Source organism: Electrona antarctica, assembly GCF_951216825.1.
Source record: "Electrona antarctica genome assembly, chromosome: 23".
In the NCBI taxonomy this organism is placed as follows: Eukaryota; Metazoa; Chordata; class Actinopteri; order Myctophiformes; family Myctophidae; genus Electrona; species Electrona antarctica.
In genome coordinates this window covers 13,221,921-13,510,278 of record NC_136804.1, presented here as the reverse complement: position 1 = coordinate 13,510,278, position 288,358 = coordinate 13,221,921, and the positions used below count along the sequence as shown (strand labels likewise).

Genomic DNA, 288,358 nt, shown 5'->3' with positions numbered 1-288,358 from the left:
GCCTCTTGATAGTGACGAGTTTCCCGAAATCAACAGCCTTGACGTGGAACGCCCCCAACACTCCTCGGCCCCGGCAACTCTTGTCGGAGGTCGTGGAGACTTCCACCAACAACGACAGAACTTCCTGTGTATCTTGGGCCCTTCGCTACGCGATGACCAGTACTGCCCGCAGATTCCGGCTGGAGTCACACTCAACGGCATACACATACACCAGGTGGGTTTGGCTTTGTGGTCGGAGTGGTCCGCCATTAGCGCAGACACTTTCTCCCAACTTCAGAGTGTCACTCCGACACTCACGCTGTTGCACAAGAGTTTCCGATTCCCACTTGGCACCCCTAAACCCACGACCTTAGTGGCCACGGGGGTGTGCGCTGCAACGCTAACTGTGGGAAACCGTACACTTCACCAGGCTTTCTTGGTGGTCCCTGACCTCAAACAGGGAGCCCTCCTGGGGGCCGATTTGGCAATCAGACTGGCAGTAACGGTCGATACTCTTAACAACCTGCTTTGGGCATTAACACCCCTCCTCAGGGATGACACCACGCTCTCCCACGCACAAATCCTGGCGGGCCAAACGATGCCGCAAGTGTGTGGAGTCATCGTTGAACATGACGTTGTCGTCCCGGCACGCATGGCAGAAGTGGCCGTTAGGTTAAATATCAAACCAGGCCACGAACTGCACCAACCCTTGGTGTTCTTCCAACCCTCCTCGGGGTTCACCAGCAGAGGTCTGGCCTTCCAAGGCACGCCCATGCTGGACGTGGAGGGGAGGTCTACGTACCTGTTAGTAACCAATCGATTGGAGTCAGACGTCACTTTGCCTAAGGGCACAGACTTGGGATTGCTGATCAGCACCGAGTTCTATGATTTCAGCTTGACCATCCCGGTCATCGGCAAGATTCCGTTGCTACTACAGCGAGACCCACGCTCCCCTGACGTAACTACGTCCCTGCCCTCAGGTGCAATCTCCATAGTCTCTCAACTTCCCATTGACAGCGACTCAGTGGGCAGGGTGGAGCTGGACCACAGAGATCACATGCTGGTCTACAACATCTCTCGAGGGGACACCACCACAGAGGCCAATTGGCGCACGGCGGCCCCCACCAACCCTAAGGATTGTGGGGCCCCGACGTTACCGGAACCCTATGATGGTTTCGACGCCGAGTTAACTCAAGCTTTGGCACTAGGTGACGCAACCGCGGATTCAACGTTCCGCGCAGACTTTCGGCAAGTATTGTACAAGCACGGCTCGGTCTTTGCCAAGGATTCACTTGATTGCGGTCTCACCGACATTCACACTGTGCGGATCCCGACAAAGCCAGGGGCCCCGCCCTCATACGTGCGACAGTATAAAATTCCTTTAGCTTCATACGACGAAGTCCAGCAGACGGTCACGGCCATGCTGGACAAGGGCATCATACGTTTGTGCAACAGCGTCTACAATTCACCTCTTTGGCCCGTGCTGAAAAAGAATGGCGCTTGGAGGCCTACGATTGATTACAGGCAGCTGAATAAACTGACTCCCTTGTCCCGGTGGCCCATGACGCAATTAGAACAAGAGCTGCCAAGAGTCAGGGATGCTACGGTGTTCAGCACCATTGACATCGCCTCTGGGTTTTGGACAATACCGGTAGACCACCGTGACCAGCATAAGTTAGCGTTTACGTTCGCCAATCGCCAGTACACATTCAATCGTCTTCCTTTTGGTTTTTCCAATTCTCCCGCTGAATTCAACATCTTCCTGAACAAGGCCTGCCCAGACGCGACGGCCAGAGGTTCGGTAATTTTTGTTGACGACATTCTGATCCGAAGCAAAACTCTACCGGCCCACTTACAGGAAGTGGACCACGTCTTGGGACAGCTCGTCGCTGCAGGCGCAAAGATTGTGCTCTCAAAAGCCCAATGGTTGCGAAAGAAAGTGAATTATGTCGGACTGTTGGTGGGACCTCATGGAGTCGAACCACAGGCTAGCCGAATCCAAGGTATGCAGAATCTGAAAACGCCAACAGACGTGTCGGAACTGCGCAGCTTCTTGGGTGTCTGCAACTACAGTCGACAATTCATCGAAGGCTATGCGGAAATCGCCCGCCCTCTTAACGAGCTCCTCAAGAAGGATGTCCCGTTCACTTGGAGCAAGGTGCAGGATGATGCAATGACCACTCTGAAAAGAGCACTCTGCTCTGCCCCGTGCCTGGCTTACCCTGATTCTTCCAGGAAATTCTATCTGGAAGCGGGTTTCTCCCCGCTGAGTATTTCGGCGGGCTTATACCAGATCCACGACGCAGACAAGAGAGTGGTGGCTTACGCCAGCAAAGGCCTTAGCGACGTTGAGCAGAAGTTCACTGACTGCGAAAAGGCGTTGCTGGCCACGGTCTGGGCAGTCAGCCATTTCGCCAACTATGTTGGGGGTCAAAAAGTCATCGTAGAGACATGCCATCAGCCTGTCACTTTTCTTAACAGTCAACAGTTACGTGAAGGGGCGGTGACGAACTCTCGCATCGCCAAATGGCTCATGACTTTCCAGAGCCACAATGTCGAAGTCAAGTACGCACAGAATCATAAAATGCCTCTTGGTTCAGGGCTAGCCATGTGTCAGAAGTGCACGCAGGATCCCCTGGACCCAGATGTTATCCGCCATGACGTGTCACCCCCTCTACCCACTCGTCATCATTATTTCGACGAGAACGTTTGCAAAACCATGCCAACTGTATACGTGGATGGGTGCTCTTACACCAAACCCACTAGACAGGCTGGCGTGGGCATTGTATGGCTGAACGACACGCCCAGCGAACCCCAGAGTCTCAAGCTGGGGCCACAAACGTCTCAGTACGCTGAGATCGCGGCCACACTTGTCGCCTTACGCGACGCCGCCGATAACGGGATCAAAGAACTGGTTATCTGTACTGACTCCAACTACGCTAGGCTTAGTTTCACATGCCATCTTCCAAACTGGCGCAAGAATAACTTTCTAACCGCTGGCCGAAAACCAGTAAAACACAAAGACTTGATCGTGGCGTGCGACCACGTGGTTAACACCCACGACATGCAGGTTTACTGGAAAAAGGTCAGGGGGCATTCCACCCTACCTGGCGCCGACAAGGAGTTCAACGACCAGACTGACGCTCTGGCCAAAGCGGGAGCCGTGGATGGCATTCCGTGGGAACTTCTCCCCGAATGGCTACCCACGGAACCCGTGGCAGTGGTTTGTGTGATCACTCGTGCGTCAAAACGCGCTCAACAAGACGGGCAACAAGGTTGCGCCGTCTCCTTGACGCCTGCACAAAGAGACACAGATCTAGTGTCGCTACAGGCAACCGATCCGGCCCTGATGCATATGGTGGCGCTACTTGCCGGTGACACACCACCGCCTATTTCCCCCACAGACGTGGACTCGGTCGAATACTTGGCGCAACTGCTGTTGTCAAAAGAGCACATGTCGCTGACCGATGGTTTATTGGTATATGCTGCTGACCTATACACTTCACCACGTTTAGTTATACCTCAGCACCACAGGGGGGTATTACTGGGCTACGCTCACGACTCACCAACGGCTGGACATCGAGGTGTCCAAGCAACATGTGATGAGTTGTGTCAAGTGGCATACTGGCCCAAGATGCAGCGGGATGTGGCCGACTACGTGAAAGGTTGCCTGACTTGCTGTCAGTTCCAACCTTCCAACCCAACTCACAGAGCGCCTTTACAAAAGAGGGGAATCACGTTCCCATGGGCGGATCTGCAGATAGACTGGGCAGGACCATTCCCGAAATCCTCCAGGGGTAACAAATATTTCTTAGCCATCACATGCGCTTTCACCAAATGGCTTGAATGTCTACCGGCAGCAAACAACAACGCAGAAACAACTGCACTCTTGCTTTTGAATCATGTTTTCTCACGCTTTGGGCTACCCACGCGGCTGATTAATTCAGATCGTGGGACACATTTCACTGCCGAAGTGATGCAAGAACTGTGGCGCCTATTAGGCGTTAAAAACCAACTGCATATCAGCTACCATCCAGAGTCGTCAGGACAGGTGGAACGGGGAAACCGAACGGTGATCGGCATACTGAAAAAGTTTGTTGCGGCCAATCAAAAAGATTGGGACATCAAATTACCACTCGTATTGATGGCAATTCGAGCAACGCCACACACCACCACGAAGGTGTCCCCGTTCGAAATGATGACAGGGCGGCAGATGACTTTGCCACTGCACCTGTTATACCAGCCAGGGGGAGCTAACCTAGCCACCGCTTACACCACACACCAATACCTGACGGACCTCCACGAACACCTGCGTACCACGTTCGCTTTCGCTCAGGAAAACTTAACGAAAAGCGTAGAGGCCAGGAAAACGTACTACGACAGAAAGGCCTCGCAGGACCAATTCCAAGTAGGGGATTTGGTTTGGTATTTCATTTTTGCTCACCCAGACGGGAAGACCAAGCAGTCCAAAGGGAAACTCAACAAGAAATTCCTTCCCAGGTGGAAGGGCCCCTACCCCATAGTGGACAAACTCTCACCCGTAGCCTATAAAATACAAATCAAAAAAAGCAAGGGCGAGCCAGAGACCAGATGGGTACATCGAAACCAGATCAAATTGCACACGCCCCAGAAAATAACTAAACCCTAAGACTCGGGGAACAAAACAAAAAGGCTGATAACTTAAACCATGATGCAAAACAATATTCAATCACCTAACCAGGAAATCTAGAACCGTGTCAAATAATCAAAATAGGAACTTTGCAATTTAAACTCCGCTAACAAAGTATAAAACTGATATGTGTATAAATGCGTTCTTTGTGCCCTGAACATCATCACTGCATGTACACCCTAACCAACGCATGCCGTGTCTGTTTGTGCTTATTTCTCTTTCTCTATAGCATGGATATCCTAAAACTACTCACGTTCCTGACAATAGGGATGGGAGTCGCGAGCCCACCTGAGATAATTACAGTCGCACCATCCACCGGAGTGGTTCTGAGGGACCAACCAGGCCTGTTGATCACAGACTGTAGAACATACACTAAATTGGTGGTGGTACACCTCAGCCCACTTAGTTACTATAACAAATACCTGAAGTCATTACCAGAGATCTTTGACCGGCCTTTGACCGACCACGGCCAGTATTGGGCCGAAGACACAATCGAACATACCAACTTCGAACTCACGCACCAGCTAAAACAACTAGAGAAACTCACTCAAGGGCAAGAGGAGATAACTCCCCGCAATAGGAGAGGGGTTCCAACAGGAGCCCCCCTCGAGTCCGAATCTGAGCATGAGTTTTCCGATTTGGGGGACTACGAATTAGAACAGGATTTCATAGGCCCAAAAAGACGACCAAAACGTTGGCTGGGAGTCGCCGCGACGTTAGCCACGGCAGCCCTGTCCCTTTTTAGTTTAGGATCGGCCGGGATTAACACTGTGGCTGTCCACACCTTGAACAAAGCAGTTAGCGAGCTCCAGGCGGACCGACCCCAAATCCAAGCCGCCATCAACGAACAGGCCCGACTCTTACAGTCAGTGGGCACAACCCTCCGTGACACTATAATAATAGTCAATGCTCAGAGCACCCTCCTCAACAAAACACGAGTCACCATGAAGAACCTTCTGAGAGTAGTAGGGATAGACATTGCACATACCCAAGTAGTGACTATGATGTTTAATGACATGTTGCGAGAGACCAGCTCCTCAGTGGACGCTCTCTCTATAGGAAGAATCCCCACTTACTTAGTTCCTGTTGCTCTAGTACAAGAAATACTATCCGCCGCTACTGGGGAAGCCATCAGCACCACCCAGGCTGACCTCGCCTATGCACTAGGTGCAGCACTCCCCATCTCAGTAAACCCGGAGCGGAGAGAATTTGCTTTCCTGCTCACCCTACCAGTAATAGACAATCACAACATCTATAGACTGAAAGATGTGGTGAACTTGGGAGGCTGGCATGGCGACACTTATGTCCGCATCACCACACCTGTAGTTGTGGCTTACCATGACAGCACACCCAATCTGTACCTCGCCCCAAATCTTAACATGTGCACTAAGGTGAAAAACATTCATTGGTTATGTTCATCTAAGCCTTTTGTAAGAGATAATACCAACGGTATCTGCGGCCTTAAGCCCATGACGGACGGGTCCCAATGTTTTGCACAATCGACCCTCAGAGCACAGGTCACTCTAACCCGGGCGGAAATTATAGGAAATAGATGGCTTGTGAACACTCCAGTCAGGTTTGGCACCATCCGTTATGATGTACACGACACCTCCACCCGAGTGGCGTTGCCAGACCAGACTTTCTGGGTCAGCGTGCCAAAAGGGTCAATCTTCCATGTAGATGAAATGGCTCTGTACTATTTGTCTGATGAGCCATACCACGCCGAACTCGAAGTCTCTGAGTTTTTCAAGAATTACAAACTCCACTTTGACCCTGCCACTCTTAGACAGATGGAGGAAGGCACCCAGTCCATTGAATTAACAGCCCTGGACGCTGCCCTCCTAATTAAACCTACCCTCCTCAGTGACGATAATAACACCCTGATAGGTTCCTGGTCAGCCTCCGACACGCTATTAGTGACGCTCGTCGCCCTGGGGTATGCTCTCATGGGAGGTATGGCGTTCTGGTACGGTAGACGCTATATGACCGTGGACAACCACTGCCGCAATGTAAAATTGTGTGGACAGGACGACGCGGAACCAGGAACTGAGCTACGTCTCGAAATAGTCCCCTTACAGGCCCCCTTCCAGGGAGACCGGGGCACCCTGCCAGATCTAGAAGAGTAATTGAGTAATCTAGGACCCTGTTTCTCGTGAAACAGCAAGAAATCTCCTCCCCTACCGAAACGGGAAGACCACTGAGTATGCGTATCACACACAGTATTAATTCTTGTTTACATCTTCTTATCCTAAGTATTAAAACCAAAACTACCTCAAAAATGCCTATGCAGAATAATGCCTCCTAGGATAGAGTTTGGTTTTCTGTTCCGTTCCCTGCCTTGATGTGAGACATGATCAACCTGCAACCTCACTAGAGGAAGGAATTCAAACCTGTAGGTGCACTAGCCTGTTAAATCGCCTAGAGGCACAAAATGGAGTTACTGTTCGCTTGGTTTCTCCCCAATAGGCATTGAGCCATTTGCTCCTTATATTTTGTTATCATTTGTTTTTGTTTACCAGACAAAATGATTGTTGTCACTAGACATTGAGCCATTTGCTCCTTATATTTTGTTATCATTTGTTTTTTTTTTGATGGTTTACCAGACAAATGATTGTTGTCACTAGACATTGAGCCATTTGCTCCTTATATTTTGTTATCGTTTGAATTATATTTCAACAGACGAAAGTGTTATTTCCTCTTCTTTTACTCTGGCCCTTGTTCCACTTTCCTCTCCCCTACTACACTGGTTGCCAGTCTTTAGACCAGTACAACTTTATCAATAGGAGAAAAGAGCTCAGTGTAAAAATGACTTAAGAGAAGCTGTGTCGTTTTGGGTGCATGATGTGGTCAATAAAACCTTGACCCGCCGGCAATGACATGTTTTGACATTGTTGTGTTCCCCTGAGAGCGTAAGCTCCATGCTCGGGGAAGCCTTACACCCACCTGAACGACATCCAAGACACTATCTCCTGTCTCTCTCCCTCATGGATGCCGCTCCGCGACTAGCGGAATCGGGCACCCACCTGAATGCCAGTGTTGTGAACAAAACTGACATTGGGTTGTTTCCCCTGGGAGCATATACGGGCTCGGGGAAACCTGAATGACATTACAGACACTGCCTCCGCTCCTTCTCTCTCCCTCTCTCTCTCCCTCATGGATGCCGCCCCGCAACTAGCGGAACCGGGCACCCACCTGAATGCCAGTGTTGTGAACAAAACTGACATTGGGTTGTTTCCCCTGGGAGCATATACGGGCTCGGGGAAATCTGAATGACATTACAGACACTGCCTCCGCTTCTCTCTCTCTCTCTTCCCCTCTCCCTCAGTGGACTCTACTCTGCACCCAGCATAACTCTACACCTGGCCGAAAAGACCGTACAGACACTGCCTTTCCTCTTTTCCTCCAGTGCCACGAACATTGACACCACTGCGGGAAGTCCGACCCCGCTGTCAGAAAGGGGCCCTACCTGCAAGGCAGGCATCCCAGTGGCCTAAAATTGACAGCTAGTTAAAGGAGGAAGGGTAAGAAATGGAAATAGGCCAAAGAACGGCCAACAAACCTTGTCGGCCTTTTATTTAGCCTAAGGGGGGATCTGTAGTCTGAGAGAGAGCTGATGGGTGAAATTAACTTGGCCAATTTAAGTAAAAGGACACCACCTTATTTCCCCATTTCTCTTGAGTGAGTAAAATCAGAGAATGTGGGCCGAACGGTGGTGCCTGACACGTGGTCGAGTTATTGCCTACACTGAATAAACAAACCGGACCTGAAGACTCCCCTAACCCCGCCAGGATGCGCGTGGGGCACGCAGAATCTGCTGAACGTTTCACCCTAACAGATGACAGACACTGGACAGCGCCATGCAGCCACTGGCACAAGAAATGCACTTCCTAACCCTTGATTGTGAGACCAGAATGACATGCACTACTGTAACACACATTGTTTAATAAGAACGCACATACCAAACACCACTACCTTTTGTTCAATATTGGGGGGGGATGCGCTGCCATCCCCAGACGTGTGAAAAATAACCTCACGGTTGAACGCTTACCCAAGGGTGGGCGTGTGTGTGTGTGTGTGTGAGTATGTGCGTTGGTGCGTGTGTGCCTGTGTGTGCCGGTGTGTGGATGTGTGTGTGTGCGCTCTTAACTTCAAAGATCTAAACAAATGGTTGCTGGCGATAAGTTATAGGTGCGACATTCCTTAGCCCCTCCAAACGGACTTTGGGGTAAAATAAGCAAATTTACTAACCAGTTTGAGCTGGTTCCCAAGACAAAGAGAATGCCTTTTTGGCGCTTTTCTTAACTTCCATATATACCAGAGAGAACCGATTTTGGTGGCTCTTTCCAATTTGCAACGACCACGCAAGACAAGTCAAGCGTGGAGCTTGCTTTTAAAACACAGACCCAGGGAACTAGAGCAGTTCCGTATCACCTCAACTGGGTGTGTTCATATGAGAACCAGATCGACTACGTTATATTTTTGAACTTAAAGAAGTAAAGACAACTTTATAGTGTCGCGCAACACCTTTGGATTTTAACTACGTTCATTACTCCTGGTTCCAGATTCTGAGGATCTCGCCCAGACGGAATTTCAACCACAGGTGGGTCCAGGAATTGAACATGTTAATGCCCCAAACCGACGCTAGATTCCTTATTTTATAACCTGATTTAGAGAACCAGCTACTCTTTTCCTCGGGAAATGATTTAAGGTAAACTTGAAGTTAGCAACCATTTAAATCTCCTAGTTGCTAGGAGAACCTCTTTCCTCTTTCCTCTTTCTTCTTCCTGAAACTATCTTTGCATTGTGTTTTAAACAGAACGAAGCTATAATTGTAATATCATTTTGACCAGATCGAATTTAATTGTGTACTACCATTGACTAACTCCGTTTCACCGCGCGAGTTATCAAAGGTAGGACTCCACACCGGCCTGGCAAAATATATATTTTCAATGCACAACAGTTTATTTAGCTGAAGCTCATGTCTCCACTAAATACCTGTTGATGCGCTCGTTCATTTGCTATGTGGTATTATTTTTGAATGAATGATTGCACACAACCAGATGCAAGCATTTTGTAACAGTATTTCGATATAATAAATATACCATTTGCTAGTACAATCTAAACAAATCTACGGAGTGTTTCTTTGTTTCTGTCTGTGTTCATTGATCTGTGTGCATCGAGGAGAACCGTAATTTTAACATTAATACAACCATATTCGAAACTCACGCCCTCATCGGACGTTAATGATATGCAAGGGGATAGAGTGTAATGTGCCTTTAATTCGCTGGCGAGTTAAGGTTACATTTACTCTCTGGCTAATTGACATCATAATCTTGCCTAATTATCTCACTACATTATCATCTTAAATATGGGGTCAGAGCCCCCTATGTGTTGTCCGTGAAATTGCAGATGGACAGAGAGAGGCTTCCGGACTCATCTCAAATCTCGCGAGAGTTTGTTGCTGGGATAAAGAAATGTCATTAACAAAGTCGATTTTCTCCTGATTTGTCTCGCTAAAAGAAGCCATTTTACTATGAATATCTTGTAAATATTGTGTGCCTTGTGATGATTTGGTCCAGTATTTAGTTCAGTGACCATGGAGTTAAGGAATGGTTCAGAAGCTGTGTTCACGTTCACTCTCCCATTGGAAATGAATAGACTCCAACATTCTTCCTGTCTCCTAATAATGTTACCGCCCACCTCACGCAGATACAGGAAGTAAAGCAAAGTGGTCTCTCTTGCTAATTCTCCTCTTGGGCCCTACCCAGGAAAGTGTTCATTTATTGACAAAATGGCGGGGCCAAGGGGTGTGTGTGAAAGAGCAGTGGTGGAAAGTAACTAAGTGCATTTACCGGTACTTAAGTACAATGTTGAGGTATTTGTACATGAGTATTGCCAGTAGGGGAGACGGGGGTAATGTGAGACACTTTTTACATTTGCTCCCCTGTAGGCGAGCTAAAATGATATATCAGTCAAATTTACACATTTCCCATTCATTTGGGATGTTTCCTAACAATGGAAACTATCAGAATGAATTCAAGACAAAGGGCAGTGACAATATGGTTGTTTTAAAAAAAGTGGTCAGGACAAAGGGCAGTGACAATATGGTTGTTTTAAAAAAAGTGGTCAGGTGTCTCACTTTACCCCAGGGCAGGGGTAAACTGAGACAGACCAGAAAAATCAATGGGGTAAAGTGAACCAGGCAGGGGTAAACTGATCCACTTACCTTTTTCACTTTAAAACTACCATAAAAACACATGTTGTAACAGTTAGAATACTGACAGCTAGCTTGACAACCACACATTCCAGAACTAATGTCAGACTAGTAACAGAATCATGGGAATTGGTCATTAAGCACATTTTTTCTAAACACTTGAAAGTAACTCTGAACAAGACAACATTCTGTAATTCAAAATATTTTAATTAATTTAGCCTGCCGCCATTAATTAATCCCTCGATTGCGTATTGCCATGGTTTAATCACGCGTGACACTTACTTTGAAGAGCCAAATATCCGTATCGCATTTTACTATGAAACCATTCCGTGTGTGTTGACGAAGCTGTGTGCTCGTTCTCTCGGTCGGTGGTGGAAAAAGTGGACCGCGAGTATCACAGCGCCTGCTACAGGCCGTTGAAAACGCTTGTCTGGGACAAAGCGTCCTCTGCAATGTCGCTTCTGTGAGATAAAGCCGTCTGAAACCAGAGCCGGCAATGTAAGTGGATGCGCGCGCATTTTCAAAATGGCCGCGCCCATTGTGTCAGAAGCATAACAAAGCTAACTGACGGTAGATTTCGATACGATCGTATTAAAACATGCATTAATGAATACATCGCTGTTAAAACGGCTTTTCCGTTTGTGGCAGGCTACAAGATTCTACGTTTTAAAATTCCTATGTTCCTGGCGGGTAAACGATTAACATTCAAACGATTAGAAAACTACACACACGCTCACACCTCACGTCTCTACAAAAAGCAACACTTGCAAAAAGAGATAAACGTCTCTCTCGGTCGAAGTTCCCCCCTCATTTAACCCATTAAGACCGGGAACGTATCTGTGTCACTTTAGCATAGTAGACAGCAATTGGGTTCGGAAAACACATGACCCTTAGAGCCAGCTAGTAGGGGCTCAGAACACAGCACCATCAGAACCAGCTAGAACAGCTATAGCTACAACTAGGCCTACTAAAAACTTTTTAGAGTTTTTATCATCTTTTTAACCTAAATTTAACAAAATCAATGACCAATGGAGGGCCCCAGGAGCCCTTTTCAAGGCGTCAACCATAGTACCTCACGGTCCAATTTCCCCGAAGGAAGGAATGGCTAATTTGTCCCTGGTGGGGTAATGTGAGACAGTGTCTCGCTTTACCCCGAAGCATTTGTCTCACTTTACCCCACACCCACATTTTGGTAAACAGGACCTCTTTTAGCAATTCAGGCTAATCTTCAGATAGCAGCAATCTCATGGATGTTATGTTGGTAGTTCATCAACGTGTATGATTTAAGTTTTTCTACCTGAATTAATTTGCTTTGACACAACAGCTGATTATGTTGACGACAAGAACATTTACTTTTACAAGCAAAAAACATTTTTTTGTGAAAAAACATGCTTACCACAGCACAATAAGGTCCTCTCCTCCATGGCAGGTAGGAAATGGGAGGGGCTTCAACATATAATGGTCACATGGCACAAATGTGTTGTGGTCATGTGATACAGGGGGTGTCTCAGTTTACCCAGTGTCTCACATTACCCCCGTCTCCCCTACTTCTACGCACCACTACATCTCAGAGGCAAACATTGTACCTTTACTCCACTACATTTAGTTGAAACTTAACTTACTTACTTTGTAGATTTTGATTATTATTACAAATCAATCAAAACAGCCTGGTGGGTGGTGATGAGTGGTGATCCACCTGAACTGAAGCCGCACCCACAGCTGTAGTTGTGTGATAAAGGGGGAGTTTGCATGCATTTTTTATTTTGCGCACATTTTCAGCAATGCATTGATAGAAAATGTACCTTGAAATGTTACTTGCTGAGTACTTTGTACACCACTGGTACATGTTAATAGATGACCCAGAAGAGGCCTACCAGACCCTGAGGAAGGTGATGATGGAATATTTGGGTCTGGAAGAAGAGCAGGCAGGAAGTGACACTGTAAGCAACCACAGAGAGACCTCAGACCAAACTCCTCAGGGTGAGTCTGTCTGTGAGGACTGTGCTTTATTTACTTTTATTTAGACGGGACAATGCACCCTGAACCGCAAGGCCGAAGTTCTCCGCCCTATCAATTAGTAACGCCCAGCGCTCAGGACGGAGATTGATCAAAAGGACGGAGATTATTGGGAGCGTCTGTTGTGCAACATTCAATGTTTTTTTTCCCGGTGGGATGTCATCGAAAATGTTCCCCCCCATTTTAGCTGACGAGATCGAAAATCTTAAAACGTGAATAACTCTTGATCTAAATCATTGCGTCCAATTCCAAGAAAAGATTATGTGTTAGACTGCCCATCGCGGTCCCATCGCTAGTCGTGTTTGAATTAATCATACCTCCCGTTGTTGTCCATCGCATCGAGAGTGTTTTGGCTACATCAAGCTACTTCAGCCCGGGATAGCATCCGGTCCGCCACTAAATGTGCTCCGCTGCTATAAATCACTGGGCGCTATGATTTAATGGATTAAATAACCCCGGGCGTTCGGGGTGTATATAGATGCAATGTAAATACACCGGATTTAGCTAAAATGTTAATTCTCATTCTCATTCTCAGTCCCCACATAAAAACATACAACAGAACAAGCAAACAGTACCTTACATTAGGAAACAAAGCATTAGAAACATACATACAGAAGGAATGTACAAAGGTGTAAAGTGCATCTATATAATTTAGCAGTTTTTTTTTAGGGTGATATGGATTTTTTGAAGTAACCTGTGCATAAGGTACATTATTACTTTCAAATAATACAGGATTCAAGTAATGTAGGATACGCTGTCAGAGTGCACTAGACTACATGGTCACAGGCTTGGTTGTCGAGTAACTTGATGCTGCCTTCGAGCTTTGCACAATTCCCCTCCGCTCCGCTGGTCCTTTGAAAGGGCTCGTTCGTTCTGGCTGTGTTACTGTAAGTAACTGAGGGTTTTGGATTAGAGTTAAAAGTGTGTGTGTGTGTGTGTGTGTGTGTGTGTGTGTGTGTGTGTGTGTGTGTGTGTGTGTGTGTGTGTGTGTGTGTGTGTGTGTGTGTGTGTGTGTGTGTGTGTGTGTGTGTGTGTGTGTGTGTGTGTGTGTGTGTGTGTGTGTGTGTGTGTGTGTGTGTGTGTGTGTGTGTGTGTGTGTGTGTGTGTGTGTGTGTGTGTGTGTGTGTGTGTGTGTGTGTGTGTGTGTGTGTGTGTGTGTGTGTGTGTGTGTGTGTGTGTGTGTGTGTGTGTGTGTGCGTGCGTGCGTGCGTGCGTGCGTGCGTGCGTGCGTGCGTGCGTGCGTGCGTGCGTGCGTGCGTGCGTGCGTGCGTGCGTGCGTGCGTGCGTGCGTGCGTGCGTGCGTGCGTGCGTGCGTGCGTGCGTGCGTGCGTGCGTGCGTGCGTGCGTGCGTGCGTGCGTGCGTGCGTGCGTGCGTGCGTGCGTGCGTGCGTGCGTGCGTGCGTGCGTGCGTGCGTGCGTGCGTGCGTGCGTGCGTGCGTGCGTGCGTGCGTGCGTGCGTGCGTGGTCTCTCTCTCAGCAGCAGAGCCAGTGCCAGAGGAGAAGACCACTCGGTCCGGATCAGGCCAGGGAGGTCTGGACTCGGTGGAGGACCCCTCCTCACACCTGTCCTGTAGAACGTACCTGAACAAGGTCCAGGCACAGCTCTGCACCCCCAAGACCTCCACTGTGAGTGGTCTTGCTGAAGCAGTAACTTCTCAAAACGTTTTAATTTCAAGGACCCCCCCCAAATAAGGCACTATGGCGGTGCAGTGGTAGTACCTATACCCACCACATCTTGATCAGTGGTTTTGTGCCAGGGAAGAGAAGATTTGTCACGTCAAAAAAAAGCTCTGCAAGCTTGTATATTCCCCCCATCATTCCCTAGGTTAATTGTTAAAAATTCACCTATAACAACATGCTGGTTGAAAGTGCTCAAACACAGGTTGCAACACTAAACAGTATACAGTATCTCTGTCTCGCCTTTGCATATTCCTTGATTCCCTTTCGCACCCATCTCTCTTCTTGTCCTCCCTTCCTCTCCCTGCTCCTCTCATCCTCCTCCTCCATGTCTCGGACTCCTCGTTGCTCCTGCAGGAGTTGGCGTCCATCCGGAGGAGAGAGAAGCTGCTGAGAGAAGCTCTGGTGCAGCAGCAGCAGCAGCACTGCAGGCCAGAAGGATACAGTCACATGTTCAACAGGTTAGAGAAGCTCTGGTGCAGCAGCAGCAGCACTGCAGGCCAGAAGGATACAGTCACATGTTCAACAGGTTAGAGAAGCTCTGGTGCAGCAGCAGCAGCACTGCAGGCCAGAAGGATACAGTCACATGTTCAACAGGTTAGAGAAGCTCTGGTGCAGCAGCAGCAGCAGCACTGCAGGCCAGAAGGATACAGTCACATGTTCAACAGGTCAGCAGCAGCAGCACTGCAGGCCAGAAGGATACAGTCACATGTTCAACAGGTCAGCAGCAGCACTGCAGGCCAGAAGGATACAGTCACATGTTCAACAGGTCAGCAGCAGCACTGCAGGCCAGAAGGATACAGTCACATGTTCAACAGGTCAGCAGCAGCACTGCAGGCCAGAAGGATACAGTCACATGTTCAACAGGTTGTCACTGCAGGCCAGAAGGATACAGTCACATGTTCAACAGGTTGTCACTGCAGGCCAGAAGGATACAGTCACATGTTCAACAGGTTGGTGTCAGTCTAGTCTAGCTCTTCATACAGACAACGTTCATAACGAAGCATATTAGCTCCTAATTGGCGGAGCACTCTTCTCGTTAAAAGCATTCGAGTGGCCTCTTGTGGCTGACTGTTGTTGGACTGTGAGCTTTTTAAGGGTCCTGATCAAAACCGTGGACTTTGAACGAGACGTGTGCTGAATACAATGTTGCCTATAGACCATGGGTTTTCAACTGGTGGTCTGTGGACCACTGGTGGTCCGTGAAGGTATTGCCTCATGTGGTCCCTGCCCATGCATTTAGTATTATTATAGGAAAGTATTATGTAGGCGTATGATGACGCATCAATGTTGTCATTTACTGGGAAGTCGGACGCCAAAATGACCGGATTTCCTGGCATTGTGTGTTTATCATTGTAATTCTTTATTTTATTTCCTTGTTAGTTTTATATTGTTAACTGTTTGACCTAAAGTATGTTAGTTAAAACTTTAAATCCTTTAAAGGACAGAATTAAATGAACAAGAGATGATGAAAGGCAGACTTTACCCTAGGTAGAAATTACTCTCCCTTGGATTTACTTTTATGTTCCGGGGTGTGTGTGTGTGGGGGGGAGGTGGGTGGGTGTGCACGCGCGCATTTGCTTTGCCATGTGTGTTTAAAGGGGTGGAAAAAATGACCTGGATTTGTTTCCCGTTTGCTGTTCCCAGATCAGCCCAAACAGCGCCTGCATCTATGACCTCACAGGGTCACGACCCTGACCTTCCCACGGCCAATGTCTCTGAGGACAGCAGGTACATACACACACACATGCATGCATGTAGACACACGCACATGTGTGCATGCATGCACACGCACATGTGTACATGCATGCACACGCGGCGCAAAGTGGTGCGTTTTGAGCTTGTAGATCTGCTACTTTTGCATGTTTTTTAATTTAATTTCTGAATACTAACAGTTTTGGACATTATGAGGTTTCCACCCCACAGAGACCACTGTGAGTACATTTGCAAGTGGGACCCCTAATAAGTGGCAAAACACAATACGTTTTTATTGAGAATACAATATTAATGTTAAAACGAACGACTCCCTCGAGTCACTGCCGATGTGTGTGCTGAGTTAGAAGTCCGTCGTTCCTATATGTACCATAATATTATGTGCACATGGTGCCCCCCCGCTGACTATGAACACTAGGGTTCATGTGGTTAATGTCTCAAATCCCCTCCTAGTGTCAGCAAACTATTCTGCTAAATGTGTTCATTGAGATGCATTAGAATGGAATCTGTCAGACGCACGCACGCACGCACGCACGCACGCACGCACGCACGCACGCACGCACGCACGCACGCACGCACACATACACACGAGCCAAAACTCTGTCATAGCAATTAGCCTCCTTCCATTACATTACACAGTGTCTCATAGACACACACAAGTACAGACATATTCCCGGGGAGAGAGTGGAATCCTCCACAAATAGCAAGGTGTTGAGTACTGCTGTCACATGTCATATTGTTGTTGTCAGGCAGAAACCTCTTATCTCCATAGTCTAACTTTTTGTGTTTTCGTAAATGAAGGCCCTACTTGATCATACAAAATAATCAAAATCTACAAGCTCGTAAAGCGACACGTTTTGAGGTTGTAGATCTGCTACTTTTGATGCTTTTGAATTTGAATCCTGAATTATAACAGTTTTTGGACATAATATGAGCTTTCCTAACTATATGAAATTTACTACAGTATATGCACTGACACTTAACACATTTTGTGCCCAAAACGTCTGTGGACGTCCTGGGTATTACCGCACGTGCATAGCCCAAGACGTCTGTGGACGTCTTCCAAAAAAAAACAGAAAAATCAAAACACTTTTTTTTTTTTTTTTAACACGTGGTGCCAAAGTTTGTGTTTTCGCCATTGAGAATGCATTTGGCGTTTAAATTAAATAACTCAGAAACTATAAAACATTTCAAAGTAAAAAGTTCCAGCATGTGTCTCCACAGTCAGCTGAATTATAAAAAATGTGAATGGATTTTCTAGGTGAAAGTGATTTTGGGCAGTTTTGCGTGGGCTCTCAATGTGTTAAGATGACCGGGGTCTCTCGGGGCTCTGTTCCTGGTCAGCTAAATGTCTTCCCTCAACACCAAATCTCCAACGAAGAACAGTCAAACTACAGAGCTCACAACAGCACTTTGCTACATTGTTTCATTGTGAGCTTGTAGATAACTGCAATTTCAGCTGAATGTTCATCCCAGAATGTTCAAGTGCAATGTTAAAGTGTATCCCCCCCAAAAAAATATCTGTTTTTGAACAGTATATCATTTATATAACCGAATGGGAAATCGTAATAAGATCTAATTATGTTCTGGTGATGGAATTCTCCAGGAATGCACACACATGCATGCAGTCGTGTAAAGTAACTGGGTACATATCCTCAAGTAATTGTAGGCTACTTAATGCAAATTGATATTTCCTGTATGCAATATTTTGACTACTATACATATCAGAAGGAAATGTTGTACTTTTACTCAACTACTAAGTATCGGAAAACATTAGGTACCAGTTACTTTGTAGATTTAGATTATTACAGAACATTAAAGCTCACAATGCACCGTGATGAGATGCGTACTTGTACTCGATTCAATTTTAAATACACCAGACTTTTACTTGTAACTGACTATTTCTATAGATTGTGGTAATTTAATACTTTTACGTAGTAAAAATGAGACAAGACTGTGTAAATGTATGACTGATGAAATACAGTCTGTGCAGTAAAGCCTGTTTATGGAGCTGAAATGTACACAGTGGGGAGTGCATGGGGAGAAAGAAGGATGGATTTACGAGTCAGATTTAGTGAAAGTGTGCATGTGCATAATATACATTACATAAGCTACAGCATCAGGCCTCCACTACACATACAGTATAATATGGCAATGTCTATGGCAAAGTTTAAGCTCTGGACTAGCTTTACATATTTAACATTCAGAAAGATGTTTCGCTCAGTCCCCAATCTCCTCACGTTCTGGATAGCAATGCTACAGTTGGGTGCCACCGATATTGTCCCTTATCATTTGACCCATTTAGGCCTGACCTCAAAATTTAAAAAAATCCTTCTAAATCCTCCAGTTTTCTGAAATAAATATTTTCACGATTTTTCAAAAATAGCAGATCTGCTATTTTTCAATAGCTAAATTATAACAATGTTTAAAACACCAAAAGGGGTTCCCGCCCAAAATGGGTTAACTGTCCTTTTGCGCAGATCACGCAAACCTCAGCAAAAAGAAAAGGACAATATCGATGGCCTCCAACTGTACTGTGTGTGAGCGAGTCCTATAGACTCACTTGCTACAGCCAAGGGGGAGGTCACTGATAAGGCTAATCCAAAACTGGCGTAGGCCATTCCAGTTGAATTTCATTTTTTTAAAAAGCACTTTTTGAGATTGAGTCATGAAGAAAGAGCCAATACAAAAACAAGTGAAATGTCATGTTGACATTTAAAGTGTGATTCACGGAAGCGAGTAACACACAAGAAAAACATTACACCTTAAATGTTGCTACAGCGCGGCCTCCGGTAATATCTGCACAGTGAATTAAATAAAAAGGTGTAGAATTAACGAGGATGTGTTTAACCCATTCAGGCCTGACGTCGAAATAAAATAAAAAAGTTTTCTAAATCATGACAATTTTCTGAAAGATTTGAGGCACATTTTAACGATTTTTCAAAAATGTCGAAAAAACGTCGAAATTAAAAAGAAAGTTTTCTAAATCATGACAATTTTCTGAAAGATTTGAGGCACATTTTAACGATTTTTCAAAAATAGCAGACCTACAAGTTCATAGTGTGTAGATCTGCTATTTTTCAATAGCTAAATTATAACATAATGTATGTAACCACCAAAAGGGGTTCCCGCTCAAAATGGGTTAAACCTACGTGGCACCATGCCAACGTCCTCCTGGGGCTATAGGCTGAAAGATGAGACTGGACATGATAAGTCCATTCATCAAGTCAGTCTGTATACAGTAACAGCACACTTATTGACTCATGTACTGTATGTCAAGTTGCCACCGAAACCAGCCTGAACGTAACCGTATGCAAACGTTGCATGCGTGCATTCATTCAGGGTATTTTGCATTTGTTTTCATTCTTGCTTTTTTTGGGGGGGTTTTGACTTATTGAGCAGTTATTTGGCCTTTCTGGGGCTATTCTATGTAATTTATGAAAATGTAGGGGAAAGCAGTCAGCCAATTCTTGGTTTCACCGATCCAAAGTCCATTGACTTTATATAATTATATAATTATATAATTATTAGAAGCCTAGAAGCAAGACATCCAGGCTCCTCGTGACCATTAAACATTTGATTCTGTGAAAATAAAATTGAATATTTAATTATATGATTATATTTAACTGGAAAGATGCAATCCTGCGGAATTAGCAGTGTGACAGTGGTTGCCTATCTCTATAGGAATATTGTTCGATTAGAAGAGTTGAGTTGGGTATGTCCCAGTATACTGTCCAATCAGTACTGTTTGCCCCTGTTAGCCCCACCGACTTCATATTTGACACACGCTTTCCACACCACCACAGGCACCGCAGTGCCCGGTGTTGAGTCCGTCGGATACACCGTTGTCCAGAACCAGCACAAAAGCCTCTGCCCGGGCTCTGGATAGGGTCCAAATGATATCTCCATATATGGAGCTGGCCTGTTCTGACATCACACGGACACAAAAGCCTCTGCCCGGGCTCTGGACAGGGCCCAAATTAGCCGATTGATAGCCAACCTGGTCACCCCTAGATCTCCATATATGGAGCTGGCCTGTTCTGACATCACAATGATATTCTGACATCTGCATAGAGTCTCCATATTATTTGGGCATGCCTGACAAAGAACTCCATATATGGGCATAGAAGGGACAGACATAATAACTGGGTGTCGCATCCATTTCCAACTTGCATCGTTCCAAGTAGGCCAGTGCCCAACAGGCAACGCTCTAGTTTTTTGAGTGGTGTAAACCACTCCTACAACTGGCTTTGTTAGTGCAGAAAAAATGAGCATGGTTGCTATGTTCACCCTGTTCACCCGGGTGTGATTTCATTACGTCAGACATGATTTCATTACGTCAGACAGGCCTTACACCACTCAGTTCACACGGGTGTGATTTTTTAAATACCCTTTGTTTTGATTTTTTCATTTATTTTATTATTTTCACAGAATGAAATGTAATGTAAATGTTTTTGGAACTCTCTATGGGAAAAATGGATGGGCTTTGGATCGGTGGAACCACAAAATGGCCTCCACTGCTATGCCCTATGCATCTAAGCACTGGTCGTTACAGTAAAAAACAGTGATATGTAACAGCAGTGTCAGAATTGAGCTACACTGTACTAGTATCCTGGAAACACCAAAGGGTTCTCTTCTGCTCCCTGCAGTTCAGACGACTCTCTGGGCAGTTCATCCGTATCTGTGCCCAGCTCGGCGGGAGCCTGTTCCCAGGCCGTGCCCTCAGGAGTGGGTATGGACCCTGACCAGGGCTCAGTAGCGAGCGCGGACCCCCCGCAGGGCTCAGTAGTGAGCGCGGACCCCCCACAGGGCTCAGTAGTGAGCGTGGACCCCCCACAGGGCTCAGTAGTGAGCGCGGACCCCCCACAGGGCTCAGTAGTGAGCGTGGACCCCCCGCAGGGCTCAGTAGTGAGCGCGGACCCCCCACAGGGCTCAGTAGTGAGCACGGACCCCCCACAGGGCTCAGTAGCGAGCACGGACCCCCCACAGGGCTCTGTAGCGAGCGTGGACCCCCCACAGGGCTCAGTAGTGAGCACGGACCCCCCACAGGGCTCAGTAGCGAGCGCGGACCCCCCACAGGGCTCTGTAGCGAGCGCGGACCCTGACCCGGGCTCAGAACCTTGCGCGGAGCCTCTGGACGCCACGACCCCGGGACCCACGCTGGAAACACTCGGAGGTCAGAGAGAGTTTATTTTCTGCATTTATTATTATTTATTGTATTTAAGAATCTCATTTATTCATAACACATTAAAACCCTTGAAAGCATCTGTGTCATTTTAGATTTTAGCATTGTGGCTATGTTCTAATTTTCTTTTCTTTTTTTACATTTTTAACACACATCTTCTGTTCAAATCCAACACGTACATTCTGCTATTGTCGAATGTTAATACAGCATCACAATCATTTTAACCGCTTTATTCATTATGTTGGCTATTCAAAAATAGATCATCTACAAGCGTGCTTGTACATCTGTTATTTTTCAGAGTCTTCAAATATTGAAAATGTTTGGAACATTTTGAATGACTTTGATTTAATTTTGACATAAATCTTCTCTTGGGGGTCCTTGACATGAAAAGCTTTGAGAACCAGTGCCGTAGAGTAGATGGACAATGTTTGAGTTTACACACTGAAAATGGACACCTCGTTCTCGTATCTGTAGCCATTTGCTTTAAGTTCATTGTTTTCATATGCCTGCTTATGTTTTCAATCCTTCCAGAGCGAGTGGTGGCATCTGACCAGAGTCCCGAATCCCCTCCTCGGCAGAAGAGCGCAGACCACCACCCCTCTCCGGTTGCGTCCCCTTCATCATCTGTGCGGCCCGGATCCGACTCCAAGCCTGTCCTGCCCCCGATACCCTGTGGTCGTAAGACCCCGGTCCCCGCCAGCCCCACTGGGTCTGTAGTCCACCCACCCTCGATCCAACGGAGGGAAGATACCGGCGAGAATGGTCCGTGAGGTTTGGCGACTTATATCATGTAGGGAGATGAAAAACATTGTTAGTAGAGCTGTCCGAAAAAATAACTTTGGGTGTGTTGTTATAGGCAAAAATATATTGAAGTAAATACATTAAATATACCAGTATACAGTATCATGCCACTATAGAGCGTCGTAGTCCCGCCCTCTACCCTGGACCAGGAAATGATTCTCCGTAGACATTTCAGAAAGTATTTATTTAAAGACGTTTACGCCGCGGACAAAGCCAACTCGAGTCGTGACAAATCATGACAACAAACACATTTTTTTGGGCCGAACAAATAATTAGAAGAAAAAAACGGCAGTTTACAACACTTTTTTTGTTGTTTTTCTTCTTTGTAATTATTTGTTTGGTCCAAAATATTGTTTGTGTTGTCATGAGTTGTCACGACTCGAGTTGGCTTTGTCCGCGGCGTAACCGTCTTTAAATAAATACTTTTAAGAAATGTCTATGGGAAAAATGCATTGGGATTCATTTCCTGGTCCAGGGTAGGAGGCGGGACTGCGACGCTCTATACCAGAACCGTATAGCAGTAGTTCTGTAGTTATATATTTTTCAGAGTCTTAAAAGATTGAAAATGTATGTACTCGCCTTTTGATCACAAGGTCAGAGGTTCGATCCCGGGCACCACCAACTCAGCGTGAGCTTAGCACGGCTTGGGTGCGGCAAGTCGTGCGGTAAGTACTGGGAGCTGATGGTACTGTAGGTGTGGCACCCCACTTCAGCAATCCATCTCCCAGGGGTCTCGTGCATTGGGAAACTTGGATAGAATACCTCACTCTGACTGATACCGACAATTAGCCAACCTATACTTACTTACTTAAATCGTCGCTTTAGAAATGTACATATTAGTAATAGTATATGCAGTATAATCGTACTGTACGTGCCAGTCATCTGGAGATTGACAGTTTAATCTGTGGTTCATGCTACAACATGCGCTCGCTGTATGCTCTCCACATGATAGCTGATGACATCACTGGCCATATAAAAGATGATTACTGTATCAGCTGTATTATCTATAGCTGTTACTGTAGTAACAGCTATAGGTGCACCAGTTCAGACATAAAACAGTGTGATGAATGTCCGTGCTACTGTGTGTAAATGTATGTACTGTATGACAAACGTCTAGCATCTTAACTGTTGGTGCAGGAAGCTTCACACGTACACTTGAATTACTATACTTGTGAGGACATCACAATGCTATTCGATAGACTCAATGTTAGGCCTATTTGATCAACTCAATGTTATTTGTCTGATACACTAAAGAAGGGGTAGGACTAGATACTGTAAGTCTTCCTATGACCTTTTTGGTGCACTATGGATTTATTTGTATTTTCTTTTTCACATTATTTTTGCAAATTTGTATTTATGTTATGTTTATTTTAAGTCTTTTTAAAGTGACAAAAAAACCCTGTCTATTTTCAGTGCATGACATGGTATAAATCGGCTAACTCCCAACCATAACCCCTGAACCTAATCTCTATAATCGTAACCCCAACTGAAATCTTTGTCTATTTCTATAGAATTATACTTGCGGGGACATTTGACAGTCAACGAGGATAGTAATTCAAGTGTACACTTACGCTTGCACACACGCACGCTAGTATGGCAGGCCTTGTATTTATTTATTCTCACACACAATGAACAATGTAATAAATGTGGTTGATTAAGTGAACCTTCAGTCGATGTCTTGTTCTACTGGTTGTGTGTGCGCGCACGTGCCGTGCGTGCGCAGCGTTTGTCTTTTGGGTGATAGTAGGTACACCATTAATCTCTATCTCTAATGGCATTATTTGTTCAACTGGAAATGCATTCATATGGCAGCTGGTGACAGCTATTTAAGAGCTAGCCAATTATGCGTGTGAGAGTGTGCATATGTTCACATTGTTTGCTGTAGGTACATAGGAAATTGAAATTGTCACCTGTTGACTATCTGAATGCATCTACATCACAGTATGTGCATGTGTGTGTGTGTTCACCCATGTATTCACACACACACACACACACACACACACACACACACACACACACACACACACACACACACACACACACACACACACACACACACACACACACACACACACACACACACACACACACACACACCTGGCTATCCATCATTGTCTGCCTGCCTTTCATGCAGCAGATGTTACAACCCTGTCATAACTCTTTGGCAGTTTGAGACGTGAAGGTTGCTCTGCAGGCCTGGGGGCTCCAGCCTTCTTTCCTTCACCCATACGCTCCTCTCCCAGCCTCCCAGTCCCAGGGTCACGTCACCTTCCTGGAACCCACCGGTACACTGCGTGGATGGATGGATGGATGGATGAATGTGGTGGGTGGGTATGCCTTATTCAACCACTTAAACACTACACTGTATACTTAGTTGACAGTAGTAGCCCCCAGGGCTTTATACCACTGCCACACCCCCTCCTGTTTACACTCTACTCTAAATATATTCTACTATGTAGATGATTCTGGCCTTCTTTATACTTCTCCATCAGCTCATATATCAGGTAACATGTATCAGTGGGTCTGTGGTGCTCTTCCTTTGGCATAAACCCATACTTTCACTGCCCTTTCCCATAGCTTAAGAAAAGAGGGAAAAAGTACCCAAAAAAAGTACTTAAAATGCAAGACCACTTTGGTAGAGTTTGGGGTTGTGCTTGCCATGATGTAAGTACTAAAGTGGAGTGCAACAGCTAGCTCTCGAAGTCACTATAGAACATCACAAAACCCAGTTTTGTGACATGGTGTCGGGAGGTTGGAGTTCCATACACTGGTCATGCTGTTCAGGGCCCTCCATCCATGCAAGTGCCTTCCTCACTTTCAGAACTTGCTCGGTTGAGTTGACAACATGAGCCCAGGTACTTGAAGTCCTTGACTTCCTTCAGCACAGTGCATCCTGTTGTTGTCCGAGGTGGATGCTCCCACCCTCCGGTAAGATGTTATAGGTGATAGCCTAAGGCCAACCTTGGCACACTATAGAACTCCACTCTGTTCAGGATTCCTGTGCTTGTTCCACATTGTCGGAGAGCAGGCTGCAGCAGATGTCTTCAGCATAGTCCAGGTCTGTCAGGAGTAGTTCTGTCAGTAGTCCTGACAGACCTGGACTCTGCGGACGACATCTGCAGCCTGCTGCAGACATCCTTGGTGTTAGTGAAGCCAAGATCTTGCTCTCGTGATGTCCACTGATTGCTTTCCTGAGTGCATACTCCAGGACTATGATGAAGAGGAAGGGGGCTAGGGTGTCAAACTCCTCGCTCTTGCCATCAGAATCAGCTTTGATTGTGTTCGTCTATGGGCTGAAAGACTTTAAGAGTGGTTTGCCATACAATGTAATTGTGCGTTCAGAAATTCGCACTGAGCACACTGGTGTTCCTTCTTGTTGTTTGTTTACTCAGTGCACAGTTGTCACAGTTGATCAATTTCTAATCGATGGAGCAACCGTTTTTGATTAATTGGAGTTACATCATGGCAATGTTACTATACACAACACAAACCTCTACCAAAGTGTTCTTGCCCTTTAAGGACGATACTCAGGTAAATGTACTGTCCACCATGGGGCACACATCACCGTTATGAGCTGTCAGGCAAACAGAGCAAAAGGTTTCAATTCTATCCCTTTTTCATTTTTCACAGCGGCAAACATTGTTGCCAGTTTATGGGTCAGTGTCTCCTAATGCGTGTTGTCCATTTAAAATGTCTTGTGAAAAGGTGGAGGAGGCGACGGCCTCGTAAAGGAAGGAGGCGTTGGAGGATGGACTGGAGAACGAAGTCTGTGAAAAGTGAAATGATGTTTTTACAGAGACTGCTGTAAACTGCTGTGAGAACACACTTACACCTTTCATGCTTACACTTGCACGCACGCACGCACGCGCACACACACACACACACACACACACACACACACACACACACACACACACATTAAGAATGTATTCATGTCCACACAAAGGGAAATGCACAAGGACACAAGATCCTTCTTACACAGATTAGAGGACAAATCACATTTCCGAAGGTCTTGAGGGCATACTATACAGACTACACTGTACTATATTAAAGACAACGCTGCAAACATCAAATCGGTGAACTCAAAGTTTGACCTTCAGCAGATCTATGAGAGTACCGTGCATACTGAAAAAGAAAACTGAACCGCTCGGCACGCTTGCGTACAGTTTTATAGGTAGGCCCTGTCTTGTTAAACTTTAAAAGCCCATTGGAACTCGCAAGACTAATAGGCACTCCAAGCACATGGGCTGCACCTGTTTGACCAATGTACGTCCAGCACTGATTGGTGGTTAGTCTGAGTTGTTACTATTTGTATTTAAGTACTGTTGTGTTGTGTCCTACTGTCTTTCAGACTGTCCAGACTTTTTTATTTGAAACATTAATAATAGAGCAATGATGGGAGTAAATCTATAGTGTATGACTTCTTATTCTATTCTGTGATTTCCTCTTGTACATACTACATAGAAGCAGAGCACAACACTGAATCACTTGTCAGCTTGGCGTACGGGAACAGTGTGAGTATATGCATAATGCTGTCAGTGTTTTTATATTGTACAGGCATTGGTATTTATGCCGTACAGAACCCGACACTGCATGTGAGCTACATGTGTCTCTGTACTGGCGAGCTTTTGAAGATCCTGAATTGAAACCTGATGGTCTGCATGTGAGAGAACAGACCTTTGCTCATGGGGTTTGGATTTGTCCTCCTGTACCTGGATACAAAGCGCTTTGTTAGGTGCATCTCAGTCACTACACAATACCCATGGACCCTTTATGATTATGCTAATGACCCTTTATGATTATTATTAGCTAAGCCTTATTTATGTGCTTAATTTATGCATCACTGCATAATGCGTCACAAATGCATTGTGAGCTTGTAGGTCTTGTTTTGTGCTTTTTCTCCTCAGTTTAGTCGTTATGCCAATTGATTCCTCCCCACACACATTTCTGTGTTGTCACTGCTTTTGTAAGCTACTGACTCACCTGTGAGGAGCCCCCATGGGGAGGATGTAGGGCTTTCCTCCTACTCCTCCCGCCCAACACGCAGTGACAAATGTCACCCTCCCTGCCCGGCTTCCCCCTCCCAGACACTTTACCACTGTGCCACCCGAGTGCCTTATAATAATAATAATAATAATAATAATAATACATACGATTTATATAGCACTTAGTCGCTTTACAGACATTTTAGTACAGACATTTTTATTAGAAAAACTAGTTTAAAAGGTGAATCTGGCTTATCAATCTCTTTGTCCTCTTTTGTCATGCATGTGTCTTTGGCTTCTTAGAAAAGTGCTATAAATTTGAGATAGTGTTATTAGTATGTAGTTAATGGTCAAAGACCATTGGCTCTTAGCTTGGATGTAGTACAATTTTGTCACTGTAGGGCAGAAACTCTCCATCTCCATATTTTAACTTTTTGTGTCCAATGACAACTTGACTACTTGATCATACTACAGCGTCACACAAATGCATCAGAAGTAGCAGATCCACGTACAAGCTCGAAGCGTGGCGCGGAGCGACACATTTTGAGCTTGAACATCTGCTACTTTTGATGTCTGTCTGGTTTTCCACCCGACAGACGATTTGCAAACGCTCTTTATCCTTGTTGTTGCTGCGAGAGTGAGGTCTAGCCAACACCAACTCAGGATTCCTGGATCGCTGCCCTCCACAAATTCCTATCCAACATCAGGTTCTTGAGCACTGCAGTGTTGTCAGCCAAGCTGTCGCACCGCAGCACGTCTACTGACTCAGTGCCCTGCCAGCCTCATCCTTCTCTCTCTGACTTTGTCTGTGACGCATGGTAGGTCCCCATAGAGGTCCACATTTCTGATGCGGTCCGTCCATGTGACACCTAGTGCCATTCGTAGCATTCTTGTGTAGACTCCATCTAGGGCTTTTTCCTGTTTTACTGTGAGGGTCCATGTCTCGGCCCCATACAGCAGTACTGACTCCACAGTAGCTATGAACAGCCGCCTCTTAAGGTATTCTCCCATGTCTGATTTCCACACTCTCCTCATCCCGTGCAAGGCTTTCCAGGCACTATTTATGAACTATTTCCAGGCTCTTTATCCAGAGTCTGCTTACAATGTGGAAGGTCTTTATCTGCTAAATATGTGATGAACTTGCATAACGTTTATTTTTTATTTTGTATTAACTACCACAAAGGTAGTTAATACAAAATAGTCAGAACTGCAGCCTCACTCCCAATCTTCCGCCGTAGTCTGAAAACCCACCTCTTCAGACTCCACCATGGCCCGTAGCACTTGCCCTAGCCTAGCCCCTTAGATAGCACATTATGTAGACTTAGATAGTATTTTAAACAGACTTATAGCTTGTTACGTAGACAGCTCTAGAATTGCACTTCATGTAGTCATAGCACTTTATAGTACACATGTATAATATAGTATATAGTATAGTATAGTATGTATAGTTTACATAGATACTCCACTGTTACGTTCTTAGTCTACGCATGATTCATGATAACTACGTTTTATATATGTGATGTATGCCATGCTTTTGTTATTGCTTAATGTAAGTCGCTCTGGATTAAGAGCGTCTGCTAAATGCCTAAATTGTAAATTGTAAATTGTGTGTGTGTGTGTGATCGATCATTATTGGAGGTGGTCAGGAATGTACAGTATCGCACTACACACGCACATTTGCACAACCTCTGCATCAACTCTGCTGCATGATGTGGCACCGCCAGTAACCATAGCAACGGCATTCCGCACTGCACCTACGTGTGTGTGTGTGTGTGTGTGTGTGTGTGAGTGAGTGTGTGTGTCCTATGATTCATTACCCATCGGCCATCTAGAAACAAAAACTTTCTCTTTTAATTAATTCACTGCAGTCTCTCTCTCTCTCTGGTGTAATTAAAGACAGTAATTGTATGTCATTTGCACTAATCAATGCACAACATATTGAAAACGATCCTCCATAATTATACATACAGTACATGGTTTATTATTAAGCATACGTATATAGCCTGTAGCACTTGCCCTAGCCTTGATGACCATGCAAAGGTTAAACTGTAATTTAGATAGCATGTTATGTAGACAGATGCCAGGTTCATTTGTTTACCTGGCATCCATTGTTTCATTTCAATGTACATATTTTTTCTGATATTATAATGTTTAGAGACTGATGACCGCATCAGAAATGTGGACCTCTATGGGGACCTACCACGCGTCACGGACAAAGTCAGAGAGAAGAAGGATGAGGCTGGCAGGGCACTGCGTCAGGCACCCAGAACTTGAGGCAAGTAAATTTACCCTATGGGAGCCAACCCAGGGCAAAGCAAGGAGGGGAAAGAAGCGTACCACCTATGTAGACGTGCTGCGGCGCGACAGCTTGGCTGACAACACTGCAGAGCTCAAGAACCTGATGTTGGATAGGAATTTGTGGAGGGCAGTGATCCATGCAGGAATCCCGAGTTGGTGTTGGCTAGACCTCACTCTCGCAGCAACTAAGAGACTGATGGTTCTTGGCTTACCTATCATCCTAGTTTACTGAGGCACTGACTACACTGTCTCTCTGCGCTTGATGTATGTGTTTACCATGCTTATTGTAAGTCGCTCTGCATAAAGAGTGTCTGCTAAATGCCTACATTGTAATTGAGGTCCCCAGCTAAATAATACAGCATCGCAGTCATTTAAACCACTGTATCCATATTTTATACGTTGGCTATTAAAAAATACTGTATTGTACCTAATATAAGACGACTCTGATTATAAGATGACCCCCATTTTTCAAGACTCATTTATGGAAAAGACAGTGAAGATAAAATCTGGTTCTTTATAAAGAAAATGGTTCTTTTATAATGTTTCTATAATCATTTTTTTAATAAAATTATTTTCATATACTAAATATCACAATAGGGTACCATGGTACAGTAACAAAACTTAAAATAAACTGTAGTCTATTATTGGTATTTATTATACCAGTAACAATCAGGCTATAGTATATCTCAGGTCCCCTTGCGTGCCGCTCTGCAAACTTGTATATCTGCATTTTTTTTTTTAAATTTTACGACAAATATTGAATGCTTGGAAAATGTATTGGATAATTGTATTTATTTATTTACTCATACATTTCTCTTCTGGGGGTCCCTGGCACAAATCCTTTTTAGATGGGGTGTCCGTGTCCAAATCAATATCAATTTGGGGCTCCTTGGCAGGAAAAGGATGGAGAACCACAGCTCTATAGGGTTTGAGAGCAGAGTTTGCCATCTTGTCGTAACGTTCTGCCACAAGTGCGTTTGTTTCATTAGCGGCCTATATTTAGGTGTCAGAACACTGGGCACCCTGGGTACCCCACGACAGATACCCAATAACTGTTACAGGGCCTTTGTCACGCTGTCAGAGTTAAATGAGTGCTCCAGGTTTTACTGTGCAGACCATATGCTCACACATGGAGAATGAATTGGCACTCGTATAAGTCAGGGTGGGATTTAGCTCTGTGTCCATAAGGACAGTAAACCTTTTACTGTCCTCCTTTCTCTCCTCTCATCGCCTCTCTTTTCTTCTTTTCTCTTTCCGCTCTCCTTTGATTTGATTTTGATATATTTTAGCCCATCACCATCAGCTAGTCTTCAAAGAGTTCAGTCCACATAAAAACATAGCATTACAGCATACAAAAGTGCAGCACAGGTCTTCCCCAGGTCAGGTAGGTTATTGTGGCCTCTTACGTTAAGTCATAAGACCTGGTACTTAAGTGACCTTAGTGTCTGGAGAATTAGGGGCAGATGTTTGGAATTGGTGTGCACAGTTTTGTAGCGACCGGGCCAACGGTGCCTACCGACGGAAAGACGGATGGACGGGGGCGAAAACATATTCTCCGACATGCTATCGCCAGCTGGCTGAGACAATAATGATAAACATTACAGCAAAATACACAGCACAGCACGTGCCAGCCCATATGTATACAAGTAACAATCTACATGGCTATAGACGAATCCATGGAGCAGTGCCCTGTAGGCCAGGTGTAGCTAATCAGTGCTGAGGTGTAAAGCCCATGCTCCTACTGGTACACCACAGCTATGGCCACGCTCAGGGCACCCCTCCGTGGATTTGTCTATAGTACCAGCATCCTCTCCCCTCCTCATCTCCTCTCTTCTCATCTCCTCTCCTTTACTTTCCTCTCCTCCCGTATCTCCTCTTCCCTGTGTAAATGTTTTTAAATACAGCTGTTAAATAAAGTGTGCGTGTGTGCGTGCGTGTGTGCAGTGTTCTAACTTCTAACTGGCACTCAGCAACAGCTGTCGTTGGGTTTTAAAGACTCCCAAGTTCTTGTCTGTTTACGACACTGTTAACGATGTGACACTGACTCCCCCCCTTCCTGTCACTCTGATCCCCCTGTACTCTGTGTGTGTGTGTGTGCGTGCGTGCGTGTGTTGTGAGTTCACGTCTCAACAGGCCCCACACTGCCCCCTCTAGGGTGGGCTGACCTCAGCTGGGGAATGATGACCGCCTCAGGAGGCAAGCGGTTATGTGTCGGTGTTCATATGTAACCGCTCCTCTATTTGTAATCTTTTTATAACCATTTGAACCCTATACTTAACCGGAGTCCCTCAGGGCTCTATACTAACCGCCCCTCCTGTTTTCATTCTGCACCGTCTTTGTCGGGAACAATAGCAGATCTACTGTACAAGCTCGCAACACTGTGAGCTTATAGATCTGCTACGTTTTTCACTGAAACTATTTATGGGGTTCATGTGGTTAAATGTGGTTCCTTTCGCCGTTGACCCTATTTTGACCCTCATTGACCTCCGACCTCCTGAGTAGCTGACCGCTGGGCGACACCAGGTCATCTCTCGTCCTGGTTTTCTACCCCTCATCATGCGTTCCCCTCTTCTTCTCACATGACTCCTGACACTATGGCCAACCAAATGGTACAGTATATGCCAGTGGCAGTGTTGAGGGTAATATACAACGTTATAAATAGCAGCGTTATATAACAGGAATACTTTTTTGGGTAACGGAGTAACCTAATGAGTTTGTTTGCAATTAGAGTAATCCGTTACCTTTTCCAAAAAACAATGGCGTTACTAGTTACATTTAAGACCTAGTTCCCTGTTTTTATTTCTGTTGCCACAAAGGAAAAATAATCATTAAGAAACATTTTGCGCCATTTCCTGAATGAATGAGCTCTCTGTCTACGGAGAAGTGAAAAGCTGCAAGCAACACTGTCGTGTCGCAGTGTTACACGAAAGTCAGTGACCCATTATGCTTTACAGTCTGTGGTGATTGAGTAATGTAAGGATTCAATAGGTCACCACTTTTGGTGTGATGCACACGGCTCTTGTTTACAATCTGTTGTCAACACGTGTGCAAAATGACAGATTGAGAGAAGAAGACGTTTATCCTTTTTATCAGTTTTTAGGATTGTTTTTTACAATTATTTTACTTACTATTTTACTTTGGAGCGGGCCCGTCTAGAGTTTGAATGGAACGGTATCAGTCAAAAGGGAGACATCGAAGAGGAAGGATGGATGGGGAAGGATCAACATATGGATTGTCAGAACAGGTCAGAGATCTATGCCAATATTGGTAACATCAGGGATCTCCATATATGGGCATTCCCATATATGGGCTTAATATTGATGACATCAGGGATCTTTATTTTTCAAAGATGTTAAAAAAATAGCAGATGTACAAGCCAGTGCGGCACAAAATGATGCGATGTGAGCTATAGGCCTGTGCTATCAAAAATAGCAGATATCACATTATCCAACATATACATTGAAAAGTGGTTAACTACTTTTGCTGCATGGGGACCCTCTGAAACAACTATTTATGCTTTTCTACACAATCACATCCATATGTTTTGCCATCCTATCTGTAGAAAGATACTTGAATATGAATGTGTACATATGCAACACTGAGTTTCATTCATTCAACTATTTACTGTTGCACTTAAAACATTTTCCATTCCACTGGCTTGTGCTGAAGAGGCTTACTGCAGACAGTAGACTAGTCTCTGCCTGTGTGCGTGCGTGCACATGCATACCCGTTGGCCAGTGTGTGATAATGCATATGCAAGCAGACACACATCTGCTCAGCAGTTTGACTCAGACTCGGGCTGAATGAAGAAAAGAAAGAAACCCATAGTAGCCTAAATCCTGTTGCAAATCAATTCAATGTGATAACATTTTATCTCTCAGCCCCTCCCTCTCCCCACTCCCCCCCACCTCCCCTCTTCCTTTCGCTGGCAGACACAGTATGAGTCTTTAGTCAGGATAACAATGAATTTCAATGTTAAATATTCATGAAAAATAACTCGTGAAGTCTACTCTTCATCTGTACTCGCACACACACACGCACGCACGCACGCACGCACACACCTGTTTGCTGTGATGTTTGCTCAGGGCGTAGTACACACAATGGAGTATAGTTGTCATGTACGCTGTTGTACTTTGAAACGAGGGAAGCTGGATGAGGATGATGGCAGCGGATGTCGTTCTGTTTCTATACCGAGCCTTGTGTTCTGTCTTATTGCTACACCTGGATTTACAAATGAGGCGTTTAGCCTCTAAGCTGTTCCTGTTGAACCAGCCAAAATAATGATAGGCTGCCATGATAATACTGTGATGTGATCAGCCCTGCTGACAAATAAACAAAGATTTAGCTATTCGTGCACATGCAAACGCACACACGCGCACTCAGTATGGCTGTAACGATACGTCTCAACAATGATACATGGGGCGGGCGATACATATTTCATTCAGTTATGGTTATATAGATATTCCACTGTTACGCCCTTATACGCATGTTTCATGATAACTACTTTTTATGTATGTGATGTATTGCCATGCTTTTTGTTTTTTTGCTTATTGTAAGTCGCTCTGGATTGAGAGCGTCTGCTAAATGCCTAAATTGTAAATTGTGATACGATACAATGATTTAAAATCGATTCAGGACAGAAAAGGTCAGTTATGTCCTCATAAGTATAGTGAGCCTGTGTGTGCGCCCGAGCGTGCTCGCATTTGTGCGTGTTGTTGGTTGGATAGCATTTCTTCTGGTTAGCAAAAAAGCTGTGCCTGAATATGTGTTTACTTGCATGTTCTCAAAGTCTTCTCAAAGCAGGTGTTTTGTGTGTGTGTGTGTGTGTGTGTGTGTGTGTGTGTGTGTGTGTGTGTGTGTGTGTGTGTGTGTGTGTGTGTGTGTGTGTGTGTGTGTGTGTGTGTGTGTGTGTGTGTGTGTGTGTGTGTGTGTGTGTGTGTGTGTGTGTGTGTGTGTGTGTGTGTGCGTGCGTGCGTGTGCACGTGCGCGTCCGTCCGTCCGTCCATGATGTAGTCCAGTAAGACTGATTCATACTCGTAGCTTGTAGATCTGTTATTTCCGGCTAATGTTCCCGACCAGAATAGGGATGCGAGGATTCAAGTAGTTAATAATATGTACTACAAATATAAAAAACAAAGTCCCTATCACAGCACATTTGCCTCTCTCCCCCCCGCAGTATGTCTGAGGATGTGAGGGTTCCACCCGACAGGGCTGGCATGGAATCATAATTGCATGCATTTTGATTTGCTGTGATCTTGAGGGCTTCATTAAGCTTCATCGAGGGGGGGCCTCAATGAAGCCCTCAAGATCACAGCAAACGCATGCAATTATGATACGATATCAGGGTTCAGAGTTCAAGTTGGAGAGTTTCCTGCCGACGCACGTTGTTCTCGCATCAACACTAATGATCTGGCTCATCTCGCTGCAGTCATCCACCAGTTAACCGGAGCACGAAGCGGCAGGAAATTATGCAGCCCCGAGTTTCTTTTTTCTTAAAAAAACCCCCTATAACTTTACATAATTAAAGTGCTGTTGTGAGGGATCGCACAATTAACGGAGTGTGCCCTGTAACCGTCAGGCTAGCAGTAATGTGTGACTCATAACTAATATGCGATAGTAGAGTACAAAATGAAAGGGGGGGGGCGGGGGGGGGAGGAGAGAAATTAAGATTTCACAATCACATTAAAATATATATTTCATCAAATTAGAAGTGGTAAGAGTCCTTCAAAAGGGTGCCATTGGCCATGAATGCTGAAGAACTGCTAAACTGAATAGATAATTATTATATTTGAGGTTTAAATGCCAACAGTGAGGATAGAAAACTGGGTTCACTAACTGTAGCTTTTATATTATATAAAAACAGCCTGCATTTTGTAACGGTGGTGTTGTCAATGAAGGAAAATAACGAAGTTACTTAGGCTACTGTAACTAATTGTGAGTATTTATTTATTTTGCTGGAGTATTTCCTATTTCCAATAGGCCTACTGCAAATATTGTACTTTTTACTCCACTACAACACTGACAAGTACAGCACACACATCTTGTATGCACAACATATTTTCAGAATGTGTGCGTGCGTGCGTGCACATCTTGCAACAACATGCTATTGTAGCTGAAAATTTAAAGTATTACCCATCATATCACCTATGTTTTTACTGCACTGTCAGAATGCATTCCTGGTGAATTACACAACCCCCCCCACCCCAACACACACACACACACACACACACACACATACACTTGAATATCATCGCTGTCAGGCAAAAAGCTCTTATCTCCAAAAAAGTAATTCCCCCTATAAATTAACGCCCTACTTGATCACACTACAGCGTCACACAAAGCCTCAGTACAGCACATATAAAGTGCTTGTCGATCTGCTATTCTTGCAATGTTTTTTATTTGAAGCCTAAAAAGTATTGTACAGTATTGTATGAGGCTTTCACCTGACACCTGACTATATTCAGACATGCAAAAGTATAAAAAGTTAAATCACTGTTTTTATTCCAAATATGGCAAATCCGTTAAAAATATTTTTGGGGGGGATGAGGGGGTCGGTGGTGTCGATGTCTGGGGGTGGAGCCCGCTGCCCAGAGCATTTTCTCTGATGGACTCACAGACAGTCATGGACCGCAATGATATTATATTAGGACTTGGCCTAACAAACATTTTTAGTTTGTTTTCTAATCATTTGCCCTTTCGATGTGCACAATGTGCACAGTACATGCCAGACAGTTCTGAAACGTACTTTTTGCTCTTTAGATACCTCTATAAAATTATAGTGTACACATCGAAAAGCAACACAGCAGACAATAATGTGTTACATGTCTTCCAGAAGCGATCACTTTACAAAAGACCTCAGTCATTCAGAAATAGTGTTTGTTCATGAGCTGGTCACTGGGCTCTCACTAGCTGACTCCAATGCATTCCACTGAACTTCCGGGTGTAGTTTGGCTTATGGTGCGACAAATCTGCCGTCTGGAATTGCATGATAGCGAAAATGACGTTGGTGACCTTACCTCCATTCCATCTACCTTGGTTCAAGTCAGGAAACTGTGACAGCCAATCCAGAATGATTCCTGGAAGTCCTAAAAAGACGTGTCAGGGCCAGGGGTAAACCACATGCACGCATGCGCGAGCGCACGCACACTCACGCAGACCCACACACCCCGCGGCTGGCTGACTATAGGGAGACGGGTCCAGATTTATGACCCCTCATGTTCCTTGGTAACTCTTGACCTTTCTTCCTCGTTAATGTCTAGAGGTCAGGAGGTCAGCGGCAGGTCAAGGGTCATTGGCAGGGTGCTACTTTGTCCATCTGTATGGCTGCCAAAACTCAGGGTTACATATTAGTACCACATTAGACCAGGGGTTCTCAACGTTTCTTTTTTGGGGGACTCCCGGAAATGCTTTGGCCATGTCTCGCGATCCCCGCCCCGCCCCCCTCCCCACCACCAATACAAACTGACTAGCTACAATAACCTTAATAATAGAGAAAATATATCATAAATGAATACTGAAACCAGATATAATCATTAAGGAAAGTGTATGCATGCACCACATACTATGTAAACTCTTAATTTCCATTTTCCAGCCATTCAGTTGCAAAAACCCAGCTGAGGGGTCGCGACCCACTGGTCTAATGATTAGACCAGGGGTCTTCAGCGTTCTTCAGTCCAAGGACTCCTTAGCTGAGAGAGATCTGAAGCAGGGACCCCCACTACATATTGTATATTTTAATATTTGTATAACATTGTGCTGCATTTTAAACTTTTTGTTAGATTTCAAAGACGTTCCAGTGTATGTTGCATTCATGTGTGGAATGAACTGGAAGTGAAAACTCCGTCTCCATCCGCCTCCATGTTAATCCCATTTGGGGAAATACATTTATCTCGGATTCTTTTCTCAGATTGCGTTTTCGGCCAAAACAAGCTACCGGTATATTTTTTATATAAGTGTATACCGGTATACGTCTCTAAATGTTCTGATGAATTGAAAATGGTGGACCCTGTTGAAAATAAGTTTAATGCTTTATCATGGATCATGGATCATGCACAAAGTAACAGTTTTTGTATTGACTTGTGCTTTCGTTTGAAATGTACCCATTATACTGTGAAATAAAAACTTCAATCAAACAATCAATTAAACGGTCCATAATAACTATAATTAACCGATGATCACGTTTACAAAATGTATAACACTGGCAGTTTTGGAAGAATTAATTAATACTTGGCAATCAATGTGTTTTAAAATGATCCTGCTACACCCCACCCGACGGCCAGGGCAACACTTTAACTACGGTAAGCAAGGAAATGCAAAATAAGCAGGATAATTGACGAGTCGGCAATATCAAGAAAATAAATCCCTTCAGGATGATTAGGCACCTCCGCCCTGCGTCAGTGCCTAATCATCCTGTCGGGATTTATTTCTCAATAATGAGCTCCGACCCGTCAATAACCCTTACCGAATGTGTACTGTGCGCGACTGCGCGTGTGTGCGCGTGCGTGCGTGTGTGTGTGTGTGCATATGTGCGTGTGCGTGCGTGCGTGTCAGACATGCAACTGGTGTCAGTATGTATTGCTTATAAGGGTCATTTAAGGCCTTCCGATTCAGGAATAATAGATGGCATGTTTTTGTGCAATTACTGCTTCCTGGTTTGGCAGAGGTCCAGCTTGCTGTGTGTGTGTGCGCTTGTTTTGTGTGCATGTTCATCCGTGTGTGCTCTTTTCTTTTCATTGTCTAAAGTGTTGAGTTGTAACCTGAGCTGATTACTTGTGCATGCTGAACAGTGAACACACACGCACACACCACACAGTACAGTAGTAATGCATTCCTGTCAGTGTCAAACTCATACATAGCCCCACCTCTCTCTCTCTCACACATTCACTCTTACTGTGTCTGTCTATCTGTTTGACTCTCCCCAATTTTAATTTCATTGCCAAAAGCAAGAGTATGGATGTATTACAGATTCTTTATTTCATCAATAGGATTATTGATGAATTCATAATAAAATTATGTTATAATGATGCAATTTGTTCTGTGTTAGGTATACAGTAGGTGGATACATTTTCAACACCCTTTTAGAAAGGAGGCAAAATAATCTATTGGGTTCATTGTAAACAATGTTTGATTGTTTAATAGTTTTAATAAAGATTAAATATCTCTCTCTCTCTCTCTCTCTCTCTCTGTCAGCAGATAGCAGCAGGTTCATGCCCCCCTTCCTTCATCTAACTGTCTTGTTTCCAGTATAACACAGCCCATTCTGCTTGTCATTCACCTTTTCTCAATCCCATCTGCACACATCTCCTGTCTCTTCCTCACTCTCACTCTCTTTCTGTCTGTCTGTCTGTCTGTCTGTGTCTCTCTCTCCCCCCCATATGCAGCCTTGCACACACACATGCGCTCACAGTCCGCAAACGCACTGAATATATTCACTTTAACCACCTCTGGAGGAATACAACATACATTTTGGACTATTACAGTTTCTTCTTTTTTTCTCTCTTTTTTTTCTTGGCAAACTTAGATTGGAACTTTTTGTTTGCTTTTGTGGTGGATACTACCTGGCTGGATCTCAACTTGGCAACCGTGACGAACATCTGACTCACTGGGAAGATATAACGGAGTTTGAGTTCATCAGAGAGAGGTAAGAGAGAAAGTTATCATTCCATTACTTTTGACTTCATTCATTCATTCATTCATTAATTCATTACGTCCCACGTGTGTAATACGTTCTGGTTGTTGTAATGTTCAGTTCACTTTATTTATTTCCAGCTGTTTTGGACAACACAATGCATGTATACAATGTGCATTATTAATGCATGGCACAAGTTGTCAAGTCCATTTATATAGTAAAGTCCAAGATGCTGGAAAAGGGGACTGCAGGGAGAAGCATGCTTATGCGAGACCTACAGTGAGTGGACCCACCATTGAAGCATGCTTTATGTGAGACCTACAGTGAGTGGACCCACCATTGAACAATGTTAAGAATTTGTGTGATCCATAGATTTTTAACCACTTGAACATCATTATTGGGGGGAATACATTAGCCAAAAAATAGCAGAATAGCAGATTATTTAGCAATAGAGGGTATGCGCATGCATAAAGTGAATGGCAGATCGAGTGGCAAATCGAGTGGCAAAGTGAGTGACAAAGTGAATTTAATGTTGTTTAAAGTCATTTAATGCAATTAAATAGGACTTTTCTGTGTGGATGTATGGGCTATGAAGGCCAGAAAGTAGTTTTTTGTCACTTAGTAGGCGTTCCCGCATAACTTCCGGGTATGATGATGATGTCACGCGCATACCCTCTATAGATCTGCTATTTTGCCAAATATATCTAGATTTGGTGTAGACAAAAACAAAATCCAGGTCCAAGTATATAACCAACTTGGATCTCAAGGTTTCTGAAACTGGTTTGATTGGTCTCCATAGAGACATTTAGGGTGCTTCTTAGTGACTGCACCTGTTTCATGTAACCCTATATTTATTTGGATCAGACTGTGATTTGTTTTTATGTGGTTCAACTGTGTGTTACTGTTTTCCATTGAAGAGGAGCGCTTGGGACTTTGCGCCACATGGCGCATGGTCTTAACTCTTAACTTACGTCTTGGGGGAGGTGTGTCTGAGGGTTTCTCAAAGTGGGTAGGCTGCTGTGACCCTCTATCTGAGGGTCCCTCTATCTGAGGGTTTCTCAAAGTGGGTAGGCTGCTGTGACACAAGTCCAGGAGTGCAGAAGCCATATGACGTCATATGCCATGACGTCAAGCCATATGACGTCATTTTAACCACTTAAACACTATACTTAAGTTGGTAAGAGGGTCCACCAAACCTCCTTACCAAAAAATGATGATCTTATAGCCAGGATGCTGGCAAGTTATTTTCAATCTGTCATAATGGAAATTAATATAATTATTTTCAAGTTTTCACAGATTTACTTTATTATTCATTCAGGGCATGACCAAGTTATTTACAGGGGTGACCTGACCTGAGCCAAACATGTTTGAGAACCTCTGATCTACAGGATGGTGCGTTATGTGAAGAGTCTGTGAACATTGAATGAGACAGTCTGTGAGATCTGTTCAACAACTCAATCTAGTTCTCAAAAGGCACACACTGTGTTCACACATTGTTGAATTTCTCCCAGTAGGTATGGGAGTTTTTATTTTTTGTTTTTGTTTTCAAACTCACTTTGGTTGTATGTAATCTTTCCTCTGCCAACCTGGGGGGGCAGCGGACTGACCTCATGCTTTATGCATGAGGAGTCCAAGCTGCTTCTTCTCACCTGAGGGGGGACTTTCCCCGGCCCGGCCGGACGTAGCACGTGGAAGGAACACGTTATTCTGACCAGTTCCTTTCTCCTCCAACAGGCTGGCCAGGGGGAGATAGTTTAGAGACCAGGATATTGTTTTTTTGTGTGGGTATCTCCCTAGGGGACACGGGGAGAGTGTATGCAAACTCCACACAGAAAGGCCCTTTCGCCAACCCTGCCTCGGGTATGGGCACTGATGACGCGGAGGAGAGAACACGCCCCCAGCCCCCAGGGGGAATCGAACCCAGGACCTTCTAGCTGTGGGGCAACAGCACTACTGTCACCGTGCCCCCGAAATAAAAAGGAAATATATGTCTCTAATGTATTGGTATAGTGGACAGATGCTTAGATAGTGTATAGCTCTGTTCCCACCACATTTTGTGTGGTCTGTCTGTGGCAGCCTTAGATTTGGGTCATTTGGGTGTTCTACAATTCTCTTCTCTCTGCTGTCCAAAGCTGCACCGAACGTTAATTCATGGCATTGATCATGTTTTTTACAGAAATCCCATGCTTTTTACATGAATTTACATGAATGCATGCTTTTCCACAACTATATGACATTATTATCACTAGGGGACAGTGCCCATGGGCCCGTGTCGAATGTGGAACGCGTGTGTCGAATTTATTTTTGAGTGGTGTAAACCACTCCTACAACTGGCTTTTGTGTGCAGAAAAAAATGAGCATGGTTGCTATGTTCAAAATAATTTCTGACGTAATTAAATCACACCCGGGTGAACTGGATGACCGTAGCAACCGTGGTCATTTTCTCTGCACAAAAAAAGCCAGTTGTGAAATCACATCCGGGTGTGATTTCATTACGTCAGATCAGAGCTGATCAGGCTATATAATACCTTATTACGTCAGACCACAGCTGATCATGCTATATAAAACCTTACACCACTCAGTTCACACGGGTGTGATTTTTATGCCCATGAATGGAGTTCTGGACCTTCTAGCTGGAGTGTTGTGAGGTCAGAACAGGCAAGCTCCATATATGGACCATGGGCAGGGGCCCTGTCCAGAGCCCGGGCAGAGGCCTTTTTGAGGCGGTTCTGGACAACCATGGGTCCGACCGACTCGACACCGGGCACTGCACCCCCTTGGGTGGTGTGGCGTGTATCAAATTTGCAGTCGGTGGAGCGAATGATCCTCGAGTTACATGGATTACACACAGACAGACAGACAGACAGACAGACAGAGACATGGTGCATTTATAGATATGACACATACACTGTATTGATGAATGTTAAAGAATGTTTGGTTTGTGGCCAGATGGGATGAAGTTATGCACAGTGGATGTTTCTAGCTCCGTGCGTGGACATGTCCTTGCCGCTTGGCTGGTTATCGAGAATTGATACAAAAGACAGCGAACTCTATGCTCTGTGTGTGTGTGTGTGTGTGTGTGTGTGTGTGTGTGTGTGTGTGTGTGTGTGTGTGTGTGTGTGTGTGTGTGTGTGTGTGTGTGTGTGTGTGTGTGTGTGTGTGCGCGTGCGCGTGTGCGTGCGCGTGCGCGTGTGCGTGTGCGTGTGCGTGTGCATGTGCGCGCTCGCGTGCACAAACTGTACGTGCATATCAGATGTGTAATATACTGGGAGTTACATCTCAACTCTGCATAATCGTCTCTGTCGGATGGAAATCTCATATGTCCAAAACTGTTACTTTTTTCAGAATTCAAATTCAAAGAGCTCAAAACACGTCACTTTGTGCCGTGTTTTGAGCTTGCAGATCAGCTATTCTTGATGTACAGTAGGGCATTAATAAAAAATAAAAATAATTATAACTGTAAAAGTTTGAATATGTACAGTAGATAAGAGGTTTCTGCCCGACAATGATGATGAGGTACAGTATGTGAGGTGTCATAGTGCTGTGTGTGTAGTGCTGTGTGTGTAGTGCTGTGTGTGTAGTGCTGTGTGTGTAGTGCTGTGTGTGTAGTGCTGTGTGTGTAGTGCTGTGTGTGTAGTGCTGTGTGTGTAGTGCTGTCTGTGTAGTGCTGTGTGTGTAGTGCTGTGCCTTTTTCGCTGCTACCAATTTCCCACCTACGGGGATTATCCCCTGATGTGGTGAGGTGGAAAATGCCATTATGCAGAAATAGCTGACATGCAGTTGGACTTGTAGGGCATGCGGTGTGCGTGTGCGTGCGTGCGTGCGTGCGTGCGTGCGTGTGTGCGTGTGTGTGTGCGTTTGAGGGAGAGAGAGAGACGGAGATTATTTGAATTGAAGTAGTTGGGAGAGGATGACTCTTGTGTTTGCATTCTCTCTGCTTTAATCCTCTCTCAGTCAGGACGGTAATGAACTCATGTATGAATCCTCTCTCAGTCAGGACGGTAATGAACTCATGTATGAATCCTCTCTCAGTCAGGACGGTAATGAACTCATGTATGAATCCTCTCTCAGTCAGGACGGTAATGAACTCATGTATGAATCCTCTCTCAGTCAGGACGGTAATGAACTCATGTATGAATCCTCTCTCAGTCAGGACGGTAATGAACTCATGTATGAATCCTCTCTCAGTCAGGACGGTAATGAACTCATGTATGAATCCTCGCTCAGTCAGGACGGTAATGAACTCATGCAGACCTCCATCTTCCTCACAGAATGAGGTTCAATGAATGTCCTCCTCATCCAGGACTCGACTCCCGGCGCATGTTTTGTTTTGTTTCATCATTGATGTGGATATTGACATGACAATGACATTGTACTGTGATCTGATGTATCTCGACGACACTGCAAATGAGGGCAACCTCAATGTCTTTTTGAGAATAAAGGTTTGAATGAATGAATGAATGAATGAATGAATGAATGAATGAATGTGGCATGCTATTGGACAATGAGGACTTCCTTGATGATCTCGATGATCTTTGAATCACTGAATAACATCTCTGTAAGGAAAACTATTCCTCTTCCAGATGAGCGGGTACTCAGTCTGGCCCTATAGCTGCTGATGTCTGGATGACCCTGAGAGGTGCACTATTGAATAAGGCATTCCTGTTCCTCACAGAGGTGAACATGTACCATAGAGCAGTACCAGCCTGGGTTCCAGCCTGATTCGCAGCGGTTCAAGCTGGAACCCAGGCTAATATGCAGTGATGGTCTATTTATTTTCTTTTTTTTAGGTATTAAAAAGGTCTTAAAGTCCTTAAATTGTCACTTCATTCCCAAAATCATGCGGGGTCCCGCTCCCCAGTTTGGGAACCTCTACGATAGAGAACTATTGACTCCAGGACGATAGTACAGGTTGCAGCCATGTCTGACTGAGGGAAATTTGGAATAAAGTTGTCTGCAGATCTGACAGACGTGTTTATGTTGTTCAGAATGATGTTGTAGCAGAGAAACCTCCCCTTTCTGTTGGGATGATACTGACTGTGGTCTTGGTCAAAGTGCAGGACTCAGGTGGACACTTACTTGACAAATGGATATAGCCTCACCTCATGGCTTATTAAATACCCTTTTCCCACGGTAAGTTGGCTGAGCACAAATTCCCCTTTTTTCCAACGACCCTGCTTCTCACATGAGCGCACGCTCACTCCCACAATTTGACACCTGGGAGCTGCCCAGTGTAGTTACAACGAGACATGTATCCTACAAGCAGAAAAGCCCGAACACATCATGTTATCAGCTTTAATGTACTGACATCACCAGGGTGCGTCAATCAGCGTGTTCAGCTTTCGGGAACCCAGCATTGGCCGAGTTATTGTGTAGGTGAACTATAGTCTCACACTCCCTCTCCCCCCTCTCTCTTTCCCTTCCCTGCCTCTCATTTCAATTCAATTTAAATTCAAAGGAGCTTTATTGCCACGAGAATATATTGCCAGTTGCCACAGCAAAAGTGGAACAAAACAGTAAAAACAAAACTATGTATCGTCTCTCTCTCTCTCTCTATCTCTCTCTCTCTCTCTCTCTCTCTCTCTCTCTCTCTCTCTCTCTCTCTTCTCTCTCTCTCTCTCTCTCTTTCTCTCTCTCTCTCTCTCTCTCTCTCTCTCAGTACACACTGCAGGTAGTCAGGGCTTGAACGCGGGCCAGTGTGTCTAACAGTTGGCTCTCGTTTGAAGTGTGTCCTGTGCACGCTGCCTGTGCTGTGCCCAGTAACGAGCGGCATGCGTATACTGTGCAGTACAGTGTTGTGCATGCACAGACATATCTCAGGTGCCACTGGTATGTGAATGGGAGAGAGAGAGAGTGAGTGGAGTGTGGTTTTGTTTTGGCTGCTCTGTTCTGCATCGTAAAATCCTGGCCAGCGCCCATCACTTCCATGTGTGGGGAGTTACGGGATGGGATGGGGGCCTTAAGCCAGTCCAGTCGAGTGTTGCCATGCCTGCTAATTTTAAGCAACGTTGGGCTTGTTTTTCTGTAAAGTCACTTGTAAATATTGGTAGTTGCGCATAGCGTTTTTTGGGGGCTTGTTTCTAAAGTGTAGTTGCTTATGTGGGCTAGTTTCTGAAGTGTACTGTAGTTGCTTATTTTGGCTTGTTTTTGTAGTTGCTTATTTGGGCTTGCTGGTGGTTCTCAAACTGTTTCATGTCAAGGACCCCCAAATTGATGTGTGTTTGTCCTATCTGAAATTATAATTTGTGCCATGGGACCCCCTGTACAGATTTTTGCTGTAAAAAATGTTCCAAAAATATCTCACATTTTGCACTACAAGCTTATAGCTGGTCAATCGGCTATTATCAAATATCCAACGGTATAGGTTTAAAGTGTTCATGTGGCCTATAATAGTCTCTTCTTTTGGGCTTGTTTTCATAGACCTGGTTGCTTTTTTATCTCGCAAAATATGACAACACTGGTCCAGCCCGGTCCGGTTCCTAGCTTCCACACAACCAGCTGGTGGTGATCAGAACCACCTGCAGACGTTTCTGGTCATCCATCTGTTTGATTTGATGCCATTGGGATGTTTTTAATAGCCTATCTATGGTGGAAATCGTTGCTGAGCAGTGGAAACTTTACAGGATTCAAATAATGCAGGTCTACAAGCTCCAAACTTGTCGCAATGCGTAGAGGGTTTCTGCACGACAGCAACAAATGAATAATTGCTATTGGACAATGCTAGAATCTTTTTATGGCAGGCACAGGTAACACACGCATGCGCGCGCACACGCACACGCACACTGTAAGATGGCCTTCTATTCATGCAGGTTGCATCTATACATTACTTACATGTCCTTAGGTATGGTACTCTCACCCCATACAATGAGTACATTACACAGTCAAAAGACCTGTAGCCTTGAGGCTTATATCTTTGGAATTCTCTCTCTCTCTCTCTCTCTCTCTCTCTCTCTCTCTCTCTCTCCCTCTCTCTCTCTCTCTCCCTCTCCCTCTCCCTCTCCCTCTGCCTCTCCCTCTCTCTCTCCCTCTCCCTCTCCCTCTCTCTCTCTCTCTCTCTCTCTCTCTCTCTCTCTCTCTCTCTCTCTCTCTCTCTCTCTCTCTCTCTCTCTCTCTCTCTCTCTCTCTCTCCTCTCTCTCTCTTTCTCTCTCGGTTTCGAATGTTGTGAAGGATGGCTGAACTAGTCTCCCTCTCTTTAACTTATATCTCTCCCACTCCCTCCTTGAATTGCTAAGGAACCCCAGGGCTACGGTGCAGGAATTTTTATGGGCTTCCATTCCTTGCACCTGAACTTTGATAATAACGCTGCCTCTTCCCACGGTCATTTCAAGTATAAAGGATAGAGTCACGGCTTAATCCAAAGCCCTGGGAATTTATGTCACTATGCATCATGAATCAGCACTTGTTGTCCAGGCTTCCGGACAGTTTAACTGGCCGTGCATATTGTTTAGGACTCGTCCGGCTGTCACGGACGAGGTAGCAAAATGTGGTCCTATACCTTTTACAGCAGACTCATCATAGTCAGCATTTATTTTGTACACTGTAAGTAGGCCACATACTGTATGTTTAAATGGAGGGCAAGTCATATTTTTTGGTTAAAGCTTTTTTATTATTATGCATTTAATGTAATTATGTCCAATCTGTTTGGTAGAGTATGTAAATACAATGTAACTTATATAATTGGGTTGTTGTATTGTATTTCCATGCTCTTCTGTTGAGACATTTAGATGGTGTCATGGGCCTTGCTTTTAAAGTATTTTATTGAAATTCCACAAATTACAAGGCATCACAGTACATATCAAGGCTTGGAATTACATACAAAAACAGGCTGCTTGTCATCATATAAATACATCAAAGTTACATACATGTCATCAAAACAAACCATTCAGAACAAACACAAACACAGAGCAAATAGCACCATGCTTTGGTGCCATGTGTGTCTATCCGCACGCACATTCTAACGCTCGAATGCCTGCACCGAATGTGTTGTTCTGAAGGTGCCGCCATGCGCCAACAAACAGCACCATGCTTTGGTGCCATGTGATTGTGTGTCTGTCCGCAAGCACATAACACCCCCAAAACCACACACTCAGTATAAACATTTAAAAGTATAAACATGTCCATTCAGAACAAACATCTAGGCGCCAGAACGCGCATTGTCTCACCTATAGACACAGGATCTGACTCGAGTTTTGACCTGATTATGATGGTCAAGATTCAAATTATCCCCTGAGCAAGCAGGCAGGCCCTATTTAGCTCAATGGTAAACATGTCAGCACTTATGTGCAACTCATTGACTGCCATTATCGCATGTATTCGTGATTTCAATCCAACGCACAGACCGTGTGTACGTCATCTGGTTTTCAGTGTTTACGATAGAGGGTGCTCTTCTGCAACCTGTGAGTGATCCTAGACCTTACGAAGAAGAGTACACCCGGAAATAACGTGATTTTAAAAAAATCTTTCCGGATATTATAGCATTTATAATAATGAAAATGTATTTGTTTTCTGTTTCCAGACAGCGTTTTAGGTGGAAACAAGCTATTATTCAACTGCCAGTAACTAAAGAATGGGACATCAGGCTGACAGTACATTGTAGAATGTAGATCATAAGCTACAGTATTTTCATTTTTTGGACAGTATATATACATGACAAACTTGCGAAATGGGACGTTCTGCATAATGAGTACTTTTGGTACTTTAACTATATTTTGATGCCAATTTCTTTTGTACGTTTAAGTGAATTTTGAACCGAACTTGTACTTGTAACAGAGTATTTCTACAATAGAGTATTGGTATTGAAATGTGAGTACTTCATCCATCACTGTTGCTTTCTGATCGCTGCTTGATATCAGAATGTCTGAGCATCACTGATCTGAGAACTGTCACAATCTCACATCACAACCGTCTGCATATAGACATGCAAGGAACGTAATCCACATAAGGGTTGCCCCTCATGTTCTGCCATCACTGTACAAAAGCATTGTTCAGTATTACCCGTATTGCGGTCCAAGATTGTCAGAATTCCCACACCAACACTCTGATATGAACAATAAGGCCATCTGGACAAGGATACAGAACCTTGAAGTGGTTCTTGTCCCCTCAGCCCTTGTGGCATTAAACACATGATGGGGTGTATTTTGTGTATAGTGGGGACCTCATGTGTTGTTGTGTTCTGTTCTCTATGGTTGGGTTTTTATGCTGGAACAAACTGTGAAGATGAATATCCCTGTGGGGACAATAAAGAGTACTATATTAGGAAAGGTTTCCAACATGAGGAAAAACATTCCGACAAAGGGAAGTAGTTCAGTCACCCTTCAGCATCATCACTGATCTAAGATCAGTCGCCCTGCTGTGCAATGTTTTCTTTCAGGAAAATTACAAACCGTGTGTGTGTGTGTGTGTGTGTGTGAGACTGTGTGTGACTACTAGCAGCAGGGGAAGGAGGAACGCACGCACACACACACACACGTATGTGTACCTGAAAAACACTTCCACATAAGAAATGGACACACATGGACGGTGCCTGCTGCTGGTGATGCAAATTTGCTATGGTGCCAAGTGTCTTAGGCACGCGTGTGCACACACACACACACACGCACGCACGCACGCACGCACGCGCGCACACACACGACACACACACACACACACACACACACACACACACACACACACACACACACACACACACACACACACACACACACACACACACACACACACACACACACCCACTGGAGCAGGTGGAAGCTAAGCTGGAACACACATGGTGTGTTATTGCAGATTCGACATGGTGCTATGCTTTTTGAACACTTGTCAAGATCACATGCACACTCACGTACGTGTGTGTGTGTGTGTGTGCGTGTGTACATCAGGGACGTGTTTGAGAGAATGTTTGTGGCTGAAATTTCTAAGAAATAGCCGACCTACGAGCTCACGACGTGTTGCTCACACAGAGGGCAATTCTTTAAACATAAAGCGCTGCATTTAAAGTTCACGAGAGTTTAGAGGAGGCGGTTCTCACGAATGCTGCCCTCGGGTACGGCATGGAGAGGGTGCATTTGTGCTTCTTTCACCATGGTGAATGCTGCATCCATGGTCAGGACTGGAGAGAGGACACAGGCTTGTTGTAATGTAAGAGGACGGCCAAATACAGTACATCAATTCGAGGGTCCTTGACATGATAAAGTTCCATCTACAGCAGAACCACACTAGCCGTAGATAATCACCTTCTTCCCCCATGCAGTGAGTGTTCTCAGGCTGTGAGGGGCTCTCCGGGGGGGAAGAGCCAGGGTGTGCCTCTGAGGATTTAGCCCATAGCATTCATCCTGATGCCTGGCCCTGCAGGGTACAAGGCTGAATCTGGAGGACAAACCGTCATTGCTTTTGTAAAGGGGGACATTTGACTGAATGTGTGGGTTTTTTTTCAGCAGGGTTCTTCAGTGTTTCAAGCAGGGAACCCCACCACTATTGAATACATGTCATAGATAGCTTCATAGACTTATTTGATCAGTTGTCGTGTAAATTAATGTTGTTGTTTTTTGGTTTGTTTATACATACATGACCTTTTTTATTACCTGATTTATTCTTGGACTTCTAAGATATACAAGAAGACTGGGCACTATAAGGAAGAGAGGGTCCCTCAAATGTAAAATTGTCTATTTTCTCAAAATGTTAAAAAATAAAATGTGACTAAATGTGACCAAGTCATTGGATTTTTACATGTGTATGTAAGCAGGGAATCATAGCTTCAAATTGACATATTGGTTGTTCAGGTTGACCCACCAGTTTACAGAAAAGTTGAGAAAACCGGCTTGAAAGGTTCACTTCTGTGGTCGCTAACATATAAGAGCTTGTGATTAAATAACTGGATCCATTGGGAACACGGGTTGTATTTTTCTCCAACTGACCCCGACGGTGCCTTCTCTTGTGCTTTCTTCTAGATACAGAAAATGAAGACTTGGAATTGATGACGGTGAAGTGGAACTAAGGAAGGAGATTGGAGCAGGTTGGAGAGGAGAGGAGAAAAAGGGGATGAGGAGTATGGATCATTCTTGCGTTTGGATTTTTTTGCTTTCTTTTTCTCTCTCCCATGGCAGCGTAACTGCACAGGCTGAAGGTATTGATGACACCAACATGTCACTCACTCACTCACTCACTGGCTCACTTACTCACTGACTGGCTGGCTGGCTGGCTGGCTGGCTGGCTAGCTCATCCGCCCACCCACCCACTCACTCACTCACTCACTGGCTGACTGGCTGGCTGGCTGTCTGGCTGGCTGGCTGGCTGGCTCATCCGCCCACCCACTCACTCACTCACTCACTCACTCACTGGCTCACTTACTCACTGGCTGGCTGGCTGGCTGGCTGGCTGGCTGGCTGGCTGGCTGGCCCGCTCACTCACTCACTCACTCACTCACTCACTCACTCACTCACTCACTCACTCACTCACTCACTCACTCACTCACTCACTGATGCAGCTAAACCCCACCCCAAAAGTGATTCTCCAATGCCCATCCAAATACAGGATGGGCAAGCTTTAGTCACCTCCTAGCTGTCAATGTTATTTTGCATGGCTGTGTTGTTGAACACATACACAGCTTGTCAGGAAAGTTACACGGCTGACCCACTCAGGTGATTGCAATAATACTAACCACTGCAGTCTTACCGTGCATTGCATGAAAACTCCTGTCGGATGGTCGTTAAAGTTGATTGAGTTGGATACTGTTTCTCCCTCATTTCCTCGTATTTCTAGTGTATTGAAATAAAGTCATGTACATTTTCCCAGTGCATAGCCTACTGCAGGCCTCGTTGACTAGATTTAGAAGAAATGTTGAAGTTCTTGCTACTGAAATGATCGATTATTTATATGGAGAAATCCCTGTCATTTAACAATAACATGCATCTCAATGGGTGAGAAGGACAGCTTGCCACGTCTCCTCTCTTAGAAACCGTTGCTACGTGCCTATTGGACAAGAACGGGTTGGGGAGGTACTTAGCGAAGGTCTAATTTTGGATTTCACCAAAGTTCTAGGAAGTCCCACCAATAGACCTGTCCTTCCTGTGTCTGACTATAGCTTCCTATGGTTAATCTCTCAAGACAGATTCAGAGCTCCGTAGCTGAATCTGTCGGCAACTGCTGTTACAACGTGTAGAGTTTGTTGCTAGTAGGAATGAAAACAAAGATGCACCACCGGAAGAGGTGGGCAGAAGGAGAGTGAACGGGCCGACATCGGGTCTCTACACGTGGATGCGGGCAGTGCAGTGCACCCAGAGGCAAATGCTTTGTTTTGCTGATGGGGCCGAGTTCAGGCAGATAGTTCATGCATAGTTTTACTGAGGTTAGGGTTAGGCATAGTTTTACTAAGGTTAAAGTTAGAATTAACTCAACAAATTCGCCTTTTGACGCCTTTTATAATATAACTTTCTTCTGTACGTGCTCAACACTCCGGTTGCGGTGCGATGAAAAAATAATTCAGAAATGAAAATTCCGCTGGCTTATGCTGTCTATGGGGACGCAGTTTTTAGAATCGTAATATCTCGGATTCTTCTTTTTGGCTCAAAACAAGCTTGATTTGCACCTCATTTCTCTAATCGATATGATTCCCAGTTACAAAATGTATGTTTTGGGTGAATTATCAATCACAGCACCGTTACATAGCAATTATTCACCTCATGTGTCTCGGTTTCATGGCTTTCAAACCAAGAGTCTCGCCGTATTAAATGGCTGAAGATGGGGGTGTCTGCGGTAAATGAGTTAAGGTTAGCGTTAGGCATAGTTTTACTACGGTTAAGGTTAGAATTAAGGTTAGCATTAGGCATAGTTTTATAGTAAGGTTAAGGTTAGAATTAACGTTAGCGTTAGGCATAGTTGTAAAAACTCTTGGACGGAAGAACTGTCAATCACAGAGCATCTACCTAGAATTGTGGTGGGATCCATAACCATGACTGACTTTCTCTGTCTTACAAGTTGTTGCATGGATTGTTTTGTTTTTTCTCAGATCTCAGACATCGATACCATTATTCTGAATGAAACCCACATGTCAAACATGTATCTGGCACGTCTGTCCACGTGCTAAATAGCCACACCTGGGCCTTCTCAGGGCAGACAGCCTGGGTCTAGGGATTTGAACCATCTGCTGCCCTCTTGTACACTGTCTGTCTGTCTGTCTGTCTGTCTGTCTGTCTGTCTGTCTGTCTGTCTGTCTGTCTGTCTGTCTGTCTGTCTGTCTGTCTGTCTGCCTGCCTGCCTGCCTGCCTGCCTGCCTGCCTGCCTGTCTGTCTGTCTGCCACAATGTAAAGTTCGGTATTCAAAATGCACTTTATTTTACGTTTTTGTGTGTTTATTTTTTAGTAAATGAACGTCATACTTGATCATAGTACAGCATTAGCACTTAGTTACTTTCCACCACAGTCTGTTAGTCAGACAGACAGACAGACAGACAGACAGACAGACAGACAGACGTGACCTCTAAGGTACTGAGCCTCAGGATGTTACTGGTTGTTACCAGGAGGCCAATCACCCAATCACACATGAGTTGCGTCGTGATTGGCAGAGAGAGTGTTGGATGAGGTTATCGGTGCAGAGTTATGAAAGGACAGCGGTAGCCGGAGGCATTGTAGCCGCTCGCCACCACCACAGCAGTGGTGGGGAAGATCGTTTTGGGGAAAAAATTAAAAAAACACTGTCGTTGATATTCATATCATATTTCCATGGCTCTCCTGCTCGGGGCCATGATAATTTCAAACTACAGTGTACGTGTGTGAGTTGGCGAAACTTGATTCAGCTTTGTGCTAAATTTGCAAATGCTTGCAAAAAAGTTGGTCTTCTTTCTGAGCTTTGAAGACTAATAGGGCTTTTATAATAATGTAATTTGTAATGTCCTCTCTCACTTTAGAAAATAAGTCAGTTTTTTTCATCTGACTTTCAAATGCTTGCAGTACACTGATGTTCATATTTTACTATTTACCAGTAAGACGCCCTGAGTGCGAGAAGCCACCTCGCCCTAAAGGGCGAAGTTGTGCTGAAACAACAGAGCTTCTTAATATGGCACAATTAAGAAGCAGGAGTTAAACTATTAATCCTGAAAAGGTACGCGCCCTGCTGTCCAGTGTCCTCTGATGTGAAGAGTGGAGATCTAAGGGTTTGATGAGGTCAGATCAACATATGGAAGGAATTCTGTACTGGCCATATATGGAGCGTGTCTTGAGTGTACAGGATTTGATGCGGTCAGATCAACATATGGAATTAATTCTGTATTGCCCATATATGGAGCGTGTCACGAGGCGTGACCAACGGTCACAAGGCGTGACGCACGCAGGTTTTCATAGTAATTGCTGTCATATAGGCTTTATGTTATCAAAGAGCTGGGAGAGATGGGGAGACTGCCGTTATTGAACAAACACTATTCTAGCAATGATTAAGGAAATATAGAGCTTTACTGTGTGGCAAGACAAGACTGCATGTGGATAACCTTGGAGGAGACCTTCTCTAATCCCTCAGCATGCATTCTGTCTCCATATCCTCCTCTCCAGCATGTGGTGCTCACAATCACATAGCAGCCTAGATAAACTCTAGCCTGGCTCAGCCAGACTTCACCCGCCCAACTGATCATATTGTATCTGTCGGGCAGAAACCGTCTCATCTCCATATTTTAACTTTTCGTGTTTTTTTGTGTGTAAATGAACGCCTTACTTGATCATACTACAGCGTCACACAAAAGCATCAAAAGTAGATCAGCAAGCTCAAAGTGCCATTTCGAGATGGCTGATCACTGATCAGCTACTTTTACTATATGTTTAAATTTGAATCATGTTTTGGACATATGAAGTTTCCACCCGACAGAGATGCTGTTTTCACTGCTGTCTCTGTGTGTGTCTTCCCTGCTCGTGTCTCTCTTATGCTGCATTCACTCTACAGCGACCAAAGCTACCAAAAGACCCAAGCGTGGTCAGCTGTACATTGTCAGTTTGTCACAGAGTCACTGTCGTTGACCGAGTTAAGGGCTTAGAGAGGAACATTTGTCTACTCACTCTCAGAGGAGGGCTGTGGACAGTTCAGGAACCTGCGTAACAACTAAGAGAGGCATCATAATCGGTAGACATGCTTGATCATTCTCTTTTCACCAATAACATACACATGGGGCACTACAGCCTTCATACTCTCACCCATGAAGTGTGGGTCATGGCCGAAAGAATAAGGTTGCGAAGACAAGCGGTCAAAATAACATTTCTTAGATGGGTGGCTGGCATCTCCCTTAGAGATAGGGTGAAAAGTTCAGGACTTCACATGAGAGAGACTCGGAGTAGAGTCGCTGCTTCTTCGCCTGGAAAGGAGCCAGCTTAGGTGGTTCGGGCATCTGGTTAGGATGCCTCTCGGGCGTCTCCCTAGGGAGGTCCTCGATGCACGTCCCACTGGGACCCCGGGGCAGATCCCGAGGCCTTGGAACGCCTCGGGATCCCCCAGGAGGAAGTTACTAATGTTGCTCCGATTTGCTGCAGTGTTGGGTCAGACTTGCTCCCGTTGCGTTCGTTCAGCCTATAGTGTCAATTGGATGTTTTGGTACTCGGGTCAGAGTATCAGGCCCGGTTCCGATACCGAGTCGGAGTACTTGAGGGTGGTATCGGCCCGAGTGGAACAACTCGATAACACTTCAAATGGCCATAACTCAGTGACCGTTGCTCTGACCAGCGCAATATTGGGCTGGATTTGAAGTCATTCTAGTAAAAGTGATCATGTGGCCTGTATAGTCTGCGTGGCTTCATTTGGGTCTTGTTTACCTGCCGGTTGCTTATTTCTCTCAAAGACTCGGGCAACACTGGCCACAGGACGCCAGGGTCGCTATGACACCATGGGGAACCGCGGTGGACATATGTCACCCCCTGCTGCATTCTGGGAACGCGGCCAATAAGACGAGGAGGGGGGAGGTGGGGGGGGATAATGGAGGAGAGAAAGTATAAAGGAATGCGATAGGAGGAGAGACGGGAGATAGGAGCTGAGTTATCGTCTTAACGGAACAATCAGCGCTGCCTGTCCTATCTTTTATTCACTGATCTAATCAATGGCGGCGTCACCGCGGCGAGGTTATTGATTACGGAGAGACACCTCACCTCGGCGCGGGGTGTTGATGATGTGGACGGGTTTGTGCAGACCTTGCAGTTTGCGTGTGTGTGTGTGTGTGTGTGTGTGTGTGTGTGTGTGTGCGCGTGTGCGCGTGTGTGCGCGTGTGAGAGAGAGTGCATGTGCGTGTGCGCGTATCCACAACCACAAGATTGTCTGTAGTATGTGAATTATGAATTATTAGGAATGTGTTGGACAGAGAGACAGACACAGACAAACAGAGGGACTGACACACACACACACACACACACACACACACACACACACACACACACACACACACACACACACATGTATACACACACACAGCGAAAGTGTGTTGCTGCTTGCCTGAGCCAGTCTGAGTGCTTATAATTGTGTGTGTACGTGCATGTGCGTGTGTGCTTGCGCGCGTGCCAGTGTGTTTCCGACTCCACATTTAATAATATGTAATATTCATGAGCGAGCATCAGATTGCATCCTTCCTGTGGTTTTTGAGAGAGATAGAGAGAGGTGGAGAGAGAGACAGTGAGCGAGCAGTGCTTTTGGGTGTGTTTATCTTATTATTCTAAGCATTCCTCATTGCTGTAGTAAAGTTTTATTGCCGGAGTGCCCAGAATGTTGATCTGTCTCCTCGCCTCACTTGTGTCTCATTAAACATTCATAGAAGGGAGCCCGATGCTGCAGTGGAACAATACTGCCATCTCGTGGCCAGTGCAGGAAACAGGGCTTTTTTTCTCCCTTTGGTGCATTTATGCACCTTTATCCAAGGCGCATTAAGTCACCCATTCACACACATGAACCAACCTTATATATATATATTTAAAAAAATAATTAGTTTAGTTTAGTTTAATAAATGGGACCATGTATTAATGCATGTCATCAACAATAAAAAAACATGCAGCGGTGTATGACCCCTCATTTAAAGGCGATGTAATAATATCTATCATGATGAGCGTCAGTGTGTTGTAATTATCTGGGTCATGGGCAGTAGCCTATAACATCACGGAAGACTCACTTACCATCTTCTATGTTGCTTAATATGCCCCTCCCTGGGCGATTTGGAAAATAGCCCATTCCGTATTGCTCAGCCCATAATCCATGTTCCCGAATGGAAGCAACAGAACAGATATAAACATTGATGGACCTCCCACAGTCAACAGCCAAGTAGTCTGTTTGTTTTGGGAGGTCTGAAGCTTAGTTTTTAGAGACATTGAGGTGTTGGAGAACAAAGATAGCATTGAATGAGAACTCCAGCTAGAGTATTTTGTGCACTATATGGACCAAGGGTCCATTTAGTTCCATTTGTACACTCAAATAACAAGATTTTTAGGCAGGATTGACTCTACTCTTAGAGTTACAGACCTGTAAGGTTCCATTTACCCCATCCCTGGACACCACCATAAGAAACAATGACTTGGGGCCTAAACCAGTGGTTCCAAACTGTGCGTCCCTTTTTCACACTAAATTAGCCAAATTGTTAAATATCACCGGCACAAGAGGCAAACATTGTGAAATTAGGCGTTGTGAGCTTGTGATTTGGCTATCTGTGGAACTGAGTCAAACTAAATGTATGCCTGCTGTTTGTCAGAGTGGGGGGTCTCCCAGTTCAAATATGAAGGTGTCTATCTGTGTATATATGTTGTGTTTGCAGCATGCAGGACGGTGGTGCAGGCTGACGTGGTGTTCCTGGTGGACGAGTCATGGAGCGTGGAGCAGAGCGGCTTCTCCAGCATCAAGGACTTTGTCTCGGCCGTGGTCTCGTCCTTCCGGGACAACGTGGTGGGAGAGGACGGCGTCCGCTTCGGCGTCACCGTCTACGGAGACATCCCCAGGTGAGGTGACCCCCCTTCCCCGATGATGGCTGCAGGCCGCATGTCTACTCGTCTGTCGCGATCATTACGTAATTGCCTGATCTTTAACCCATTAAAACTGGGAAAGCATGTGTGTGATTTTTTTATGTTAGCGTTGGCTATTCAAACATTTGCCGATACAAGACATCATTTGTTTTTGAATCTTGAAAGCACGAGAGCTACTGATTTAGAAGGCATTCCCAGTCTTAATGAGCAAATTACTTGAGATAATCACAATAATTGTTTGCATTATCGTCATAATTATTTCCATGTTGAAACATTTTCATACATTTTAAAAAAGTTATTTAAAAATCAGACCCGTCTGAAGTGAGTGGTACTGTACTGTACTGTACTGTACTGTACTGTACTGTACTGTACTGTACTGTACTGTACTGTACTGTACTGTACTGTACTGTACAAGCCCTCCTCCCTGGCCTGTGTGTGTCTGTTAGGCTGTGCAAAATTGACACTTGGTGGTGAACAAAGGCTATAACGCTATTTTCGTGCTCGGACACATTTTCGTGCTTGGACACTAGCCTGGCTAATAAACCAGACTAATATCACACAACACTGTCGCGGTATATTAGTCTGGGCTGGCTCCACTTGGATTTCATTTCCCGGGGGGCGGGTTCAAACATTTTCTCTTTGACGCAATTGGTCAGAGCTACTGTCAGTCAAAAGTCTCAAGCATTGAACGTCACTGTACCAAAGCCCGCCCATATTGCATACCGTGTCCCGATTGGTCCGGCCTGTTCTCGGTTGTAGGAAAGAGGCGTGCTACTGAGCCTCGCCAGACCGTAATCCGCTGGTAGGCAATTTTTTTTTGCCAACGGCTGATTCGGTCTGGTTTATTAACCAGGCTACTTGGACACAGGGTAGCATGCGAACGGTTGAAACCCGACTTTTCCATGTTGCTCGTTTAACTCCTTTTAACGTTCAACTCAGTCTTCAAACCACACTAATCCTCGTCGCCAAGGTTGTGTGCCAAATGTATTAGTTAGTGCAACCTGCATTGAGTCATACACAAAGCTTGTCTTTTCATTCATTTATTAAGTAAGCCACGCTCCTCTCGACCAGCCGGTCTCATAACATAACATTACGTTACATAACATTGTGTGTCTCTACACAATTCTGTTACAGCATATTTTTCAAAAATATATATTTTTGGAGTGCTTCAGCGCCACCCCTAAGGACCTGGCGCCCCAGGCGGCTGCGTGCCCCGCCTCTACCTTTAACCGGGCCTGTATGCATGTCTGCACACGCACACACCTTTTCAGTTGATTCATTGTCATAAATAATTGATGTAACGTAAACACTTGAACAACTCTTGAACAAAAACATTGCAGATCTACAGTTGGTTAGAAAACGTGACTCGTGACCTTGTACGTCCGTGTCACGTGTTGTGTTTACAGGATGCGGATCGCTCTGACAGACTACAGCTCATTGGACGAGGTGCTCGCCGCCATCAGGGACCTCCCCTATGAGGGCGGAGCCAGCAGGATAGGCGACGCCCTGCAGTTCCTGGTTGATTACGTCTTCAGTCCTGCCATCAGCAGAGACCACACACCTAAGGTGCGCACGCACACACACACATTTAACATCTCAACTCAACGAGTATTTCAGGATACAGGAAGCATACTGTACGTCTACTCCAAATTAGAGCGCCAATGATCACAGCCACTGAACAGAATTTAGCCAATGCCTTACCAGCTGTTGGCTTATTGGGCAGTCCTGCAATCTGCAGAGCTAATTTATGGACATTCCTGAGGCTTCCAAATATAAACACAAGCTGTTTACATTTGTAACCATGCTGTATAATAGCGTCCTTAAGACGTTGGCCCTTAAGCACCGTGGTAAGGAATGCCTCTTCCAGACTGTGGTCAAGTACATGCCACTTTCAAAATGGTCACTTCTCTATACTGTCCTCATCAACATCATTATTGCTCATGAACATGGCAGTTGAAACAGAAGAGTGCTTATACATTTTGGTAGATGATGAAACCAATATACCAATATATGAACTCATATCCTTGACTAATAGATTGTGCCTAGCACACACACGCACACACAAACACACACACACACACACACACACACACACACACACACACACACACACACACACACTGACACACACACAAACTGCAAGGTCTGCACAAACCCGTCCACATCATCAACACCCCACGCCGAGGTGAGGTGTCTCTCTGTAATCAATAACCTCGCCACGGTGACGCCGCCATTGATTAGATCGCAGACGTGACGCACGCTTGTAGCTAACCTCTTTTCGGAGAGTGACGCATGCTTCCATAGAAGACATGCTGGCTTCTATGAAATCCAAAGGACTGAAATTGGTGACTGGAAACCTCCATGTCTGCATGATAATGCCAGTGCAAGGTTTCTGCCCGACAGCGATAATATATTATTTAAGGTTGTATACTCCCAGGTGTGAATGTAGTGTGTGCGTGCGTGCGTGCGTGTGTGCGTGCGTGCGTGCGTCCGTGCGTGTGTGCGTGCGTGCGTGCGTGCGTGACGGCGTGCGTGCGTGACGGCGTGACGGCGTGACCTGTGTAGGCAGTGGAACGAAGATTATCAAGGATACATATTGAATTGCGAATCCATTAAGAGGCCCAACGACAGCGCTGTGAATGTTGAGTGAATATTGATGCTTCCTGCGTTCCACTCCATTGATCGCAGGGTGAACTCCCATCGAACCGATAACGTCTCATAATGTGCATAATCTTCATTCCCCGCATTAACTATGTGTGAAACGATCGATGAGATAAAACATGTCAAAAGCCCACTGGGTTGGTTTTTGATGTATTCACCGCAAAATATTTAGAAATCCTAGTGTTAATATTTCTCTGCTCTACATGACATAATTATGTATATCGTTGCTTCGCATAATCGCATTTCAAGCTTGTAGATCTGCTACTTTTGATGCTTTTGTGTGATGCTGTAGTAGCAAGTAGGGCGTTCATTTACCAAATAAATACAAACAGTTAGAATGGTAAGATGTTGCTGGGGGGCCCCACTTTTGAGAACCACTGATTTGGGGCATTTTCTAAGAGAAGAAGAGAAAGACGCCTTTTCAGGAGACCAGAAGCAGGATGGAGTCTATTCATTCCAATGGAAGAGTGAACGTGAACACAGTTTCTGAACCATTCTTTTACCCCATGGTCACCAAACTAAATATTGGACCCGATCAAGCCACACAATATTCCAATTAGGACTTTCATCCTAAAATGGCTATAAGCCTAAGTGGGCGCCACCCTCTGAAGGCAGATCTCACAAATGTCCAATGTTTACTGAGGCTTACTGGGTCCAAATTTGGTCACCAACTCTGACATGATATGATAATGATATAGTACTTTATTGTCAGTTCACACTGAAATGTGTCTTGTGACCCAGCAGCCAAGTATGCAGAGCACGTATATACACACATTTGCCATGGCACAAAGAACAAGACAATATTACACACATAAAGACATGAAGACAAGAGCAATGTCCACCGCCTAGATTACCCCATGGCTACTACAACTCCTGATTAAGCCTCAAAGTCGACTGGTGGACAAAGGACCTCTTTAGTCTGACCTTTATTGTATGCTGGTATACACCACATCTCCTTCCTGAGATATGGTGTACCACCAGCATACACCATATGTTCCAGCAGGACCACCTGGAATCCCTTCAAGGACCACTGATGGTCCTCGGACCACTGGTTGAAAACCTCTGTTCCAAAACGAACCATCTTTTTATTAACACTCGTCCTTCCCTCCGGCAGATCGCTGTATTGATCACCCCGGGACGCTCAGACGATCAGGTGGACCCCAGGGCTGTGGCAGACGCCGGCATCACTCTGTTCGCCGTGGGTGAGTCTGAACAAACGGCATCACTCTGTTCGCCGTGGGTGAGTCTGAACAAACGGCATCACTCTGTTCGCCGTGGGTGAGTCTGAACAAACGGCATCACTCTGTTCGCCGTGGGTGAGTCTGAACAAACGGCATCACTCTGTTCGCCGTGGGTGAGTCTGAACAAACGGAATCACTCTGTTCGCCGTGGGTGAGTCTGAACAAACGGCGGTGAGTCTGAACAAACAGCATCACTCTGTTCGCCGTGGGTGAGTCTGAACAAACAGCATCACTCTGTTCGCCGTGGGTGAGTCTGAACAAACGGCATCACTCTGTTCACCGTGGGTGAGTCTGAACAAACGGCATCACTCTGTTCGCCGTGGGTGAGTCTGAACAAACGGAATCACTCTGTTCACCGTGGGTGAGTCTGAACAAACGGCATCACTCTGTTCTCCGTGGGTGAGTCTGAACAAACGGCATCACTCTGTTCGCCGTGGGTGAGTTCATGGTGTCATCGCCATGTTTGCTCGCGGCGGACATTTTGATCCAAATTCTATTTTTGCCACTGATATAACTGTAGGAGAAAACTATCGCACACCTAGCAATCGGGCGTATGCACAGGTGCGTAGGCCAGTGGATATCAATGAAAGCAATAAGGTACACCCGCACACTGTGTATCTGCTCGGCACAAGAGTATTGTCTTATTTAATGAAGCAACGTTTCCGTCACTAGGGACCTTCCTCAGGCACTGATATAACAACATGAGTGGACAATAATATTAACAGGCAGAAACACATAAAGAGATGACCATAACGGGTCTGTTACTCTGAGAGTCCATTTGGGTCCATTTGGTTTTATTTGTGCACTCATGGGGGTCCTTGCGCCTTATATGTCGTAGTAAAACAAGAATGACTCACGTCATAACTGCCAGGTGCAGCAAGCTCACTATGGGTTTTATCTCCCATTGGCTTAGAGGTTACGGCTTCGCGTTGCAGCGTTCAGACTATGGGTTTTATCTCCCATTGGCTTAGAGGCGCTAGAGGCAGCCAATCATGAAAAAGTGTCGACTAGGTCCTCACTAGTCTCAACATCGATTTTTATTAGCCAGGTTGCACCTGGCTAATAAAAATCAGTGTCATACATATTCTGAAGAACACCTGGAGACTTGACATTCAGTAATTGGGTATTATGATAAACATTGTAATTGTGTATAAAACAAAGTCTAAAATTTGCCACGACGGACATATTGATGACCCCTGGGGTCAGTCTGAATGAACGGCAGTGTTACTGGAAAAACTTTTCACTTCAGTAAAAGTGTAAATGCTGAAATGTAGAAACACTCAACATTTACTTGAGTAAAAGGGTATTGGTATTGGCATCAAAATATACTTACAGTACTGTAAGTACTGTAACTAGTAACTAAATCTTTCAAATAAATAATCATATTGGAACAATATTTGTCTTTGAGATGTAGTGGAGTAGAAGTAAAAGTACTAGAAATTGGATACAGTCCAGTAAAGTAAAGTCCCTCAAAATTGTACTTAAGTACAGTATAGCGTAATTGAGTAAATGTACTTTGTTACTTTCCTCCACCGGTCTGAATGGGTGGAACTCAACTCATTTAACATTCGTTCCAACAAGCTTTTTTTGCTTGCAATTTTTTTTATATCCAAGCTGCTGAATGTCTTATCTGCAAGTTTTGGCAACGTCTGGAAATTCATGAGATATTCATTGGATTTATGCATATGAGAGAGAGACACTGTGTGTGTGTGTGTGTGTGTGTGTGTGTGTGTGTGTGTGTGTGTGTGTGTGTGTGTGTGTGTGTGTGTGTGTGTGTGTGTGTGTGTGTGTGTGTGTGTGTGTGTGTGTGTGTGTGTGTGTGTGTGTGTGTGTGTGTGTGTGTGCGCTCGCGCGTGTGCGTGGAGAACGAGTGCGTTTGTGTGCTATATATCAACATGAACTTCCAGATTGCGTTCACGTTTTTTGTATATTTCTGTTATAGAGTGTACACTCTGTACTGTATATCTTACTAGCTGCTCAGGAATGTAGCTACAGTATTTAATGAGTTTGCACACACGCACATCGGATGCTCACACAGGCTTGATTTACTATCCTTGTGAGGACATCACCATTTTGGATGGCAATTTTATGAATGACTTTTGGCATTTTCACCATAAGCTTCAAGCCCAGAAATAGCACACACTGTGAGCTTGTAGATCGGCCTATTTTTCGGTGTGTGACATCGCCACACAACTAAGTATAAAATAGGGAAAGTCTGACCCCAACCCTTGAACCTTATAATGTATAATTCTAATCCTAACTCCAACCTGAATATTTTCATTGTGAGCTTGTAGACTGTAGGTCGCATTTACTATGAAAACCTGCATCTCCCGTCCGTCCCTTAGTTAGTCACCCATGTCTCCATATATGGTCACGCCTCGTGACATCACGCCTCCATATATGGTCATGCCTTGTGACATCTCGTGACATCAAGGAGACCCTTAGATCTCCATATCTGCATATATGGAGCTGGCCAGCAACTCTACATCTGACCTCAAACCTCAAACCCTTAGATCTCCATATATGGAGCTGACCTGTTCTGACATTCCATACAGGTATGTTGATCCCCCCCACCCGTCCTTCCTGTTCCGACATTCCATATGTTGATCTGACCTCATCAAACCCTGTACACTCAAGACACGCTCCATATATGGCCATTAACAATTCATTCCATAATGTTGATCTGACCCCCCATGCCAAAGCGCCAGCACTCGCCCAGCAGTCTGCCGTCTGCCGTTACCCAGGCGGATGCGTGAGAGGTCGCTTCTCGCCCTCATGATGGCGTCTTACTGGTTATATTGAAATGGGACATTCTGCATAATAATGAGTACTTTTGAAAAACTCATTTTTTTATATTACTCCTCCAGATTCTGTCCAAAAATCCCGCAAATCGTTACACACTATCTCTATAGTCATGTGTTCAAGACGGATCTGTCCGATATTTCATATTCCATCCTAATTGGCTAACATTGGCTTTCAAAGTTTGCAGGATTGGCCCGTTTTGAACAAAAAGCCTCAAATCATGAACGCATCGTGCAATTTACATGAAATCTTTCACGCACTTTCCTACTAGGCTGAGGAATATATCCAACCCTTTTCACATTGGCCTGTTATAGCGCCACCAACAGGTGGATTTTTGCTATTTTTGCTAACACATTTTTGGAACAAAATGCCTCAAATCATCCAATTGCCATCAAAGGCACAAGAACACCCTTTTCACATTGGCCTATTATAGCGCCACCAGGAGGCCACAACCTGACCTGCCCTGGTGGAGACCTGTGTCCCCCGAGGGGCACTTTTTCTAGTTAAATATAAAATGAGCAATATATTTATTATGGTTTGGCGACGAATTGCTTTGTATGTACTGTACTCTGATAAAGCGCACTGAGTTTCCTGACAGAACTTGCTCTGCGCCATGTCTGTCTCATGAGTGCTTTTCCCCCACCACTGCATGCATGTTACGTTGTGCTCAGGTGTCCGGGGGGCTGATGAGTCTGAGCTGAGGACCATGGTGACGGAGCCCTACGAGGAGCACCTGATGCTGGGCGCAGACTTCTCCCTGCTGGGGTCTCTGGTGCCCAAGCTGTCCAGGAGGCTGTGTGTGACCGCCTCAGAGCCCCCGCGGCCCGTCAGGACTGCGGAGCCAGGTCAGTGTCGATTCTGTCCACTAAGAACGATGGCGGGAAAATGTACGTCGGCTACTTTTTTTTCCACTGACAAAACCGAAAGCTAAATTAAAACTAAGCTACGATGACTAAGACTAAAGACTCCAGCATAACACATTAGAACTAAGAGACAAGTTATTTACGCTCGGGTGTTGCGCTCTGAAAATAGCAGATCTACAAGCTTGTGGGCTTGCTGTTACGCGTTGTGGGCTTGTAGATCGGCTATTATCAGGAACGAAACTAGTCTAGTAAAAATCATATATTTAGTCGACTGAAAACAGACTATAAACTAACCAAGATTTGCTGTCAAAATCAACACTTACGAGATTTGGCAACACTGAGGACCATGTCTGTCTGTCTGTCTGTCTCTCTCTCTCTCTCTCTCTCTCTCTCTCTCTCTCTCTCTCTCTCTCTCTCCCTCTCTCTCTCTCTCTCCTCTCTCTCTCTCTCTCTCTCTCTCTCTCTCTCTCTCTCTCTCTCTCTCTCTCCTCCCCCCCCCCCAGTAGAGGAGCGTGTGGTAGGACCCAGAGACCTACAGGTCAGTGAGTTGGGACACAGCTCCCTCAGACTGACCTGGAGTCCGGCCACCGGTGACATCACCGGATACCGCCTGCTGGTCACCCCTCTCAGCCCCAAGGGACTGCCGCTGCCCTCACAGCAGAGACAGGTGAGGGGCCGCGCGCGTGTGCGTGCGCGTGCGCGTGTGTGTGTGTGTGTGTGTGTGTGTGTGTGTGTGTGTGTGTGTGTGTGTGTGTGTGTGTGTGTGTGTGTGTGTGATGATGGTCTTGATCTCTACTCTGTCCCCCTAAGGCTAATTATAATAGTCATTGGACATCTGTGCGCAAAGCCTGCATGTACATGTACATTTTGTCTTTGTATGTACAAAAAAAACCATATTAAAATAAGTATTCATTGCTATAGTGTGTTCAGTGTTTGTTCAGTAACAGGAGTCTGCATGTCTCTGCAGCTTTTTATTAAACAGAATTTTCAGGTCGGGATACCAATTTTATCCAATCAGGATAGAGAACACAGTCAGGATACAGATTAACTACTCCATAGCCGTCCGGCTCCCAAAGTATCAGCACCCAAAGTTTGGTGTGTGTGGACACGGGCCATAAATGAAATCCTTTATATATTTGCAGCGTTCTCTCTGTCTAACAGTAGCCATGCGCACTGTATTTGTCTGGCAGTGGCCTAGGCTGTGCGCAATTTGATTAATTCATTCCAAAGCTTGGGGGGCTGTAACCAAGGCGACGGCTGTAACCATGTCACCGATGGAATCTCCGGTGTTTGCATGAAGACGCTAATAAGCAGCGTGCAATTTGGAAAAGTGAAGAACGGGCTGCAGTTGCAGTTGGGTGCATATGCTAGGCCACTGAGGAGACAGACAGATTTGGTGGTTTGTAGAATTATTGTGTGTGTGTGTGTGTGTGTGTGTGTGTGTGTGTGTGTGTGTGTGTGTGTGTGTGTGTGTGTGTGCGTGTGTGTGTGCGTGTGCGTGTGTGTGCGTCACGTGCGTGCCAGATTGACCTGAAGGGGGACGTCTCCACTACCATGGTCACAGACCTGGATCCTAAAACCCACTATACTCTCACGCTCTACGCCATCTACCCTGATCTGGTAGGAGACTCTGCTGCTGTCAGCGTCCACACGCGTGAGTCACACACACACACACACACACACACACACACACACACACACACACACACACACACACACACACACACACACACACACACACACACACACACACACACACACACAGTCACACAGACACACAGACACACACACACACACACACACACACACACACCCCTTTGTACTTTTTGCAAACTGTTAATAAACTATTCAATCACATAATTCATTCTATTTATATGCCCATTACCATTACCAGTCATTTGTGGACCAAATGGACCTGATTTTGGTGACAAAGTATGACTCAGGCTTATTAGAGTCAGCCATTGTGTCGAGCCCGCTGGACATTTCTCCTGGAATGTCTCCTGCCACCTCGGGTATATTTGATTTCCACTGATGTCGAACGTCTCTGCGTCCTTTAGTTCCTGTTCCTGTGGTCTCCAACTTCCGGGTCATCGATGAGGGTCTGTACTCTCTGCGGATGGGCTGGACCGCTCCTCTGGGAAAGATCAACGCTTTCAACATCTTCATTCCTAGATGTATGTTTGTACCCCTTTAAACCTAGGGCTCTTCAACGTTTTTCAGACCAAGGACTGTGTACCTCTTAGCTGAGAGAGAGAGAGAGGAGAGAGAGAGAGAGGAGAGAGAGAGGAGAGAGAGAGGAGAGAGAGAGAGAGAGAGAGAGAGAGAGAGAGAGAGAGAGAGAGAGAGAGAGAGAGAGAGAGAGAGAGAGAGAGAGAGAGAGAGAGAGAGAGAGAGAGAGAGAGAGAGAGAGAGAGAGAGAGAGAGAGAGAGAGAGAGAGAGAGAGATGAAACAGGGACACCCCTGCCCCACTACATACTGTACATACAGTTATGTTGCAGATTAAACTTTTTCATATATTTCATAGCTTCGTAGATCTGTTTGGCAGCTCTGTCATCAGTTTTGTGTAAATTTACGTTTGTTTTGTCGACTTACTTTTTATATGTTGGATTCACATTATTGTATATTTTCAGACATATAACAAACTTAACCCTCAATACTTAAACTTGACCTTTCACTCTGTACTTGGTCTGCTCTTTTTCCTCTTCTACACCATACCTCTTTGACAGATATAGCTGATCTGTTCTTGTAGATCTGCTATTTTTGGCTAATGTCCCCCTCAGAATAAGTACGCTAGGGTTCAAGTAGTTAATGCAAAAACACAAATAAAAAACAGACGTGATGTGGTCTCTAGAGCGGGCTGTGTCACACACAGTGTGATCCGAATGCGAACGGAAATAAAAGCCAGAGTCCCGAGGCCACACACAGTGTGATCCGAATGCGAACGGATATAAAAGCCAGAGTCCTGAGGCCACACACAGTAATAAAAGCCAGAGTCCCGAGGCCACACACAGTGTGTTGTTGAAATGTTACAGTAGCGTTTATTCATGACTCCTGATGAGTCATGTTTGCGTGCATTTCTCAGCCAACAGGCCTGGATTCGCGTACGAACAGCTGCTTCCCGGCGACGTCTCCTCCCACGTGATCGACAGTCTGGAAGAAGACAGAAAATACACGGTCACCATCTACGCCGTCTACCCCCAGGGGCCGAGCGATCCCGTTTCTGTCGTGGGCAAAACATGTGAGTTCTGTTGTCAAGGCAGGGTTCGCAAACCTTTCAGGACGCGACCCACCTTCGTCTTCAATGTTTGTGTTACGCAACTCAAAATTGTCCATGGCATTTAATGGTAAATGGTAAATGGTGCATTTATATAGCGCCTTTATCCAAGGCGCTTTACATAGATTGTGCATTACATTCACCCATTCACACACACATTCATACACCGATTGCGGCACATCGCACAGCACATCGGGAGCAATTTGGGGTTCAGTGTCTTGCCCAAGGACACTTCGACATGTAGACAGGAGGAGCTGGGATTCGAACCACCGACCCATGGATCGTTGGACGACCTGCTCTACCTCCTGAGCCACAGCCGATTTGTGTTAGGACAATGTTTGTGTTTGTACACACTCTAAAAGCTGGACATAGGAAGGGCTATCGCTCTCAATAAAAATAGTCTACTACTTAAGGGGCTAATGATATATTTTGGTTAAAACAATACATTATAGAGTGTTTGTTCATTAACAGGGCTCTGTCTCACAACAGAAAATATATGTTCAGGTAGGCAACATTCAGGAGAGAGTACCCATTTATCAACTTCATTGTTCCAGTTCCAATTTTGTCTGCTCATTTGTGATAACTTGCTCTAACATAGCCTACTCAAACATCTATATTTAGATATTGAGGCTGCAGTATTATGCCACACGTTGTCCACAAGGTGTCAGTGTAGTCTCTGTAAATGGACTGACTGTGGTCCTCTTTCAGAGATGCATCATTGTCTCCACCAGGCCAAAGGCCTTCCAAAACTTGCAGGATTGGTCGGTTTCGAACAAAATGCCACAAATCATGAACACAGCGTGACATTTCCGTGAAATTATGCATGCACATTCCTAATAGGTCGAGGACAAAATTCCATTTAAAAAAAAAAAATCAGCCTCATAACAGGCCAATTCCTGTTTTTACCTATAGCTACACCGATCTGTGTACAACTTTGTATGCGCACTCCCTAGAGGCCAAGGAAAAACCTTTGCCCTGCATTTTTCGCATCTGCCTGAGCCACCATGAGGCCGATTTTTGCAAAACACATTTCTTTACATCACTCGTACACGTACACATTTGATCCATCCATCACACAAATCGGTATAGCCTGCCCTACACTATCACAAACACTCAATGTTTCTCTTTATTATTATCGTAAAGTAATTGATCAGACACGCGGTCAGTGTTACTGTAGCTAACTAAGAGTACATTTACTCGTACTTTAGTATCTGTACTTTATTTCTGAGATTTGTTTCAGATCGAGTATCACTCACAGTATATTTCAAAGACAATTGCAGGCCCACAAAACACCCCAAAGAGTGGAGAGACAAACTTACAGAACCACATTATGAACGACCACTCAAAGCCCTACTGCATTTCAACAACAACCACAGCCAGTGTCCTCAAACTGCATCCACAGCCACTGTTCAAAGACCTGATGAATGCTGTGTGTTATGTCGTGCGTGTGTGTGTGTGTGCGTGCGTGCCTATGCGTGCTCCACAGTGAAGCTGATACCTGTGCAGCAGCTCCTGGTCCAGAATGCCACCACAGACACCCTCCAGGCCCGCTGGGCACCGGTGAAAGGTGCCACGGGGTACCGGCTCACCTGGGCCGCCCCAGGTAACACTCTACTGGGGTTCTAACCACGTAAACACAGTCCTTAGTACCAGTGGGGGAAAAAGTACTCACATGTTAGAAATACTTTGTAAAAGTACATAATTCACTTGAGTAAAAGTACTTGAGTAAAAGTACAAAAGTGTTTGCATCAAAATGTACTTAAAGTACCATAAAGTAGAAAGTACTCATTGTGCAGAATGGCCAAGCCAGGCTGGCGATAAGGGGTATTAAGTACTGGGTTTACGTGGTTAAAGACTGGCTTTTTGGGACATTCTATTTTGAAGTTTTACTCTGAAAGGCTGTGTTGTTTCTGATATTGATAAATTCTTCCAAATGTTATGTTAAGTATTCGGAGGCACCCCTGGACTTGTGGCACCCACTTTGAGAGCCACCGCTTCTCAAACAACTTGTTCTCGTCAACGACCCCAAAATGTATATATTTGGCCGCGGACCCCCATCCCAACAAATAATTGTGCCAGGGACCGTAGCACAATAAACGTGCCCTGTCTTGCATCCAATCCACAGATGGCCACATAGAGAACATCAACCTGGGGAACAACTACAACTTCTACATGGTCCAGGGTCTCCGACAAGCGTCTCAATACACCGTCACCATCAACCCCATCTTCGTGGACGTGGAGGGGCCGGTCACCACCGTCATCGCCAGCACATGTGAGTGAGTGAGTGAGTGAGTGAGTGAGTAAGTGAGTGAGTGAGTGAGTGAGTGAGTGAGTGAGTGAGTGAGTGAATGCTGAAGGTGTCTCACCTTTTTCAATCATTCCACTTTATTTCTCTTGTTATTCTCTCTTCTCTCTCTCTCTCTCTCTCTCTCTCTCTCTCTCTACCTCCCCCCTCTCCCTCCCCCCACTGCCCCACCCTCTCTCTCTCTCTGTCTCTCTCTCTCCCCCCCCCCCCCCCCCCCCCCCCCCTCAGTGGAGAGCAGTTCGGTCCAGATCCTCAAGGCGTCCTCGGTGAGCACCAACAGTGCGGTCATCTCGTGGAACAGTGTGCCAGGAGCCACTGGGTACAGACTGGCATGGGGACCCACTCCAGGTGACGCCACCGCGTCCGTCATGCCATCTGTCTCTGTCTCCCTCTCTCTCACCTAGGATCACTCAATCTCTCTCTGTCTCTCTCTCTCTCTCTCTCCCACACACGCACACACACAGTATTATAATGGGAAGCAGTGTTAATTTCGTCCACTAAAAAACTATGATGAACATTTTTTCCTTAGACTACCTTTTTTCATTAACAAAAACTAAGCTATGGTGATTAAAACGACGACTACATATACTTATACTGACAATGACGCAGTGTGCACATCGAAAACAGCAGAAAACAATGTGTGATATGTCGTCTTTAATTTTCCTGAGCCGAGTATTTTATAGGTCTCAATCGTTGAGAAATAGTGTTTGTTCATAAGATGAGCAGCAGGCTCTCATAGATTCACCGAACTTCCGGTGTGAGTCTGCCACAAGTGCAACGAATCTTCCGGCTGGAATTGCTGGATAAAGAAAATGACGTCTGTGTCTTTTCCTTATAAATAAGGTTCCTTGTACACTACCAGGAAGTTAATTGTGTTCTTCTGGTGTCCATAGATCAGAAAAGGTAGACGCCTCCTTCGGCTCTGGGTCGTGCGTTTCTCGAGAGGACGCAAGCTTTTCCAAGATTCCCTTGCAAAGCATAGTGGAAGCCTTTGGGGAAGCTTACCAAGCTTCCATGTGCATCACAGAAGGGGACATTCTTTAGGCCAATTTCAATAAAGCTCCTGGATTGAATTGATTGAGGTGCCGGAAAAGACGGGCTGTGATTGGCCAGTAGTCACTTGAGTGGCAGCGACACTGCATGCTTTCCACACTTCTGCTTGACGTCCTCCTTACGCTGGACACACATGGCTCTAATGAACTGCAGCGGCCAATGAGGCATCTATTTTTTTTAAATATCTATGCTGGTGTCTCTCTCGCCTAGTAATTGGCTCTATTCACAGCAGCCATATTGGGCAATAATTGGGCCTCTTCCTTACGTCCTTCACCTTTAGGTGTTACCAATACTAATTAAGACAATGTTCAATTTAGTGTAGCACAGTGGTTCTCAAACGTTTTCATTTCAAGGACCCCCCTAACTCTGAGAGTTCCATTTGGAACCCCCTCAAGGAACCATGAGGCCCACTGGTGGTGTAGCAGAGTGTTTCCACTGAGCTTTTGACCAGAGCCTTCATTAGTATCACTGGTAACATGTGAAGGAAGCAAGGAAGAGGATTTCTTTCCAGTGTGTCTGCTGTCTGTGCATAGAGCCTATTTATTCTAGCTTTGTCCTCAGGGAACACCGCTCTCAGTTGCGTTTCTTTGAGAACCATGGCGTTTATACAACGATAACGTTTCCCTGCGTCATTCCCAGAGTTTGTTGGTCGAGACCGTCCCAGACAGCTGGCTCTGAACGGCAGCACCACGTCGTACCAGATGAAGAGCCTGGCCCACGACACCGAGTACGTTCTGTCTCTCTACGTTCTGTTTGGACCGGCGGTCGGACCTGGGATCCCAGCTACCTTCCGCACATGTGAGTATAGACCCCTTATCAGACAACGTCACCATGAGAACCAGTATGTGCACACAGGCCGCTCAATGGAAAATGTGGTAAAGTTCGTGCCCATCTGCACAGAGGTTGTGGGTTTGAACATCCCACTTTGCCTATAGGGCCCATTCGGATCTTAACACGGCTCTTGTTGTGTGGGGGGAGTAGGACGAAGGCTCTCCTGGTGGGGGCTCCTCACTAGCAGGTGATTCAGTAGCTAGGATACGACAGCAGTGACTACACAGCAATATGTGTTGGGAGGAATCAATTTGAATAATGACTAAAGTGGGCAGAAATAGGGGTAAAAAAAATGATTGGCTACTAAAAAAAGTAATAAAAGAAAGGAAAGGTGATCATTCCATCAAACTTTCAGATGCTGTTTTCCTCCCAGTGTGGAGGAAGAATGCTCTCTGTCATTAGACCGGAGGGAGTACTCTATGATCACACCACCAGAGCCTGCTCTTGCTCTCGCAGCTGCAGACAAAAAGCAACCCTAGAATCCTTATTCTGAGGAGAACTTTATCCAAAAGTAGCAGATCTACAAGCTCACAACGACTCACACTGCGAGGCGTTGTGATCGTGTACATTGGCTAATCTTTCTCCAAGGTTTGGTGTAGAGGGGGAAAAAAGAGCAGACCAAGTAGGTCAGGTTTACTAAATATTGAGGGATAAGTGGTTAAATGTAGAAATGTCTCCCTCCCTCTCCCTGTCTCCCTCTCCCTGTCTCCCTCTCCCTGTCTCCCTCCCCCTGTTTCTCTCTCCCTGTCTCCCTCTCCCTGTCTCCCTCCCCCTGTTTCTCTCTCCCTGTCTCCCTCTCCCTGTCTCCCTCTCCCTGTCTCCCTCTCCCTGTCTCCCTCTCCCTGTCTCCCTCCCCCTGTCTCTCTCTCCCTGTCTCCCTCTCCCTGTCTCCCTCTCCCTGTTTCCCTCTCCCTGTCTCCCTCTCTCCCTGTCTCTCTCTCCCTGTCTCCCTCTCCCTGTCTCTCTCTCCCTGTCTCCCTCTCCCTGTCTCCCTCCCCTGTCTCTCTCTCCCTGTCTCCCTCTCCCTGTCTCCCTCTCCCTGTCTCCCTCTCCCTGTCTCCCTCTCCCTGTCTCTCTCTCCCTGTCTCTCTCTTCCTGTCTCCCTCTCCCTGTCTCTCTCTCCCTGTCTCTCTCTCCCTGTCTCCCTCTCCCTGTCTCTCTCTCCCTGTCTCCCTCTCTCCCTCTCCCTGTCTCCCTCTCTCCCTGTCTCCTTCACCCTGTCTCTCTCTCCCTGTCTCCCTGTCTCATGCATGTGTGGACAGCTCCTCTGGGCTACGTGTCCAACTTCAAGGTGTCCTCCTACACCAGCAGTTCCATCCATGTGGACTGGAGTCCCGTCGTTGGAGCCACCGAGTACAAACTGTCTTGGAGCCTGAAGGGTAAACTATTTAACCCTGTATTATGTGAGCGTTGCTTCTCCCATGGCTCACCTACATGCAGATTTGGTCAAAAGTTTGTATTAATTTTGTGTCCAATAAACACATTTATGAGACCTCAGCTTAACTTGCTTTAATGATGCGTTCACACTGGTATAGGTACTGTAGCTACAAAGTACTGTACTGTACTGTACTGTACTGTACTGTACTGTACTGTACTGTACTGTACTGTACTGTACTGTACAAGCCCTTCTCCCTGGCCTGTGTGTGTCTGTGCAATAGTGACACTTGGTGGTGAACAAACGCTATTTTCGTGCTCGGACAGACCCAGGGACAGACCCAGGGACACACATAGCTGTCTATAGGAGTGGTTGCACCACTCAAAAATGGCTATTCTTGGCTAATGGCTAATATGCCATTCGTACAATTGTTGACCTAATGTTGATGTCCTGTGTGTGTGTGTGTGTCTGTGTGTGTGTGTGTGTGTGTGTGGGTGTGTGGGTGTGTGTGTGTGTGTGTGTGTGCGTGCGTGCGTGCGTGCTGATAGATGGCCGCAGCCCCCAGACCCTCTACCTGGACCGTAGCACTTTGTTCCATCGCATCGAGGGTCTGAGCCCAGAGTCCAGCTACACGGTCAGCATCCACGCCGTGTATGGCAACACGGAGGGGCCAGAGATCTCCCTGTCTCAGCTCACAGGTATAGACGCCTTAACAGACGATGTCACACTGATAAGAAACAGCATACGCGTGCATAAAGGCAGCAGAAGAACACCACCTCTCATAAGATGCAATGGAAAAGTTCTAACTGCACTCACGTGTAAAAAATGCCCCATCAAACTTTCAGATGCTGTTTTTATCCCAGTGTGGAGGAAGAATGATTAGGATTTTTATTGTGATCTCTCGCCCTTGAAATATATAATCCTTGGTTTCTGTTGTGTTTGAACAATAATAGCAATTCAAAACAGTTGTCCTCAAAACCACACCTCCAGTCGCTGTCATAAGAACGGGAGGTGCGCTCATGAACACGGCAGCAGAGCCTATTTGTGCACGGCTGCACGCGCACCTGCAGTCCATAAAGTATAATTTATGCTTCGTCCCGCGATGGTGTCGCGCACGCAGACCTCTACGCTCACAACAGTCGCATCTGCGATGCGATGTGAGCTTGTATATCAGCTGTTCTCTGTGCGCAATACTGTTGGGCTTTGAAGTATAAATGTCTCCTAGGGTGCACCTCACTAGCCAACTCACAAGAGGAGGTTGAATGAACTGAAACCAGTGCTCCCCAAAACAACAGGTTTGGAGATCTGTTGGGAATTGACTACATCAAACAGTCACCCGTAAGCCCAGTCCCAATGTTTGTAAACAATTCATTTGACTATACTACTGAGTGTAGGGCATAGACTACAGTACCCATGATGCATTGGCTGTATGTCACTTCCTGGTTACTACAGTAGTAAACTAGAGGCGCGTTCGGAAAAACCACACCCAAGCGCACTTGCCTATTAGTTTGCATTGCACAGTGCGCTCAGTGTGCTATTTCCGATTGTGCCCTTGTCGACATGACATTCTGCACAATGAGTACTTAAACTTTTGCTACTTTAAGTACAGTTTGAAGCCAATTCTTTTGTACTTTTACTCAAGTAAATATTGAATTATTGACTTTCTTGAGTTTCTATATTGCAGTATTGCTACTTTACATCGTCATACATCATCACATTCCGGCCAATCACTTTTGGCATCCTCAGTTTTCTCTCCTCACTTTTTATCCTCACATTCCGTGCTCAGCCAATCAAATCATCGCTATGGGGTACACACAAACACACAAAGCTGGGCATCGCCCCTCAAAAATGTGAGTACTTTTCCCACCACTGGGTGTGTCTGTGTTTTGGCTCTAGCCGCGGTGTTGGACTCGGAGCTGATCCCGACGGTGAGGGAGGTCAAGGTGGTGGACATAGGGGTCAACTTCTTCACCCTGGCCTGGAAGCAGACCGCCAGGGTGTCTGCCTACAAGCTGTCCTGGAGCCACTTTCTCGGCAAGCGCACGCACACATGCATGCACATACACACGTATGCACACACGTTTGGATGACTATATTGGGAGGATATAGAACATTAATTTTTAGGGCGTTGGTTTTATGAATTTGTCTCTTCTTTGGGGGCATTTTGAACATATTTTTAGCCCAAAACCTTAAACCGTAACCTCTAAACGGAACTCTCCTGTGTATGATGAAAAATATTCGTCGACTACCTTTTTTCACTGACAAAAACTACATAAAAACTAAATAAAAACAGATGAAGACTAGACTAAAATGGACTAGTGGAGAAGAGATCCAGTAGAACAAGTCAAGTAATGGTTGTGTGCAGGATGGTGTCATGCTCCAAAAATAGCAGATCTGCAAGCTCACAACGCGTTGCAGAGCGACACGTTGGGAGCTTTAGATCGTCTATTTTTGTATAAATCAGTATAGGTCAGTATAAATCAGGCATTATGACAGCCCGCCAAGATTTAATTAAAGACTATCACAATGTGCTGTCAAAATCAACACAAGTATAGTAAATACATATACGCACACCTCAATTTCCATGCATGCAGCCACCTTATTTTGTGTCCTCCTTTGCTCTAGGGGGAGAGGAGAAGTCTGAGCTGTTGCCTGCCACCACCACCACCTTCACCATCCGCGGCCTGCAGGAGAGCTCCGCCTATAAGATCCAGGTGTCGACCATGGTGGGCAGCAGGGAGGGGAGTCCGGCCCTGGTCACCGCACGAACATGTGAGCTGGTCAACGCACGCACGCACGCACGCACGCACGCACGCACGCACACACACACACACACACACACACACACACACACACACACACACACACACACACACACACACACACACACACACACACACACACAAAATAAATGATGGATGGTCTGGTCGTTTCAGTGGATCTTCCTAAGGTGAACGGCTTCACGGCCCTCAACTTGACGGACAGCAGCGCCATTCTGAACTGGACCAGGGTGGGCGGAGCTTCTGGCTACATCCTGTCATGGAGACACATCTCAGGTGACCCTCCACCCACCCACCTACCTATCTACCTGTCTGCCTGTCTGCATGTCTGCATGTCTGTCTGTCTGCCTGCCTGCCTGCCTGCCTAGTGAGTGGTGTCGTCTATTTTCCTGTTCTTTACATAATACAGTATTTGACAATTTGGCCAATTTGTTATTGGTATCTCTACCCCCCCCCCCCTCTCTCTCTCTCTGTCTCTCTCCACCTCTCAATGTGAAGTCAATGTGAAGGTTTATCGACCAAACATAAAACCAAATTGTAATTACGAGTGGGTAATTTATCGTCATTCTTTAATTTCTATCTTCTTCAATTAAAAACCCATTTAGGCCTATGGCCGATTCTAAAAACGCCTTCTATATCCTGATCCAAGTTTTCTGAAAACCTTCAAATATTTATTCAAAAATTACAAAATGATGTTGCTATATACTGTACATGATTACGCTTCACAACTCTGTTCTGCACGCGTTGAAGTGAGGGGCGCTCTTATCATCACACATCATCAGCTGTCCATGGTGTTGCACCCTTAGCTTATATAGGAGCAGCAGTCGTACTGTACCCAGACAGCAGAGTGCTACTAAGTAATGTCTAATACAACTGCTGTTCTAAATCCTTTAAACCAGTGGTTCCCAAACTTTTTCATTAAGGACCCCCAAATTGACACTAATTAGCCCGTGGACCCACATTTGAAGAGATATGCCAGGGACCCTCATAAGAGAAGATTTTTACTGCTCTAGCAGTTATTCTCAACCCGTTTAATTTCAAGGACCCCTGGTTTTGACATGCATTAGTCTACGGACCCCCATTTAATGGCATTTCTATCTCTGAGACCACAATTTATATTGTAAAATCAATGTTAATTCAGAGTTACAGACCCATCAGCTCCTATGGACCAGAAGACCCATAAGGGTCCATTTGGTTCCAAACTATCATTTAGCTGGGCACCCCCTGGAACTCCATCAAGGACCCCTGGGGGTCCCCGGACCCCACTTTGGGAACCACGGCTTTAAACCCATTATTTACCTTATACCGACCTTGAAACATACCTTAGTTACGTCAACAATAATAGTGGTCCCTTATTGGCCAAGGGTCTCCACTGACATACCGACAGACAAACCGACAGACATACCGACAGCCGATTTGCTCAGGCACATCTAACTATAAATGCACCAAGTCCCTGTACGTCTGTAATCCACATAACTCGAGAACCTTTCGCCCCACCTACTTCAAATTCGACACACACGTTCCACACCCCCACAGGGAGTGCAGTACCCGGTGTCACGTCGGTCGGACCGGTGGTTGTCCAGAACCGCCACAAAAGGCCTCTGCCCGTGCTCTGGACAGTGTCCATATATGGAGCTGGCCTGTTCTGACTGATCATTCTGACATCTGCATATTTGGGCATGCCTGACAAAGAACTCCATATATGGGCATAAAAGGGACACATGATATTTCCAACTTGCATCGTTACAAGTAGGCCAGTGCCCAACGGTCACCGCTGTAGAGGCTCCAACGCATAATATCTGGGTGGGACATCCATTTCCAACTTGCATCGTTCCAAGTAGGCCATGCAGTGCCCAACATGCACCGCTGTAGAGGCTCCAACGCATAATATCTGGGTGGGGCATCCATTTCCAACTTGCATCGTTCCAAGTAGGCCAGTGCCCAATGGGCACCGCTGTAGAGGCTCCAATGCATAATATCTGGGTGGGACATCCATTTCCAACTTGCATCGTTCCAAGTAGTCCATGCAGTGCCCAACATGCACCGCTGTCGAGGCCCCACGGGCACCGCTCTAGTGACCTAAATTCTCCATTGAGTCCCTCTATCACACTGTCCAGTCTGACTGTATGATAAAACATGATTGACGTTGACATTTTTTTGAATGAATGCACACAACGTGACAGTCCTCCCCTACTGCTGGCCTGGTCTGAATGACCTTTTTCTTTTACAATCCTGCTGTCTATCTCAGCAGGGGAGATTAGATCAAATCTTTTTCTACCTCTTACAAAAGCCCTGGGCCTTTTGTAAAAGCCCCGTGCATGCATGCCACATACGTCAGGGAGACATGAGACGTCAGACGACGGCAGAGCCGCGGAGGTACAGTTTTGGGGGTGACTGGACAAAATGCCGCGTCCTGTGAGCAATCGACATGGACAGGCCACATGACAGCTTAACACCAGTCCACACATACTGTAAGACCTTATTAAATTTGGCACCAATGGAACCCTGTGTTCTTTTTTTTGAATGGAGGAAACTGATGGATGAAATGAACTCAAGTTTATTTAAACATGTTTCTGAACAAAGGCAGGGAAACAAACTGGTGAGTGCAAAATCAAAATACCATAAAACCAAAACTCTACTGTCAGCTGAAAAATGTAAATAACTTCTCTATAGACTAAAACAAAACCTGCTGCTACACTAACAAACAACCAAAAATACAGAGGGTGGCACTCACACCTAACCTAATGTGTTTAACAGAAATGTACTACATATGTACGTGATGAAAATGTACAGGGTACCCCAGCTCTTACCTAGTTTCTCTGATAGAAATAATACTTAACAGAAAGCTGAGACACTTATTGAATCAGGCCTGAATTTTACACAAAATGTGTGTGAATATAGGTGAATGTAATCTCTCAAGACATCATACAGTATGTTACCATGAGGTCTTAGTAAAAATAATAATAAGCAAGAGGCTGCCAACGAGCTGCAAATGCAACAATCAGTACCTCAACACAAAATACTTACTCCCTGTTTTACATCATTATTTTGTTTTTCAGAGTTGGAAACTAAAACGGAGACTCTGGGGCCCGGGTTCAGCTCCTTTAAGATGGTTGACCTTCTGTACGGCAGAACCTACATCTTCACCATCAGACCATTGTACGGAGAGGTGGAGGGACCCATCACCACCCTCTATCAGCGGATACGTAAGACAACTGTCAAACACTGGCTCGGGACCCATTTGTGAGTCACGGACCAATGTTTACGGGTCAAGACGCGAGCAAAAAGAAGAAACAAAACATTTCTTTAGGACAGTGGTCCGGGGACCAAATGGACCCTTATAGATCTTTAACTCGTGAGAGCATAAAATGAAACCAAATGGACCCGTACAGGTCCATTTGGTTTCATTTTACGCTCTCACGAGTGAAATTATTGTTAAACATCTGCATGACTTCATTTACAAGAAGTCTACACCTTTAATCAAAATAAAAAAAGAAGTCTACACAATTAGAGAATGTAGAAGAATTGTTATTTTGATCGTTTGCCAAAAGCATGGAATTGTAGACAAAATCTTATCCAATGACAACAAAATATTCTTTAGTTTTTGGTCTGAGAGGCTAAATCTCATCAGATGGTGGTCCGTGGCTCAAATGCCAAATTAATAATGGGCCTTGAAATGAACAGGGTTGAAAACCACTGCTTCAGGATATCCCTTCGGGGACGATATATATTAGCATTATTATATTTAAAACCGAGTTTCTAAATAGCTGTATGGTGGGGTTTTTGTATGTCTCTTTAAGTGTCAAAGAACCGTCCACTGGTATCGGTCCCGGTCACCCCGGTCACAGCAGCGCCCGACCCGTCTCCCATCGCCCCCACACCACAGACCACCACCAAGACCACCAAGAGGCCACCCAGCAAACCCAAAGTCACTGTCAGCAAAACGCCTGTGGTCACCACCACTGTGAACACAGCCACCTCGTCACCTCCAGGCCCAGGTCAGTGTTGCCAGATTTTTATTTTATTTTTATTTTTTTCGAGAGAGAACAAGCAGTCGCGTATTTGAAAACAAGCCCAAAAGAAACGACCAGTCTTTACCACTTGAGCCCCTATTAATAGCTGACAACGTACGCACACAAGCTTTTAGATCGGCTATTTTCAAAAAGTATCATGAACAAAATTGTTAACGTTCTGAATGTTTTTTCCCCTCTAGTCTACACCTTAATGTCTTTGTTTAAAATAGATGATCTACAAGTTTGTAGATGGGCTATTTCCAGGGGTCCATGCTGGCTTATGGTGGACATTTTTGTCACAATTTCATTTTTGCCACGGACATACAAAATGACAATAATATTACCAGAAACACACACAGAGATTGCCCTATACCAGATCTGTAACTCTAAGAGTTACAGATACAGTAGAAATGCAGTAGAGATACAGTACACATGGAACCAAATGGACCATAGTTATGGGTCATTGCCCAAATGGTCAACGGTTTTATGATCAAAAGAACAACATTATAATGGTGTGAAAAAAAGTAAAATCTAAAATGTATTATTATTTCTGTTGACTGATCACCCCAGAATAGCGATGCTAGGTTTCAAGTGGTTATAGTCCCAAGTTCAACAGTACTTCATGGCAGTGGTGCTCAACGTTTTTAGCTTGGGACCCCTGGAAATGCTTTGACCATGTCTCTCGTTACCTAAACGTAACCTCAGTAAAACTATGCCTAAACCTAACCTTATTCCAAAACATAACCTCAGTAAAACTATATGCCTAAACTTAACCTTATAACTAAACGTAACCTCAGTAAGACTATGCCTAAACCTAACCTTATTCCTAACCTTAACCTCAGTTAAACGAGTACAAGAATTACAAGAGGCGCTGTGGGCAAGTGGTGCGTGAAGAAAATGCGGGCGATTGTGTATTGGGGCAAGCACGTTACTAGTTTATGGGTGTTTATTCACGTTGTACTCTGTGTGTGTGTGTGTGTGTGTGTGTGTGTGTGTGTGTGTGTGTGTGTGTGTGTGTGTGTGTGTGCGCGTGTGCGCGTGTGTGTGTGTGTGTGTGGACAGTGTGCGGTAAAGCCAAGGCAGACGTTGTCTTCCTGGTGGATGAGTCTTCCAGCATCGGTGTCAATAACTTTGATAAGATAAAAGACTTCATCTTCCGGGTTTCCACTTATTTCCCATTCATCGGTCCTCATGGTACACAGGTACAGTATACCACTGTCCTCATGGTACACAGGTACAGTATACCACTGCATTTAACTCAGGGCTTGACATTAACTTTTTGAGGCACTTGTCCTTTGGACAAGTACATTTCCCATTCACTTGTCCTTCGGACAAGTACATTTCCCATTCACTTGTCCGGGCACAAAAGTAACTTGTCCGGAGCACGAGCACACAAATAGGCCTACATTTTAAATCAACTGTAAGTTGGTCTTACTTGGTGAATACATGTTTGAATATATACATCGGTCCTAGCCACGCATGCCCGCATGGTTAGCAGACTGACCTCGTCGGCATTAAAACTTGTAGCACTGCCTTTGTGCTTCCCAAATATCGACTGTTCACAAAGGACGTTTTTATATAGCTTTTCCTGTAAAAGTGGCGATATTTTATATACAGTAACATATGTTTTCTGCCAGAACTTTCAAATGGATATGAAACTAGAGGATAATATCTGACTCAAAGTCTTAAATAATTACTGGGTGAGTACACACGCAGTGCTGCAAGTTTACATGCCGACGTGGTCAGTCTGCTAACTGCTCTGATAGGACTTATATATGGATGTGTATTTGGAATACATGAAATGTATGTAAGATTACAGACATTCTAGGGCTATTAACAATATTGGATATATTATACACTACAGCATCACACGAAAGCAGCAGATCCACAAACATGGCACGAAATGCCTCGTTTTGAGCTTGTAGATCTGCTACTTTTGAATAGTTTCGGACATGGGTTTCCACGCAACAGAGACAATATATTGCTAAAACCTAAAATGACACAGATGTTTGACCGCTTTTAATGGGATTCTATTGTCATTGTTATCTCTGTCAGGCCAAAGGAAAAAAGGATTTTTTTTGTAATTTGTGAATGTTAGTGTGTGTAGTGAAATAATGGACTGAATGTGTTTGGTGTTACGATGACGTCTACTTCCATGTCCTCTGCTCTCAGATAGCCGTGGTTCACTACAGCGATGACCCTCGGATAGAGTTCAACCTGGGGGACAACAAGGACAGGAACTCTGTCCTCAGGGCCCTCAGGGGCCTGCGCTACGGAGGAGGCAACACCAGGACAGGTAACTGACAAGCAGTGGTGGAACAAATACTATTTTTTAAGTATCAAAATACACTTTGATTGCTACAGAATCTCCCCAGGCCTATTTTGATGTTGCTACCGTTTAACATTGCACGAAGGCCTTGTTCGGGGGCCCACAGCAAAATGTTCTCTTATAGCGAGAATCAGACGCATACATCAAAAGAAAGCTGAACTTGTCCACTTCAATTTAAAAAATACATTTTGATTTTACCATGTTCCATTCTGGAGATATTGACCTTTTTGCAACACCTGCTTTTGCCTGGAAGTGGTTATCTTGAACAGCGAGCAGAGTTATGGATGGTTTAAAGTCATTGAAAGGCAGATATAAAAATGAACACAATAAATATCCTATACATCCTATACACCGAATGAAAGCCCTGAATGTGTACTTTTACGAGGAAAACAGTACATGTTGATCCCATCTACAGTTTGACAGTAATTGGTTATTGAATGCAGCTTGTGCCCACCAGATAACTTCAGAGAAGACATGGACGTGAACTCCTCAATATTCACAAAATAAGGCCTATAGCGACATATAAATACTATATACCGTATGAAACAGAAGACTCTCTGCTTTCATAAGGAAAAAAATTCTACTGTAATAATACAAAAAATCACACCCCTGTGAAGTGAGCGGTGCAACTCTACTTCTCTACTTATTCACTACAGCTCGCTATATACGGACTGAGACAGAAAGTCATGTAAACCTTTTATTTACAGTTTGGTCTGTAAACTTCTACTTTAATAATAAAAATCACACCACTGTGAAGTGAGCGGTGCAACTCTGTTCTCTACTTATTCACTACAGCTCGCTATATACGGACTGAGGCAGAAAGTCATGTAAAGCTTTTATTTACAGTTTGGTCTGTAAACTTCTACTGTAATAATAAAAATCACACCCCTGTGAAGTGAGTGGTGCAACTCTGTCCCACAGAGTTGCACCACTCACTTCACAGGGGTGTGATTTTTATTATTACAGTAGAAGTTTACAGACCAAAAGTAAACGTTTTCAAGTAATTGTAATGGAATGTAAAGTACAAGATTTGCTTCTGAGATACAGTAGATATAGATAGAGGTACATCCCTACTTAAACATAATAGAAACCTATGGTAAAGTCAGCTGGTTTAATGATGATACTGTTCCTCCATGCAGGGAAGGGCATCAGTTATGTGCTGAAGGAGCTGTTCCAGGAGTCCCTGGGGATGCGCCAGGACGTTGCCCACGTTCTGGTTCTGATCACAGATGGTAGAGCCATCGACGACGTGGTACCGCCCTCCAGGATCGCACATGCTCTGGGTCAGTTTCCCCTTAAACCCATTTTGACCTGAGATCAGATTCTAAAAATGTCTTCTACATCCTGACAGTTTTCTGAAAAAGCTATGTTTCTATGTCAGTCGTTCTTCGATTTTTCAAAAATAGCAGACCTACAAGCTCGTAGCGTGCCACTTGGTGGCGCGCTATGAGCTTGTAGATCTGCTATTTTTCAATAGCTAAAGCATAACATAATGCTAACACCAAAGGGGTTCCCGCCCAAAATGGGTTAAGTTGAACAAGAAGCTGCAAAAAACGTTTTGTCTGCTTCGCACAGGGTGAAAGCTCACTCCCACTCACACAGATCAGCTAACACAGGGAATCTGTCTGAACCTTCCCTAAAACACCCTGGACAGCTGCGCGCCACACGTCCCAGACTATTCTCCCTTCTGACTCCCAAACTGCGGAACAAACTCCCCCATTGCAGTTAGAACTGCAATGGGGGAGCAACTTTGAGAACCAGAAACCCAAAGTGTGTGTGTGTGTGTGTGTGTGTGTGTGTGTGTGTGTGTGTGTGTGTGTGTGTGTGTGTGTGTGTGTGTGTGTGTGTGTGTGTGTGTGTGTGTGTGTGTGTGTGTGTGTGTGTGTGTGTGTGTGTGTGTGCGCGCGCATGTGCGTGTGCGTGCGCGTGCACCTTGCTGCCTATAGAAGTCACCGTGCAGTCAGTGACTCAAGGCATATTGGGCCGTATAGACACTCTAATAATAGATATTTGGTGTCTTATAGCTTTGTTGGCTGCATGCCATTAGTATCAGTCTCCTGTAGATGTGTGAACCCTGTCAGTGTGAAGTTTGCAATTCCAGCTTCAGCCTATAATGTGCGTCTTCAGGCAAAAAATACTGCACTTGCCATCAAGATTGATGTTTTTCATGCCTTCGTGCACTCGGCACTACCATTTATCTGGGCATTTATGCATTGTGTTCCTTAAATAGAAATGAGGATACATTTCCAGATAAGGACTGCTTAACACTCCCATCGCCCAGGACGAAGTACTTTGTCCTTTCTATTAGTAACGCCCGACGCCCAGGACGAAGTATTGTCCAAAAGACGAGGATTATTGATACGAGAACGGATCGCATGGCTCTATAGCCCAGGCGCGCCTCCTGGGCAATCCTCGGTGACGCGCAAGAGTGAGACGTCATCAAAAAACTCCCTCCTCTGTTTAGCTGATGAAAACGAAAAACTTAAAACGTTCATAACTCGCGATCTAAATCATCCCGTCTTTTTCTGAAAAAAGATCCTGTGTTAGACGGCGCTCCGCGGTCCAGTCGCTAGTCTCGATAGATTTATTCTTGTCTCCCGTTGTCGTCGATCGACTCTAGAGTGGTGTGGCTATTGTTAGCTGCTACACACACAGCAACAACTTCCGCCGGTCCGTCCGGAAAAGGGGTCCGGGTTTATAAATCGAATGGGCGCATTCTGTCACGGTGCGTGTCAGGTGAGGACCCAAAAGCAGAACAAGCAGGCCAGCAGGTCAAGTCCAGTATTTATTAGCAACGAACAGGACATATACACAGGCAGGAACACAACGTAACAATAACTTATAATCTAGCAAGGAAACACTGAACACAGGGAGACTTAAATAGACACATACTAACTACACACAGGTGAAACATAACTACACACACATGATTGGCTGACAACTAAACATGACACAGGTGGACTCAAGTTAGCAATCAGGGTAGAGACAAGACAGGTAGTAACAAATAGAGTAGACAGGAAACACTAGGAACAACACTACACAGTAAAAGTGTGCAACAGACTGATATCGTGACAGTACCTCCCCCCCAAGGAATGGATCCTAGACATTCCAACAACAACAACAAAATCACAGAATACTTAGTAGGGTGGGTGGAGGGGAGTCGGAAGGAGGGTTCAGGGGCTACAGAAAATACTTGGGCACAGAACAGCACTGGTAGGACAAAAGCAAAAATAACAGATCTACACGCTCAAAACAAATAGGAACAGAACAATGGACTGGCTCTAGGCAGGGCTAAACAAGGAGTCACACAGACAGGCAGGTGGGGAGACACGCAGACAAGCACACAGACAAACAGACAGGCACAAACTGAGACAAACCAAGAGACAAACAAACTAACTGACAGACAGTAAAACAGGCAGACAAACATGCAGTCTGACACAACAGGTGGGTAAACAGATTAGGGGGACAAAATGACTGGGGAGCAGACAAACGCACAAGCATACTGGCAGACAGACACGCAGACATACAAACCGGGAGACAGGCCGACAGACAAACAGGGAGAATTGTCAATGGGCTGGTTGGTGGACCAACCAAACCTCTAGCAGAGGGGCATGGAACTCCAGAGCTGAACAGAGGGGGCTGTGGAGGGGCAACAGTCTGAGGAAGCCGAGGGCCAGAGATCCGGGGAACAAAAGGCCTGGCAGTCGGGAAAACAGCAGGCTGGGAAACAGGAGTAGGGGGGCTAGGTACAGACGGAGGGTCAGGTAGCAACAGAGGTAGCCTGGTTAATAAACCAGACCGAATCAGCCGTTGGCAAAAAAAAGTTGCCTACCAGCGGATTTCGGTCTGGCGAGGCTCAGTAGCACGCCTCTTTCCTACAATCGAGAACAGGTCGGACCAATCGGGACACGGTATGCAATATGGGCGGGCTTTGGTACAGTGACGTTCAATGCTTGAGACTTTTGACTGACAGTAGCTCTGACCAATTGCGTCAAAGAGAAAATGTTTGAACCCGCCCCCCGGGAAATGAAATCCAAGTGGAGCCAGCCCAGACTGATATACCGCGACAGTGTTGTGTGATATTAGTCTGGCTTATTAGCCAGGCTACAACAGAGGAGCATCTGTACTAGCACTAGACGGCAGCCTAGCCTCAGTAGTGCTGAGCTGTGGCGGCGACAGGGCATCGTGTGCCAGGGGCGGAACTTTGGCGTCGCAGTGTGCATCTGCATCGCTGGGCGGCGGTGGCCGCGTCTCGGCGTCGCTGGGCGGCGGTGGCCGCGTCTCGGCGTCGCTGGGCGGCGGTGGCCGCGTCTCGGCGTCGCTGGGCGGCGGTGGCCGCGTCTCTGCATCCCTGGGAATAGGAGTGCGCCGGTGACGACGAGAGCGGCGGCGACCAGACCTCTTACGAGGCTTCGGAGGGACACTGGGAGAAGTTGCAACACGACCCAAAGCAATGTTGTGAGCACCAGCCCCACGAGGACCCCCAAGAGCCAAGCTGGTGCCTAGATATGGGTCGTCTTCAGAATCTGAGTCAGAATAGACAGGGATCTTCACCCTACTCTGGAAATAGCTGAGCAGGTCCATCATGGGCTGGGTATTCTCAGGAGCAGGATGGGAGCATGCTGGTTGCAAGCTCATGATACCAAGCCTGACAGAGTGAGGAGCAGGTGTAACTGAGGTGGAGTGACAAAAGTCCTTTAGCCTCTCACGGACGATGTTAATGTGAGGTACAAAGTGGCTCACCCATGGCCGCTCCTGGAACCATTGCTGCTGGGTCGAAATCCTTTTTTCAAATTCAGCACACTGATCGGGAGCTGAGGTGATGAGGCACGTCACAACAGTGTCAAATTCATCCACCTTTTGCTGGAAAAGTCTCTGTTCTGCTGGGTCCATTCTTTGGCTAGATTATACTGTCACGGTGCGTGTCAGGTGAGGACCCAAAAGCAGAACAAGCAGGCCAGCAGGTCAAGTCCAGTATTTATTAGCAACGAACAGGACATATACACAGGCAGGAACACAACGTAACAATAACTTATAATCTAGCAAGGAAACACTGAACACAGGGAGACTTAAATAGACACATACTAACTACACACAGGTGAAACATAACTACACACACATGATTGGCTGACAACTAAACATGACACAGGTGGACTCAAGTTAGCAATCAGGGTAGAGACAAGACAGGTAGTAACAAATAGAGTAGACAGGAAACACTAGGAACAACACTACACAGTAAAAGTGTGCAACAGACTGATATCGTGACACATTCATGTAATGGATTAAATAACCCCGGGCAATTAACTAATGCTAAATAGTTGTTGAATTTGTTTTAACTGTTTACTAATGCTTAGTAATGTATGAATAATGCAATTATTACAAATGATGAATTCATGATGAATTAAATATTTGCTCATGCTTCAGCTTAACTAATGCTTAACTAATGCTAAATGGTGTGTAGTTATAATAAAGTGCTTCTGAACATTGGAATAATAATGTTTGACATAACATTCTTTTTACTTGCTGAACAAGAGCTAAGTCTGATGCACAGACTGAACTGATTCATGTTTTAATAGGGACTCATTTTATGTATACACGTACATGAATTCATTCATTACCTATTTATTTATTATGCCACCCACAATTGTCATATTATGCAGTTTATGCTCTTCTCTTCTCTCTATCCTTTTTAACTGCAATGATGAGCCTGCACAACGTTTTCCACCCACCTTATAATGTGATGTGACAATAAAGATTGATTCTGATTCTGTTTGTTTAGGTGTCAGTGTCCTGGCAGTTGGAGTTGCTTACGCTGACCTTGAGGAGCTGACAAAGATAGCATCGCCAACCGCCAGCTACAAGAACATCTTCTACGCCCAGACATTTGAAGACTTCCCTGCTGTGGAGAGAGAATTCATCAGTATCATCTGCAGTGAGACGCTTCTCTCCGAGTTCAAACTAGAGGCAGAGGTACTGTAGCAAAAAAACCAAAAAAACCATAACACAAACAAACAATGCTAGCATATTGAGTAAAGTATAGGGTCATATTCAAATATTGAATATGATATTTCAACCTTTGTATAATCTGACAATCATGTGTTTTTGAGCATAAAGACATTGTATTTTCTTAGTCGGCTCAGCTGTACACTCCTACTGGTGACCCAGAAGAGCCCCAGGGACCCTGCCTGTCCAACTGTGCTAAGGTTGGTGCACCCTTCTACCTTATGCCTGGTCCTCTGTGTAAAGATATAACATACTGTTAAGTATGTTTTTGGGTGAACTACACACTACACACACAGTAACTCCGAGGACCCCTGTAGGGTCCCGGTCCCCATATTGAAGACCCCTGGCCTACATAATTGCACGCACGCACGCACGCACGCACGCACGCACGCACGCACGCACGCACGCACAATATAGCTTACCGTAATTCCTATTACAGCATCACTCATTTAGTTGACATTATCTGAACTTTTCAAACCCAGATTAATGTTTAATTGAATTAACAGGCTCTCCTCTTTAATGAATGTGCTGTCCTTTTGTTTTTGTCACCTCCAGGGACAGAAAGGAGAACAGGTGAGTCATATTTAACCTTGCTAAAAATTAAATCAATTTACCACGACAAGTATTTTGCTATTTTACAAACTCTCTCTCTCTCTCTCTCTCTCTCTCTCTCTCTCTCTCTCTCTCTCTCTCTCTAGGGGGATGGCTTTGGTGTCGGAGGGCTGGTATGGTCAATATTGTCTCTGTCGTGTATCAAAAGTAGCAGAACTACAAACTCAAAGATTGATTGATTGATTGATTGAATAGTCCTTTATTATCCACAAGGGAGTAACTCTGAGGACCTCCTAGGGGTCCCCTAATGAAGACACCTGGTCTACACTGTAGGAGGGAAAACTATGATCTGGATAGCATTATCTCATTGGATTAATTTCTAGCTGGTGAAATTATAGTGAAATTAATTAACAACTTTCAACCTGGTATGCTTATTCTGTGCATGTCATAGCCAAACATGTAAAAAGAAATGCTTGGCTATGTTCTCTGTTTTTGAAATCATTTTTTAGTGGTTAAACTGTTCCTCATTTTTCCTGGGGACCCCTTGGATCCTCTCCAAGGACCCCTGCGGGTCCCCAGATCGCACTTTTGAGAACCACTGCCCTTACTGGGCTATGATGTAACTCAGATGATCTATCACAGACAAATATTACCTATTTTAGTATAATTGGTCTTCAAAAATGTTCATTAAGATTCAGTGTTTTTATTAATGCTAAATTTACCAGGTTAAGAGAAAGGCTGTAGTTTCTATTAACTCCAAGTTTCATATACAGCACAGAATGTAAACTTTGTACATTTTTTAATTCTGAGTAGTTCCCTCCGAAACAAAAGAGTCAAGCATTGTTTTTTTCTCTTCTCTCTTTCTCTCTTGTCTGTGCAGAAATTTAGGCAAAGTCCTGGACAGTTTAATCCCTTCAGCTCCTCAAAAGGCGAGACGGGAGAGAGGGTAAGGAGCCATGCACATCAACATACAGTATACAGTACACAGATTAGACAAAATGTAACTTTATTCATAAAAAAGTTACATAGTGCTGCTTAACCCATTCTAGGCGGGAACCCCCTTTGGTGTTAGCATTATGTTATGCTTTAGCCATTGAAAATAGCAGATCTACAAGCTCATAGCGCGCCACCGAGTGGCGCGCTATGAACTTGTAGGTCTGCTATTTTTGAAAAATCGATTTTGATAGATGCATCTCTTGTTGTCTTAATTGCTTCTTCGGGCATCTGTAGAGATGCCTGAGGAAGGACTCCTCATACAGTCGCGGCCCACCCATCTGACCGCTAAACGGGGCAGCCGTTCCACTGCCGCGTTTAGTGGTCCGATTTCTAAGTGAGCCGCTGGTCCAGAAAAAGGTTGGTTAAAAACCACTGCCCTATAAGTTCTATTATCTTCCATCACAGATCATTGCTTGTATGTTTTGACAGGGACTATCTGGAATAGACGGCATTCCTGGGTTACCAGGGCGACCAGGGCGCGCAGGGCCTCCCGGGTCTGCAGGCTTACGGGTAATCTAAATGCAATGTTTCCCAAACGGTGGGTCTCGACCCATTTGTGGGTCGCAGACCCATTGTTATGGGTCCTCATAGTTTGTGTTTCCTACTTTTGGTTTTTGATTATTATTATTTCGAAACATTCGCAAAAGACATTCCCAGAAAAGCTAAACTTTTCATGAATTAATAACAAACTCCAATGATATTTCTTTACCAGCTTCTTTACTTACGAAGCAGGCTGGTCTACTTTCTATCAGGTTGGTAGCATAGATATTTAAAAAAATAGGTGCCTCATTGGCCGCTGAAGTTCGTTGGAGCGATGTGTGTCGACGGGAGGGTGGAAGACTTTACACTGGGGGAGGAAGTACGCCGGAAGTGTGGAAGGCACGCTAAGTCACGCTGCCACTCAAGTTGACTACTGGCCAATCACAGCGCATCTTTTCCCGGACTTACAGAAGACCCGTACTCTGCGCTCTGTGACGCACGCTCATGCTTCCGCGGGGCTTCGCAAGGAATCCCGGGAATTCTTTGGCCTCCCTTGAGCACATACTGTACGCTCCAGAGCCGAAAGGGGCGTCTACTAGTGATGCGCGGGCCGGCTTCTTTTCATAACCCGCCCGTCCTACTCCGCCACGGGAGCCAACACCGCGCCAACCTGCCCCGCAAAAAAACAATATAATCAACGGCCCGCCCGCCCCGCGGCCCGCGAAAACAAAAAGTAGCCTAACTACCGGCTTTTCAACACCCAGCAAGTTCAGGCCATTTCAATTGCTTTGGAGAGAGAGAGGGGAGGGGGCAGGGACGTGCAAAGGTCGCTCGTTATGAGAGAGAGAGAGAAAGAGGTGACGTCTTTCCTGTGTGAGTTGTAACAAATTATTTGAATTAACAGTATAACACTTAGGCTACACATATGTGACATGACATACATGTCACATATGTGTAAGTGTTAATTCAATCTCCCAAACTTTGGGTTGTGCATATGTGCGCATGCAGCAGTGTAGCTCTCCGCTCGAAATGAAATGTCATGAGCTAATTTTAAGTTTTGATTGTGTATAGCCTACTTCAACTTCGTTGCGCGGCGGCGGTACCGCACACCTATAATAGCCGCTCTACAAGCTCACAACGCATCGCCTGCGACGCGTTGTGAGCTTGTAGATCTGCTATAATTCTGTGCGTGCGCACTGTGTATGCAGAGCTACACATCACCACGCTCAATTAAGAAAGAGTTGGTGCAGATGTGCTCATTGCGCTGATGACGGTCAGGTTCAGAGCCTCAGAACGGAGAGGACACTTTTCTCCAATGGTCAACAATAAGGCAGGGGCTAAAGCGCCCTTTCATAAGCAACACATTGATGAACAACAGAACAACAAGCTGATGGTTTCAGCAGGAGGAGTAGACAGTATAGACACAGGAGAGGAGTTACGGGAATGCTTTTTCTTCCTACTTTTTTGCGGGACAACCCGCGGGACCTGCGGGCAACGGGTTGGCCCGCGCATCACTAGCGTCTACATATATGGAGGCTAATCTTTCCGGTGATAAAATGGCCACCAATGTAATCAAAAAGGTCAACCATAGAACAAGATTCCTTTACAGGATCTCCTCACTGGTCAACAAAAACACCTTGAAGACCCTAACAGGAGCCCTTGTACAGGGTTACTTTGACTATGCATGCACCTCCTGGTACCACAGCACCTCAAAGGCCCTTAAAACCAGGCTCCAGACTTCCCAAAACAAACTGGTCAGGCTCCTACTTGACCTAGCCCCCCGAACCCACCTCACCCCTGCCCACTTCGACAGGCTGGAATGGCTTAGGGTCGACGACAGAGTACAGCATCTTGCAATGGGTCTGGTCCACAAGATTCGATACACCACCAAGATACCCATGTACCTGTCTAGATACTTCCTAAATGTTAACGAAGTCCACACCCACAACACCAGAGGGAGTGCAACGAACCATGTACAACCCAGATTCGGCACAAACAAGGGACTAAATTCTTTTCGCTCCTATGCCACCAAAATGTGGAACGCCCTACCAACTGTCATTAAGACATGCGAATCCCTTGACTCTTTCAAAACCGCTCTCAAAGGGCACCTACGGACGGCTGCAATTCGAAACTGGCCCCTGTAAAATCGGACAACACAAGAGACGGTCGCGGCCACACAGCCAACTCAAGGTATGGCCACTGAGCCGACTTGGGGACCCATCGCAAGGACAACACAAGAGACGGTCACGGCCACACAGCCAACTCAAGGTACGGCCACGGAGTCGACTTGGGGACCCAACGCAGCTCCTCCAAGAAAACAAACAAATTAGCGGAGCTGAACGTGAATCCCCCCCACCGCCCACCCCTTTTTTTTCCTCACTGTATATGTTTCTTTTCCCTTTTTACCTCCTTTATGATGAATTCCTGTTCTGTCTATAGAAGTGTCTATTTGTACGTCTCTAAATGTTTTGATGATTTGAACATGGTGGACCCTATTGGAAACAAGTGTAATGCTTAATTGGGTCGTCCACTCACAGTTAACAGCCTTTGTATTGAGTTTGTGCTTGAAATGTACTGTAATTCTGCAAACTGTTAATAAATTCTTCAATCAATCAATCAATCAATCAATATGTCTATGGTTGGTAGTGGCAACTTATCATTTCATTGGCTGCCGTAGTCACCTAGTGGCAACTTATCATTTCATTGGCTGCCGTAGTCGCCTATCTTTCTGATTGGCTGTCTCGTCTCTAGGCAACCAGACACTTTTTGCCTCTAGCCGACCTCTCAGCCAATGGGATAGCATTGCATTGCAGCCAGCAAGTTGCAACATTTCCACACACACCCAAATACAGATAGACACAGATTTCATAGCACAATTCTGCAGATATAATAACGCAGCAACTATGTCATCAATTCTTTTTTTCAATAATGCCATGAAGAAATGAAAGACAAATCTGCTAAATTACATGAATTAGAACAAATATTTAAGAAGTAGTGAAAATAGCTGATCTAGTGAAAATAGCAGATCTACAAGCTCACAACGTGTCGCTTCGCGCCACGTCGTGAGCTTGTAGATCAGCTATTTTCACTAGTTTTGTTCCTGGGCAAATATCTTGTTTGTATTGCTGCTTTCAACGTTTAGATCTCAGTCGATTTAATCAGGAATTTGAATTCATTACTTTCATCTTAATTTGAATGAATTAGATTTACAGTATTGTTCTTTTCCCCCCCTCCTCAGGGCCCGCAGGGTATTTCAGGGGACTTGGTGAGTTCAAAGCAAACATTAACACATTATTCCTGTAACAATTTCATCAGTTGATTCCAGCTTGGTGAATTTAATATGTCATCTATAATAAGGCGGAACTTAGCTTGAGAGGAACCACAGGATTCGAGTTATTCAATATCAGCAATTTGCGAGAATGAGGTGAAAACTTCCAGTGTTTAGTTTTAGACATATCTTTTGAATAAACTTCCATTCAGTTTGAGTCATATGTAATGTTTAATTTTAGTCTAGTTTGAGTTGTCAAAATAACATGAGATTTTAGTCGACTACAGTTGATTTTGTCAACAAATAAATATTTTAGCATGCCTTGATGCCATCGTAATGGTTGATTTTACACTTGGTTGCATGCTGAAAATACAATCATGTAGATCTGCTATTTTGAGAGTGCCACACCAAGCACAACAAAGCATAATAATGTTTTAGTTCTACTAGATCTCTTCTCTACTAGTACCTCAATAACATTTGAGTCTAATTTTTTATTTGTTGACAACATTGGCAATATATTTAATCTTAGCTTTAGTCGTCATAGCATCGTTTTTATTGAGTTTTCATCTGTGGATTTTCGGTCATAGTTTTAGTTGGCGAAATTAACACTGGATACTTCCAGTTTCCACTTGAAGACACTTGAACATGTTTTGTGTTGACAGGGCCGCCCTGGAAGCCCTGGTCCAAAGGGCCAGAGAGGAGAGAGGGTATGTTTCATTACATTTACAACTTGGGGTTGGGGAAGTGGGGAGTGGGGGTCTGAAGAGATGAGTCTCTGAGATGTACAGTAACAGAAGCGTAGCCATGCGCTGGGCAACACAGGCAGCTGCCCACCCAGTTGAGCTTACAGTACCTTGCCCCGCTGTTGAAAGACAGACAGAATATTTTTAATAATGACCCCGAGATCTCTGCTTCACGATAGATGGATGCCGGGCACTCGGGCAGCAAGTCACCTCCCCCCGACGAGTCGACGACACATCCAAATAAAACATGTCCACTGTTGGAGCACCATATACTGCATTCAAATGTATTTTTAAAGCCACAGTCATTGCTTAACAAAAGCTGACAATGGGTAATTCACATGCACCCTCAACAACTCCTTTTATGACTCATTTTGTCTGTGTAGCCGCTATGTAATCGACGGAGGAGGACGTGGACTTTTGGCTGCATGTGTTTTGTTTTTTTTACTTTGTTTGCTGACTCAATCCCTTGCAGGACGTCATGTTCTGCCTGTAATGCTGTCTAACCTACTGTGCGTCTTTGTATATGCAATAGCTAGGTCTGCCTGTTGTGATCATCTTTGTAATGGATTTATTTCCCACCACTGGTGACCACCATCTGTGTGTCCTCCTCACCACTAGGGGGAACCTGGTTATGTCATAGCAGGAGCAGACGCTGGCTACATCCCAGGACGAAAAGGAGAACCAGGATCTTCAGTGAGTCACCAAATGTATTATTATAACAGAGATGCTTTTATAGCAATAAACGTATTTGTGTTGAACCTCTCCTACATAGAATGTAGCTCCAAGCGCTGTAAAACATATTGTACAATATGTTTTAAACATTTAATATTTACGACATAGACATTTCACTCTTACCCAGAGCGACTTACAATAAAACAGGCAATTAGTCTCGTACATAGAATGCAGAGAGACAATGTAGTGCCTCAATAAACTACGATACCAGGTAAACAATGAATCAGTAGCAGCAGCATCTGTCTCAAAATGACCTGCTACTGCATAAATGACATTCAGAAGATGCTATAAATCACATTCTGGTCTTTATTAAGCAATACATTGAAATTAAGTTGATGCATTTTTTTTCACTTAGAGTTGTGAAATTAACTATGAATGTAGTTTAATGTAGTTTAAACACAAATGTTGTACTCCTGTTACAGGGTCCCCATGGACCTCCAGGTATGCCAGGGGGCGCGGGACCTCCAGGCCTGTCCGGTCAGCCAGGCCCTCTAGGATCTCCAGGGGCTTCTGTTAAGGTACAGTGTGAACAAAGGGTGCAAACCTGTCCTCGGTCTTCTCTTAACAATTTGAATGCTGGCCATTTTGAGCAGAGCTATTCCGCCTGTGCTAAAGGTGATGCATTGAACGAAGGACCTTGTCTGAGGCCCACAGTAAATGTTCTCTTATAGCGAGAATCACACAGCATACCTCAGCATGTCCTCGGTCTTCTCTTAACAATTTGAATGCTGGCCATTTTGAGCAGAGCTATTCCGCCTGTGCTAAAGGTGATGCATTGAACGAAGGACCTTGTCTGAGGCCCACAGTAAATGTTCTCTTATAGCGAGAATCACACAGCATACCTCAAAAGAAAGCGTAACTTGTCCACTCTAATTTTTTTTTTTAAATGTGATTTTACCATCTTCCATTCTGGAGATATGCACCTTTATGTAACACCTGCTTTTGTAGTAGCGTACTCTTCTCGAACAGAAAGCCTAATTAGAAGCGGTTTTATGTCAGACGCTGTGTGTCGTTCCAACTCGGAAAGCCGTGCTCGCGCTGTGAGTTCCCTCCGAGGTGGAACGACTGTTTTGAGTCGGTTAGTATTACTGCCAAACAACACAACACATTTGCCATGTTCTATCTGACCGGCGTTGATCATCATGATAAAGAAATAACCGCTCGCACAGGCGATACAATACAAACGTTTTTTGTTTGAATATGAAGAAAAAAGGAGAGAAATCTGACGGAGAGACACTGAAGTCACACTCGGATCAGATTACACACACAACCCCTCCGTTGAAAGTCACATGAGAGGAAAGAGCCCTCCCCTCCCTGAAACAAAGAGAACCAAGAAGACTGCAGCGACACGATTGGCTTGGTTATGAAGCAATTTTTTTGCCCCGAGTTGCATAGGAGTCTCCGAGCAGCCTTTACGTGACAATACCATACAATACGGGGGCTGCCTCTCGTGCTGTTTTCAGGAAGGGAGGGGTGTCAGGCATTTTTTTCTTTTTTTTTGGGATCACGTGATCGGAGTGTTGTGCTATCATCCAATGCTAGTTGATAAAGTGCCCGGGTGTGTAGAAAGACGATTGAAAGTAATCAATAAAAACATGCTGTAAACGTAGAAATCCCTTTCCCGCACGTGACGTTTGAGATCTGAACCACGTAGAAATCCTTCTCCCGCACGCAACTTGTTAATACGCTCATAACGTTGCTGTTGGGCAGCAACCGTGTATCTCCTTATAATCTTTTTGGGTTTTTTTCAGTTATTATTGTTTTTTAATGAATGGCCTTACTATAATTTAAGTGGTTAAGTATTCTGCATACTGTATGTGATGCCCCTTTTTTACCCATCTCTGACATTTGGATTCTGTTCTGAAAAGTCTGAGCTCTAGTTGCTATTCTGTGACTTTTAACTTTCTCAAAACACAGACATGCCTGGTCAAATCAAGGTTAAAGCAGCACTATGGGGTATCAGGGGCCACTTTCAATGCAAATAACATGGCAGCAAACGTCTTGGACTTCATTACCCAAGTGTCACTGCAAGCTTGTCCGACGAGGACGTGCTGTGATTGGCCAGTCTTCGCTTTGACTGATAACTGACAGTTCTGCCTTGGTGCCGTGGCAAATGCCAGGATTAAATCATCCCCCTGAGTCTATACATTTATGGAAGGATGATTGGTATTGCTTACAGATGTAACTTTATCATTTTGTGGGACATATGCTATATAGTTGTTAAAAAGTTACATTGTGCTGCTTTAAATGAAACACAGAATAATTTAAAGCATGACATAATTTGCCAGCATTTTATACATTGTGTTACACATTCTGTTTTGTCATTGTTTTCTAGGGGGAAGCTGGTGAGGTGGGGCTTAAAGTAAGTATCAGGTTGCTTTACATCTGAGATAGTCTCGCGTAGCTTAACGATCAGAGATGTCCCCCTACTGATATGCCTGTGGAAATGTATAATTCAAACGAATTGGCTTGGACAGTGTGGGAAACCAGTGCTCACAGAACCTATTGCATTTCAAACTGATGAAAGGACCACCCTGTCACCTGTGTTAATTTTTACATAGTCTTTTGAATAAATATTCCTTTTAGTTTTAGTCATATATTATCGTCATCTGAAATTTTGATTTAGTGACAGTCTACTATTTCTTTGTCATAATGCCTGATTTATACTTACTTATACATCTGTATGCCGGAAATAGAAGATCTACAAGCTCACCATGTGCTTGTAGATCGGCTATATACAGAGCGTGACACCCTCACACAACCAAGCATAAAATGACTTGTCTTAGTTCTACTAGATCTCTTTATAGTCCCTCCTTAACATTTTCGTAAAGTTTTTACGTGTTGACGAAATTGTCAGTATATAATTAGTCATAGTTTTAGTCATCATAGGCTAGCGTAGTTTTTAATTAGTTAATATTTCGTTTTCGTCACTGAACATTTCTCTCTCGTCATAGTTTTAGTCAACAAAATTAGTAATACAAGATCTCAGATCGTCTGGCTATACACGAGACTACTCTCTGGTCTCGGACAAATATAACGTCTATAATGTGCTGCAGAGAGATTTGGAGCGCGAAAGAGAGGAAAACAACATTTTAAAGTATGAATTAAACATGTTTAATGGCAACACCCATCAGCGCCGATCAACACATGTTTCTGCGGGACCCTAATGCAGTTCAGAGTATCTTTGAAATTTCTCTGCAGAACTTTAGGTATGCAGGGTTCTGAAAGGAACTGACTGCTTGCTACTGTAGTTCAACCAAATGGGAGTAAAAAAACTTGGAAGCTGGAGGACGCATGTTCACAAAAGAATACGAACTAGCCAATGAAAACATGCATGTTATTATCCGCATTTGTTGTTTCTTTCTTACTTGTGACCGTTCAAATTCACATTTTGCTCTTACATCATGGGTGTAAGAGCAAAATGGCTGCCTTTCAATTTAGTCACCCTGATGTCAGTGATGTGTATGCTATTTTTTTGTTTCTCAAAGGGTTTGCGTGGAAAACAGGGCTCAAAAGGTGACAAGGGTGAACAAGGAAAAGATGTAAGTGTCTCAATCCAGTTTCAGTTAATTCTCAAAGTGTCACTTTTTTTAAATAGCAGATCTATACGCTCACAACGACTCGCGATGTGAGGTGTTGTGAGCTTGTAGAATAGATCGACTTTTTTAATGTGGCTGATGCATACAGGTTTAAAGTGTCTTAAACTGATTTTGATGCAATATTACTATTGCCACCTCCAGGATCCCTGGGGGTTGCACTAATTTAAACCTTTTAACCTTTTAACCGTCTCTGTCTCTGTCTCTCTCTCTCTCTCTCTCTCACTCTCACTCTCACTCTCACTCTCACTCTCACACACACACACACACACACACACACACACACACACACACACACACACACACACACACACACACACACACACACACACACACACACACACACACACACCATAGGGCATTGCAGGGTTACCGGGTCCCATCGGCATAGATGGAGTACCAGGATTGCCAGGTCAAAGGGGAGGAAAGGTAAGACAGAGTTGTAGTAACCAGAGTCTGCCTCTACGTACTGTACGTACAAGTAGGCTACAATTATATAATTATTGGGAATAATGAATGAATGAATGAATGAATGAATTTTATTTGTATAGCACCTTTCCAAACATATAGTTACAAAGTGCTTTACAGACAGGTTATAAAACAGGAATCATAAAAACATCAAAACAACAAAACATCAAAACATCAGAAACAATAAAATATGAAGAAAATAACAGGTCAATAAAACAATTAAAAACAATATTAGGAAAAACATATAGATGTGTTTTTAAAAGCGTTTTAAAAGAAGACACTGATTCTGCTAACCTAAGAGCCAGTGGCAGGGAGTTCCAAAGCAAAGGTGCCCGAGCCGCAAAGGCCCGGTCACCCCGAGTGACCAGACGTGTTGCAAGAGGAACTAGGAGGGCCCTATCCGCAGATCTGAGGCAGCGCACAGGGTTATGGGGTTTCAGCAAGTCTGTTATATAAATGGGAGCTAGACCATGTAGAGCTTTAAAAGTAATCAATAAAATCTTAAAATCAATTCTGTAGCTCACAGGGAGCCAGTGAAGAGTAGCTAAAATAGGTGTGATATGCTCACGTTTTCTTGTGTTGGTGAGAAGGCGAGCCGCAGAGTTCTGCACCATCTGGAGGCGAGATATATTTTTCTTGCTCATACCAGAGTATATTGAATTGCAGTAATCCAGTCGTGAAGATATGAACGCGTGTATGACGGTTTCCAGGTCTGCATATGACAATTTTTTTAAAATTTTAGCGATGTTTCGGATCTGATGGTAACATGACTGGACTACTTTGGTGACTTGGGTGTTGAAGGAAATATCTGGATTGAAGAAAACACCTAGGTTGCGGGCTGAGTGTGTGATGTTTGTGGATAGGGTGCCAAGTTCAGAGTGAAATGAGTGGGTTGAGTTTGGGGGGCCAAATAAGATTATTTCTGATTTGGATTCATTTAATTGCAGAAAATTCTGAGACATCCAACTCTTTATGTCAGAGAGACATGTAAGAAGGCGTGGTATGTTTCCTGTAACACCAGGTTTAAGGGGGATATACAGCTGAGTATCGTCCGCGTAACTATGAAATTGGATTCCATGGTTCCTAATAATGTTGCCAATTGAAATGAAATGAAATGAAATGAAATCTATATTTACCCAGGGTATCTGGGCTAAGCTCAAGAACTTGTTTCCAGCCAGGCCCTGCTCATAGAACACATTTCATCGTAGTGGTTGATGCCTTGTTCAAGGGCATTTCAGCGGTGGTAATTTTAACGTGTCGGACGGCTGGTTCGAACTGGGAACCTTCCGGTATCTAGACCGCGCCGCTATCCGTTCGGCCACCGCTGCCACGACAACATATAAATTGTAAAAAGTAGTGGACCAAGGATAGAACCTTGTGGAACGCCACATTTAAAAGGAGCTCGTGATGAGGAGGCTTCCCCAATCACAATTGAGAAGCTTCTGTCTGTTAGGTAGGATCGGAACCACTCTAATGCAACGTCGTTTATGCCGACCAGGTTCTTCAGGCGTTCAATTAAAATGGCATGATCGACAGTGTCAAAAGCAGAGCTCAGGTCTAAAAGGAATAAAATTGAACAGTCACCGGAGTCTGCATTTAAAAGAAGGTCGTTCGTAACTTTTAAAAGTGCTGTTTCCGTGCTGTGCAAGGCCCTAAAACCAGACTGAAACGTTTCAAAAGCAGAATTAAGATTCATAAAATTAATCAATTGAGTGGATACAGTTTTTTCTAAGATCTTTGATAAAAACGGTAGTTTAGAGATTGGTCTAAAATTGTTTAAAACTAAGGGGTCCAATGAGGTTTTTTTTAGAAGAGGTTGGACCAACGCATTTTTAAATGCGTTGGTATAATAGGTTATGGAAATGAGTTGATTGAATTCAGGATGGAAAAAGCTAAATCTGACTCATTCGTCTTGATCACATGACTGTAGAGATAATGTGTAGCGATTTGTGTGATGTTTGAACAAAATCGGCCTCCTGGTGGCGCTATAAAAGTCTGATATTGCCTGGGATAACATTGTAAACTGTAATCTTTTCAATTAAGCAAAGGGTATTTTTGATATCATCTTTCACACTGGTATATTTTTCACAATAGCCATTCCACTTAACTGTGTTTTTTTGGGTGCAACTGCTCTAAACACTAGTCGTGAGTAGTGACACCGGCATCGGACATTCAGACATGTACCGGAAATGGAAACCGGAAACCCCAAAAGTCTCCTGAAAAGAATATTACTCTTTATGACCTTAATATACATGTTAATGCATAATAATTAATCCTTAACTGATCTCTATGATGTTCAGGGGGAGGAAGGAATCGGTATTCAGGGTGTCCAAGGACTTCGTGGAGAGAGAGGAGAACAGGTACTGCACATCTGTGATGAACAATGTGAATAATTACATATTGTCTCTGCCGGGTGGAAACGTCATTATGTCCAAATTCAAAAACATCAAAAGTAGCAGATCTACAAGCTCGAAAGCCAGAGCTTGATGTTTTTGTGTTGACGCTGTGTTATGATCAAGTATAGGGCGTTAATCTCTGACAATGTATAGGCCTCAATGTGTACGAAATAACCAGCAATGTGTTAACCTTCAATGCTTGAACTTTTGTTTTGCAGGGAAATATCGGCTTTACTGGACCAGTGGGACCAAAGGTGGCATTTTATTCAGATCCCTTGATGTCCCAATTATGTTATATCTTTCTAAACATATAATCTTCAACTTAATTTACATCATTATTGCTGTTCTTTTTTTAAATTAAACATTATTCATCCTTTTTCTTTTCTGAGGGGGAGGCTGGAGATCAGGGAGTCCAAGGAGTCGTCGGACCTCGGGTATGAATTTGATTCATAGTCTTTTGAATAAAGTTCTATTTCGTTTTAGTATTATTTTAGTCATCTGAAATGCTATAGTTTTAGTATAGTTTTAGTCGACTAAATATCATAAGATTTGAGTTGACTAAATCCACAGTTTATTTTGTCGACAAAACAATATTTTGGCGGGCCTTAGTTTACTCATCATAGCTTATCGGTAGTTTATATTTAGTTTGTATTTCGTTTTTGTCAGTGACAACAGGTAGTCAACAAACAATTTTCCATCATAGTTTAGCATAGTGGACGAAATGAACACTGTTAAACACAAGCAAGTAGGTAGAGGGTAACTAAAGTACCTTTACTCAAGTACTGTATCCTACAATATATTAATATTGGCTAATGGACGGCTGGGCGGGTGTCACTATGACTCAGCCATAACCATAAACAAAGCCAATACGCCCATAGGCAGTACCACAGCCACGTCACCATGACTCTAACAGTGACTCATAGGCAGTACCACAGCCACGTCACCATGACCCTAGCCTGAAAGAGCCCTGTGCTTTTCTGGGCATAGAGGGGTGGGTCTAACTAGCGCTGAAAACCGACGGCAACTTCCCATTGGTTCACCAACCTCTGTGCCCGCCTCCCGCCCCCCTCGTCCTCCCGGTAGAACCATAGAGTTATAAAGGATACCCACCCTCTGCTATTCATTTCAATGGAAGTAGCTCAGTGTCGTTTTTGAAGCACCTGGAAGAACGCTCTACTACCGCATTTTTTTTTATTTGGGCAAAATGTATTTGGGAATGTTAAACCCCAGCTGCACAGGGTTTCCTCATGCTAAATGCACAGGCCCGTCTGCAGTCCCAGCTCTGACCAGTAGGGCCAACGTTGGCCAGCCATTCTGGGGGCATGGGTAGAACACAACGGAGCACATTTGGAGCAAAGCCCATCTGCACTCTTATTGGGTTAGAGAAATAAAAGGTTCACTTCCACTCCCAGGCTTTTTTCCCCCTTTGAAAACAAAACGCCTGCGGTCCCCGAGCCAACTATGACTCAGACATAACACCTGGGAAACAGGTAAATTATTCTATTGTCTGTGTCGGATGGAAACCTCATTATGTCCAAAACTGTTACTTTGGGAGTACTTCTCACGCCAGTGAACACACGTCAACATCAACACATCCTCAGGCAACATGCAAATGAGCTGAACTCAACTCGGCTTTAGACTTACAGCCCACCATCAGCTGCATATTAATTTTTATCAGATGATGGATTCATATTCAGTGCTTGTTTCTTTTCACTTGCAGGGGAAGAAGGGATTGAAAGGCGATCAGGGCGACACGGTGAGTTCAGTCCTTTATTACTCCCTCTTGCTTTCATTAAGCTGAAAAGATTCACTCTATAATTAATAGGACTGGTTAATTGGTAGATGAGGAAGTAGGGCAATCGCGCCATTTGAGCTGTTTCATGAAACATGAGTTGACCTGTGTTTTGATTTAATCTTTCATGCATTTAGGACTTGTTTCTAATATGTAATAAAACCTCTATTTATTTATTTTAGGGTGATCTAGGAGAAGCTGGACCAACTGGACCACAAGGCCCTATAGTGAGTTTTCCACACGTACCAAAAATATTCACAATATATGTATATATTGTGAAGTAATAAATGCAAAGAGGTCGGTCTTTTGACAAAACAACAAATCACTGAACAATGAAAACACCAGTAAACAGAAAACAAATGTTGCATGTTTTTAAACTTTAAACAGTACAACTCTCCTGACCACAGTGATGAGTAAGCCCCCCCCCCCCACCCCTCGTCACGTCACGTCCACCCACGCCAGGGTTTGTGTCCTTGAGTTTCCACTGACTCATCTCATCATATTAAATATGTAGCCGTCTGTTTTTGATCCAAACAAAAAGTCCGGTGCAGGTGTGACAGTGGTGGAAAAAGTACTCACATTTGTTACTTAAGTAAAAGTATCAATTCTGCAATGCAATGTAGAACTACTCTGTTACAAGTAAAAGTCCAATAATCTAAATTTACTTGAGTAAAAGTACTAAAGTATTGGTACCAAAATGTACTTAAAGTACCAAACGTAAAAGTACTCGTTGTGCAGAATGTCCTGTTTTTTTAAGGTATGAAAATATTTGGAAAATAGCAGATCTACAAGCTTTTGTGACCTTGTAGATCGCTATTTTCAAATAGCCAAAATATATATAGGGCTGAAGTATGTTTTATAGCCTAATAATAATCAAAATCTACAAAGTAACGCGTAACTAAAGTTACAATATTTGGATCTGAAATGTCGTGGAGTAGAAGACATAAAAGTACTGGAATACTGGAAGTAAAGTACCTAAAAAAAAAACCTGAAGTACAGTACTTAAAGGACCACTTCACCACTTTTCAACATCTCTTCATATAATTGGTCCTCACTAATGTTCATGATAAAACACCACCATTTTTTCCTACTCAGTCTGTGTCTCATAGGAGGGCTTTGGGCAGTTCGGACACCCGTCCACCAGTGACATCATCATTAGGCAGATTTTTTTTAAACAAGATTTGTTTTAAAATATATTTAGATTTTTATTATCGTGAGAACGATGGCTTCAACTTTTGCATTGCAACTTTTCAGGAAAAGAAAGCCTGCCGTTTCTATTAGCTTGGATTCACCATCGATGATGTCACTGGTGGACGGGTGTCCGAACTGCCCAAAGCCCTCCTATGAGACACAGACTGAGTAGGAAAAAATGGTGGTATTTCATCATGAACATTAGTGAGGACCAATTATAGGAAGAGAAGTTGAAAAGTGGTGAAGTGGTCCTTTAAGTAAATGTACTTAGTTCCTTTCCACCACTGAGATGTGACCTGTTTATCTGAAGCGTTCACACAGTAGTAGAGTAGACCTCCTCCAAGAAACATACTGATACAACTTTATTTTGATTCATTCAGCCCTTAAGATTCCCATTGTTACTGCAGGGCATACAGAGGGCTGTTATAATTGGATCCATTGGTGAGCCATGGCGGTGTCAGACCTCAGTGGGTGGACAGACTGGCTGTTAATGTCTTGCATCGTTGCTTTTTAATTTTAAGGCAGCATAATGAAACACGAGCAGATTATCAGAGTGATTATTGTCCACCGTTGAGCACCACCAGCCTTGAGATTCTTTCAGTACAAGAACCTCGCCCCTCCTGTTTGTTTGGTTCTTTCCATTAGTGATGATCAAAGTTGAACCCTATTCTGGGGGCGAACGTTTGGCGAACATAGACTGATTAAGCAATATTACACGAGAGGGTGTGGGTTAACGTGATTATTGCCACTTCAGTGATGCGGTAAGGAAGGAACGAGACTTCGTCTCGTTCCTTCCTTACCGCATCCCTGTCGTGGCAATAATCACGTTAACCCACACCCTCGAGTGTAATATTGCAATTATACCACAGTTACCCTTAAAACTAAGAAAATCGCTGAAAAAAAAAAAAATTTTTAATGACAGATGTAGTCACTACGACCACAAATGTCCCAAGAAACTAGCTAGCCTAGCCACCGAGTTTGCTAGCGCTCTGGGAGAACAGAGCAGCTGAATTCTTTGTTTTGATTAGGTGGTGAATGGTGCTGGTTTAACCCACGGCTAGAAGGCTGTTTCAACCAATCAGATTGCTTCCTCGAAACGACCTGTGGTATAATCTAGAATATCACATGGCGATATGTGAGCGTTGTGTGCTTGTAGATCAGCTGTTTTTGGCAGAGACTTTCAGTGTAGGTTTAAGTGGTTAAGTTGAATATATATTTGACCATAATCGCATGCAAATTATATTTTAATTTGATACAGGATTCAATGCTTAATTATTTCAGGGACTGACGGGAGACAACGGACAGAAAGGCGACGAGGGACAGAGAGGCGTTCCTGGAGACCCCGCCAAGGGGGTAGGACAAATCACCATGCATTCTTACATCCTGTAAAGGTTGATCACCACTTTGTCTGCGACGGGTGGTGATGTTTGACCTAGTGGTCAAACAGGTTATTTATAAAGAGTTCTATGATATTGGAGGATACATTTTATAGGACAAGCCGTCACATGCTTTTCAAGAATGGTCACTGGTTTCTTTCAGCATGATGACACTTCTTTACACAAGGCTGTTGCTGTTCAACAATCACATTCCTTCCAACCATCTATCTAGATGAATGTGACGGCAGAACATAGCAAAACTGTTTATTTATTTATTTAGCACAGGGGTTCTCAACCCGTGGGTCGCGACCCCTCGGGGGATCGCCAAATTATTTTGGGGGGTCCCCAAATTATTTTCATTTTCTTTTTTTGCAACTGAATGGCTGGAAAATGGAAATGAAGAGTTGACATAGTACACATCTATTATACAATTGAAAAGGTGTGCCCAAAACGCTGTTCCCAACCCAGGAACAAAAGCCACCAGCTACTACGTCACTCCAAGAGTGTCTGACACACTGCAACACACACTGCAATAACCCACTAAACACACTAACACGTCACAGACTTACCCTCCGCGTCGATCCACGGCTATCTCCTCATGTAAACAGGCCCAGAAACAAGCAAACAGACCCAGAAACAAAGCCTTTCACCACGCTACTTACACACACTACAACTCGCTTACAATTCACGACCCTGGCAACATTGTTCCCCGTCTTCCACAACACACACAGTCCCACACAGACACACACACACACTGATTCGGACTTGGATGGACAGCGGCGCGATTACATAAATACACCGTTTAATTCATGCAAACACGACAATTGCACCACCAGTTTCATTAATGTAAACACGACAATTGCGCGACCCGTTTAATTCATGGAAACATGACAACTGCGACGCACCGAGGCGCATGGATTCTGTGTGTGTGTGCGTGCGGGTTGACTCTGAATTGGAGTGTTTATGTCAGTCAGCGATGCGATCCGTTGTTATTCAGCCAGGAAAACAATCTAAACATTATATACTAACGTCAGCATCGGGCAGATTAACACACACAAGCGTTATTAGTTGAGTTTTCTTATTGAAGTGCCTCTGAATTGTAACGGTGTGTTTATGTCAGTCAGCGATGCGATCCGTACCAGCACCATATGCACGGACTGGAGAGAGGCGAAGTGTTTCTCTCCCTTCGGCTCATGTAGCCCTCATTGTAACTACAAATATTGTTCCCGAACAAACAATGTGGGGTCACTGCAATCCGCAATCCAAAATAATGTAGCCCTACTATAATGCAGTCAAGGTCCCCCAAAAAATATACTACAGTATGTTCTGCTCCATTCTCTACAGCTTTTGGTTTCCAAAAACAGTAATTTATTGTAAGCAAACAAAAACAGTAAACAGCAGTTTCATGTCTGCTTATTTTCATTTACATTAATTTCCTTTCATGTGAAAATACAACAAATAATAATAATACCCATCCGTTACTACATGTCAAGGGCACAATACTGGAGTGGAGTCTGTCAAATCCCGCTATTTCCTTCTTCCCATTGCGCTGCCCACGGAACTAGGATTCGCCGCCCGAAGGGCGGCGAAATTCTAGTATAGTACATGCATAAACGTTCCTTAATGATTATATCTGGTTTCAGTATTCATATCTGGTTTCAGTATTCATTTATGATATATTTTCTCTATTATTAAGGTTATTTTTGCAGTCAGTTTGTATTGGGGGTGGGGAGCGGGGCAGGGCGGGGGTCGCAAGACATGGCCAAAGCATTTCCGGGGGTCCCCAGCCAAAAACATTGAGAACCCCTGATTTAGCACATCGTAAAAACGATACAAAAGAAAAACAGTACACAAAAAATAGAAAGGAAAAGTGAGCGCTTGTGCGTGCGTTTGAAAGAGAAGGCTGCCTTCCAGTATTGCCTACAGGCATGTTGTAATTAATTCATTTTTACTTGAATAATATTGACGTACATTAGTCTTAGGATTGTTTTGATCAGCATTACTTCAATACAGTATCAAACATTCTTCTTTTTCATCACAACAGATAATTGGTCCGACTGGAAAGAAGGGGGCCAGGGTAAGTCAACCGTATACTGCAGGTGTGTGTGGAGGTCTGAGAACCAATACCCTCCTCCAACCTACATAAACACTCATAATGTTTCAGTAGTTTGTGTTTATCTGTCTTAGCTCTTATAGTCTCTATAGCTTCATGTCAAACAAGTAAGGGTCGGTTCATATACTCCACTAATATAAGGCCCAATTAAGTCGGTTCGGGGTGGGTCCAACAAATTGAACTCGAAGCTGGGCTGAATGAATGAGGGAAAAGCGCTGGAACGCTGACATTGGTTTAGGGTGTCACAACATCCCCCCCCAAACCTCTGAATGATGTCACTTTGTAGTCTGGAGGGAGCCGAACCCACTTAAACTGGGCTTTAAAAGTGGAGTATGAATCGACCCCAATTTTCAAGCCAGAGACATGTATATCATTATTTTTTATTATTTTTGCAACATTTCAAAATAGTGAACTAGCATATCTACAAGCAAGCTTGTAGATATGCTATCTTCACAACTTTTGTGCAACACTTTTTTTTTTTTGTGGCTTTCGCCTTTATTTTATATTTTTTATGGAGGAAATGACAGGAAATGGGGAGAGAGATGGGGGGGGAGACATGCAGTAAAGGCCGTCGGGATCGGGAGTCGAACCCGCGGCACACTGCCAGACTGAATTACCAGCCAAGGTGCCTGGACCACTGAGCCATGGCCCAGGCCTTGTGCAACACTCTTGTACGGATGAAATACACAAAACAATAAACAAACTGAGCGCCTAACACTTTATCACTGCGTTACGAGCGACAAAAGCTACCCTATGTTGAGCTGCCTTAAACAATCTTCAGCGCTCCAATGAAACGTCACTCCCGTCATACCGCGTTGTTGTTTCTCCATGTCCAGTTCTCTTCTCTCTCTCTCCACACAACTCCTGCTGGTATACAGTTGGGTGCCACCGATATTGTCCTTTTCTTTTTGCTGAGGTTTGCGTGATCTGCGCAAAAGGACAGTTAACCCATTTTGGGCGGGAACCCCTTTTGGTGTTTTAAACATTATGTTATAATTTAGCTATTGAAAAATAGCAGATCTACAAGCTCATAGCGCGCCACCGAGTGGCGCGCTATGAGCTTGTAGGTCTGCTATTTTTGAAAAATCGGCCTAAATGGGTCAAATGATAAGGCCTAAATGGGTCAGGCCTAAATGGGTCAAATGATAAGGGACAATATCGGTGGCACCCAACTGTATAATGCTGCGAGGGGGAACTAATCCTTACCCTCAGCCGGTTCAATGTCGTTGCTTTTTTTAAATATTCTTTCTCACTCGTCACCTCCCACACACGGACACACACTCGATCGGCACTATTAGAAATGTAATCCTAATGGAGGGACTATTCTATCTGCCTGATGAAGCGTGATGCTTAATTAACTGTTTGGTGGTCAAAACACAATTAAGATCTGATCTCGTGGGATCGGATACACCCGAGTCGATTTAGCGTAGGCTTTATATTTAACCCACAGGGTATCATTAATAGCGGACATGAAAAGATTACAATTTAAGTCATTTTGACTTTGTGGGGAGAATTTCCCCGCTCTTCACAAGAGAAATGTGTATTGTGTGATACATTTTATTTTGTGCAATTAATTAGCATCAGGATTTAACTGCTGTCATGAGTATATCCACATGGATGAAGCGACAAATACATTTTTCTAAAATGTTTTAGGCATCACCAAATTCATGGATTGATTTGTAATATTATTCGCCAATGCATATTTTTGTATGGCTTATTCGCGCCGCCACATGGCATGTATAAAGACCCTTTTAATTAGAAACAGTTTTTCTGGTTGGTATTAGCAGTTAGACGTTAATTTGTGTGTGTGTGTGTGTGTGTGTGTGTGTGTGTGTGTGTGTGTGTGTGTGTGCGTGTGCGTGTGCGTGTGCGCGTGCGCGTGCATGTGTGTTTCTCAGGGTGACATTGGTCCAGTTGGACCTGCTGGGCCCCAAGGAACAAAGGGACAACAAGGAATCAAAGGCGACAAGGTTTAGTTGATACAAACAATAACTCATCCTATTGTTGTTTATTCTATTAATACATAACTCTATATAGAGGCTATGCACGTGACTTCACCATACCCAGAAGTTATCCGGGAACGCCTACTGCAGGGTTCCCCATTAGGCGGCCCGCGGGCCATTTGCGGCCCGCGGAGAGCCCCCTTGTGGCCCCTGGATTTCAACAAAACAAAAAGAAAGAAAAAAATAAGTTTTTTGTTTTGTTTTGGGGGGGTGTCCCAGATATAAATGGCATTAAATGGGGGTCAGTAGCCTATGCATGTCAAACTGGGCACCCCCTCAAGGACCACTGGTGGTCCCCGGACCACTGGTTGAGAACAATTTTTAATTAATTAATGAAAAAAAAAATCAAAATATGGCCCTTGAGGAAAATTAATTGGGGAACCCTGGTCTACTGAGTGGCAAAAAACTACTTTCGGGCCTTGGCAGTCCATACATCCAAACAGAAAAGTCCTCTCTGATTGTATTAAACGACATTAAACTCAACAACATTGCAGTCGTACAGAAAGATTGAATTAGGCTATCCTCTTTCTATCTGCAAAGTTTCTGTTTCATAAAAACCCAACATAGACATGTTATGAGCTACTTTCTGTCAAGAGATGCATGTGCATGTGCATACTCTCTGTAGTCCTCTCAGATAAAGGTCATACTCTCTGTAGTCCTCTCAGATAAAGGTCAGTCTTAGAGGTCTTGTGTTTCTTACCATTCGTTCATCCAGGGCAGTCCTGGCTTCGGCATTCCTGGGCAACAAGGACCGAAAGGAGAGAACGGTGAGAGGGTGAGTCGTAATATCATTATTAATCAAGATGACAGTGAAATGACAATTTAAGGACTTTAAGGGTCTAAAAAAAAAGGAAGAAAGAATAGAAAAGTACGGAGCCCTGAAGTGGCCATGGTGAGAAAAATGATTTATCTCGACCGGTCAAGACAATAATATCTCGACCGGTCAAGACAATAATATCTCGACCGTTCAAGACAATAATATCTCGACCGGTCAAGATAATAATATCTCGACTGGTCAAGATAATAATATCTCGACTGGTCAAGATAATAATATCTCGACAATTACAATTTACAATTTAGGCATTTAGCAGACGCTCTTAATCCAGAGCGACTTACATTTAGCAAGAACAAAGCATGGGAATACATCACATATATAAAAAGCATTTATCAAGAATTTATCGACCAGTCAAGATAATAATATCTCGACTGGTCAAGATAATAATATCTCGACCAGTCAACATAATAATATCTCGACTGGTCAAGATAATAATATCTCGACCAGTCAACATAATAATATCTCGACTGGTCAAGATAATAATATCTCGACCGGTCAAGATAAATATTTTTTCTCACGATGGCCACTCGAAGGCTCCGTAGAAAAGGGCTATTACTGCATCAAAAGTAATCAACACACTATACTATAAAAATCACACCTGTGTGAAGTGAGGGGCGCTCTTATCATCGTACATCATACATAATCTCATTACGGCCAATCAGAATTTGCATCCTCACCTTCGTATTCAATGCTTGTGTTATGCAATGTTTGTGTTTACACAAACACTCAAAATGTGTGGTATTTTATCATGACCATTAGTGAGGACCAATTATATGAAAATAGGTTGATAAGTGGTGAAGTGGTCCTTGAACAGTTGGCAAAGAAGTTTACACAAACACTCAAAATGTGTGGTATTTTATCATGACCATTAGTGAGGACCAATTATATGAAAATAGGTTGATAAGTGGTGAAGTGGTCCTTGAACAGTTGGCAAAGAAGTACAGTTATACAATAATTCTAAAAGGATAACACAACAAGCCCTTGGGCTTGTTTCCATTGTGGTCCTGTGTATTGAATTGGCCACAATAGGCCAATCATGTCCAAATATGAAATCCAACAGGTCACGTCAGCCTCACCTCTAGTGTTGTGATTTAGTGTTGTGAAATCCTCTCTGGCAATGTATATACGTAACGTGGAAACATCTTATGGAAAGCCAACATCTTAACCACTAGCCTAATTAAAGGGGAATTCCGAGGGAGATATTAGGCTTTTGGTCATCATGCAGAGATCAAAGGGAACTGGAATTGATGTTGTCCCTTTCCTTTGCAGGGAAATGTTGGTTTATCCGGCAAACCTGGACCAAAGGTAAGCACACACCCATTGACATCATTGTGAATACAGATCTGAATTCATCTGACGAAGGACTTTGGCATTTTGTCACTGCCTGGTGGAAACCTTATATCCAAGATGGTTACTTTTAAAGACAATTGGACAAAATAACCTGTGTTTCAATGGATCCATTGTAGTTATTTAGTCACAAGCTCTCATTCATACTTTGTTTTTGTTTCAATATTTATTTAAAACCCACAGACACACCTGCCCTCCCTATTTTGAACATGTAATTAGGCATGTCATAGGCGACACTAATATATGAAACAATGCGTTTCAGTGTGACATGTGAGCTTATAGATCTATTGATTAAAAATATATATATATTGTGTGTGTGTGTGTGTGTGTGTGTGTGTGTGTGTGTGTGTGTGTGTGTGTGTGTGTGTGTGTGCGTGTGCGTGTGCGTGTGCGTGTGCGCGTGCGTTTTGCTTAACATTCTTGTATGATGACGTATAGGGAATTAATTGATGGAAAAAACTTGAAATACTGAAATTCAAGGTTTCTGCCCGACAGCGACAATTTGCCGATACGTGGGTGATCTTGATTCTTGATGACTGAATCAGAACTGATGTCTTTGGTTTATAGGGACAAGATTGCTTTAAGGGGGCCAAGGGGAGCGTCGGGTTCCCTGGGAATGCTGGAGCAGGACTAAGAGGTAAAGATGTAAGTAAATCCTGCAATGAATGACGCAAGGCGTTTGTGGTGATGTCATTGATACATTTGTTACCAATATTTACTGTGCTAATGGCAGTCATATTATTCTTTGAGACACACTAAATATCAATTTGCAAACTCCTCCCCCTCCCCCCCGTTAATAGAGTTAACCTTAACTCATCATTATCACAACCCACAACATTTCCACTCAATGTACAAAGAAAACATCAATAATGTACAGTGATAATTGAGGGGTGCATTCATGATTTGAGGCATTTTGTTCAAAGCGAACCATCAGTTTATAGTACATGTCTTGGATGGAATATGAAAAATCACACCCGTGTGAAGTGAGGGGCGCTAATATATTAAAGTATAACTCATGTTGATTAAGTGATGTAAAGGTGATGTAAAACAAACGGTGCCAACACAAACATTAAATGCCATTAACAATAAAGAGACAATATGACGTAATGAGTTACAAAATGACGAAAGTTTTCCCTTCATTGTCAATGGCGTTTATTAAACAAACATTGAACTAAAGACAAACATTAAACCTGTATATAGGAGGGGCTAGCGCCCAAGAATCTGCATCCTGGTGGCGCTATAACAGTCCGCTCTGACAAATTTGGGTCAGAGGTTCTGCACGTCGATCAGGCCAATGGTGCCGGAGATGGTATGTTCAGAGACGGATGGACACACGGACGGACAGGGTGTATGGACGCTCTAGAAAGCCGGTTACACCGTGTTGGATTCGAACCCTCAGCCTCCGCAGTTGTGGTCAGCTACTCCACCCGAGGGCCCGTCATCAGTCTTTGACATATCTGACTCCAAATTTGGTAAACTATTACTAAAACTTGTATTTAAAAATAATCACACCCGTGTGAACTGAGTGGTGTAAGGTATTATATAGCCTGATCAGCTGTGGTCTGACGTAATGTCTGACGTAATGAAATCAGCATCAACCAATCAGCATCAACCATGCTCATTTTTTGAGCACAGACAAACAGACTAACAAAGCCAGTTGTTGGAGTGGTTTACACCACTCAATAATGTGACAAAAATGGACATACATCTATGGTGCTAGAGGACTTAGTGCATAGGCCAGTATATATGATGTCATATATGACATAAATAATTTCCATATATGGGCATAAAATGGACACATTTTCTGATTTGATTTATACATAATAATATTTCTGGAGGACTGATGCAAGGGTCCTTGGCGATACACACGCCAAGCAGTTTGAGTCGTCCGGTCAGACGCTTCTCGAGATACGGCGGAACCACAGTCAGGCACGCTGTCACGGATTCACACGTGAGATGAAGCTCTGACATCACAGTGATGTCAGAGCGTCATCAGTGACATCAGCTAATGGTAAAGCAATATTTCTCAGACTTTTAGAGTGAAATTGTGCAGCTTTGCTCCTTCGGCTTCATGTTTTGTACGCTATAGTCGGGGCATATCGATGCAGAGGATGCTGTCCCTGTCTCGGGCAGTCGTGAGCGCGGCAGTCCGTGTCCCAGCCGCTGTCAGTCATGGTGGAGTGACTTCAATCCTGAGATTCAACGGCACAGCAACTCAGGAGGCACCCAGGAAGGCGACATACGGCCCGCTGGCGGACCAGGACAGGATCTTCACAAACCTCTACGGCCGTCACGACTGGAGGCTGAAGGGAGCGCTGAAACGAGGCGACTGGTACAAGACCAAGGAGATCCTGCTGAAGGGGACGGACTGGATCATCAACGAGATCAAGGTGTCCGGCCTCCGCGGCAGAGGCGGAGCCGGCTTCCCCACCGGCATGAAGTGGAGCTTCATGAACAAGCCCGGAGACGGCAGGCCCAAGTACCTGGTGGTGAACGCCGACGAGGGAGAGCCCGGGACCTGCAAGGACAGAGAGATCATGCGCCACGACCCTCACAAGCTGCTGGAGGGCTGCCTGGTCGCCGGCAGGGCCATGGGGGCCCGTGCCGCCTACATCTACATCAGAGGAGAGTTCTACAACGAGTCGGCCAACCTGCAGGTCGCTATCAACGAGGCCTACGGCGCCGGTCTAATCGGCAGGAATGCGTGCGACTCCGGCTACGACTTTGACATATTTGTGGTGCGTGGCGCCGGAGCCTACATCTGCGGCGAGGAGACGGCTCTCATCGAGAGCATCGAGGGCAAGCAGGGGAAGCCCCGCCTGAAGCCGCCGTTTCCCGCCGACGTGGGCCTCTTCGGCTGTCCAACGACCGTCAACAACGTGGAGACGGTGGCCGTGGCGCCGGCCATTTGTCGCCGTGGAGGCTCGTGGTTCCTGAGCTTCGGCAGAGAGAGGAACTCGGGCACGAAGCTCTTCAACATATCGGGCCACGTGAACCACCCCTGCACCGTGGAGGAGTCCATGTCCATCCCCATGAGAGAGCTCATCGAGAGGCACTGCGGCGGAGTGCGCGGCGGCTGGGACAACCTCCTCGCCGTGATCCCCGGGGGATCCTCCGTGCCGCTCATTCCCAAGCGCGTGTGCCAAGACGTGCTGATGGACTTCGATGACCTGGTGCGGGCCAACACCGCCCTGGGCACGGCCGCCCTCATTGTCATGGACAAGTCCACGGACGTCATCAGAGCCGTGGCGCGCCTGATCAGCTTCTACAAGCACGAGAGCTGCGGACAGTGCACGCCCTGCAGGGAGGGCGTGGACTGGATGGACAAGATGATGTGGCGCTTTGTGCGCGGGGACGCGCGGCCGTCGGAGATCGACATGATCTGGGAGATCAGTAAGCAGATCGAGGGCCACTCGATCTGCGCGCTGGGCGACGGCGCCGCGTGGCCCGTGCAGGGACTGATCAGGCACTTCAGACCTGAGATGGAGAGTCGAATCGCTGACTTCCAGCAGCAGAAACAGGCTCGGGCTTAAGGGTATATTCAGTGATTTCACTTAATTCAAATATCATTTAATTTTTTGTTTTGTTGTGATAATCCTCCCTACTATAGGAGTTCCTCCCTGTCCCCAGTTAACCCCTGGGTGTCAAATAAACGTAGGTTTCGTTTTTGGCTATAGGTGGCCCAGCCTTCATCCAATCAGGATAGAGAGGGGCCTATGCCAATCATGATCGAGCGAAGGCGGGCCTTGGTGTGTGTGCTGTTGGCCTGTCGTGTGTCCCCCCACTGTAGTGCGTGCATGTGCACATCTTGTTACCGGGGCGGACCAGGGGTTTTTCCAAATCACCCAAATCACTGAATGCTCCTAAGCTTGTTCTTGCTCTAAGTTTGTTCTTTTGCTTGCTTTATTTTACATCCGCTTTTTGGTGGGGACATCATACTGTCTCAAATTCATAGGTCACACTATGATAATTTTAAACAGCTCACCAGAAGGTCAGTGTGTCTGACATTTGGCATAAGAAACGGCCATATCCATTTTCCACTTGCTTTGCATTTGCTTAAAATACTGTATATTCATTCACATAAGCTCAAATCCTTTGAGAATTTTCAACTGTAGGGGTTCTTGTTTAAGCATCCATGTGTCTTATGTTATATAATAATTATACAAAATCACACCCGTGTGAAGTGAGGGGCGCTCTTGTTGTCGTAGATCATCCAATAAAAAATTAATATACTTCTTCATGAATTAATTTGTCAACTTATGATGTTATATTATCTTTTAACCATGATGATTTTTTAAAAACCTCATCTTTTCACCATGATGACATGTAAGATGACAACTGAATTTATGTGATTGGTTAGCCGATTTGCTCGTCTACATATGACATAAATGTTCCTTTCATTGTCAATGGCATTTAATGTTTGTGTTGCCACAAATTGACATCATATTTCAGGCACATATGACGTAAATCCTCCTTTCATTGTCAATGGCAAATTGACAATGAACAGAAAGCTGGATATAGGAGGGGCTAACGGCCCTCGAAAACACACCCGTGTGAAGTGAGGGGCATTCTTATCATCATACATCATCATAATCATCTCATTCTGGCCAATCCTCCTCACTTTTCCGTCTTCACTTTTGTCTTCAATGTTTGTGTTTACACAAACCCGGAAAGCTGGGCATAGGAGGGGCTAGCGCCCCCCAACAATAATAATAATAAATATAGCTGCAAGCAGATATAAGACGGGGTCAAGGCTAAGCCCAAAAGGAAAACATGACTGACATGGCGTAGGTAGACTGGAGATGACGTCAGTTTGTTTAGTTTTGCTGATTGGCTGAAGGTTTCTTTGGTCAACGCTGTAGTCCCGTAACCAGAGTCAGACTCCATTCGCATGAATGGAAATGCAATTTCTGTGATGTGGCCAAAACAAGGCCGAAAAGTGGATCGAGCAAATCGTAACGATTTACTCATCGAGAGATTTAGAGCTTCAGTTCCTGAGGGATCCTCACAGCCCTCTACCATATCGCCGAATTTTGTGAAAACGATAACGATAAAAGCACATAACTGCCAAAACTGCTAAAATGGCCGAATTGTCATGGATACAAAGGGGGCCTACGCCCTTTGGGCTTGACCCCTAATAATAATAATTATAATAATAGTTCAGATTTATATAGCACTTTTCTTGTACCCAAACCAACTTTATTAAGAAAAAAATAAAATCAATAAATATTGCTCAATTAAAAATGATTAATTATTAAATTATTAATAAGGTTCAGCATGGGTTGAGACATCTAGACCTCTGCTGGGAAAAGCTATCCTGAAGAGGTGGGTTTTTGTTATATAATTACTTAGTTAAAATTATAGCACTACAGTGTTGTGTACCACTGACAGCCCCGACTATTGACCAATATATCTTATTATCAATAGCTAAGTTATAATGAATGGCTTGTCCGTTCTGTTCATGAACTTCATGTAGATGGTGTTAAAGTGGTTCAACTTATTTAGATCATCTAGACCTGAGGCAGATAAGGCATGATATCTAAAATGACACACATACGTTCCTGGATTGAAGGGTATAGCAACGTATAGGCTTTCCAGATCTAAATGGGTTAACACATTCTGCCACACCGGGGACCCCTGGAACCCCCTCAAGGACCCCTGTGGGTCCCTGGACCCCACTTTGAGAAGCACTGGTATATGGATGATTGTCTTTCTCATGCATGCAGGGTGAACCAGGCCCCAAAGGAGAACCAGGAACAAGGGTGAGTTTGTGTACTTTACTGAGACTGGAATGTTTACAGCTGTTACAGCTTTATTCCTATAGTAACTAGAAACGCACTCTGTCGAGCAGCCAACTTGCAAGCAGAGCGTGCAAGTACTGCTACAAACTAATGTATAATGCAACTGCTGTTCTAAATCATTTAGACCCGTTATTGACCTCATACCAACCTTGAAACGTACCTTAGTTCCCTTATTGGCCGGTGGACAACACCGACATACATACATACCCATTGGCCGGTGGACAACACCGACATACATATATACCCATTGGCCGGTGGACAACACCGACATACATAAATACCCATTGGCCGGTGGACAACACCGACATACATATATACCCATTGGCCGGTGGACAACACCGACATACATAAATACCCATTGGCCATTTTTTATCCCAGTGTTTTTTCTGCAAAACTAATGCTTGGAATGGATTCAGAATCATGTAAACCCCCTAGTTTGACATGTCACATGCTGTCTTAAAGCATAAGGAAAGTTTGACATATTTGCCTTATATTGGATGTTAATGGTAGGGTCACAAGAAACCCCTATAAAAACCATTGCTCAATACTGACAGCCGGTCATGTGAATGTATGTATATAGACAATATTTTAGGCCACCCCACATAGGCTACTGTATATAGTCGATATGGTATTTTCAATAGAAGAACAATAACTCCGTGACCCAGGGTAATAGCAGCCAGTGTCAGTGATGTCAGACTTCGGTTCTTTATTGTAAACATCCTTATTCTTGAACAACCATTATATCGTTTTCTCAAGTCAATTAAATAACATTATAATGTAATGAATAATGAATAATGAATGTATTCGTCGTCTTTGTTACAGGGTGAACTAGGACCACCCGGGGAGCCTGGTGAACGAGGAATTAAGGTAGGGAATTAGTTTTTCTTGATTGTATTTGTTCACATGCCCACCAGTATTGTCCCAGACTCTTCTCCCTCCTGGTGCGCAAACTGTGGAACCTTCTCCCCATTGCAGTTAGAACTGCAGACTCATTCCCAATCTTCCGCCGTAATCTGAAGACTCAACTCTTAAAACTATACCTCAGCCCTGCCTTGACGTCCTTGCAATCGGTTAAAATGTAATTTAGGTAGCATGTTATGTAGACAGATGCTGTTTGTTTATATATTATACTGTTTAGACTGATGATAGGCTGTTGGTTTATGATCCTATATTACTATTTATATGCATTTGATGTATTACCTCGTGTTTACCATGCTTACAGTAAGTCACTCTGCATTAAGAGCGTCTGCTAAATGCCTAAATTGTAAATTGTAAAATGTTGAACCGGGAAAAAAACCCACATTCTCTTGGTTTTGTCCCTTAATGTTGACCAGGGTCCGCTAGGGTTGCCCGGGCGACATGGAGACCCAGGAGAGAAGGGTCACTCCGGAACCAGCCTGCCTGTAAGTTGCTTGTTATCATCAATCATACTGAAGGCATTTAGGCCCAATTCCACCCCTAAAGCATTAACCCTCACAGACATCATTGATTGGCATCACCTGTTTGCGACCGAAGGTCCCAGTTAACTATGGAATCGTGCCCTACCGGCCCTGCCTGGGCCCTCATCAAACCCTGTACACTCAAGATAATGTCCCCACTACCACCTGCTGACCTGTTCTGACATTCCATATGTTGATCTGACCTCATCAAACCCTGTACACTGAAGACATGCTCCATACAGTATATGGCCAGTACATAATTAATTCCATGTTGATCTGACCCCCCATGCCAAAATGCTAGTGTTTCACTGTACTATGTTCTTTTTCAATGTACACTAAATCTCTTCAACAAAATTAGCGACGTGTTGTAAGCTTGTAGAAGCAAGTAATTATGTCACAATCACAGCAGGCAGGACATACGTTTCGACAAATGTCTTTTAACCCAGAAAAATGGATGTTGCTATATTATATCAGTGGTTATCCAAACGGTTTCATGTCCAGTCCCTATAAAAATATATGTATTCAAATAAATGTTTTGAATAGCCAAAGAATAAAATAATGGTTAAAGTGGTTAAAATGAGTTGAGTTGCATTAAAAGCTTGTGTTTAAATAATGTAGAAAGTCGTGATTCACAGCATGTCCGGTCTTTTTCGTTACAGGGCACGGATGGCAAGAAGGGAGACAAAGGCGAGGCTGTATGTTTTACGTTCATGATTTATTATTGTTATATTATATTATTATATTATAATTATATAATTATATTTTTATTTATGGTTATTTGTTGGTTTCTTTTTGTATTTCATATGTTATCTTAAGTTAATATACATCTTATTGTGCATGTGATCCCTCAATGCAATCTGGTTCAGAGGTCGTCAACATTCTTCAGTCCAAGGACCTCCTTAGCTGAGAGCGATGCAGCAGACTGACTGCACATTGTGCTGATGATACATTTTTCCTGAGATTTCATTTCATCGATGGCTTCATCATGTGTAAATGTAAAGGCTTTACACATCTTTTCTATTAAGACACATGGATGGCAAGTCAGCCGCTGCCCGGAAATTACGAGTATAGGAGCTTGCTCTGTCCCTTAATGGTATTTTGGTCCAGCGTCACCTGCTATGCCGACACCGGTATTTGGGGGGGGGGGGGGGGGGGGTTGTATGGGGTGCAGCACAAGTGCAGCACAAGTGAGACTTCAAGGCAACACATCACTCTTCCTTCAATGGGCATCTATAGACCGTAAGACTATGAAGCAATATAGCACTGGACATAACGGGCAATGGATAAGGGATCTCTTATAGGCAATGGCATGTGGCATTTAATTGATTTAATTATTAAAAACGCCCAAACCACACCTATGCATAATGTAACGGGTAACAGAGGTGTTTTAGGGATTTAGACAGGTAACCAAAATACCGACTTTAGTGGGGGAACGGGGAACACCCCTTCCCCACTGCTAAATCCCCAAATAGTGTATTTAGAATGCTCGATGAAAATTGAGCCCGCATGAACTACAGTAGGTGTCTTATACCACTTGAACCCTAGCATTCCTATTCTGAGGAGAACTATAGCCTAACATACAAGCTCTCAATGCCTCACGATGCGAGGCACTGTGAGCTTGTAGATGTGCTGTTTTCTGCAAAGAGGTTTGGTGTAGATGGAAAAAAGAGCAGACCAACTACAGAGCCAAGTATCGAGGGTTTAAGTGACATGTCGAAAAATACACATTAACATGAATGCAAGATACCAAGATATATATTTTGATCTGCAAGACAATACAATTTGTACAGTATATGTAGTGAGGGTCCCTAGCTGCTTCATCTCTCTCAGCGAAGGGGTCCTTGGCCTGAAAAATATTGAAGACCGCTTTTTTTTTATTTACACATCACACTTTCAGTGTTGTTTAGAACCTGTGTTTTTTTTTCCAAAGGGGAAACCGGGCCCTCCTGGTGGAGCTCAGGTAAGAACAGCTTTGATCTTCAGCTTTATGCCACTTCTCCAGCTTCTCCGATAAACACCAGTATCGGAAAAGCTGACGATACTGCCTGAAATGCGAGTATGTCAGTCTATGCCCTTCTGATACCATGTCATTTATCACATGTACTGTATGATGACGTGTCATTTACATTTTCTATTTTGAATGCTTCAGTTGATTTTGCACTACTGTTTCATACTCTTAACTGTACTATTTGCATTATTATTTTACTAACTTGTAGCTGCACTTTGACAATATTATGAATGGAATTTGTATTCTTAGATCAGTGGTTCTCAAACTTGTTAATTTCAAATACCCCATAAATCTGAGAGTTACAAACCTGTAAGGGTCCATTTGGAACCCCCTCAAGGAACCCAGAGGGTCCCTGAACCCCGCTTTGAGAGCCACTTTTTAAATTACACACTGGTGACGGATTGGTACTCTGTATCAAAATATGCAAGTTATGGGTATCGGAATTGGTATATCGGCAAGGTAAAAATGCTATCTGTACATCTCTAGTATTTACTTAAAAATACAATATCGGTATCACACAGATATCGATAATAATCCTGATAATGGCTCATATTTTATCTTAAAATATTAGTTTGAATGTGATGATTGAACATTCAAATCGGTGTATTCTGGGGAAACTGTCAAAAGGATCCACCGAAATAAAATGAGTTTGAAAAATGTTAAGTAAAATACATACCGTATTACAACATTTACACGCTGTTTGAACTAATCAATAGGCCTATACATCAGGTGATACAAATCCACAGTCGCCGTGTATTGCAATATCGCATTCGGTATCGATTTGAATCAGTTATTGGATATCGGACAAAATGTCTATCATGCATCCCTAGTTTTGTTTTCTTGAGTCTCTGCAACTTGATTGCATGTGAATTTATGTCCTTTTGTGTTCAGGTCATCTCCACAGACAACAACGTACTGACCAGGGGGATTAAGGTAACGGCACCGAAAAACACATCTCTAAATCTCATTATACTGTATCGTCTCTGTCGAGTGGAAACCTCATATGTCCAAAACTGTTTACTTAATGAAATTAAGTTTAATTAATGAAGTTTCTGCCTGACAACAATGATATGCAATATACAGCATGTATTTGGAAACCTATTCTGTTCTCTTCTATTGGGTATCAGGGTGAAATAGGAGAGCCTGGGGAGCCCGGACTGAGAGGAGAGACAGGTCTGCATGGTCCTACGGTGAGTTCACAATTGCAATGTACAATATAGGCATTTAGCCGACACTCCTTATCCAGAGTGATTAACAGTAATCAAGGTAAAGTGATTGATTGATTAATTGATTGGTTGAAGTATTTTTTTTTTTTTATCCCACGATTTTGCAACCCATTTGTTTCACCCAGTGTCAATTATCTAATGTAATCCTGGGCACTACACTTCCTCTGCCAACCTGGGGGGGCAGCGGACTGACCTCATGCTTCCTTCTATGCATGAGGAGACCAAGCTGATTATTTTCACCTGACAGGGGGGAGTTTCCTCAGTTGGACGTAGTGTGTGAAAGGAACACGTTATTCCGACCAGTTCCTTTCCCCTCCATCAGGCCAGGGGGAGGTAGTTTAGAGACCAGGATTATTGCATGTTTTTGTGAGGGTACCTACCCTAGGGGACACGGGGAGAACATGCAAACTCCACACAGAAAGGCCCTTAAAGCATAAAGCATTACACTTGTTTACAATAGGGTTGACCATTTTCAATTTAGAGACGTACAAATATACACTAACAAAAAACATCAATCATCATAGAAGGAGGTAAAAAGGGAAAAAATATACAGTGAGGGGAAAAGGGGGTGGGACTTTTACAGGGGCCAGTTTCGAATTGCAGGCATTCGTATAGGTGCCCTTTTGAGAGCGGTTTTGAAGGAGTCCAGGGGTTCACAATCACATGTCTTAATGACTGTTGGTAGGGTGTTCCACATTTTGGTGGCATAGGCGCGAAATGAATTTAGTCCTTTGTTTGTGCCGAATCTGGTATGTTTAACTCACTCTGGTGTTGTGGGTGTGGAATTCATTGACATTAAGGAAGGAAGTATTTAGACAGGTACATGGGTATCTTGGTGGTGTAGCGAATTTTGTGGACCAGACCCATTGCAAGATGCTGTACTCTGTCGTCAACTCTAAGCCATTCCAGCCTGTCAAAATGGGCAGGGGTGAGGTGGGTTTGGGGAGTGAGGCCAAGTAGTGGCCTGATCAGTTTGTTTTGGGAAGTCTGGAGCCTTGTTTTAAGGGCCATTGAGGTGCTGTGGTACCAAGAGGTGCATGCAAAGTCGAAGAAACCTTGGAGAAGGGCTCCAGTTAGGGTCTTCAAGGTGTTTTTGTTGACCAGTGAGGAGATCCTGTATAGGAAATTAGGAATCTTGTTCTTTGGTTGACCTTTTTGATTAAGTTGGTGGCCATTTTATCACCAGAAAGATTTGCCTCCAGGATGGAACCTATAGGTAATTTCATCTTTTCGTGTGATTATTGTCACCCACTCTAACCAAGAAGCCATCTGCCTTGCTGAGATTACTGATCCAAAGAGAATGGATGCAGTTTTTCCATTTATGTATTCATATACAAATGGATGGATATGATACTGAAAGGTGAATTAAACTCTCTCTCTCCACAGGGACCCGAAGGTAAACCTGGCCCTCCAGGACCAGCCCTGGTATGATTATTAATCATTTTAATAACATCCCAGTTACTGTCAGAATCATACTGGTTCCTTCTGCAAAACCAATATGATTTCTGAAGACATTTCTCATTAGATGTAGACATTGTAGGAAAACTCTTACCGGTATCTGCATATTCTAACTTTTTGTGTTTTTTGTTTAAAAATAATTAATGCCCAACTTCATCATACTATCAGCATCACACAAAAGCATCAAAAGTAGTAGATCGACAATCTTGAAGTGCGTGTCAGTGTGGTGTGAAGTTGCACGTTTTGAGCTTGTAGTTCTGCTACTTTTGCAGTTTTTGAATTTGAATCTTGAAAAGTATAACAGTTTGCATCAGCCTTCCACCCGACAGAGACTATACTACATACAGTACGATATATACATACACATTATGAATGAGTTGTGAATGTGCTCCATTTATTAAATGCTTTGCTTAGCCAGTCTAATTTATCGAACTGATTGATTGTAAAAGATAATAGACTTAAATAAAATGCTTGATTCAAACAATAAATTATGCAAGCTCAATTTTTGAAGAAGAAAAAATATTTAAAATGTTGATTTGTTCATATAGAAATACATTAATAAATGTAATAATAATAATAATAAAAAGCACGCTCTTCTCGATAATTACAGTCCTAGTCAAATAATTGAACCTGCGTTCTGTTGGTCATGTCTGTTCATTTTGATAATTATCTAAATGATGAGTGGTTTTCAAACACTTCTTCTGCTTTGCAGGGAGTGTCTGGATCTGGAACAGGTGGAGGGGAGATACCAGGGAAACCAGGATCCAAGGTGAGAGGGGAGAGGGGAGATACCAGGGAAACCAGGATCCAAGGTGTGACTATAACTATAACAGGTGGAGGGGAGATACCAGGGAAACCAGGATCCAAGGTGTGACTATAACTATAACAGGTGGAGGGGAGATACCAGGGAAACCAGGATCCAAGGTGTGACTATAACTATAACAGGTGGAGGGGAGATACCAGGGAAACCAGGATCCAAGGTGTGACTATAACTATAACAGGTGGAGGGGAGATACCAGGGAAACCAGGATCCAAGGTGTGACTATAACTATAACAGGTGGAGGGGAGATACCAGGGAAACCAGGATCCAAGGTGTGACTATAACTATAACAGGTGGAGGGGAGATACCAGGGAAACCAGGATCCAAGGTGTGACTATAACGGTTACACACGCCACTTAAACCCTCTGGGTGACGAACAGATGCCATCTTCGGGTGTAGGTGTAGTTCCAGACTCTAGCGTTCGGAGATTGTGGAATAGTTGTCTGGCTACCCAATAGTATTCAAAGTGGGATCCGGGACCCCCAGGGGTCCTTACGGGAGGGTTCCAGGGGGTCCCCAGTACAGAAAAATGTGTTAATTTCGCATCACAATCATTTTAGCCAATGTAAAAAATAAAAATAAAACACCAAAATGTCAATGTATGAATTTCACATGAATATACTGGCAGGCCACTGACTGATATTAACATTTTAGGAAGGAAGCCACGGGCCAAATAAAATCTGCCCGCAGAACACAATTATTACCAGTGTATTACATAAACAATTACGATTGACTGCTTTGAAAGTTTAAAGATGTTTTTCTAACTGCAGGGTGAGCAGGGCCTGAGGGGAGAACCTGGTCTGGTGAGTACACAGTCTCTCTGCAGCAGCTGACCCATGAGCCAAATGGTGCCATTTACAATTACAATTTAGGCATTTAGCAGAGACTCTTATCGGTTATCGCAGCATGACTATTCAAAATGCAAGATCACAGTAAATGTCATCAACCCTATTCAGTCAACAAATGACAGGGTAAAATGGCCACATAAATAGAGTGAAAAGAACAATTTAAGTAATCGTCAAACCTAGCATCCTACAAAATGGCATAATGTAATGAACAAGTAACCAAAACACATAGCTAGCATCTGTAAAATAAATCGTAATAAGAACTAGTGGGTGAGCAAGTTCAGCTACAACGCTTGTAAAGCTGCTATTTTTCGGCTTCAGGCTTACGGTTAAAAATGCCCCAAAATTGTAAAAATGGCATTCATAAAATTGTTAAAGTGTGTGTGTGTGTGTGTGTGTGTGTGTGTGTGTGTGTGTGTGTGTGTGTGTGTGTGTGTGTGTGTGTGTGCGCGAGACAGAAGGCAGAAAAAGGAGACCACGGTCGAGGTGGGATTGCAGGAATGCCTGGTTTACCAGGAACACCAGTGAGTATTGTTCTGTTATCATACGTAGCCTGCGAGCTAGTTGGTGATGTTGTATGCATAATGCGTGTCAATCAGCTGACCAAATTGGCAGTCTTCTTATTGTACTTACTTTAAACTTTTATTATATTATTATTTTAAATATATTCATAAAAAAATACAAATAATGGAGCTGGGAACTTCTCCTTTCTCACCCATTCCTGGGACTGAGAATGGTCCAGTGAGAAAAACCCATTGTGGGTATATGGGATTTTTCTCTATCACTATACGTGAGTGAAATTCACCCGAACACCTGCCTGTAGAAAAAACCAGGGATGTGTCCGGGTTAAAATCACCCAGGTTTAGTGTTCTAGGGTTAAATGGTTGTAAATGTGCTGAGCAGTGAGTAATGAATAAGTGAAGTCTGAACGCTATGATCAAATAAATATTATTTACCTATTATAAATAAAATGTGCTCAAGCTGTTAATGGTCTATTCGTGATATTGAAATTTTACCACAAATTGTATAATTCTATCATTAAAATCTGATATAACACATTCTCTCAATAATGCCGGTAAATCTTCCACAAGGTGAAATGCTGATATTCTCGAAACTAAGGCATAGTTTTAATCTAATATGAAGCCTATAGCAATAAGTGAAATGCGAATTAATGCAATCGTTTTGCTATTGAAACAACATAAAACATTTGATTTGTTTTGTTTTCCAGGGGAGACCTGGCATTGATGGGAAGAGAGGTGTGACAGGGAAAGACGTGAGTTTTCAAATGTTTCCCCTATTGTAGAAATAATATGATATAAGTACAAGTTTAGTATAAAAAATGTACTTGAGTAAAATACAAAAGTATATTGGCTTCAACATATACTTAAAAGTAAAATTATTCATTATGCAGAAGGTCCTATTTCTGAAGGTTAATAGCAGAATTACAAGCTTGCAACGTATCGCTTAGCAGCACATTGTGAGCTTATAGATCTGCTATTTTCAAAATTGCTTGTTTGATTTGTAATAATAATCAAAATCTACAAAATAACTAGTAACTGAAGTTTTCAAATAATTATAGTGGAGTAAAAAGTACAATATTTGTCTTTGAGGTGTAATGGAATAGAATTAAGGTTATTGAAAAGTAATTCAGTAAAGTAAAAACAATAACTCAAAATATTTCTTAAATACAGTGCTTGATTACATTTATTTTCCACCACTGCGCGTACGTCTCATGAAATCTATCTTTAATTGTTTTATTTCACAGGGAGAACGAGGGATGAGAGGAGACGATGCCAAAAAGGTACTTTTCATTTATTCTCATATATATTTTTCCATAAATGTATCCATTTTGTTCTTTGTTTCCCTGAGTCATGTCTAACTCTGAGATAGTGTTAATTTTGTCATAGGCTTTCGAACAAACTCTTATTTACTTTTAGTCATATTTCAGTAATCTGAAATGTTTTTTGTTTTAATCTAGTTTTATCTCTGGAAATATCATATGATTTTAGTCGACAGTTGATTGAGTAGTCTAATAGAAAATATTTTGGCGGGCCATGATGGCGTCGTAATGCCTGCTTTATTAGCTGCGTGCCGAAAATTGCAGATCTACAATCTCACAACGGAGTGCGACACCCACATGCAACCCTCCCTAACATTTTAGTCTAGTTTTTTGAATGGTGCAACCACTCCAAGGAACAGCAATGTCCGTGTTAACCTATGTGACTATGTTTGTGTGTGACTCATGTGTGACTATGAGTACCAGTAGGGGTGCTGTTGTGCCAGAAACAGAGAGAGAGAGATAGTGCTGCACTGTTGCCTGCTAATGAGAGAGAGAGAGAGAGAGAGAGAGTGAGAGGGGGGAGGAGTTGCACCACTCAGTTCACACGGGTGTGATTTTTATTTATTGACAAGAATGTCAGTATATTTCGATATAGTTTTAGTCTGGTGTGTACTGCTCTCCACTACCAGAACCATTGCTCTGATCGCTGTACTCGTCCGCCCTGGAGGAATTGAGCTGTAGCACGCGCGCACATACACACACACACACACACACACACACACACACACACACACACACACACACACAAACACAAAGTTTCTTTATTTGAATCTGCAAATTAAAATTACTCTTACAGGGAAGCAAATATAACGGGGTTGACACTACATGAACACCTAAGGATACACATGACACCTTCTCCTCCACATAGCCTAAACATAGTTTGGCTTTGAGTCACCTCCTGTGACTCAATTCAATTCAAAGGAGTTTATTGGCATGAGAAAACAGATGTTTACATTGCCAAAGCAAGTGTCACAATACAATAAAAACAGTTGAAAATGGGGAAAGTATAGTCGGAGGGGTTACAGCTCAACTCGTCACCAATAACATCATGTTACATCGCATGCACAACTAACCCCCCCCCCCCCCCCCCCCCGTGCGTATCACTAGTGATAGGCACGCACGCCTATCACTAACATATAGGGCATTAACATAAAAATCGATTAGTCGACTAGTCGAATAGCAAAACGGTAGTCGACACTGTAAATCAAAAATCGGGTAATCGTTAATATTATTTTTAATATATTTTTTTACAGCAGACATGCAGCTGTGAGCTCTGTGGTTGTGTTGGTAGTTCTCCAACTTAAGTACTAATCCATTCCTGGCTGATTGTTTTCATATCATATACAAGCCGACTGTACGTGGGTTTTGCCGTCACCGTCACTCGTGTAGGTGCGGTGTGCGGCGGTGGCACTGGCAGCATTTAAGACAGATTTTCAAACAGCATATGCCTCATAGGCTCATACGCTCAATGGGGACAACTACAGTGTGTAAATACTTTTACTATTGGTGAGTTTATTACTGTAGTTTGTTCAACAAGTTAGATTGGAGACGTGTCGTCGTTTCGTCCGGTAGAGTAGTATAGCAGGAGTCCCTCGACTCCCTCCTCACTCTGCCCAATAATATCCAGTTTGGTGACAGTCAAACTACAGTAGCTCTTCCCGTGATTTCATGATTATTTTTCTTATTAATCTTTCTTCATGCTTATCCAACAAAATTGCAGGCGTGCGGCATTATTAAAAACAAACAGCTATGCCGCGCGATCATAGTTATAATAGTCGCGGTGGAGTGAAGGAGTTGATCATCTGATTCATAGCCTGGCAAGCCTGCTAGCTAGCAAGCCTGTAATCATAACCCCCTCCTAGCTTGTAGCTCCTTCTAAAAAACAAAGGAACTGTGGTTGTAACTTGTTGTTGAACATTTAGGGTTGTATGAAAATGATCGCATCGTTCATTCCTCCTCCTCCGTCTACTCTCCACTCTCCAACTGAACAAACATTTTCAACAACGTAACATGCTGTGCTGCGCCGTAGAAAGGTCTTGCGCATCAAAAATAGCAGATCTACAAGCTCACAGCGCGTCCATCCGTGAGTCATTGTGGACTTGCAACTTTGACTTGACTTTTAACAGCTGATGTGAATTTCGGCCAATCAGAGCGGCATTCAGCGTAATCTAGTAAGAGAGTGGCGGCACTAGCGTTGACTCCCATTGTAACAATGGAATGCGGAAGTGCTCATTATATCTCAATGGGATAGTTCCTATGTTTGGAACTATAGCCCATAGGCACCCGCTTTGTGGCGAGATCAAAGCGTGTCGCCACTCTCTTACTATTCCACTCGGCCTGCATTCAACGGCTCTGTTCTGCAGTTAATCCTTCACTCGCGCTGGCCGTTTCAGAACACGATGTTTTAATGCTTGATTGGATGGAAAAAAATATCATATTTTACCGCCGACTAATCGACTATAAATCGATTTTGATGGTATTCGTGTCGACTATCAAAAATCACGTTTGGTTAATGCCCTACTAACATACTTACGTTAATTTCCCCAAAGATTACTATAGCTACTAGCTAATCTTAGCCATTGAACAAACTCTTCCAATATGACAAATAGTTTAAAATACTATCTATGATAGTTTGGGGTAGGACTATGAAGTTTAAAGACCCACTGTGGCCCCTAAGGGTTGTCGTAGAGACTAGATATTTTCAGAAAGTCATCTAATAATGGTAGGGTCTATGAAAAAAAAAGAAGAAAAAAGGTCATTACATTTTTGAGAATTTTTGAGAAATATTGCTTATAGCAACTTTAACTCATCATAGCTTCGTTTTTAATTAAGTGTTTGTTTACTGATAAAAAGGTAGTTGGCGAACCAAATGTATAAGCAGATGAACCTGCAAGGGTCCATTTGGTTTCATTTGTGCACTCTCTGAGTGATAATTGGATAAATCAGTGCATTTGTCATTTCCCCGAGTGTATGAGTTTCTGTTCCCTCGATGTCTTTTTACACTATTATCTAAAGTTATATGTTTGCGTCTTTTAGATTCCAAACAACACAAAAAAATGCGAGATAATATACAAAACGTGCTCGAAATCATCATTCAAGTATTTTTTTTGTTTTCTTCTTCTAGGGTGACAAGGGTGAATCTGGTACTAATGTAAGTCATATTAAAGATGAAATTACTTAGATTGAATGTCATTTCATATTAAAAGTAATATGATTTTAAGGTCAATTACATCCATGTAAAGTCATATAACTAACTAATATGAAATAATATTAATACCAACTCATTAAAACCGGGAAAACATGACAACTGTGTATTTTTATATTTTGACCACTTTAACCATTATTTTATACTTTGGCTATTGCAGATGTACAAGCTCATAGAAGCTAACATTTTGAATATATGTTTTTAAAGCAAACATTTTTAACTAATATCCCATCTAACCCTATCTCTGGTGGCCAAAATCATATAATTCTGGGGATCCTTTGATGAATAATTAAGTGGTATTCAAATTAATGTTTGAGCCCCACTGATATACTGTAGCAACATACATTTTCCAGAAAACTTTTAGGATTTAGAAGACTACTGGAATCGACCTCAGGCCTTAGTGGGTTAAAGTCATGTGTTTTTTAACTCAATATGAATAACATTAATAACATTTAGTTTTCACTGAAACTAAACTAATATGAAATAACAGCATCTGGTGAATTGAATATGTTTATACTTTGTTTTAAACCAGGGTAAAGACGGCACTAAAGGAGAAACAGGAGCTCCAGGCTTACCTGGTACACAGGTTCTGGTCACTCCAGAGGTAAGAAGGATCATTGCTACATATCTTGTGTTATTTTATGATTTATATAGTAGTAGTAGTGGTAGTATACAGTGTCGTTTTTTGTGTCCACACTCCACAGCCCTCCTATGAGACCCAGACTGAGTAGAACAAATAGAAAGTTTACAGCGCTGTGACATTCACAAAACATGTAGGAAAAAAATAAAACATCGGATCTCTTCTACGGAGCCCGTTAGCTCCCTATAGCAGCTGTGTGACCTGCGACCTGAACTCCACCTGCATGCTGGTCTTTTAACAAAACAGACGATGCTAAGCAAATAAAGCAATATAATAATATATTTTTGCTCCATCATCTTTTGGCAGGGAGCAACCGTGGATGAGCTCAGACAAGCCTTTACGATGCCAATGGGTCCTCCGGGAGCTCCGGTTAGTTTTATCTTTAATTACTTTTTTTTGCCACCCTAAAACATGATCATCTGGTATTATTGTTATATAAGGAGGAATATATATATAGTTTGTTTTTCTTAAAAAAAAGTGTAGGCCTATTTGTTAAAATGTTGTTTTTATGTGGACACGCCCACCAGTTCATTAAGTATGCCTGGTTTGCCTAAACTGAAGCCGCACCCACAGCTGTTCACTGTTTTCTTTTCATTGGCATGTTTGACTGTCAAGGTTTCAGCCACCAGGAAGAAACCTTAAATACAAAGGGAAGACATTGCACATAACAACCACACCAAGGGGTCTAATGAAGTATTGTCACCTCATAAACACATGAAAAACAAACAAAAATCAGAGCACATCTTTAACTGCCCCACAGCTGCTATAATTAATGGGTACATGTCGTTCAACAACGGCTCTGTGGTGTTATCATCGCTTGACAAGTTGATATGTTGGTGTCACCGTGTGCTGCTCTTGTGCTTATTAATGAATAGGCTTGTGGTATAAGCTGGGCGTCATACCATACTATAGATACCTGCGATATCAAATGCATATATCTGCATGCATTAATAAAGTCACGTATCTACAGTACATGTGTCTTCCGTGCATTCTAAATGCATAATGTCTCGCATGCATTCAGAATGCATGCGTCTTTCCTTTCAGGATCTTAGAATGGTGGTGCTTTCTAGTGAAGTGGCCTGCGTCACTGTGTGTCCTCATAGTTTGAAGGGGAACCAGTGTGCCTATATAGCCTACATGAGCAGAATATCTAAAGTGACTATTAAGTTGATTTGTGGGGGTTTTTGACACACGCACGCGTCGTTTGGATGATGTGAAGAAGACAGATTACGCCCGTTAGAAATGTATACATTGCCTATATACTCGCGGCAGAGAGATTTTCTGCATGTCTCTACGAGACATATAGGCCTACGTACTGTACATCCATGCATGATTTATGCTTGACAGGTTGTAACTTATAAAATGATTTAGCCAAAAAAGTGCCAATCTATAGCCGATCAACATGCTCCGAGGCGTTGTGAGCTTGTAGATCTGCTATTTCCAGCAAAGAGGTGTACACTGTAGAGGGGAGAAAGAGCAGACCAAGTACAAAGTGAAAGGTCAGGTTTAAGTTTGGACGGTTTAAGTGGTTAACATTAATCCAACGAATATGAAATCTAGTGGGGGTCCCTGTTTCATCTCTCTCTCATAAGGGGGTCCTTGGGCTGAAAAACATTGAAGGCCCCTGAATTAGACCACATCACTTTAATGGCAAGCACATTTTTTGGGTTGCTTTTGCCATTATTTTCATCGCATCTGCATCTTTCAACCTGTGGAATTTTGGCCTGCCCAGAACATGTAGTTTTCCAGTTCAGGGCATGAAAAACTTGCCCCGAACTGGTATGTACTGGGATTACAGGTTCAAAACAACTTTTAGTGTTCGGAAGCAATTCATTTTCGGTGTATAACCGGTTCTAAATTTGGTGGGAAAACAAGAACAGAACTGGTGCACATGCATTCTAAATGCATGTTTCTATACCAGTGGTGGAAAGTAACTAAGTACATTTACTCAAGTACTGTGCTTACATTATGTACAATTTTGTTTTTCCAAATTTCACTAGTTTTACTTCTACTCCACTACATCTCAGAGCAAATACTATACCGTTACGCCACTGCAATTATTTGAAAACTTGGTATATTTTGATTATTATTACAAAACATAAATGACCCACTTCAGCCCTACTGTATATACATTTCGGCCATGTGAAAATAGCCGATCTAAAAGCTCACAATGCGTCGCGATGTGACACATTGTGAGCTTGTAGATCTGCTATTCTCAAAAAAAAGTATGTAGTGTATACATTTGAAAAATAGTGAAATGGGAGTATGGGGCACCTTTGTGCTTTTACTCAAGTCAATTTTGATTTGCCGGACTTTTACTTGTAACAGTCTTGCTACATTGCAGTGCAGTATTGCTACTTTTACTTAAGTAAAGACATTTAGTACTTTTTCCACCACTGACTGTTTCTATACATGCATTCTAAATGCATGGTTCAACATGCATTTAGAATGCATGGTTCTTCTACTGTATCTACATGCATTTTAAATGCATGTCTCTCCTGTCTCTGCACTACAGGGTCCAGGGGGTATAAAGGTAAGCTGACAATGGATATCTGATGAATAGATAATTTATAGCATACTGTAATGGCTCAGCAACAGTTGTCTAAGTTGTCTTGTATATGTTTTATTTATGTCCTTGCAGGGAGATAAAGGAGGAACAGGTTTCAAAGGAGACAAGGTAATCGCTGTTAATTTCTTTTTTGTATGTCTTTCTATCAGAAAAAAATAACATGTATGGTGGATCATTGCAAATTGTAGCATTTCATCTTGTTGCTTCCATGTTGTTACAGGGAGATGTCGGTCCCCCTGGCAGGACTATTGAAATGAAGGTAAATGCCATACAGCAGGGGTCTTCAACAGGGGGTCCTCAGAGTTACTAGTCATTGAATAAAATGGAGAATTGTGTTTTTCTTTATATATAATTAAAAGTGATATACACATTACACAGTATTTAACTAATCAACGTGAAGAAGTTGATTGATTCTGATTAACTGGCCTGGGCCGTGGCTCAGCGGTCCAGTCACCTTGGCTGGAAATCCAGTCTGGCAGTGTGCCGAAATGAAAATAACCGATCTACAAGCTAATAGTGAGCTTGTAGACCCGCCATTTTTGAACGTTTTATAAAAAATCAATTACTTTTTATAATGATTTTTATAAAGTTCAATGAACTGTTGCACCCCCAGATTGACATGCATTTGTTGATTATTAATTACATAATTGATCATTGTGTTTCCATCTCTTCTAGGACATTGAGGTGATGTTTGAAGGCTATGGAATTCGGGTGAGTTCAGTTCACAGCAGAAAATTCAAACAGTTGTCGTCGTGTCCCCCCAAAAAAATCCCTGACTGTAGTTCAGTAATCACTGTATGACCGTCTAAATCAGTGGTTTTCAACCCTTTTCATATCAAGGACCATTATTTATTCAGCATTTGAGCCACGGACCACTATTTGAGATTTAGCCTCTCAGACCCAAAACTAAAGAATATTTTGTTATCATTGGATAAGATTTTGTCCACAATTCCATGCTGTATTGTTGTTGGTACCATTAGGAGAGATAATTAACAGGCAAACGTTGATCAAAATAACAATTGTTTTACATTATCTTATTGTGTAGACTTCTTGTAAATTAAGTAATGCAGATGTTTAACAATAATTTAACTCTTGAGAGCGTAAAATGAAAACAAATGGACCCAGAAGGGTCCATTTGGTTTAATTTTATAAAGATTAAAGATCTAGAAGGGTCCATTTGGTTACCAAGTTTCCATCATTTAGCTGGGTACCACCTGGAATCCCATCAAGGACCACTGGTGGTCCCCGGACCACTGGTTGAAAATCACTGGTCGAAATAAAGGACAACTAAAAACTCCATTTCCCAGCTGTCCCTGCTGAAGGCGTTGATTGACAGGCTGCTGCAGGATGGAATGGAGGAGTTGCTTCAGGTGCTGGATGACTCCAGGAGAACCAATAAGGAGGAAGATGTTCACCGATCCAACGTCATCACGGAGCTCAAGGTATCACACTGTACTCTATTATGGCCAAATTCCAATACCTCAACTTCCACACATCAGTCCCGTCTCCAAGCGAGGAGGAGAGGATTACATGCGAGTTGTCGTTGTTCCCCTTCCGTCCATGGAGTAGGGATGCTGCAGTTAAAGTAGATAATTGTCACGTATAAAGTTAATTTCAACCTGATCTAATGGAAACGGATATTCTCTCACCTTTTCCTTGTGACACACTGCATCTTATTAGTCAGGGGTGCAGCCTGTGGATGAAAAGGTTATTGAATGTCAGTGTTGCATATGGTTCCACATGAATTCTCTAGTGTGATAATATTTATAAATATCACTTCAGTTTAGCTACAGTAGATTGACTAAAACAGAGTGTCACTGTACTGGGTGTATAATCGTCACGTATAAAGTTCTGACCTAATGGAAACGGGTATTTTTCTCACCATTTCCTCGTGTCATACTGTATCTTATAATTGAGTCAGGGGTGCTGTGGATGAACTGTGTGAACTGTGTGTGCAGCTGTAGACCAAGGCACCCACCCGACTATAATGGGTTTATATTGTTTTTGCACGTGCTCGGCTGCTCGTAAGTTTTGGTATTTTCTTTAACAGGTTGGTGGTGTCCTTTAAGCAGACAGTGGTGGAAAATAATTACTTAATGATTTACTTAATGTAAAAGTACTGCAAAGTAGAAATACTGTGTAACAAGTACAATTCTTGCATTAAATACTTAACTCTCTCTCATCCAATATCTATTTTTGACAATAACACAGTGTACAATACATGCATAAGTATAATATGCACAATACATTGTGCTTAAGGCAATGGTACATTTTCACCATTACAACTGTTGATGTATGAACATCTGCATCTCAGATTTAAAAGTCAAATCATGAAATGTTGTGTTGAGATGTTGACCCAGTGAAGCTCACGTGTGAATGTGATCCCGTTTGGTGACAGAGTTCGGTGACGTTCGATCTGCCTAAACAGTCCGAGGTGGAAACCGAGTTGGACAGAACACTTCAAGAGCCTCTCACAGTAAGTAGAACTGATCTATTTACAAGTGTCTGTTTTGTTTGCATAATATGTGTCTGTCACAGCATCCCTCACACCTACGTCGTGCTGCCAATCTAACCGATATGTCTGAGTCATAGTGGGCCATTGGGTTTTTTGTCAGAGTACCAACCAGTCAATCAGTTTGTCATATGATTGCTTGAACCCAGATACAGACAGGAGACAGACAAGTTGGAGTCTTTAGAATATAGATTTATTATACTTCTGACATGAGGAGCAGAGCTGAGTGAGCAGAGGCAGGTGAGGTAGGCAAGCGTCCAGTTCCAGGGTGGTTCAAGGTCACTGTGAAGACAGGAGAATAGATGTAAGTATAACAGAATAGCACACTGAGATAGAATGATGCTGCTAGCCCGGGTGGAACATGACACTGACTAGGTCCAACAGAGACGGTTGAACCTGGCTTTATAGTTGTGCTGATTGGTTGCCTCCGCCTCCTCTCCTGCACCTCTGTCTGCACTCCTATAATTAGAGGATAGGTTAGAAAGAAGGGGAGGAAGACCGGGTAGGTGTGGCAGACGTGACACAGTTGCACCTGTCTGTCTGTGTCCCTTTTGTGCCCATATATGGAGAATGGAGATCCTTACTGTCATCAGTATATGCCCAGACATGTTTGATTGATGCTCTTCCTCTCCAAGGACTCGTTGAACGAGGACGGAAAAGATCCGACCATGTGGGGCGTCAATGGACAGCAGGAGCTGGGCAGGATGGAGCTCGGTTCCAAGGGAACGGTGATGATGATGATGGCAGAGGAAGACGGGAGAGAAATACCCTCCCGCAGGATGAATCTCACCGCCACCAACTCTACCTTCAACCATACCACAGCACGAGAGGTAAGGAAACCACGGTGTGTGCTATGGGCGGCCATAGCTGAATGGGTCGAGAGGCCGCCTGGGAAGCAGAAGAAGGTTTGATCACCCGGCCCCGGCTATGTGTCAAGGCATCCATGAGCAAGACAGTTAACACCTCACTCAGTGTTCCAGTGCCAATTTGGTCTGCTCATTTCTTTGTGTCATCACTTCCAAAACTGGTATCCCGACCTGAAAATGCATTTCTGTTCTTTAAAGAGTTGGAGAGACATACAGACCCCTGTTACTGAACAAACACTACTCTGTAGCAATGATTACTATCATACAATAATATAGAGCTATTTAACACGGTTACCAGCTCAGTGGCCTTGTGGTTAGAGTGTCCGCCCTGAGACTGGGAGGTCGGGGTTCGATCCCCGGCCGGGTCATACCAAAGACTCTAAAAATGGGACCCAGTGCCTCCCTGCTTGACACTCGGCATCAAGGGTTGGATTGGGCGTAAGTCCCTGCGACATACTAGCGTCATGTCCAGGGGGTGTACTTGTACATCAAGCTTTTTAAACAGAAGAAAACCAGCACTCACGGTTTTCTTCTGTTTAAAATGTCGTTTCTGACCGTGCACCTGGTAAAATGATTAAAGTGAGTGAGACAAGATGGAGTCGTGCATGCTGCCTTCTATTCGACTTGTACATCAAGCTGCCTCACACTACAGAAACAGGAGATAGGCTCCTGCCCTATGGGCCTCATGGCTCGGCAAGGCTACTTACTTACTAATTATTTAACACGGTTACTGAACAAACACTATATAGCATTCTATCTGCAGAGGTTTCCAACCACTGGTACATGGACCGGTGCCTGTCCATGGGACATGTACAGTACTTAACTGTACCACCGGTACGCGAGAAGGCCGTCCGGAAATGCACATTTTCCCGGCTGTGAATCTATAACTTTGCGTCACCAGGATTTTCAAGACCGCATTGGGGTACCACCCGGCCCGTAAAATACGGAATCGTCCCGTATTTGCAAACGAAAAGACGTGTCCTGTAATGAAATGATACGAGACGCACTTTGTTCTGTATTGTCCCACATGATCGGTGAACCAATAGGTTCCACCGGAACCTATCCACTCCTCTAGACCAGACATCACTGACCGGGTCAGGCTAATGGGGCGGTGACTGTGCTGAAAACATACCCCATATATGAAGTTATATGTCATAGATACATCAGACACAACTGACGTTAAATGAGGAGTCAGACATCCACATTGGAGCCATGGTGTTCGTTTCTATCGGGATCCGTAGACTCACATGATTTCCTAGTTACTTGAGTTATACATATACAGTACAATGAGTACATGGATCAGGATTTACAAGATAAAGATAAGTACCAACCGTTACTTCATAAACTATGGGCAGAGATTAGACTCTGCATACTCATATTTGGAAGCCTGGGTCATGTGTATAAACTGACCAGACCACGAGTGGCCTAAAAAACACCGCCACGACAAAGAGCAAAGACAATCAACTTGCTAAATATTGCTCCGTTTCAGCTGTTCAATTTTGTTTCCCTGTGAATTAACTTTAATGTGGTTTCAAATGAAGAATTAAAGTGTGTGTGTGTGTGTGTGTGTGTGTGTGTGTGTGTGTGTGTGTGTGTGTGTGGTGTGTGGTGTGTGTGTGTGTGTGTGTGCGCGCGTGCGTGTGCGCACTTGCGTCAGCTCCTGTCACAGGGAGGAGACTCGGTGAAGAAGAGCTCGGCAAATAAGAGGAAGCACAAGGATCGTGGAGTGAAGGTACAAAGAGCTTCATGGGACGCGACAGTAGTTGTGATCTATGTTCCAAAACCATCATTAGTCCTGCCTTATTTGATCGCCAAAGAAATACCATGGAATATACATGAAATAGTATATACAGTAGTATACACTCATCATACACTCATAATGATTTCATAGCCTTCATGTGTACCGTAATATCATATCGTCTCTGTCGGGTGGAAACCTCACTATGTCCAAAAACTGTTTTCAGAAGTCAGATTGAAAAGTAGCAGATCCACAAGCTCGAAACACGTCGCTTCACGCCGCGTTTCGATTATACTGATCTGCTACTTTAGATGTTTTTGTGTGAAGCTGTATGATCCAGTAGGGTGTTAAATAGCCCCCCCAAGAAGAACATCTTGTACTGTATGTACAAAGCAAAGCAACGTTCTTTGTTTACCCAGGGTGAATGGACTAAGCTCGACGAACTTGTTTACAGCCAGACCCTGCTCATAGAACATTTCATGGTAGGGGTTCAATGCCTTGCTCAAGGGCACTTCAGCGGTGGTAATTTTAACGTGCCGGTCCGGGGATACGAACTGGCGACCTTCCGATAACAAGACCGCTCCGCAAACCGTTCAGCCACCGCTGCCCTAAAGTGATTGCTTCTCAGGAAATAAGTAAATACATAAGTCTGTTTACAAAGGATTCTGAAATTACGAGGTTTCTGCCTGACAGTGACCTTGTGTTGTGAGTGTATATAAAATAATACTCGAAATATAGGCCTAGTTATTCAGAGCAATATCTTGTGGCACCCCTTCCTAAACGTATTTGCCATTTTTTACTACTTCAAAACATTTTTAAAATACTTCAAATAGCTGATTTACAAGCTCTCAACGTTTCGATGTAGATTGGCTAGTTGAACTATATTAAAATGTTTTAAAATAGCAAAACATGGCAAATAGGTTTAGGGATAACGGGGGTAAGGGGTGGCGCAAGAGAGGGACCTCAGTCTGATAAACCTTAACATTACTGACTTATTTTATATTCAATTACTGCTATTTTACCCCCTCTCATACAGTATCTTCCTTAACCACTTAAATCCCAGCATCCGTATTCCGGGGAATACCTTTGCAGAAAATTGCAGATCAACAACACATTGTGATCGGCTAAGTTCAGTGAAGTTAACTGATACCAAAAACAGAGTCACTTGTATAGACCCCTGAGGCACTCCGCTCAACAAATGATATGATTTAAGTGCTTAACACCTTGAGGGCCCGGACCTACAGTAGTTAATCCATTAATAAAATGTGCCCATCATTTATAGAGCCCGGACCACTTTTACCGGGGGACTGGAAGTTGTTGTGAATGTCTGTGTAGCAGCTAACTATAGCCACACCACTCTAGAGTCGATCGACAACAACGGGTGGTAAGAATAAATCTATCGCGACTGGCGACGACCGCGGAGCGCCGTCTAACACAGGATCTTTTTTCATAATTAGACGGGATGATTTAGATCGCGAGTTATGAACGTTTTAAGATTTTCGTTGTCGTCCGCTAAACAGGCAGGGAACATTTTCGATGACGTGTCACTGTTGTGCAACACCGAGGATTGGGCAACAAGTGCTCCTAGGCTGTGGAGCGATGCGACCGGTTTCGATATCATTAATCTCCGTCCTATTTATCAATCTCCGTCTCGGGCAACTTGACCGTGAACTTGAACTTGACGGTGATCTCCGTCTGGGGCCCTTAAACTGTTAACTACTGGATAGTTCACCCCCAAATTACCTTTTTACTCACCCCATCTGATGACCAGTAATGGTTCCCTAAATGGAGACACAAAGGAAACTCTTTGTGTCTCCATAGGCTTAGGAATGCGACAACAAAAGAATGGCGTGAGTAATTGACAGAAAAAAGTAATTTTTCGGGTGAACTATCCGTTTAAACTCTTTCTTTCTTTATCAACCCACTTGTGAGTGATGCATGTTGACCTTTTCCTTCATTCTGATTAACTGTGAACTTCTTAACCAGGGGAGAGGAAACAAAGGAAGACATAAGAGGCAGAGACAACGCCTGGTAAATGTCCACCAAACGCAAATAAACGGACTGGAGACTCCAGCTAAAACCGGGAACTATAACTAACAAAACACATTGGTCTGCATTAGTGTTGCCAAATGGGAACTATCGTACAAAGCCAAAAAATATATATACATCACAGGTGTAAATAATACGTAATTTCACACAAACAATCAAGTATTTTTCTTTTAAGAAACAACCTTGTATGAGACTCAGACTACACATCACACATCACTTATGCATTGAATCAGACAACTTCCTGGAGCTTGCACAATTAAAAGCCTGGAACTGGACTGGAATACTGGTGTTTTAAATGCCTCTAAGTGCAGCTCTAGGGTCAGATTTACTGACTTACTGACTTGAATTTTTTGTGATATGGTGAATTATCAATTAATATTTGAGCATTTTTGGAATGATTGATGGTAAAGAGCATGGTACAAATACGACAGTTATCGTACATCTGGCAACACTGGTCTGCTGCGCACTAACACTGACATGTGCTGCTCTGTGTGGCAATAACAGCTCCACTGCAAAATACAACTAAAACTGAAATATGAATCAGAATTTGCAATGTTGGAAAAAATACTGAAATACAAACATTAAAGTAATATTTTTTTGTTTGAAACAAAAAATGTATTGTTAAAAGCTACTTTATTCCTCTATATTCTCTATTGTTCAGTAACAGCTCCCTGTCTCTTCAGCTCTATAAACAGAAAATACATTTTCAGGTGGGACGTGTGTGTGTGTGTGTGTGTGTGTGTGTGTGTGTGTGTGTGTGTGTGTGTGTGTGTGTGTGTGTGTGTGTGTGTGTGTGTGTGTGTGTGTGTGTGTGTGTGTGTGTGTGTGTGTGTGTGTGTGTGTGTGTGTGTGTGTGTGTGTGTGTGTGTGCGTTGCGCGCTCGCTCGCGCACAAAACATGTTTGAACAAAACATTGAAACAACATATAACTTAAAGCACTTTTAAATGCTTTACAATGTAGTGATGCTGGCAGAAAAAATACTCAAATACAGGCTTTCAGGGCCTTGTGTTTGTCCTAAAATCAATATGCTTGTCTCAACAGCTGTGGAGGCTGTCGTTTGTTTGCTTTGCTTGCTTTTGCATCTTCAGTGTGCTGCTAGTACTGACTGTGATCCATTGCAAATGTGACTCATTCCTTGGTTTTCCTCTTTTGTCTGAAAGGCAACGGAGCTGCTAGACGAGGACGACGAGGAGCCGATTCATAACGACGAAGGGTACAGTCATGAATACGAGGTGGGTGGCTGTAGCTGCAAAAAATGTAAAGTGCTCGAGTCAAAGAATACAGATATAAAACACTCCTGGTCAAATGTTATAGTCCACTAGACTGTGGTGTAGTTGCAGTGGTTCTCAAACTTCTCAGATTACGAATAATCATAATTTGAACTGGAGACATGAAAGAGCTTGAGCACCACTGATATAGCAACATAACATACATTTTTCAGAAAACTCAAGAAATTCACACATGTAAAGAAATCCATGAATAATTGTATGTGGAATAAAGTGGGACGACACATCTACAGTATGCTATGAAGAGCTGTTGTTTGTTACCAAGCTGTCAAACAAGATACATCTCCTGATGGGTAAAAGAAAAGAGCCCTCTCAAGACATTCGCAACCTGATAGGCAATACACTCCACCTTGGCTGCATTCAATACATACTGTACAGTATACCCCAATCAGTGCCACACAGGAAGGCATTGTTTATGGTCTATTTTTATATATTAATAGCAATGTCTGGTAAGAATTGCATGTAGCATTATAATTGGGGGAAAATATGGTGCCCACTGCAAGTCCCTGCCTGCATACTATAGTGTCATGTTCAACAACAGCTGCCTCACGCACACACTACAGAAAATAGAATAACATTTTTTTGTTATACTTTGCTTTATTTTTATTTATGTCATGTTCAACAACAGCTGCCTCACGCACACACTACAGAAAATAGAATAACATTTTTTTGTTATACTTTGCTTTATTTTTAACAGGAAAAACTTTCCACAGAAGACACTTTGGCCTCTTGGGATGGGAGAGGGGAGGAACTGGTACGATGATGTTCTGAACATCTCAATGTTGAAAGTGAACCTGGCTGGAGTGAAGTTAATTTCGTTGACTGAAACTATGGCGAAAAATGACCACCTGACCTGAATCCTATCATTCTTGTTGTGAACAGGACTTCCATGTCTCAAGAGGTCACTGTTCTAGACCAGTGGTTCCCAAACCCCAAAATTATTTTGGGGGGTCCTCAGATGATTAGATTAATGTGTAACATGTGTAACACAACAAAACAGTAAAGCACAACCTTGAGTGTAATATTGCGATTAACATACAGTAATACCAAGCTATTGTAAAATGACTGTTAACTTTGATTGTTCTTACCCCACTAGCATGGATCGACGCATGATGCTAACCACTTTAAAACATTGGACGACCATTCCTCTAACAGTAGCTCACACTCACACACAGTGACAGAGACACAGGTGAGTTCACTGTTGTCAATTGATAACTTATAAAAAGTGTAGACAACCATTTTTAAATACACTTCAATACGCCCCCTGATTGGCCTCTTTGACCTCTTTGTATTAAAGTAATTAGGGGGGGGGGGATTAATACGCTCTGTATATAAAGGACACACATACTGTAAGCTGTGACAATGACATGGGAAATTTATTTTTGTTGTTTAGCTTGCTTTGCTTCCATCTGCATTGTTTTATTGGTGGGGGGTCCCTGGGAGGTCCCCGGAACATCCAGACCCCCAGGAACGCGCCCAGGAGGCCGGGCCGGTTCCAGCGAGCCACCCCGTGTCCGAAACAGTTGAGAAATGACAGTTACTGTACTGTACTGTACTGTACTGTACTGTACTGTACTGTACTGTACTGTACTGATACACCTGAAATCATCATATCTACAGTTAATATGTACTGTATGTGTGTGTTAGGCTGCACAACAGTGACACTTGGTTTTGAAAACCAACCAAATGCTATTTTCGTGCTCAGACCCAGCCAGGCAGGCAGCCACACACAAAGCTACTTAATGAAGTGGTTGCACCACCGTATGCTGAAAATTGCAAACCAATTGCGGCCAACGACTGGATTTTGTCCACACCATCACTAACGATATCAGTCAGTAGGTCCATTGTCTAATTGAGAGGCAAATGAATTCAAATCTGACATGAAAATGTCAGATGAGTAATAGCTTTAAGTACAGAGTTACTGTGTAGGATGATGCTCTTGCACTGATGACTGCTATGATCCTATTGTGTTAGTGTCAGTACATTTGTAGTGCTTGACATAATAATTTTATGTCAAAGCACTACAAATGTACTAGAGAACAGTATCTGTTAATTAGTTATTTGATCTTTGCACCAAAGCACACGTACGTTCCAGACTCTAAACAGATACAACTGCATGCCACACACTGTAGACATTTGAGTCATGTTCAAATCAAGCCCATTCAAGTGTCTGTGTGTGTGTGTGTGTGTGTGTGTGTGTGTGTGTGTGTGGGGGGGGGGGGGGTTCATTGGGAAGACATTTTGTAGTATCTAGTCTCAAGGCTTAATGTCTTTTCTGAATGCCCCTGGTATTTGGCCTTTGTGCCATTAAAGAAACCCACCAAAGGCCAAGTGGCTTTGCACCTAAAATGTACAGAAGTCTGGTATTAACCGCAGATAAGGTAAACATTCTTGTAGTAAGGCTATGCCTTGAATTAAAAAAATGCATTTTGCATATTTCATTTTTAATTTCGTTGCAACTCTATTACACAAGTCTTATCCGCTGTTTTGTCCTGGTTTAGGAGGAAGATTCAACACCGATGCCTCCCTTCTCGACACAAGACAAAGACAAGGTACAGATCTGATTTTCTGGTTGACTAATAAAGGGCCATATAGTTCACTGCGCGACAACGGCACATGCCGGAAATAGCCAAGCTATTTAAAATAGGCTGAATCCTATCCTATGAGCTTAATTTATATTCCATCGCACGACAGTGTCACTTGCCAACAACTGATCTTTAACCACTTAAACCACTGTTTCCCAAACAGTGGGTCGGGAGTCGGGACCCATTTGTATGCGTTGTGATTAAATATCCCTTAAAACGAAGTTCAAACAAGAAAACTTTTTATCAATTAAGTGAATTCCAACATATTTAAATAAATAAAAACAAACCGTTTAAGTAGTGAAAATCTGCTATTTTCACTTTCACTACTTTGGGTCGCGGCAAAAGTCTAATTTCTCTTTTGGGTCTTGAGCTAAAATGTTTGGGAACCACTGACCCGAGTCCCTCACTAGTGCATTTTCGGTTGTCTTTTATTGGGGCGGAAAGTATTCGCTGTTTCGACGCGTGCGTGAGCTTGTCCATCTGCCATTTTCTGCGAAAGCTTTCCCCACAATATGTATGCTGGGGTTTAAGAAGAACAAAACCATCAATGCATCGCAATGCAAATCATTGCTAGCTTCAGATGTTGTTGTCGGCAAGCGCCACCATCGTGTGGGGGTTTTAAAGGAGGCTTTACAGGTCCTTGCATGCGTGGGAATGCAAAACTCTTTCCGCTGTACTAATCAATGAATGTGATTGACACGTGCTCAAGGTCAAGGGGGTGGCTGGGGTTGTGCGGACAATAGTGGTGCTTTTGCTTTCCAAAATACGAGATCTATAAGCACAACGTGTCACATGGAATTTCAACACCTTTTTGAGCCTACCCTGTAGATCTGATCAGCCGTTTTCGTTAATTTTTAAAATGTTATTTTATGAAATCAATTAGTCTGAAAGTCTCTCTTCCAAACCAAGTATTATACCGGAGTGCGGATTTCATGTATTCTTCTGTTGGTTTTTGATCCAGCAGCCCAGCCCTGTGAGTGACCTCTGTCTTTTTCTCATTATTATATTATTATATCATTAAGATAAATGGTAAATGGTGCATTTATATAGCGCCTTTATCCAAGGCGCTTTACATAGATTTTTGCATCAATTCACCCATTCACACACCAATGGCGGCCGAAACCATGCAAGGCACCAACCAGCACATCAGGAGCAATTTGGGGTTCAGTGTCTTGCTCAAGGACACTTCGACACTAACTCTGGGGGAGCCCGGGTTCGAACAGGCAACCTTGCGGTTACTATCCAGCCACTCTACCCCTGAGCCACCGCCACCCCATTAACCATGAGCACTTGTCATTTCAAGCTTTTCTTCTCTTACTAACAAAAATAAAAATTCACCAGTGCTAAAAAGGTGTGTCTTTAATACGAATGCAATGTGAATAACACAATTATATAGCCTACTAAGCATTAAAATGCACACCTACATCCACCGAACATACAGTAGCTACAACATAAAATCAAAGCATGAGATACAGTAGGACACCAGAAACACTGCCATGTCCCAGCATGCTTTGCAGCATGACTATGCCTGAGTAGCAATGATGCGATAATATGCCACACTCTTCATGGAGTAATTCATTAAACAGAAAGCTTTTAGGGCATAGCCGTGGCGGCCATTTTGTGGTGCCACAGATAGTTTTTTGTTTGTAGTTGTTTTTTTCGAACAAAAATGAGAAATTATTCTAAATCTGGAATCAGACCATCCAGGCTCCTGGTGAAACATGACCATAAAACATTTTGATTCTGTGTCCAGAAATATTTGAAAACCACAAAAAAGGGTAGTTATTAAATAGTATATTAAATATTCAAATATTCTGTGACTCAGAATCAAATGTTTTATGGTCATGATTCACCAGGAGCCTGGATGGCTTGGCTCCAGACTTAAAATAATATATAAATATTTCCGGAAATGAATGGGATTTCTATTTAATTTTTTTTAATACTTTCTCTCTTTTTTCACCTTTTTGTTTTTTGTTACACAGGACATCCCTTAAACCCTGAGAGAATGTGACTCTAGAGTCCGTAAGCGTTCGTTATCGACTGAACGCCGAGTGTATACGTTTTACTGTGATGTTTATCGCTGGTGAAGATCGCCACTCGATCGCCCATGAACCTCATCACCGTTTTCACAACGGGGGGAAACAACCTTTTCACGCAACGCTGTGATGTCACTCGTCCAAAGCCACGCCCCCGAGACAAGACTTGTGTTTTGTTCTACATCTATTCCTAATTTATTTATGTTCAAAAAATTAAATAAACAACAATATTTGTGTGTTGCAAAGACTAGATTAGATGGGCTGATTTAGAACCACTTTGCTATAACAGATTTGTTTGTGTATCCATTTTGTATCAAGTTGTCATGAAAAGCTTTATTTATTGAAACACGGAGACAAAAGATTGTATTTTTGTTTACTTTTGAATAACACTTTGAATAACTAACATTCAGAAATAAATATGTTGCTCTGATCAGCTACATAATATCTATTTTACAAAACCTTTTTCCACTGGTGACATTTTTGTTTTTGTTTTTTTGTAATGTCCTTCTCCCGTGTTTAACCTTTCTATGCATGTAGCCCAAGTAAAGTATGTTCAAATAACTTTATAAACATGGCTGTGTCCTTTATTCTTATATTTATCTATTATGCAACACCATAGAGCACCAAAGTCTGACGGAATTTACACATTTTTCACATTTTTACTCCATTCTGAATTGATATATAAATGTGTTACGTTATTTATTTATATATATTTTAAGTTGATTCATTGATATACTGTAAACAATCAATCAAATCAACAGAATAATCCTTAAAGGGCCACTGCACCCCTTGTGCAACCAGATCTTATTTTAATGATGTTTAGGACACAATAAACACTTTCCAGGAGTTTTTATGAGTGTAATGTGTGTTTTTAGATATTTTAGGTGTTTCATAGTGCCAGTGATCTCAGTGGTCTCACTTCCTTCCTGGACTACATGTTGTCTCAGTAAGACGGCCCTCTCCACAAGGAGGAGCAGTGCACCAAAGCATTATGGTCATTGTAGGAATTCAGTAATCACCCTAGTCAAACAAACAGAATACCGTACATTATTTTTCTGGCCATAGGGTGCACATTTCAAATTATGCTACTGTTATCTACTACAAATACTATTAGCATTGAGTGACTCCAGTTTCTTCCAGCGGTGAAATGTCCCTTTAAGAAGATAATCAATGTTCATTGTCCTATTTATACAGTAGACACAAGACATCTCTGGTAAACCTGAAAACATTTTAATATTGCTTTGTTGACAAGAGTAAAACAATAATGACAAATCACATCACATCACCACACCACAAGTTTTTGTTGAGAGAAACGGTCATACCACAAATATAGGCCTATAGTCTTTCGTTGCTGCCGGGCAGAAACATCTCATCTCCATATTCCAGACAAGGTAGTCAAGCATGGAGCTTGACTGTTTTCACTCTTTCTAAATGGCGCTTAAAGCAAAACTTCACCCATTTTCAACCTATCTTCATATAATTGATACTCAGTAAATGCTCATGATTCAGTTCTGACCTCAGTTACTGAAGATGGGGAACCTAACATGGGGCGAGGCACAACATGCTGCACAGGACAGCACCACATATAGCCACAGCCTTATGTTCCACAAGGAACAAAGAGGATTTAGTATGTACTGTTAGTAATGCTCATGCAAATATGGCAGCATTTCTGTCTATACTCACTCTGTCTCTCAGAAATCCACCTACAAGTGACATCATCGATGGGGAATCCAAGCTCATCGAAACGGAAAGTTAGCAATTCCTGGAAAGTTAGAATGCTATAACGGAAGCCATTGTGTTCACATGTTAAAAATTGAATAAAATTAAATAAATCTTCTCTGAGATACAGATACAGTATCCAAAATAGACATAAATTGAACCATATTATCATCAGCATTTGTGAGGAGTGGACCAGTTATATGATGTCCCTTCCTAGAAATGTAGTGGAATGAAAAGTATAATGTAGTAGAGTGAATTAAAGTCACAAGCTACTACTCAGATACTCTACGTGTACTTAGTTACCCGAAACCACTGGTAATAACCATGTCTGTGTTACTGTGTAGGTTGTAGATCATGCATGACGTTGTATTGAATATCATGTTTAAAAACATTGACCCAGGTGGATGGATTTCATCTCAGGAGGATCAAGAAGAGCGCCCCCTGGCCTGATCACATGGTAGGCACACGATTAGTAGCAAATACACATTTTCAACAAGCATTGAGCTCTAAGTGCCAAGGGGAAAAAGAAGAGGAGAGACTTATACTTGTACAGTTGGAGGCCATCGATATTGTTCCTTATCATTTGACCCATTTAGGCCTGACCTCAACATTTAAAAAAAATCCTTCTAAATCCTCCAGTTTTCTGAAATAAATATTTTCACGATTTTTCAAAAATAGCAGACCTACAAGCTCGTAGCGCGCCACTCGGTGGCGCGCTATGAGCTTGTAGATCTGCTATTTTTCAATAGCTAAATTATAACATAATGTCTAAAACACCAAAAGGGGTTCCCGCCCAAAATGGGTTAACTGTCCTTTTGCGCAGATCACGCAAACCTCAGCAAAAAGAAAAGGACAATATCGATGGCCTCCAACTGTATAGGCCTATACTGTGCTAGGAGGTAATATATTTCCTATAGGGCGGCAGTGGCTCAGGGATAGAGTGACCGGATGGGAACCGCAAGGTTCCCAGTTCAAACCCGGGTTCCCCCAGAGTTAGTGTCGAAGTGTCCTTGAGCAAGACTCTGAACCCCTAAATTGCTCCCAGGGCACCAACCATGCAGGTTGGTGCCCTGGATGGTTTCCTCCGGCATCGGTGTGTGAATGTGTGTGTGAGTGTGTGTGAATGTGTGTGTGAGTGTGTGTGTGTGAATGTGTGTGAATGGGTGAATGTAATGCACAATCTCTGTGAAGCGCCTATATAAATGCACCATTATATCACTGCTGATATCCCATTTTCTATCATATTTGCTACATATCAGATATTACTGCTGATAAATCATAGGCCTATTTGATACATATCCGATGTCACTGCCCGTTGTAGGCTCACATGCCAGGAGTACCGGGAGGCAGACGTCAATACAAAGACTCTCAAAAGGTGAGTTGTTGGTTTTTGAGCATCTCTTTATTTGTCATGCGTGCGTAAGAGCATGTAAAAAAAAAAAAAGAAAGAAGAAAAAACACATTCTCAAGCCCTGTTCAAAAACACTTTGGCCTGTGATGACGAGCCCTGCAGCGCAGGGTGAAAGTGGTTGAAAGTGATCAGTAGGTTCCCAGATTGAGCAGTTCTTTTGATAACGCCATCACCCCGGTTGATGTCACTCGGCGAATGAGTCATATTTGACGTCCATGACGTTTGTGAATACATATTCAAGCTGCCTCTCAGGCACAGACATAAATGGAACAATCGTTTACAGAGCCTTCATTGGGACAAGATTGGAAAAACAACTCGAGTGTTCCTTTGAGCAACTGAACATTTTTACAATTTCTGTCTTTTTCTTTTTAAAGTTGGTTCCTCAAACTTCCTTCCTTTTCTTCATGTTAAAGTGACTTTGGGTATAGGAAAGGGCTATATAATTCTGTCCTCAAATTTTGAGGACACAATTACAAAAAATATTTTTTGTACCCATTTTTTGTACCCACCCCACCTCAACCGGGGTGATGGTGCCATTGATTTATTTTATTTCATTTTTTTTCCTTCATATTATTTAAGTCAGAGATGGAATGAGATGGGTTTATTTATCACTCACTCATACAGTTAAAGCAGTGTAATGTTGGTGTGACATTGTCCACAAGACTGTACTGTAAATATAGTATACACTATACACCAGAATATTAGGAATATTACAGTACTGTACTACTTTTTACTCACTTAAATGAGAACATTTGCGCCTTCTGTCTTTTCTTCAAAGTCATTGCCTCCTGGTGCCAGTGGCTTCAACAGCTGGAATGTAAGTCTGTGATGGACAAAAGAAGCATTGATTATAAGCATTGATCCATAATAAAACAATGAGAAGTTAAAGTGACGATAGAGTGCTTTTCATATGGCATGATAAATTGATGAGACCAATAGAGCGCTTCTCACTCTAAAGAACCTGTCCACCTGTTCCCAGAAGCGAGCGAACCCCGACCCTCACACCTTCCTCAGGAGTGACGACGTACAGGAACAGAGTGAGGCGGAAGAGGAGGGAGGACGGACGACGAAGGTGGAGGAAGAGGAGGAGGAGGGGAGAGGAAGGGACGGAGGCGATGACCCTCACCCGGAGTACGGAGACAAAGAGGAGGAGAGGAGCGGAGACGGGTGGAGGACGGAGGGAGAGGAGGATGTGGACGCAGAGAGAGGGTGGGAGGAAGAGGAGGAGGATGGACTGGGAGCGGAGAGAGAGAGGGAGAGGATGGAGATGGAGAGGGAACGTATGGTGCTGGACAGGGAGAGGCAGGCGGAGAGGGAGAGGGAGAGTGAGGGAGAGCCAGAGAGAGAGGCCACCGTGGAGGAGGAAGAGGAGGAGGAGAAGGGAACAGGAGGCAGGGACCTGGAGAGAGAGAGACAAGAGTGGGAGAGAGAGAGACACCGTGCAGAGATGGAGAGAGCTCGGGCGGGGGAGGGGGGTGGGCAGGGATATGAAGATGAAGGGCCTGTGCCATACCCACCCGAATACTACTATCTGAAGGTATGAGACCCCCCCCCCCCCCCCCCCCCACACACACACACACACACACAGCCACACACACACACACACACACACACACACACACACATTTGTTGCGACTGTAGGTCGCAGGTTATACTATGAAAACCTGCAAAACTTGTTCGTCACTCCGTTACTCACGCCTCCATATATGGTTGTCAGTCCATCACACATCGTGACATCACGCCTCGTGACACGTTCCATATTGTCTCCAAATATGAAGATCACGACGCCTCGTGACATGCTCCTGAAGGTAGTCGGTCCGTCACGCCTCATGACACGCTCCATATATGGCCATGAAGATCACGACTATGTCGATCTGACATCATCAAACCCTCTAAAATTGTCCATTCACTGTAAATAGGAATTTAATGTTTGTGTGGGACAAAACTAGACACTAAGCCGATTTGCCGATTCAAACATGACGTAAATTCTCCATTCATTGTCAATGGGAATTTAATCTCTGTGTCGGACGAAAATAGCCGATTTGCTCAAACACATGACGTCAATTCTCCATTCATTGTCAATGGGAATTTAATTTTTGTGTAAGACGAAAATCTACACTATTAGCTGAATATAGGAGCACCCCTAAACAAAATACATACATACATGGATGCACCTGGGACATATCCTCAGTGATGTATCCTAAGGTCATCGGGGTTTCGTGTCTCCCAACATCATACCCCTCACTCAGGTGACCCAGCCGGGGTGATCAAGTCCCGACTTACGTCCCAGTAGCTACCCTCGATCAGTCCCATTAGGGAAAAACCAGGGCCACACAATCCGTTCTTCCTGAACTACTCTGCCGGGACTGGGAGGTACCATTCTGGCGCGTGGAAGGACTAGGCTCTGTGGGTTGACTCCTGTCCGGGCCCCTCCTACGTCTCACCAGGTCCACTCCTGCTCTCACCAGGTCAGGCCCTGTGCGTTGCACCAGACTCCCAGCACCAGGCACTTTCAGGAATGGTGGATTCTCGAGCCGCAACAGTTCCGCAGGCTCCACCTTGCCCTTGGTTTGTTGGGCTTCTTCCTCACGGAAGACACAGGCTGGGGCGCCAACCCATACTGCTCCCGGGTGCCGTCTAATTTCCGGCTGCCACCCGTCTCTCCGGTGGTCACCAGACTATTCCTGGTTGTCACGTAGTCTATTCCTATGAGTCACTATAAATAGAATAACTAAACAAAATACATACATACATGGATGCACCTGGGACGTATCCTCAGTGATGGTGCAGTGGTAAAGTGCCTGCCCACCATCACAGAGGTTGTGGGTTTGAAATTCAAATCCACCGTGGTGCATCCGGCGTTGTCAGGCATCCATGCGAACACAACTGGCCTGTTTTCGGATGACACGACAAAGGTCCTGCATCGGGACTCAATTCATCAACAGAGCATAGAATATTAACACAGATGTATGTAGTTGCTGTGTTGTATATGCACCAAATCACAGATCTACAAGCTCACATCGTCTCACATCGTCACGATGTGAGACGATGTGAGCTTGTAGAACAGATCTCTTCATGAACCTAACCTCTAAATGCCTAATTCTAAACCCTAAACATAACCTCACTCCCTCTCGCACGCACGCACGCACGCACTCCCGCACGCACGCACTCCCTCTCGCACGCACGCACGCACGCACGCACGCACGCACGCACGCACGCACGCACGCACGCACGCACGCACGCACGCACGCACTCCCTCTCGCACGCACGCACGCACTCCCTCTCGCACGCACGCACGCACTCCCTCTCGCACACACGCACGCACTCCCTCTCACACGCACGCACGCACTCCCTCTCACACGCACGCACGCACTCCTTCTCGAACGTACGCACGCACTCCCTCTCGCACGCACGCACGCACGCACGCACGCACGCACGCACGCGTATTATATTTAATATTTCAAGTCATATTCCTTCCTATCATCATCAGTATACTAAAGGATCAGCATATGGCAGTACTGCATGTTTTCTTGGTTTTTAGTTCTCTGTGATAATCATGTGATGACTGACATACAGTACATGTTTGTCTTTAGGGAGGCCCGGGTGAGAACGGACTGCTTGGACCAAAGGTGACTGCACGTCAACAGCCTGTATTATTATGAATTAATAACTATATCCATTTAGAAGGCAAAAACATTATACAGCATCATAAAGTCAAAGTTCCAATGTTGGATTGATTTCAACATATGGTTATTTTTACATGCATTATGTGAAATTAGTTAAGTACGTAATCCGTTTCAAAGAATAGCGAAAATACTACAAGCTTCAATTCTAACTGTTTTGCGTATGACAGGCACAAAATGGGGCCACCAGGTTAAAAGTGGTGAATTTCACTATTTCACCAGCTAGAAGGTCATCCAATTTCTCCCCACTTAGCCTACAGTACAGTACTTGTGGAATAATTCTAAATATCTTATGGGGGTCCCTGCCACCAAATACTTTTCAAAAGGTGACTCCACCTACATATTAATTGATGGGGTCATTCCTTGACATGAACATGTTTTGAGAACCACTGGCCCTTTTAAAAGCATAAAAACTCCTGCTCACATTTTGCATCACCGTCATCCACTGATGTCACACCTCAGGAAGAGCTTCAAGCGTTTCCACTTAGACGTCAGATCGACGCTTTGATGTCCTCAGAGTGCTGCTTCCATCGATCATTAAGATCAATGTGGAAATACTGTAAATTATTCTTATTCATCATTCCCCCACCGTGTAGCTATACACACCCAAATCTGGACAGGAAGATTTCTGAAAAAAGTGAGCACTGCATCATCTCTGTCAGGTGACAGACAGACAGACAGACAGACAGACAGACAGACAGACAGACAGACAGACAAATTATGGTTTGGTGTAAGTCTAATTTGTTTACATTCCTTTTTCATTCTTTTCAGGGGGGAATTGGTGAAAAAGGACACAAGGTAAGCAAACGTGAATATTCTCATTCACAATGCATCACCCTCTCTTACACTTTTCACTTTAATTTGTGGCTGCATGTCTTTGAGACTATACGTATATTACGTTAAAAATGCATCATTAAAATGTGCGTGCGTGCGTGTGCGTGTGCGTGTGTGTTTAGGGTGAGCCAGGCATCGGTCACAGAGGTCCAGTAGGACAGGCTGGTCCTCCAGGACATAAGGTGAAATTGCTCTGTCTGTCTGTCTGTCTGTCTGTCTGTCTGTCTGTCTGTCTGTCTGTCTGTCTGTCTGTCTTAAATGATTAATGATTTACTCATTTGGTTAGCCCTGTTTAACGAGGTGTTACGCAAAAATAGCAAACATACTCAAGGACATAAATTAACTCTTGCACCCCGAGAACACTTCAGTGTATTTGAAATTACTGGTAGATGTTTTTGAAAGCCCATTAGAACTTTCTGTTTCCCTTTGTGTCTCACTTTTAATCCCCCCCCCCCTCCCCCCTCCTCAGGGGGAGCCAGGGGAGCAGGGGCCTTCGGGTGCTCAAGGTATCCAGGGTATTCGTGGCAACCCAGGAAGTTCAGGTACCCCGGGATCCCAGGGTCATGCTGGTGACCCCGGATTACCCGGGAGAGAGGTAATAAATATGTCAAATACTGTCTATACCACTGTTTCCCAAGCACTGGGTCGGGACCCATTGGTGGGTCGTGGACACATGGGTCACGAGTACATAAACATCCCATTATCTTTATTAGTTTCCTAAATTTTTTCAAAACATTTAAAAAACGTACAAAAAATACATGAATTTCAAACAAAGAAGAATTTCATGAATATAAAAAAAGGATTTTGGGTCTCAAACTAAAAGGTTTGGGAACCAGTGGTTACATACACTCAATTATCTATTCCAAAAAATAGCTCACAATGTGTGACTCAAAATGGACCATGTTTTTTTTTAGATTAGATTAAATGTATTGTCGCTGCACATACACGTATATGTATACGTAGTATACGTAGTATACAAATACTTTGACAATGAAATGAATATATCAGAGTTCAAGTAACACGGGAGTGTGTTGTGTAGGGGGACAGAGGAAAACGAGGGAAGAACGGAACACCTGGGACCCCCGGAGGGCGAGGACCGCCTGGCGTACAGGTAACAGAAGTTAGAGTTGCCAACCGTACAGTAGAGGGTCTGCTAAAGGCCTACATTGTAATCGTGATTAACAGGTTTAACAGGAGGGGTGTTGTTTGCTTCACAGGGTGTTGACGGTACGCCTGGAGTGAAAGGTGATAAGGTATTTATGATATACTTTTTCATCTGTTTTTATTCATAAAAACGAAACTGATCAGCATTATCGGCATTAATACACCAGGACTGATGTACCAATGTCTGCCATGGGTTAGTTTTAACCTGCCACGCATGTTGGTAGCCATGGGTTAGTTTTAACCTTCCACGCATGTCGGTAGCCACGGGTTAGTTTTAACCTGCCACACATGTCGGTAGCCACGGGTTAGTTTTAACCTGCCGCGCATGTCGGGAGCCACGGGTTAGTTTTAACCTGCCACGCATGTCGGTAGCCACGGGTTAGTTTTAACCTGCCACACATGTCGGTAGCCACGGGTTAGTTTTAACCTGCCACGCATGTCGGTAGCCACGGGTTAGTTTTAACCTGCCGCGCATGTCGGGAGCCATGGGTTAATTTTAACCTGCCACGCATGTCGGTAGCCACGGGTTAGTTTTAACCTGCCACGCATGTTGGTAGCCATGGGTTAGTTTTAACCTTCCACGCATGTCGGTAGCCATGGGTTAGTTTTAACCTGCCACGCATGTCGGTAGCCACGGGTTAGTTTTAACCTGCCACGCATGTTGGTAGCCATGGGTTAGTTTTAACCTTCCACGCATGTCGGTAGCCATGGGTTAGTTTTAACCTGCCGCGCATGTCGGGAGCCATGGGTTAATTTTAACCTGCCACGCATGTCGGTAGCCACGGGTTAGTTTTAACCTGCCACGCATGTCGGTAGCCACGGGTTAGTTTTAACCGGCCACACATGTCGGGAGCCACAGGTTAGTTTTAACCTGCCACGCATGTTGGTAGCCACGGGCTAGTTTTAACCGGCCACACATGTCAGGAGCCACAGGTTAGTTTTAACCTGCCACGCATGTCGGTAGCCACGGGTTAGTTTTAACCGGCCACACATGTCGGTAGCCATGGGTTAGTTTTAACCTGCCACGCATGTCGGTATCCACAGGTTAGTTTTAACCTGCCACGCATGTCGGTAGCCATGGGTTAGTTTTAACCTGCTGCGCATGTCGGGAGCCACAGGTTAGTTTTAACCTGCCACGCATGTCGGTAGCCATGGGTTAGTTTTAACCTGGCACGCATGTCGGTAGCCACGGGTTAGTTTTAACCTGCCACACATGTCAGGAGCCACGGGTTAATTTTAACCTGCCGCGCATGTCAGGAGCTACGGGTTAGTTTTAACCGGCCACGCATGTCGGGAGCCACAGGTTAGTTTTAACCTGCCACGCATGTTGGGAACGACGGTGTTGTCGAACTTAATGCCTGTTGGACTGTTTGCTTTGCTTTTTAACCTATTGAAATCCACCCAAAAGTTGATTTGATTTAATTTCACATTATCCCTGCTAGGGGGAGAGTGTTCGAGGAGTGCCAGGCTCCAGGGGTATACCCGGCAACCCTGGTAGAAGGGTGAGTTTTATACTTAGAAATGTTAATGTATACGTACGTAGAATATGTTCTTGCTTAATGTATATAATCTAAGTTTTATTATGCAATTCTTTGTGTGATTGTGTTTCATATTCAGGGTGAAAACGGCACTCCTGGAGTTAAAGCCCCCACCGGCCCTCTAGTGAGTAACTTCGACGGCCTCCCAGTAACTGGGATACAAATATATTTAAAGAACGTTTTCTGAGACCAAGATAAGATAAAGACAAAGATAAGACGAGGCGACAAGACAAAATGTCTCATGCAATCTGAAGACTCACCTCAGCAGACTCCACTTTAGCCCGTACTTGCCGTAGCACCTAGGCTTGATTACCTTGCAGTCTTATGCAAAGGTTAAAATGTGTTTAGGTGGCATGATATTTAAACAGATGACAGGTTCATTTGTTGACCTGGCATCCTAAAGTGTGTATAATTTCATTGTACAGATTATTATTTTCTTTCGATATTCTGTTTAGACTAGACTGATGATAGGTTCTTTGTTTGCCTATATGATCCCATATTGCTGTTTCTATATGTATTTCCTTGTTTTTACCTTGATTACTGTTAATCGCTCTGGATTAACAGTGTCTGCTAAATGCCTACATTGTAAATTGTATTTACACTGAGATGAAAAGGTCTTCTTGTGTTTGACCTATTTTTGCAGGGTTCAAAAGGCTTACTAGGGGGCAAAGGAGAAAAGGTGGGCAGATTTATCATAATAGGAATTCTTCATAATATCTCTCAATATCTGTGCGCAGTATACTTTCATACCTGGCAGGGCTGGACTGGGACAAAAATTCGGCCCGGTCATTTTCGTGCGAATTTGGCCCAGACCGGCCCACCACAACCAGCGCGCAGATAGCATAAACTCTACCGCCCGCTCCGTCGAAGCACACACAAACACACAAACAAGCCCTAATACCACCACTTTTACAGAACAACATGAATGATTACAAACCAACAGACAACTACACAACCCTTTGTTGCTCTCACAAGAATGCTGGCAAAAGGATTCAAGATAGAAGAGGTTTATTTGTCACTCACTTTGCCTGCCTGTTAATTTTTTTGTATTATTATTATTTTTTAATCATCATCATTGAGCGGCCCACCGGTAATATGACCGGTACGTCCTGTGGCCAGTCCACCCCTGCTACCTGGGCTATCAGTCAGCAATTGTAAATTATTTACAACCCACGGGTTGAGAACCCCTGGGCTACAGTACGTCAACACATAATAGATGAAAAGGAAAAAATAAAATAAATAACAATGGAACGGTAGGCATCACAAACCTTGTACAGATGGTTACAATGTATTTTTAGCAGCGGTGTGTCAATTGTGCGAATGAAACAGAATGCAGACTCTAAATCATCGCAACATTGCTTTGGATGTGAGCAATTGCTGTCCACAGAATCGGTCAATTTGTGGTGTGCAAACACTTTGTGTTTCTCTGTGACTGCATGCTCGCCACTAGCCAGAGAGAGAAAGATTCCTCTCTTGACGTAATTTGGCTGATTTTGGCTGAAATGCAATCATTTGGCCCGGCCGTTTTAGCTGCTCGTCTGATTGCTGTTGCTCTTTGAGGCGTAGCGGCATCATTATCATCATCATCTTCTTCCATTTCAGATTTTAGCTATTTTTGCCAGGGCATGGGGCTAAATATGTCTATTTATTTATTTATTTTTACAAAATTTCACAGCAATTTGTTTATTGTTATTTACTATAGTCCTACTAGACTCCAGGAAATTACATCTGGCCACAAAAGATCACGGGATCTACTGAATGTGACGGGGGATACTAGGGCGATGCCATACTGTGTGTCATAGGTTCAACTCCCCCCAGAAAATGAAAAATCTTTTCATCTTTTACTTTGGTTGAAAAAAAGAAAAACAAAGTTGTCCTTTAACTACTTAAACCCTCAATACTTTGTAAACTCGCAGACCTTTGCTCTTTGTCGAAATGTAATAGCCGAACTACAAGCTCTCAACTCCTCGCAGACTCCATTCCCAATGGAGTCACATATGCCTCCACTGGGAATGGGAATATAAATGTACAGTATATCGTGTTTGGAGGACAAGATAAATGTTTGTTTATTCATCTAATTTCAAATCAGAAATGTATAACCTTGTCTCTCTTTCTTTCCAGGGTGACCACGGATTACCTGGGTTCAGAGGAGAGCGGGTACGATATGGTTTTTGTGAAGTGGTGAAAGTTGAATGATAATTATTATATTTTTGACTGCTCAATTGTGAACATATTTACTGGCATCCGGGTCTTCCATTATATTGTCTCTGCCGGGTGTAAACCTCATATGTCCAAATCTGTTACCTTTCACGATTCCAAATTCAGTAGCAGATCGACAAGCTCAAAACGTGGTGCGAACCTTTCGAGCATGCAGATCTGCTACTTTTGCTGCTTTTGTGTGACGCTGCAGTATGAGTATATATAAGTGCTAATTTACAAATGTAAATGTACTGAAACATGTGGTCTTTCTTTCATGTTGAGGACTAATGGTTTGATTCCACAGGGGAGTGTTCTCCAGATCCAAGGACCTCGCGGGTACAAAGGGACCAAGGGAGAAGCGGTAGGTCTCCTTAAAGTCTTGTCAAGTTTGTTTACACCAGTGGTTCTGGTGTAAACACACACACACACACGCACACGCACACGCACACGCGCACACGCACACGCACACGCACACGCACACGCACACACACACACACACACACACACACACACACACACACATAATATAGAGTATTGAAAAAAATAGATGCCTCATTGGCCGCTGCAGTTCGTTGGAGCAATGTGTGTTGAAGAATTTACACTGGGGAGGACGTACGCCGGAAGTGTGGAAGGCACGTTACGTCACGCTGTCACTCAAGTGATTCCTGACCAATCACAGCGCATCTTTTCCGGGACTTATCAGACCCGAACATGCGCTCTGTGACGCACACTAATGCTTCCGCGGTGCTTCGCAAGGAATCTCGGGAATGTTTTGCCCTCCCTTGAGCACATACGCTCCAGAGCCGGAAAGGGCGTCTATGTTTATATGTCTATGGTCGGAACCCATGGGGTCGCGGGACCATGGGTCATCAAAAATATTTTACACACCTCAATAGAATTCAACAGAATGAGTGAAATGTAAAAATGATAACAAATACATTTTAATCATAATTGTTACAAAACCCCTACATAGCCCTAGGCTTGCATTACATGTGCGGACAAATGTGCACCATATACGTGCACGTTTATGTGCATAAAATGATACCTCCGGGGTTAGGTTGGGGCCGCGAGTCAATGGCAGCATTATTTTGGGGTCGCGGGGTGAAAAGTTTGGGAACCCCAATACAACATGTTTTTTGTTAGATTAGTTTTAGTACAGAATTCTATATAAAAGCTTGAATGTGTGCAGGTGTGAACTCCACACCTAAAAGAACTTGTTAAATAGTGATGTTTTCTGATGGTCATCTTTGCTATAGAGTGTTTGTTCAGTACTCAGCTCTTTAATAAACAGAAAATATTTCTTCAGAATACCAATTTTATCCAATCAGGACAGAGAACTCAGGATAAACAAGTGGTATTGGAAGGGATGACTCAAAGAAATGAACAAACACAATTGGAACCGGAACACTTTAAAATTGAAGCTGATGAATGGGTACTCTCTCCTGATTGGCTGAAATTAGCAACCCACCTGAAAATGTATTGTATACAAAATGTATTAGTATTATATGAATGCTCTCAGGACTTTCAAGTGGGCCTCCCCTGGAACCACTGATTTAGCTTTTTTTTAATGGTCTGTGACGTTGGGCTGGTTTCAGGGTCTGCTCGGTCCCCCAGGGTTCGATGGTGACAAGGGAGAGAAGGGAGAGGACGGCCCTCCTGGAGTCAAGGTAGAAACAAACCACCTCAAAACATTTATTTTTTACTTCCTCGTCCTGACTCTCACACACAGACACATAAACGCACGCACGCACACACGCACGCACGCACGCACGCACGCACGCACGCACGCACGCACGCACGCACGCGCTGGTTTCATTATTTTGTTTCCAATTTTAACCCTAACCATAAAGCTGTGAGCTTTACTTTCTTGTGTGCAGGTATTGCTCAGTGAAAAGCTCACAACGCATCGTGCTGCGGCCGGGTTGGGTCCAAAACGTTTACTTTTCAGGATAAAAATTCAAAAATAGCAAAAGTAGCAGATCTACAAGCTCACAATGTGCTACGCTTTGAGCGTGTGGATCTGATATAAACTTTTTTGTGACACTGTCGTACGGAAAAACACAAAAAGTTATTTTGGATTAATATGAAGATAAGAGGTTTCTGCCCGACAGCCACGGAATGAAGGTCTTGTTGTGCCTTGCTCAGGAGCACTTAAGCAGTGCCTGAGCGTATGTCACGTACCAGTCGCCATCAACAGACAGATTTAAAGCACATGCCCTCCACTGCAGAATTGGTCCCCACTTGATTAGTCTAATGTACATTTTCTCACTCAACAGTAAATAAACCAACATGCAGTAGCCTAAAAGTGTACACAGGGTATCTGCCTAAAAGTGTATACAGGGTATCTGCACATTTCTAAAGTTACAATGTAAGGCCTTTTAAGACCTTTTAAATGCCTAAAGTGGCCACAATTGTCAAATATTACGTAAGAAAGAGGCAAACATTGTGAAAATAGTTGATCTACAAGCTCACAATGGCTCGTAGCCATGCAGCTGTGGTGACAACACAGAAATGTGTGGGGATTGGCAGGGGACATTAATTGGCATAATGACCTTAATGACCTACCTTGGGAGAACAAAGGGGTAAAAGAAAATAATAGGCTGGCTAACAAAGAAAACAAAACAAAAAACAAAACGAAAACAAGCAGTATCAGATTTCTGTAATTATTAGGGTTTACGTGATGAATGATGATGCTTACTGTTTCATCTTCAGGGTCTGAAAGGCGATGCAGGCGCTAAGGGTTCAGTGGGACCTTTTGGAAAGAGAGGACCTGTAGGACAGAAGGTCTGGATGCATTCATCTCTATTTATATTTAACATGGCTAATAACAATCAATCTTCTTGAACTTGAAACCAGTGAGAAGAAACAATAATTTCTCTCCGTTAAATGGCGGTGGCGCTGTATGAAATTGTCATAATTTCTTAACAGGGAGATAACGGGGTACCTGGCATCAATGGTATACAGGTAGGATTCAATGAATCACACACACACACGCACACACACACACACACACACACACACACACACACACACACACACACACACACACACACACACACACACACACACACACACACACACACACACACACACACAGTGTACAAATACTAGAAGCTCAACCCGGGTCCTCGCGTCTAGAAGTGCCACGAATCTGTCGCAGTGTGATCCGAGTTAGACACACATTGGCAATTAATAAAGCAAAGACAGGAAAAGCCACAGGCATAGAAAACCTGCGAAATGAAATCTTTTGAAACGGGCAAAATTCCCTCTATGTGGTTCAGATCCATTATAACACCTATCTCTAAAAGTGACGACCCAAGGGTGCCCCTTAATTATAGAGGGATCAGTCTGTTGAGTACAGTGTACAAATTATAATCCTCTATACTTAACGAAAGGCTTATGTGCCATCTAGAGATCTACTTGATGAACAAAATGGATTCTGCAAAGATAGAGCTTGTATTGACCATCTTTATTCACTATGTACAATAATAAGGACTAGGTTAGATAAAAGGAAACCCACATTTGCTTGTTTCATATAGATTTCAAAAAAGCTTTCGATCTTATCAACAGGGACCTATACTCTTTTGTAGATTGTCTGAATATGGAGTGAATGGAAAGTTCTACAAATCATTACAATCATTATACAGTGCACCAGTAGCCTGTGTTCAAATAAATGAACTTTGTACAGATTGGTTTCCAACACCACTGGGAGTAAAACAAGGAGATAATCTTTCGCCTACTTTATTTGCAATTTATATTAATGATCTAGCTAGCATGTACAATTAAGTCACTAAACTGTAGTGTGCAATGTGGAGATTTTGCAGTGAGCATCCTTTTGTACGCGGACGACATTGCTTTACTGGCCGAAAGTGAATCTGATATGCAAAAAATTCTATCTCATACAAATGAGTGGTGTAAAAAATGGAGGATGTCTATTAATGAAAAGAAAACAAATACAAATACAAATACATTTCAGAAGCTCTCTAACTCCCATTAGTAAAGTCAGTTTTATTTTGGTGTTTATTTACCGGGTCTACCTCATCGAGGTCATGGTTTCATTTTTGGTTCCAGGGTCGCAACGGGGACCACGGATTGGACGGTGCCAAGGGTGACAAAGGAGACATTGGACTGCAAGGCCAGAAGGGGGATCAGGTATTGTATATTGATTCGGGACCCATTTCTGGGTCGCGGACCAATCTTTTGTGTTCTCAATTTGAAGCCTCAGTAATAAATTAAGTCGTGAGAGGCCTGCACATTGCAGGATTGCCCAATAAGCCAAGAGCTGATAATCGGCCAAATTCTCTTCATTCTGTGATCATTGGCAGTGACCGGTGACCGGTCCTTTGCAGCGGTTGCGCCTACATTATCCCATTTAGGCCTGACGTCGAAATTAATCCTGTTTAAATCCTGTTTTATGAAAAACCTTATGTTTCTGTCAGTGGTGCTCAATATTTCATGTCAAGGACCCCAAAAATGATATGTAATTGGCCGCCGACCCCCATCTGAAAATATATTGTTCCAGGGACCTCCCCCAGAAGCAAAGCATTTTAGTTAAAAACGCTCTGAAAGAAGATTTGCACCACATTTTCGCGATTTTTCAAAAATAGCAGATCTACAAGCTTGTAGCGCGGCACTCAGTTATAGCTAAAGTATAACCACAAAAGGCGTTAAAAATGCTGAGTCGGTCGACGGCTTTAAGAGAATGTTAAAGTGTAGTTCTTGCTGTATTGTATTTTTTACATTATTGTGCTGTTTCCTTTTTTGTTTTGTTTTTTACTTGATTGCTTATACTGTCTGTGTTCAGCACCATTGTAACTTTGTTTCGAAAGGTGCTTTATAAATAAAAATGTACATATATACTTACATACAGTTTGGTCCATACTGTATGTAAGTAAGTATACGTACATTTTTGAATGTAGCATCGTCTCCTCCATACTGTATGGACTGTACGATGCTGCCTTCCTGTATCCTGAAACACTTGTTGTTGAGTTTCCCAAGTTTGTGCATCTTCTATTGTTTGTGTTCAAGAATTTCTTGTGAAATGCGAACTCAAATGAAGATGTTAGGATGTGTTTACAGGGAGATGCGGGTGAGCCAGGCTTAGCAGGAGACAATGGAGACAAAGGAGAAAAGGTGAAGACTGTTCAGAGTCAAAAACGACAACCTTCTTTGTATTGACAAACTTTACTGAGTTGAACGTACTGCAAAAACAACAAACCGGCCACTGCCATTGATTCACATAATAGACTGTCTGCAAAAGCCCGCGTATAGTGCAAAGCCCGCTGGGTAGTGGGAAGTACCAAAGAACACACCAATAGAGTGGCAGAACCGTAAGTACCATAATAGTGCAATGCAAAACAGAACATTTTACAATCTCCCACTTTTCTTTTCTTTTTCTTTTTTTAAAACAAAAAAAACAAAATCTATTATTAATGTCCATAGGCATGTGAGAACATAGTGACCAAAAACAAAATTACAGTTCAATGTTCAAAAAAATAATACAGTAGTCTCTATTCCACTTTCCATACTCCAACACTGAGTGCCTTTAGGAGCTGAAGTGCGGATGCACCTCGTTTTGTCAAGCAATCAGCTAGCTGCTCTCCTGTAGGTGCCCACAGTATCCGTTGGATTCTTTTGCTCTGAAGAAGTTCCTTGATACCACTTATTTCAATGCGGAGCCTTTTCTCTGTCACTGACTTAGTAGACTTGATAGCATCAGCAAGGGAGTGGTTATCAGTGACACACACTATTGGTAATACATGCTGGGTAAGATGTCCTGTGGTAAGTTCTGCATGGAGGTCAGAAAGAGAAATAGCACTGTCAACAGCATCTGCAAGAGCGAGTGTTTCTCCAGCAAGTGTGCTTCGGACGACTCTCCTGATCTTCTTTGACTGCCAATAAACAGGTGAGAATCTTCCTTCCTCACCCATCAGCACAATGAGATGTCCCCCTTGAGTGCCACCATCTGGAAGGTTTCCCAGTGAGGCATCACAGAACACTACTAGCTTTAGAGAGCTGTCTTTTCCCAGGTTCTGAAATTTCAGTGTCACTTTTTCTGATTTTAGCTTTCTCACCACCTTGTTTGTGTCATGTAAACTCTGTACAGTAGCATGTTTTATGTTAGCTGCAAGGACACAAGTATCAAACATAATATCAGGTCGACTTTGTCTGGCAACCCACAGAAGTTGACCTATCTTTGATCTAAGGTCATCAATTTCACTCTCAGTCAGGGGAGCATCCCGGCTCATCGCTCTGGAGGTGTCCATGTGAATTGGCTGAAGATTCTGTATGTAATTGTCTTGATGCATACAAGTTACTCCACTTTCAGTGACATACTCCATGCCTACATAGCGAAAACTGTCATGTTCTTCTCTGCCCACTTGAAAGGCAGATTGCAGGTGAGGGATCACTGTTGTTGCGAAACTGTGTGAACCACCCCAGATGAAATCATCAACATGACAAGCAAGCACTCCAGACACATTACAATCATTATCCAACCAATAAAAAATGGCAGGGTCAACTTGTGACATCTTTCCTCCAGTTTGCAACATTGTCTCTTTAACTCTATTGTACCAGTACAGTGATGCATCATTTAGTCCATATACACATTTATTCAGCTTCCACAGAGCTCCTTCACTCTTTGCTTCAGGTGGTGGACGGAGATAAATGTCTCGGGATAGCTCATTTCCCTGAAGGAATGCTGACTTAATGTCCATAGAGTGGGGTTTCCATTGGTTTTGACATATCACTGACATGAGTAGTCTAAGAGACTCTGAGGCACATGTTGGAGAGTCTTTTGGGAGATCTTTTGTGTTTAGCTCTTCAAAACCTCTCGCCACTAGTCTTGCTTTTGGAACTATGCCGTCTGCTGTGTCTTTGAGTGTGCACACCCATCTTGTGGAAATACACTTTTGTCCCATATTCTGTACTTCATTGAACACTCCATGTTTTTTCCAGTTACTGATTTCAGTAAGTTTAGCTGATTCAAATGACACATCCTTTGTAACCAGTACATCATCGTGATGTCTGTCAGGTGGCTGTTCCACCCTGTCCAATGGTTCAATCCGCAGTGTGTCAACCTGTGAAAGGTCAGCTGACCTGGTTGTGCCAGTGAGGCTAACTGGCTCAGTGTACTCCAGATTGTACCAGTTCTTGTTTTTTCCTGTTGTCTTTCCTGCTCGGCCGAGCACTTTTGCTGTGTGTGAAATTCCAGTGTCTCTTTCCACATACTTAATAAATTGACCTGCCTTTAGATTCATACTGCAGTCTGCTCTTATGATAGGAGGTTGTCGGTTGGATGGATCATCAGCCTGCTCAATGTTGTCTGTGTCATTATTAGAGTCCCCTGCAGCATTCTCTGTGTCAGGTACATCACTAGATTCAGTATCGGGTACATTTACAACATTGTTCATGTCACATTCTGCTGCATTATATTCTGTCTGACTTTCTTGGCTGTCACCTGACTTGTCAGTGTAGTGATCTTTGGCCTTGCGTAGTCTACAGTGATGCACCCGGACATAGGTGCCTCCATGTCTAACAAATATGACCACGCCGTCCCGTCCAATTACCACTCCAGGGCCTTTCCATTCATTGCAGTCCATTCTTTTGTAGTACACTTTGTCTCCAGTTTCGTAGTGTTCATCTGTGGGGCGAAGCTGTGTGCGTAGAGCTCTCCTGATTCTCTCAGAGCACTCTGCCTCAGTAAACGCTGTCCTTGCTTCATGCAATGCTGAAATGTGCTGTCCTACCCATTTACTTATTGTAGTGCCCTCCAGGGCAGGCGGTTTATCAACTAGCACAGAAGGTAGGTTTGGATTTTGCCCAAATACCAGCTGGTATGGACTAAATCCATGTACATTGTGCATTGTATTCTTTGCCATCAGAGCCCAATCTAGGGCTGTTTTCCAATCACATCCACTGCTTTTCTTCACCTTTAACATTATCTCTGTAAGGGTCTGGTTATGTCTTTCACACAATCCATTACTCCATGGACTGTAGGCAGCAGTGGTTTTGGTCTCAATGTTAAAGTTCTCTGCCATGTCTCTCATTTCCTCATTGTTGAATTCTCCGCCATTATCAAAATAAAGTTTCGCCGGGGCTCCATGAACACTCACCCAGGAATGAATAAAGTGCCTCACAATTTCACTGGATTTTTTTTGTGGTCACAATACTACCAGCACTGAACCTGGTGAAGTGATCAATCATGTGAAGGTACCACACATTAGGTTCTAGCTCATGCAGATCTAATGCCACAGTTTCATTGTAGGTTGAAGCCATTGGTAGACCAACTGATGGCTTTGGCTTGGCTCTGTTGTATCTCAGACATGTTTCACAGCTGCTTACAATGTCATTCAAAATAGTAATGCTCTCATCATCATTAGTTCCAGCACTAGTCAGTAATTTTTTAAGTTTATCAACCGAAGCATGTCCAAACTGCTTGTGGAGTTTCACCAAGGCTTTGCGTTTTTCATCTTTACTCATGCCATCTGTTATGGCCAAAACCTCATTAGCTTGGGGCTCATTCATGGCTGTGCAATCTTTGTCCACTATGCTGACACAGTAGTGTCCAGAGGATGTGATTTCAAGGGGCACAGGTTTCTGAAACATTGTGGCTTTATCATTCTCAATGTCAAGCACAGCTTTTGCCCTCTTAAGTGATGCTTTGCTTAGTAGTAAAGGAATGTCCACTGGGACCACCTCAGTCTCTATATGGCACTTGGTTTGGCCTATCTTAGCTGGGATTTTCACCTTTTTTGTAGAATGAACAACTTGACCATCACCAAACTTGAAAGCTCTTCTACTCTGTGTATTTTCCATTTTATTCCTGTCACTCTCTTTCAGTGTATGAATGTAACTGTCCAACCATTTTTCACCACAGACTGTTCTGGTGCATGCAGTGTCAATTACAGCTGAACCTAAGGCCTCCACCATGAATATTTCAGCATCAGATATTGACTCTTTAGAAAACAAAGTAATGTGGCATTCTTCAATTTTTTCTGCCTCTGCATTTTCTTCCGTCATTTTCACATGCTCAGCTTTGTGTGGGCAGTCCTTGGCCCAGTGGAACGTACTCTGACAAATAGCACATTTTGTTCTCCTTCCATACCTGTCCAGTGGGTTTGAGCCAGTCAATGGCGCCCTCGTGTGGTTGGTTTGGGAACGGAATTTGCTCCCGTAATTACCGTCTTTCCTCTGATCAACATAAAAAGCAGTATCTTGTCGCACTTGAATTCCTCCGCTGCTGCTCGTGGGTAACACAGTCTTGTCTCCAAAAATCCTTTTTAGAGCTGACTTCATGCTTGCAAATGTAAGTGTTGAACACGCTGTAAGAGCAAGCTGTTTATCTTTAACATCCAGATCGGCTGTATCCAACAACTTGAATGCTAAAACAGTGTCAGGAAGAGACATGTCAAATCTGCGCATTTTGTTGTACCTCTGCTCGAAATGGACGATGTAATCCGCCATGGAAACGTCATGTTCTCTCCGAGTCTTGTCAAAGTCCGTGTATGCGTCGTAAGCCCGGTCTTTTTCTTCTTTTTGGAATACATTATCCAATGCCTCTACAAGTGTCTTCATCCCATCGTCTTTGTTCAAATCGTCCGCAGGTATTTCCAACGCTGTATCTCTAGCTCTCCCCGTCAGTGATAGAGCAACAGCTAAAGCCTGTTTCTTCGTATCCAGTTCAGTGACACGTTTCCACATTTCAACTTCATTTTTCCAGCTCTCATAAGACTTCTTTTCTTCAAACGCCGGAGGGACTCTGTAGTTAACGTTGTGAACCATCCTCTGCTACCATTGATAAGTCAAAAACGACAACCTTCTTTGTATTGACAAACTTTACTGAGTTGAACGTACTGCAAAAACAACAAACCGGCCACTGCCATTGATTCACATAATAGACTGTCTGCAAAAGCCCGCGTATAGTGCAAAGCCCGCTGGGTAGTGGGAAGTACCAAAGAACACACCAATAGAGTGGCAGAACCGTAAGTACCATAATAGTGCAATGCAAAACAGAACATTTTACAGTTCAGACGGTGATATTCTGTGTGTGTGTGTGTGTGTGTGTGTGTGTGTGTGTGTGTGTGTGTGTGTGTGTGTGTGTGTGTGTGTGTGTGTGTGTGTGTGTGTGTGTGTGTGTGCGTGCTAATTTTGCAGACTGCAGGACTGATGAAGCACCAAATGTCCATATGATGCGTAGCAGCGTCATTGATTGATTGATTCAATACTTTATTAGTCATAAATGTAAACAGCAAGTGGTACAGTAAGACATTTAGGCTAAAAGTATAACATCGTATCTTGTTATCTCCTGAGCACTGTGTAATTTTTGCGTTGACAAGTGCAGAACATAATTGTGGAAATGTAATTGTATTGGGTTTTACAATAGTTTACTGAGTTTTTACAATAGTTTACTGGGATGGTGCTACATCTTACTGGTTTGTACTTGAATGGACAGGGATTCAGAGGGTTTCCAGGACGCATGGGGACTCCAGGACTGAACGGAGAACAGGTTAGACACTGGTTTGTTCAAATGAAACCTCTTTAAGTGTGTGTGTAAATAATATCCAGTGGTGGAAATAGTACACATGTTTTACTTAAGTAAAAGTATCAATACTGCAATGCAGACATACTCGGTTACAAGTAAAAGTCCAGAAATAACATTTTAGTCAAAGTATTGGCATCAAAATTAAAGTACCAAAAGAAAACACTCATTATGCAGAAATGTCCCATTTCAAGTTTTCAAATTTTTTAACTTTTGAAACTTTTGAAAATAGCCGATCTACAAGCTCACAATGTGTCGCGATGCGACACATTGTGAGCTTGTAGATCTGCTATTTTCAAATGGTCTAAATGTATAGGGCTGAAGTGGGTAATGTGTGTTTTGTCATAATAATCCAAATCTATAAAGTAATTAGTAACTAAAGTTTTCAAACAATTGTAGTGGAGTAAAAGTACAATATTTGCCTCTAGTATGTATATACTGTAGTGGAGTAGAAGTAAAGGTATTGGAAATACTCAAGAAAAGTACACAAATATCTCAAAATTGTACTTCAGTACAGTTACTGATAATATCTGTGTGACATGGAAGTGACATATGACGTATCATCTCTGTGTGACAGGGTGACACGGGATCACCTGGCACTGCTGGTGTACCAGGCCTCCATGGACTCACTGGACCCAAGGTACAGTATAGCCGGCGGGGTAAAACGAGCATGCCATAGGATATGGTCTCCTATGAATACAATATTAGCGTACGGTGTACACAAACACATCATTATTTGACAGTATTAGGATGTTGATATTCATTTTGCATTCATCTGATAGGGCCCCAAATCATTAGCCTGGCTAATAAGCCAGACCGAATCAGCCATTGGCAAAAAGAAATTGCCTGCCGGCGGATTACGGTCTGGAGAGGCTCAATTGTACGCCCATTTCCTACACCAGAGAACTGGTGTGGCCAATCGGGACACGGTATGCAATATGGGCGGGCTTTGGTACAGTGACGTTCAATGCTTGAGACCTTTAACTGACAGTAGCTCTGACCAATTGCGTCAAAGAGAAAATGTTTGAACCCGCCCCCCGGGAAACAAGATCCATACACAGCATCTCCAGACTCAAATACCACACGACAGTGTGATTTGAGTCTGGCTTATTAGCCAGGCTACCAAATCATACCCTAGAAAGCACTAGTGTCTATTTCAAACACAAAGTGTCATATTTTAACAGCTATATGATGATTTCCTTTTTTTCATAGAAGTGTATATTTGTTTGTACGTCTCTAAATGTTCTGATGAATTGAAAATGGAGGACCCTTATGTAAACAAGTCTTAGTGCTTTTTCTGGTTTTATCCCCATTGCAGTCTTTGTATTGACCTGCACTTTCGTTTGAACTGTACCCATTCTACAATCAATCAATATTGTGTCACTGTACGTTCAGGGTGATAAGGGGGACGGAGGAATCAACGGTGTGGATGGAGTCCCAGGACACAAGGGAGAAAAGGTGTGTGTGTGTGTGTGTGTGTGTGTGTGTGTGTGTGTGTGTGTGTGTGTGTGTGTGTGTGTGTGTGTGTGTGTGTGTGTGTGTGTGTGTGTGTGTGTGTGTGTGTGTGTGTGTGTGTGTGTGTGTGTGTGTGTGTGTGTGTGTGTGTGTGTGTGTGTGTGTGTGTGAAGTTAAATTATTACCTATACCGTCTGTAACGTTGAAATCGTCAATAGAATATTCAATCAATCAAACCTCCAATCAAATTCCATTCTTCAAGCATAGCGATAAAACTATTTAGTAGTAGTTCACCCAATCAATTACACGTACTTACACACCCCATATATTTTTACGACAGGCTCATCAGTAGTCTGAAAGAGTCTCAAAGACTCCGTCGGTCATCAAATTATTGCATAGGAATGTGACAAAAACAAATAATCTCCATGAATGAAGATTTTTAGGGCCTTTTAGGGCCCGATTCACTAAGCTGTTTACACGCATATTTTGGGTATAAAGGACCCATAATAATTTTACACTCTCAAGAGTTAAAGATCTACAGTATATTAGGGTCCATTTGGTTACCAACTCTCCGTCATTTAAAGCTGGGGACCACCTGGAACCCCCTCCAGGACCACTGGTTGAGAATCACTGTTCTGGACTACTAACGTGGGAAGTTTGGAAGATTCCTTTCCACCCAAAATATGTGTGTAAACACAGTCAGTGAGTGTATATGTCTTCTCACATAGAAATAAAACCCTGGTATACGATGAACGAGCCGGTTCCTTCATTCTCCTCCACGCAGGGGGTGTCGGGGTTCGCCGGGTTCCCAGGGTTCAAGGGCTCGGCAGGGAGTGCCGGGAGCAACGGAGGCGAGGGACAGGCGGGACCGCCGGGGCTGCGGGGGGACACGGGACCAAAGGTAAGGCCACATCAGGAGGACCACAGGCGTGCATGCGTGCTTGCGTGCGTGCGTGCGTGCGTGCGTGCAATTTTTCAACAGGTAGTTTCAAATAACGGTTAAAGTGGTTACAAGCTAAGGTGCCACAGATGCGTTCCAGGTCTTAATGGGGTCATCAGAATGGAGCGGTGAGAGGTTGTGAGTGGAGTGGTGGCAGTGGAGTGGAGCATGGAGAGGTGCTTCTCTCCACTCAGCTCCACTTCACATGTCTTGAGGAGAGGAGGGTTGGCACGGAGCATCTAACTATACCTCGAAAGAGTTGGAAACGGCCACGACACAAGAGGCGGCTTCACTGATCTCATTCCTCTGCAGATATGGCACAAACATGGGGATGAATTAATTCTACTACTGTGCCACCGAAGTGTGGAATGCCCTACCGCACGCAGACATCAAAACAATTGTGACTGCCTCCCTACCCTCCTTCAAAACCGCCAGCCGTAAAACAGCACCTGGACCTAGACCAGTGTTGAAAAATGTCTGTCGACTACCTTTTTTCACTGATGAAGACAATCAAATAACAAGAACTAAAAACAAAAATGTTAGGGAGGGACTAGATCGAGCAGAGCTAAAAGGCATGTCATTTTATGTTTGGTTGCGCTTGGGTAGCAGATGCAAGATGCAACACATTGCAGCGCAACGCGTTGTGAGCTTGTAGATCGGCTATTTTCAGCATTCAACCAAGCATGAAATCGGACATTACGACGTCATCATTGATACTTTTAAAGCATTTGAGTACTTGTTACGACCCTTAGTGTCTAGGGGCAAAGACCCGCAACATGTTGAAAATGAGAAGCAGCAGCTTGTGCAAAAATATAATTTATTAACAAAAATGGGGATAAATTAATGAATATTTAGTATTTACATAAAATGAATCAATGAATTGAATTGGCAGAAGAGCAATTGAAATCAGACTAACAACAACAAATGGCAAACTACAACTAAGCAAACCTAATCCTTTCCCTTCAAATCATAATCAAAGTCACTGGTTGGGGGAAGGAGGCAATCCTCCTTCCCCAGCGACGGTCAGGCTCAGACTGGCTTTTATAGTGGTGGGCTGGGCCTTCCAGCTCAGCGTTGCCATGGAGACGAGAGCAGCCACAAATCCTGTCAGGGTGATCAGGTCCTCACAGGTGAGAAGGAACCTGAGCATCAATTACTAACTGATTGGCAATGAAGCCAACACCCAAGCCTCTTCTCCCATTCACAGAATCCTCCAGCTCTCCACCTGGACTGAAGACAGAACACACAGACCAACACAATACCCCCCTACTAATATACTATCATTACTTACTATCTTACTATCATTAACCAAAAGTATAACTAAACTAAATAATAAATATGGCCAGGGGCCATCACACCCCCCATCCTAAAGAAAACTTCTTCTCCCAGAAGTTTTCTCTAAATCCAACATGCTCAGGTACACATAAAAAAACTGCAACACATGTAAACACCTAGCCATTTTCCACCCTACAGAGGTGCAACATGGCCGGTGTGCTAGACAACCCGAGTGGCAATAAAAAACATATCTGAACTCTCCTTAGTACGTGGGGGTAAAAGGACTGGCCAAGTACCCTTTCTCATTTACGAATTCACGACAAATTTCAAAGCCATCGGAACTACAAAAACAGAATTCGAATGTATATTTCAAAAACACCTCGTGCTGCAAATATATTTTAAAAAGACGCCTCACCGGTTCTTTGCAGCTTTACAGAAAAATAATACTAAATGACCAATAAGATTATATCACTATGGAAAAACAGCACAGAAAAACACATTAGAAGGCACCTGAGCACATGTGTGGACATGCTTGACCAATCACAGGATAAAACGAATAAAACTAACTCACTTTGGTACGTCAGGTTAACACATAACCCTTCTCATTTTAATATGCCAAATGGACCAAAATCAAACTTGTTCAGGTCGGTACGTCATGTGAGGTTATGTCACATAACCCGTCTCTCGTTAGAACTAGTTTAACACTATACAAAGCAATATGGTTCAAGGGTTATGTGTCACAGTACTTTTTCCACCACTGTCAATTTTGTCTACAAATAGAAATAACTAGTTAGTGCCCACAGTGGGAGGTGAGAATGATTGATTGAATAATCAACACATCCTGTACGTCAGCCAGATGGACAAACAGCTATTGTTAGCAGTGATATTAAAAATCACACCCGTGTGAACTGAGTGGCCCCCCTTACACCCCCCCCCCCCCCTCCCCCCTCTCTCTCTCTCATCAGCAGGCAACAGTGCAACACTATCTCTCTCTCTCTGTTTCTGGCACGACAGCGCCCCTACTGGTACTCATGAGTCACACATGAGTCACACACATTAACACGAGTCACATAGGTGAACACGAGTCACATAGGTAGGTGAACACGGACATTGCTGTTCCTTGGAGTGGTTGCACCACTCAAAAAGCCATCTGCGCAACTTATTGGGATTGTGGCTTTATAGGTCTTGTATAGCAGCTACAAACGTCGGGTGTCGCTTTGTATCTTCACGTTGCGCAGCTTCCGTCGAAAACTCCACTGTAGCTTTGCATCTGCCAGCAGAAAACCTTTACAGTTTGTATTCCATGAAGGAAGAGTAAGATAAAAGCTGAGCGCCGTGGTGACTCATTTATAAAGTCATCAACTGACTGCCATCATTACAAACTTCATGACACGTTTCCACCCACCTTCTCTCTTCATACAATTTGAAATGGTCATATAAGCACCGTGACAGCTATGCGTGCTTTTAATTCACAAGAAGTCATACCTACATACGCCTTGCCACACAGGCATGTCAGAAGGTAAATGACAGCCCTAGTTGTGCAGGTAATAATGCCTCTGATGGGGATATTTTTACCAGAATGAGGATGCTTACATTTATGACATTTGCGAGTGCTGTTGCATTGAGCGCAGGAGCCACATTTATAGTTGCCGTTAGGGATAGGCGCCAATACACGTTGAGTGGGGGTTGGGACAGGGGGTAAATCGGACTTGACCAAGTGATTTCTAAGATTCTGACCACGAGAGATAATATGACACTTTAGAATAGGTAGTGGAGAAGATGGTTGACTGAGTCTTGTTTTCTGACCGTCTGTGAAATAAATCAGACCTAGGTTTATGATTGATCTTATCCAGGGCGTTGTCAATCTGGGTATTGGAATAGCCCCGTTCTTTAAATTTAGCCTGCATTTTTATCAAATGCCGGTTCAAATCCGTAGGTTTATTGCAAATACGTTTGACTCTGCAAAATTGGCTATATGGTAGGCTGTTTTTTAGATGTAGCGGGTGACAACTGTCAGCTCTCAGTAGGCTGTTTCGGTCAGTAGGCTTAGTGTAGAGGTCAGTATATAAAACACCATCTTCTCCCCTGCAGATCAGTAGATCCATAAAGTTCAAAGAATGAAAATCAAAAGACATGGTAAATTTCAGATGATCTGAACATGATTTAACAAACAAAAAAAAGTTATTAAGTTGTTCTCTTGTACCATTAAACAAAAGGAAGATGTCATCTATATATCTTTTCCAAAGAGTAATATTAGCTAAAAATGGGTTTTGAGCAGGATTGAGAATCTTTGATTTCTCTAGGTACCCAACATACAGGCCTGCGTAATTAGGGGCCATAGGTGACCCCATCACTACACCCCTCTTTTGTAGAAAATAGTCATCCTGAAACATGAAGTAATTGTGTGTAAGTACTAGCTCAGCCAGATTGACAATGCACGAGTTAGAGGGTATGGCTGAGGTAGGGCGCTCTAATAGGAAATGTTCCAGGGCCTGGATGCCGCCTTCGTGAGGTACATTTGTGTACAGCGACTCTACATCCAGCGTGACAAGAAAGGTATCTGCTCTTAAGGGTTCAAGGTTTTCAACAATGGATATCATGTGACCTGTGTCTTTCACATAGGACGGGAGGAGTTCATTAAAAGGTTTAATAAAGAAGTCTACAAAAGAAGAGAGAGGTGCTGTTACTGAGTCGATGCCCGATATAATGGGGCGACCTGGGGGTTTCTCAAAGTTTTTATGAAGTTTAGGTAAAATATAGAACACTGGTGTCTTAGGATGCTGTTTATTAAGAAATTCAAATTCCTTTTTTGTAATCTCACCAGAACGTAAAAAACCTTGTAGAGTGTCATTATGTACTGAACAGAAACTGCTTGGCTTCGTTCAGTGCCCCACGTCTCACCACAGTATAGATCACGCTCAAAGTTGACAAAGTGCCGCTACAACCCCCGGATGTCTGGACCGCAGGGTTCTAGCTCTGTCCAGCATTGGAACACACAGCCTAGTCAAATCTCCTGTATTTGCTGCTGGGCTCCGCTCCCTTGTCCAGCTGCCCAAAGCGCCTCATCCTAACCGCCTCCGTATACCTGGCCTGCAAGCCAGGGTCGGTTGCGAGTGCCTTCCAGTCGTGTCGGATCTTGGGGCTTGGCTTGGGGACCTTGAGGCTTAGTCGCACCCTCGTGGAGACGTGCTGTACGGTTCAGCATTCAGGATGGAGCTCCTCCACTTTCCCTTCACAAGTATATGTAGTTAATAATTTCACCCAAAAAGGTTTAGAACAATATATGACTATTGGTGTACAAAGTGCGTGTCAATATACTGTGTGTCAATTATGTAACATAAGAGGATTCCCTTAAATGAATTTGTGTTTTGACTGAGGGTATGCGCGTGACATCATCATCATACCCAGAAGTTATGCAGGAACGCCTACTGAGTTGCAAAAAACTGCTTTCTGACCTTAACAGCCATACAGCCAATGTGATCTGATCTAAACGACGTTAAATAATGTTAAACTTTGGCCACTCACTTTGTCCCTCGATTTGCCACTCACTTTATGCATACGCTCTATTGTAAACCTGAATTAGGCCAAAGTATTTCCAGCACAACTTAGTTGTGTTGGTCGTGGAGTGGATGGCAGAATAGTCAGATACTGGACACAAAACAACGCTCTGTATCTAAAATAAATGTATTCCAAGGCAGCTTGCTCTTCCATAAGGCAAGATCCAGGGCATAATGGATTATGGATAATAGATCTCTTAAAGGGAATGGTACCTGGCACACTGATTGGTTCAAGTTGCGTAACGCCAAAACCACACCTATGCATAATGTAAGGGGTAATGGAGGTGTTTAAGGGACTGATAGCAATTTTTTTACGGGGCCACACCTCTCACACAATACTAAATCCCCAAATTAAGGAAAAAGGGCCGCTGCCGCAAGATGGAGCCCACAGTCTTTTGTTTGTCAGCTGCCTCGTGCTTCAATAAATACGTTTGTTTTGAACTTTCCTGTTTGAGACTCTGCATATTGGGTTCAGTCATCCTGGTATCCTGACAATAGCCTAGGTAACACTCTTGACATGGGGGTGGGAACAGCATTATCTTTTCAATAAGGATAAAAGGAGATTTTACCAGAGGTGGTCAGTGTCAAGGAGAGATGATTTAGGAGAAAAAAAATTACTTTCTTTATATTTTGGTGACTTTTTTTCTTCTTCTGTTTCCCAGGGAGTACGGGGCAGAAGGGGCAAAGCCAAGCCATGCCAGAGAGGACCCCCTGGCACGTCTGGCGGGACAGGAGACACTGTAAGTGCAGTGGTGGTCCGGGGACCGCCAGGGGTCCTTGAGGAGGGGGTTATGGGGTCCGGGGAACCCCAGGGGTCCTTGAGGAGGGGGTTATGGGGTCCGGGGATGCCAGGGGTCCTTGAGGAGGGGGTTATGGGGTCCGGGGATGCCAGGGGTCCTTGAGGAGGGGGTTATGGGGTCCGGGGAACTCCAGGGGTCCTTGATGAGGGGGTTATGGGGTCCGGGGAACACCAGGGGTCCTTGAGGAGGGGGTTATGGGGTCCGGGGAACTCCAGGGGTCCTTGAGGAGGGGGTTATGGGGTCCGGGGATGCCAGGGGTCCTTGAGGAGGGGGTTATGGGGTCCGGGGAACTCCAGGGGTCCTTGAGGAGGGGGTTATGGGGTCCGGGGAACCCCAGGGTTCCTTGAGGAGGGGGTTATGGGCGGGTCTGTTGTGGCCTTAATGTTGGGGGTCCTAAAACTGGGGTCCTTGAAATGGAAACAAGTTACAATCACTGCTGTATAAGGCACACTCCTCGAACCCTAAACACGCACGCATGTGCGAGCGCCGAGCGTGCACACACGCGCACACACACACACACACACACACACACACACACACACACACACACACACACACACACACACACACACACACAGATAAACTTGTTGGACAGCGCCATCATCATTGTTGGATTCCTTGTATTGTCAAGACATTTAACCACTTAAACCCTAGGCTCAATACTTAGTAAACGTGACCTTTGGCTCTGTACTTGGTCGGCTTTTTCCCACCTCTACACCAAAGTTCTTGTCAGAATAGGGATTGCTATAGGGTTCAAATGGTTCATGAAAAAATAAAGTAGAAGAATCCAATCAACCAACTCTGAGGAGCCCTCAGGGGTCCCGGACCCCCTGTTGAAGACTGGTATAAAGGGAAGTGTTTATGTATAAGTGGATGTGTGCTTATCTTACAGGGCAACGCAGGGAATGAAGGAGGGAGAGGCGAGAAAGGAGAGCCTGGACTCTCTGTGAGTTTTTCCGACGCTCAGACCGCACGCACGCACGCACGCACGCACGCACGCACGCACGCACACACACACACACACACACAGCCTTATTTGGAATACCCATTGGCAAATCTTAGATTGCGTCATGTAAGAGCTGTGTTCCAAAAATAAACAAACCACCTCGGCGATTCTGTGCATCATGCATCAGGTGCATACGTGTGTATGCAGTACATACTGCAGGCAATTATTATTATTGAACACCATAGTCTAGACTTTGAATCTTGACTTTCTCTCTGTCTCAAGGTTGAAGAGGTGAAGGATCTAGTCAGTCAAGAGGTGGTCGAAAAGTGCGGTGAGTGCGTGTGCACGAGTATATGTGTGTTTTTTACTTTACTTGTGAAGGCCAAATGTCCCCACAATTATAGTAGATTTTGAGACAGACGTTGGGAGGACCATTTTCCTGGTCCTCACAAGATAAAGGGTTGCTTTTTGGTTTAAAATAGTTTTAGAGTTGTAGGCTTATACAACTAGGTTTCTTGAATAATTGAATACACAGGACCAATGGAAAAAGTCCTCGCAGGGCTTTTTGTATTATCCTTTTAGCACCATTATCATAACCTGACTCCGCCAGGTGGCGGCAGCAGTGAGTTCCTCCTCCTGCTCCCATCTGGTCTCTCTCGGGCAGAGACGATGCACTCCGATCAAATGCTGATCGGAGCGATATGTGACCGTATGCGGCCGCTAGAGGCGGGATCGTCACCGAGACTGGTTACGTATTGTAGCTGTGCCACAGCGCAAATGTAAACACAGGACCACAACTCGAAATTATTATGGAGATATCAGATTTTTGTTAGAGACCAGATGCAGACAGGAGGAGGGAACTTGTGAATTCAATACTGCCGCAATCTGGCAGAGTCAGGTTACCATTATCGTACCACTCTGCAATTTGCAATCTGTTAATAAAGTAATCAATCGATCAATCATTCAATCGTTGGGGTTAGGGTTTTAGGATTAGACATTTAGGGCTCCATTTTTGTCTCATCTTTCTAAAGCCACTATTTGGGGTTTTAGGAGTGGGGAAAGGGTGTTCCCCCACTAAAGTTGGTATTTTGGTTACCTGTCTAAATCCCTTAAACACCTCCGTTACCCGTTATATTATGCATGTGGTTTGGGCGTTGCAATAATTAAACCATATTTAACCAATCACCAGTCTTGGCTTTAAGAGATCCCTTTAATAGATCCCTTACCCGTCGCCCGTTAGTGCTATATTGCTTCATAGCCGCAGCCGCTGCCGCGATGCAATATGAATATTGGAGAGATGAGGCAGCCTGACTATAGTCTGTGCCTGGACATCTCCATTGAAGCGCGCGGTGGCCGCTCTTTACCAAACTAATTTGGCATGGCTTACGGGTGCTTTTAAATGCCACTATCGCTTTCCCAAATGTGTGTGACCAAAATAGCAATTTAGGGGAAAGCGTGCCAACACGCCCATGACCACACCTCTAGGCGCAAATACCGGTGTCGGCAAAGAAGATAGCGGGTGATGCTGGACGAAAATACCATGAAGGGACAGAGAAAGCTCCTATATTCGTAATGTTCGGGCAGCGGCTGAATTGCGGGCCGCGCTGCGGGTAAAGGCTGCGACAAAATTGGAGCCCTTAGAGTTGCACGAAAATGCCGAAAATAGCTGATCTACAAGCTCACATCACGACGCAGTACAACACTGTGTGTGTGTGTGTGTGTGTGTGTGTGTGTGTGTGTGTGTGTGCGTGTGCGTGTGCGCGTGTGCGGCGTGTGCATGTGTGTGTGTGTGTGTGTGTGGCGTGTGCTACCAGAGCTCCCGTGGTAGTGGCATGATGGCACCTGTGCAGTGCCATCTGTCGTGTACCCTCAGAGGAACACGCGCTGCGGTGCCAACCACGTGGGAGCCATTCACAAACGCCACGCCGCTGTTACACCAGCAGAACCAACGGCACTTTGTCAGCACAGTGTCTGATGGGTTTTTCCACATTGGCTCATAGGTCTGGCTGTGTGAGTCACGATGCAACCCCACGGCTGGACCACTCTGGTAGAGGTCTGGGTTTGTGTAGTTACCTCCAAAGGTGGGCGGGGAGATCAAACATAATTGCTCCATTGATCATTTCAAATATATATGCTCCTCATTGACGGTGCGGTGAAATGGCTCTCAAAGTCACTCTTTTAGCCTGTAAATGAACGCAAACGAAGCGCATTCTGACAAGAACATGCAGTAGGCCTACTGTTTAATTTTATTTTTAATTTTTTTATGTAAAAATGGCAACTTTCTGTTGATTTAGCTTTTTTTTATTAGGAAGAAAACCCGAACTGGACGTGCAGATCCGGATCTGGATCTTCAAATAGCACACACACACACACACACACACACACACACACACACTCCATTCTTTACTAATTATTTTCCTTTTTGCTCCTTGAGCTGCAAACGTGGAAGCCTGAATGAACAAGAGTTTCACCTCACTGTCACCTGTATGTGACAACTTGATTGATTGATTGAGTGATTTGTGCGTGCAGGGGTGGATTATCAGTTCATAGTGAAGTCGGTAGATCCGGACAGTGAGAGCTTCGGGGGCGTGGCTGACAATGACCCCAGTCTCCTCAACGAGGAGCGGAGTGGTGGAGGAGGAGGAGTAAAGGAACATGATGGAGACGAGAGAGACTACCCCAGCCGCCCTCCTCCTGCTGTCATCCTTGCAGAAGAGGGGACCGCCAGCCCCGTCACTGGTGGTGAGACTTACGCACGCGCGCGTCCACGCACCTTGGACCGGAAAAAGTACTCATCCACTTCGGAAACAAGCCCCCCAAAAAACGCAACCTGCAACCACAGTACCAATATGTATACTACAAGTGACTTTACAGATGAAAACGAGCCCAAAGTCACTAATAATATGCGGACATGGCATCACAGTTCGTAGCTCTCAGGTTAAGCTAGCTCCATGGTCTGCGTAGACCTCAGGCCATAGTTCCTCCATGCATCCCAATTCGCTGTAATCCCTACACCTACAAGGTCTGTGATGGAATCTGTGAGTCATTCACTCACAGCTAAATGAATGAAGCATTTCCATGACATTGCCACTAGTCAAATGTCCCCATGTTTATTTTACAACCCCAGATCATTAGAATGGAGATCACTCTTTGCTTAGCTGTTGCAGGACATAAAAATGCATTTGAATTCAATATTATGCATGTATTATACCATGGAAGGTATGGATTGCAGATTGTCAGGTCTCGAGGAAAGAAGGAGGGAAGAAGCATTTACTATGCCATAAGATTAAACTTTTTGCATTTGAAGCACCCTCCTAAATCAGTGGTTCCCAAACTTTTCAGGCTACGACCCCCCCAAAATAATCATATTTATTTGAACCCCACCCCACCCTGACAAGCTCTTGGAATTGTAGGCATTACATTTAGTTTGACTTGGTTCCACAGATAAATATTGTGAAGGGAAGCTGGAAGTACTACATTCACTAAAAAAAAAACGCTCCACACGTCCCAAACCTTCTCCCTTCTGGCTCCAAAACTATGGAATGCACTTCCCATTGCAGATGGGAAGTGCATCAGAACTGCAGACTCACTCCCAGTCCCAATCTTCCGCCGTATAGTCTGAAAACGCACCCTCTTAAGACTCCATCTTAGCCCGTACGTAGCACTTACCGTAGCACTTGCCCTAGCCTCGATGACCTTACAGGGATGGGGTGCGTCGGAATGCCGGTGTGTAACCATTTAGCAGACGCGCATAATCCAGGGCGATTTATAGTAAACAAGAACAAAAACATGGTAATCCATCGAATACATAAAAAATCACACCCGTGTGAACTGAGTGGTGTAAGGTCTTATATAGCCTGATCAGCTGTGGTCTGACGTAATGAAATCACACCCGTGTGAACTGGGTGACCATAGCAACCGTGCTCATTTTATACGAACAGACAGACAGACAGACAGACAGACAGACAGACAGACAGACAGACAGACAGACAGACAGACAGACAGACACGTAAACTAACAAAGCCAGTTGTAGCCAGTTGAAACTATACGTATACACTATAGAGTGCTATGTGCTAATGCTATCATTTACGTAAATTGGTTATAAATCGCCCTGGATTATGAGTGTCTGCTAAATGCCTAAATTGAAAATTGTGAAAATAGCCAGACTACAAGCTGAAAACGCTTGTTTTTAATGGCTGTTCATTCAGTGCAGGGAATGTGATCCCTCCCAGTAACATCAGTGCTCTTCTGTCTGACCAGTAGGTTCTGCTGGGGAGGTGCTTGTGGAGCTGACCCAGCGTCAGAGGAGAGGGACAGTTGGAGTAATACAGTCTCTTATTGGTGAGACAACCATCATCCTATAGTTTGTCTGTTTCTGTCTGATGTGTGAGGGGAGGAGGGCGCAACAATGCGGGAGAGAAGGAGTGATAAGAGATCATAAGACCACACTTGGGCCTCATTTATCAACGTGATTGACACCAAAAAATGACTTTGACGTGCCAAAAGCTGTCGTAGGCTTTGTCTGCACCCGTTTTTATTTCGTAGACAAGCGGAGCAGCATTGTCTGACCAGCTGACAGGCATCAAAACATATGTATTCACTCCAAAACTTAACTATAAAAACTATAAAACTAATAAATAATAGACCTAAATTTGTGGAAAGGCATGTCATGAAATTGGTAGGATATTTCCAAGTGTACAAGCAATTAAAATCGCAAGTTAGATGCTTAAGCCATTTAACAACAGTGCTTTGCATGAGCGCACATGCAAGCAGTGAGATGATTTTGGTATAGCGACACGCTGCCTGTGCTGGAATATCCTCATGACATGGAGAGACATTGGAGACTGCTGGAGAGTGAAGTCTCCCAACTTGGGTACTGTGTCTGTAGCCTTATACAGTAGACCCAACATACTGGTTTATCCTCCTCGTTTAAGGATAAACCCGACGCGACGCCCGAATCGAAAGTCAACTGTGCGAAGCCAGCGCAAGTGGGGACCGCATCAGGAGATTGGAGATAGATAACCCAACCAGCCCACCACACCAGCCTCCATTAATGTAGCATCGTCAAAATAAGTAGCATGTGGCATGTCAAATTAGGGGGTTTTCATGATTCTGAATCCATTCCAAGCATTCGTTTTGCATGAAAAACACTCCTTGGGCTAAAAACGACCATAGACGTCATCATAAATGTGATGAGGTGGCTATGGCCGAATTTAGCCTAAGGAGTGTTTTTCATGCAAAACTAATGCTTGGAATGGATTCAGAATCATGAAAACCCCCTAGTTTGACATGTCACATGCTACTTAAAGCATAATGAAATTTCTCCTCTCCTCTCCTCTCCTCTCCTCTCCTCTCCTCTCCTCTCCTCTCCTCTCCTCTCCTCTCCTCTCCTCTCCTCTCCTCTCCTCTCCTCTCCCCTCCCCTCCCCTCCCCTCTCCTCTCCTCTCCTCTCCTCTCCTCTCTTCAGACTCCTCTGTTGACCGGTGTTTGGAGCCCATGTCAGAGGGCAGCTGTTCAGAGTACGTGCTGCTGTGGTACTTCCATCCTCGCTCGGAGGACTGCAGGCCTTTTGTGTTCGGAGGCTGTGGAGGGAACGGAAACCGCTTCCCTACCAGACAGCAGTGCCAGAAGGAGTGCCAGAAGAAGAGCAGTGGAACGCACATGAGAGGTACAGTGACCATATTATGCCTCATGTTTTTTGGTCTCTGGGCGCGTTCCTGGGGGTCTGGATGTTCCGGGGACCCCCGGGGACCCCCACACGGAGTTGCACCACTTACTTCACACTGGTGTGATTTTTCGTCATTGTTTTAGTTGACGAAATCAACTTTGTAGTGTATGAATGTTATTGAAACACTTGACATGCTTGTTTTTTCTACAGGTCCAGCACCCTGGAGGTGAAACCAGCTGACCAACAAGAAACATATTTGTACATGAGGGTGTAAAATGTTTGTTTTTGATTTGTGTACAGATTTGAAAGAGTAGCACTCCTGTTTTGTATGTAGAATAAAGAATTCCATGTAAATGTCACAGATATATTCAACTTTGTTATATATACTGTATACGTAAATTAGCCTTACATTTGTTTGGTTACACATTGAACATTGAATGTACTGATGTAATTATATATTATCTTGTATTAAACAGGTCTTTATACTTTTGTAATGTACTTGCTTTGGTTTTACTTTATCCCTCCACATTGTTTTCCTTGTATGCACGTGTATGTTTTTGTGCATCACACACGCACACACACGGTCCCCGGTTCAACTCCTGGCTGCGTGTCGAAGTGTCCTTGAGCAATTCACTGAACCCCTATATAGCCAGGGAGCCACAGGCCCAAAATTGGACAGGACCTGTGATGTCCTGCCATACTTTTTATTTGTGTTTTTTCTATTAATTTGGTCATTAAAACTCTTTGAGTGCCAGGGGGTGGACACCAGTTTTGGTCCTGGGTGCCACTTTTCCCATTATAAAGAAAATAAAGAAAATGTAATTCTATTGTGCATGTCATGTGCATGTCATCACCTGCACACCAGATTAGAGGAATTTTCAAAAACATGGATAAAAAAAAATAATAATAATATAAAAAAAAGAGTACAAACATACACAGTTAGATTCAGCTCGTCTTAACGTCCCTGGCACTTAAACAGTTTTAACGTCCACAGAATGAGAGGCCTGCACTTGCCAAAATGTGCCCAAATGTGCTGACCTCATCACATTTGTGATGACGGCTATGGCCGTTTTTAGGCCAAGGAGTGTCTTTCGTGCAAAACAAATGCTTGGAATGGATTCAGAATCATGAAAACCCCTAGTTTGACATGTCACAATTGTCACAGCATGATGAAATTTGGGAAATTTTGCCTTATATTGGTTGTCTATGGTGTGGTATACAAAAATGCCCATAACTTTTTTTTTGCGATGTTTTCGGCAGATCAGACCTCTCATTCTGTGGACCTTAATGACCAAGTTGTAGCCCCTAGAGGGAGGCAGAGGTTAAGTGGCAAGGGTATTTAAAGCCTTTCTGAGCAGGCTGCAGGTCTGAAAGCTGTCGGGCCTCACAACACTGCCGGGAGCGTGTTGTTGAGAAGGGGGATGTTTGACTGCTGGCCTATCTCTCGGTAAGCCTATCTATGTTCGTTTTGTATGTATCCTCGTTTTTATGGGCTTTGTATGATTCTAAAGTGAGAGTATGTTTTTTATATTGTCAGGTCTACTTGGTAAGTATATTCAAGGTTTCCTGCCCAAGAGTTGTTTGGGGTGTTGCCACCAATTGTACTGTGTAGTTAACTTGGAGAAATGTGAGTACTACCCTCTTTTTGAAACTAGCTCCTCGCCACTCGCCCTACACACTTCCACTCGGTTTGAGCATAGATATATAAATAATAGAGACGGCACCGGAATCCCCCTCCCATCCACTTGCATTGCATTGCGTCTCGGTTATTTATATATCTATGCTCAAACCGAGTGGAAGTGTGTAGGGCGAGTGGCGAGGAGCTAGTTTCAAAAAGGGCCGAAAGGCTATATAATGATCAGGTAAAGCTGAACCCAGAAAGAAGTTGTTTGATATTTTCTGTCATGTAAGATGTTGTGTCACTTTGTCTCTAACCATGGTTTATAACAGCTACAGGTGGAGACAGGGGGCTTGTTATTTCCCTGTGTGACCATTGAGAGTTTGATTGATTGAAATATTTATTAACAGTTTGCAGAATTACAGTACATTTCAAGCACAACTCAATACAAAGACTGTTAACTGTGAGTGGACGACCCAATAAAGCATTACACTTGTTTACAAGAGGGTCCACCATGTTCAAATCATCAAAACATTTAGAGACGTACAAATAGACACTTCTATTCCATCTCTGCTAACCCCCACAATCAGTCATTGGGAGGGTGAAGAAAGGTGTTTATGTATTAATTGGTGACATTTGTGCATGACCTATGTGTGTATGGATCTATTGGGCCTAGATGATATGGTGGACTGCATGTAGTATTCAATTGTTTTGCTATTGCTTAAAGGTCCATGCCATTGTGCTCTGTGCATATCACTGAACTTTGTTTGTCATTGCCTTTAGGTCCATTGAACAAATGGCCCCTATAAAGGACTGCTGTTCCTTTCCCTTCCATTTTAGATTTGATTTGTTTTTTTTGTTAAATAACCATTCTCCCCATTTTCAGTGATACTTCAAACACTGTTTTCACTATTTTGATATGCAAATAAATGTCTTTTGTAATTTGTAATTTGTAATTTGTAATTAGTAGCGGGGTCACACAGTGAATAGAGAAAACACAAATAAAAAGTACGGCATGACATCACAGGTTAATCCTTGACCGTTGAGTCGTGTCTGTCAAAACATTCACTTGAATGGAGTGTACCACTTCTGCAGCTCGCAGGAGGGGAAATGGCGACGTCTGCTGGGCCACTAATGGGAACTGCAGGTAATTTCGTAAGCTTCAATATCATGCGCTGTCCCTTGGCGTCTCCCTGCATATCTCCCACACAACAGTGACACCGTGAATGTACATATGTCCAGCCTGCGGGGGGCGGTGTTGTCCAGGCAGGGAGCCAGGTGGCTGTGTCAGAGGACTCACCGGCAGACAGACGTCGGGGTAGCAGGGGATTCCAATAACGTGGGCGCGTGGTGGTGTGTGGGTGGGAATTGGGATGCATGGAGGGAGTTTTCTGAAAGTAAAGCTATGCTATGGCAAAGCACGATGATGTTTATCATCAAGTCTTTGGCAATATTGTCAACAGTAAAATCATTAGCTTTGTTCCATGCAGTATGTGATATGATGAGTCAGATGAGATACAAGAGTGCATGTGGTCTAGGGCCTAGACCGCATGCACTCCTAGGCTAGCCAGTAGCCAACACCTATAGGGAATCCTGCCCTCCACATTCTTCTATGTGGCGGGCAGCGTTGCGTCATCGTCAAAGCAGGGATTGTTTAAATATATAATGTACCTAGGGGGGCTTTGGAATAGGGAGGGGGGAGAAATTATGACAGGCAGTTTCTGCTGTCAAAATATGTCCCCCGTATTTAACTTAAACGCCCAATGCATTCTCAATGGCAATTGCCATGCTACTAGTCCTACATACTTACACCTAGAAACCCCATTCAAACGGTTCATGGACAGTTTGCCTGAAAATAAATCTTTGAAATGTTTCATAGTTTTAGAAATATATAGTGCAAGGACACTTCAAAACCAACTCTGGGGGAGCCCGGGTTCGACCTGGCAACCTTGCAGTTACCATCCAGCCACTCTACCCCCTGAGCCACCGCCGCCCTGTTTTGGTTTGGTTTTACTATAGTTTGACAGAATGGAGAGAGAAAGCTAAATTCATTGACAAAGTACATTTGGAATTTGTCACCCATCCTACACACCCTCAGTAGACTGTCTATGCATGGCAAGACTGACAAACATGTTTGGTTTCTTGATTCAGTATTTAGATATTTGATATTCAGGGGGGCATGGTGCGGCACAGTCGGTAGTGCTGTCACCTCACAGCTAGAAGGTGCCGGGTTCGATTCCCGCTGGGGGGCGTGTTCTCTCCTCCACCGCTCCGTGTCATCAGTGCCCATACCTGTGGCGGGGTTGGCGAAAGGGCCCTTCTGTGTCGAGTTTGCATGTGCTCAGCGTGACCCTATAGGGTAGGTACCCTCACAACAAACATGCAGTAATCCTGGTCTCTAAACTACCTCCCCCTGGCCAGCCAGGGTGCCTGATGGAGGGGAAAGGAAATGCCCCGGGGTCTCCTCCCAGTTGGACGTGCGTCGAGGACCTCCTTAGGGAGACGCCCGAGAGGCATCCTAACCAGATGCCCGAACCACCTAAGCTGGCTCCTTTCCAGGTGAAGGAGCAGCGGTTCTACTCCGAGTCTCTCTCGTGTGACTGAACTTCTCACCCTATCTCTAAGGGAGATGACAGACACCCGTCGAAGAACTCATTTCAGCTGCTTGTATTCGCGACCTTATATAATTTCCTAATAATAATGACTCAACCAGACAATCCGGTGCACTTTCCCCTCTTGAGATTCTATCTCCCTTTTTCTGTTGAATTTCTTGACCTCCAGCTTGTCAGTAAAATGACTACATGGACGGTCATCATAGGTCACCAGGTCATTCACTTCACGGTTTCTCAACTAGTGGAAAGAATTTACAAAAATCAACAAATCCTACATTACTAAATGCATGGTCTGGGACCAAATTAAATACCTTCACGCGGACCACCAGTGGTCCACAGACCACCTGTTGACAACCCCAGCATAAAAACTAGCAGAAGCTCGAAACGTGGCACAGTCCAACGCTTTCCTTCAAGGTACCGGTAATTGCGACTGTAGGTAGCATACTATATGAAAACCTGCATATCCGTGTGTTAGTCATGCCTCCATATATGGTCACGCCTCATGACATCACACCTCCATATATGTGGTCACGCCTCATGACATCATGCCTCCATATATGGTCACGCCTCGTGACATCACGCCTCCATATATGACCATCTCCATATATGAAGATCATGACACTGACTTCATCTAACCCTGGATAACCATACTGTACATGGAGAAGACCATCTGGATCATCACCTAGATCTGCATATATGGAGCCGGCCAGCAACTTTACATCTGACCTCAAACCCTTAGATCTCCATATATGGAGCTGAGCTGTTCTGACATTCCATTTGTTGATCCTCCCCACCCGTCCTTCCTGTTCTGACATTCCATATGTTGATCTGACCTCATCAAACCCTGTACACTCAAGACACGCTCCATATAAGCCAGTACGGAATTCATTCCATATGTTGATCTGACCCCCCCCCCCCCCCCATGCCAAAGCACCAGCGCACGCCCAGCAGTCTGCCGTCACCCAGGGGGATGCGTGCACGCAACCTCGCCCTTCTGGGCGAGGTTGCTTCTCGCCCTCAGGAAGTCTTACTGGTATTAATATTTGTTTTGGCAAGAAGGCAATACACCACTCACAATCTATTTCAATCTAATAGATGTTTTTAAATCCAATAACTTCCTTTGAGCTAATAATAACAGAATGCTGCTTGCTTCTGCTTTCAAACTTGATTTTCTTTACTCGCATCTCAATTCTTCCTACACCATGACGCATGCCTGATTTCTTCACCCCCTAATTATTCTCCACAACCCACTACTATTCAGATCAGAAAGGACATCTCAGTTCTATAACAGATCCTATGACACATTAAACAAGTGACGCATTAAGTCATAAAGCTTCAGGATACACATGGGTTTCAAGAAGTCGGCTCAAATTAAAATGGGGACAGGAAGCAGTTCAGAGACACTAAACATCTCGTCACTATATCTGGTGAAAACCTTGTATGTCCAAAGTCAGGGAATGGGAGGAAAAAAAATACTTCCAATGATTCAATGAATACAGTGTAGTTGTTATTGAGTCTCAATGGATACAAGCAGAGTGGGCACATTGATGCCAATGTGCTATTTTGTTGCTATTTTTGCTAAACTTTTATATTTGAAAAATGGTCTTAAGTAATGTAGGTATAGGCCTACATCATTATCAGACCTATCCTTCAACTTCTTTTTATGCCTAAAATGATTGGATATGCATGTTTTATAGCAAATTGGAGCAATGAATATTAGCCGGTCAAATGTTATATATATATATATATAGTGCAGGGAGAGTGGGTGGACAGTGACACGTCATCACACCCTGCTAACGGAGAATGTCAGGGCAGGGCCCCGAAGATGTGACGACATCGCTGTCGTCGGGCAGACTCCAGCTATATCCATTTTTTTACTTTTTTATTTTCTTTCATAAATAAGTGCTAGCCTATTGAACACCCATTACGTTTGTGTGTGGTGGGTTTTTACAAATATTGTTTGTTTATTGTAGAAGGGAGTTCCCGCCTCTAGCCTATAGCAGGCCAGTCTGGTGCATCTCAGAAGCAGGACAGATAACATGCGAAAAAGAAGGCACTGGAGCAGCTCAGACGATTTAGGCCCTTGGTTTATTATAACGGGGTGCAAATAAAAAGTGACAACGTTTCGATGTGTAAGTTATCTTCGTGAGGTCATAGCCCGAGGGGGCAACACAGTAAGGCTTAAGTACACACATTGTTTGTTTATTTATTTGTATTCACGTTTTTGTAGAGCTATATTTTCGTATTGGGTTCTTGACTAAATTGAGCCCACTCTTTGGGCCCCCTGTTGACGCAGTGAGCCCACTGCTCACTTTGTTTATGAATGAATAAGCCAAGGATAAGCTGCAAGGATCCACACAGTCTGTGACAGATTTTATTTTTAGCAATGGAAGATTGTATTATTTATCTCGTTAACAAATCAAGAATTTAATGAATGAATATGAACTTATCACCACTTCAGGAGCCATGATGAATTTTTCACATGTTGAGTAGGCCTACCTTATACATTAACTAAGCATATTGTTACAGTAGCACTTATTGAATTGTATTTATTGTAAGTAAGTATATACACCTTCTTCAACCATGCACTTGAACCCTAACATCCCTATTTTGGGGGAAACATTCGCCGGAAATAGCTAATCTACAAGGTCACAATGCAATGCGCTGCATGCGACCGCGTTGTGAGCTTGGAGATCGGCTATTTCCAGACCAAGTACAGAGCCAAAGGTCAGGTTTAGTAAGTATTGATTTGTTTTAAGTGCATGGTTAAATGTCTGAAGATACACATTAACATGAATCCAACATATTAATTTCATAGGAAAGATGAAAGTTACACTTTCATAAACGAACAAACACAAGTGAAAATTGTTTAAGGGTTCCTGACACAATATATTTTCAGATGGGATCCAATGCCATGTACATTAATTTGGGGGTCCTTGACATGGAGACGATAACACCACGTTTAGGTTCACTTTTTTTGTTCTCCAGCTGAAAAGGTTTTTTTTTAACACGTTTAAAACTCAGTTAAATCATTTTTAACCTTTTTTAGCAGTGGTTCCCAGAGTGGGTAGTAAGGGGAGGCAGTGTTGATTTCGTCGACAAGAACTATGACGAAAAATGTTGGTCGACTAACTTTTTTCACTGACGAAATAAGAACTAAATAAAAACGAAGCTAAAACTATGACTAAATATATTTCATCAACAAATAAAGATGTAGACTAAAATGTTAGGGAGGGGCTAGTGGAGAAGACCTCCAAGACAGGTCATTTTATGGTTGGCTATACGCTCGGGTGTTGTGCTCTGCAAATATCAGATCTACAAGCTCACACCACATTGCAGCGCAACGGCATAATTTTAAATCAAGCATTACGACAAGGCCTGATATCATACGACTAAAATCGTATGATATTTAGTCGACTAACTAAAACTTTGACTAAAACTTTATGGAATTTTATTCAAAAGACTATATGACTGTCAACTAATTCAACATTTTCTGTCAAATAGCACAGCGGGGAGGTGACCCCTATAGCCATTCAGGGCCTTGAGGGGGTTCCAGTTGAAATCAGTTTAACCCCAGCCTACTACTGTCCATCGGCTGTTTTCAAAATAATCTAAAATCGAAAGATTTGGAATGTCTTTAAAAAAAAATTAACAAATCTTGTATGGGGCCGTCTCTGGCACAGCATAATTAGTTCAGATGGGGGTCTGAGGCGCACACGCACGCACGCACGCACGCACGCACGCACGCACGCACGCACGCACGCACACACACACACACACACACACACACACACACACTGTACAGGTAGGCCTATACCTATAATATAAATTGCTTTCGGGAGAAAACCACCATGACCTCCACCACCTCTCCCCCTCTCATGCAAGTAATTGACAATGACGGTATAAAATGTCAGGATCAGGCTGTATTGCTTTGTTTTCAAGTCTTTCTTCATTTCCTGCAAATGTATATTTATTTGGAGTGAGTTGGTGGTTTCTTCCTGACAGCAGCTATATACTTAGGCCTATAGAGTAGACAAACAGACTAGTAGACTATAATAATAGTTATATTTGCTTTATTTTTCGGGGAAAAAAATAATAATCATTTGTTTCAAGTATAAAAATAATCTGAGGAGGAACACATGTGTCCCATACAGGAGTAGCCTATAGGAACCTTGAATTTATATATGAATGATCCTTTGAGTAATATATGACGTGCATGATCCCTGTGCACGATTTATTCTTCATCATTTCACACACGTCTTGAAAAGCTTCTATAGCCTACCTGTAGGCTAAACAACTGTGGAGACAGTGTTTTAACAGAAATTATCACATTTCAAGGTATTTTGATACGGCAGTGGTTCTCAACCTGTGGGTCGTCTCGACTCGTCCCCACATGATTTTGGGGGAGTCACCAGATGACAGTGAAGTGACAATTGAAGGACTTTTTAATACCTCCCCAAAAAGACCACTATTGCATCAAAGGTAATCAATAAATTATAAAAACTGCTTGGGTCCCCAGTTCAAATATGATTATTTTGTGGGGTCACGGCCTGAAAAGGTTGAGAATCACTGCACCCCAATGTTAAATTGGCCATTTTGTCCAGAATGTTAAAAAATGAAATGTTTGAAAAATGCAAAGCATGATGTGAACATGCACAGGCACATCACTTAATTATATCTTCAACTTCTTGTTTTTTAAGCCTATATCGCCTTACTTTATTAGCCTACTAAAAAACTATTTTCAAATATTTTATTTCTTAACATTTTGGAGAGAAAAAAGTTGCCAATTTTACGCCGAGGTGCCCACTCTTCCTCATGGTGCCTATACCTATATCCTGTTTATTTTGATGTTAATGATTGAAAACTCTAAAGCCAATATAGGCTACTCCATGACGGCTTGTCGACACACGCGAGTAGGTAAATCGGGCGAAAGGTTGACTATTAATATAGACTCAATATCAAGTTAAAAAGTGTCACAGTCACCGTTATCATCCTCCTCATCCATATAGCCTAATCATCAGTGTCACTTCACCGTCCTATCTGCGCCAGGAGGCGCGCGTTGTCGGCGGCTTTTGCGCGCAGGTTCTTGGCTTTGGCGATGTCGAACAGGACGTTCATGATGTTGGTGGGGACGTCCAGGGACAGCGTGAACTTGCTCCCCCGGTCCCTTCCTCCTCCTCTCACGCTGTTCTGCTGCTGAAGTATCTTGCTGCGGAGCTTGGTCTGGCTGAGGAACCTGTAGTTTGCGGGAAGAGGACCGAACGACGACGAGGAGGTCCGTCTTTCCCTAGAAGACTCGGCGGCAGAGGAGGAGAGAAACTCCGCGGATGATCTGAACGCAGCAGAGTCCCAGTCGTCTCCTCCTCCGCTCCTCCGCACCGCGACTGTGTAGATGTGGCTGCCGCAGAGCAGCTCCTGTGCTTCGGCCTTGTAAGGAGTGGAGGAGGAGAGCCGCAGACACAGCCTGAAGGTCTGGGAGGGAGGAGCGCACAACACCGAGAGAAGCAGCACGGTCTTCAGGGATGACAACATGTCCTCTGTAGCCTGGAGAGATGATGGAGGAAGGTGTCAACTGTATATGCATAGACTATAATATTAATTTTGAACTCCGAATGGATCTTAATAGCCTGTGTTGATGAAAGTATAGGCATGCTCTCCTGACTCCTATAAGCCAGAGTGCAACTATGCAAATAATTTAACTGATAAAAGGGTTGTATAGTAGGCTATAGCAGCAGTAACAACCACAATAACGACAACAACAACAATAATACATTAAGGCACAAAACGTGACATAATGGGGGGAAAAACTCACCTGTTACCCTTGAGGTAAATTGAGGACAATCTATAAAGTTATCCTGATTATTAAATATCTCTTTTTTTGCCGAATGGGTTCCCAGGTCGTCTTGTAGTATAAATGACAACTATTGTAGATTTACAGTAGCCTATTAAACTGTTATAAAGTAATAATCTATCTAACTATAGCCTATACAGTTTACACGTTCCTCTGCAGTTACGGCAGGCATGTGCAGTGTGCAGCCGCAGGTTCATTTCAATGTGATAGAATCAATCCACGCAGCAGAAAGCCACGTTAAAACATCCATGCATATTGCGCAACACAACCAACGTCATTCTCTTGCCATTTTCAAGGGTGCATGTGATGTAGTATAACAGAATTAAGAATGTAGGGACGCACTTTACGCACGATTTACGCACCAGATATTTTCCTTGAAGAGCGTCTATGGGTCTAAAGGGTTTTCAGACCAAGGACCCCCTTAGTTCAGAGAGAAAGAGATGAAAAGCATGCAGGGAAATCCGGGTACCTTTCGTTCATTGACTTATCTTTTCTGTAATCTATGTTGGATTCATTCATTTTCATACATTTTAACCACTTTAAACCCTCCGCAAAATTGGTTAATAATTAACATATAGAAGCTGCATCACAGCAATAATTTTAACCACTTATCCAGTCCTATATGTTGGCATATTCAAAAACAGCAGATATAGAATAGCATCAGTGTTTTTTTTTTTTTTTTTTTTTTTAACCACAGCTCATGCACCCATATATGCAGTTAAAATGTGATTATTTTGGGCGGTCACTCACGCCTGAAAAGATTGAGAACCACTGCACTGTGAGTACACTCCACCTTGACCAACACCTCAGTCCTCTATAGTCGACCCACAGAGCAGAGCAGCACCAAACAACCAGACAGGAACCCACTTACTGTCCAGGCTAGCCCTCATGTGTTGCCAAGTCTGCTTATTAAAAGCGACTTTGGGCTTGCTTTTTTCTTCCACTTGTAAACATGGATTGTTGCTGTTTGCGCTTTAAGAAATAAACAACTGTGGAGACAGTGTTTTAACAGAAATTATCACATTTCAAGGTATTTTGATACGGCAGTGTTTCTCAACCTGTGAGTCGTCTCGACTCGTCCCCACATGATTTTGGGGGAGTCACCAGATGACAGTGAAGTGACAATTGAAGGACTTTTTAATACCTCCCCAAAAAGACCACTATTGCATCAAAGGTAATCAATACATTATAAAAACTGCTTGGGTCCCCAGTTCAAATATGATTATTTTGTGGGGTCACGGCTCAATGTTAAATTGGCCATTTTGTCCAGAATGTTAAAAAATAAAATGTTTGAAAAACGAAAATAACATCGCCTGGATGCAACTGGGACGTATCCTCAGTGATGTATCCCAAGGTCATCAGGGTTTCGGGTCTCTCGAACATCATACCCCTCACTCGGGTGACCCTACCGGGGTCCTGCCTGCATCCTCCTCACGGAGGATGCAGGCAGGGGCACTAACCCATACTGCTCGCGGGGTGCCGTCTACATTCCGGCTGTCACCCGTCTCTCCGGTGGTCACCAGACTATACCTGGTTGTCACATAGTCTATTCCTATGAGTCATACAAACAGTACCTCAGAACGAAAATAACATCGCCTGGATGCAACTGGGACGTATCCTCAGTGATGTGTCCCAAGGTCATCAGGGTTTCGGGTCTCTCGGACATCATACCCCTCACCCGGGTGACCCAGCCGGGGTGATCAAGTCCCGACTTACGTCCCAGTAGTTACCCTCGATCAGACCACTAGGGAAAGACAGGGCTGCACAATCCGTTGGGACCACTCCGGAACTACTATGCCGGGACTGAGAGGTACAATTCTGGTATGTGGAGTGATGTTGGGAGTGACTAGGCTCTGTGGGTTGCCTCCTGTCCGGGCCCCTCCTCGAATGACCCTCCTAAAGGCCTCATCGAAGGTTTCTGGGCTTCCTACTCACGGAGGATGCAGGCTGGGGCGCTAACCCATACTGCTCCCGGGGTGCCGTCTACATTTCGGCTGTCACCTGTCTCTCCGGTGGTCACCAGGAATACGAGACGGCTCGCCCCTTTTCCAACTCGCCCAAAGCGGCGAAGATCGGTCGCCCCAACGGGAAGAGCGGTCGCCCCAACGGACCGAGAATTTAAAACCTTAGAAGTTAGACTTATTACCCCCTTTTAGACTTATAGCATAATGTACAGATAATAGCCTACTACTATACTATACTATACATACTATACTATATTATATATTATACATGTGTACTATAAAGTGCTATGACTATTCGAAATTCTGTGGCGAGCCGTCTTCACTTTTCGAACTTCTGTGGCGAGCCGTCTTCACTTTTCGCGGGGGCGAGTTGGAAAAGGGGCGAGATGACCTGGTACCGTCACCAGACTATCCCTGTTTGACACATAGTCTATATTCCTATGAGTCACTAAAAAAAATTGTCTTATATGCAAAGCATGATGTGAACATGCACGGGCCAGCACGGCACATCACTTAATTATATCTTTTGCTGCCCGCGTACATGCATCGCTCTGGAATGCCCTCCCCTTGGCTCTTAGGCAAGCGGAGACAGTGCCCGCTTTTAAAAACACACCTGTATGTCAAGTGCTTTTCCTAATTTCAGTTTTATATGTATGTGTGTATATGTACTGTATGTAGGCCTATGTACTGTATATGTAGATGTACTGTATATGGATATGTGTATTGACACATTTTTGGAACAAAGTGCCTCAAATCATCCAATTGCCATCAAAGGCGTATGAAGAAATGGCACCCTTTTCACATTGGCCTATTATAGCGCCACCAGGAGGCCACAACCTGACCTGGCCTGGTGGAGACCTGTGCCCCGAGGGGCACTTTTTCTAGTTTCTGATGTTCTTGATGTTGTTTATGATTGTTGGTTTTAATCCTGTCTGTAAAGCACTTTGTAACTATATGTTTGGAAAGGTGCTATATAAATAAAATGCATTCATTCATTCATTTGTACCTATATATTTATTTTACAGTGTAATCCAGTGAATTTCTCCACTTTATTGTTGAATTACTCCAATTCTGAGAGATAGTCCTATTCCCCCCTGAATCTCATTACATACAAAAAATCACACCCGTGTGAACTGAGTGGTGTAAGGTATATATAGCCTGATCAGCTGTGGTCTGACGTAATGTCTGACGTAATGAAATCACACCCGGGTGAACTGGGTGACCGTAGCAACCATGCTCATTTTTTCTGCACAGACAGACAGACAGACAGACAGACTAACAAAGCCAGTTGTAGGAGTGGTTTACACCACTCAAAAACACAATCAAATGTACTCATACTGTCGTCATATGAATGACCTGAAATGTACCTTGTGATCAACACAAACCTTTTTGTCCTTTTGCCCAGTAGACATTTGACCATTAGTGACCTGTACCTTCTACAAAAAAAAACAAACATTTGTTATAATTATCCCCACTTTCTTTCACTTTAAGTGCAGAGATGCAGGGAAATTTATAACTCTCGCTTTTTCTCCCTCCCTTGATGGTGACCGGGGAAAAACGGAAACATCAGCGTCACTGTGACCTTTGACCCTGTGGGGTCATAGTTGAAAGCACAAAGTAGTAGTAGTTCATTTATTTTGGTCACAGAGGCTATCCTTTAGAGTTAAATATGTTCTTCATTTAGCATTTTAGACTGCAACTGGGGCCTGGCAGTCCCATCAGAGTAGTGCAGTGAATAGGGTATACTCACTGCATTGCAGATTGCACATCACTTGCGTTGACATGGATTTGTCATTTTTAATGAAAGTATACGAAATCCATCATAAGTGTCTGCCACATCAGCCAACATGGGGTGAAACAAGGGGTGGGGGTGTAAATCTATGTCTCTCTCTAATAGAGACTTTGGGAAACCAGGGGAGGTCACCATAGGTCAGACAGACAGCTTTCTAATCTCCTAATATGGAGGACAACATGCAAGTCTGCTGTTTCTTTCCCTTTTATCCACACCAATGACATCAATCACCACTAAACCGCCGTCTTCCCGCTGATAGAGGAGAGGCCAAAGCCTCTTCTCTATCAGCTCGCCCGGTGTAGATGTCTAGCAGATTTATCTTCACCCCCGGACCCTGGCACCTTTGTCTTCAAAAATCCCCTCGACGGTGGTAGGGCCTTACAATTTACAATTTAGGCATTTAGCAGACGCTCTTAATCAAGAGCGACTTACATTAAGCAAGAACAAAAAGCATGGGCCTTGCAGTGGGTCCGTCTTGGCCTTGACCCCTGGCGTAACCTCAGCCGTATCTTCCTGGAATCTTGTCCTCTGGCCTGCATGCTGTACATTCTTCTCCAGAGTTGTTGTTGAAGACGCCCCATAGCCCATTTCGTTGTAGGACGGGATTTACGATTTCTCAGATATGGATTGAAACCCGCCTGTCGGGGATCACTGTTCGTTCCCTTTGCTGCTTGGGGAAGATAAGAGAAATAAGGTAAAATAAACATGGGGCGAGATATCCACACTTTGGGGCGAGATATCCACGCTTTGGAGCGAGATATCCACGCTTTCGGGCGAGTTATCACGGCTTTGGGGCGAGTTATCTTCACTTTTTGAAATTCCGGGGCGACCGTTCTTCACTTTTCTCCGGGGAGAGTTGGAAAAGGGGTGACCGTACCTGTTACCCTCAGCTTTGGTCCGCTAACACTTCTCTCTCTATAGAAGCCCCGAGGGGGGGGGCTATAACGTCACACAAAAGCATAAAAAGTATAGCAGATCTATAAGCTCAAAACCTTTCTGGAGTGGTTTGAGCATGTGGATCTGCTACTTTTTAATAGTAGCCTAATGAGGTTTCCACCTGTCAGACGATATGTATTAGGGGCCACAGACCCCATCAGACCTGTAAGGGTCCATTTGGTTCCGTCAGTCATTCAGCTGGGCGACCCATGGCACGCCCTCAAGGAACCCTTCATGGTGGTCCCCAGACCCTATACTTTGAGAACCACTGGATAGCCTCGGAAAGCCTCCTATCCTGTAATGTGCATGCTTGCTGACTGAGTTTGGCATCGAACCCATAATTATGCGCGCACACACAGTCGCACAACTTCACAAGCACACACACACACACGCACACGCACGCACACACACGCACGCACGCACGCACGCACGCACACGACGGAAACCATCAAAAGTATAGCAGATCTAAGCTCAAAACCTTGTGGAATAAAGATCTGCTACTTTTTTAATAGTAATGAGGTTTCCACCTGTCAGAGTCAGACAATATGCATTAGGGGCCACAGACCCCATCAGACATTTAGCTTAAAACAGACCTGTAAGGGTCCATTTGGTTCAGTCAGTCATTCAGCTGGGCGACGACCTCCTGGCCTCAAGGAACCCTTGTAGTGCGGCGGATAACCAAACCAATTGTGCATTTTATGACTAAAGCATGAAACTTTCAGAATATCATCTACACACCCCAAGGTTTGATTTCAGACGTGGAACCACTTTCTGACTGACCTCTGGTGACCTTGAGGGGTCATTGACCTCAGAATTGCATTTTTGCACGTTTTGCTCCATTATTTTCCACTATAATAATGTATTATGTTTGTTAAATGGAAGTTTTGTTCTAATGAATGACAACTTAAACCCCAATAGTCTACATAAATGGTGAATCATGTCAACTTTTATGATATAAATGTTATGACATTGTTATAACATTAAAAACATCTAGGAGAGAGATAGTGCGGAGAGAGAGAGTGAGGCGGTTAAGCTCATATATGGAAGGTATTGTGCATGTTATGACTAAAGCATGGCACTTTCTACAGTGTTTCTATATACCATGAGGTTTGTTTTTAGACGTGGAAACACTTCTGAATTTACATCTGGAAATTGTCAGAGGCTGTACACATTTCGGGCTGTCAAACCATGCTGTAAACTGCCCATGTTAAACCCAGAAATGTTTTTTCCTTTAAACTTTTATGATTAAAATGTCATCTATAGGCTGGCAGATGATGATTGTTTGCTAAAAGTTATATGTTGGACAATTTTAGTAATTAGCATAATGAGCAAATAAATAAGCTTAATGAGCAAATTAACTGGAAATGGCTATCATTTTGCATCCATTTAACTTTGAAAGGTGACTTAAGAGTCAAAGTCTATGTTTGTGATATCCAGAAATGCATCTGTTATTATGGTGAAGTCATACACCCTTTCCTCATTAGCATAATTGGCATAAATTATGTAAAACGTAGGTACAAATTAGGAATTAGCTATAGTGTTATTGCTTTTAGTCAACATATCAAGGTTGTTTTATAGTCTACATCTATATTATGTTACATAAATTAATCTCTTGCCATAACTAAATTATGAAATTGTTCCTCATTTGCATAATTTGCATAAAGTATATAATAATTCGTCTTTCGGTCTATTTTATGACATGTCTAATCCAGTGGAGTGACGGGGCAGCAGTGGCTCATGAGGTAGATGATCGGACGTCTTGGAATCTGAAAGCAAGGCCTGATGCACACTCTGATGTCATGCATTGGCTGCATTGGAACATTGATGAACATGTCTGTGATAAAAGCAGGCATCGAGTGTTATCAGATGCTTGTGCTTGTGATACTGTCTCCTTACTCTCCTACCCTGTGAGAAAGTACCATGCCTAGTCTCTCAATACAGTTCCTGTTGGAACTTCTACAACCCATTCACAAGAAGGATGGCCATAGCTGAATGAGCCACCTGGGAAACAGAAGGTCCCAGGTTCAATTCCAGGCCCTGGCAATGTGTCGAGGTATACATAAGCAAGACCCTTAATCCCCAACTACCCCTGACCTCAAAGGTCTGACGGCCTTGAGCAGCAATAACCTAATTGAAGCAGAAAACAGAATTTTCCAATATGGTTAATATAAGGTCTAATACACAAAGATGAAGACAAAGAAGATGTAGAGGCTGAAGGGAATGAGGAGAGAGATGATGAAGATAGTGGAAAAAGACCATTGAGTGTGAGGTTGTGGTTCTAAGTGAACTCACTAGTGCTCATTATGGTACATTTTTTGTCCACTCAGTCTGTGTCTCAGAGTAGGGCTGTGGACAGTTCAGAGACTTGCCTACCGGTGACATTGTCGGTAGGCAGGTTTTTCATTTCGAACATTTAAATGTTTTAATTTGATTTTGCTTTAGCTTGGATTCTCCATCGATGTCACTGGTAGCAAGTGTTATGACAGAAATGGTACCATATTATCTCCCAACATCTCCTTAAATTCCTGCCACCTGGTATAGAAGGCTTAAGAGTATCCAACAGTTACTTCCCCCAAAACGTATGAACACTGAAAGCTCGCCATGCTGCCCCCAAAACCAAAATCATGAGATGAATAGGGCATACAATAGCAGTGGCAGCCATTTTCGGGTTCCATCGTTCCAGACCCCATTGTTTTTCCCCCATAGAGATTTCTACGAATATTTATATAAAAAAAAAAATAAGCCTATAGAATCAAGCCATCCAGGACCGTACTGAATCATGACGTTAAAACATTTGATTCTGTGATTTATTTTTAAATATTTAATTATATAATATACAATAGCCTTTGTTTTGTTTTTATTTATGGTCATTAATTACCAGGACCCTGGATCCTGGATTGATATATATATTGTTTGGAAATCTCTATATGTGAAAAATGAATGGAGTCTGGATGGATGGAACCATAAAATAGCCACCACTGCTATGCCCTATAGCACCTTTGAATATACTGTAACGATATTCATTGGATATAAAAACCAAAAAAACTCATCAATCAAGTCTTTCTGTATTTTTTTCTTCCATAACTTCATTAAAAAAAGATTAAGACCAATACAATAATGTTAAAATAACGACAACTATCTCTTCTGTGGTTCTTGTCATTTTTACTCTTCGCTTTGACCATCTCCTTATACCTCTTCATACAGTCCTTTTTGTAGCTCTATGAAGAGCTGCATCTTTATTTTATAAATACCTTCCATATATGAGCTTAACCGCTCTCTATAGATGTTTTTAATGTTATTACAATGTCATAACATTTATATCATAAAAGTTGACATGATTCACCATCTCTGTAGACTTTTGGGCTTTAAGTTGTCATTCATTAGAACAAAACTTCCATTTAACAAACATAATACATTATTATAGTGGAAAATAATGGAGCAAAACGTGCAAAAATGCAATTCTGAGGTCAATGACCCCTCAAGGTCACCAGAGGTCAGTCAGAAAGTGGTTCCACGTCTGAAATCAAACCTTGGGGTGTGTAGATGATATTCTGAAAGTTTCATGCTTTAGTCATAAAATGCACAATACCTTCCATATATGAGCTTAACCGCCGCACTATTGTCTGGTGGTGGTGCCCAGAGCCCCAGACCCTACTTTGAGAACCACTGGATGTGCATGCTTGCTGACGTCTACTTAGGCTTCCCTTGTGTTTAGACTGCCATCATGTGGAACAAAATGACACTGCACTAATATGACAAGTGAACTCTGACTGAGCACCAATAATTCTGTTCTTAATTTCTACTTTCTCAGCTATAAGCTATTATATATGCAAGCCTTTAGTATTGGACAGGTGAGAAGTGTGCTCTGTTTGGACATTATTGTGTCCTGGCTGGCACTCTTACAACATCTCTCTCTCCAGTTGCAAAAACGAGAACTGTCATTCACAGCGACTACTGGCCAATCACAGCGGGGCTTTCCTAGAACTGCGGTGGGATCCATAGTCGTGTGACGCATTTCCGTCTACGTGGAAGTCCAACAGTGTGACGTGGAAGTTCTGTTCTGTGTTCTGCATTCAGTTCATCATAACAACTGGACTTTACACGTCGTTTAACGATGATTAAAAAGTTCGACAAGAAGGACGAGGAGTCTGGTGAGATATTACCGTAGTAACAGTTATATTACAATAAGGAATAATAACTAACTGTTGATGTTTTGGTGTTTCGAACAGAGTTAGCCATCTAAGCTAACGTCAGCTAGCTTAGAGGTTTTGTTATGACATTTTATCGTTGCATTGTTGTAGGCTATTCATTCGCGCAAGTGTTTTATGAGATGCTTTAGTTTGATAAAATACATCCCAATGTTGACAATCATGTTGGTTACGTGTAACGAGCTGTTGATTGTTTAGTTTAGCTAATGCTAGCATTTCTTTCATGACGTTGCAGCGAATCATGCAGTCTTTTTATATTAAAATGAGAGCTTCACCGATTCCCACTGTTTTCATACCGGTATGCTGTAGAACCTTCTGTGAAGTCTAAATTAAGCAAAATACAACAATCTTTCTATGCACAGTGGACAGTGAACACATTACACGTATATGTGCAGTGCAGAATCAAATGTGGTTACAGTAGCCAAAGATGTTACTGTAAAAAGTATTTTCTTTAAACCAGGGGTCATCAGGGGTCGCAGCTTGGTTCATAGATAATTACAAGTTACTGTAAGTGTTTGAATTATGTAAGCCTAAAGCACATTTTTTCTTATTGAATCAGGAAGTGGCTCGAACCCTTTCCAACACCTGGAGAAGAGTGCGGTGTTGCAGGAGGTAAAGTATACAGATGTCATTGCATGCCATGGTGTATAATTGAATACACAGAGCGAATACCGTCCTAAAGTCGGCTCTTCTGTGCTACTGAAAATTTCTGACGAGCCGAAATCATTTCGGCACTACAGCGGTAAAATAGGAGTATGAATCGGCCCTTAGTTCTGATATCATGTAATTTAGCACATGACGATGTGTCTGTTGACATTTCCAGTCATATTTTCAATCCTTCAGTTGATGTATACCCATCTTATGCTCTTAACTGTACTATTTACATTATTATTTTACAAATTTGTAGCTGCACTGTATCAATTAGTAATGGCATTTTTGTTTATTCCTAGATCGGTGGTCCTCAAACCGTTTTACCAATTTCAATGACCCCCACAACTCTGAGAGTGTACAAATGGAATCTTTACGGTTCCATTCCACTCTCATAGTTCCAGACCTGTAAGGGTCCATTTGGAACCCCCTCAAGGAACCCAGAGGGTCTCTTGGACCCCAATTTGAGAACCACTGTCCTGGATTGTTTTGAAATTACACACCGGACGAGATTCATTGGTACTCGACCGATACAAAGGTTATGGGATTCGGAATCGTGTATCGTATCGTGGTATTTGGCACATCTCTAGAATGAACTCTCTCCTCGTGTCTTCCAGGCACGTATCTTCAACGAGACTCCCATCAACCCCAGAAGATGTCTTCACATCCTGACCAAGATCATCTACCTTCTCAACCAGGTACAGCGCTCTGCCTCACTGTCACCGCAGCTTTCACCAGATTTTGCGAGAGAAAAGAGCAAACCAGGTTTATGAAAACAAGCCCAAAAGAAGCGACTTCTATAGGCCACTTGAGCACTTTAAACCTATACATTGGCTATTTGAAATTAGCCGATCTACAAGCTCACAATGTGTCGCGATGTGACACGTTGTGAGGGGGTCCCTGACTCCCTGGCATAAAATATCTTTAGATTGGGAGGGTCGTTGGTCAAATACATAATACATTAATTTGGGGTCCTTGACCGCGACCCGTAAATTATGAATATTTACAAGCTATTTTACAGAAAGTGTGGTTGCACCGACAATTTTAAGCTTTGAATCTTGCATAAGTACAGTATGGTGATGATGTATGATGATTTACCCACATGACGTCACAGAGACCCTCAAGAAGACATTCAAAATAAAGTTTATACGGAATAAATAAATAAAGTCTGGCAATTACTGGTTGTCCAGAGGGCAGTGGGCAACAACACAAAAAAATGTCCATGCCGATTTGCTGATATACAAATAAAATCACATCTTGATTTGTATTCGATTAATTGAAAAATAATCAATAGAATGACCAAAAAAAAAATTACGTCTAGTTGCAGCCCTACTTGACCATTGATTACTTGTATTATCATCTGGTCTTTGAAGGGGGAACACTTTGGAACCACGGAGGCTACGGAGGCATTCTTTGCGATGACCAGGCTGTTCCAGTCCAATGACGTAAGTCTGTTTAGTGTTAAAATGTGACAAATATTCATTGTACATCCTGACTTGTAGAGTTGTCGAGATATCCTGTGCTTCTAGTCTAACTTTAACCACATGAACCCAAGTGTCCCTATTCTGGGGGGCTAACATTCTGCGAAAATCTGCAAGAATCTACAAGGTCACAACGCATTGTGACATGTTGTGAGCTAACGTTAGCTATTTATGGTGAATATAATTTGGTATGGAGGGGATGAGAGTGGGCCTAGAATAGATCCCTGGGCGGGAAACTAAGATTATACGGTTTAACCCATTAAAACCGGGAAAGGTTTCATTTGAGATATTAACCATTACTTTGGCTTTTCAAAAATAGCAGCATCTACAAGCTTGTACAAGCTTGCGATGTGGGCCCGCGGCTAAATATAATTTGGGGGGCCTTGACATGGAAAGGTTTGAGCGCCACTGATATCGCAATATAACCTTTTCTGAATGTGTAGAATCTGCCTCAGGTCTTAATGTCTTAAGTAGGTAAATAGTTATTATTTTTAATGTTGTTTTGTTGACTATGTTTATCATCAGTCACATGCAGTGACATCGTGCATCTGGTTGTGAATCTGAACAAATCGAATGGTGTTTGTTTTGTCTACTCAGCAAACCCTGAGGAGGATGTGTTACCTAACCATCAAAGAGATGGCCAACATCTCAGAAGATGTGATCATCGTGACCAGCAGGTTGGTGTCAACATGTTTTACGAAGATGCGGTTTGAAGGTGTTCCAGTCAGGCGAGAGAAATCATGCGAGAATACAACATTGAAACTTGAACACTATCATATGGATTAAAGTTCTCAGTTTGAATTCCATAGAAGCCAGCAGCTGCAGCAACATGTCTTCTATGAAAGCCTGTTGCGCAGCGAATGTACTCAAAGTAGCCTAGCTCAATGACTAGCTATCAGACTAATCGAGCATTGACTTGATATTAGTGTCACTGTACGTACTCATACTCCTGCTACGGGCTGGGGCGGAGCCTGTTGGTAGGGAGTGTTGGGCGGGAGGAGTAGGAAGAAGGCTCTATGTCCTCTCGGTAGGGGCTCCTCACTGGCAAGTGAGTCAGTAGGATACAACAGCAGTGACAAACGACACACAAATGCGTGTGAGGAGGAACAATTGGCATAACGACTACATTGGGGCGAAAAAAGGATAAAAGGCAACAAAAAAGGCTGATCAGTGTGTTTTGTTTTTTTCTTGTTAGGAAAGTGTTTAAAGTAGACATTATGCATTATGACTGAGTGTTGTTTTTACCAAGTCTTACCAAGGACATGACGGGCAAGGAGGACGTGTACAGAGGACCTGCCATCAGAGCCCTCTGCAGGATCACTGATGTAAGTACATTACTCGGTACATCTGCTGGGCTGCATATTTACTGTCTCCATAATGTCAGGGCTCTACAACAGGAGGTCCTCAGAGGTAACTCTGAGGATAGATTTTTTATATTAACCACTTGAACCTTAGCATCCCTATTCTGAGCTAAACATTAGCTGAAGGTTTGGTGTAGAAAGAAAATAGAACAAGTACAGAGTAAAAGGCCAAGTTTACGTAGTGAAGGGATCCTTGGCCTGAACGTTGAAGACATATAGTATATACGGTATGACCATGGCTTTAACCACTTGAAGTGAAGAGTGCCGTTAAGAGAACGGCCACTAGATGGCACAACTGCTACTTTACAACAACAGCTTGCATTTCCTTACCAGCAAAGGAACTATGTTATGTCCTAACTTGTGTTGCAGACCACCATGCTGCAGGCCATAGAGAGGTACATGAAGCAGGCCATCGTTGACAAGGTTCCCAGCGTGTCCAGCTCAGCCTTGGTGTCGTCGCTGGTAAGAACACCAACAGTCATGCAGACATCTCCTTTTTAAAAATAATAAATAATAATAATAATGCCCTACTACTTGATCATACTACCGTGTTTACAGCTTGTAGATCTGATACTATTACTGTTTTTGAATTTTATTCCTGAAAAGTAACAGTTTTCGACATATCAGGTTTCCACCTGACCGAGACAAAATGGAAGATGACAGTCTTCCTCGTTTTAAACTTGAAATGATCGGACTTTGTCAACTGCAACTTCATTGTGGGTATTGAAGTCCTTTTTCCTGTGTGTGTGTGTGTGTGTGTGTGTGTGTGTGTGTGTGTGTGTGTGTGTGTGTGTGTGTGTGTGTGTGTGTGTGTGTGTGTGTGTGTGTGTGTGTGTGTGTGTGTGTGTGTGTGTGTGTGTGTGTGTGTGTGTGTGTGTGTGTGTGTGTGTGTGTCACACAGCATATGGTGAAGATGAGTTATGATGTGGTGAAACGCTGGGTGAACGAGGCCCAGGAAGCTGCTTCTAGTGATAACGTCATGGTGCAGGTAGGTTTCAAGCTTTGAGGTTTAACCCTGAGGCCCATTCTAATGCCTTCTAGAGCAGTAAATCTCAAATTTTGTCATGCCATAAACGACCCCAAATTGTTATATATATATTTGGCCACATCTGAAAATGTTTTGTGGGGACCCCCAAAAGATAACATTTGTGTTCAAACATATTAAAAAAAATGTAAACGCTCAAGATTTAAAAAAAAATACTCGCAGCGTGGCACAAAGTGACGCGCTGTGAGCTTGTACGTCAGCTGTTTTTGAGAACTACTGTTCTAAAATCAATGTTCTAAATAATAAGCGTTTTCTGACAAAGCTAATTTTCTCTATATAAATTATATGACTGAAATAAAAAAAATGACCCGGATGCTTTCCCGGATGGTTTTAATGGGTTGTGAAACGGTGTCTTGTTCATCCAGTACCACGCCTTGGGCCTGCTGTACCACCTGAGGAAGAACGACCGCCTGGCCGTGTCCAAGATGCTCAACAAGTTCACCAAGTCCGGCCTCAAGTCTCCGTTCGCTTACTGCATGTTGATCCGCATCGCCAGCAAGCTGCTGGACGAGACGGAGGGAGGGTAGGTACTGGGAACTCTGTCGTCCTAACGCCATGTTCTAGTCGGTGATATCGGAGTGGCCTAGACCAGTGGTTCACAACCTTTTCAGGTCGAGACCACCGTCCCTTCCGACATGTGCTGCGGGTTACAAATCACCTATAGCATCCGTGACGGTGTGCGGTTATGGTTAGGTTTGTGTTTGGATAGGGTGTCGGACTAATGACTGCCGGACTCTTGGTTTGCCGGAAACAAATGCCTGCACACAGTTTGAGTGGGGACCCCCCAAACTAACAATAATCATATTTGAACTATGGGCGTCCCCCCAAAATTATCATGGGGAACCCCCAACATAACATTTGAACTGGAGAGTGGAGACCTCCACTCTCTGACAAGCACTTGGAATTGTAGGAGTTGAGGCATTACATTTAATTTGACTCGGTTCCACAGATACAGTACATATTGTGAAAATGGCCAATCTACAAGCTCACAACGTGAGGCTTTTTAAAAAATATGGCCAATGTTTGACCATTTTTGTCTCCACCAGGCCGAAAGCATGAGGAGAGAGTATGTTACTTTTCAAGATTAAAAAATGGCAAAACTAGCAAATTGACATGCTCAAAACGTGTCAGTGGATCTGCTACTTTTGATGCTTTTGTGTGACTAACGTATGATCAAGTAGGGCCTTAATTTACAACAATAAGAAGGTTAAGAGGCAAGAAATAAGAGGTTTCTGCCCCGACAGCAATGATATGACTGTGTGTGTTTGCAGGCATGACAGTCCTTTGTTTGACTTCATCGAGGGTTGTCTGAGGAACAAGAATGAGATGGTGGTGTATGAAGCAGCGTCTGCCATCGTTCACATGCCCAACTGTACGGCCAGGGAGCTGGCCCCTGCCGTCTCGGGTAAATAACACTTTTTTACACAATAGAATAATGTAGGCCTACTGTATTTTCTAAATCACTGGTTCCCAAATGTACCCGGGACCCAAACCATAGACTGTAAAAAATAGGGACAAGGGGGGTCTTTGTATAAGTTTGCTTGGGTTTCGTAGTTCTGCTGCACACGACTACTTCAGATTGATCTGTGAATGTGTTTTTCTACAGTTCTCCAGCTGTTCTGCAGCTCTCCCAAAGCCGCCCTGCGATACGCTGCCGTCAGGACCCTCAACAAGGTGCGTTCAGAGACCCTCCCTGTGTCCGCTGCACGGCCTAGGGTGTAATTCAGCACTACTACACGAGAGGACTATCCACTACAATTCTTTTTTGAAAACTTTAGTTACCGTACTAGTTACTTTGTAGATTTTGATTATTGTCAACATACATTAGCTACTTCAGCCCTATATACATTTCAGCCATTTGAAAATAGCCGATCTACAAGCTCACAATGCATTGCGATGCAACACATAAAGACTACTTTTACTTTTGGTACTTTAAGTACATTATGAAGCCAACACTTTTTTACTTTTACTCAAGTTAAGAACATTTTGAATTCTGGACTTTTAACTTGTAACGGAGCAGTTCTACAATGCAGTATTGATACTTTGAATTGTGAGTACTTTTCCCACCATGGCACTGTTTTATTGCCTATCCTTAAGTTATATACTGTGACGGGAGCCCCTTCCAATGTGTTACTGCTCTATATTTCATCACAGGTGGCCATGAAGCACCCGTCGGCCGTGACGGCGTGCAACCTGGACCTGGAGAACCTGATCACGGACTCGAACCGCAGCATCGCCACGCTGGCTATCACCACGCTGCTGAAGACCGGCAGCGAGAGCAGCGTTGACCGCCTCATGAAGCAGATCTCCTCCTTCGTCTCCGAGATCTCCGACGAGTTCAAGGTCTGAATCGCTGTCTGATTTTTGGCAGCACTTTCATTTTAGTTTCAGTCGTAGACTTTTCGATAACACTTAATTTGGTTTTAGTCACATCTGAAATGTTTTACTTGACTAAATATCATATGATTTTAGTCGACTAAAACTACAGTTGATTTTGTCAACAAAGTATTTTGCCAGGCCTTGATTGCGTCGTAATGGCTGATTTTACACTTTTACACTTTCATCACTGCCCTAGTTATTTGTTGACACAATTGTCAATATATTTAGTCTTAGTCATAATAGTAAACTTTCTTTAGTTTTCGTCACTGAACAAAGGTAGTCGTTTTAGTCAACAAAATGAACAGTGGTCTGAATGTCTAGTTTGTCTCTCCATGTCAGTCTCTGGCCGTCTGTCTGTCCATCTTTTGTTCTCCATTATCAGGACATTCTGCCGTTATGCCAGAAGATGAGAGATCTTTGCCTACTGATAATGTTTAGGGGGGGGGGGGGGGGGGGGGGCACTACACTGTCTCTGCATAATCTGCATTTGATGTGTTTACCTTGCTTATTGTAAGTGACTCTGGATGAAGCGTCTGTCTCTCTTCCTTCTAGGTGGTGGTGGTCCAGGCCATCAGCGCTCTGTGTCAGAAGTATCCCAGGAAGCACAGTGTCATGATGAACTTCCTTTCCAACATGCTCAGAGATGACGTGAGTCCATCTTTTACCTGGATTAAAGTTCTCACCTGATTATTGATTATTCCGTTAATCCGATAATAATAATCGCTAAGTTATGTCCATATGGAAACGAATGGACAATGCAGTAGTTGTTTTAAAATGATTTTACACTGTTGGTGGCGGCTATAGCTGAGTGGTTAGTGAGCCCACCTGGGGAGCCAGAGCCCTGGTTGTCCCAGGTGCGATTCCAGGCCCGAAATGTGTCTGTCCCCCTGAGCATGACTCTTAAGCCTGAGCTTGGCTGCTCACTGCTCCTAGTTGTTATAGTAAGCCTTGCCGAGCATTGAGGCCCATAGGGCAGGAGCCTAATCTCCTGTATCTGTAGCATGAGGCATCTTGATGTTCAAGCACACCCTTTGGACATGACGCTAGTATGATTCTTCTTTGATTTCTTCATGAAATTACTGGAAAAGTCATTGAATTTTGAAAATATTTTTAAATAATAACAATTAAAAACAAAATGTAGGAAACAAAAAATGAAGGGACCCAAAAAAAAGAACCAGTGGTTTACACACCATGACCCCCTTTCCCCTGCAGGGGGGCTTTGAGTACAAGCGGGCCATCGTGGACTGCATCATCAGCATCATCGAAGAGAACCCGGAGAGCAAGGAGACGGGCCTGGCCCACCTGTGCGAGTTCATCGAGGACTGCGAGCACACGGTCCTGGCCACCAAGATCCTGCACCTGCTGGGCAAGGAGGGGCCGCGCACCCCCTCCCCCTCCAAGTACATCCGCTTCATCTTCAACAGGGTGGTGCTGGAGAGCGAGGCTGTCCGTGCCGGTGAGGGCCGTGTGTGTGTGTGTGTGTGTGTGTTGGGGGGGGGGGGGGGGGAACCAACTGGGGGAACCAACTGAATCACTTGGGTCGGCTTGCGTCAACATGCACCGACGTGCAACAGAACATATCATGAACACTAAACCGTTTTGTTGCCTCTCAGCCCATTGGTGTGGTTTGGGCTTCACAAGCACTTGGAATTATAGGCATTATATTGTGAAAATTGCGGAATTACAAGATGACTTGTGAGCTTGTAGTTAGGCTATTTGACATTTATGCCAATTTGGTATTAACCCATTAAGACCCATTAAGACATTCTACAAATGCCTTCTAAAATCATTAGTTTTCTGAGAAAAATATGTTTCTATATCAGTGGTTCTCACACTATTTCATGTCAAGGACCCCCAGAATGACGATCATCAGTTTGGGAACCACTGGTAATTTTTTCATATTTTCTGTAATTAGATTTCTTTTCCATCTTTTGTTTCCTTTTTTATAATCGATTAAGTCTTGAATTGAAATTGATGCATATACCTGTGTATATAAACATGAATTATTGCACATGTACGGTAAAGTGTACACAGAGGATAGTTGCATAACTTGCATATACATTCAGTGATAAACATGTAATGAATGAGTCCTTAATAACGTGATCGAGTTGTTTTGAGCATTTTCTCTTGTTGGCTTCATGTAGTCATGTTTGTCATCGTGTCAATGTTTGGGTGATGATTCATAACTGTGTCCATCATCTGTCCATGTCCAGCTGCGGTCAGCGCCTTGGCTAAGTTTGGAGCCCAGAATGACGACCTGCTGCCCAGCGTGCTGGTTCTCATGCAGAGGTACTTTACATTGTCATAGTTGCGACCACAGGTCGCATTTACTATTGAATCTAGCATTTCCCGTCAGTGTGTTGGTTGGTCACCCCAGGCAAGCCTCCAGGTCATCGTGACATCACATGACATTAGCCCCCATATATATGGTGCCCAGGTCATCGTCACATCATCAGGGATGGATATCCCTGATGTCATAGTACATTTATATTTGAGGGGCGCCAGCCCCTCCTATATACAGGTTTAATGTTTGTCTTGTCTAGACAAACATTAAAAACGCCATTGACAATGTTTGTTTTGTCACTAACTCATTTTTTTTTAAACTCTTTTTTGCGGATAGTTTTACGTCTTGGGTTTGAGAACGGCTCTTTCGCATTCCTGGGGTGCAGAAGTGCCCAGGAGGCACCATTTGATTGGCAGGGTACCCCCTTCCAGTCAGACGTTTGACATTTGTTCACATTTGTCCCAAGACATCACAGTATGCATTTTGGGGAGTGAGAGTGTGTAGAATAATTGTGTTGGGCCTAGTCGCTTGTACAACCTGTGTTGTGTATATGTGTGCTACTAGGTGTATGATGGACAGTGATGATGAAGTGCGTGACAGAGCGACCTTCTACATGAACGTCCTGCAGCAGAAGCAGAAGACCCTCAATGCCGCCTACATCTTCAACGGTAACTATTAAATATATATTGTATTTATAACGCACTTTACGTGCAAAATCACAAAGTGCTACAGGGTTTTAAAAACCAATGGCATGTAAATGACAAAGGCAAGACAAAGAAATCTGTAGCAACAAGACTCTTCTTGGGGTAGAAAGTAAGTAAATTATGGCATAAACTAAAAGACCTAAGGAAAGAAAAGGCTAAACATTGGTAGCGATGTTTTGAGTGGAGGGTTGTGGTTTGAAAAGTTCTAACGCCTAATTATTGCTCCGTCGCACAATGTAAATGGCAGACTACAGAAACCCAAACCGTGTCGCGGAAGCAACAAGGTTTGGGTTTGTGTAGCGCATTGTAAGGGGGATGGAATCCTGCGTTCTTGGCTGATAACAGACTTACTTACGTGTGTGTGTTGTTTGAAGGTTTGTCAGTGTCTGTCCCTGGTCTTGAGAAGTCTCTCCACCAGTACACCCTGGATCCCTTGGAAAAACCTTTTGACATGAAGACAGTGCCTCTAGCCACCACCCCCATCAGCGAACATAAGACGGGTACAAATCAGTTTTCTTCCCTTTAATATGCAGCGTTATTGATTTCAGCTGATTTTCACGTTGGATTCATTTGAACATTCACAAGGTTAAGTGACAGATTGTTTGTGGTGATGATTGCAGAGATTGCTCCTGTTGCCACCAGCAAGCTTCCAGAGAAGATGGCTCCATCACGCCACGACATTTACTCGGGTGAGTGAAGTCTCATTCATGCTCCGTCATCGCACAACGTTTGGCACATGTCGGCAAGCGACGTCAAGGGTCACGATCGACACTGCATACAGTATACGACAGAGAATTGAGAATATAGGTCATAGTACATTTACTTGTAGTAGTATTGCCAGTGTTGTACCCGGCAAAGAACGATAGTTCACGAACACGTTCTCATTTGGGCTGAACGCGAACTGAACGTACTGTATTTCTGCCTGATGAACGTCATTGTGAACGCGTTCATTTCTGGCGTGTGTGAATGTCACTTTCTCTCGTTCAACTTCGTTCAAGAGTGGGGGGGGAGTGGGGGTTACAGACGTTTGTATCCTGCCACGACGTTATGCTGCTTTCACACGGGCAGATGCAAAGCTACACTAGTACACCTAGTCACAGAACAGTGTCGTCGTTAAGCAGCAGGAGGATCCCACTGGCAGCACCTGTCCGTTTATCATTAGCACAACCACGAACGTCCAACACATATACAATGAATTACTCACCTAATGCTGCCTGCAGGTTCTATGTTTAATTCCAGCGGTGTGTAACCTACATTGTCTAAGTGACAGTTTTCATATTGTAAATATGGTCGCTAACGTGGGACTAGTACTTTGACAGCTCATTCATCGTAGCTTGTTTACAAGTGAGACGGACTTCCTGTGCAGAAACTGCCTCATCAAAATAAGAGCCACTTGTATTGATTAGTCAACACTAGTTTTATTTCTAAGTCTACTTACAGGACGTTAACATCTCATTTGAGTGCCTGTCAGCATTCTCTAAATCCCTGTCTCTCAGCCGGTGCGCAAATGGCTATAGCCTAGGCTGTGGCAATAATAATAATACAAAAAAAACGAAACATAACCAAAATCGTTCATTTTTTTGAACCATGAACTTTAGTTCAAAATGTTGAATTATGAACTAAATTAGTTCCTTTTTAAATTTCTGAACTGTGAACTGAACTAGTTCATAAAATAAATGAACTTTCCCAACACTGAGTATTGCTACTTTGGACTTGGCATAACAAATCCGAGTACTTCATTGGTACACTCTTATTTCACTCTACACAAATCGATTTGCCAATTTTACACCCTGATGCTGAGAGTTCAAGTGCTTTAACAAAAGTGTAATTTAAGCATATTTTGAGTATCGCAATAATACCGTTAATCACAATTATTTTTGCCACAATACTCTCAATGTTTAATTCTCACATGGTCCCGTCCCCGCTGCGTTGGTAGAACAACTATCGGCCATCCCAGAGTTCCAGGCCCTGGGTCCTCTCTTCAAGTCGTCGGAGCCCGTCCAGCTGACGGAGGCTGAGACGGAGTACGTGGTGCGCTGCATCAAACACACCTTCACCACACACATGGTGTTCCAGTTCGACTGCACCAACACACTCAACGACCAGCTCCTGCAGAAGGTACCTTCTGTCTGTCTTGTCTGTCCAAACATCAATACTGTAAAAACATCCGTTTTCCTTTTTGTTTTCACAACCAGTGTTAATTTGCAGTCATATTTTTGTCATTTGAAATGTTTTTCTTTTTGTTACTACTTGAGTTAAGTTGAGTCTTCAATCTTTGGGGGAGGGTTTAACCCCATGTTTATCCCATCATGCCACTTAATCAAAATGAGTTGTGAGTGAGTCTAATCGTGTGTGTTAAAATGTGTGCACGTGCATCAGGTGTTGGTGCAAATGGAGCCTTCGGAATCTTACGAGGTGCTTCAGGTCATCCCCGCCGCCAACCTCCCGTACAGTCAGCCCGGGTCCTGCTACAACCTGGTCCGACTACCCGAAGACGACCCTACCGCTGGTATGTGATGTGACCATGGATCGCCCGCCACTCATTTCAGTCATTTGGGTTCCATAGAAGGCTTTTAGCTTTAATCCATGACATGTGTTCTCCGGACCTGGTGCTCTGGGGCAGTTTGCTACTGTTTTTTGAAGTATTCTGAGCTGCTCTAATGTCCATTGCAAACATTGTGTGTTGCAGTGTCGTGTACGTTCAGCTGTACTCTTAAGTACCTCGTGAGAGACTGCGACCCCAACACTGGAGAACCAGACGACGACGGTTATGACGACGAATATGTGGTGTGTGGCTGGAGTCTGAACTTTGACCTGAAATTAACTAACCCCTGAATGAGCTCGGAATCCGTATCAGGAAGGAAAAAATGGTATTGTTAAATCTCTAATTAGGATTCAGCTTTGACCCATTTCTCCTCCCCTCCTAGCTGGAGGACTTGGAAGTAACGGTAGCGGACCACATCCAAAAGGTGCTGAAGCCTAACTTTGGAGCGGCCTGGGATGAGGTAGGAGAGGAGTTCGAGAAAGAGGAGACCTTCGCTCTGGCATCCGTACATACACTGGACGGTATGAACAAATAGTCACTCTGGATTCATTTTGATCTGGACGTTTCACGCCCACAGAAATAACAATAATAACAATTATTTGTCATAATGAAGGAGCATATCGTCTCTGTATGGTGGAAACCTCCTGTTTTACCTTGTGTTTACCTTGCTTACTACTACTTAATTGTAGTTGCCGTGGTGCTGACTGTGACTGCTGTTGTGTTCATCTCCAGAGGCCGTGGCAAACATTGTTAGCTTCCTGGGCATGCAGCCGTGTGAGAGATCTGACAAAGTCCCCGAGAACAAGAACTCTCATGTCCTGTTTCTGGCTGGTGGGTGTTTGCATAGATTACAGTTCTCACACAACTGATTACAGTCATTTGGATTCCACAGAATCGGTACCACTCAGCATGTCTTCCATGGAAGCATGTTGCACAGCGAAAATGTCCTATCTATGAGAGCTTGTTGATAGATTGACTATTTTCGGTTATTATTTAAAGATTCAGGCATTTGAAGTGGTCAAACTAAACTAGCAAAAAATATGTTCAGAAGCATCTTCCATGAAACCCTAATGGTCTGTGATATACTGTATGTTAAAGCCTCAATCTGTGGTCCCCAGCTAAATGTGTTGATACAGTATTACAATCATTTTAAACTTTATCCACGTTTTATATAGTGGCCATTCAAAAATGTCAGATGTACAAGCTCTCTTGGTGCCACTCTGTTTGAGAACCACGGCTCATCTCTACCTCGTCATCTCCAGGTGTGTTCCGGGGAAGCCACGACATCCTGGTTCGAGCCCGCCTGGCGCTGGCTGACGGCGTCACCATGCAGGTGACGGTGAGGAGCGGAGATGAGACGGCCGTCGATATCATCCTGGCCTCCGTGGGCTGAGAGGTCAAGAGGTCATCAGCCAACCCCAACGTCCTGTTCTAGCCATCCTTTCTTCTGTCTTATATGTGTTAACATTAATTTTACAGAAGACATGTATTTTCTATCAATTACACACTGCATGATGAAAACATGACAGAAAACAAGAAAGGCTTCATGGGGTGTGTAATTGATAGAAAATAGGGTTGACTTACTCTGTTAAAATAATTGCTATTGTGATTTCTCTTTTTACACCTTTAAAAATATGTAAAATGTTCCAAACATTTTCATTATTTTCTGTTTAAACATCCAACATTGAATGACTTCAGAACATTCGTTCGTGGTTCCATTTATGTACAAAGATGTTCTTGATGCGTAATAAAGTCTGACGGTGGACCAACTCTACACCATATTTCAGTTGTGGCGTTCTCACTTTAATTGACAGGCAATGTCTTATTATTATTATTATTTTAAAGACCTTTTAAATACCCCCAAAAAATAAAGACCATTAATACTACATCAAAAGTAAAATAATGTCAAATAAATAAATAATATAAGATGCAAAAATTGTGCATTGTATTGGAGCAGCACATTTATTATAAATAAATTATAGTTCATGGAGATTTGTTTTTGCTGCATTCCTAAGCCAATAATTTCATGACCATCGATGACCGGTGCAGAGTACTATCTGGTAGGACTAGGAGACTCAACTGAGCAGCCACCTGGTCATCGAATTATTGGCTTTGGAATGCAATAAATAAAACAATATCCATGAATTCAAGGCTTCATGGGCTGTGTCATTAATTGATAGAAAATAGTTATATTTTGGGTGAACTACTAATGCACAAGCATTACGGCCATTGAATGTTTGCTTTCAGCTCAATTTCTTTGTCATTGAATGAAATTCAGATGACACTTTGTTTAGTCACTGTTCCTATAGAAATGCTAGTCATTTGACTGATGTCCTGACATCATCCATTAAAGGATGTGACTTGCTTAAATCCTTTCTAAACTGACCTGAAAAAGCATCTGTCAGAAAGCTACAGACAGTATAAGTGGAGTTAGATATTAAATCCCCTTTAAATGAGGGTTCATACATGCCACTGATTTTCCTTTTTTCTGTAAATAGCTATTTGTATTTGTTTATTCCACAATGGAAACAAGTGCCCAAATGTTAATTTTACTGTACCTCTGTGCTGTTAATACATTTTTCAATCAATCAATCAAAATCAATGATAGGATGTGAATTGTTACTTATAATGTTCTATCTATCACTGACACCTGTATGGAGCGTTATTTATTCAAGGTTTACTTTATATTCTTCAATTTTCCACCAGAGGGAGCTAAACACCAAACTCAGGCTGAAATACAACCACTTTTACTTTTTGTATCCATGCAGGGACGAATCCACAGAGGGGTCACGGGTGCCCTGGGAGCTGCCAGATTAATAGTTTAACTCCTGCTTCTCAACTGTGCCGTATTAAGAAGCTCTGTTGTTTCTCGCCCTTATAGGCGTCTTACTGGTATTATCTTGATAGCATATAGTGCATTATTAACGACATAAATCATAATTTATTTTGAAGTGCACGCCAGGAAGTCCTGTGTACGTGTTGAACGTTCTGAGACATTTTATTTTGAAGTGCACCACAGGTAGTAGTGTGTACAGTGAGTGTGGTCTGCTCTGACAGACAGAACAGACGCGAAAGAGACGGGTCAAACAGAACAGCGGGGGGGGTCAGTGTGAGTCAGTCTGTCTGTCTCTACGAGTCTGCGTTGTGGATGAACAACAACCGACACATTCTGTGGAATTATCATGTCGACTGTTGCTGGTTTTCTGAAAGGTTTTACATTTATGCAGCGGGTTATTTCAATATTTAAAGTATCGAGGCAGGTTATAAAAGGACGCGTGCGATATGGACGCGGATGAGGAGGACACCAGGACACGCTGCGATGTGATGATGAAGCAGGTGGATGTGTAGGAATCCAATTAAACAGAAGTCAAGATCACTCAATCAATCAAACCGATCATCTCAGGGTTTGATGAAACTGTGCTACGATCTACGTGCCGGGTGAGTGAGTTCATAAATCATAATCTAATGTTATTGGCTTTGATGAATGTTTATTATGACCGTGGATTATTATCGGATACATGTTTGATGTCCAATAAGCCTCGAGCAGAGCGGATACATCAAGCGTAGCGGTGCGGTGGGCGTCGCTCTCCGACAAGGACTGCTTCTGCAAAAGCCCGTGTCAACAGCTGTTTGACAGCTTTTTACTAGATCAGTTCTTTGTCGGCGAGCGACAAAGTAGGCTAAAGTACAGGCTACAGTCAGTTTAATTGCGCCACAGCCAAACACCGTTATTCCACTTCCGACGATCGAGGCTATACTGTCACAATTAACTCTTTAAAAAAAGAGGTCAGTAGCATGATAGAGGCTATTATTATGCGCAATTATTTGCAGAGATGGAACAAGTAGTTATGTGTACTTGAACTTATATGGACAGTTTGTTACATAATCTTACATTGTGACAATGTCTGTACTGTATACTGATTGTCATATCGTTGCTGTCGAGCAGAAACCTCTTATCTTCATTTTGAACTTTTTTCCATAAATGAACGGCCTACTTGATCATACTACAGTGCAAAAGCCTCAAAAGTATCAGATCCACAAGCTCGAATCACGGTGCAAAGCTACACGTTTTGAGCTTGTAGATCTGCTACTTTGGATGCTTTTGAATTTGAATCCTGAAAAGTAACAGTTTTGGACATATGAGGTTTCCACCCAAAATAAAAGAAAGTGCCCCTCGGGGCACAGGTCTCCACCAGGCCTCCTGGTGGCGCTTTAATAGGCCAATGTGAAAAGGGTGCCGTTTCTTAGCCTATCTCACAGAATTTCCCCGCCCCCCTAAATCCGCCCCCTTTCGGGGTTAGTGGTGATAGCGTGACGTCACTCCATAGACGCTACATGTTAACAGAGTTAATTTAAGAAGTCTACAACTTTTGTTTTCTCAAGGTAAGGTTTGTTCTATCTGTTCGAGCTGATTTACCATCTTGTTTGCTTCATAATAATATTGGTCTGTCACATTTTTACATTAGAAAATGTACTTAGATTCTCCAGAGAAAAAAACGTGTAAATGCTCATGTTAAAGACACCACTATTTACCGGAAGTGGGCGTGGAAAGCGGGCTGTGAGATAGGCATCACAGCCCGCTTTCCACGCCCACTAACTAAATACTAACCCCGAAAGGGGGCGTATTTAGGGGGGCGGGGAAATTCTGTGAGATAGGCTTATTGGATGATTTGAGGAATTTTGTTCCAAAAAAGTGTTTTGCAAAAATCCACCTGTTGGTGGCGCTATAACAGGCCAATGTGAAAAGGGTGGCATATATTCCTCAGCCTAGTAGGAACGTCTGCGTTCATGATTTTGTTCAAAACAGGCCAACCCTGCAAACTTTGAAAGCCAATTATGAATATGAAATATCGGACAGATCCGGCTTGAACACATGACTATAGAGATAGTGTGTAACGATTTGCAGGATTTTTGGACAGAATCTGGAGGAGTAATATCAAAATTAGAGGGGCAGAGGTTCATCGTTGGCATCCAGGGAGTGGGTGTGCAAAATTTGGTTAACGGTGCCGGAGATTAGCTGTACACAGACGGATGGACGGACACACGGACACACACACGGACGGAGTGCAAAACATACACTCTCCCCATGCCTTCGGCCTGGTGGAGACAATAAAGAAAGACATACCATATCCGGTTTACTTCCCATATCTGCATGGAGTAGGTGGCCGACTGGCCGTCCTTTTTTAGGAGACCGGAAGCAGGTTGTGATTATTATGTCCAGGCGGGGACCCGCAGGGGTCCTTGAGCAATGTTCCAGGGTAGGGGTCCCCATGCAGCAAGATGAGCGATCAGCTCTATAACAGACCGCTGTCTAATCAAAGCCTCAGAGCACCTGCTGCGCTGCTTGGATTTTATGCTTACCATAAGCAAGGAAATAACTTTGTTTTGTTGTTACTTTTGTGTGAATTACTTATTTAGGATGAATAAACACCTGGGCTTTGGGGTGTTTATGTTATTTCTCAAAAACTACCGCGGCGGCATATAATTATTATCCCTTGCATATTGTATATTATATCCTACATTATACAAATAATACAAATATGTTCAGATGGGCGGGGTCCGTGGTCAAGAACATAATATACATAATTAACATAATTTGAACCAGCGCTGTAGTAACCTCTTGACACCAGCCTTTCCGCCACAGAAAGCCCCCAGAGCGGCCCTGGCCAACGCTGAAGCCGCCGAGACGTAGTAGAGATTATTAATCCCGAAGGAAATTTGTTTTGTCCAACAGCTCCAGTGTAAAAACATACATACAGAATAAAAAGAGCATGATGAACATGTAAAAGTACATTACATCATAGAAGGTAGTAGGAAAGGCAATAGCAATAAGTTAAAGGCATGGGTTAAAAAGTACAACACCAAAAAGGCAAAGCAAATACGTTAACTGACCAATCCCCTCCCTCCTCGTCGTCTCCCCCCCACGGCCCCCATTGATTCATTGTATAGTCTAATGGCCCTTGGGATAAAGGAGTTCTTAAGTCTATCTGTGCTGCATGTCTGTGATAAAAAGCTGTTACTGAATTTGCTCTTCTGAGAATAAAGTGTGCAGTGGGTGACTGACATCGTCCAGGATGGCTAGTGTCTTGGCCAGAGTCCTCTTCTCTGCCATCACCGCCACAGAGTCAGGCTTGGTCCCTGTCACCTTGCCTGCTCGCTTAATCAGTCTGTCTAGTCTGGCTGTGTCCCTCTGTCTGGCATTCCCTCCCCAACACACCACAGCATAGAAAAGAACACTGGAGACCACTGACTGATAAAACATCTGCAGGAGCTTCCTGCAAATGTTGAAAGAGGCCAGTGTCCTCAGTGGTCAAAGCTGGACCTGCAGGCGTGCTGTTTTTTGCCCGTGCATTGCTCGTGCAGCGCGAGTAAACCCTGCACAGCTGGGGTTTAACACAGCTCGTTAGCACTTCCGCATTTTGCCAACCAAATGTTGGTTCAGGTTGGCAAAAAAATTTTGTTTGGTCCGGTTTAGAAAAAAGGGGAAAAGAATATGGTGTTCAGGTTGACGTCGCATTGTTTTTGTTCCCCACGTAATGCGAATCAATTGTTTTAGTCGCGCTACGAGTTAGAATAAAAGACAGACTCACCGACCGAATACTATACGTTGATGGCGTCAAATTATTTCCACTTCGACCGGAAAACAAAAATGGTACTGATCCCAGGCTGGCGCTCTAGAATGACCCCAGTGACCCTCACCTGGCTGGAAAGCACCCTGCTATCCACTGAGTGCTGTGATTGGCTATTGCAGGGTGTGTGACCGCTGTGACCGGGAGTAACCTCTGTGCCACTGTGGCTCATTAGAGGATTAAATCAACAGACCCCCCCCCCCCCCCCCCCCCCATCAACACCACCACCACAGGCCATAAAATGTGTGTGTTTGTGCACGCGCGAGCACACACACGCACGCATGCACACACACCCCTTGTTTACTGAAGCATGCATCATTTAAGACTGTTCTTAGAATGTGTGTGTGTGTGTGTGTGTGTGTGTGTGTGTGTGTGTGTGTGTGTGTGTGTGTGTGTGTGTGTGTGTGTGTGTGTGTGTGTGTGTGTGTGTGTGTGTGTGTGTGTGTGTGTGTGTGTGTGTGTGTGTGTGTGTGTGTGTGTGTGTGTGTGTGTGTGTGTGTGTGTGTCATTACACTTCATGCATGACTTCTCTTGTCTCACTTTCTGTCAACTTGGCTTTTTTAATGAGGTGTGAATAAGGGTGTGTGGGTGTGTGTGTAATTTCATTTCACATCAAGGGCAGGGATACGACTTTTATTATACAACAGGTTGTTTTTCGAGGAAGCAATCTGATTGGTTGAAACAGCCATCTAGCCGTGCTTCAAAGCATGATGGAACACCTAATCAAAACATAAAAATAAGCTGTGCTGAGTCTCGCTGCTCTCCCAGAGGGTTGCTATATGCTAGTGATTTTCTAAGGACATTTTGTCATTACAAAATTATGATTTTCTTTTAACGAATATCTTCTGCGCTGCTTATGGAACTCTTTTATTGGCTCGGTCCTGCAGCAACACACGTGTGCCATTAATGACAGTAAAGCACACCCTCTCATGTAATAGTGCTTAAATATTTACCCATTAAAATTGGGAAAGCATCTGTGTCATTTTAGATTTTAGCATTGGCTATTCAAAAAATAGCAGATCTACAAGCTCACAGTGCATCACTTTGAGCGGACAAATATATCACTTTGGGGATCCTTCCTACTACTGATTTAGAAGGCATTTGTAGAATCAGGTCTTAATGGTGAATTGGAGCAAACTGAATGAAATGTGCTACTCCGGTCTGTCACTTGGATGAGAGGGCTGTCTTTAGGTTGACCACCAGCATAGACAGAGCAAAATTATTTTAAAAGCATAGTATGGCACTTTGTCCAAGTGTCACTTTGTGTTTTTACCAGTCTGTACCAGCAGTCATCAGCCACTAGAGTAGTATGGTTGTGTTTACCTGCAGAAACACACTGCCCTCCTGCTGTCATTTGATAGACAGGGATTATTTTTAGGCAACCAAAAATGAAACGCCAAAACACAGCGAGAGAGAACAAAGTGTTTCTTCAGGTAAAACACCACCACACTACTGCAGTGGCTGATAAACTGCTGGTGCTGGTATAGAGGGAAATGATGAGGTTATATACATTGACTATTTGTGGTATTTTGGAAATCTACATACATTTTCAGAGTGATGAGAGCGATAATAACACGTGTTCTAGAGATTAGACCTTATTTTGTGACTTGAGATTTGGGGACTTGCCCTTTGGTGTGCCTCCTATACGAAACAAAGCGTCTGAAAAGCACTGGGCTAGTTGCCTGTTGGTCTTTGAACTCATTGAAAAGGTTGGGATGTGTGTCGGCCAAAGTATTCAGCAAGGTCTGATGTGTTTGCCAAAGTAAACGCACCACTGGCAGCAGTGGCACGGTGGCGCTTCCACGTTGCCAACTAGTCGCAGTATCTACTGGCTCACCTTTTTTTATTCACTTTAAATCCAACATATTATACGTAAATCCAACATATTGGCATATTTGGACACCCAAATAATTGGCAAAACACTAAGAATTTAATGATAACACAACATTAATTAATACAAAAAACCTTTAATGAGTTTTTATTGTGATATTGTGATGTCCACTGGTTACACTTTATTCTGTAGACACAGCTCCTCTCTGCTGCACTGCTCTGTCACATGACGTTCTGTGGCTCAGATTACTGTTTGCGTGCGTGCGTGCGTGCGTGCGTGCGCAGGGCTCCAGACTAACTTTTTCACAGGTAGCACTGGTGCCACCTACCTTTTCATTTGGTAGCGCCACCACAAATTAGGTAGCACCATTTTTTTCTTTGTATAGCGTGGTATTAATACATGATCTTATCATGCCCCCACATCGGGCGCCATTTATTTATGTAGTGGTTTCCACCATTAAAGGTTTGAATCATAAAACAAAGGTCACTGTGTAAAAAACAGCAACCTACCTGGTTATACTTCAAAACACTGTAGATGGTTTCAACCCACCACAAAGTCACTCAGTCAATAAAGGCAATATTTATATTCCACACACAGAAAGTCAGTTTAAGGTTTTGTGTTGAAAATTAAATGCAGTCCAAACCTTTTGGATTAATAAAGTGACAATTTGTACAATATCTCCATTACCATTATCCAAATTAATTCCTTATTATAATATTTTTACATTTTGGAAAAAATATTTTGCAATGTGAAATGCCGCCAAATTCTTAATCCTTTTCCTTGTCTTTATGAACCAATTTGTGAAAGCTGTATGCTTTTATTGTGAAGGCAAAAGTTTCTGAATGCTCTCAGAGCCTGCATATCTCCGCGTGCTGAAAATAGCTGATCTACAAGCTCACAACGCGTCGCGGACGCGACGCGTTGTGAGCTTGTAGATCAGCTATTTTCAGCACGGAACACGAAGAATAAATCAGGCATCAGTGCTCTTCACTCACTGGGAGGGAGATTAATGTATTTTGTTGGCCGATCATCATGTATGGTATGGACACATAGGCTACCTCCTCGATGCAAACATAACAAGCTTTGGAAGCTATTTTTCGTGGCACATTTCGTGGCACATGTTTAATCAAACAACACGTTTACTAATATAAGTCTGTGTAGATCATGACTGATCATCATGCAGTTAGATATGCGCGCTGCGCGCTCCAGTGAAATTGTACAGCTGAGAAAGATTAGTTAATTTGTGTCGGATAAGCTGCGTTCAGACCTGAATATATATATATATATTCGCATCGGTTCGTCCAGTTTGTACCGCGGCAGGTCGCGCCGTGCCCGTTCTCGTCTTTGAATTGACTTTGTATGTAATCGCGCCGCTCTGACCATCCAAGTCTGAAGGGCTTATTTGTGGGTTTTCGTGAACGATTGTTCTTTGAACACTGGGCGTCAGGCGAACGTCCAATGTTTTCAATCAATGGAACGGGCAAGCACTGCGGGATGTTTTTTTCCCCCTCCACTCATCCTTCCAGCAAGTCGCACCTGTGCGACCTCATTCAAATTTAAGTATCACCCTTAATAAATTAAGTCGCATATGCGACCTAATAGGTCGCACGCAGCGGTTTATGCATGGACACAGGACCTGTGTGTCTACATGCACAAACAAGTGTCTGTATGTGTGTCTGCCTTTCAGTCTTGGCACCCTGTGTCCACATGACTTATGATTTATGAAATTACAATTGGCTGGACAGACCTGACTTGTCATTGATTTGGGGCATTGTGCGTGTTATAGTGTGTTTTCCTCTCTGCGAGGAAAAAGGCTATCGTCAGTTTCTTGGCACGGCAATGTTTTTGTTGTTTGTTGTATAAAATAGGACATAAGTACCCATTCAGGCCTGAGGCCAATTCTAAAAACGCCTTCTAAATCCTGACCTAAGTTTTCTGAAAAATGTCAAATATTTATATAGCAGCCATCAATGTTTTTTTTTTACATTTTTGAATACTGTACATACTGTACAGAACCCCAAAATGGGTTCCCGGCCTGAGGGGGTAAAACACCAAAAGGGGTTCTCGCCCAGAATGGGTTAAACACAGGAAAAGACAACACTTCACATCAAATCCCAGATGGTGTCGAGTATAATGTCACGATATTGATCATTTACAAATTTTACATTATCGGTCAGGCCTTGTATGAGGAAAAAGATAAATATATCATGCGTGTTTGTGTGTGTGCAGGGTTGCGGTTAGCCATGTTAAGGTCCTACCCAGGGGCGTGGCAGTGACCATGCGAAAACGCATCCAGGACAAGATCCGCTTCCGGGGCAGCGGCAGGACCAGAGATGACTTCCCCTCCTCGGACCACCTGGCCGATTCGCCACTGGGCTCCGACAGTGAATGTAACGATGACTACCAGGTAAAAACAAGAACCACTTAAAGACGTCATAAAAGGGCTTCATTGGTAACGTTTTCGCTAAGTTTAGCTCAGAAAAGGGGGTTTGTCTTTCGTTGACCAATCACAGCGTCGTCCAGCGGTTCCCACGTAGTCCAGGCTATGCGATCTCTGGACTCTGCACACACTGCACTGAGCATATAGCACAGGCAGGCAGAGAGAGAACGGGAGAGGGGAGCAATTCTAGCGCCACTTTTATGCACTGCTCACCTCCAATATTCTCAGATACATTTTAATGCACTGTTCATAACGAGTCTGGCCGTCATCTTGAATTTGATAAAGAACTGGGGGTCCCTGGCACAAAACTATTTCAGATGGGGGTCCATAGCCAAATGAGGGTCCTGGCTTGACATGAAGCACATGCACTTCTGTGTGTGTGTGTGTGTGTGTGTGTGTGTGTGTGTGTGTTTGTGTGTGTGTGCGTGCTATGAAGTCAACCACAACTCACACATCATGAATCCCTTTTTCTTGTATTTACTGGTTAGATAATGCTGCAGAAGACCTCTTCCACAGAAGCAATTTTGACATGAAATGGTAGGGTTAACAACACAGGTTACCAATGACACTAATTAAGGCTCTGTTCCATTTAGTGTAGCAGTGTGTTAAAAAATGCCCAATGGGTCGGCTTCTATTCTCTAACTCACATGGAGCGAGAGCATTCCAGAGACGGGGGACACAATGTGTGAAAGCTCTGCCCCCCTTTGGTCCCAAAATCAGTGGGTGATTTATACATTTACAGCTGTAAACTACACTGACAGACACACAATGATTATTTGATCATATGTGCTGCTGGCACATTTACACTGTGTATCCTTTGCTTATTGTGTTTTGTATTGTATGACTTGTTGTGAAGTGTGCAGTACAGAGAGACCTCATGGGGTGATGGTTAGGTTATGGTTAGGCCTTTAGATTCCCTGAGGAACATAGGCCATTGATGAGTCTCCTCCATCCCCTTCGGTCTTGTGCCCTCCGCCCCAGTTGTTGCCATGACAGCCCTCCTGCTCTGTGGTTCTTCTCCAGGTGGCTCTAGGCCTTCCTCTCTTCCTCTTGCCTTGCTGGTTCCATGTTAATGCATGTTTTGTGATTGATCTATTGTGTCTTTGCAGTGTGTGTCCTATCCATGTCCATTTCCTCCTCCTGATCTGTGTCTCTATCGTGTCTTGTGTAGTGAGGTCCCACAGGTTGGCATTGGAGATTGTGTTGGGCCAGTAGACTCCTAGGAGGAGTATGTTGGTACTAGTTATCTTCCAGGTTTCAGAACTGTATAGTACGGGTGGATTTGATGTTTGAGTTGAAGATTTCCAGTTTTGTCTTGCGTGATATGTTTTTTTGCTTTCCATATTTTATTTCATAAGATGTTGAATGTGATCCTTGCTTTTCCGATTCTGGCATTGACATCCTCCTCCGTTCCTCCATCCAATTATGCTTCCTAGATACGTAAAGCTGGCTACCTCCTCTAGTTGATTTTGGTCCATCGGTATTGGGGAGTTGTTTTTATCGTTTATTCTCATTACCTTTGTTTTTGATGCGTTGATTTTGAGCCCAAGCGAAGCAGCTGCGTTCTCAAGCTGGTGATTCTTCCTGCATCTGACGAGTGCTAGATCGTCAGCAATATTCAGGTCTTCCAGCTGTTCGGTCATCTGTGGGTTGTGTACAAGCTGTCCCGGCACGCCAAGCCCAACCAACTCCAGCTACTGTGTAATGAAAGCTGCAGCTAAGGCAAGCATTTCATACCAGCAGCGCGAGACAGCTGATGTTGGGGTGATGTTGCACTATAAATACAAAAATAACTGAACTGAAAAAAAAGAAGGAAAAAAAACTGATTGCCATGTCCACAACCTTAACGACAACCACAGTGGTGGTTGCAGGGATCACTTTCCAAGCGCTGGACCATCCATGGTACAAGATGGATGGCACCATGGTTACAGAACAGTACTGTCCGTCAGTGTGGATGCTCACAGGATTATAGTCATATAGTTATCACTGTTGCTGTGTCCTCGGAGACTGCAGGCCTTTCGTTTTCACAAGAAAAACAAAAGCCTGGGCAAACGAGCCACATTTCCTGGTCTTGGAGTGGGAGTGAGGTGCAGAGAGGAGTCGCTCCAAATGTGGTGACGTCAGTGTTCTCTACCGTTTTCTTTTTTTTGTGGCTTTCGCCTTTATTTTATATTTTTTTATAGAGGGACAGACAGTAGGCTGACGAAGGAGAGAGATGGGGGAGTGACATGCAGTAAAGGCCGTTGGGATCGGGAGTCGAACCCGCAGCACACTGCCAGACTCGGGCTACCGGCCAAGGTGCCTGGGCCGCTGAGCCACGGCCCATGCCCCCGCCGTGATCACTATAGCGACACCGATCTCAGCGCCAGGCCCCCTCCTCCCCTCTAGACCAGACATCACGCTGGCTGAGCCAGGCTGCTGTTGCTGTGGCACTCAGGTGGCGCAGTCAGTGGCAACGTTTCTGCTCTGAGTCTATATACAAACACAGTAGGATGTCCTCCTGATTGCCAGGTTAGAGCAGTGGTTTTCAACCTTTTTCATATCAAGGCCCATTATTTATTCAGCATTTGAGCCACGCACCACCATTTGATGACATTTAGCCTCTCAGACCCAAAACTAAAGAATATTTTGTAATATTTTTGCACAATTCCATGCTGTGTTGATGTTGGTACCATTAGGATAGATCAATATGTTGATCAAAAACAATTGTTCTCTAATTGTGTAGACTTCTTGTGATTTGTGAATTAAAGCTGCTATAAGCAATACTATGTCAACATTTTAATTACCTTTTTTATTTTTTTGGTATTCAGACGGCCAGCAATGGGTAGAACGCTCCCAAAAAGAATTTAGTCTCTGTGACACATCTAGGGGCCACAATCTGCATTCAAAGATGTTCCTAGAAGCTTTGTCATTGGTCAAAAAAAACCCGGTCGCAATGACTAACCAATCAGGAAGCTGACAGGCAAATGGACCAATGACAAAGCTTCTAGGATTTTTTTTTTAATGCAGATTGTGGCCCCTAGATGTGTCACAGAGACAATCTTTTTTGGGAGCGTTCTACCCATTGCTGGCTGTCTGAATACCAAAAAAATAAAAAGGTCATTAAAATGTTGACATTATTGCTTATAGCAGCTTTAAGTAATGCAGATGTTTAACATCTCTTGAGAGGGTACATTTTTCATTTTTCGCTCTCAAGAGTTAAAGATCTATAAGGGTGCATTTCTTTGGTTACCAACTCTCCATCATTTAGCTGGTGACCACCTGGAACCCCCTGAAGGACCACTCACAGGTATAGGATACAACAGCAGTGACGACACACAGCAATGTGTGTGGGGAGGACATGGTTGGCTTTGTTATGGCGTTTCCTGTTGAAAGAAACCCTCCAGGCCTGATGATCTGATTGGCCGGCAACCTGTGCTGTCCTGTTCGGGTCCAATGACGCTCCGCTCCCTGCTGCAGTGATGCCTTCGTGGTGCATGGCAGTGCCCACACTGGTGCATGTGTACTGTTGTTACTGTCCCCTGTCTGAGTTCAGTGCTACACTGAGGGAGCGTGCGTGCGTGCGTGCGTGCGTGCGTGCGTGCGTGCGTGCGTGCGTGCGTGCGTGCGTGCGTGCGTGCGTGCGTGCGTGCGTGCGTGCGTGCGTGCGTCTGTTATCCGTCCATTTTTTGTACTGCGTCTGATGTTTACGATCAGCGGTTTCACCCGTACATGGTTACTGGCTTGTGAGAACTGAGGACTTCTGGGGGGGGGGGGGTGGGGGGGTGTGTGTGTGTGTGTGTGCGTGTTTATATGTGAGGACCACACGTCCCCACAAGTATAGTAGAATTTGTGAAATAAACGTTGTGTGAGGAAGATCGTTTTATTCTGGTCTTCACAAGGAAGAAAATGTTTTTATGGTTGAAGAAAAGATTTCTAAAGATACGTTTCCAATTCGAAAAAGATACAGGTTGGTTATAGGGTTAGGATTATGGGTATTTAGAGAGGTTAGGTTTAGGGGGTGGAGAGTTTTCCCTTTTTTACATTGTGCGGAAATGTCACACGCTGAAAAATAGCAGATCTACAATTGTGTTTTTTGGGGATTTTTTGGCTATCGTTTGGCTATTTTCAACACCCGCCACCGGCCAAAAATGTTGTGGTCCTCACAAGTATAACAATGCAAACTTCTGTGTGTGCGCGCTCACGCACGGAAGGACTCTCTTAAAGGGACACCCCTTTAACTGTAGTAGAGAGGTGATGCTAGACGCTGCAGTACACACACACGCACACACACACACAGCAGTGTGCTGAGTCTCTGTCTCCTCTCGTTCTCTCCTCTTGGGCGGTTCTTCCCTCCATCGTCGCATCGCGCGGACAGACCTGTCTCAGCTCGGTGCTGCTGCTAAACCTCACCGATAACACATGTTCGTTCGTTCGCGGTGTGTGTGTGTGTCAGTATGTGCGTCCTGTGTGCGTAGCCAGATTGTAGCACCGGAGGCAGGCAGGGGGGGAGGGTTTGGGAGGAGGAGGATTTTCCTGTCTCCTTCTTCATCGACTGATTCTCTCTCTCCTTTTCTTTTTTTTTGCATCCTCATCCCTTCTTTCTTCAGACCGCCGGAAGACGCGATAGCGTGAGTCATGAGTGAGTGTGTGTGTGTGTGTGTGTGTGTGTGTGTGTGTGTGTGTGTGTGTGTGTGTGTGTGTGTGTGTGTGTGTGTGTGTGTGTGTGTGTGTGTGTGTGTGTGTGTGTGTGTGTGTGTGTGTGTGTGTGTGTGTGTGTGTGTGTGTGTGTGTGTGTGTGTGTGTGTGTGTGTGTGTGTGTGTGTGCCTATTGTCTGTCTGCACTGGCAGTGTTTCTGTCCAAGGCATATTTGTAGTGCTATATGAATATTTGCAATTTTGTTATGTTTTGTGTTTTTTATGTGTGTGTAGGCGAACTCGGTGTCTCCCATCATGGCCGCCGCCTTGCAAGACTTCCAGAGGGCGGAGTCGGAGCGGCTCAACGAGGTGAAGGGTCACCTGGAAATTGCCTTACTGGAGAAACACTTCTTACGTGAGTAAATGCGAGGTGTGCACAGTGCGCACACACACACGCACACGCACGCACACACACACACACCTTCAATTCATTCAGGTATTTCCTGTCAGTTTCATTATAAAGTTGCTCTGAAATAGAAAAAAAATATGCCCTTGGAACCATTAATTGAGATGACATTCCTAGATCAGGTCTTAAACACTGTCAACACACTTACAGTCACTTATGGATTGATTGATTGATTGATTGATTGATTGATTGATTGATTGATTGAATACTTAACCAGTAGGACACCCTGAGGGTGAGAAGCGACCTCGCCCTAGTGCACGCATCCACCTGAGTGACGGCAGACTGCTGGGCGAGCACTGGCGCTTTGGCACGGGGGTCAGATCAACATATGGAATGAATTTTGTACTGGCCATATATGGAGCGTGTCTGGAGTGTACAGGGTTTGATGAGGTCAGATCAACATATGGAATGTCAGAACAGGAAGGACGGGTGGGGGTGGATCAACATATGGAATGTCAGAACAGGTCAGCTCCATATATGGAGATCTAAGGTTTGAGGTCAGATGTAGAGTTGCTAGCTGGCTCCATATGCAGATCTAGGTGATGATCCAGTCTTCTCCATGTATGGTTATCCAGGGTTAGATGAGGTCAGTGTCGTGATCTTCATATGGAGATGGTCATATATGGTGGCGTGATGTGTCACAAGGCATGATGTCACGAGGCGTGACCATATCTGGAGGCGTGATGTCATGAGGCGTGACCATCTATGGAGGCGTGATGTGTTCCTATGTACATTATTCAATTTCCCAAGACACATAAAGATATACTATATACTATACACAAAATCATCAATGCTATAGGATCAGTAAAAGTATATGTACAGAAAAAGGTGCTATTTGATGTCTCTTTTGAAGGAGGTCACACTTTTTGATGGCTGGGGCATAAAGGTAGAATTAATTCATCCCCATGCATTGTGCCGAATCGGGAGGGAATGAAATCGGTGGAGCACCCTCTGCCCATGGGCGTCACTCACTCTGTTGAGGTAGTTTGATAGGTACATGGGCACTGGTCCCTTGAGTATTTGGAAAACCAGGCCCATTGGAAGTTGCTGATGACCCTAAGCCATCCCACCCTAGGTCGAGCTAGTTTGTTTTGAGAGGTCTGTAGTTTTGACTTTAGTGCTATGGTACCATGAGGTGCATGCATAGTGCATTCCTACTGACCAACGAGGAGATCCTATGCCCAAAAATCATATTCTTTGGTTGACTTTCTTGATTACCTTTGTTGCCATTTTATCACTGGAAAGGTTATTTAAGATACTTTACAGGTAGGCAATCTCTTCTTTCCTTGTGATAACATTGTCTGTCACCCACTTAATTTTGGATAGTTGACTGCACAAACTGTACTGTTCATTCATTGGTGTTACCCTTCCTATAGTATAAATGTATCTCACTGCACTCCTTATGTCCTCTACCCCCCACCATGTAGGTGTGTCTATGTAGTTTATCTAATACAGATCTCTCGGTAGAAACACCACAGCATGTAGAAGTCAAAGTCATAGTGTATCTGTCCTCTGCGTTGAATCAGTGAATAATGATGACTCAAAGTGATTCAGCACCATGGACAGTGGTGACATACGATGGCTAAGCTGTGCCAGTAGGCTCTAGTGCACAGCAGCCGTTTTGGAAAGATGTGTCCCTCTTCCTTACTTCCTTCAAGGGTGTTACCAATTATACTGATGAAGACTTTAGTTCCATTTTATTAGTGTGGCACAGTCGGCGGTTCCCAAACATATTAATTTCAAGAACCTCCATAACTCTGAGAGTGAGTTACAGACCCATAAGGGGTCATTTGGGACCCCCTCAAGGACACTTTGAGAGTGTTTCCAGTGAGCCAACATGCACAATATCAGCACCCTGACTCTGTTTGGCCAGAAAGGAACAGACAGAGCCTTCATTAGCATAACTGCACCTGTGAAGGAAGTATCCAGAGGTCCAGTTTCTTTCCAACATGGCTGCTGTTGTGCAGGGCTTGAACAGATTGTCCATGTGGTTAGCACAGTCTTGTGTTGTTACTTTAGAGCAGGAGGCTTCAACGTTTTTCAGGTCAAGTAACCCAGGGGTTCTCAACCCGTGGGTCGCGACCCCTCGGGGGGTCGCCAAATTAGTTTGGGGGGTCCCCAAATTATTTATTTTTTTAAATCTTTTTTTCTTTCTCTTTTTTTCACGTTTTTTCAAAAATAGCAGACCTACAAGCTCGTAGCGCGCCACTCGGTGGCGCGCTATGAGCTTGTAGATCTGCTATTTTTCAATAGCTAAATTATAACAATGCTTAAAACACCAAAAGGGTTCCCGCCCAAAATGGTTTAAGGTTATTGTAGCAGTCAATTTATATTGGGGGTCGGGAGGGGGCGGGGCGGGGGTCCCGAGACATTGCCAAAGCATTTCCGGGGGTCCCCGGCCAAAAACGTTGAGAACCCCTGCCTTAGCTGAGAGAGAGATAAAACAAGGACCCCCCACTACATACAAAATTGTGTTTGCAGATTAAACTTTCATTTCATAGACTTGTTTGCCAGCACTTCCACCAGTATAACATTTGAAACCACCAACACTTAGTAAACGTAACCATAGGCTCGTACTTGGTCTGCTCTTTTTTCCACTCTATACACCAAACCAAACCCCTGCAAATAGGAATGCAGGGGTTCAAGTGCAGGTTATTGTAAAAAAGAAAAGAAAAAAATCAATCCTATCACACAAAGATTTGGTGGCCCCCTTGTAGTGACTCTGAGGACCCCCTTTTGAAGACCCCTGATTACGTTGTTTATTGTCATATTGTAGGCCTGTGGTCCCGTGCCTTTTCCTGGCCTTGTTGTGTTGTTTGTATTACCTTGAACTGTGTGTGGGCGTGTGTGCGTGCGTGCGTGCGTGTGTGCACGTGCGTGTGCGTGTGCGCCTGTGTTGTGCTACAATACAGCAGTGGTTCTCAACCTTTTTGTTTGTTTGAATATCTGAAAAGTGTTCATGGCTCAATGTGATTAGCCGCGAGGGACAAAGAGTAGCTGTCGTATGTACAATAATACTTTAGGTATTGTTGCATAAGAGCATTGCAATAGCATTGCATCGTTCACTGCTTGGAATTAACCCATTCAGGACGGGAACCCCTTTTGGTGTTTTAAGCATTGTTATGCTTTAGCTATTGAAAAATAGCAGATCTACAATTAAGCTCGTAGCGCGGCACCGAGCGCCGCGCTACGAGCTTGTAGATCTGCTATTTTTAAAAATTCATGAAAATGTGGTGCAAATCTTTGAGTATATATTCTTTCAGAGCGATCGTTTTTAACTCAAATCTTTGCTTCTGGAGGGGTCTCTGGAACAACATATTTTCAGATGGAGGTCTGCGGCCAAATACAGATAATTCTGGGGGGTCCTTGAAAAAGGTTGAGCACCACTGACATAGAAACATTCAAGGTGGAAGCTCCCCGTGGGAATATACCCACTTGAACACCTATGTCACTATTCTGTTGGGGACGTTGGCTGAATGCCAGATCTACAAGCTCACAACGTGTCTCCACACGTTTAGGGCTGTGTGGCACAAGTCATTGCGATTAATGATTCAATTGTGTTTTTGGTATTGGACATTTGGAACATATTATCCATTTCTGTTTGCCTTTTATGCTTAGTCAACAACTACACAAGACAGATATGACAAATAACTTAAATATACAAAGAAATGCCTGACATACAGTATTTCATACTTTCAAAAAAGGTTATAGTGGAAATAGCTGATCTACAAGATCGGCTTGTTCTGCAATTTTGAATATTTCTTCAACGTTAAAATATTATTGTGATTTTCTCAAATAATTGCGATGAGGCGATTATAATTGTGCCATGCCTAGATGTGTTATGGGTTTGCAGATCTGCTCTATTCCGTGAGACATTTGGTTTGCAGATCCCCAAATTATTTTCCAAAAAAAAAAATATATATATATTATTTTCACGATTTTTCAAAAATAGCAGACCTGAGTGGCGCGCTACGAGCTTGTAGATCTGCTATTTTTCAATAGCTAAATTATAACAATGCTTAAAACACCAAAAGGGGTTCCCGCCCAAAATGGTTTAAGGTTATTGTAGCAGTCAATTTATATTGGGGGTCGGGAGGGGGTGGGGCGGGGGTCCCGAGACGTTGCCAAAGCATTTCCGGGGGTCCCCGGCCAAAAACGTTGAGAACCCCTGCTGTAAGTGGTTGACGGGAATGTAAGGGGAATTCATGGAAATAATGGGAATGGGGATTATTTACTCGGTATTTACAATATCATATGCAGATAGATACAGTATAAGTTGATTGATTGATTGGTGAATCCACTTTACAAGCTAACTGCCACCGTATGACCATAGTCAGCCAGAATTGGGCAGATTACAACTCACTTCCATTTTCCCGGCTTGCAGACCTCCATTGTAAGAAAGCCTCAATCCGCCTTTATGAACTGCAGATTGTCGGTGTTGCAATTATCTTTCACCTCGTGGGGATCCCCTCGACCCGCGAGTGAATACAGCTGGTGTTGCTTGGCAAAAACAGCCAATCCACAAGCATCACGACACGTTGCGAGCCTGTAGATGGGATTCATACATTAGCATAACGATTAGCCTACGTGACGCTGTTGCTGTCCTCTCCACTCATAGCAGGAGATCATCAAAATGTATTTCCATCAGACCCGTCCCAACAAAATACTCAATGACTCTAGAGTAGAAAGATATAGGAACTCTTCTTTTAGGCGTTATAAGCGTAAGATCTTTAAATTCTTATGCCTTCCTTAAATTTTGGAAATATTTTCAATTTCTCTTTTTGTTTTAGGTTTGAACCAAACCGCAGCCGTTGCACCCCTAGTCTGTCTGTCTGTCTGTCTGTCTGTCTGTCTGTCTAATATTGAATTGATAGAATTATATAATGTTCCATTTACGGTAGATCAAAAGATTCAGTTATTTGCTGCCAGGCCCCTAGGGGGGAGACGGGTCAAGTGAAACGGTAGAAAACAACCACCTATGGGTGTTGTAACACCATTAGACTCACAGCGGTATGTCATACAACATGAACTCGTGTGTGTGTGTGTGTGTGTGTGTGTGTGTGTGTGTGTGTGTGTGTGTGTGTGTGTGTGTGTGTGTGTGTGTGTGTGTGTGCGTGTGCGTGCGCGTGTGCGTGCTGAGATTAACTTTGGCTATTCTAAGGGCTCTTAATTGGTTATTTGTAACCACATCTCCGAAGGCAAGAACACAGGCACACACAGTCACACACGTGCACACACACGCAATGGCAGTAATCAGAGATTTCCTTCACTCTCTGTTGTTGTGGTTCCCACTAATCAGATTAGCAATCAATGTCTCTCTCTCTCTCTCTCTCTCTCTCTCTCTGTGTCACTGAATGGATGGACGGATAGATATACATCATATAATAAACAGTATAGCATACAGTGTACTCACCAAACCTGATGATTGTGACACGCAGGGATGGATTATTGCTTGTGCACAAACAATCTTTTTTTAAATAGGCAAAGGCATAAGGGGTAAGGCACTGTCATAAACAGGGCCCTATATCTCCACTGGGAGGAGACCCCGTGGCAGACCAAGGACCAGATGGGGGATTACCGTATATCACCAGACTGGCTTTGGAACACCTCAGGATTCCCCAGCAGGAAGTGGCTATTGTTGCTTCATGGGAAAGGGATGTCTTGAGCAACCTGGTTCCGGATTAGAAGTTGAAGATGAATGGATTGATGCATGCATGGAGTCTTTAAACTCCTCCCAACAAAACACAGAGAATATAGTGTTCCTTCTAAAAAACATGTTGCTGCCTGACGGGGACAAGCCAGTTCGTAAGAGGTTTCTGACAAATCTGTGTGACATTGTTAGTCCATCTCTTCTGTTCAGAGGATGTGTGATATGGTGCATTTACCAAGGTCACTCACACACACGCAACACATGCACACAATGGATTTAACTTGAAAAGCTGCATTGCAGTGTGTGTGCGTGTGCGTGTTTGTGTGTGTGCGCGTGTGCATGTGCATAGCCACAGGACGTATTTTTGACAAGGAAATGCATGGTGCGGAACACACACACACACACACACACATATGGACAGCTCTTTTTTATAAGACAGGCAATAATGCTACCTTTTCCTCTCCCTCTCGGGTGAGGTATTTAAAACCAAACCGTAGCCTTCGATTAACAGACACAAGGAATTAACACATTAACTGCCAAATACCTGTCAGCTGCCAAATACACTATCGCATATTTAATCGATTTATATCGATATGAAACGGTCTTGCTAAGAATCTATTTTTTAGCCTGTGCCGGTTGCTAGTCAATGCCTTGCTCAGCCCCACCCGGCCTGTTTCGTGCACGCGCCGCATTCACTTCTGTTTTAACAGCCGACTTTGAACGTTTTGTTCTCTGTTTGTAAATACATATCAAAGATGCAATTATAATGGATAATGCCTTGGCCTGGAAGAGAGGTCATCAGATGGTTCCCAACCTTCTTAGAGTGTTTCGACCCTTAATCACAACACTCTCCAGTTGGCGGGTCGGCAGTGATTGGCCAAATCACTGCCCCATCTCATCCAGGATTCCAGCTATTGTCCTTTCTCTTATGCCAGAGCCAACAGGAGGCTCCACCTGCCTTGTGTGTTCTTGGGGGGATTGCAGGCACTTAGAGGTCTCTAGGACTGTGGTTTGCGTCCTGCCTATAGGGTCCTCCTACGTCTCACCAGACTATAAGTCTGTGCGGTGTGTATGCAGCCGTCCGACGCCGCTGTCTGTTGTGATCAGATCCGCGAGGTTCAGGGCTCATTTCTGATTTTACACTGCATCGCGATTACAGTATTAATGTTTCTGGAGAAAGATAGAGCTAAGTGATATCGCTGGTGGCGGGACCGCATGTAATTCCGACGGAGCATTAGTCCGACATGCGTCCGTAAGCGCCTGCTCCCGTGCTTGCGGTTATGGTTAGGTTAGGGTTTGAGGTGGGTTGTCGTTTGTCGGACCAATGACTAGTCTGAACAACGTACTGCACCCCTGGTGGCCACATGTGGTAGCCAAATAATGTATACTCGGGGAACTATCTTTTAGTTAGTTACCCATTATGCCTAAACCTTTTATACATTTGAAAACATTTGAAAATAGCCGATCTACATTGTGAGTTTATAGATTGGCTTATTTTGTAGATTGGCTTAAATATTTCCAAAAAATCCTAAAAACGATTCCAGATAATAATACTGATGTGTCCAAGTTTGTGCATCAGTAGATTTAAATCAGTAGAGTCAATTTCACATTATCTCTACAGTCAAGCGATCAAGACTGATTTAGTTTTCATATTTAGTTTTCATATTCCATCCTGATTGGCGAATTCCGAACATTGCTGGCCCACAACAACCTACCTGGCCTGGCGGAGACCTAGTTCTTACTGGAGCTGCATGGCGAAAATAGCCGACCTAGAAGCTCAAACAACGCGTCACTGCTGTGCGACATAGATCGGCTATTTTCGGAGCGCGACACCCACACGCAACCAAGCATAAAATTGTATCCCTGTGTGGGTCGAGGAAATCTGTGATTAATGCCAGCTGCGTGCATGCGATGTGCGTGGTGAGGAGCAGCTGCTGAGCGCTCACTCTGTAGCGACTGACTGATCAATACAGCGCAGGCTGTCCTAGTTCACAGTGATAGAACACACACACACACACACACACACACACACACACACACACACACACACACACACACATCGCGCTTTCAGCACTTGTTTTACAAATTGTACAAATGCTTGAGTTGAATGGATATTTTTGATATGGATATGTGTATTGAATTTATATATGTTTATACTATTTATAGGCTATGTGTTGCATATTCTTATGTATATGTGTTTTTTCTTATATAAAATTGAAGAGATTAATTTTGATAATGAGTAGTTTAAGTTGAAGCACAGAAGTCGGCGAGTAATTATTTAATTACAGAGGGGTGGGAGTATGTACGTTTTTACTTCTTCTCACTCCTTTTTGGATATGCTTAGATTTGAATGCTGATGTAAACCTCAACGACCTCTAGTACTCTGGTTTTATCTCCTACCAGGACCTCTAGTGCTGCTGGTTTTATCTCCTACCAGGACCTCTAGTACTCTGGTTTTATCTCCTACCAGGACCTCTAGTGCTGCTGGTTTTATCTCCTACCAGGACCTCTAGTACTCTGGTTTTATCTCCTACCAGGATATCTAGTACTGCTGGTTTTATCTCCTACCAGGACCTCTAGTACTGCTGGTTTTATCTCCTACCAGGACCACTAATACTGCTGGTTTTATCTCCTACCAGGACCTCTAGTACTCTGGTTTTATCTCCTACCAGGACCTCTAGTACTGCTGGTTTTATCTCCTACCAGGACCTCTAGTACTCTGGTTTTATCTCCTACCAGGACCTCTAGTACTGCTGGTTTTATCTCCTACCAGGACCTCTAGTACTGCTGGTTTTATCTCCTACCAGGACCTCTAGTACTGCTGGTTTTATCTCCTACCAGGACCTCTAGTGCTGCTGGTTTTATCTCCTACCAGGACCTCTAGTGCTGCTGCTGACAAATGTTTTCTACACCTGGTGTCCTTCCTTACGACTGTCTCTTTGTGTTCAGTGACTAATTTAGACCTTAAATGACATCTGGTAGAATGCAGGTGACCCTGGGGACTGGGTTCTGGTGACACAGCTGGGCTCGTGTTCAGAGAGGCTAATCCTGCAAGAGTGTCTGGTTAAAGTGTTAGTGAAATGGTCCATTTGTCTGGGCCGTGGCTCAGCGGTCCGGGCACCTTGGCTGGTAATCCGGTCTGGCAGTGTGCTGCGGGTTCGGCTCCCGATCCCGACGGCCTTTGCTGCATGTCGCCCCCCCCCGTCTCTCTCCCCATTTCCTGTCAGCCTACTGTCTGTCCCTCCATAAAAAATAAATAAAATAAAAGGCGAAAGCCACAAAAAAAAAACATTAAAAAAAAAATGGTCCGTTTGTATACTTAATCCAGACATTTATTGTTGATGGTTGATCGTAATTGTTGATTGTAAGGAACCAAATGGACTGAAAAAGGAAGAATAAGTCTGCACACCGTTTTGAAAGCTCCCCAAAAACTTTATTTACCAAGGCGGGGTAAAACACAACATTTCGGCCTCTGTGGCCTTCGTCAGGTATATAAGGAACCAAATGGACCCTTATATATCTGTAAGGTAGACCAGAGAGTGCACAAATTGACCCAAATAGACTTTGTCTATTTCCGCAATTTTTGCCTCTTTCTCATGTAATATTTAACAATTTGGTCAATTTCGTATTAAAAAGGGTCTTTAAAAGCCCTTAAATTGTCAATTTAGAATACCCTATACACTTATACTGTATGTTGGTGCCTTTACTGTTGAGTGAGAAAACCATGTTATTATACATTATGCTAATAATCTCGGGACCCCACAAAATCATTTGGGGACCAGTTTGGGAATCGGTTTGGGAACCATTGCTGTTGGACTGTCTCTCGAACGGGTACTGGTGAGCAGGCGGGCAGCAGAGTTCTGAACATGCTTGAAGTTTATGGCGGAATTTAGAGATGGTGCCATGCCTGTTGGCTGTTGGCAGTATAGTCGAGAGGCGAACAGTGTTGGGTCAGCTATATAACAATGAATCATAGCTAATAGGCCTATATTAACTTTAATAGACCGATGGCTTCCAATCCTTACTGGAAAAAAAACCCTCAAATAAATAATTACTAACTAAAAGACCAGTGTTGGGCAAGTTAAGCTACATGTAGCTGACCCACTGATGAATGTGGTGGAAAGTAGCTAAGTAGTAAGTATATTCACTCAAGTATTGTACTCGAGTACACTTTTGGAGCACTTTAGTATTTCCATTTTTCAATACTTTTACTCCACTAAGGCCCGACTCACACGGTCGCAACAGATTGATGTATGCTTGTTGTATGCAAAGGGTGTGATACAGCTTGCCCCAATGCATTTCCAATGGGAGTCACATGGTTTGACACAACATTTGTGTTGTATGAGGGGGAGGGGCGCAGTCGAAACACAGCCGAAAGCCATACAACAGCTTGTAGTCCAAAATGTTGTATCAAACCATGTGACTTCCATTGGAAATGCATTGGGGCGGCCATGACACTTACAACATTCATACAACAAGCATGCATCAATGTTTTAAAGGTCTGAGTGAGGCCTATGTCTCAGAGGCAAATATTGTACTTTTTACTCCACTACAATTCATTGAAAACTTTTGTTACAGATTACTTTGTAGGTTTCGATGTTTATTACAAAGTATACATTAACAACTTCAGCCCTACATCATTTGGCTATTTGAAAATACCAGATCTGCAAGCTCGCAACGTGTCGCCATGCAAGCTTGTAGATCGGCTATTTTTAACAGATTATCTGAAAACTTGTGAAATGGGACATTCTGCATAAGGAGTACTTTTAAGTACTTTTAAGTATTTTGATGCTGATACTTTTGTACTTTTACTTAATTTTCAGTCACAGACTTTTACTTGTGACAGAGTATTTCTATATGCAAGTTAAAAATGTGAGTACTGTTGGCAGTGTAGTCGAGCCGGGATGTTGATGATTACTATATCTATGTATTACCTCAGTTTACCTTGATTACTGTAAATCGCTCTAGCTTAACAGTGTCTGCTAAATGCCTAAATTGTAATTATGTAAATTGATACAACAAAACACCATAGTAAAGAATACATTGTAAATGTGGCAGCATGTATGATCAATCAATATGTCACTGTAATAGCTTGTACAGTACAAATCAACAAAAAAGAACCACAGGGTAAAAAGAGGGACACAACAGCAAAATCCATAAAGCGTAATGCAAGGGGGGGAAAAGATGGGTTTTTAACCTAGATTTAAAAACGCTCAAAGAGTCGGCTTCTCTAACAAGTGGAGGGAGAGCAGAGATGGATGTAAACTGAAGACTCATCTCTTCAGACTCCACCTTAGCACTTGACCCTTGACGACCTTGCAGGCTTATGCAAAGGCTAACATCTAAGTTAGATAGCATGCCATGTAGACAGATGACAGGTTCATTTGTAGACCTGGCATCCTGTAGTTTAAAACATATACTTTTTAGACTGATGATAGGTTATTGGTTTACCTATGACAATATATTACTATAGAGAGTATGCACATGCATGATTTTCCCACCAGGACACGCCCCCCTCATCTAGACTGAGTGGCAAAACATTGAGCAGAGTGTTGGAGTTTGGAAGCGCTCGTTGGAAGTCACTCAACCGTCCTGCGTACCACCTGTTTCTAAATGTCACATAATGCAGGAGGCAGCAAAATGTTGTGTTATTGAAAACAAGCACTTCCAAACTCTGACACTTAGAAAAATAATCAAATGCAGGGCATTTCTTGACAGAAAGTAGCTCATAACGTTTCTATGGTGGATTTTCATGAAACAAAAACTTTGCAGATAGAAAGAGGATAATTCAAGCTTTTCGTACAGCTGCAATGTTGGTGAGTTTAACATTGTTTAATGCAATCAGACAGGACTTTTCTGTTTGGATGAATGGGCTGTCAAGGCCAGAAAGTAGTTTTTTGCCACTCAGTGGGCGTTCCTGCATAAATTCCAGGTACGATGATGTCACGCGCATACCCTCTATTTCTATATGCATTTGATGTTTGATGACCTTGTGTTTACCTGGCTTACTGGCTGACATTTCAACTGTGAGGTAACCAGCACTGTGGGATCGTAGTGGCTGCCCTGGAATGTACGGTTTAATTAGACTGGACATGTATTATGGAGCAGAGAGGGCCCACTGCTCACACACTCCTGTTGACTCAAGCATGTGTTTGCAAATTCGACTGTGCTGCTATTTCAGGCGACTCCCTCTTCATGGGGGAATTTGCTTGCTGAATACAAGAGCAGAGAAATGTGATTCATTAACATCCCCAAAACCATCATCGCTCTCTCTTGGCACTGATGTGATGTTTCCATCAGAGGGACGCCGCCGCCTCCTCTCAAAGTTATCTGGCGTTTTGTGCCGATGACTCATGGTACTTCCACAGGGGGCAGGTCTCGTTGCTGTCGGGGCAGAAAAACCTTGTATGTCCATATTCTAACTTTTATTTTGTTTTTTCCGTAAATCAACGGCCGGCTTGATCACGCTACAGCGTCATACAAAAGTAGCAGATACGTTGTGGATCTGTTACTTTTGATTCTTTGGAATTTGAATCCTGAAATGTAACAGTTTTAGAATTATGAGGTTTCCAATTCCACCTGACAGAGACGATATTGTTGCTGAACTTGCTGGCGAGCAGAAACCTCTATTCCATTCCTCCATATTCTAACGTTTTGTCTTTTTTACGTACGCTCTACTTGGTCTTACGTACAGTGTCACACCAAAGCATCAAAAGTAGCACATCCTCAATTGCGCTGCGTTTCGGGCTTGTGGATCTGCTACTTTTGATACTTTTGAATTTGTAATCCTGAAAAGTAACAGTTTTGGACATATGAGGTCTCAACCCGACAGGGACAGATATGTTATCTTCCCTCGTGATCACAAATAAAACTTAAAATAGCTGTTGCTCCGGTGGGAGGCAGGCCGAGAAGCATCTCCTTTCCACAAAGCTTCATCTTCAAGGACATTTGTGTGACAGGGAAATTGCATTATTGAGTGCACTGCATACCTGGCTGGCTTCATGACGGAGATGGTGCTTTTTTATTTTTCTTCTTTGAAAATAATCGTAATAGCCTTGCAGCTATTACGATTATTTTGCTGATTATTCTATTGATTACTCGATTACTATTTAAAGAAAACAATAGAGATAAATTAATGGTTTAATTAAATGAGAACATACAGTTGGAGGCCATCGATATTGTCCTTTTCTTTTTGCTGAGGTTTGCGTGATCTGCGCAAAAGGACAGTTAACCCATTTTGGGCGGGATCCCCTTTTGGTTTTTTAAACATTTTTATAATTTAGCTATTGAAAAATAGCAGATCTACAAGCTCATAGCGCGCCACCGAGTGGCGCGCTACGAGCTTGTAGGTCTGCTATTTTTGAAAAATCGTGAAAATATTTATTTCAGAAAACTGGAGGATTTAGAAGGATTTTTTTAAATTTTGAGGTCAGGCCTAAATGGGTCAAATGATAAGGGACAATATCGGTGGCACCCAACTGTAAACAATACAGGACATCCCCCTACTACCCCTTGGAGCTTTGGCTCCGTCTCACTTCACCATATAGGCATATACAAATATCTTACTGCTCGGGTGGCGCAGTAAGTGCCTGCTGACCACAGCGGAAGTTGTGGGTACGAATCCACCGTGGTTCATCCGGCTTTGTTGAGAGTCTATAGGCGCTTGTGTTCATATAGACTCCATACGAACACAATTAGCCCGTGTTCGGGAGTGTTTGGCGGGAGGAGTATAGGACGAATGCTTTACATCCTCCCGGTGGGGGCTCCTCACTGGCAGGTGAGTCAGTAGGATACAACAGCAGTGACAAACGACACACAAATGTGCGTGGGGAGAAAATGTGGTAAAAAGGAAAAAATAAAACAATATAATTACCTTGAAAAGGGTTGACTCCACAAAATATAAAACATTACATTTTTAAATTGAAATTGAAAAGGTGTTCATGAAACACCTTTTGGGCTAGTGTGGGCCAGGCAGTCCGGTCCAGTTGGTAGCGTGGATCCATCCCTGGTGTTCATGAGAGCACAGCTGTTCTCTTATTATTGATAAGCTAACTATAGCTCATGCTGCAGGCCTGCCGACGTGACATTTATGATGGCTGTTTGTTTCCCCTGCACATTTATCACTGTCTGTTTGATAAACACGCATCAGTGCATTTTCACTTTTATTCATTATTTTTTATTGAATACGTTATTAGCCAGAAATGTAACCGGCACGTGGTACAGTCAGACGTTAACCCATTAAGACCTGAGGCTGATTCTTCAAAATGTTTTCTAAATCCTAAGGCCTCATAGTCATACACACGTATCAAACACCATCAAACAACATGTTTGGTCGTTTTCTTTTTTTTAATGGCCGCCACAATGCTTTTCCAATGGGAGTCATATGGTTTGACCAAACATTTGTGTTTGATGGTGTTCTGTTTGATGGTGTTCTGGTGTTGTGGTAGTCTATATGCACGCACACCTCTCGATTATTGGTTTAGGCCTATATGTTGTCTAACTTGAACTCTACTCGACTTTTCTTGTATTTTTTAAACTCAAATCCTACTCTCACCTTTTTGTCTACCTGTTGCTGCATGTAGACATTAAAAGGTAACCTAACATTTTTCACTGAAATCTTTGCTTCTGGAGGTCCATGGCACCAAATATGTTTTAGATGCTGTACCACCACCAAAAGTCATTGTCAAACTCTTCTTAACACCTGCAGCTTCTGACTTCTTCAAACTTATTTTGTTTTTGAGTGGTGCAACGACTCCTATAGACAGCTATGTTTGTCCCTGGGTCCCTGGCTGTGTCCCTGGGTCCCTGGCTGGGTCTGTCTGAGCACAAAATAGCGTTTGGTTGGTTTTCACAACCAAGTGTCACTGTTGTGCAGCCACACACACACACACACACACACACACACACACACACACACACACACACACACAATATTAACTGTATATATGATGATTTGGGGTGTTACAGTACAGTGACAATACAGTACAGTACAGTAGAGGGACCCCCACACGTAACTCATTTCTCAACCATTTCGGACGCAGGGCGGCTCGCCGGAACCGGGCCGGCCCCCTTACCGCGTTCCTGTGGGTCTGGAACTTCCGTGGACCCCCATTTGCCCATTCCTGATTTGTCTGGTGGCAAAGAGGCCACCAGACAAAGAGGCCGATGGCAAGGTGGCCGGTGGCAAGAGGCCGATTTGCAACTGGCACCATGGCTCCCCCCTTTGTCTGTGACAATGCTTGAACAATCCACTGATGTTCCACTGAAGTGCCAAAGGCTGTCTCTCTGGAACTTTGGATTATCACATCCTTAAAGGATAATAATTTGTATTTTCTATCAATTACACAGTACACACCGCACAGAGTCTTTAATTCATGGAGATTTTTTGTTCTTATCCCATTCTTAAGCCAAAAATGTGATGACACTCAAGGAGACTCAAGGAGACTCTTTGAGTTATTGGCTTAGGAAAGTGACAAAAAAAAAACTACATTAAGCCCTATTTTATACTTCCTTATACTACAATTGTATATATTAAATATTTGTATTTATTATTAGAAATTAGAAAGAATGTGGACATTTTCAACCTCTAAATGACATGCCCAGAATAGGGATGAAAGCCATGTTGAAAGATGAACCACCTTTTGGAGAGTGACTTTGCAAGGTCAGCTGGACAGGATGCACTTTATCTGTCGCTGATCTCTGGGTTTCATCATGTCTGGCTGAGCTAACGCACATTTCTACGCACTTTGTCCTACAAATGTCCTTTAAGACTGAATACGTTTAAGTCATTGCTTCTCAAAGTGGGGTCCGGGGACCCCTGGGGTCCCAGTAAAATGTGTTACCATTGCTATTAAAAAATAGCAGATGGCAGCCAAATTCATATCAAATTGGGGGTCGGTCCTTGGCACGAAAAAGATTGAGAACTACTAATTTAGAAGGCATTTGTAGAATCGGCCTCCGGTCTTCTTAATGGGTTAAGTGGCCTTCATGCCACAAGGTTCAATATTCCTCTGGGCTCCACTCCACTCACACAGGCTTGTGGCACAGGAATGCCACGGATAATGAGAGCTCAGCATGAAACGGCAAATTCTCTCTCTCTCTCTCTCTCTCTCTCTCTCTCTCTCTCTCTCTCTCTCTCTCTCTCTCTCTCTCTCTCTCTCTCTCCTCTGAGTGAAAGGCACCATTGTCTGCAGGCTGGATGGATTTGAAGGCTCACTCGGTACTTTTCCTTTGAGGTTTTAAAACGGTGCCTCACTCTGTGTGTACAGTACAGTATGTGCAATGGGGATTGTTCCCTCACACAAACACGCATGTGCTTGTACTTACATATCGTCGCAGTCGGGGCAGAAACCGCTTATCTCCACGTTTTAACTTTCTTGTTTTGTGTGTGTTTTGTTTTGTTTTGTTTAACGGCCTGTACTTGAATCATGCTAAAACACAAAATCATCGGAAGTAGCAGATAGGCAAGCTCGTTTAGAGCTTGGGGATCTGCTATGTTTGCTACTTTTTGAATTAGAAAATTAGAAATGTAGGAGGTTTTCCAACCGACAAAGACGATTATCTAACATTTACACACAGACACAGTTCTGCACATGCGCACAGCAACAAACACAGTTATAAGCACACATACACGTGTGTGTGTGGGTGGGTGGGTGGGTGTGTGTGAGTGTGTGAGTGTGTGTGTGTGTGTGTGTGTGCGTGTGTGCGTGCGTGCGTGTGTGCGTGTGTGCGTGCGTGCGTGCGTGCGTGCGTGCGTGCGTGCGTGCAATCCTGTGAACTTGTGCACTGAAACTCCAGGCGCTCTTAGCCAGCTAGCTGGTCACCCGGCAGCAGAGGCCCCTGCCTGCCTGCCCTCCCCTCTGTACCTCTACCCCCCACCTGGCCCCACCCGGCCCAGATCACATCACTAGTCCACTCTGTCTGGGGTTTGGGTCCATTTGATCGGTGCCAGTCGCCTCCCAGGGTTTCATCGAATAACCCGTTCCCTTTTGCATCTGCCTTGAAATCGGCCTTCAAACCTCACCGGAGGACGTCATGACATGGACTGGCGTTGGGATGCGGAACCCGGAAGAATCGGAGGAACCAGATCCAACATTGAGGAACCGGGAATCTGTTCCATCACATTGAGAAATGTTTTTTCTTTTTTTTAATCACTCTGTCAGAGCTGGTATGTGGACCAACATAACTCTCTGAGTTGCAGACCTGTAAGGGTCTATTTGAAACCCCCTATAAGGAATCATTAAAGCGAACCGTGAAGGAATGGGACCACTAAGAGGGAATCGTTCAAGGAACCGGAATCGTTAAAACCCTAAAGGATCCCAACCCTAATCTGGATAAACCGAGTGGAAATATGAGGGCTGTGGGCTCTTGAAAGGACAGCGGTCGGGCGTGTTAGTCAGGGTCTTTTACCCAGCCGAGTAGAGCCACGCTGCCACCCCGTCTCCGCACGAGCGGAGCGGCCGGCGCAGCGCGGAGACGGACGCGCCTGGCGGACATGGAGTACCATGGCAGCTATGGCAGCTGTGACAGCTTTGAAATGCTCTACAACGGAGCCATAGACAGGATCAGGAGCAACCTGAACCTCAGTAAGTTTACATTCTCAGTCGCCACGACCCATTTCAGTCCTTTGGATTCCACAGAACAGAACCCATGCACGTCTTCTATGGAAGCATGTTGCACAGTGAACATAGCCAATCTACAATGTCGTGAGTCGTGACGCATTGTGAGCTTGTAGATCGGCCATTTGTACAGAATATTCAGGGGCACATATGTTCATATGTCATGAAACGGCAGTGCAGCATGTGATTACAGTTGTACATCATATCTACTGTCTTTCTCTCTCTCTCTCGTACTCTCTTTCTCATATATACGTTCTGTGTCTACCTCTTTGCTTCTGTGACATCTTTTTTACTCACAAAAAAGACGTAGATGTCGTTGACCGAATTTAAAACACACACACACACACACACACACACACACACACACACACACACACACACACACACACACACACACACACACACACACAGTGACACACTCACACACTCACACACAGTGACACACTCACACACTCACACACACACACACTGAGAGAAGGTCAGTGCTACAGTATTATTGAACTGGCATTGAGCCAGCTAGCTGTCTCTCTGTGATGTTGTTACCATGGAGGCCAGGAATGGTCGCAAAGATCCAAAGAGAACCTGTGGAATGGTGTCCCATCTCTCAATTCAATTCAATTCAATTCAATGGAGCTTTATTGACATGAGAAAAACATTGCCAAAGAAAGCAAAAGTGGAACAAAACAATCAAGATAAAACAATGTATGCACAAATCAATATTGAATCTAAATAGGAATAAAACAAAGGTGTAAAGTGTAAACACAGCTGTGTTATATTAACACTTTGAGTAGGCCTAATACTATAAAAAGCCTGAAGGGACTTTTGGTCCAAATCATAATTAGTGGGTGTCGTCCTAATTCGTCCTAATTCTGCTCTGTATGTGTTGCTTGGTGTTTCCCGTTGGATGCAGAGAATGGATTTGCAGAATTCCGCATGTACAGTAGAGTCTCAATTTGGTGTTTATCCCATTTTTCAGGTTCTTGATCGGCATGTGGGCCCCAGACTTTGTAACCATAGAGGGAAATGGGTCCTAGAACAGAGTCTAGTATCTTTAGCCAGATTTGTTTTGATGGCACAGAAATCTCTTCTTGCCTTGTCTCTTACGTCGTTTACAGCTTGTTTGAAGTTCTCTCTCTCACACACACACACACGCACACACACACACACACACACACACACACACACGCACGCGCGCGTGCACAAGCAGGGCTTCCCAAACCTTTTCACCTAGAAACCCAAAAATGTTTGGTCTCCCCACAGGACTACAACTTCCTAAAATAGGTATGAAGAATGAACCACTATACTGGAAATAATTGTACAAGCTCACAACGCAGCTCACACGATGCATTGGAAGCTTGTAGATCTGTGATTTTCCCTATTCATGAACCTTTTTTGTACAGTATGTTCATCTAGCAGGTCAGTTGATGGCAAGGGTGGGGGGGGAGGGGGTGACCATGAGCATGATCATGTTAATAACTGACGCCATTCTTAGTAGCTACCGTGGGGTTGGGGTGGAGAGAGAGAGAGATAGAGAGAGATCGAACAAGGGCGGGAGGGCTAGAGTGGAAAAAGTACAGAGGTTAAAAGGTGAAGAGGATTAAGGCCTTGAAACAGAAACAGACTGAGAGACAAAGATGGACAGAGTAGAGTTGTCATAGAGAGAGAGGTGTTTACACTATGATTCCGGTATATTGTCGGCTAAAAGTAAATAACATAAATGGCCAGCAGGGAAAAGTAATTCACACAACGCCCTCCCTCCTTGTGTCGATAGATGGATGGTTACCTCCATCTGTGATCGCAGTCCTTGAACTTGAAAGAATGGCTCATTTTCTATCCCAGCACCCCCACTTCCCGCGAGTATGATTGTGACTCATACAGTGTGTGTGGAGAAACCTTAACATCACAGTCAGATATCTTTATAGTTTGTGGAGAGAGTTTAACTTCACAGTGGATATCTGTGCAGTCTTTGTGGGGAAAGCTTAACATCACAGTGGAGATATTTCTCCTTCGGGAGACAAAATAAAGAAACCTTGAGATATATGTACAGTCTGTGGAATACCACTCATTTTCAACATTGAAATATGTTATTAATATACCTTAGAGCTGTATAGCTCTAAGGTGCGATCGTAGCTCCACTATGATCGCACCCCCGGCCCGGTGATAATCGGAGAGCTTTTCGCTGTGCAAGAGAGAAAAAAAACATGCTTGTAAAACGGTCCATACTTTCCTTTGTTATGCTCCTTCGAAAATACAATGGTGGTCACCGCGAAAGTGGAACGATACAGAAAGGGAGATAGAGGTAGAAAGTCCTCTGTGTTTTTGCGACGACGTGATCTCCTGGTTCGTGATTTTCTTGTGACTCAAACAGCGAATCATAGGTTAGTGAAGAGCGCCATCTATTGTATAACCACTGAAAAAACAATACGACGAGAATCCCGTCATTGGCAAAGTGAGCCTTGACGAGCACATTTGGTACGCTCGTATTTCACCAAACCGATTCACCAAAAATAGCAGATCTACTGTAGAAGCTCACAGTGTGTTGTGTTGCAACACGTGTTAGCTTGTGGATCTGCTATGTTTGGCGACCGTCATCCCCCCCCAGAATAGTGATGCAGGGGGTTGGTTGAGGTGGTTTAACAACAGTGTCATTTTAAGTTTTAAGCATATTTTGATAATTATTTTTGCCACAATAGTGACGTGTAATTTTCATATCATCCCATCCCTAGTGCAGTGTTTTGTGGAGATAGGTTAACATCACAGTGGCATGTGTGACTGTCTGTGCAGTCTGCGGTAATCGTATACAGCGCGCACCGCAGCGCCAGCAATGAGCAAACAATAGTTCGGGTTGACAGGGGGGCGCTAGCGATGAATATTTAATGGGCTCTAATGGTAGGAGAGAAAGGAGAGGAGTGAGTGGTGAGATTATATGTTCAAAGAGAGACAGAGGGAGACACTCTGCTAAACTCCTATGCTGTGAATGACACCTGCACGCCCAAATCCTAAGTCTGAGAGTGTACTAAATGGAACCAAATGGACCCGCTTATGGACCTGTAAGTGGGCCCATAAGCCTTGCGCAGAAAAACAGTCCAACAAAAGACGTCGTTCTTTTAGGCCCAAATCGTTGCTGTATAGGGCAGAAACCTGCCACAGAGACTGCAAGGCATGGGTCACTGATTTTCGTGTAACACCACAACGCGATGGTGTTGCTTGCAGCCTTTCACTTCTCCGTTGACAGAGAGCTCATTCATTCAGGAAACTGCGTCAGATGGATTATTTTTCCTTTGTGGCAACAGAACAGGGAAATAAACTAACTAAGTAGCGCCATTGTTTTGGTAACTAGGTAACTGATTACTCTAATTGCAAAATAATAATTACTCCGTTACCCAGAAAAGTATTCCTGTTATATAACACCGCTATTTATAACGCTGTTACCCCCAACAATGCATGCCCCACCCTATTATGCAATACCCGTTATACCCGTTGTCAGAGTACCCGTTGTAACCGTCTGTCTGAGTATACGACAGCTGTGTGACACAAACTGGGATTAGACACATCACTATGCCTAGCCATAAACACTGATATTTATATATTCTACAACTTCTATTTGCTCAGGAACTACAAGCATCAGCTTAAAACCCAAAGGACTTAATTGTACCATAAAGAAAATGATTTAAAGGCGTGGGCTGTGTCCCTTTTTATGCCCATATATGGAGATCCCTGATGTTAAAGATTTGTAGAGACAGAGTCACAGTTAGAAATTAGAATTTTGCTTGATTATACTTGCACTATACTTGCTTACTCTCTGTGTGTGTGTGTGTGTGTGTGTGTGTGTGTGTGTGTGTGTGTGTGTGTGTGTGTGTGTGTGTGTGTGCGTGTGTGCGTGCGTGCGTGCGTGCGTGCGCGCGCGCGCGCGCGTGCGACCAGGTATATACTCTCACAAGTCACAAGGGGGCTCACAAACTCACTTGTGAATTGCGTGCGTGTGCGACCGCAGATTAGACCACCGTTATCTTGCATGCCTATTATGTGTGGGTTTGATCATTGTGCGCCTGCCATTTTTGAACTTCCCCTGGTGGGCATGAATTTGTGTGTGTGTGTGAGCTGTGTGCGCTTCACATCGCTGCCTCCTCTTCTCCAATATTCATGTCGGGTCTTTAGTTACGAAACAATAGGCGGAGAGGAAACCCGGCTAGTAGGCTACTGTATCTGCTGCGGCTGACACCTGAACCCGCAGGCTGCCAGGCCCGTGGGCACAATGTGTGGGCAGACGGGTGGGGAGGGAGGGAGGGAGGGAGGGAGGGAGGGAGGGAGGGTGCGGAGGTCAGGGAAACGGAGCAGAAAGAGAAAGGAGGTGTTTGTTAGAATGAAGGCTGCATGCAGTGGTGGAAGTAAGCACATGCACTCAAGTAAATGTAGTTAATTTAACCCATTCAGGCCTGACGTCAAAATTAAAAAAAAAAAAAAAGTTTTCTAAATCATGACAATTTTCTGAAAGATTTGAGGCACATTTTAACGATTTTTCAAAAATAGCAGACCTACAAGTTCATAGCGCGCCACTCGGTGACGCGCTATGAGCTTGTAGATCTGCTATTTTTCAATAGCTAAATTATAACATAATGTTTAAAACCCAAAATGGGTTAAATTTCGAGGTACTTTTTTTTCCACTCTACTGGAGTATTTCCAATTTTCAATGCTTTTACTTCTACTTGACTACATCTCACTCTGTCAAATATTGTACTTTTCATTTTGATCAATAATATAAAACATACATTAACCACTTCAGCCCTACATATTTATAGCTACATTATTTGAAAATCGCCGCTCTATAAGCTCACAATGTGTCGCATGAGCTTGTAGATGGGCTATTTAAAACACTAGAGAGGTGCCCGTGGGGCCTCTACGGCGGTGCCCGTTGGGCACTGGCCTACTTGGAATGATGCAAGTTGTAAATGTATGCCCCACCCAGATATTATGTCTGTGTCTCTTTTATGCCCGACGTCAGAATGATGTCAGATTTCTGTATATGTCTCTCAGTGTCCCTTTATTCCTATATATGGAGTTCTGTGTCAGCCATGCCCAAGTGTTGGGATGTCAAAACAGGCCAGCTTATGGAGTTCTGTGTCAGGCACCCCACCCAGATATTATGTCTCTGTCCCTTTTATGCCCATACTGTATATGGAGTTCTTTGTCAGGCATGCCCAAATATGGAGTCTATGCAGACGTCAGAATGACAGGCCAGCTCCATATATGGACCCTGGGCAGGGGCCCTGTCCAGAACCCGGGCAGAGGCATTTTGGGGCGGTTCTGGACAACCGCGGGTGTCAAACGGTTCTCGAGTTACGTGGATTACAGACGAGGGCCCACAGTGACCACCCCACCAGGTCCCACTGTCAGCTTGTTATGCTGATGAGCAAATATCAATATTGTACTCACTACATTTCCAGGTAGAATCTCTTGGTACCGAAACGTACCAAGAGATTTAGACCCAAATTTAGACCCAAATACCTAAATGAAAAAACGTTTTTCACACTATTAGACCATATCCGTGACCATATCATCATATGGGCATACCTAACAATGGATGCCAAACCAATGGGAAAATTTACATTTACATTTTGGTGTACTTTTATATCAAAAGTCTATAAAAAAGAAAAATGTAAATGCAAATGTGCTACGTGATGTGTAGAGGCTCACATGCATATAAATTAATCTTGATCAAAATTAACTTGTTCCCACACAGCTGGCTTTGATTACAGAACTACTCTGGTCGTTTTCAATCCCATTGTTTTAAACTTCAGCAGCACGCTAAAATATGTATCTGAATACATTATAGGTTAGAAATAAGCCATGAGCTTTGCTGCCTGTCTCTCTGTGATAGCACACACTTTCTTTGTTTACAAACAGATCTGCATGTGCGGCATGCGTTGTGCATGTGACGTTCTGATTGGTTCAAAAACACAGCTTTCCTTTTCAGAATGAAACTTCAAAATAAAATGCCTGTATTGTTCATTTCACTAGGTCTTTAATCACTCAGTGAGGTGAGACTTGTACTGCAGATCTGCACATTTGTTACTTTCTGAACATGTCTGACAAAAGTACTTTAATTTGTACCTTTTTATTACTTGAATATTAACTTGAGTAATTACAGCACCACAATCATTTTAACCACTTCATCTATTTATACGTTAAATCATTTTAACGTTTTCGGATAAAGTATAAATTGTTTACTTGTTTTATTTATTTTTTAATCTCTGATTTAGGTATTTTGTTTTTTATATGGCTATCATGTAGGCCTATAGTTGCTGGTCATCCTTGATTGGGAAGCACTTTGGGTTCAACTCTTTTTGTTTTGAAATGTGCTGTACTAAATAAACACGACAGGGCAGAAACCTGATATGGTCATGCATTTATAAATTAATGCCCTACTTTGTTTTACAAGAGTGCCGCATAAAAAAGAGTAGTGAAAATAGCAGATCTAAAAGCTCACAAAATAACTGTTTTTGTTAAGTCAATTATTTGTTCAGAATCGATTGAATCGATAAGGTGGATCAACTGTCTCGCACCCTTAACGGCTGCAGCCTCTCTGATCTGACCATCTAGCCTACTTTACTGAGTTTCCTCAATGGAATGCAACTGTAGACGCACCGAGGACAGATATAGGAAGTAGGACACATATTGGGAGACGCATAAAGTAGAGAGAGAGTGGAACATGGACGTTGATATTGAGGCTAATAGAGGCGTGCGTAGCTGAGCCACGTGGTCTCAGCCCAAGTTTTCTTTGGCGCTAGCCTGCCTGTTGACATGCAGGCGGACAGACAGACACACACACAGAGCAGACAGACACACACACACACAAATTGACAAAGATAATCTTTTTTTCACAAGCCGGGGCCGCCCGCACAAGCCTGCGGCCGGAAGCAGGCAGTCCTCGCTCCGTTTTTCTCATTTATACTGGTTTCCCACTTGTACATTTATCATTAGATGTCTAAAGGTTGAGAACACAGGGGTGTCCAAAGTGTGAGACAAAAGCGACCCGGGGAAGAATTGTATGCGGCCTGTGGCTTCATACTGAAAATTGTATTATGAACGGCTCGCCCAACAGTATGGGACATTTTAGTTTTTTATTAACCTGGGCATTTCCCAGAGTATAATTTGTCAGGATTCCTTGTTGTCTCATTCTGAAGGGGTCAAAGAAAGGCTATTTTATTACATTTTTTACCTTGCACGTCTGGTTATATTTGGTAATGTAGTTGGCCCTTGGTGTTTTAATATGGCCCCTTTTGAAAAACGTTTGGACTGCATTGTGTTCATTTTTCTCTCTCTCCTCCCACCAGAGGAGGAGCTCAGGAAGCTGAGGGAGAAGAAAGTAGTGATGTTCTCATCAGGGAGGAGACCAGTAATGTAGTGATGTTCTCATCAGGGAGGAGACCAGTAATGTAGTGATGTTCTCATCAGGGAGGAGACCAGTAATGTAGTGATGTTCTCTTCAGGGAGGAGACCATGTGATGTAATGTGGTGTTGTTCTCATCAGGGAGGAGACCAGTAATGTAGTGATGTTCTCATCAGGGAGGAGACCAGTAATGTAGTGATGTTCTCTTCAGGGAGGAGACCAGTAATGTAGTGATGTTCTCATCAGGGAGGAGACCAGTAATGTAGTGATGTTCTCATCAGGGAGGAGACCAGTAATGTAGTGATGTTCTCTTCAGGGAGGAGACCATGTGATGTAATGTGGTGATGTTCTCATCAGGGAGGAGACCAGTAATGTGGTGATGTTCTCATCAGGGAGGAGACCAGTAATGTAGTGATGTTCTCATCAGGGAGGAGACCATGTGATGTAATGTGGTGATGTTGTCATCAGGGAGGAGACCAATGTGATGTAATGTGGTGATGTTGTCATCAGGGAGGAGACCATGTGATGTAATGTGGTGATGTTCTCATCAGGGAGGAGACCAATGTGATGTAATGTGGTGATGTTCTCATCAGGGAGGAGACCAGTAATGTAGTGATGTTCTCATCAGGGAGGAGACCAATGTGATGTAATGTGGTGATGTTCTCATCAGGGAGGAGACCAGTAATGTAGTGATGTTCTCATCAGGGAGGAGACCAGTAATGTAGTGATGTTCTCATCAGGGAGGAGACCAACGTGATGTAATGTGGTGATGTTCTCATCAGGGAGGAGACCATGTGATGAAATGTGGTGATGTTCTCATCAGGGAGGAGACCAATGTGATGTAATGTGGTGATGTTCTCATCAGGGAGGAGACCAACGTGATGTAATGTGGTGATGTTCTCATCAGGGAGGAGACCAATGTGGTGATGTTCTCATCAGGGAGGAGACCATGTGATGTAATGTAGTGATGTTCTCATCAGGGAGGAGACCAATGTGATGTAATGTGGTGATGTTCTCATCAGGGAGGAGACCAATGTGATGTAATGTGGTGATGTTCTCATCAGGGAGGAGACCATGTGATGTAATGTGGTGATGTTCTCATCAGGGAGGAGACCAATGTGATGTAATGTGGTGATGTTCTCATCAGGGAGGAGACCAATGTGATGTAATGTGGTGATGTTCTCATCAGGGAGGAGACCAACGTGATGTAATGTGGTGATGTTCTCATTAGGGAGGAGACCAATGTGATGTAATGTGGTGATGTTCTCATCAGGGAGGAGACCAATGTGATGTAATGTGGTGATGTTCTCATCAGGGAGGAGACCAACGTGATGTAATGTGGTGATGTTCTCATTAGGGAGGAGACCAATGTGATGTAATGTGGTGATGTTCTCATTAGGGAGGAGACCATGTGATGTAATGTGGTGATGTTCTCATCAGGGAGGAGACCATGTGATGTAATGTAGTGATGTTCTCAGCAGGGAGGAGACCATGTGATGTAATGTGGCGATGTTCTCATCAGGGAGGAGACCAACGTGATGTAATGTGGTGATGTTCTCATCTTCTCCCTCCTCTAGAGGAGGAGCTCAGGAAGCTGAGGGAGGAGACCAATGTGGACGCCCTGCGTCAGGAGCTGGAGAGAGAGAGGAGCAAGAGGATAGACCTGGAGCAGAAGATGAATGAAGTGCTCAAATCCAGGTACACACACACACACACACACACACACACACACACACACACACACACACACACACACACACACACACACACACACACACACACACACACACACACACACACACACACACACACACACACACACACACACACACACACACAGGGCGGCTGTGGCTCAGGAGGTAGAGCAGGTCGTCCAATGATCCATGGGTCGGCGGTTCGAATCCCGGCTCCTCCTGTCTACATGTCGAAGTGTCCTTGGGCAAGACACTGAACCCCAAATTGCTCCCGATGTGCTGGTTGGTACCTTGCATGGCTTCCGCTGCAATCGGTGTATGAATGTGTGTGTGAATGGGTGAATGTAATGCACAATCTATGTAAAGCGCCTTGGATAAAGGCGCTATATAAATGCACCATTTACCATTTACCATTTAACACACACACACACACACACACACACACACACACACACACACACACACACACACACACACATTTTTGAAGTGTACTGTATATCGCCCCATTGGAAAAGTGTGTGCTATGAGCCTAATATTTCCTCAATCCTCCACAGGCTGTAGACCAGGGCTTCCCAAACTGTTTTGCTCAAGACCCAAAAGAGAAATGAGATGTTTGCTTTAACCCATGAGCGGGTAAACTTACCCACTTCCCCCCAAAGTACCGGTATTATTACAAATGGAGAGCCACCCCTCCATTCTAGCTTCTGAGAAAGCAGCAGGCAGGCCTGTGCTCCGAGGTTACCCACGGTCGTCATGACGTCGGTCTTGTTCACTGTGTTTATGGAAAAACAGCTCTGAGAAAATCTGGGTGACTTAACTGGAACATTCTGATGTTATCCATGGTAGCCTACTGAAGTGTGTGAGTGAGTGTGTGTGTGTGTGTGTGTGTGTGTGTGTGTGTGTGTGTGTGTGTGTGTGTGTGTGTGTGTGTGTGTGTGTGTGTGTGTGTGTGTGTGTGTGAGCGATGTAGCGGTAGACCTATATTAACCCCAGTCTTCTGTGTTGATCACACTTCCCCACACACAGTATAAATTAGGAGTCTTTATACAATATGTAGCCCCACTACATATTGTATAAAATTGTGTTGCAGATTCAACTTTTAAATTGATGGCTTCATAGACCTGTTTGACAGCCCTGTGTCAACAGTGTATGTTGGATTCATGTTAATGTGTATTTACAGAAACTTGTACTTGCTTGCTTTAGGCTTGGTAAATGGCAAAAAAGGAATATGCGTGGCATTTGTAAAATCACCATCCTAAAATGTTGGTGCGTGTGCGCGCGTGTGTGCGCGTGTGTGTGTGCGTGCGTGCTGAAATGATTTAACCACAGGAGCATAGGGTGCTAATTTATAGATGCTTATGCATTAAAATCTGCAGCTATTCTTAGCACACCATAGCACAAGATGACACCGTTATACAGTATTGTGTAATGTTTCTCAGTCATGTAGTGTAGAATGTTTAAGCTATGGGGGCAGTTTACTTTAGGGGACTTTTAGGGGATATTTGTGATCGATTGAACTGTTTTGTATTGTATAGTTGTTCTTTACTGTGTGGTTCCATCTCTATTTGATATTCCTAAACTGTAATGTATAGACAATATCTTGGATAGATTTATTTGTCTTAGTGACAAGGAATTAACCTTCCAGAGTCTCATCAGCTATTCATGAGGTATAACTCCTCCCTAATAACCCAGGAATGTGAGACAGCTGATCCTGATTGCCCGCAACACTATCAGTATGTGATTGGTTGACTGTTGAGCCCTGGCTCTATATATATGTGATTTTAATTGTTTTTCCATATACCCTGAAGAAGGCAGTTGTACTGCCGAAACGTTGGTTTTTACTCTGCATCCTAATAAATAATCGTCTCTTTGGCTATCAGTGTGTGCAGCCACTCTTTTGTCTTTTTAAGACTTAACTCTTTAAAAGCTATGGGGCGGCCATAGCTGAATGGCCAGTGAGCTAGGACTCTGGAGGTCCCAGGTACGATTCCAGCTCTCAGCAAAGTGTCCCTGAGCAAGACACTTAGCCCCTAACTGCTCCCCCCTCCACGCTCCTCTGTGTACACCCATGTTTTCGTATTGTTTGTAACATGGGGGGTGGGGGGGGTCTTACTTTGGAAGTCCTGGAAGATGCCACATAGAGAGATATTGATCACACCTCCAGCAGCATTGGCCCACTGGTGGTTCCTCCTGATCCCTAGCCATCTGGAGTCTCTCTCTGCCGCCTCCATGTTGGACCTGATTGGCTTTCCTTTTTGTCAGCCCCCATGATGCCGTGCATGTGCCTGTGTGAGAGTGTGTGCGTGTACCGGTATGTGTGCGCGCGCGTGCCAGAACCTGGCACAGTGAGTGGAGCGGCCAGCAGAGCCTCTACATTACTGCCCACTTCACTGGGCTCACAGTAGAGTGCCTTCCAGCCTCTTCTCTGGGGTTATTCCACCCACTTGAACCGCTTCTGCATGTTCGCCTCTATGCGATCATCCCAGGGAAATGTCAGATCTATAAGTAGCACCTGCCTTGAAGGAACTGGTCGGCTATATTTGATATGTTGGATAAGATTTGAAAGTAAAAGTATTGTCCAACAGTTTCAGACAAGGCTTCCGCACAACAGCGACAATACCTGTATAATACTATAAGTTACCTTGTCTAACAATGAAGGGCACCATGACACTCCTATAATAACTCAATAAATATATGCAAACACCGTCAAACATTAATATTTGCAGACACAATACAAATCATTATCTAGTACAAAAAGTACAGTCTGATGAATATTTGTGGGATTCCCGTGGGTCACAGGATTCCCGTGGGTCACCGGATTCCCGTTGGTCGCGGGATTCCTGTGGGATGGGATTCAAATTTGTATTAATCCCGGGATTGGGACTGAACGGGAATGAAAAGTCAACAGGAGGGGGCGGGAACAATTAGCCTCATTATATTACCACATATGAACTGGTGCAATATCTCTAATGAGCTCGATGTGTTCTCTCCTCTCCTCTCTGGCTGTGTCCTCTCCTCCAGGTTAGAGGACTCTCCGCCCCAGCCTCCTCGCAGACAGCAGTCGCCTTCATATGACAGAACAGGTAAGGTCAAGTGTCTTGCTCTGAGACACTTTGACACGGCCAGGGGGCGCGTGCATGCGCAGTGTGTCTACATAGGTGGTGCACCTCTTTCCTGTCCTTGCTGTGTCTTGTGTTGGCTCCCACCATGTCAGTTTGTTTGCCTGCAGTGATCGGATATATTAATTAATATTCCACTCAGGGTGAAGTGTAGATGGTTTATTACCATAAAAGCAGCATTGCCCAGTCATCCTAGCCTGAGGACAGGAGATTCCTGAGGTGTCATCCTGGGCACACAGAGATCTTAATCCTAAATGGTCGTGACTCGTGTATGTACTAGTGACCAGCTCATTGGCCTTGTGGTTAGAGTGTCCACCCTGAGATTGGGAAGTCGAGGTTTGATTCCCCAGACGGGTCATACCAAATGGGACAGAATGATTCCCCAGACGGGTCATACCAAATGGGACAGAATGCCTCCCTGCTTAAGGCCTATTCATACTCGGTGATGAGGTGACCACCGCTATCACCAAAAACGACAACATGACGTCATGACAACATGAAGAGAAAACCTCCCAACGTAAAAACAAACAACAGAGCAGCGGGAGAACGAGAGAACAAAGAAATGAATTAATCGAGACAGCGACAGAAAGAGAGAGAGAGACTATATAGAATAGAAAAGAAACAGAAGGGGACCAGAAAGGAATATATATAGACCTGGACCGGAAGTAGGCAGAAATGCATTGGAGTTTTAATGATCTTAAATCCCTTTATTTGAAATTGTTTTGTAGTAATAGTACAACATAAATATTAAAGAGACTTTAGTTGTTACTGTACAATACTTTAAAACAGTTGTCATGTTGCACACATGCTTAAAATATTTTTGTTTTCAACGAGGGCGGCGCTTATTTGCGCCGCCCTCGTTGAAAACAATGTATTTCCAACTCCAGCTTGTCTCAGTTCAGGCTGCATGAACAGCGCTCGAGCGCTCGGTTTCTGCCCCCTCAACATCACAACTCTTCTATTAGATGTCTCTGCATACAATTTACAATTTTACAATTTAGGCATTTAGCAGACGCTCTTAATCCAGAGTGACTTACATTAGGCAGGAACAAAAGTATGGGAATACATCACATATATAAAATGCATTTATCAAGAAACATGCGTAAGCTAAGAACGTAACTAGAACATATCTATATAATGACACTATACATATTAACTATACATATATACTATACTATGCTATACATATGTAGGCTACTATGATGTGCTATGACTATATACAATGCAATTATTGTGCTGTCTACATGACATGCTATAAGTCTGTTTCAAATGCTATCTAAGTCTAAAAAGTGCTATCTAAGGGGGTAGGATAAGTGTATATGGGGCGTGATTGACTGACTGACTGACGGGAAATGCACGATTTCATAGTTAGCTGCGCAATAGACTGGTTACATTAAGAACGTCCATGTATTATGTACTGAAACACACTATGCTGACAGAGAGTAGGAGTAGCAGTCCATGGGGGAATCATTCACCTGTTAAGATTGACAGATGCTGCAGTAAAGTCAAACTTAGCACTTTGGTGTGAAAGTTGCTGACGTGATTGAATGTAAGACTAACACCGTGATACTGTACACATAATATGTGTCTATAAATCGTGCCGCCATAGGGCTCAGCCAACCTCGTTGTGTCGGAGCCAGTGTTGATTTTGACACCAAATTTTGATCGAAATCTCTTGAATAGTTCAATTAGTTTTAGTCACATTTTAGTCACCTGGAATGTTTTAGTGTTAGTCTAGTTTTAGTCGACTAAATATCATAAGATTTAGTCGACTAAAAGTTTTATAACCAGTTTTGATGAGTAAACCTTGGCTTTGTGGAGATTGTTTTTATTTTTCGAGTGACAATAAATCAATGGTGATTTACTGTACACTTAGTACAGCCTATATTTTGGCTGTGTGTATGTATATATATATATATATATATATATATATAGATATGTAAAAACCAAATTTGAAATATTAAAATCGAATTTGAGACTGCCGGGAAAAAATAATCTGTGTACTGTACCGTACTGTACTGCCAATGAAGCTTATTTGAATCTGACAAGGAGACATTTCTTGCTCAAATGTCAGCTGACTGTGGGTATAAAGGAGTTGTGTGCGTGCGTGAAACCGAGGGGGAGTGCAAAGCTGGTGGTGCCGCTCAGCTGGAGGAAACATGACAGAACTAATTATGTCACAAAACGAGATTCAATATATTTAATTTTCCGCCTCAATGAAACATTGACTGTAATTGGAGGTTGATAATCACTGGTCTAAAAAAATGGCACCAGCGTCGGACCCAGAGATCTGTCACGGCCCGGGTCGGGCTCTAGTTCTAAAGCCCAGTCGCTGGATGATGAGAGGAGGCCATGAATATTGTCTGACCCATCCTTATGAATGGATGTATATCACAGATGCTTGAAAAGTGTGATGGTATTTATGGCATGTGCGTGCGTGTGAACGAGAGGGAGAGGCTAATTTTGGAAAATGGGTTATTCACTTCATCTAGGGCAGACATGCCTTTTAAAGAAACGTGTGTGTGTGTGTGTGTGTGTGTGTGTGTGTGTGTGTGTGTGTGTGTGTGTGTGTGTGTGTGTGTGTGTGTGTGTGTGTGTGTGTGTGTGTGTGTGTGTGTGTGTGTGTGTGTGTGTGTGTGTGTGTGTGTGCTCCCTAGCATTACAAGGACTCTGTGTTTAATGTGAAGTACATAAATCATGCTGTAAGACTATTGGAACACACCTCATGAAGTTCTATATGTTTTCATTAAAAAAATGACCTTGAAAGAGTGACCCCTATGGGTAGAGGTTGGCTACTACAGTACTACAGGCTCATGCTGTATACATAGTTTACACCACTTTCTATGACTGAAACAGTCGTTAGTCAGTGTTCAGTCGGTGTTAATTTCATCGACTAAAACTATAACGAACTAACGACTAACGATACCCAGGTATTAATTAATAAAAATGTTCTGCCGCTGCCAGTGTTTTTCAGTGAAGACTATTATTTTGAGTTGGGAGAGACGTACGATCGTCTTTTCTTTCACCTGGAAAATATGCCCACATCAGAAACACCACGTCCACGGCAGCCAAATACTCAATAATGTCAACCTCGAGGCTGTTGAGTTTTAAGGCGAGGATTCCTGTTCATCTTCTGATTGCCGTGTGCCTCTGTGTTAATTGAGTTAGAGTGCAAACATAGAAACAGGTTGTTTCTTATTGTGAAGTGAATGTCAAGTTACAGTAGTATCATATTTCACATTTCGATATCTAGACCAATAGTTCTCAAATTTGGGGTCCAGGGGGTCCCTGCAGCAAAATTAGTTAATATAGGGTGACAATCGTTTCAACCGCTTTACCAAAAATAGCAGATCTACACGCTCACAGTGCACGCTCACTGCGAGCTTGTACATCTGCTATTTTTGCATTTGTTTGAAAAATATAAAAAAAGTTTGGAAAACTTTAAATCAGCGGCCAAATTCATATAAATTCGGGTGGTCCTTTGACTTGAAAAGGTTTGAGAAGCACCACTCTGTTGTACCTCCTTCCAGACAAACTGCAGAAGGAGACGTGGGGTTCATGGGTGATGAAGTGGATGTACGAGCGTTTCGGGGTCTACGTGGAGGACTTCCGCTTCCAGCCGGAGGAGAGCCACGTGGAGGCCGAGGAGCCGCTCAGCGCTAAGAGGTACACTATGAGCCCGGACAGCTAGCGCACGCTGGATTAGAGTTCTCAGTCCGACCACCACTGGTTTCACTCCTTTGAGTGACTATATGGAAGCATGCCTGCCGCACACAGCCAAACTAGTCGACCCAGTGCAAGCTCACAGCGACGGCGTGTAAATGTAAACCGTAGTCCAGTGTATAATGTGACACTTGAGCACGTTCCTGATCAGAAACGGGAAACGCATGTTCAGGGAGACCGATCTTACAGTGAGCAAACACTCGATAATAAGCCAAAAATACCCTCCTTTTAATTACTTAAATTAGACATGTGAATAACAGAAGAGACAGAGAGGAGGTGGTAATGGTAGACTATCACCGTTTTACTTTTGGTAACAAGATGTGTAGACTATCAGGTGCAGTATGTGTGCCATTTAGTGGTGGCCAGGCACCTCCTTGCTGAACCTTGGATGAGTCCAAACCAAGACAAAAATGGCTCTGGTTTATTTCCCATATCTCTGAGACCAGAAGCAGGTTGGAGTCGTATTACTTCCAATGGAAGAGTGAACGTGAACACAACTTCTGAACCATTCTTTAGCCCCATGGTCACTGAACTATTGGACCCGATCGTCACAAGCCACACAATATCCCCAAGGTTTTTATACTAAAATAGCTTTTTTCAGAGAGACGACTCAGGAGAAAAAAATATACTTTATTATCGACCCTTCTCTGTCCCAGCAACACACTCTCGCGGGATCTAGCACCAGTAAACATAGGACGTTCGTGATGTGAGATCTGCCATCAGACGGCCTGGCGCCCACTTAGGAGACCATTTGGTCCAAAGCAGTGTGGACATCTAGGGATGGTGGAAACAATACAGCCTGTTTGATGGAAAGCTGCACCCCACTGCCAGTTCTTACATAACACGCTGTTTGATCATACTGTGCATGTACAGTATGATCATACTGTAGGCCTACGCCTTCTCTGATCCTTTGGTTCTTGTGTTCCCTTCTCCATGCAGGTTGACAGAAAATATGAGGCGACTCAGTGAGTATACACACAGACGCGCACACACACACACACACACACACACACACACACACACACACACACACACACACACACACACACACACACACACACACACACACACTTTCAAATTCTTTTAACAATAGTGGAGATAGCTGATCTACCGTGCCAACTTTCTTTAGGAAACGTTGGCATGGATTCCAGTGCGTTGGAACAGTCGACAGCGTGGGGTGCCCACTTCTATTTCCGTCCCCTTTTTAGCCTCATGGATATAGTTCTATTTCTATGAACAGTGTATTGATTGTGAGAAGCCTGGTGAGCCGGGGTTTGGTATTGTTGGAATTTCTTCTACGGATACTGGGTTTAGGTTTTCAGATTATATTGTTGTTTTTGCATAGAGATACAAAACGGGTAAATAAAAACCTAAAAATAAACAAAGATATTGAAAAAGAAGATAAAATGCCATGTGGTATATCTTCTCACTTACTTACTCAAGTAGGTTAGTTATGTTTTACCTAGATTCACATACATACAGATCGAAAGCCCATTAATTTTTTCCATAGAGATTTCCAATTATTTAAATGAATTATTTTAAGCCTGAGACCAAGCCATCCAGGCTCCCAGTGAATCATGAGTATAAAACATTTATTGTATTAATTAAAATAAGCTTTATTTATTATAAAACATGGTTACCTTCATAACCTATTCATTCTATGTCAACAAATATTTGAAAACTGCAAAAACATATTTATTTAATATAGGAGCTGTCGGGAGGAAACCTAACTCCATTTGTTGAGATCTTTATTTTATTGTATTTATTTATTTATTTCATTAATCAGCGCTGTTGAACACCCTTTACGTCTGAACGAAAATATTGAACCAATGAAACGTAGTAAAAAACGCTTTGGACAAAACCTCTTAACTCCATTGGACCCTCAAAGTGTCTTTGCTTCTGCAAAGCAACTAACTCCACCACCTCTCTCCCTCTAATGTCAGTAATTTACACCCATATATTGGGTCAACAACACCAACTTTGTTTTCAAAATATAAGTTTTTCTTAATTTCCTGGAAAATGAACATTTTGGAGTTAGGTGGTTTCTTCCCAACAGCAGAGATATAATACAATTAAATATTCAAATGTTTTTTGACAGAGAATCAAATGTTTTGTGCTCGTGATTTGGTGTTCCTTGAAATTAAAAGGTTTGAGAACCACGGGTATTGTAATCGTATAGAAGATCCACATACTGTACTGTACCAGCTCTGTTCCAAATGTGATGGAACCAATTCCGATTCGTCAATGTTGGATCCGGTTCCACCAGGTTTCGGATCCCAATCCTAGTGACACTAGTCGTGTGATGGAGCACTAACTAAATTCAAGTCACTTGTGTTTGTTTTCAGAGCGAGGAGCCAGACCTGTCACTAACTTCTTAAGGAACCTCTCTGCCTTATCCAACTGGCACTCTGTATACACGTCCGCTATTGCCTTCATTGTGAGTGCATTTACTGCATTACGTTTCTGCACACACACACACACACACACACACACACACACACACACACACACACACACACACACACACACACACATACAGTTGGAGGCCATCGATATTGTCTACAAGCTCATAGCGCGCCACCGAGTGGCGCGCTACGAGCTTGTAGGTCTGCTATTTTTGAAAAATCGTGAAAATATTTATTTCAGAAAACTGGAGGATTTAGAAGGATTTTTTTAAATTTTGAGGTCAGGCCTCAAAATTGATAAGGGACAATATCGGTGGCACCCAACTGTACACACACACACACACACACACACACACACACACACACACACGTTGATATGAGCGTGTTCTTCCTGCAGATCTACATGAATGTAGCGTGGCAAGGCTGGGCCATCCCCCTGTTCCTCTTCCTCGCTATCCTGAGGTTGTCCTTGAATTACCTCATCGCCAGGTAAGACAAGCAACCCACTGCTCTTCATGTTTGACACACAAAAAAACATGACAAGCAAACCAAAAAGTCATTCATCCATGGTTCGTTCATTCTAATGTTCTGTTGTTCCAGAGGTTGGAGGATCCAGTGGAGCATTGTGCCTGAGGTCTCTGAACCAATGGTAAGACTGTGTGTGTGTGTGTGTGTGTGTGTGTGTGTGTGTGTGTGTGTGTGTGTGTGTGTGTGTGTGTGTGTGTGTGTGTGTGTGTGTGTGTGTGTGTGTGTGTGTGTGTGTGTGTGTGTGTGTGTGTGTGTGCGTGCGTGCGTGCGCGCAGCATTGTTTTTATTTGATCTGAGAATCTTAATTTCCCTCAGTATAACATACAAATCTACATTTTGCTGATATACAGAAAGAAAACAAAGGGCATATTATAAGATATTATAATATCTTAATCAAATATGTATTTGACCATTTGAGATACAGGGCCATCTTTCACGAGGAATTAAAATGAAATGTAGAGTACACTGTCTTGTCTGTCATATCACATGCAAAACATACACGTTTCTGTGGCTACCAATGTGGGGGTGACTTTTTTTAACCGCCCCCCGTGTGTGACAACGTTACATTCACAGAAAACCGCACAATGATAGAACCATAGAATTTTCAATTAATTGTTACGTTTAGCTGCGATTAATCAATTTTCGATTAATTGTTAACATCCCTAGATAGCATGATATGTAGACAGATTCCGGGTTCACTGGTAGACCTTGCATCTGTATAGTTTTAATGTACACATTATAGATTTTTTGATATTCTACTGTTGAAAGGTTCTTAGTTTACCTATTATTCCACATTACTATTTCTATACAATTGATGGATTACCTTGTGTTTTCCTTGCTTACTGTAAATTGCTCTGGAATGAAGACTTTCTGCTAAATGCATAAATTGTAATAGTAACTAAACTTCACTTTCCCTTGGTGTCCACTACCTCCACTACCCGGTCCAAATCCGACGCCATTTTGTAGGAGCCTCCAAAGGAAGACTTGACCGTATCGGAGAAGTTCCAGCTGGTGCTTGACGTGGCGCAGAAAGCCCAGGTACAAGCAGAATGCTTGTGCTTTTCCAGTGGCGTGCACAGATAGACACTAGGGGGTGCTAGAGCACCCCCTGCCCTTTTGGCAATGTGCCCTTTTGGAAAAAAAAAAAAAAAAAAAAAACTTTTCTTTTTTGATTTTTCAAAAATAGCAGACCTACAAGCTCATAGCGCGCCACTCGGTGGCGCGCTATGAGCTTGTAGATCTGCTATTTTTCAATAGCTAAAGCATAACATAATGCTAACACCAAAAGGGGTTCCCGCCCAAAATGGATTAAGGCAACCGGCCGGTTCCACGCGCTGCACAAGGTGCCCTTTTTTAACTTGAGCACCTGCCCCTCTAAATGTCTGTGCTTTTCTAATCCGTGTAAATCAGTGGTTCTGATTTCAAGGTGCATTTATTTAGCATTTTTATCCAAAGCTTTTCACAATGTGCATTGCATTCACGCATTCACACACAACCACGGTGGATAAAACCATGCACGACCTGCTCACCAGGAACAATTAGGGGTTCCGTGTCTTGCTCAAGGACACTAATTTATAATGGTGTTCTCCTTTTCTTTTCCAGAACCTCTTTGGTAGGATGTCAGATGTTTTGGAGAAGATCAAGAAGTAAGTCAAGCAGTTCAGGTCAAATTGTCAAATTGAGGCTCTAAATTATATTAAATCTATGCAAGATTATCAATAATTATAATACTTGACCTTATGAAATGCTTTATGTGAGTTGTTAGAACTAGTATTACCTTGTGGTAGAAGCAGATTATAATGCATTAAATAATCTCTGTCTGGTAGAAACCGCATATGTTCAGAACTGTTACTTTTTTAGGATTCAAATTCAAAAAGCACCAAAAGTAACAGATCTAGGAGCTCGAAGCTTTGAGGCTTTTGTGTGACGATGTGGTATGGTCAAGTTTATTTACAAAAAACCCAAAAAGTTAAAATATGGAGATAAGAGGATTCTGCACGACAGACAGCAACTATATTGCATTATACGTTTGTTTGTTTTTTGCATATATTACACGTTGCATGTTATGCATTATATGTATGTTATGTTTTTTTTAGCATTATGGAATGCAGAGTTACTGATAAGTTGTTGTTTTTTTCCTCGTGTGTGTGTGTGTGTGTGTGTGTGTGTGTGTGTGTGTGTGTGTGTGTGTGTGTGTGTGTGTGTGTGTGTGTGTGTGTGTGTGCGTGTGCGTGTGCGTGCGCGTGTCAGTCTGTTCATGTGGGTCCAACCAGAGAGCACACAGAAGCTGTACGTGGGCCTGTGGTTCGCTTTCATCACTTCCTGTGTCATGCCCTACAAACTAATGGGCTTCATGATGGGTGAGACACACACACACACACACACACACACACACACACACACACACACTAATGACTCATCTCTTCAGACTCAACCTCAGCAGTCAGCACATGACCTTGATATGACGACCATGCAGATTTAAATTTAGAGATAGGTTCATAGGTTTAGATAGCATATTTATAGCTTACCTAATTTAGATGCTAGGTTGGTTGTCTGCCTGGTATCCTAGACAGATGCTAGGTTGTCTGCCTGGTATCCTAGACAGATGCTACTGTAGGTTGTCTGTCTGGTATCCTAGACAGATGCTAGGTTGTCTGCCTGGTATCCTAGACAGATGCTAGGTTGTCTGTCTGGTATCCTAGACAGATGCTAGGTTGTCTGTCTGTCTGGTATCCTAGACAGATGCTAGGTTGTCTGTCTGTCTGGTATCCTAGACAGATGCTAGGTTGTCTGTCTGTCTGGTATCCTAAACAGATGCTAGGTTGTCTGTCTGTCTGGTATCCTAGACAGATGCTAGATGCTAGGTTGTCTGTCTGTCTGGTATCCTAGACCGATGCTAGGTTGTCTGTCTGGTATCCTAGACAGATGCTAGATGCTAGGTTGTCTGTCTGTCTGGTATCCTAGACCGATGCTAGGTTGTCTGTCTGGTATCCTAGACAGATGCTAGGTTGTCTGTCTGTCTGGTATCCTAGACCGATGCTAGGTTGTCTGTCTGGTATCCTAGACAGATGCTAGGTTGTCTGTCTGTCTGGTATCCTAGACCGATGCTAGGTTGTCTGTCTGGTATCCTAGACAGATGCTAGGTTGTCTGTCTGTCTGGTATCCTAGACCGATGCTAGGTTGTCTGTCTGGTATCCTAGACAGATGCTAGGTTGTCTGTCTGTCTGGTATCCTAGACCGATGCTAGGTTGTCTGTCTGGTATCCTAGACAGATGCTAGGTTGTCTGCCTGTCTGGTATCCTAGACAGATGCTAGGTTGTCTGTCTGGTATCCTAGACCGATGCTAGGTTGTCTGTCTGGTATCCTAGACAGATGCTAGGTTGTCTGTCTTGTATCCTAGACAGATGCTAGGTTGTCTGTCTGGTATCCTAGACCGATGCTAGGTTGTCTGTCTGGTATCCTAGACCGATGCTAGGTTGTCTGTCTGTCTGGTATCCTAGACAGATGCTAGGTTGTCTGTCTGGTATCCTAGACAGATGCTAGGTTGTCTGTCTGGTATCCTAGACAGATGCTAGGTTGTCTGTCTGGTATCCTAGACAGATGCTAGGTTGTGCTTTCTTTCTTTCTTCCTTCCTTCCTTTCATGTAGCTGAACACGGCAACACGCCTACGACACAATTTGCCCAAAATAGAACCGGCATGTGGTTAATCAGTGATAGGTATTGAATAGAGCTCCAGGCAAGGAGAGAGAATTACATTTCACTGTGGCTGCATTTATTGAGCAACCACTTTTCTCATGCCTGCTGTCTCTGGATGTCTGTCTGTCTCTTATCTTCATATTTTACACTATTTTCTTAAATTAATACCCTATATATAATGTATATATAATGTATATATATATAATGTATATAATAATGTTTCCACCCAACAGCAACGATATACATTGTATACATACCGGTACACACAGAAATGCTCCATGTGGATTTTAATACAGCATGCTTTTAATTAATGTAGCATAGCTTTATTATGTTGTGTTGTGTTTTTTACTGGGGTAACCAGTCCTGCATTTAGTCAGCGACAGAAGGCGAGTGCTTCCTGAAATGGGCCGTTATGTGGTTATGAAAGGAAAATAAGTAATTTGTCTCTCTATCTCTGCTTCCCCCCCCCCCCCTCCCTCCCTCCAGGCCTGTATGCAGGTATAAAGTTCTTCATCATAGACTTCCTGTTTAGGAGCTGTCCTAAGCTCAGAGATAAGTATGACACCCCCAGCATAGTGTGGATCAGCCTGCCCACCGACCCCCAGCTCAAAGAGAGGACCAACCTGGTGGCCAGACGGGTAAATGATCCACAAACATGCACGCTCGCTCGCGCACACACACACACACACACACACACACACACACACACACACACACACACACACACACACACACTCTCAGAAACCCAGTTTCACCCTTTTCAGTTTTGCTACACACATGCACGCACGCACGCACACACGCATCTACTCACTTTAACTGAAATAAAGTTATTCCATGCTAGTATAAAACAAAAACATTAGTGCCATCTTGTGGACAGAACTGACTATTGTGCCCACCTAGGTCCATTAAAAAGTAGTATTTCTACTTCTACTGTGTGTGTGTGTGTGTGTGTGTGTGTGTGTGTGTGTGTGTGTGTGTGTGTGTGTGTGTGTGTGTGTGTGTGTGTGTGTGTGTGTGTGTGTGTGTGTGTGTGTGTGTGTGTGTGTGTGTGTGTGTGTGTGTTTGTCACGGTATGAATCACGTTATCCTGTCATTTCCCTCTCTCTCAGCTGTCTGGCGAGAAGGTATGGATGCCAATGTGTCTGTCACGCTGCTAGTGGCTGGGTGTGGTGTGCGTGTGTGGCGCGCGTGTGTGTGTTTGTGTGTGTCAGAGAGAGAGACACACACCTCATGACATGGGAGTGACTTGGCTTGTTGGTGACATGGAATGAATTCAAATGTCTGTAAATTTGACATTTTGCAGTTTCCCCCGCCCCCACACAGTGGGGACATCATCAGCCTTTGTTCAAATGATCAGAAATTAAATTCCATCATACGTCAGACATTTTGAATCCATTTTGTCACTACCACACTGTAGAATAGAACATGGCTGAGTGCTGCGGTAATTTAAACCCCGGTATTTTACCGAGTAGCTCTAGTATGTTGTAGAATCACCCCCTTAACCTCTTAAAGGGAGTATAAGTGATATTTATTTTAGTTAAATAGCTCTATATGCACATAGTAATGCTTGCTCGCTCCCGTCTCTCCAGCCCTTCAGAACAATCAGAAAACATTTTGGGATACCAATTTCATCCAATCAGGAAACAGAACCCATGCATGATGCAGAACAAACAAGTGCGATAGAAAGTGATGAACCAATGAAATGAGCAGACGCAATTGGAAGTGGAACACTATAATAGTGAAGCTGGAAAAAATGGGTTCTTTCTCCTGGTTGGATTAAACTGGTATCTCACCTGAGAAAGACAAGAACTGGAGGGACCCCGTTTACAGCAATGATCACTATGAGAATAATAGACGTTTCAACGAAACAAATTATTCAACAAAACCAATATCACTTACAGCACCTTTAAGCCCTATATATTATACTTAGTTGACCGATATATTATACTTAGTTGAAGTCCTTCAGGGATCTGTACTAGGGCTCCTCCTGTTTCCGCTGTACACCAAATACCTTCGGCAAAAATATCAGATCTTACAAGCTCACAGTGCTGCGTTGCAACTTGTGACACGTTTGTAGCTCTGATATCTTTTTTTTGCTAAATGTTCGGCCCAGAATACGGATTTATTTATGTTTATATTTATATTACATTTATTTATTTGACAAGGACAATGCTCATTAATCAACATGGGCCAGAGTTATCCAGAAGCTAATTTAAATCTGTAGTCCCTGAGCAGGCTCTTAAAAATGATGATAAAACTATCCATACAAAAACACATACAATACAATACAATTACAAGAACAAGTAAACATGGGTATACAGGGGACAGAACAACCGCAGAGTGAAGTGAGAAAGGATGCTAGGGTTTGAGTGCTTCAGCAGATTGATTGATTGATTGATTGATACTTCATTAACAGTACAGAGGTACAGTCCTGCAATAATGGGCAACACATAAGGACAACACAAAAAGCCCTGGGGGCTTGTTTCCATTGTGGTGTGAATTGAATACACAGGTATTCAATTCATCAAGAGAGAGCCATATAAAGACTTTACAAGAGATCATCAATACTAGGAGCAGTAAAAGTATATTTACATAAAAACAGTGGGAGAGTCATTTATTTTGGCAAGCTAGACGTCTACTGTAACTGTAACAAATTGCAGGTGCTCTTTAGAAGGAGGGAGGGAGTCACTTTGTGATGGCTGGCATAACAGTACAAGGAATTCTTCCCCATGTTTGTGCCGAATCTGGGAGGAATGAGATCAGAGTATCAGTAAGAGACAGAGATAACCGTAGTATAACATATATAGTATCTATCGCCTATTTAATGGGTTTATGAACAGACTATAAAGCGGTCTGCTCATTTCCAGTAAGGTTGACTATTCAAAATGTACCTGCTGACACCATAAGAATGTTTATATAAAAATAAATAAAACTCCTAAAAATATATATATTTGGAAACGTAACTTCGGTCAGGGGAGAAATACCCCTTCTCAATAATACAAATTATGTTTTATGTCGTTAATGTTGATTAGTCACCTTTCCAACGAGGTATAACTTGTAAGGATGGTGACATCGGTCTTCCTGGTACGGCCACCTCACAGTCTGTCTTGGACTTCACCAGTCTCATGGAACTTGGTCCGAAGTTTGGAAATGGTGTTTCAGTGCCAGTGTTGCTGCTCGGAGCAGCATGCACAAACTCAACAAAGTTGCAGGATCCATGCTGATGTGTCAGTCACACACCTGTGCTGGCAGGTCGCTCAAAACGAGAGCGATTGGCAACCGAAGCATAGTGGTTGGATTTTGGGAAAACTTTCGGGGGGCGCGCTACCCACTTGAATTGAATTTGCTTAGTTGCTCATTCCACGATCGCACGATCCTTACAAGTTATACCTCGCCATAAAGGTGCTTAATCAACGATAACAACGATATCAAATACAATTCCAGAAATAATCGACGGAAATTAAGTTTTAAGTGTACAGTACATGAATGGCTTCCAACTGGGCTGAGCATGGGTGCACGGTGGGTGGGTGGCTTAGGGCAGTGGTTCCCAAACATTTTAGCTCGAGACCCAAAAGAGAAATTTGCCTCCCCAGGACCCAAACTAGTGAAAATAGCAGATCTACAAGCACACAACGCATCGGCAATGCGACACGTTGTGTGCTTGTAGATCGGCTATTTTACTACTTCTAACATTTGCTTTCTAATTTATGGAATTTCTTAGATTTCTTTTTTTCATTATCATTTTTTTTTTAAATTTTGTTTCTAATTCATGAATTTTTTGTATATATTGAAATAATAATAAACAAAAAATGAAAGGATGTATACTTGACCCATACAAATGTGTCCGCGACCCACAAATGTGTCCCGAGCCACTGTTTGGGAAACAGGGGTTTAGGGGGTCCTGTGCTAAACGGCATGGCAGCTTCACAGACAACCTGCACTCAGACCCTAAGTGACACCTCACTAATCTACTAAACCACACACACACACACACACACACACACACACACACACACACACACACACACACACACGCAACCAGCTTTGGGGGCAGGTTTTAGCCCCACATCGTCTTCAAACTAACCGACAGATCCGGCTAAACATTGTCATGCTGTGATGCTGTAATGAATACAGTGTGTTGCAAAAACTAAAAGATGAGTGATCTCTGCTTTGCACGATGCCACCACCAGTCCCCCCTCGCCTGCATCGGAGATGCATTTGCAAGGCTATACTCAAATTAAGAAAGTACATGAAGTGATGTTTGGATATGTTGAGTCCTATAAGGTTGCCCACTGTTATCACAAATGCTAAGAGAAAAACGATAAGTAAGGTTCTCCCCGTGTCCCCTAGGGTAGGTACCCTCACAAAAAACATGCAGTAATCCTGGTCTCTAAACTACCTCCCCCTGACCAGCTGGGGCGCCTGATGGAGGAGAAAGGAACTGGTCGGAATAACGTGTTCCTTCCATGCGCTACATGTACGTCCGGTCAGGGAAACTCTCCCCTGTCAGGTGAAAAGAAGCAGCTTGGACTACTCATGCATAGAAGGAAGCATGAGGTCAGTCCGTTGCCCCCCCAGGTTGGCAGAGGAAATGTAGCAACCAGGATTACATTAGATAATTGACACTGGGTGAAAAAATGGATTGCAAAATCGTGGGGTAAGAAAAAAGTAGCCGTTACATTACGTTGCGACGCACTACCACCTCAAATTACCACCAAGTAGCCCAGACGTCCGACACGGACTTTGTAGCTCAAAGTAATGTGTGGCACATCAGGGAAGTTTGAGGTGAAATACAATTGTGGTTTGTGTGGTCCTCTTCAAGATCACTTGGTATTCATTCAACTCCTTGTGTAGGACTTGGTACGTTGAATTACTTTATGATGATTTACCACTACCAAACTTTTGCCTTGATTACGATTAATCAATTATATATTTTGTGTGTGAAAATAGCAAATCTACAAGCTCGCTCAACGCTTGTAGATTGTCTATTTCCACACGCCACCGTTGTGACAAAAACTCTAGGCCTATTTATAAAGAGAAGGGTGGAAAAACGGAATTATTCTAATGACCTACAGGAGCCAGATTAGGTCTGTTAGAGGTTCTAAACTTGGGTTTTAAAATCCAGTTAGTATTTTGGGTTAATTGGACAGTTTTAGTGCACAGTGTTCAGAAAATCTATTAAACACATCTCTCTCTCTCTCTCTCTCTCTCTCTGTCTCTGTCTCTGTCTCTCTCTCTCTGTCTCTCTCTCTCCCCCCCAGGTCCAGCCTCCTGGGGGAGGAGCGGCGTCCAGGAGCAGCGTGGTGGCCGTGCCCTGTGGGGTGAGCAGGGGGGAGGAGGAGACGGGTCGCTTCCACTGCACCAAGAAGGGAGCCTTCCATGAGATCTTTAACCTGCCGGAGACAGAGCGCCCTCTAGCAGGTGAGACCCCCCAGAAAAAAGTCCTAATTTAATTGTAACAGTTTATGGGTCATATTATAGACAATCTATGGTCCGTCATTCGAAAAGAATGTTGGAATCAACTGGGTCTCAGAACAACATTCATGGGTCCATTAGGGTGTCGGGTCCATCCACTCAAAAGGCGCTCTGTGGACACGGCCCCTTAATGGAACGACGTGTGTGTGTGTGTGTGTTTGTCCTCAGTGTGTGAGAACGGCTGGCGGTGTTGTCTGATCAACAGAGACAGAAAGATGCCTACAGACTACATTAGAAATGGAGTTCTCTACGTCACAGAAAGGTAAACACTGCTTCTATGTCTGTCTGTATGTGTGTGTGTCTATCTCTCTCTCTCTCTCTCTCTCTCTCTCTCTCTCTCTTTTTAATTAATTAATTAATTTTAATTAGTCACTCACTGGTAGGTGAGTCAGTAGGGCACAACTGCAGTGACAACACAGATAAATGTGTGGGGAGGAATTCATTGGCATAACAACTACATTTGGGAGATAAAACATAAGGGAAAAAGTCAAACTGGAAAATGTGTAATGCAGTAAGTCTCTCTGTCTCTCTTCCTGTCTGTCTGTCTGTCTGTCTGTCTGTCTGTCTCTGTCTCTGTCTCTGTCTCTGTCTCTGTCTCTGTCTCTGTCTCTGTCTCTGTCTCTCTCTCTCTCTCTCTCTCTCTCTCTCTCTCTCTCTCTCTCTCTCTCTCTCTCTCTCTCTCTCTCTCTCTCTCTCTCTCTCTCTCTCTCTCTCTCTCTCTCTCTCTCTCTCTCTCTCTCAGTTCCCTGTGCTTTGAGAGCTCTAGTTCCAGGTCCAATGCCTCAAAGAAGAATAAAGTCATAAAGCTGATAGACATCACAGACATACAGAAGGTACGAACCATCCTCAATCATCTCACCGATGAGCCTAGCCTACTGTAGCCTCACTTTTTTACAAGGGTTAAATAGCACTGTATTCTTAATTCTTATAGTACTCATTGCTATAGAGTGTTTGTTCAGTAACAGGAGTCTCTATGTCTCTTCAGCGCTTTGGGCAACAGAATATGCATTTTCAGGCCGGGATATCAATTTAATCCAATCAGGAGAGACCCAGGATACCTTGATCATACCTGATGAGACTGAGAGAGCAGCTGAAGTTACTGAACGTAGACTAGACTACAGCCAGAATGGTCATTGCAGCGAGAGAGAAAAATAAATAAATAGACCAGTCATCCCCGAATTGTGCGGGGACATTCAGACCCTTCTGACCCCCCCTCCGGCGCCTATGTAGAGGTGTACTCTCTCCTGATTCGCTAGAATTGGCAACCCACCTGGAAACGTATCCAGGTTGTATTGTGTTTACTGGTATTGAGCCTCTTGTTTTTCTCTGTCCTCCCCAGTACAAGGTGCTGTCCGTTCTGCCAGGCAGTGGGATGGGCATCTCCATAGCCACGCCCTTGACACAGAAGGTGCACAGCAGCACACACTACTAAACAACTACACTTTTCAAAAATAACTACACTTTTCAAAAATAGAACATGTATCTGGACATCTGTATCTGAACATGTACTTTTTTGATTTTTGAGAACCACTTAGTTTTTTTTAAATATTTTTTGGGGGGTTTTCTGCCTTTATTTGTACTAGTCCATTCATCTTCAACCGCTTATCCGTAGTCGGGTCACGGGGGGAACAGCTCCACCAGAGACATTCCTCTCCACTTCTCGTCTTTGTTCTAGTCAAATGTTCTAAAGAGAAAAAACGTATGATGCTATATATACAGGTACAGGTATATCTCAAATCTAAAATGACACAGAAGCATACGTCCCATACGTAACTTCGGTTTCTCTGTGTTCTCCCTCAGCCGCTGGTGTTTGGCGCCATGATCCACCGAGACGAGGCGTTTGAGGCCATCTTCACCCAGTATATGAAGATCCTCACCTCCACCACCAAACCTCCAGGCAGCCCAGAGCACTAGTCGGACCCTCGCTCCACTGACTGCACCCCCACACAGGGGGGGGAGGGTGCGGGGCTATAGATACCGACGACAACCGCGCCCTTTTGAACTTGACTGGAAGATTCTCCATTTTCCTAAGGACGTCCCTCCCCTCCTCTTACGTATTTGATTGGACGTGGAGCTGACCTCCTCCTGCGGCGCACGCGACCGGACGGCATCTTTCTCGCCATCTAAAAACGACCACCGTGCATCCGACGTCGATAGGGATTGGTGGATTCTGTATTTTCCACGTCTGTGTGTCGGCCAACGGGTTGGCGGAGATTTCGCTAAACATCACGCAGGGGGGATGTTTTGGATAGATGTGGGGGCTGTTATCAGTCAGCAGATGCCTGGTGGGTGGGTGTGGGTGTGGGTGGGTGGCCGGACCTCCTTCCCCCTCACAGACGTGTGTGTTTGACAGTCTTCAGAAGATTGCTGGGCAGGTGTTTGTGCCCTGCGCGGCCGTGGACGTGTTCGCGGTCGGCGGGCTGAAGAAGCTGGAGTTTCTCTTTGCTTATAGGAGTTCAGATCGTATACTCCGTTTGGCCAAAGAACTATGAGGAATGTCCACGAAACGGCAACCCACAAGCGTCTGTCGGTCAGTCGCTCCCCTGGAAGATCATCGGATGTATAATGGGTGCAAGTATCCTGTATCTGACTTATTGTCTGGCTGATTGGGAAAACACCCTTCTTAAAAACTAAATAAATACAATTACTCTAGGTGTGTGCGCGTGAGAGCTCAAATGAGAGCGCAAAATCTGTCTTGGAAGAGCCACCCATCGACTAATCTAATATACGGCAACCTTCCCCATGTTTCTTCACTAGTCCGAAACAGAAGAACGCAGTTTGCCGGCCACTGCTACAGAGCTGACAATGTGGTTATATCTTCCCTTCTTCTCTGGAGTCCTGCCTCAAAGCAGACCAGAGGTAGAAAACTGTCGTTCCCTGATGTCATCGCTAGGGACACAGGCATCAGTAAGCAGGAACTGGGGATGGCAATGAAGGACCGGGAAGTCTGGCGTGTTGTTGTGAAATCCACGATCTCGACCGCGGTCGAAAAATGATGATGATGTGTGTGTGAGTGTGTGAGTGTGTGCGTGCGTGTCAGCCAGTCACTGACTTGCGGAGCTGTATTGGTTGGGAACAAGTCAGCCATTGTTTGACTGACAAAGGAGTCCTTCTGTGTGTTTGTTTGAGTTGCTACAGTGACATTTTTATTTGTAATATTATTTTTGCCGCAACACAATTGCTTTCGATGTCTTCTTGGTCTTAAAAAACAACAAATCGACACACTCCGAGGAGCATCTGCTATCGTGCTTTTGTAATTTTTAAGTGGGTGTGTGCTTAGAGATTTTTCTTTTTTTTCTTTTTAGAAATGCCTTTTACTTTTCTGGGCGTTAATGTCTTTTTCTTTCTTTCGGCTAGGGACGGAGGCTTACCGCACAGTAAAATCCTGAATGTCAATTTAATGTTAAAGATAGAGTAAGTGATTTTCTTTGGTTAAATATATAAGTGTTAAATACTGTAGCTCTATATTCTGAAATTGGAAGTGATGACACAAAGAAGTGAGCAGAGACAAATTGGAACATGAAGCTGATAAATAGGTACTCTCTCCTGATTGGCTGAAATGTCACATTTTTTGTTATCATTAACCTTACCTTTAATTTAACTTTGAAAGTATAAAAAATGACCCTACAAATACTGTAAGTAGTTACTTGATCTGCTTAACATGCAGAGTAAAGAACGTTCTGAATTCAGATGAAGACTTTAGATGCAGCAGAGAACATGCTATGTATGCATTCGCTTCAACACACATTGTGCATTTGTTTCAGCAGGTGTAGACAACCCACCCACCATAAGAGATACGTACAGGGTAGACCACCCACCATAAGAGATACGTACAGGGTAGACCACCCACCATAAGAGATACGTACAGGGTAGACCACCCACCATAAGAGATACACCACCCACCATAAGAGATACGTACAGGGTAGACCACCCACCATAAGAGATACGTACAGGGTAGACCACCCACCATAAGAGATACGTACAGGGTACACCACCCACCATAAGAGATGAGTGAGCATTCTTTATTCTTTACTCCTGCAGTCCTTTGAACCATTTCAGGGTAGAATAAAACAGCTACCAGTCAATTTATTTAAACCAATGAATTATTATTCAATAATAAATACATTTGAAAATAGCTTCAGTTTCTTTGAAACATTTAGACAATTCTTTGCCTATAACGACATGCCCACAATAGATTAATAGAGTTACAGTACGGGTCAAAGGCTCGCTGCCTGTGGTGTTGCTGGTATCTGCAGACATTGAGGCAGCGGTGGCCGAACGGTTTGCGGAGCGGTCTTGATACCGGAAGGTCGCCAGTTCGAATCCCCGGACCAGCACGTTAAAATTACCACCGCTGAAGTGCCCTTGAGCAAGGCATTGAACCCCAACCATGAAATGTTCTATGAGCAGGGCGTGGCTGTAAACAAGCATCTCGAGCTTAGTCCACTTACCCTGGGTAAACAAAGAACTTTGCTTTGCTTTTTACAACACAGTACAGAACCGCCCTCTGGTGGACAGATTTGCATAACTCACAAACATCCGACTCAAGTTGCGTCTCACAAGCTGCAGAAGGGAGCCAATGACTAGTCTAGGCTGCAGACCGCTTTCTTTTTTGAGCAGTCATTTGTCACTTGTCATTTTCAGTAGCATTCATACTATGATACTTTAAATAACAATAGGCGTCACTTTTTTTCATTAACCTCTGAGAAATGACCAAACTGCGACCGCATTCCGCGGGCCTTTAGAAGGCGCCCCTCCTGTATCAGAGTGCCTTTTCTGGACGAATGGAGCACTTTTTAATGTCGAAAATATATACTGTATGTTTTTTTGTTTGTTTTTTAATGCACTTATAACGTGGTCTGATTTTTATCAGCTGTCCAATCACGACAGCTGTAAATCCACTTCTACACCTGCTAGTTTAAAATGTATTTTTCCTACTGTATAGTGTATACAGCATAGATACGTATAGCAGTGGCGGTTTCACCGAATTCATTTTTCCAAAAGAGAAACTATTTATATACCGTAAATTATTTTAAGCCTGGAACCAAGCCATCCAGACTCCTGGTGAATGATGACATACAAATAATTAAAATTAAAATAAAGAATTGACAAAAATGTTCACCAGGAGCCTGGGTGGCTTGATTCCAGGCTTAAAATAATTCATATAAATATTTTTGGAATTCTGTATGGAACCACAAAATGCCCACCACTGCTCAGCCCTATATTGCAAAGTTGCGTTAAAGTCAGCCAATCATGCGAACGCCGTGTCATTGTAAACTAAGGCGGTTATAGTGCACATATAGTCATTCTGTTCTGTACAGTTTACAATGTGGGCATTTTTTTTAACAATGTAGGCATTTAGCTAAAGCTCTACGGGTAAATGGTAAATGAAAGAAAACAATGTAGTGCAACAAATTAACTTTAATGCCAACATCAAACTTAGCATCTGTCTAAACAACATGCTACTGTATCTAAATAACATAATTAACCTTTTGTAGTCGAGTAAACCGTATACTGTATGTTTATCTAAATTATGTTAACAAGTAACCACCAACATACAGTACATTTGGTCTCCAAAAATGCTACAAGCTCAAGCTTGTGGATCTGATACTTTTGAAGCTTTTGTGTGACGCTGTAGATGATCAAGTAGGACATTAATTTATTGAGATAAGAGGTTTCTGTCTGACAGTGCTATGATTTGAATAGTATAATCTGTCTGAAGAGGTGAGTGTTAGGGTGAGGTGAAGACTGAAGGAGTGAGTGCTGAGGGGGAGTCTGAAGGGGTGAGTGCACATTACTACACATTGTGAGCTTGTATATCAGCCGTTTTCACCCAATGTTCACTCCAGAATAGGGACACAATAAGGTTCCTGCGTTGTGGTTAAATTAACTCTCCAGGTTTTACTGTGTGACATAATTGCGCGTTCATGACAGCAGAGGAGTTAATTAGTTAGGATATAAAATGTTTCTTTTGATAATGTGGCCATGAAATGTGGGAGGAGCATTTCATTGGTTCAAGTGAAATGTAGGATGACAGTTTCATTGGTTCATGGTCCAATCTCCAGTTGGGCTTTCACGATAATGAAATGATATTTGACTTAATTGTCTGTCAAATAATTGAGATTTAACGATTTAATTGTTTTGTCATTGAACATTGGAACATAATAAAACCTGTTAAGAATATATACAAATATTAAAAGAAATGACCGGTACCAATAATAAAAAAAAAAAAAAGTGCAGTACTGTGGCCAAAATAGACCATTGCTTATTGTTATAATTGAAAAAACGATGATGTAAAATAATTGTGATTATCTCAAAATGATTGCGATCAGACGATTATGTAATAATTGTAAACCCTAATTACTTTGATGAACGGGGTCTTCCAGAGGTCTGTACTTGTTCCGCTCCTTTTTTACCCCCATCGTCACCAAACCTCTTCACCGGAAATAGCTGATCTACAAGCTTGGCTATTTCTTGCTGAATGTTCGTTCGCTTATTTTTGATGAATGTTACTTATTATTATGAGTATGACTAACACTATTATGACCTGCCCAAGAATTGGGATGCTAGGGTTCATGTGGTTAAGAAAACCTGAAATGAATGAGGATAAAAGCTGGCCTTTTATATTCACAGAGTGGTTTGATATGAATAATTGTATTGCCAAATACTGTATGTTATTGCACTTTACTGTGTGTTGTTGAGTTCTGACGGAAGGCAGGTCGCAGCTCTCCATGTTAATCTATGCCCAGCCAGTGGATCTGTGTCATACAATAAAAATGATTTCACCATTTATTTTCCAGTTGAAAGGATGTCATTTTTTTCAACCTGGTTTTGATTGATCTAGCTAGTACTTTAACACCACGGGTACGGTAGAACAGTCAAAGGTTATGCTGAAAGGGTAACACAAAACTCAATTCATCAGTAATGCAATACATAATAATACCAAACACACAGGAATAAATCTCAGTAGAATCATCAGAATCAGGTGTTTTACAGAGAAAGGAGGGGAAGGGGGTCAGAGGATTCTACTATTACAAGTGTTCAAGGAGTTATGTTCACTTATTTGAGGACAGGAGATATTTTAGGTTAGTTTTGAGTTTGGTATGAGACACCTTTATGTAGTGTAACTACCTTTTGGTAACTAATGTAACTACCTTTAGTTCATTCCACATTTTGGTGGCAGTGTTGTAGAATGCATTTATACCCATGTTTGAGCCAAATTTAGGAGGAATGAGCTCTGTTCATCTCCGGGTGGTTATGCCCATGGACATCACTCACTCTAGAGAGTTATTAGACAGGTATCCAATGAGTACACACAATCTTGTTTTGCGTGTTGTGTTTAGTTTAATCAATTTGCTCATTGAGGAAATTACTACTGGCAGTTTCAGTCATTCTTTTTACCTTGTTATGTAAGCCCCATGACTTCATTCATTGGCCTGAAAGATCGTACGGAACAAATTTCATCATAAAAGGTCCATAGACTTGGCCACACACATGATGCCACGGGTGGAATGTGTTTGGGGGGCTATAGCACCCCTCAAAAAAGGTACCATTAATTAGCACAATATAAAACAATAAAATAAAATGTGAAATCACTCACTGGCAGGAGCAAACACAATTGTTATGGTTGTGGCGGTGGATGAAGTGATTGGCAAAAAAAAAGATCTTAGCGGCATGAACCAATAATTAGGCAGGTTCCCCAGATGACAGTGAAGTGACAATTTAAGGACTTTTAAGACCTTTGTAATCCTTCCAAGTTGCCATACCACCCATAACCATCATTTGCATTTTGAAACAAAATGCCTGATGCCATAAGAATTTTAATGTGGGCAATACAAACACTGTTGAGTTCCATAATAAAGTAATTTAAACATGACCCCAGTTGTGCCTGCTACTTGGACCACTTTTTTCTGTCTACAATCTGCATACAACAGCTGATCTACATGAGCTTGTAGATCTGCTATTTTTGGCATAAAAAATAAAGAAATCTGAGAAAACGGAGACGAGACTGCTCCTTTCTGCAATGGCTTCTCAGTTGTCTGTTTTTTGCCCCTGTCCATCCGTCCGTGTGTGCCCGTCCGTCATCATTCTGTCTGTGGTCAGCTAATCTCTGGCACCATTGGACCGATCAGTGTGAAACTGCACACACACACACACACACACACACACACACACACACACACACACACTCTCTGAAGGCTGAAGGCCAGAGCTGAACCTCTTCCCCAATTTCTTCACGTCGGCCCGTGATAGTGCCTCCATGAACTCGATGTTTGCCATGTTGTCTTACAAATTTTGTCCAAAGTACATCACACAAATAGATATACACTATCTTCTCTATAGTCATGTGATCAAGTCGGATCTCATATTCCATCCTGATTGGCTAACATTGGCTTCGAGAGCCACTCCTTATCCCGAAGTTACGGATCTGACTTGCCGGGCGGCATCGCGGTGCGCGAGGAGGGCCTCCCACGCTCGGAGAGGGCCCGGTGCCCTGTCTCCGCGTTTTGAACAAAATGCCTCGGATCATAAACGCAGCGTCCGATTGCCATGAAAGGCCAAGGAAGGAAGAAATGCAAACATTGCATTCAAATCGGCCTCATGGTGGCACTATAACAGGCCTATGCATGTTCACATTTTGGCCTAACTCTAATATGCAACTCCACAAAAAGGCCACGTCTTTCCCACCTGACAATAATTTCCGCCATGTTGTGTTTTGCGTGTGTCAACTCCGACTGTCTACCAGTGACAACATCAATGGGGATTACAAGTTAGCATGCTGAAATCGAAGCCATTGTTCTGTTCTTGCTCTAATAAATCAAATCAAAAAAAATCTGAACTGTCCACAGCCTTCCTCTGACTGAATATACAAATTGTGCAGTCTTATAATGAGCATTAGTAAGGAGCAATTATATGAAGATATGATAGGTTGAACATGGGTGAAGTGGTCCTTTAAGCACTATGTCAAATTATTGGTTGACTTGTCTTGAAAAATGTCCTTGTGACCAAAACGTCGACCTTGTTCAATTAATCAACGCAGAGGTGATTATTTTACGCGGGAAATTCGGGAATTTACTAGTAGGCCCCTTTCCGAAATGGGATCTCTGGGGGATTTGATTCTCGCCACAGAAGGGACAAACTTCCGCTTCCTTCTCTTTATTGGGCCCCACGGGGGCTTAAGGAACTTGTTGAACCTGGCGACTGTGGCCTTCGCCGGCGCCACCTTCTCGGCCTCCGCCGAGCGTCCAGGTCCGGCGGTCTTGGTCGCCTTTCGTGACCTCCAGGAGAACACCTTTTTCCAGAAACTCGGCCTTTTGTGGTTCTTGCTCTCGATGCGCTCCAACAAAGACGCCCTCTCGTTGGCCCAAAGCATCTCTTTGGCTTTCCAATTGGCCTCTTGCTCTATCCACTCCTTCCGGACGTGGGCCAGCTGGTGCTGGAGCTCTTTGAACTCGTTCTGCAACGCCTCACATTTCTGCTGGTGGTCGTCCACGCTCTCCTCCAGCCTCTGCTTCCACAGGCCTTCGATCAAACTGAGCTGCTCCCTCCAGGACTTGTCTCTGTTCTGCAGGGCCTTCTGGCTCTTTGACTGGAAGATCAGGTCGTCCCTCATCGCCACGACCTGGAGCTCCGACGTCCTTTTTTCCTTCTCCATGTCTCTGATCGTGTGCTCCATGTCCGTGATCTTCTGGTCCGCGGAGATGAGCTTCTCATCAAGAACCTCCTTCCACAGACCTTTCATGTGGTCCATCTCGTCATTCCAGGCCTTCTCTCTCTCAGACGGCAAAGGGATGCTCACGTTCTCCTCCTGTCTCCCCGCGATGACTTTCTGTTCCGCTTCCTGTGGGGGTGGGGCTTGTAAGACGCCAAGCTTCATGCTGGTGAGTTTCTGTACGTTATCCTGGCTCAGTGTTTTTACTCTTGACATCTAGGTGTCTCTGTCTCTGAGGATGCATGACTTCTTGGGGGGTTCTGGTGGGTCATGTCTTTTATGCTCTATGGTTTTCATTGGATGACATCACCCCCTCCTCCAACATGCTGTGATTGGACAAGTGGTCAGCAGTGGTGGAAAAAGTATACTCACATTTTTTGAGTGGTGCAAGCCGCTCAAACATTTGACCATTTAGTGTGTGTCTATTTGTCTATATCAGCACAATCTTGTTTGTCCATTTGTCCATTTCAGTAGGCCTATGGAAACAGCTGCGGCCACCGAGCGGTGCCGTTGATCAGCCTTGAAATGAATGGACAGTGCAATTATCTCCCATTGGCTGAGAGGTCGGCTAGAGGCAAAAGTGTCTGGTTGCCAATAGGGACGAGGCAGCCAATCGGAAAGATAGGTGACTACGGCAGCCAATGAAATGATAAGTTTCCACTACCAACCTGATAGAAAGTAGACCAGCCTGGCAGCTGGTAAAAACTCATCTTTTCACCATGAACATGTAAGATGACAACTGAA

General features: G+C 43.6%; 6 protein-coding genes across 8 annotated transcripts in view; 5 read left to right on the top strand and 1 right to left on the bottom strand.

Moving 5' to 3' along the window:
• The window catches only part of lrguk (leucine-rich repeats and guanylate kinase domain containing), a gene marked incomplete at its 3' end in the record, with an annotated part of 59,032 nt that extends 34,877 nt beyond the window's left edge, over positions 1 to 24,155 (top strand). The window contains exons 15-22 of the mRNA XM_079494217.1: positions 12,717 to 12,842; positions 14,356 to 14,504; positions 14,913 to 14,960; positions 15,174 to 15,223; positions 16,203 to 16,286; positions 20,918 to 21,444; positions 21,985 to 22,162; positions 24,140 to 24,155. Of these exons, the coding sequence (XP_079350343.1) occupies positions 12,717 to 12,842; positions 14,356 to 14,504; positions 14,913 to 14,960; positions 15,174 to 15,223; positions 16,203 to 16,286; positions 20,918 to 21,444; positions 21,985 to 22,162; positions 24,140 to 24,155 (1,178 nt within the window). The remainder of the gene's footprint in view (positions 1 to 12,716; positions 12,843 to 14,355; positions 14,505 to 14,912; positions 14,961 to 15,173; positions 15,224 to 16,202; positions 16,287 to 20,917; positions 21,445 to 21,984; positions 22,163 to 24,139) is intronic.
• A 25,101-nt stretch (positions 24,156 to 49,256) lies between these two features.
• On the top strand, positions 49,257 to 185,507 carry col7a1l (collagen type VII alpha 1-like). Its single transcript, XM_079494216.1, has 110 exons — positions 49,257 to 49,297; positions 50,107 to 50,282; positions 56,916 to 57,096; positions 58,527 to 58,686; positions 60,896 to 60,983; positions 64,496 to 64,669; positions 65,194 to 65,354; positions 66,212 to 66,341; positions 66,745 to 66,861; positions 67,771 to 67,926; positions 69,449 to 69,565; positions 70,088 to 70,234; positions 70,496 to 70,615; positions 71,960 to 72,118; positions 73,414 to 73,530; positions 74,075 to 74,224; positions 75,423 to 75,560; positions 76,152 to 76,298; positions 76,463 to 76,582; positions 79,366 to 79,512; positions 80,107 to 80,304; positions 81,382 to 81,521; positions 82,492 to 82,615; positions 83,788 to 83,931; positions 88,428 to 88,618; positions 88,780 to 88,851; positions 89,207 to 89,224; positions 89,350 to 89,376; positions 90,084 to 90,149; positions 90,629 to 90,709; positions 93,918 to 93,944; positions 94,610 to 94,654; positions 95,309 to 95,383; positions 95,845 to 95,940; positions 97,758 to 97,784; positions 98,911 to 98,964; positions 99,376 to 99,447; positions 101,787 to 101,846; positions 102,101 to 102,136; positions 102,272 to 102,316; positions 103,603 to 103,638; positions 103,857 to 103,901; positions 106,147 to 106,218; positions 108,286 to 108,318; positions 110,253 to 110,324; positions 111,073 to 111,132; positions 112,462 to 112,497; positions 113,107 to 113,184; positions 118,266 to 118,301; positions 119,163 to 119,207; positions 119,675 to 119,743; positions 120,439 to 120,474; positions 121,710 to 121,739; positions 122,679 to 122,720; positions 122,915 to 122,977; positions 124,400 to 124,438; positions 125,184 to 125,240; positions 126,062 to 126,094; positions 126,595 to 126,660; positions 127,365 to 127,409; positions 127,902 to 127,937; positions 131,101 to 131,127; positions 131,714 to 131,785; positions 132,128 to 132,190; positions 134,337 to 134,354; positions 134,463 to 134,498; positions 134,611 to 134,649; positions 135,066 to 135,101; positions 135,698 to 135,832; positions 136,789 to 136,866; positions 137,538 to 137,732; positions 139,426 to 139,500; positions 141,493 to 141,537; positions 142,717 to 142,788; positions 143,540 to 143,596; positions 143,939 to 144,031; positions 145,344 to 145,394; positions 149,583 to 149,639; positions 150,504 to 150,557; positions 151,372 to 151,410; positions 151,573 to 151,785; positions 152,077 to 152,130; positions 154,187 to 154,222; positions 155,048 to 155,074; positions 155,233 to 155,292; positions 155,580 to 155,705; positions 156,150 to 156,221; positions 156,328 to 156,363; positions 157,717 to 157,776; positions 157,892 to 157,936; positions 158,456 to 158,491; positions 159,934 to 159,969; positions 160,316 to 160,372; positions 161,607 to 161,678; positions 162,724 to 162,795; positions 162,940 to 162,975; positions 164,083 to 164,163; positions 165,091 to 165,144; positions 169,404 to 169,616; positions 170,465 to 170,518; positions 171,129 to 171,191; positions 171,947 to 172,009; positions 172,791 to 172,907; positions 178,441 to 178,518; positions 179,471 to 179,524; positions 179,807 to 179,855; positions 182,054 to 182,266; positions 183,785 to 183,865; positions 184,992 to 185,192; positions 185,403 to 185,507. Exons 2-110 carry the CDS (start codon positions 50,198 to 50,200, stop codon positions 185,420 to 185,422), a joined length of 8,862 nt encoding a protein of 2,953 aa, XP_079350342.1. The 5' UTR covers positions 49,257 to 49,297; positions 50,107 to 50,197; the 3' UTR covers positions 185,423 to 185,507.
• Positions 114,651 to 116,072, top strand: LOC306916693 (NADH dehydrogenase [ubiquinone] flavoprotein 1, mitochondrial-like; the record flags this gene model as incomplete). The annotated part of the gene is made up of 1 exon (XM_079494685.1): positions 114,651 to 116,072. The coding sequence occupies one exon, from the start codon at positions 114,651 to 114,653 to the stop codon at positions 116,070 to 116,072; it is 1,422 nt and encodes a 473-aa protein (XP_079350811.1).
• An 8,943-nt stretch (positions 185,508 to 194,450) lies between the features above and the next one.
• Positions 194,451 to 194,954, bottom strand: ucn3l (urocortin 3, like; the record flags this gene model as incomplete). The annotated part of the gene is made up of 1 exon (XM_079494285.1): positions 194,451 to 194,954. One exon carries the CDS (start codon positions 194,952 to 194,954, stop codon positions 194,451 to 194,453), a length of 504 nt encoding a protein of 167 aa, XP_079350411.1.
• Positions 194,955 to 203,936: 8,982 nt separating this feature from the next.
• On the top strand, positions 203,937 to 218,401 carry copg2 (COPI coat complex subunit gamma 2). The gene is made up of 24 exons (XM_079494810.1): positions 203,937 to 204,116; positions 204,733 to 204,785; positions 205,439 to 205,519; positions 206,195 to 206,266; positions 206,900 to 206,979; positions 207,552 to 207,627; positions 208,033 to 208,125; positions 208,565 to 208,651; positions 209,074 to 209,231; positions 209,980 to 210,113; positions 210,315 to 210,382; positions 210,863 to 211,051; positions 211,640 to 211,735; positions 212,300 to 212,543; positions 213,301 to 213,376; positions 213,936 to 214,039; positions 214,450 to 214,575; positions 214,696 to 214,764; positions 216,012 to 216,193; positions 216,455 to 216,584; positions 216,765 to 216,862; positions 217,003 to 217,141; positions 217,353 to 217,451; positions 217,883 to 218,401. Exons 1-24 carry the CDS (start codon positions 204,080 to 204,082, stop codon positions 218,011 to 218,013), a joined length of 2,622 nt encoding a protein of 873 aa, XP_079350936.1. The 5' UTR covers positions 203,937 to 204,079; the 3' UTR covers positions 218,014 to 218,401.
• Positions 218,402 to 219,697: 1,296 nt separating this feature from the next.
• On the top strand, positions 219,698 to 284,701 carry LOC306916792 (GRAM domain-containing protein 4-like). Of its 3 annotated transcripts, XR_013789023.1 has the most exons (21): positions 219,698 to 220,058; positions 227,310 to 227,487; positions 232,110 to 232,130; positions 232,432 to 232,552; positions 258,839 to 258,959; positions 261,977 to 262,038; positions 265,605 to 265,740; positions 266,737 to 266,762; positions 268,143 to 268,234; positions 268,600 to 268,691; positions 268,803 to 268,851; positions 269,697 to 269,768; positions 270,333 to 270,376; positions 270,981 to 271,090; positions 272,914 to 273,065; positions 277,689 to 277,848; positions 278,071 to 278,164; positions 278,645 to 278,735; positions 279,242 to 279,310; positions 279,703 to 281,707; positions 281,793 to 284,701. XR_013789023.1 is itself a non-coding variant. In XM_079494813.1 (20 exons), the coding sequence occupies exons 1-20, from the start codon at positions 219,961 to 219,963 to the stop codon at positions 279,814 to 279,816; spliced, it is 1,902 nt and encodes a 633-aa protein (XP_079350939.1). In that variant the 5' UTR covers positions 219,698 to 219,960; the 3' UTR covers positions 279,817 to 284,701. The 3 variants fall into 3 exon arrangements, 2 of the variants coding, with proteins under 2 accessions (XP_079350939.1, XP_079350940.1); XM_079494813.1 differs by having other exon boundaries at positions 279,703 to 284,701; XM_079494814.1 differs by lacking the exon at positions 232,110 to 232,130 and having other exon boundaries at positions 279,703 to 284,701.
• The last annotated feature ends 3,657 nt before the right edge of the window (positions 284,702 to 288,358 follow it).

Coding starts and splice junctions, on each gene's coding strand:
- col7a1l (XM_079494216.1), top strand. CDS start 50,198: ATGAGGAGTATGGATCATTCTTGCGTTTGGATTTTTTTGCTTTCTTTT. Junction 106,219..108,285: donor CTGGAGACCCCGCCAAGGGG/GTAGGACAAATC, acceptor TCATCACAACAG/ATAATTGGTCCGACTGGAAA. Junction 171,192..171,946: donor ATGGACTCACTGGACCCAAG/GTACAGTATAGC, acceptor CTGTACGTTCAG/GGTGATAAGGGGGACGGAGG.
- copg2 (XM_079494810.1), top strand. CDS start 204,080: ATGATTAAAAAGTTCGACAAGAAGGACGAGGAGTCTG. Junction 205,520..206,194: donor TCATCTACCTTCTCAACCAG/GTACAGCGCTCT, acceptor TGGTCTTTGAAG/GGGGAACACTTTGGAACCAC. Junction 216,585..216,764: donor CGAAGACGACCCTACCGCTG/GTATGTGATGTG, acceptor TGTGTGTTGCAG/TGTCGTGTACGTTCAGCTGT.
- LOC306916792 (XM_079494813.1), top strand. CDS start 219,961: ATGTGTAGGAATCCAATTAAACAGAAGTCAAGATCACTCAATCAATCA. Junction 220,059..227,309: donor TGCTACGATCTACGTGCCGG/GTGAGTGAGTTC, acceptor GTGTGTGTGCAG/GGTTGCGGTTAGCCATGTTA. Junction 278,165..278,644: donor GTTCTCTACGTCACAGAAAG/GTAAACACTGCT, acceptor TCTCTCTCTCAG/TTCCCTGTGCTTTGAGAGCT.